The sequence below is a fragment of the Dermacentor variabilis genome, chromosome 7 (assembly GCF_050947875.1).
Source record: "Dermacentor variabilis isolate Ectoservices chromosome 7, ASM5094787v1, whole genome shotgun sequence".
NCBI classification, from domain to species: Eukaryota; Metazoa; Arthropoda; class Arachnida; order Ixodida; family Ixodidae; genus Dermacentor; species Dermacentor variabilis.
The window spans coordinates 61436390-61724747 of record NC_134574.1 but is presented as its reverse complement, the minus strand read 5'-3'; the positions used below and the strand labels follow the sequence as shown (position 1 = coordinate 61724747).

Here is a 288358-nt window from a genome sequence, read left to right as displayed (position 1 = left end):
CAAGTCTAAATATATTGAAATGTTGTCAGTGGGCATCTCATGAGTTAACACAAGCGAATGAAAGCAGGCATTAAAGGTTTCCACGGTTTCGTCTGATACACGCTGCAAGCGGTCACTGCAATCTACAAGCACCAAGAAGTCATCGTCAAAACAACGTGATGTGCAGGGTAGCTGTTACTTAGGACAGGGGCCAGTCATGATACAATACACATGCCACCATTTTGAATGTAGTTCCGGTAATTAGGAGACCGAAAAGTTCATTTAGGTAAAAGGAAAAAAGTTCGATGAGGATGCTGTCATGTGCACGAGTGCAATTCATGAAAGCTGTCGCACCGATTGAATCGCAGGCGCCATCAACACACTGCAACAACTTGTCGTGCAGCGAATACAATTCTTTGATCTCGCCTGCAAAGTCTTGTAAGTCGCTTTATTCTCTTTGAGAACGATTATCAAAACATCTGGATTCCTTGTTAGGATACAGTCATAAATAGTAAGCACATTAAGTTTCCTTCGTAAAAACAAAGCCACAGATTTCTGCCACGTCCCCCTTTCTTTTACAATAACCCTCAGGGGGCAGTCAGTTTTATGAATTGTAGCCGTGAAAACCATGTCAAGGTTAAGTTTAGTACACTTATCTACTGTTTTAGTCAATTTTTCAAAAACTAAAAGCATCGCACAGCCATTTAGCTTCGAATTTCACTTTGGACAAGGAAGTGGCGTCTTGAGGCCGAAAAACAGTGTCAGCGGCAGTGGTAGCTTTTCTGAAGACTGAAAAAATTTGTAAAACCGCAAAACAACCTTCTTTGTGCGAAGGCAAAACTTAAAGAGAATGTTGTTCAAAGCAGCTTTTTTGGTTGGAGGCCTAAGCGCGGAATCCCATCAACACTACCAGTTTCGCAGCTGTCCTTTTCGACCTGGGGAACTTTTCGAGCTACTTGCCTCTCGTAGCTGAGCAGTTCGTGCGGCGAATTGGCAGGTTCCGTAGCAAACATAGCCCCAAGATTCAACAGACGCTTCAGCGGTTCAGGAACCACATACTCGCCAACTATGTCTGCTGGGTTGCTCGTTGCCGTCTGGGAGGTCATAGCAGGCACGTGGAAGCACATGTGTCGCCCTAGGTACTGCGCGGCTATGTAGACCATGGCTAGGAGTTCACTTCATTTCTCCTTCGCATTAAGCATGCCTTCGGCGATTTGTAGCTTTAGATACAAGGCTTCCCTGTACAAGCTCCATGGTGCACCAATTCAGTGCGAAGAAACTTGCAGATTCTTTTACCAGCACAAGCCTGTTAACAGCGACGTGTCGTCGGGTGAAAGTAACTTGATTTGAATGCAGCACGAAAAGAAACGCGCACGACACGCAGTAAGGCCTACTAGGTTAACAATAAAATAAACATTTGTGGGAGAATGTAGGAGGCAGCCCGAAGTACAAGAAATTAAGTTCGATAGTGTTGAGGATTGGCCGAGTGTGTATTTCGTTTTCGAACTGGCACAGCGCAACAAAGAAAGGAAGAAATAGTGGAGGCGGCCAGAAGGAGGAACACGGCGCTGATACCCAGTTAATTTACGAGCAGATTGCACAAAATATACAGCCACAAAAAAGCATCAGACAGTAGTGTCAAAACGCGTCACAAAACGTCCCATCGAGAGAAGACCGCGCTACCATTAGTCACAAAACACGTGTAAATATTTCATGCACAGTTAAGCTGATCTAGACATTTTACCTCCTGTGAAGATAGGCACAGAGACGTGCTGCCAGCCCTTGCCCAGAAATTGTATTGCATATTTTCTCACGTAAGTTGTGATTGGTCTTCTTTCAGCATTTTACACCGATAAAAATTCAGCGCACATCAACAATCAGGCAGAGAATTCCCAAACGTCCCTTGATTGCTCGCTACAGATTATAATAATTTATTTAGCTTTTCATTTGGTAACGACCAGTTTGGCCAAAAGGTATCCTCCCACATGATAGTGTAATTCAATAAACCACCCGAATAACACAAGGAACAAAGCGTGTTTTGTGCATGCTAGAACAAACAATGGTATGTGGATGGAACGAATTCTCACTGGACCATCGCTGCGGAACTCACGGACCTCTGGCATTCATAACAGCACAGGCAACTCTCTCTCAGCGCGAAAAGATGATAACAGTGTAGGGCACCTTGTATCTGCCTTTTGAACGTCGCTTTTGGAAATGACAAATAGAAGTTCAGCGTACTGGAAGTTACAATCTGAGTGATTATGTGAACAAGCATTAGGGAGAACTCGGAAGCAATACTTTATGTAACTTGGTTGGGCAGAAACCAGCGTATGTAATGCGGTCCGGAACAAAAAAAGTTTGGGAGCCACGATATCCTTTTGTTCTCGCAACTTGTCCGGATATTCTCGTTTGAGTGTACGGATAAGAGCTCTGGATTTTGGTTCAAGGTCACTTAAAGATCGCGGACAAGGCAGCTAAAAGCATCTCGTCCTTAAAGATATGGCCTCCATGGTCCGTTGTTTGGAGGCCCCTAAAAAATTAACGACTTCTGACTTTCACTTTTTTGTGATGTGTGCATCTGCTTGTGTGTATGACATAGTAATGCATGTTCTGCAACTCAAACTAATATATAGACATACTTTAGCACTCTCACACACCGTTTCTCTAAGTAGGCAAGATTTAATTAGTTAAGATGTATAGCATTATGTGCGCATTTGAACGCACGGCAAAGACATCAAACAGAAACCTAATGCTATGCCAATGAAAATCAAACGAAACCATTCTTTCAGTGTGCCTTCATCTCATTTTCGTTGTCACACCGTTAGGCATGTGTTTGATGTCCTTGTCATGCGTATATGTTCGAGCTCTCTAATTAAGCTTTGTACGTCATGTCATTTACGTTAATTTATTAGTGTTCAACGAGAATATGCTACAGTGCTTTTTATATGCCTCTTATGTATGCACGCTAATTCTTCAGTTATGCTATTCGTTATAAAACCTGATATTTTTCCTTGCAGCCGATTTGGTTAAACTGTTGTAATCTGTGTTTTATTACGTTTTGTTTGTTAAGGAGGTCCCATTACAATCATTAACTTCGGGAGCTCCTTGTCTATAATAACATTCTGTATTTTTTCTCACCATCACAATAAAACCGACTTCGATTCTGATTCTGAGTCGCAGTTGTTTGGCCAAGAGCGTATGTTGGGTCTTCTTTTTTTGTGGAACCGGTTCAAGAATTTGTGTTTACATATGTTTGGTCCGTGTAATCATGGTGCACGATGTATATTTTTGTTCCGTTAGTACGTTATCATATATCTGGCCGATAATACTGCTGCTTCAAAAGAAACCAACAGTACTGTCAAGCGGCATAAAGAGATATTACAGTAAATATTATATCGAACGACACTGAAATGTCAGGCTTCTGTAATAGCAGCTTCATCTTTCATAGCATGAACACAGATTTTGTAAGCGAGAACATGACAAAACTGCAGAATCAAAATGGCGCCACCTCTTGTGGACAATGGCCCTTCTGACGTGACGTCAACACTGGCTCATTGAGAAAGAGCACCACAAGACTGAGGTCGAGTACATAAAGGGAGTTTCACTTGAGCCAAACTTTTAGAATATGCAAATGCTACGTAGCTGAACAAACCCAAGGTACTGCTGCTTGCCTTCACTCGGAGATATTAAGATTATTTCTGCATTCCACCTAAATAAATGATTAGCCTTAACAACTTATACAGCTCAATTACTATAGTTAGATGAGAAGTTTCAAAGACAAAAATCTAGAGCGATACGAAAAACTCCAAATGCAGCTTTCTGTTGCTTCTTACGTACTAGAAAAAAAATTTCCGAACGTGATAGAAGCTCCCGAATAGACGCAAAGTGCGTCGAGCGGCCAATCGCGCGGAAATTTTGCGTGCTATCGCGGACCTCTTTGCCGCTCTGGAAAACACTCTTATGTAGCACGTGTTGAGCTACAGAAAGATGTATCGGGAGTTTTTCATGTTTCCCTGAAATTTTCTCATTCACTTTTCATCTAATTATCATAATCGACTACTTCATTAAATAATTTGGATAATTAAGTGATTAGGCAGAATGCACAAAATAATCTGAGTATCTCCAAGCGACGGCAAACAACACATGCTTGGTTCGGTCCAGCCACGTGGCATTTATATATATTTAATGTCTCGCTCAAGTTACGTGAAACACCCTGTATTGTGGAACGACAGCAGAACTTACGAAATAATTTATACGAAAGAAAGTCATATATTGGAACAAAGAAGGTGATGATACACTTCTACACTGACATCTTAACTATCCAGCTCGACGTAATATTTTTCTTTTCTGTCCCTTTAGGCACTTTTTTTCTTCTGTGTACCGTCTCTAGTGCCAGTGTTGACGTCACATAAGAGGTACTATTGTTTATGGGCCGCTACTTGCACCACTGTGCAATATGCGCCTCCACATTGCCCTAACGTGGTTTCCAATGCGGACATATCCTGCAGGCAGTGTAGTGCCTAAAAGGCTAGCTCCCATTACAGTTTGTGTTATTCTTTGCCTTCTCCTTCGAGTTCGGTGTCGGTGCCTCACCGAATAGGCGTAGTGGGCGGGGTCTCCCACGGAGCTGCAACGCCGAGATGAAACCCATCTCTTTTATGCAGATTGTTCTCCGAACTTCTTCTTTCACAGTGAAACCATAAGCTACCGATGCATTCGGATCACCGTTGTTTCTTAGGCCAACAATGTATGAATAATTATAAAACCATCTATATGAAAATAAATTTTCGTGTCAGTTGCGATATCAAAGCAAAGTTAATTCCTCTTTGACCTGCTATGAAGATTGGACGTTTAGGAACACTGGTCGATCGATCTTGGAAAAGCAATTTATCGAAGGTTGCCATGGCGTCTTCTAGACGCAGCGCAACTCAGAGTTCGTTCACAGCGCTACTACAAGGAAACGCCTTCACGGCAAACACCCCTGCGACAGCGAGCGTTGACCGGACCCGCACGTGCAGGGTTTTCGTATTAAATTCACACGAAAAACAAAGCTCGCATTTCGCACGAACAAAATTCAATCAATGACTTTCGTGAGGAGTCCTTTTCCTGCAGGCATTCACTCGTCTCGCTTACTCCTGGCGTCGGGTGATGCGAAATGTAGAGACTTCCCCTCTGATGGTACGTAGCCTTATTTCATTAAATTGTATTCAGAGTTGAGGTATATCTTATCTGGATTGGCAAACAATTAAAAAAGCTTTCCTTCTGCAGCAAAATATAGCGGACGTTTTGATAATTGAAAGGCAGTAGTCAATTAGAGTTTTGATATGGACTGATAATACTTAACTTTCAGCTGATATAACAATTTGTAACGTTCTATATTGATAAGGTGCAGACGTTTTGGCAATAGGCATTCTAAAACGCAAGGTATTAAATTTCTTCCAGATACACTTTTTCTGTTGATAACCAGGGTGTAGATATTTTCAGCTCAATGTGCCTACGCACAGGTAATCGAGCAGCGAAAAGGACAAGGCGACTTTTTTATTTCGACGTTATCAGTAGCGGTGGATGTTACGTTAAACACAGCGTACGATTACAAAAGCCTTACCTCCAACCTAAACGATAAAATTTGAACAGTTATTATATGTTACACAAGCCACAGTGCAGAAATGCTAAGGTATAGGGTGCCAGCCGTATAAATGAGCTTTAAAAACTAAAATACATATTCACGCAAATATATTCAACATTTGCCAACGTATTATCGCGAATAGCGCGAATTATTACTTTTATCTAATGACTGCTTTTCCTCATGTTAATAAATATTTCTTTTTGATTATATCCCTTTAACGTTCTAAAGCAACAGTAGGGCTATGGAAGACACCGTGCTACAAAAATGCGGATAAATTTTAATTTTCGATGTTTCTTTTACCCTCATCTAAATTTAAAGAACTGTGCACTTTTGCAACCTTCCAGGAAAAAAGGTCAATATCCGGCGATGTAGTTTCTTTCGAGCAGTTGCCATAAAACTTTCAGAGACTTGTAAACTAACTACATATTTTGAAACGTTGCCTCTATTTGACTGGTTCATTTGAAACCTTCGCAGCATATAACGTTTCGGGGCACTAGGAAAATAAATTTTAGATATGCAGGTATTCATCCATCCCAATTTTATTTTTCGAGGACATTGCCTCTAGTGTTACCCCAATGTCTAACTAAATTGATTTACTAAGTACAGGTGGCTTCTATTAGACAGAAGTGGGTACACAAAAGAAAACTATGCAGCAATCTAACATACACTTTCGAAAAAAATGAAATTGCATTAAAAAAACATCTGAGCGCAACTTCAGCAGAAATATATGAAATACAAGAAATTCACACCCCCCTCTGAAGAATGCACACGGAGAATACAGAAATAAACAGTAGAAGTAATATAATACATAGGAGCAATCAAGGCAAATAACCCAATTACATTCTGAAGTGCGCTAATCAGTCTATAAAGTCAATTATTAAACAACTAAATACAGATATAGAAAGGAAATACACAATTAATTCAATACATACGAATAATCAACAACCAAAGCACTTGGCAGAACGCTAGTGTGCGTAATATAAATATACATACATGATGCAATACCAAAAATAATAGCAAAATGGGAAATCACCGTTCATTTCTTATAATTCCTTCCCAGAAGGAATCTAATGTTTGACATGTGACTACATCTCCCAATAGAGCATTCCAATTTGAAACTGCAAGGAAATATTGAATTTGGAAAGGTATTTGTTTTCAATCTGATTTTGTTGGCGTTCTTATTTCTGCCAGGACCGCGCGTTCAGCTCAACTTGGTTTTTAAAACATACCGGATAATGCTGATGATGATTTGGGATTCTTATTGCGCAGCAGCCCTGCAGACTGTAATGCGCCAAGCACATGTGTTTCGATTAAGCTTATCAGTTCAAATATGGTAAACTGATGTAGATGGCCAAGTAAAAATGTAAGAACATGAAATGTGCTACAGTTCTTGTAGGGTTCCTGTGGCTTTTAAATAGTTAAAAGCATCTTCTTATGGCACGAGTGGTTCATCCCTCAATAAAAGCATGGGATGGAAAGAATTCTTTCTTCGTAAAAAATTTTGAAATATCTTTGTTTCCATTTTTATAAGCCGGGACATGTTATTAAAATGTGTAGCACGTTTAATATTCATGAGCACCGCTTAGTTGGAATGTTGGTTCTGGTCTGTTATTTATTACGTAACTATCGGTGAGCATAGTGAGACACATTCTTAAGAGACATCAGCTTACCTCGGAAAATCTTAAAGCATACCGGATACCCCGTATACGTAATTCGCTGCTAAGGGCGTATTTATTCAAATACCTTGAAATACGTTTACAGGTTACCTATAACATGCCTCGAATTTCAAAGAAATATAAACGAGGTGCCGGATGATGTTCATAGTGGTCATCAGGGAAACGTACTACGAACCCCGTATAACGCAAAAAAAGATAAGCAAGGAAGGTTCAGTCATTATTCCACACACTTCCAATCAGGTCAAGTACGTTAAAGTTCTGTCACTTATTAGACTTAACATTAGCACCCCTTCCCGATCAAGTAAACGTGGTGTAATATGTTATGTCCTTTTATTGGAAAACTGAGCGGATAGCTGCACTATGACACTTTCAAACAGTTGATAAGTTTGCTTGTTTTTTGCAATACACTGTTTATTTCACCTGCCATCTACCTTCGCTCACAGATTTACCGTAGCCTTTTTCGTGTTTTTGGCAAGTTTCATTTAGGTGACATATTTTGTTCGGCCAAGGAAACAAGCTTGATTCTGCGCGCACGTAAAACACCGATAATGCTCCAGAGCTTACGCATGCGTAATTCATTGCGAAAGCCGCAATAAGCCCACCTATCTTTGCCTTTGCCTGCGAATCGACCATTATCTGGCCCTTACCTCCACCCAACAAAAACAACGTGTCTCGTTTAGTTCACCGTGGACACCGGGTGAATGTCGAATGACGCATGGATATACCGTAAAAAATTTAGAGGACGCTTAAGCAGGAAGGCGATAGCATTGGAAGATCCCTGACTGCTTCTCATGCTTCCCGGCAACTGCAGCTTATGTAACCGTAATGTCTACCGGGTAACGCTGGGCGCGAACACGGTGCACGAAGGCGACCTTTCTGGTAGAAACGGGGCCTGTTGGGTGGGCCGCGATGCGGCGGAGGCGAGCGCCATCTGAAAGTGTTGGAAGGAACCGGGCGTTCCATTTTTCGGCCTTTGATATTTGCGCACGCCCATGCGCACAAATCTCAGCGGCCATGGCCGCTCTATGAATTTTAGAAACGCTGGAAAATGGGGTTGTGTCTTGAGTTCCCGCCTAACGGCATTATGTCTTCTCGTATGTTCAAATAATTATACAACGCTATCATGTGTGCGGGTTGTGCGTAATTCGTGCTTTGCAATTTTTATGAAGTATTCTAGCTTTAAAAGTTGAATTAGTTCAGTAACTTCCTTGCACAACGTGAAGGGCCTGCGTAGCTGGGTATGCCTGGTTCGAAATGACTCTTGCCGAAACGACAGTCGACGCTGGACGCGGGACCCATGTCGCGGTGAACACGGCGTCCACCGTCGACTGCCATTTCACCAAAAATCATGTCGCACCACGCATACCCAGCCACGCGGGCTATCCGTGTAGCGGAAAGAATTTGCGTGACAAATTGAATTTCCTAATGTGGAATACGTCAGTAAAATCGTAAAGTACGGCTTCAACACAACCTAGAGACGTCATAGCGTCGGATTGTAATTTGAGTATACGGGAAAACCTAATTCTGTTACGTGGAAACTCAAACACAAACCCATTTTCCAGCGTTTCTAAAATTCATATAGCGGCCATGGCCTCCATGATTCGCACGCTCAGGCGTGTGAAAATCGCATAGGCCATAAAAAGGCGCGCCTGGTTCCTTGCAACTCCTTTGGATGGCGCTCTCCTACACCACACCGCGGCACGCGCGAGAGGCTGCATTTCCACCAGAAAGCTGGCCTTAGCTCATAGCGTTGGCGACCACCGTTTGCCGGTTAACATTATGGTCACATATGCTGCAGTTGCCAGCAAGCGTGAGAATAAGTCTCGAGTCTTTCAATGTTATCGCGTTCCGCTCTTAAGCGTGAGGCATAAACATCCTCAAAAATTTTGGTAACGCTCCTAATTAAGCCAGTAACGTTAAAATTTTACGACATACTGCACGTACAATGACCCCCATTTCTCGCAAACATAAAGATTGGATAACGCGGAATTCTCTCTGGACATCGTAAAATGTACCTGATAATGGCAGCCTCACACTTGCAAACACTTACTCCTGAGTTTTTTTTTTTTTTGTAAAGACGAGTTTTGATCAAACTGATTATATTTCGCACACTGATTTGCTATAGTGATGTGTCAATCTTTGCGTTGATTTTGGTCAAATTTGTACTGACGCCACGGCTGCGTACTAACTTGTCGCCGTTCTTAAATAGTAATCATATATACTCTCGCGTGGTTGATTCGGCGATTTATTACAAAAACTTGATTACTCAAAACACTTCGAATTCTGTCGACAAAGGACTTGTTGGAGGCGGCGCGAAGATGTCGCTGCCATAGCCACGCTTTATTTAGGCCGGCCAGCGATGGCGCAGCGGGAACTCGGCAGGGGCCGACACCGTGGCCGCTCAGGTAGAGCGCGCTGGCGTGTTCTCTTCTCGCGCTGCCTGCGCTTGAATTGCCTTCGTTTTCAGCGGCACTGAAGCCAATTGTCGCGGGTATAGAAAAAAGTGAGACTGGAAGCCCATATACATGAGTGGCAATTCGTAGTAGCCGTTAACAAGAACGCGTAAAGTCCTTGTTGCGGCGCGGGTTAGAAATAGCTCTCTGGTGGTCGTGGCTAAGAGTGTCTGCACACAGGGCGCATATTCTTTTGGGTTGAGGAAGTCGTTGGTAATATCGAATCAGAGAGAGATGTACCGGGCAGCACTGGCGGCGTAGGTTGTGAGTGAGGCACAGCCACATCGATGCCATAGAGCAAAATCGCAACCTGCCACACGTTCTCATAGATGACCATGCCTGGTATGAGTCGGAGCTCCGAAAGAAGACCGTCTGGCAGCTCGCGACTTGCATGGAGATAGCGCAGTTGTTGGTCACTCATGTTGATGACGTAGAAATCGTTCTTGAGCTAAAGGAACCAGACGGCAGAGCTGCTCCTGCAAAACTTCGGTAGACCATGCACTCGGGGAAGGTGCTTGTACAGCACAACGGAAGCTTCACCTGCTGCTGCATGCGGCGAAATCTCGAATGTCGGTAGCATCAGGATTGCGGCGGTCGCAGAAGGCGTCACCAAGGTTGTGCTTGTGGCCTCGCCGTCTGCGCGGCTTCCCAGCTGTACCAACATGGCGTCCGGCATGTCGATGAACAATTCCTAGACACCCTACAGCCGCGGGACGTCTGCCGAAGCGCATCCGGGCACGTCACTCTCGCCTTGCTAGAGTCGGTGCGTTGACGCTGGCGTGGCTGGGCTCGGTCGTTCGGGTCACGAATGTGTGAGAGGTGGCGTGAAGAAGTAGCCGCCGTCACATGGTTTATTTAGGCTGGTCCACCATGGTGTCGCGGTATCTAGGCAGCGGCAACATACCACGGACGCTCTGGTCGAGCGCGAAGGCGTGTTCTCCTCTCGTGCTACGCTCACGTGAGCCTAGCACGAGAAGTTTTTTTCTTCACCCGCTCCGAACGCGATAGTCGCGCCTCTGCAGAGCCATTGCGTGTCCATTATTTCCGCCAAATGTAAGCTTCCTCTAACGTATTGTTTCCTCGCGTAAAATGATCGCGTAAAATAGTCACCTAATGCTTTCCAGTGCCTGTTTGAGAAGTATTTTTTACAGAAGTTCTATTTTATTCTATACCAATTCACTTCCCACACTTATTTGTCACAGATATCCCCCACATTATGAAATTTGTTATCTTCGCAGCATTTTAGCCGTGTCAATCAGCGTGGAAAAATTTTGCACAGCTCGTAAAGAACACTCTTAAAGCTCCCGAGCACTTGCATATGTAACTTATTGCAAATGTGACAATTAGTCTACCTATATTGAACTTTAGGGAAAACACGCGAAATGCGGGAGATGGAAATTCAAGACGATAAGGAAAATGAGGCTCGTTGAGAAACGAGGCTCCTGCTTTCACCTTGTTCTCGTTTTGCTCATCATTTTGAACTTTCTATCGCGAAAAAGAAGGCACTTTGTCTAGTTCATGGAGGGCATAGGAGAAACCAACTACAAAATTTGAATGACACATGAATATAAAGAAATAACAAGGATTGAGTAATTCTTTGAAAAACTTGTATTTAATGTCCAGAATGCGCCGCCAGACGTTGCTAGAAATAAAATTAGCATGATTTATAGTGATAGAACCGAGCATGCTATTCTCGATTTAAGTGGGAATAGTAGTTTTACCTGACAAAGAAAGCCTCAAAATACAGTAAGTAGTGCAGACTGGCCGGGAAGACTTGGTACTTCGAATGTAGTATCTGAGACGACTTCGCGCAAGTCGCTTATTATTAAGTAACCCACAGTTATTGCTTAAAATTGCACTTTGGTTATTATTAGGCTTCTTCGCGTTATATCATGCGTAGTAGGATGTAAAGAACGTCCGCGCTAAGGAGGGGCGTTCCCGCTCTTCAGTGCATTGCGGCGCGCATGATTGGTGTTGTACGAGTGTGAGATTCTGAGAACGCATGCGCGCTTCTTTGTTCAAGCTCTCACGTCTTTGATAGACGATTTGCTTCGGAAATCAAAAGTGCACTCGTGGGTCCGGCATAACGCTCAACTTCGTACCACGCGCCTTAACTTCGTATCACTGGGAAGAACTTCGCTTGGGAAAAAAGAAACCTTGACTCGTTATTGATCGAAGCTGTTGAACAGGAAACCGTGAAAGCACCTAACTATTGCTGTAGAAATAATTTAACGCGTCTGAAAACATCAATCACCGGAACATCTGTTCGATAAACAAAAGAATACCTTCTCCCAGCTGCGACCGCGCTTGTAATCTACCTCCCACCAATGCCAGCGTATAATCGCTACCGCACTCACATACACTGTTCCCAGGATGTTTCCAGTGAACAATTGCATCCTCATTGTAGGTCGAAAAATAATAATAAAGATGGGCTCCAACTCACGCTGTGACGGTGGTTGGCCAGCGAAGCCGCGGTATCGCCTGATCCGATAGACCAGTGTGACGTAGCCTTGAACTGGGTCCTGCCGAGCCTGAGCACCCCGCTGTCGTACACATTGACCTCGTTGTTCCTTTTATCGCCCATTACGTTCGCGCTGCTTTTCAGGCGTCCTAATTCTGCGTGGCTTGCTTTGGGCCGGAACCACTGCGTCCTTCGTTTCCTGAGAACGATGCTCTTGTGCACAATGACGCTTCAGTTCCCGTCGCCGCTCATCGTGTTCACGCTGCCCGTCGGTAGTCCCTACTATACACGGCCTTTCCCTAGCGCTTTCAGAAAACAAATAAAATCAGTTGATCGACGGCTTCTTTTACATACGAAATTGTGGTAATGCCAGTCTCTGCTTCGTGGGGTATAGTTACCGCTTCCCAGCAAGTGCAGCTCAAGCCGCGTTCAGACTACGTACGCTTCATAAGAATCGTTCGCACGGGTTGTAAGCGTAAACACATAAAGCACAACTGGTGTTTTCACACTACTGTCGCATTGAACGTAAAATACGCGACATTCGCAACCGGCTTGGGCGTTAATGTTTGAGTGCCCGCTACGTTTACGACAGGCACAGATACGACTGTTACGATGCTGCCATTGCGCGAAGCATTTTCGGTTTGCATCTACCGCCACGGGACTTCTGCGTTCCTCGGATTCCTCGATTAAAAACCGGCTAGCCGGCGACGCCATCCGACGCTGTTGCGTAGTTGCCTGTGGTTCGGTTGGAAGCTCTGCTAGCGCTCGTTTACTAATTGGCGCCGTATTGAAAACTGCGTTTCTCAGTTGTCCGGAAGCGTTGATCGGCAGGTCGTAGCAAATATATCAAACCGAACTACTAGATGTGAACAATGGGCGGTTTTAGCGATGCAGCATAAGCTCTAGTAGTTACGTTAACTACAATAATTACGACATTTATGGCAGATGCGACTGCACATTGAAGACGGCTTGATGCAACCATAATCTTTACCGAGAAACGGATGCGGCGAACGCAATGCGCGGAAGCAAGCTTTCTGGATTTTCTTTTATTCTTTGCCTCGCACGATGGGTGCCACCGCTACCATGGGTGCGTTAAGGTCCCTTGACAATTTTAAAGTGCCGCCACTCTTTGAACTCTGCCGCCGCCGCGCGACCTCCTCGCCCCCTCCTCACCCCTTGCACATCCCTTCCGGCGGGTACCAGATATATCCCGTTTTTCCGCACCACGATTGGTCTCCCTGCCGTTGCCCTTGGAAACGCGCTGGTCTTGCGTTTTGCTTGTGCTTTGCTTTTTCGTTGGCACCATTTCTCACCTGATACCGGCTGACTCGTCGCAGCGAACGTTCCACGTTGTGTTTCCTGCGGTGTTGTGCTAGCGCTATTCCGTGCTCTAGCCCATACAACTGCAGCGAGGAACCTGAAGATAGTTACGCAGTTTTTATGATAACACAAGGAAAGCGTGACGACTTGCGCAAGAAGCAGTGGCTGCACAACACTGGTCAAAAGAACTTTGTTGCGACAAAGAACAGGGTTGTTTGCGAGGTAACGCGCCTTTCTTATTGCTCGTATCAAAGCGTCCCCTAATACTGCATTTCTTTTAGTACTTCCCGCCTGGTCATCTAGGTTTTGCTGCGAAAATTTATATGTTGCATAAAAATGGGGCTGTCCTCAGCACGCTGAATATTCTAATGGGACTCATCTCCTCGCGCGTCATCAACTGTCATTCAGTCGAAAATTCACCACTATAGGTTCTACTTTCCGCTGTGAAAAATCATGTGCGAAGATACAGCCTCTCGCTCGCACTTTTCGTGATTGTTAGGATTCGTTGGCTGTTTTACTGAAAATCAAAATTGCGGCTTGTTGAGGAGCTTTTTTTTTAAATACTTCGATGTGTGCGTCAATCACTTAGATACAATGAATGCAGGCCCAGAAAAAAATACTACCAAGTTTACCCATGGCGCTGCGGGTGATGAGCGCCAGCTGGTCTGCAGTGAGTTTTTAATGCCTAGGCATTCTTTGGGGAGTACCCAGGCTGTCACGTGATAAGTGCAATGCCTTGCAGAAGGGTTGAAATACGGGCCAGTTGGTACATAGTTGAAGGAAAAAACCAGTCGCACAAGACAAAGGACAAGGAGAGATGCTCACACCACAACGACAATGCCTTGTATCTGCACAAAAATGGGTAATTTGCATAGTTAAGGCACTGATCAGTTATGACAGTGTAAATGTAGATTATTGGTTGCTTCATCAGCTATAAACAATTTAAACCCCCAAAAAATAAATAAAAAGAGATACTCATAGAGATACATGGGGCTTCATAGAAAATGCATGGGTAGGCTTATAGTAGGGAGGGAGGGGCGCAAATGAAATTTGTACGTGGGTCAACTTGAAATCTGGGGTTGTGTCAACTTGAAATTTGGAGGCAGGCCCTCCGAAATTTCAGGGTAGGCCAATTTCATATTTGAGCGTGGTCCAACCTAAATTGGGCGTGGGCTAACTTGAAATTCGGAGTGGGCCAACTGAAGTGTGGGCGTGGGCCAACTCGGAATTTGGGGGTGGACTAACTTGAAATTTGGGGGTTGACCAACTTAAATAGGGGCGGTAAGCCAAGTTGAAATCTGGGGACGGCCCAACTCTCATTCGGGGGTGAGCCAACTTAAAATTTGGGGGTGGGCCAACTTAGATTTGATATGTGTCAATTTGAACTTTGGACATTGGCCAAAAGAAATTTGGGGGTATGCTTACGCATGCTTAGACAACTTCAGTGTAGTTTCTGCACTATTTTTCAGTTCTTGAATTTGCTTTGAATTGGGCTGCCCCGCACGCATGAGTAGGTGACGATTATTATTTGGTTTTCTCACGGATACAGGCAATGTGCAGGGGCTGTTACATAATTTATTATCGTGTGACATGATTACATTACATGTGTTACATTCAGAGGGTGTTACAGGCTTGCTCGTACTGAAATTGCGCAACCGTCCCATTCAGTTTAGAGACCTAGCACCAAAGCTACTTTCACATTGAGAAGACAAACACATAATAAATAAATAAATAAATAAATAAATAAATAAATAAATAAATAAATAAATATATAAATAAATGGACGGGAGATGCACTCGCGACTAATTCATGATAATATAACACGCTGAATACAGCACCTGCGGTGCAAACGCGCGCACAGGCAAGAAAAAGAAACGCAGACGGATGCGCCATAAGCAATACCAGATCAGATCCGCAACGTAAAGTATGTTATGTGGTTGAAAAATATGTCTGAAGCGTAGAACTCGCCTGAAAACTTCTTTTACGTCTGTATGCCCCATTCTTACAGCTTTAAGAAGAAACCGACCTCCCCATAAACGTTACCTTCAGCATTCTCGATGCTGTTATAAGAATTTTTCAAAATTTTCAACGCCGCTGGGGTGCGCAAGTGGCCCGCAATCATGTGCCTCCATCGAATACTGCGGCCCGTCTGCGGGAGCCAAGGAGAAAGAGCGTACCGTGCACAGCGCTCGCAGCTGGCGTGCGAGGAGAAATGAAGAGGAAAGCGGCGTGGCGAAGAGATTGCCGCTACTTTCCGATTATCAAGGAGTTATAGGATGCCCAGGGGGCTAGCGTCATGCCCTGGTGCTGCAAGGAACCCAGCGGCGCACGTGGGGTGCCTCTCCCGCTGGGATTTTTTTAGTCTTTACCCACGGACGCAACTGCATTTGGGGGGTAGAGGTATTGGGGGCGAGCTTCACCAATGGAACAGCTAGCGCCACCGTGGGCGTGACGCGGCATGAGGAATCACGTGGACACAGCGGCCGCGTCGGCCTCTTCGGCAGTACCAATGCAAGCTGCTGAAAACGGAAGTTTAAAGTCCCACCTGCGTGGCGAATCTGATTAAGTAGTGAGGCTTTCCCGCCTTGAGTATCATTTAACAACATTTCAAAGCTCTATAATAGGTGGTGGCTGCCTTTTGAGGTGTGCAGCATAGTAGGCTGCTGCTCGACGCCGCAGTACCGGACGTACGCAATGGAGCCCGGTGTCAGCCTTATTCACGCGTAGCCGCAGTACAGGAATCTGCGTTAAGTTGGGCTCGCGAAACTTACAACTTGCAAACAGCCATCGGCTACAACATGGGTATGCAGCAAGCACAGACGCGAGGAAGATTTCTGCTATGGCGTCGGGACTCTGATGTTCGGTGAGTAGCAGCAAACGTGCACTGAGACGTTCGTCTGCGCCCGCAGCCCAGCTAATGTCATGACTATATTGTCTATGAACTATGTATAGTGGGAGTCCATGTCACTGTGCGGACTGCATGAGTAAATGCTTACCTCGAGAGACTGCTTACCAACGCAACTGACCAGGCCCCCACATCCGAGAAACGTAACACGGCGACCACAACCAAGTCGGGCAGCAAAACCTGATTCTGTTATCAATCGCTTCAGTGTAGCTAGCGCAAAGACCCAGGCTATCGAAGAAGAAGAGGAATCATCAGCGAGACTAGGAATATGGAAAATGAGAAAGCTTGCGTTCGAGAAAGAAGCCAATCTGCTCTGCAAGCATTGAAGCCTAAAAACATCAAGAAAAGTAAAATGGTGCATAGCACATGGTGTGTAGGTTATGGCAAGACACATTCTGATGCTGCATCAGCTATTTCAGGAAAGGAATTGTGCGTAACAGCACACACTAGAAGATGCGGACGGCTACAGATATGTTACTCTACTAGACAGTGGCCAGTGTAAAGTATCAGCAAAGAGTCGGTTGACTTTTATGTTTCGATGAGGATGAATGATCTCTATGGAGAATGGGGAATGAAAAAACTTGCATTTAGAGAAAGAAAATTACACTGGGCACAAATGAAACTAACATGGCCAGAAAGCTGATTAAGGGCAAACTGACGGAACTCTTTTGGCCAGCGTCATCCGTGCTTGGTCAGACATTGCAGGTGCATCTGAACACGAAGAACTTCTAGAAAGTCCTTTTTGAGTTACCTGGATGACTTCGCCAAATGTCTGTCCTGGTGGAATGGTGGCTGAAGCTCTTTTCAGTCTTCACAAAGTCCTCTGCAGACTTGGTATCTCATCCAAATTATTCTGCATGCGCTTCTCTCTTCGTGGTATAAAAGCCTTCCAAATTGGGCTGCAGCCCCATCCTGTTGGTGTAGATGGGAGCTCCGGTGATGACCAAGATGTGCTTGGCATAGACTTTCTTGGGGCATAACAGTGACACATAAGAGAGTACAGATTAGCCACACTCATGTAGTGTTTTCTTTTATGTTCGAACCTATTATGCTGAACCATAAATATGAACAAACATTCATATCTGCTTCGAATAAAAGACATGCATCTGAAGACTAGGAAGCCAATACAGTAAATATCAAGCGCATATATTTCTAAACCAGATGTTGTTTACCTTGTAGTAGCAGCCAAAGTAAACACAATGGCTTGCTGTAGTGGGCAGCAGCTTCTGTTTAGTGCGTGGGGTGTGTTGTTTATACTGGTGCCGTCTTCATTACTGCATGTCGAGAACAGTAATTTTGAGTGCTTCAGAAATCGGAAAAAAGCGTAATTTGGCAATATGAAAAGTAAAAAGGTGTTATATGTATATTGTAATGGTTTGCGACTACAGAACAGATGCAAATGTTCGCTGTCTGTTCTAGGGTGCTTCAGCAGCATGTTAAATAAATATTGCTCGTGTCCATAAAATTGATGTCTGCCCAACTACAATGCATGTCAACAGCGTAAGTATTATTAGGATCACAAATGAGAACATTTGTGCGCTCATTTATACACAAGAAGAGATCACACTGCTGGTTCCACCACTAAATGCATGAAAGTCATGAAGCTATTAGAATTGATGCATTATTTTTCTGCACGAACGTGATGCACCGCTTCATTACTGCAAGTATCAATTCCCTGCAGTAAACCAAACTGAAGAATAAACATTTGCAACCAACCAGTACGAGATATGGGCGAATTATCATGCTTGCAACTGTTTAATACATTAAATTATGTACTTTCACTTCTTTTTACCAAAGGATTATTCGGTTTTGTGGAAGCAAGAAGTTGCCGGCGGACCCGACAAAAAGTTTTACGTACATAGATAAGGCTACTCAGTCACCTATGGCAACGGCTACAATAAGATGAAAAAATGTGACGCGCGTTCCAACATCGCTCTCTCTTTCTTTCCTGATTGTGTATAACAACGGCCTCGCAACTAAAGGTATATCTAGGAAACAGCAACGGAGGATCCTGACTGTCCATATGTAATGCAGGATCTAGTTCGCTAACTTGTCTCCACCTGTAAGTTAATGAGACGAATATTACATAACGATTCAAGCAGCGGTGATAAACGGAACCATGCAGACGTCTGCAACACGTCTGCAACGGAACGGTGCAGACGTTTTCCGAATGGCTCACGACCGAAACCTAGCTTTCGGGATTAGATGTCCGCTTGCAAACATGTCACTTCACCCCAAGTTAAATACCGCGAGACATCGAAGAGCAAGAAACTAGTTTTAGCTACAAAGAAGCCACCAGTATAGTAAGTGTACGAGCCAATGAATCCGTGCCGCCGTGCACTCTTTAATCCATTTAAATCCAGCCCAGAGGTCACGTGCAAAATCAATGATTCTGAACGCTATTTGCGTGTGTAGTGACAAGGAAACTATCAACTTAGTAATAAGGAGTACAATATCTAATTAGAAATGATAACTTTTCCCTGTTCTTTGTGTAATAAAAATGCTTGTGTAATCGTAGGAGAAAGTTTGTAAGATAAATTTGCGCTTATTACGGCGGCTCTAGCGGGAAATATTGCAACTAACGTAAGCATACGAAAGTGATTCTACTGTGCTGGTTTTATTAGCACCGGTGCGCGGTCGATCATTTCGCCCTCTGTGGTCTTTTATTGAACCTGAGAGTGTGCGGGGCCTGCGAACACTGCTAAATATGAGCGAACGCGGAGCGCAGCGGGCATCGAAGAACGGCGAGAGCGAAGAGGGCGCGAGGAGGAAAGCGGAGGAGGTGGGTATGCGGAAAGCGTGCGAAGCGTAGTGTCGCACAAGACAGGCCAAGATGACGACGACTACGAGTTGACGCCTGATTAGCGCGCGTCGTCAGGGTGCATCGATGTGCTCGCTCGCCTCTACTGCGTTCGAGGGGCGGGTGCGCCGAGGTACCCTACGCGTCGTCCGTTCACCAAAGCGCTTCATGAGCGGAAGTCTGTATGCCGCTGCTGCTGTTGGTCCAGGGAAAGCACGGGGAAGGCGGGAGATGGAAATTCAAGAGCATGAGCCAAACGAGAACAAGGTGAAAGCAGGAGCCAACGTTTCGACAAGTGGACTTGTCTTCTTCGCCTTGAAGATGACAAGTCCACTTGTCGAAACGTTGGCTCCTGCTTCCGCCTCGTTCTCGTTTTGCTCATCGTGCTGCTGTGAATGACACCCACGCATCAGCCACGCGCTGCCTCTGGCAATCTCCCGATTTTATTTTATTTATTTTATTTTATGATGCTGTTAATCCCATGAGGGATTTTTACAGGAGTGGGTTAGAAGGGTATGTAATCATTGTAGTACATGCATTTACATAAGAATACAAAAGGGTACTTAGTAAGCGTAGAGGTTCATGGACCTGTGTTAACAGCAATAGGTATGGCAAAAACATAACGCACAAAGAGCTTATTTCAATTACGTATGATGTTTTTCAAACAGACAAAAAAGCAAGAAAAGAAGGATAAGCATATGGTATATACAATTGATAGCATCATCCATCTTTAACATCACAGATTTCCAAAAACATTTGTTAATTAATACAATGACAAAGACAATGTTGATAACATCACTTAGTCGTGGGTGACAGTACTGTTGGGCCAACAAATTCAACAAATTTGTCAACAGTGGGCTGTGCGACTACCACCTGGGCTAAAGCATTCCAATCGCGAACAGCTCACGGAAAGAACAAAAAGCTAAATGTATTGTTAGTGCAAGAATATTCTTGGAGTGTAAGCTGATGCTTGTGACGGCTTCCTCTGGATGTGTTATAGGAAATATAGGTGTTAGAATCCACATGAACCATATTACGCAGGATCAGATACAAAAATTTGAGTCGGTACAGCATCGCACGACTACATAGTATGTGAAGGCCGATCGCAGATAGCATCTGAGTAGGCGAGTCGGTGCGCTGAAATCGGTTACAGGTAAACCGCGCGGCTTTTCGCTGCACAGCCTCAAGAGTCGCGATTTGATTTCGGGATTTGATTTCGGGTCCAGCCGGCTACGCGTGCAACGAAGATCGCTGCCTGTTGTTGCTGAGCAACACCGCGGTACGGCGTGCACAGTGTCCAATACGAAGGGCGCGCAACTTTAATGCGACAAGTTCAATGAATGTGACCAATTTTCACACACCAAAGCGGTTGTGCGTGCTTTACACGAAAGATACGGTATAAGCGGAGAAAATCACGTTTACTTCCGATGGCAAATGTTAATACATAAGATAAAATAGGAAAATAACGGATTTCTAAACATTGAAAAAGATGAAAGAAAATGAGGCATATGGTTAAGTATATATTCCGGTCACATGCAAGTCTGCAATAAGTTGAGCTTTGCTGCTTTTGCGACAGCGATTATGACGGATTTCTGCCGTCGGCGTAGCCATCAGGTTCTGCATAAAGTTCAAGTTCAATAATATCGCGGCCCTACGCCTCATGCTGTTGGTGCGAAGGAAAGCATGCAAGGGTGAGCCAAGAACGAAAGTCGCTTAGTGCGGCAGTGTCTTCTCGCGCGCAACAGTGGAAGGTAGGCATGGTGCGCGCCAACTTTTCGTGCTCGCAAGGAGGGAGCGGAACCTGTGATCGCGCTCAGAGTTGGGTTGGCGGAACAGTCGGGGCAGAGTAGCGCGGACACCGGCTTCTACTCAGTCGCGCCTGCGTATGGTGCGGCCGCATTCATCCTATCTTGCGCGTACTCTGTGGTGGGTTCGAAGACGAGTTGACGGCTTCGTGCGCACTGTGTTCTTGAGCGCCTGGTTTCCGTTGAAACGAGAGGCAGCCAGGAGTTTTATACAAGATGCGCTGGGTTTCTTGTTCGCACGTTCACCCGAGTTCGCATGATGACAGTCAGTGAACGGAGGTCACATGGAACGCGCAAAAACAACAGGCAAAAGAAATGTCGATCAATAACCGCGTATGACAATATGAGCGTACCCTGCGCGGTACACTGCTTCCGCGATCAACCTATTATCGCAATTTAGCAATAGAGTGGCTGTCCGGCTGTCTATCTGCACACTTGCCCTGAACTGCTTGCCACGCCTTTCTCGGCGCGTCTAGGCCCTGCCTCCTCTTTCGTGCATTATCGTTCTATCCTCCGTCGAATACGAACAGGGCACATGCGGCACATTGTTGCACTAACATTTACCCTCAATCGAGTACATTAAACTACAACAAATGAAATAAGAAAGTTTCATTTTTAAATTATCTGTTTTTCATTTTGAGTGCTATAAATTTCTGATCACAAACGGTGATCGATCGAATTATTACATTTTGCACTTTTTTCCGTCAGTGGCGACAGTGAGGCAAAAGCCAACAAGCGTATACATCGTAGAAGGTTGCACGCACGAGGCAGTTCATATGGTGAGCAGTCGCCATGGGTGCTGCAGTGCTATTCTCGATAAAGTAAGCCATTACAATAATATGACCGCTCTCCGTTTATTAGAAAAAAATATCAGTGCCCTTCCATTCTGTGAAGAAAGACGACCGGCGAAGCTGTGTGTGTAAGCCCCTTAAGGGCGAACTGCACTTTCGCCTCAGGTCGGTCCTGCATTGCACTATCTTCGGGATCGGCCCACGCATGGGATGTTTCTTGCTTACCACAACAACACGAAAATTTCCTTTAGCGGTAGAGGTATACAGCTTTGCAGTAAAGTGGCAACGCAGCGCCGCGGCATGGCTGTTCACCTCAGGATCTTCACTGAGCCTATTTATACCACCGCTTATCGCCATTAAAAGGACGCTCTATTCATAGAGGCGGGATCAACGGCTGTCGCTGCAAAATGGCGGTACGCTATTCTAGGGTCCGTAGTGACACAGCACTGTGAAAACGTACTATTTTATCGGTGCGCGCGAATCCTCCATGATGCATTGCGAAGATCGTGCTACCAAGGGTCATAATTTATCGTTTGTCATCACTTGCCCAGGGAATGCACCACTGTGCGCATGTGCGCAGTATTTGAGTGTGTTGTGCACTCGAAGGTGCTGACCGATTGCCTCGGCTGGAGCTAGCAGTAATCGCCGATGGATATCGTAAAGACCCCTCAGCAATCGCATTTTAGCAGGCGAGGGCTCTTCTGTGCAGTTGTGAAGTGAGACTTCGAGCGGAGAAAAGCGTTGCACATGTTCAGTGCACACTGCTTGTGAGGAAGAAATGGCATCGTATTGGGCTTAGAAAAGCGAGTGATTCTCGACACTACGGCTTCGGTACATCACCGTGACAGGGCAGCCATCGTTAGAGAACACTCCGCACTCCTCAGCATCGTCGTTCACCTCGGTGCATCGACACTTTGCAAGCAGCTAAAGTGACGAGTCGATAATTATTTGCTGTGCGCTACGCCGCCACAATGCAGGCAATGAAACCGTTTTGTGGGTCATCACAGCCCCGAAAAATATATGCATAAGCCAGCGACAGTCGACGCTTTGTTTTTATAGGGGGCTGAGTACATCACCGACGACAGTGGGTTGTGGTGATTTATTTGGGTGGTCAAAATTGTTGAAGCCTATCAGCTCAGCACCTCGCCGCTATTGCCAAAAAATAAGTTGGGCGTGGTCCAATCGTGGTGGGTGTGCGCACAAGAGTTACGTAGCAGACTTGGTTTCCAGCAGAACGCTCTGACACGGACAGGAAGAGACGAAGACACACGCTGGTGTCGTCGTCTGGTATCGTCGTCAACATCCCTCGCACTGGGCATGACCTATGGTTTTGAGAGACAAGAGAACTCGTGCCAAACTCGTACATCGCGAAACCCTCCCGAGTTGAATTCAGGAAAATTGCGGCGGCTGCAGCAGCCTGTGTCGACCCGTTCCCCTACATGGCAGACATAGAGTTGTAGCGTCATTTTCGCCTTTCCAAAACGTAAGTGAGCTGGGTGTGCGAAGAGTTAGGCGAAGACTTTGTCTGGAGCGATAGCCTGCCGAGAAATTAAGCTTTGCGGGCAGAGTGGTGCGACTGGGCTGCGGAGCAAGAGTTCATGCGATCACTTCGGTTCACTGCGGCTTCAAGCGTTGTGCGTCCACCGCGCTCCAGTACCATAGCAGGCCAGGTCCGGCGGCGTCATCGGAGTACTGGGGCCCCTGCAGTGACCTGGGGTCCAACGCGGACGAACAAACCTGCCAAGGCAAAGGGGTCGAATACGACAGGAAGTCTCATGATGGACGTGGGACTGCCTTCCGGTGCAACAGGTGACGAAAGAAGTTGTGGCAGCAACACGGTACCGCTGCACTGCACGGGCAGAGAGACAGATCAAGTTACTGCGCCAGCACAGACCACCTCGGCCGTAAGAATGTCCATCTCTTCAGGCGGCAAGTTATTTGGCTCATGTACTGCTTGAGCATATGCGTAGACGCATGACTGTTAAAAAGGGGGACCGTCAGTTTGTTTCCTCTGTTGGAGCACGCCATCGCCGACTGGAGTAACTACGGCCCGTGCAGTCCTTATAGACGAGCTGTTGGCGTGACCTCCACTCGGTTGCCCCGCGAAGATAATGCAAATTTACAAGGGCCTTCTTTGCGGCAAGCGAAAATACAATCGAGGCATCCTGACGACGGGTGACAACGTTCCGTCCAGACACCACAATTACGACAGTGTTGCAGATCGTTGACCATGAGTATTCGGCAATGTTCACGCGACAACAGGGGAGCTGCGACTTTCCAAGGCCGACCGATGAGACGCGGCGGTGCTAGGCCCCATTTCTGCAGAAGATGTTCAACTGGGGACCATCACTTACAGTGATGAATGGGCCACATTCAAATGTACCCCAAATTTAGTGGGTGCTAACGGTGCGAGACTCAGTCTGCATTGGGAGACAGCCAACCACAGCGTGAACCTTGTGAACCCCATCACGGGCGCTGACATCACGGGCATCACGGGCATCACGGGCCCTGAAATAAAAGAAGAAAGTTGTCAAAAAAGTCGACGCCCCTTCCAGTCCGTGAACATGGTTGAACAGCGAAGTTGTGTTATACCATGCAAGTCAAACTTCGCAAGCAGTCTATATTGTAAATCTTTTGTTTCGCCATTCTTTCGCGTCATTTCCGCTCTTGCGTCCTTGGCTTGGTGAGCATGCTTTCGGAGTGCTTTTTTTTGCCCTTTTCCCAGTGTAGGTCAGTTCTTTTTTTTTTTTTCGTGTGAGGCAGGCCCTTCGACGACGAACCCGTTCAGGAGCCAACTCTCACTGACGCTCGCGGTAGGCAGCTTCTTCCTCAGAAGTGCGCACTACTCGTGATATTCCCATGGTTGTAGATGGGATGGAATGTGCGGAACCACTACTCTAATGCTCCGTATGTTGGGCGCAAGGTCCATAACTGGAGATGCGGGTGCTGCATTCGTTTTGATGATTGGTTAGATTGGTATGACGATTGACGTGGCTGCCGGCAGTCCTTGCACTAGCGCTCCTAGTATCGCGTTTCAATCTCTGCGCACTCTTCGTTTGCCGCGAGCCCCCTATATAACATTTGTTTCTTTAGTGGCAGGGTTGAATCAATTGTCGACAAATTTGATGCCTATCTGGCTCGACCGCCGAAAATGCAGCCTTTAACAACCGTATCAAATTCGAGTATAACATAGCATTTTCACAAGGGAAAAGGGGTCACTCCAACCCATTTGCCCTTGTTGAGCTCTTCCTTTCCTCTCCCGCTAGGTCACGTGGCCCCCTTTTTGCGAAGTCCTACAACGACGGCACAGCGTCTGCATAAACAGCGTCGCTGTAAAGGTGAAGCGCCACCTCGTCAGCGGTGGGTACGGGTAACTGCACCAGTGCTGGGTAACTGCGCCAGTGACTCCTACCTGACATGGATGGGGCGGCACTCAATTAACGGCCACGTGCGCTGTAAAGACCCTTTCTTGCGTTGCTTAGGAGCCATGGATCGCTCGTGCCTATCCCGCATGAAGACTTTGCTGCAGTTGTCAGAAGCCATCGCTCAGCGCTGCCCAATATGAAGGTGCATCACAAAGTAAAAGAAAATAAAGCGTAATATTCTGAACCTTTGCATATATGCGTGATACCCGCCGTGGTTGCTTAGTGGCTGTGGTGTTGGGATGCTAAGCATGAGGTCGCGGGATCGAATTCCGGCCACGGCGGCCGCATTTCGATAGGGGCGAAATGCGAGAACACCCGTGTACTTAGATTCAGGTGCAAGTTAAGGAACCCCAGGTGGTCGACATTTCTGGAGTTCCCCCTATAGGGTGCCTCATAATCAAAAAGTGCACGATTTTGGCACGTAAAACCCTACAGTTTTTCTTTTCATTTATGCGTGTTTTCTGGCATTCCGGCTTCCTTACACGGTGAGCGCGCGGCAAACAACTTCTGCGCTAGCCGACGTTCATTTCGTCTCACAGCCTTACTTTACTGCGAGGAACGAGCGATCTGTTGAACCAACAGTGGGAAAACCAGGCGCACACCAATCTGGGCTTGGAAATGCGAACGAGCACGCAGTGCGCCGCGCCAATCAAAGCCAGAGGAAACAGGAGTGGGAGCGCTCCTTGGTGGTGTAACGGAAAACGATATAAATAAGAAATTAGTCTAACAGAAATTCAGTATACATCCTGTAAATATTAAAGTGTTTGTATGCCACACTAATGTGACTAATAATATTGTACTAGGTGCATTTATTTTATAACTTGCCTGTGCATGAATGTGCTTGGTGGAACGACAAATAACTGACAGAAAGCACCAACCATGCAACAACGGCATGATCATGCGAGCCCGAATTTGTCGACCACCCATAAGGCAATGCCTAAGGCATGATCGCCACCGAGAGTGAATCTAGATAAGTCAATGAAACTGAAGGCATGTCGAGGGACAAACTTTGTCTTGGTGCCGTTAGTTCTTTGATCTTGGGGCGTTGCCAAAGCTTGTGAAGGTCCTGAGTTTCGCCAAACTCGGCGCATCCTGCACAGCACGCCATGGAAGAAATTCGCTCGCCGCTACTGCCACTCGCCATCAGACCAGCGTCGTGACAGCGACTTCTCGGGGTCATTCAGGGAGATGTGTTCTTGTATGCTAGTGCGTGCATGACACTGTCGTTCTTAGTTTAGTTTGTAAACTAACGTTTACAGCAGTTTATATAGCTAATGAAACTGCTAACTTTACTGTAAATAGCTCTCTAATAATTTGCAAATTCAATCACTGTTTCTCTCTAAGGGAAAAACTGCGACCATTTTTATGTATAACAAATAAATTGCCGAGCTCCCGTTGAAGTATTATATCTCGTTGATTGAAGTGCGTAGGAGTTACGTGTGACATATGGCCCTATTTTGTCGGGCCGAGAAGAGGGGAAGCGTTACTGTAGAATATGAAGTTTAACAAATTCTTTGAAGAAATAACTTGGCAGCTTGAAATGTATGGTGGGTGATTTTGGTAGTTTCTGTGCTGTATCTGAAAGATATCCTCTTATTCTAAAATTGCTTGACTTCCTCTTCCATCGGGTCAAGGGAAGTCGAAGGTTGTCCTACTCGTTGGCTCCTCTTATAAACGCTTACGCTTCCCTCCCTTGAGGGATGAGGTAACGTGGGGTGTAAACTAAGCTGAAGAAAGTGTCTGTTGCCTTGACAAAGACAGGTCCAGTTTACAAAACGTAGGCTCCTGCCGGATGCCTCGCTGTTCTTTTCGTTTTGACTACTTCGTATTCTCCAGCTTTCTCTCAAACGTTCCCTTGTTTAAAATTCCTCATGTCTAGTGAAGTAAAAGATGCAATTGTATTAGCTACAACTTTTGAGCGCCAACTCAGTGAGTTATTATTTCCTTCGCAGGTGAACTGCTACCTGACACACATCATGGCGACATCGCCAAAATTTTGAATGCCTTGTACCGTCGCCAGAACAGGGATGCCTGTAAAATTGGAATGCGCTGTCCAGCTTCTCTCACTGCTGACCGTCTTCTCCACCGTGCTTCTCTCGACTACGGGAATTGACCCTCGTGTGATTCGACACGTTGGGTACGCTTTCCGTGATGCCCAAAACAACGTTCACAAGCCTCTAACCGCTGTACTGTACTGCTTTCCAGAAGATCCCCCGCTTGAGGCAGAGATCATGAAGGCACTCGAAAATGTTACCATGATTTCCTTATGTGGATTTTGGAGCAATGTCAAGGTCCTTACTGAGGCCGCTGTACATCGTATCACACATCCGCTGATGCTAGATCTCGATCGCCTAAAACAAAATTACATCATTTTCCAGATTCTAAGATATTTCTACGCGTACTTCTCGGTTATTGCTGTAATGCCGCACAGTGAAATGGAGACGACGTGCCCAAAGTATAGGCTGACTGGTGATCATGTCGCCTGCGTGTCTGAAGTGGAGATAAGGCGATTTGATGAATTTCCCATATCGTCCACTAGGTCGTCCTGGAGTCAGCTTCGTGGCAAGACTCTCAGTGCGGGACGTGTGACATCGACTCTTGAAAAGCACAAAAAGCCTGACTTGTCGTCAATCGAAGAAATCCTCGAAGCTGTCGGTGCGTCCGTGGTATGGATCGAAGAGGTGTCTTCGAAGAACATAAAAGCACATGAAGTCGAACGCTCAGATATGATACTTACCACACAGTATCTGAGCGACCACTCGACAAAGTTATGCTTCATCCCCGCACCGGTCAGGCACACAGAGATTTCCTTTTACGTGCAAACGAACCTAATCCCTCATTCTCCGCTAACTCTAACGCGGGTATTCGCTTTGGACACTGACTCCACAATCACGGGTGCCTTCTTGGTGGTGTTCGTGCTCATAATTGAAGTTTTGCTGGTGACGCTCTTCCTGCTATATACGAGAAATAAACTGCAAGAGCCGATGGAAGGTCCCCTAACACTCGTCCTGTCCAGCCTGGCATCGAAAGGCGCCGAGTTAGATCCAGCCTCAGTTCAGTCTCACGCAAGGCGAGTGCTGCTCTCAGCGTGGCTCCTGGGCTCCGTCTGCCTCGTAGTATACGCACAGTGCGTTTTCACGTCGTCGTTGTCAATCGAGAGACCTTCGATGGGCACGTTCAGCCTCGACAACCTAAGAAATGCTTTCGTCAATGAAGCCATGTCTCCGTGCATGGACTACGAGACGGCTTCTTTCCTCTACATGTTCGACCACTTCCTCTACGAGTTTCTCTTCGTCGGGAAAAAAGGTTCCTCTAAATCCTACGTCTACACAGAAAACTTGACGCCCGTCTGCCTGGCAGACGTTGTGAATGGAAACGCAACTTACATCGGGCCGACACTTACAGACCGCCGACGCCTCCACTTATTCGGACGTTCAGTCATCAAGGCCGATGAAGCAATAAGCAACGCGCTGGTGTCGACATGCGTGCGGAAAAACTTCCCTTATCGGTTCGCCTACGAATCGCTGCTCAGGCGCGTGTTCGAGACAGGTTGGGCGTTGCGGGAAGAAAGGGCCGTTAAAAGCGAGCGGCCTGACTGGACGGAAGACAAGCGGGCGTTCTTCCCTCATGAGTTCACGATTATCTTGTGGACTGCAGGATGCTCTCTGTCAATTGCCGCGTTTCTTACCGAGCGTGTTCTCGGCTGCTCTACTAGACCACGTGACGGGAATGTTCGCTGCGGTATTGCTTCATTGGAATGTGCTTGCGCATTTAAGTGCGTACGCTCGAGAGAAAACAAGCGGGTAAACATGCACTGACATCATACGCGATACAGAACGGCAACTGCCAGAGGGTATTTTGCATGTGGGGTTCCGTGTGCAAGAAATCCGAAAGGCTTGTCAGGTGGATTTCTCACGAGAGTACTGGTACATTCAGGACACCCAAACCCACTGACAAATGTGCTTCATTGTGATTCGGCTTCACTACGACTGCTTCATGACAACATTCAGCTAAATGGGCTTCGGTAGCCAACGCAACTATTGTGTGCTGCCTGTTGTGTGGTTCATTGCTTTCGAATCAGTTCGCTGAAGGCACCTAGAGTACTCCCACCGGTATATGACTACGCATTGCTCCCACAGAAATGGTCCGACCTGTGCTGTCCCCGAAGAATGTGCCGAAAAGGAGGGTAGACAATCGATGGCGCCAGAAGGGGTAACGGTATTAACCAAGTAGCGAGTTACGAGTCCTGTGATACTGGAAACAGCGCGAGTGTCGTCACGGGCAGCTTCATGGGGAAAACCCGTCCGCGGGCAACGTCAAATCAAGCGGCCAAGACTAAACGCCCCAAGTGCAGTACAGTCGACGCCTCATGTCTTCTGAATGCTGTAGACCTGTGCGGGGAAGACAGCAAGCGAGTCTCGGCTTGTCGAGAGCGACAACGGGAGTTTCTTGCATGTTTACTACCAGGAAGGGAGCACATGTAGTGTCGAAAATGTGTGTGACATGTACCAATAAATATGCACTGAAGGAAGCACTGTCGCATTTACTTTGTTACGCAAGCCATTTAAAAATACTATAGCTTTTTTCGGCGAACCTCTTTGCATTCAGGAATTTTCTGGTGCCAGCGCTGATTGTATCTACAACGTGGTGGCACGCACAGCATCTATCAGCGTATCACAGGAAACAGAACAGATTGGGAACTCTACTTCTATTTACTTGCGAACTGCAAATGCAACCCTTCAGCTCATTCCGATCTTGCCCAATCTGGACGAAGAAAAGAGATGCAATCTATGAGTGTCGGAGTATTTACATTTTTCAAACGAAATGTAATGCCAACGTTAGAGAAAGACTGCCTGTGGTTACCGAATTGAATAAAAAATATTGGCTGCAACACGTTTGCAATAAACGTTACGCGGGGTTTGTTTGGTAGAGGAAGTACACTAACTTGTGTGCATAATACGTCGTTCCCAAGTCAGAGTCTTGGTAATTGGAGGGCTTTTAAGTAACCACTCCTCTCCGTAATCTAGTGTCCAGTGACAGCAGATCCAACAAAATTCAGGCACAGCATGTCACCAATGCCTCATGACCTCGAGCGTACCGGAATCTTGGAAGAACGCTAACATGATCCTGATCCATAAAAAGGGGGACGCCAAGGACTTGAAAAATTACAGACCGATCAGCTTACTGTCCGTTACCTACAAAATATTTACTAAGATAATCGCAAATAGGATCAGGAACACCTTAGACTTCTGCCAATCAAAGGACCATGCAGGATTTCGAAAAGGCTACTCAACAATAGGCCATATTCACACTATCAATCAGGCGATAGAGAAATGTGCGGAATATAACCAACCATTATATATAGCTTTCATTGATTACGAGAAAGCGTTTGATTCTGTCGAAACCTCAGCAGTCATGGAGGCATTGCGGAATCAGTGTGCAGACGACCCATATGTAAAAATACTCAAAGATATCTATAGCGGCTCCACAGCCACCGTAGTCCTCCATAAAAAAAGCAACAAAATCCCAATGAAGAAGGCGTCAGCCAGGGAGATACGACCTCTCCAACCCTATTCACAGCGTGTTTACATGAGGTATTGAGAGACCTCGATAGGAAAGAATTGAGGATTAGAGTTAATGGAGAATACCATAGTGACTTGCGATTCGCTGATGGTATTGCCTTGCTTAGTAACTCAGGGGACAAATTTCAATGCATGCTCACTGACCTGGAGTGGCAAAGAAGAAGGGTGGGTCTAAAAATTGATCTGCAGAAAACTAAAGTAATGTTTAACAGTCTCGGAAGAGAACAGCAGTTTACGATAGGTAGCGAGGCACTGGAAGTGGTAAGGGAATACATCTACTTAGGGCAGGTAGTGACCGCGCATCCGTATCATGAGACTGAAATAATCAGAAGAATAAGAATTGGCTGGGGTGCGTTTGGCAGGCATTCTCAGATCATGAACAGCAGGTTGCCATTACCCCTCAAGAGAGAAGTGTATAATAGCTGTGCCTTACCAGTACTCTCCTACGAGGCAGAAACCTGGAGGCTTATGAAAAGGGTTCTACTCAAACTGAGGACAACGCAACGAGCTATGGAAAGAAGAATGATAGGTGTAACGTTAAGGGACAAGAACAGAGCAGATTGGGTGAGGGAACAAACGCGAGTTAATGAAACCTTAGTTGAAATCAAGAAAAAGAAATGGGGGGCATGGGCAGGACATGTAATGAGGAGGGAAGATAACCGATGGTCATTAGGGGTTACGGACTGGATTCCAAGGGAAAGAAAGCGTAGCAGGGGGCGGCAGAAAGTTAGGTGGGCGGATGACATTAAGAAGTTTGCAGGGACGAGATGGCCACAATTAGTACATGAACGGGGCTGTTGGAGAAGTATGGGAGAGGCCTTTGCCCTGCAGAGGGCGTAACCAGGCTGAAGATGATGATGATGTCACCATATGCTCATATGAGTGATGTGTTATGAAGTGGTTAGCGTGATAGTACGTGTAGCACCACGACAAGTTTTAAAGGAAAGCGAGCATGGTGAGAGTGGCGATATGATAGGTTGTTTTGCCTGAATTGCGAGACCAAATTCCTAGGTTGCCTAAAAGTGAGGCCTTGCTTTCATGACTGGAAAGTATTAAACAGCTGTTATCTGCACCATACGTTTGCTCCAGAACGGTTGTCTGAGCTCATCAGGCAGGGCACTCCTGCGGGGGATTATTTGAAACAGCCTTCTTTTGCGTCCACCGCTCTCTGTGGAGGCTTCAATTAGTATTAGAGTGTAAGGGATTACACTCTTTCCGATAGCCGTTTCAATTGGCGATGGTGTCTGCCGCCTCTGCCGCTGATGTCCTGTGTCTGTCGCTGTTATCGCCGCGGATTAAGAAAAAGATACCCACTTCCCACCGCGATCGAATGAGGGCCCGTTGTTCGGGAGTCAGTTACGCTACCACTGAGCAACGCCAGTATTGCGAGCTTGCAACGGCAAAATGCATTATAAAGGCGCCTTAAAGCGTGAGTATACAGGCAATGTAACATGCTCGCCGCGTAGCGTCTATATGAGCCCACTTTTCATTACAGTTGCATATTATTACAACAGATAACACGCCATATAGGCGTCGCAAAGGTAACGGTGCAAGGTGAATAGAAAAGTCTTGAGGAAGGAAGAGAAGATTAGGAAGATGTATAAATATTTCTCTAATGAAGTTATTTATGGAATACCTTATTAAATCCAGCAAGCTAGGTGACTGTCCCTGTTTTGTATCAAAGGGGATGACAATAAATCCTCACCAGAATCTTCTTCGTCATTAGTATCGTAGCGTGCCACTTGTCACGCGATGGAAGATGCACGCCACGTCACATCGTTACGTGCGCATTTTGCATTGCAGTTCCTTATTATTACACCAGGTGACACGCCATAAATCTGTTACGTGGGGAAGAAGGTCCCCTAGGGTACCTCGGAAAACCATCACCGTCTATAACACAAAAAGGAGGAAATCAAAGAAGTCTCGCCATGCGATAGCCTGAAGAAACATGTAAGGCGGCAGGAGAATGGAAACCTGGGTAGACCTTGAGGTTAAATAGAAAACACATTGGGGTGCATATGCTTACAGTAAAGCACCTTGCAGATTCGGAAGAGCCGCGAGTGAATGGGAATTATGTTTGGGGAGCGTTCAACAAAACTAAATTGGAAATAAAGAGAAAGGTAGTCGGAACGCTCATTCATCGGGAAAGCAAATGGAAAAAAAGCAAATTCAAAATGTCGAAAGCATCTTTGGTTATCATGCCCAATGAGTGGAATGAAAACTGCGCGGGGCGTAGCATATTTGTTGACCGGAAATTATTGCAGAAAGAAGAATCAAGGGTTAGTGTAATGCCTAAGCGATGATTTAAGATGTTTCGGAAATGACGCTGAAATTTTTCCATTAGGTGACATGAATGCCTACATACGGGATTTAGATGGCTATACCGACAACAACGCGTAGTCAATGCTACATCTTTGTCAGCAACATAAGCTCATTAGCGTGCGTACAGGGCCTAAGTGTGAAGGTCAGATCACGTGGGAAGTGTGAAACCGGCAATCGACCCTTGATTACTGTGTGATGGCAGAAGGAATCATGATACGTTGAAAGAAATGGTGATTGACGAGGAAGGGTTATAGCAGCAAGGGAGTGACCATAAACACATCATTTTGAAAATGGGATATGTAATTGGGAAAAAGAGCAAGGAGTGCAAAATGGCCACTCAAAGTTTGAACGCTGAACAAATAACAAGAAGGGTCAGAAGAATCGAGGACGAAGTTGGCAACTGGCCCAGCGAAGATTGGGACTATAGTGAGCTTCTAAGTATATGTACAACAGAAATACAGTAAGAAAAGCAACAGGCTCGTTGGAAAGAAAAAAATACGAAACGCTGGTGGAACAGGGAGATACGAAAAGCGGTCGCTGAGCAACACAAAGAATCAAGAGAGCAGAGGTCGGCAAAAACAGCGCAGTTGCCTCAGGATCAAATAGCCAGAAAATGGAAGCATGCCAGAAGAAAAAATCTATGGTTGAAAAACTGTTCAAGCAAAGATAAAAATTGAAAGTCAGAGTAGGTTACCATAAAGACGTGAAAAAGAGGGCGCCACGTAATATATCTTGGAAACACATAAAGCTATATGTGGCTATATGTGGAAGCTATATGTGGCTTTTTTGGACACTACCGGAGCGTATGACAATATTTTCACAGGACCGTGCGTGGTAGAGGGAGACGAAGAGGAAGTGGTAGGCTGTCTCTTGAGCAGTGACATTTGTACAAGGCTACGCTATTACCGCTAACTTTTCCCCGTGTAAGTAGTTTTACATACATTTGTGCATCTCGTTTCCTCTTCGTAACATTTCGTGGAAGTGCTCATCTGCGACATCGGCTCTTCGCCCATGTCGCAGGAGACGGTGCCTAGCTCGGCAACGCATCCGCGTGATCCAGGAATCTTCTGCGGCACCGATGGCGCCGACGTGGACGACTGGCTGGAGAAGTATTAGTGGATGAGAAGCCAAAACAAATTGCATCCCACAGTGATCCTGACGAACATTATTTTTTTACTTGGAGGGAACTGCACGAGTGTGGTTTCAAAACAACGAAGAAGAAATCCGTGACTGGGATACCTGCAAGCTGAAGCTTTCAGACCTCTTCGGAAAACCACCAGCTCGGAAGGTTGTCGCAAATAGAGAGTTGGCAATACAAGTTCAGACGTTCATGAAAGGCTATGTCGCCTACATACAAGTCGTGCTGGCACTCTGCCGCAATGCCGAGGCTGAAATGCCAGAGTGTGAAAAAGACGGGCATCTCTTAAAAGGTTGCGTCGCCCGACACTGTCGCAAGCACTGGTCCTCGATGCCGTTCTCGAACAGTCCTTGTCCAAATGGCGGATTTCGCAATATCCAGCCGTAAGCCAAGCCCAACCTGCACGCCACTGACGGTACAACTACATGGCTCCGTCGATCACCGTCGCCGAGCAGTCACCAGTCCTGTTCGCGGCAAAGTTGTCGCCCGTCGTCCAGGTCAACCTAGTCTACACGCCTGTCGCCATGATTCTGACCTAGGCGCATACTTTCGCCAAACTAAAATATGCAGCTCCCGGAGGTGACGCTGCATTGTCGACATTTCCACCCAAGCCCCTCCCCCTGCCGACCAGGCGCAATATAGTCGGTGTAGAAGTTGATTCACTTGTGCCAGCGGTTGTTGACACTGGAGCCCAAATCTTTGTGATTAACAACCACCTTCGTGGCCGCCTGAAGAAAAACCTTACCGCTGCAGCAGCTCAGGGTATCCGTGTCGCTGATGGAGCAACGCCCATAATCTTTGGAACGTGCACTGCCCGAATAACTGTTGCTGGTTTCAACATCATTATCAGCCTGGTTACGCCCACTGCAGGGCAAAGTCCTCTCCCATACTTCTCCAACACTTCCATTTTATTTGCTGTTTTGGAACAGTGTTCTCATGACCAGATTTTCAGCCTCGATTTTATATTGGACCATTCAGCACTGATTGACTGCTCTAGTGGCCTTCTCCAACTCGTGATGCCTATTCACGGCTGTCCTCCAAAATCAGTGAGCCTCGTTTATGTTCGGTAGACTTTGTACGATTGCCGCCTCAAGCAGCCATGTATATGCCCTTGACGTGCATTCCAGCTGTTCCTGACGGTGACTATCTGCTGACTACTAATGTCAATGCTCTCCTGCCAATCACAGCTGCCATTTTTCATGTCATTGTAGATATCGCCATTAACCACGCCTTTTCTATTTTAACATTTGCTTTAAGTACGCAAGCTTTCCCGCAAGGCATGTCGTTCGGCAACGCTTGTTCCATTGGCGATACCGCCATTAGATGTTTCGTGCTCATCTGCAGCAACCTGCTGACCGATCAGTTCCGCAACGCCCGATCCCGGCTTATTTTCGAAGATTACCACTCAAGACCTACTTCCCGAACAGGCTGAGGATCTTTGTCGCGTGTTGGGGTCTTATCGCGACGTCTTTGACTTTGAGGATCGCCCGCTGGTACACACTACCGTTGTGACCTGTAAGATTGGCACCGGTGATGCTAGTCCTAACCGCCGACGACCTTATCGCGTGTCTCACGTAGAGTGACACATTATCGAAGCTGAATTAGACAAGATAATAATTAAAGGTGTAATTGAGCCCTTTTCGAGTCCTTGGTCATCGCCCGTTGTCTTCGTCGATAAGAAAGATGGCAGTTGGCGATTACGTGTCGACTAATATCAACTGGACCAGATAACGAAAAAGATGTGTACCCTCTCCCGCGGATTGATGACGCCTGTTGACTACCTTCACGGATCGAAATACTCCTCTTCAATGGACCTCCGATTCAGCTTTTGACAGATTTTGCTTGAATAAAGTCAACCATGGGAAGACCGTTCTCGTTACAGCGGACGGCCTTTACTAGTTTGAAGTTATGCTTTTCGAACTTTGTAATACCCCAGCAACTTTCAAAACAGGGATGGACTCCCTCCTTCGGGGCTACAAATGGTCGACTTGCTTATGTTATTTGGGCGATGCCATCGTATTTTCCCCTACGTTTTACAGCCACCTCAGTCACTTCGCCACTATTCATGTAGTCTTTAGGGAGGCTGGCCTTCAGCTTAACTCTTAAGTGCCATTCCGCACACAACGAAGTCAGAATTCTTGAACACCTCGTGAATGCTGCTGGTATACATCCTGTTCGTGATAAGACTCACGCAGTCAAGAACTCTCCTGTACCCTGCTCAGCAAAACGTGTGTGCAGCTTCATGGGCTTATGCTCCCATTTTCCACGGTCAGTTAAAAATTTTGCGGTTCTTGCGTGGCCACTGACTGACCCTCTGAAGAAGGAGACTGCGTTCTTTTGGGGCCGTGAAGGAGCCGAAGACTCATACATCCTCATCCGCTATTTGACAACGCCTCTGATATTAGGGCACTTTGATCAGTCTGCACCAACTTCGCACAGACGCCAGTGGCCATGACATAGGTACTATCCTCGCCCAACAGCAAAACGGAGTCACTCGCGTCATTGCCTGCACCAGTCGCCCCTTGTCCCCTGTAGAGCGCAATATTTCTCTCAGCGAGCCCGAGTGCCTCGCTCTGGTGAGGGCAGTGGGTAAATTTCGCCATTACTTGTCTGGCCTCCATTTTCTGTCATTACGGATCACCATGCACTGTGCTGGCTATCGTTCCTGAAAGATTGACTGGCTGCCATGGCCATTGGGCACTCCGACTTCAGGAATATTCTTTCGTTGTGATGTACAAGTGTGGCCGCTTACATCTGGACCGTAGATCCCGTAGATCATCTTGCCAACGGTGAACAGGATGCCGACTCTTGCCTTCTGGTTATTTCTGACTTTCGCGACAGTTACTGAGCAGCGAAAGAGCGATACTTTCCGGTCGACCGTTGAACGCTTGACTTCCGATCAATCATATCGCTCAACCCGAACGTTTGTACTCCACCACCACATTCTTTACCGACGCATCATCAGCTCTCATGGACCAAATTTACTGCTAGTTCTTGCTCGTCATCTCCGTTTTACTGTTCTTGCTGAGCTCTACAACGCACCCACTTCCCCACACCTTGGCACATCCCGTACTTACGACAGAGTTCGACGTCGCTTCTCCTGAACAGGTATTCACCGCTCAATACGACGTTACATCGCCGCTTGCGACTCCTGCCAGCGTCGTAAGAGGCCATGTGTGCGACCTGCTGACCAACTTCATCCAATCGATGTTCCCACGGAGCCTTTATTCCGTGTTGGCGTGTACCTTCCTGGCCTCTTCCCCGCATTCACAAAAGCGAACAAATTGATAACTGTTGCCACAGACTACACGGCACACTATGTCCTTGCACATGCCCTGTCCACCACCTGTGCAGCCGATGTAGCAGACTTTTTACTTCAAGACGTGATTCTTCACCATGGCGCACCAATGCAGCTGCTAAGAGATTGTGGCCGCTACTTCCTGTCCCAAGTTGTCGAAGCCATCCTTCCTTCCTTCTCCACCGAATACAACCTCGCAACCGCATATCACCCACAAACTAACGGATTCACTGAATCGCACCCTTACAGAAGCGGTGTTTATGTACGTTTCAACAGACCACCGCGATTGGGACAGCACTTTGCCCTACGTGACCTTTGCGCACAATTCGTCACATCTTGATACCTTCGGTTTCTGGCCTTCCTACCGTTTGTTTGGTCGCCATCCCTCTCTGTTTTTTTTTACACCTCGCAACCTTGGGTGTCGCGACATACCACGGAATACGCCCAAAACACCATTGGTCGGGCTCGTATGGCTCGCCAGGTTGCCTGTGATCGACACACCGTTACTCAGGCGTCACAAAAGACTTGCTACGACAGTCGCCACCGGTACATTCAGTTCTTTCCTGGAAATATCGTTCTTCTGTGCACTTAGAGTCGCCACGTCGGCCTGTCCGAAAAACTGCTGCCACGCTATGCCGGGCCCTACCGGGTATTGCGGCGATTAGGTCACTTAAATTAAGAAATCAGCAAGGTTAGACACACCGTCCTCGTCCCAACTACGAACTGACGTCGTTCACCTGTCCCGTTTAGCAATGTACTGTTAGTACAGTTCGCTGTCATTCTAGAAAGCATTGGGACGGTGCTCCATGCCCGGGGGGTTTGGCTACGGTACATTTGGACAGGACCGTGTGCGTAAGAGGGAGACCAAAACGAAGTTGTAGGCTGTCCCCTGGAGCTGTGAGCTTTGTACTAGCCTGCTCGATTAGCACTAACTTTTTTCAATGTAGATACTTGTACATACATTTCTGCATCGGGTTTTCTCTTCGTAACAATATTGCGAGATATTGTGGAATGGCAAGGCATAGGGAATGAATAGATGCAGCTTTTGAGAGAGATTTAACTAGAAAATAAAGTTTGCGTTGAGTGGGAAGGGACGATGAGAGAGGAGCAAGTTCTTATCTACAAGGAGCTTACACAAAGGTGCATGCCCTCTATGCCCACTGCCGTTTATGATGTACATGGCAATGATGGAAAGGGCCATAGAGGAAAGCGATGTCGCGTTTAATCTCTGACACAAACAGGCGGCTAGAGTAGTAGAGCCAGAGGTTCCACGTTTTTTTTTATGCGAACGAAATTGTGTTGCTAGCTAACAAGCAAAGTAATATGCAACATCTGGCTAATATCTGTGTACAGGAAGGCGAGAAGTGAGGCCTCAAATTTAGCGTTAAGAAAACTAGTGCTATGGTATTCAATGAAAACAGTGACAGAAAAATAGCATACATATCTTGGTATAGGGATAAACGAAGGCAAAAGATGGATGGAAACACACGGAAAAACATTAACAGCAAAGGGGAAGAGAATTGCGGCCATAGTGAAACACACAGCGAAATGGAGATACAATAGGTACCAAATGCTCCGGGGTAGTTGGAAAAGTTTAATGGTTCCAGGACTTACTTTTTGAAAAGCAGTGGTTTACTTGAAGACAGGACTACAATCAAGACTCGATGGTAAACGGAGACTAGTGGGACAACTCGCATTGGGCGCTCACGGGAAGTCTACAAATGAACTTTTCCAGGGTGAAAAGTATTGAAGTGAGTGAAGGCCAGAACAAAATTGATGAACGACTTTGATGAACAAATTAATGAACAAATTGAAGAACAACTGATGAATATGGTAGAAATAAATTAGTGTTCAGATATTTGCACTGGAAGAACATTGATTCACAGCGGAGAAAAAGAACTAGGAAGCTTACCAGCAAATGTACTACCGGGAACGTGAGCAACATAGCAACAAACGTCTAGTGGTAAGTCAGAGAGGCTGAGATAATCTCATAGGTAGCGGAAAGGGATAAAAGACCTGCTATGAGTAAGTGCGGAAAAGTAAAAAAAACGAAATCAGGAAATAAACAATTTTTGATGACTCAAAGGGAAGATCATTGCTTTTCGAAGTGAGATTAGAAGGCGTAAGACGGCGCACTTATAAAGCGAGATACAAGGAAGAAGCGTGTGCTTGCTGCGATAAAGTTAGGGAAGCTATGGAGCATGTTTTATTAGAATGTGAAGACATCTGCCCAGCGGTCGATTTAGGCAACTCTGTTTCGAGAAGCTATTGCGGAGAAAGGTAAATAGCGTAATTACACAAGTCCATACTGACCACAGCAAGCTATATATTCTCAGAAGTTATGATCACCCGAGCAAGGAAACATACACTTCTTTGAGCACTAATGTCTAGGAGGGAAGCGTTATAAAAGCTAATCTTGGAAATAATTAGAATATCAGCCCACTCTAAAAATTCTATAGTCATTATAATATGTAATGCACAGCCGATGCTCACATAAGAAAAGATGGCGCAGTGAGAGCCGGCCGGTACTTGGTAGATAACTCCGTGTCCTATGATTTACGCCTAACGTTAACTGTATGCAGAAAGATTCAAGCGACCCGCCGTGGTTGCTCAGTGGGTATGGTGTTAGGCTGCTGAGCACGAGGTCGCGGGATCGAATCCCTGCCACGGCGGCCGCATTTCGATGGGGGCGAAATGCGAAAACACCCGTGTACTTAGACACAGGTACACGTTAAAGAACCCCAGGTGGTCTAAATTTCCGTAGTCCTCCAGTACGGCGTGCCTCGTAATCAGAAAGTGGTTTTGGCACGCGAAACCCCATCATTTTTAATGATTCAAGCGGTAGTCGCCTAGATAAAAATGTTTATCTGGCGATGATAGTTGCTGCGTCCCAATCGATGGTATGACTTGCTATCTAGTGATGCTCGGCCTGCGCGCTCGATGCCTCGGTGTTCTTTGCCACTTCCTACAGTTGCTGTTTCGCTACAGGCACTTGCTAAATTCACCGATGTTACAGTGTTCGCAAGGGAAGTCGTGCACCCGCAAGCAAAATTATACGGACCACGGCTCGGTGCCTAATGTCGAGAATCCCACCAAAGCAGCGGTGCGCACGGACCTCCCATCGCACCTCTACCCGCCGATCGCATTGCTTTCCGTCTCGCGGCTACGCTGCCCGTAGTCTAACCGACAACGGGGTGCCGCTCGTTCAGCTCCGTCACATCCTCGCCGCTGTTTCACGGGGCGGTTTCGGCAGAGCCGGCTCGTGCGACCATCGCCTATCGCATTCCTTGTGTTACACGCGGCCTACTGCGTCCTCTCGCGCCTTCGGATGAATCGAGCAGAATGTCTTGCTTCTTATTGTGAAGTTGTATTATGCGAAGTGCTTCCAATGTTATGTTGTGCTGCCGCGTATTGAAGATTGGTTTTCAATGAGTATCCTTTGTTGCGCAGCTGGAGTGCGACTGAGCATCAACACTATGGTATCTGAAAGCAACTGTAGCACGTGACTTTGCCCTAGGAAGCCTCAGGAGGCGAACCTCGCGTTTGTCCCTTTCTTCAATTACGGAAGCTAATCGACTGCATAGGGGGCAAGCATGAATTAAACTGTTGAGCAGGGTGGGGTATATTAGTGCCCTGTTCTTACATTTTGGCCCGTGGCAGCACTTCGGCAGCGATCTAGTGGCACCCGCAGGTGCATTGCTTGCTGTCGTCTTCCTTTAACAGTTGTGCGGTGTCGAACATAACATATGTGTGCGGTGTCTGTTTCCACCTTAATCTTTAAGCGGTACAGTGGACAACGTTGATACTCAGACTCATTACATTGGAGCGGTAAACACTTACTGTAAAACCTGTCTTGATTACGTGGCAGCGAATGTTGGAAGTTTTTCCGATTATATGGCCCCGCCTCATGGAGCCGGTATTCTGCGCGAGTCATCCAAAGGCACCAGCGGAGGCTGTTAGCCGAGGTCTATCTAAATAGGTCGTGAAGCTTAGAACAAAAAGCGTGCCACAACCTATTGCCAGCGATAATAGTTAGTGGTACAAGTTTAAAGCGCAACTAGGTGAGGGGGGAGGGAAGAAACACTGAAACTAGAAAACATGTGAAAAAAAATATGTTCTAAGATTTTTAATCAGAATACTGTCATACCAGTAAATATTTCCTTTCAACTAGTTTTGCTGTACTAAAACAACATAATTTCTTTTAATTTCACAATTTATTAGTTTCTTCTTGGTGGCCCCTAAGTACCAGCGATTCTGGCGCAAGACTTGCAAGACGCCGCAAGTCAGCTATTATGTCGTCCGGAATAGCATTATTTATTTATTTATTTATTTGTTTATTTATTTATTTATTTATTTATTTATTTATTTGGATACATTCAGGGCCCATAGGGCATTCCAGAAGGGAGTGTGAATGATAAACAGGAAATAAAAAACACAACGAAAACGCTAGGTAGCATATCCAAGCGCATTCTTAAAGTCAGTAGGGTCTGTAATAGCTACAATGGAGGTGGGCAAGTGGTTCCAATCAGTACAAGTTTGAGGGATGAAAGAATGGAAGGGTTGGCTAGTGTGACAACGAGGAACAACCACTTTATAACGATGGTCAATACGAGGTGATGTGATTGAAGCGTTGGAAAGTAATTCTTGCTGAAGACGACGGTTATGGTGGTAAATCTTATGAGATAAGGACAAACGTGCTATTTTCTTGCGTAAGGAAAGGGATGCAAGCTGTAACGCTGGTTTCATATATGAAAGACTGGAAAGACGGGAGTGGTAGGAAAAAATGAAGCGTGCGCTACGGTTCTGCTGAGCTTGAAGGCATAAGAGTTTCAGTAAATGGATCCGACACAGCTGATGCATATTCTACTTCGAACGAACAAGTTTTCATAAAGAAGGAGTTTAAGAGAAGAAGGGGCCACTGAAAGATTACGCCGCAGGTACCCAAGCATGCACTTAGCATTACTGACAATATAATCAATGTGTGGTTGCCAAGACAGGTTAGAATGAATGTGGGCCCCTAAGTATGTGTAAGTAGCCACTTCTTCGAGAGGGGAACCATTTATGTTATACTCACAAGCGTTAGTGGAAAGTTCACGAGAAATTTTCATTAGTTTGCACTTCGTTGCGCTGAGTTTCATTTTCCATGTGTTACACCAATGAGAAATATTCTTGAGGTCAGTCCGTAGTAGCGATGTGTCATTATCAGAGGAAATCATGCGATATACAACACAGCCGTGTGCGAAAAGCCTAATACAAGAATTAACACAATCAGGTAAATCGTTTAAGTAAATTAGAAAAAGAAGGGGCCCAAGGACAGAGCCTTGGGGCACCCCTGAAATACAGGACAGAGAGAAGAATCGCAGCCACTTGCAGTTACAAATTCTGTCGGTTTAAAGAAAAGTTCTTTATCCAAGCAAGAATGTTAGAGTCAAGATTTAGTTTGCTGAACTTAAGATAAAGTAGCTCATGGAAGACAAGGTCAAAAGCCTTAGAGAAATATAAGAATACGCAAAAAATATAGCATACCAAGTCTAGAGCTACGAATAGGTCATAGTGAATGAAATTAATTGCTTTTTACAGGACAATGCGTTCCTGAAACCATGCTGTTGAGATGGGAAAAAAGAATTAGCTTCAAGAAAGTTAACCAGGTAAGAATAAATAACATGTTCAAAAATCTTACAAGGGACACTGGTCAATGATATTCGCCTATAATTTAGCGCAGAAAGAGTGTCACCAGATTTAAACAACGGCACCACTTTGCCCACCCACAAGGCAACACACCACAATTTAAAGTCTGGGCGAAAAGTTCATACAAAAAAAACGGACGAGTAAGCAACCGTACTTTTCAAAAACTTTGCGTTTGCACCATCGAGGCCGCATGATGACGAAAACTTTAAATTGTCAATAAGGACAACGATACGATCATAGTCAATTACTGCAGGATCCTTTGTAGGAAAGTTCGCGTCGCAAAATTCTGGCAGGCGCTCAGTACGTTCACGTAAAAATGTTTTTGAAAATACCTCGTTTAATACGTAAGAACATTGCGAACGAGAAACGGTAAAGCCTCTGTCGCCAGTTATTGTCAATACGCTTTCGCGTGCACCCTTAACAACACTCCAGAACGTTTCGGAGGGGTCTTTTAACAAAGCAAGTAGTGCCATAGAAAGTGTGCTCAGTGTCCTTAATCACATGTTTATACTTGCGGGTGATCTGTTGATATGCGGTCCAGTCACTGTGACCATTCCTGAACTTTATTTTTTAGAAAAAGCGTTTTTTCTAATTCTGAAGGCGCCTTAACGATACATTAAACCAAGGTGGCCTTCGTTTGCGATGGATGACCCGCAGCGGTACATATTTGCTTGTTAAACATTTAACTTCTTTTTAAACCTTGACCAGTTTTCTTCGACAGTGCGCTCATGAAAACTGGGCATGCAGCCTTCCAAGAAGGGTACTAGTTCACTATTAAGAACTGAAAAATCAGCCTTCTTATAATCTCTGATGGATTTTGGCTCACTGGTGGGGGGCTTAAGAGCTGCTTCAATTGAAAAGTTAATAACACAGTGGTCGCTCAGTCCTGGTAAAAAAACAAGTGAATGCCGGAGATAAGGAGCTGTTGTTAGAATAAGATCAAGTACGTTAGCGCTGGACAAAGTCGTTCTCGTTGGAGTATTGATTAAGTGAGTGAAGTTGAAAATCACATCATAACTTCACGAAGGCGGCACTTTCCCTTGAGGACTCTGAGAATTGAACGTGGCTGTTTCGTCCAAGTTTTTTTTATCTCCTTCCGTGTTTGTTCATAGTGCGGTGCGGGCTTCACTTGAAATTCGCGCGACCTAGCGCACGGCATTGGTTGGAGAGAGGTGTGAGTGCGGGCTTTTACAGCAAATGTGTGTTTGCGGACCCTGTGCCGTTGTCGGACTTGGCTAAAAAGGGCCAGCGGAAGAGGAGGAAAAGAAGAGCTCAATAGTGGCCCCTTTCCCCTGTGAGAACGCGAATCTTACAAGGTTATCCCACGGTGCATTTTCGGCATTTTCAGTGATCGAGCCAGATCGGCATCAAATTCATCGAGGATTGACTCCACCCTGCCACGAAATAAACAAACTATGCTGGCGGTTTGCGGCCAACGAATAGTGATCAGCGATTGAAACGCGATACCAAGAGGGCGTGGCTGCCGGCACTTCTTGCGCCAGCAAGAAGTGCCGGCAGCCACGTCAATCGTCGAACCAATCCACCCAATCGTCAAAACGATTCCAGCACCCGCATCTCCAGTGGTGAGCATTGCGCCCAACATATGGAGCTTTGGAGCAGTGGTTCCGCAGATTCCATCCCAGCTACAACTATGGGAACACGAGTAGTGCTTACTACTGAGTAAGAAACCGCCTACCGCGAGCATTCCGCGAGAGTTGGCTCGTGAACGGGCTCGTTGTCGTAGGGCCGGCCCCGAGCTGCGTGCCAAAGATGCCAGAAAGCCAGAGATGGCGCAACAAAAGCACTCCTAAAGCATGCTCGCCACGCGAAGTACACAAGAGCAAAAATGAGGGGAAAGAATGTTGAAACAGAATATTTACAATATCGACTGCTTGTGAACTTTGTCTAGCATGGTGCAGCACTCGTTCGCTGTTCGACCATCTTCACGGACTGGAAAGGGCGGTGATTTTCGTTTTTGTGTAGGTTCACGCTGCGGCATCCGACGCGCTGTGTCGTCATAAGATTAATGCAGAACGCTCCGCGAAGGAACTTCGCACAATGTTCGTTTAGTCTCTGTGACACAGACTCTCAGTGTCCGAAGGGCAGCCAAATTAGTAAGTAGATTGTTTGCTACAAGATAATGTGAGGCAATGTTGTTTGTTAACTTTTGTACTTGTATACATTTTGTGACACCAAACTGGGGGGGGGGGGGGGGGGAGCGAATGAGTGTGTGAAACGGTTTCGCATATGTTGCATTCTATTACGACATATATATATATATATATATATATATATATATATATATATATATATATATATATATATATATATATATATATATATATATATAGCGTAAAGCAGCGATAATACTAAACTCTTCTTCGTCGTCTGCAAGACATCACCATTGGCGTCCTCTTCTTCCCACATTACCGACTGTCACATCACCCCCGTCGGGAAAAACAACTTATTGGTGCGGCTCATCGGTCTGAGCAAGGTAAGGTTTGAGACGGCTGACGTGGATGATGTCAGAGAGAGGTGAAAGCACCGTGGCATTCCGCGGAGACACTTCATAGGTTCATAGGTGACAGGGGTCGTCTGGCGAAGGATGCGTTAAGGACCATAGTATCCCCAGAAGAATTCCTCCGAAAGACCAACACGCCGAGCTGGATACCAAACTAGCACAAGAGCACCTGGTTCGTAGATCACGTCGTGATAGCGTTAGTCGTAGCGGCACTTCTGGCGTGTCTGGGAAGCACAGAGACAAATGCGGGCAAACTGGCGTGCTTGGGTCGCTGTGGCTATGACATCCCGAGTGCACTCTGTCGGCGAGTCGAGTGTGGTCGAAAGGAGAGTCTCGAAAGGAAAAGTAGGCTTACGGCCGGAGAGGAGATAGAAGGGTGAATAGCCAGCTGTGTCATGGTGCGAGGAATTGTAGGCGAACGTGACAAACGGTAGAGCAATGTCCCAGTCGCGATGATCGGAGGAAACATACATTGCTAGCATGTCAGTTAATGTGCGGTTCAGGCGTTCAGTAAGACCTGTTAGTTTGAGGATTGTAAGCGGTATTAAGTATGATCGAAGCAGGTCGTCTATGACTTTGGCAAGAAAGTATCTGCCGCGATCGGTGAGAAGTTGACTAAGTGCACAGTGGTGCAAGATAACGTCGTGAAGCATGATATCAGCGATGTCTGTAGCGCAGCTGGTCGGTAGGGCTCTAGTAATGGCGTAGCGAGTTTTATAGTCCGTAGCGATGGCAATCCACCTATTTCCGTCATTTGATATAGAGAATTGTCCGAGGAGATCAACGCCAACGCGATAAAAGGGTGCGCCGGTATATCCAAAGGCTGCAGCAGTCGGGCAGGAGGCACAGCTGGTCTTTTCCGGCGTTGACATGACTCATACGCGGCAACATAACGCCAGACGGAACGGTTGAGACTGGACCAGAAAAACCGTTGCCGAATTCGGCCATAGGTCCGCGTGATGCCAAGGTGTCCAGCGGTGGGAACGTCGTGCAGTTGCTGCAGTACAATCTGTCACAGATGAGACGTAATGACCGTTAGGAGCTCGGGCCCTTCGGGGTGCATCTTCCGGCGATACAGGATGCCATTTTGTAGTACGAACATGTGAAGGAATGGGTCAGACGGATCAGAGAGCAGGCGTTGGATAATGGCGCGTAACGACTCATCGCGTCGTTGTTCAGCGCCATTGTCTTGCAAGGCAGAGAGCGAAAGAACGCAGATTGGTGCGACATCCACTATACCGTCCGGTACATTGACGGGATGACGAGACAGGCAGTCGGCGTCCTGATGTATACGACTCGACTTGTAGACCACAGTGTATGCGTATTTCTGCAGACGTAGAGCCCAGCGACCGAGGCGTCCGGTGGGATCCTGGAGGGAGGAAAGCCAATAAAGGGCGTGGTGATCGATTGTAACCGTAAATGGTCGACCATATATGTAAGGTCGGAACTTGCCTACCGCCCAAACGAGGGCGAGACCCTTGCGCTCAGTAACTGAGTAATTGCGCTCGGCGGCAGAGAGGAGGCTGCTGGCGTAGGCGATAACGCGGTCGAGCCCACATTGGCGTTGAACTAAAACTGCGCCGATGCCATAGCCACTGGCGTCAGTGCGGATTTCTTTCGAAACGAAGGCGTCAAAATGGGCGAGAACAGGAGGTGTGGTGAGCAGCGTGATGAGCTGCGAGAAAGCACAGGCTTGTTCAGAGCGCCAACAAAAAGAATGTCTTTCTTCAGGTCAGTCAGGTGACCAGCAACATGGGCGACATTTCACACAAACCTGCAGAAGTAAGAGCAAAGGCCCGTAAAGCTGCGAACATCTTTGGCACAAGTTGTTACGGGGAAATTCTGCACAGCATGAACTTTAGCGGGGTCGGGGCGAATGCCTGACGAATCGACGAGGTGTCCGAGCATGGTTATTTGGCGGTGACCGAAATGGCACTTGGACGAGTTGAGCTGCAAGCAAGCGGTGCGAAAAACAAAAAGAACAGATGAAAGTCTTTCAAAATGAGTCGCAATAGTTGAAGAGAATGCGTTGACGTCATCCAAGTAGCACAAACAGATGGACCATTTCAAACCACGCAAGAGCATGTCCATCATCCGTTCAAAGGTCGCCGGGGCATTGCACAATCCAAATGGCATTACCCGGAACTGATATAGGCCGTCTGGTGCGACGAATGCGGTCTTTTCACGGTTCATTTCATCCACGACAATTTGCCAATATCCGTATCGAAGTGCTATAGATGAAAAATAAGTGGCACCGTGGAGACAATCCAGAGCTTCGCCAATACAGGGAAGTGGATATACATATTTTTTGGTGATCATCTTTAGATGACGATAGTCAATGCAGAATCGCCAGCTGTTATTCTTCTTTTTGACGAGAACAACAGGGGACGCCCACGGGCTGGAAGAGTGTTCAATAATCCCTTTGTCAAGCATCTTGTCAACCTCGCTGTAGGTAACTTGTCGCTCAGAGGGCGACACCCGGTATGGGCGTCGGCGAACAGGTGCTGCATCGCCGGTATTTATACGACGCTTCACGACCGTAGTTTGGCGCAAAGAGCGATGGTTAAGTCGAAAATGTCGGAGTAGGACTCGAGGAGGCCACGGAGCTCTGCGGCTTGTTGGGTTGAGAGGTCCGGTGAAATCGTCTTTGTGAAGTGGTCGGTCGCGGCTGATGCAGAAGGCGGAGAATGAGCATTGGTCAAAGATGGCGCAACAGATACAACAGCAATGTGGCACTCGTGCGTCGGTGACAACGTGGCAAGAGACATACCTCGACGAAGTACTTGTGGCCACTGTCCGAAGTCTAGGATGGGAAGACATGTCTGATTGTCCGCAACAGAAACGATGGTGGGTGGGAAGGAGACATTGTGAGAAAGCAGGACTGAAGTCGCGAGAGTAAGGACATAGTCTACGTCAGGTACAGATGGGCAGGCTAAAACAGCGATGCAAGTTGCTGCAAGACATGACAGGCGTAAAAAATCCGCGGAACAAAAGCTTGAGCTTGAGCAGGAAGGTTAATGGGAACAGGTAGAGGTAGGTCAAGTTGTACAACACCGGCGGAACAGTCAATCAGGGCAGAATGGGCAGCCAAAACATCGAGTCCGAGGATCACATTGTGAGGGCAACGTTCCAGCACACTAAACAAAACGGACGTGTGGCGACCGGCGTCACTGACACGAGCAGTACACATTGCAAGCACAGCCAGAGTTCCACCGTCGGCGACATGGAGCAGTCGAGTCGGAGCAGGAGTATGTACGTTCAAGAGCGTACGAACTTCCGCAGTAGTGATAGAAATTTGGGCTCCAGTGTCGATGAGTGCTTTAACGGGCAAACCATCCACGTCCACGTCCAGAAGGTCCATATTGTTATCGACTTTGCGGCAAAGAGCGAGGACGTCCTGGATATACGCCACGTAAGATTCAGTGGACGTCTGTACAGGGGTCCTAATGTCCTTCTTCGCAGCACGTTGGCAGCCGACGGGTTTGCCGAACAAATCTCTAAGCTTCTGTTTGCACTGGTACCAACTCGTCATCTCTTCTTTATGTGTTTAGAACCAGACCCGTGCTGCTTTCTGGAGGTAGAATATTAGATTAGCCACCATAAGCGTGTTGTCCCACCTGTTGTGTGCGCTGACCTGTTCGGCAACCAGTCATTAACGTCATCTGGATGCGTTGTTGGGCAAGTTGGTTCATTGTAATTGGAAACGTTGGTTGCGCTTTTTAGACAATCACAAGGAAGGGAGACAGGACAGGCGCGATTTGCGCCTGTCCTGTCTCCCTTCCTTGTGATTGTCTAAAAAGCGCAACCAACGTTTCCAATAGACGTCAACGTTGTCAATCCCGGAAAACATGCCAGGGTCGCGAGGCTGGGCCAAGATGACCGTCGGTGGCGACGACGGGGCCGTGGTTGAACTCCTTCGGATGACATGGCGGCCACGTTACGTCCGCTGCGGAGCTCCGTGTTGCGCAAGTAATTACCCCAGCACCTCCACCAATGATATTACGAGAAGGAAGAAGCGTGCGTCTATTTACAGATGGCTTTTAATGGCTGAGCCAACAAGCGTTGAGCAGCAATACTAAACTCTTCTTCGTCGCCTCCAACGCCACCATCAGCGTCCTCTTCTTCTCACATTACCAAATGTGAAAATGTTATATATATATATATATATATATATATATATATATATATATATATATATATATAGTCTTCATTCAGTAAAACTTATGTTCTCTTTGGTAAATTATACTGGTTGCACTTTCTAGACGATTAAAGCTGAAGTTGTTTTTGCATCCGTGGCACTGTGCTTTATTTCCATCGTATTAGCTCGTCTTCCCGACGAACCTACTAGAGCAATTGCCGTAAGTAACGACCTAATTATGTGCACACTGTGGCATACGCCACAAAGACGCCACTCCTATAGTTTAATGAAATGCTGACGCTTCAGCTTAGGCGAGTCGCAAGCACGCCACATCCGCAAAAGAAGAAAAAGCTGCTGACGTAGCGGTTGAAATGCCGAACGCTAAAGGATGCAAACTTTCCGACCAAGCAGCATAAAATCTGGACGTCACTGTCTATCACAGGTATGGCGTCATTATTTGTTTTACATTTTTTGCTTGCTGTTAGTGTCATCACGCTTGCTGTAATTATCATCAGCATTCCGAAGTTCGCCTTATGACATTGTACTACAGATGTGGCATTCCATGTCTCATAGCTAGATACTGTAACCAATGCCGATCGTCGGGCTATGGGCAATCGATGCCGTCTACGTGGCAACGTGGTTGCATCTTGGACACACACCGGCCAGGAAACTCCGCTCTAGGAGGCCACTTCCAAGAATACAGGTCACGTAATTCCACCCAAAGAAGCTATGTTGGGGAAGGAAGAACCCACATTCGTTCCCCTGCTTCCGATCTCACTCTGAAATCACCACCAGCTTTCCGAGCGTGCTCCGGCGGCGCATCACGTCATCATCTCTACGGTGCCGCTTCACCTCACCCCGCTGGAAAACAAGCCAGCCCGGCCGATGGAGGGGAGGTCACTGGAAAACCTTTGCTACCGGCTGATATACCTCCAACTATTTTTATGCTGAAAAATATGGTTGACGTGCTTATTGACGGCGTCCTCACCATGGCTTTAGTCGACACGGGTGCAACTGTTTCCGTCATGAGACTGCTCTTTAAAGGCCATCTGGGACGTAATGTTAGTTTTAGTTGGGACCAGAGCAATTGTTTTCATGGAGTGAGCGGTGACTCGTTATACCAGTTTGGTGTTTGCAATGTGGATGGGTCCTTGAGCGGCCAAGATTTTAAAACTGAGTTTACCGTTCTTCCTCGTTCCACTCACGACGTCATTTTAGGGATCCACATTTAACAATTGCCTGGTGCCAATGTTGACTGCCGGAGCGGCGAACTCAGAGTGGGCGGCAGTGTTACATGGGTGATCTTGGAAGACTCACCCAGACAAAAAATGTGTGTTTTGTGTTTCCGGGGATACAGTTGTGCGCGCTTTATCTGCAATCCACGTTTCTGTTGTTTATTCAACTTGTAAGCCGTTTGATGCTGCAATGGATCCTGTACACGTGAACTGCCTAAATAAAAAATGTATTGGTTCCGCAATGCATGCTATCGGGGCTGAATGGATGCAGAGGGCTGTGGACGGTGAAATGTTCTACTGAAGTGGCAGTGCTGCCTCAACGCTCGCCAATACCCGTGGCAGTGTTTACAGAACTTCCAGAGAAAGGAGAAGCGGGGAACATGCGCTCTGTGCACTCAAAGATCCTTTGCGCGGTTGCTAAATCACTCACTGACCATAAACTTGAGGCGTTGGTGGCCCTCCTTGCGAAACAATCCTCAATATTTGATTTCGCGCAGTACAACAGCCTGCCATCTATTCCTGCGTCTAGAACTCGTCACCGCGTAAACACAGGGTCTGTCCATCAGATTCCACAAAAACGCTATCTGGTGTCGCCCGCAGAGCACAAGATAATCAGCGATCAAGTCGAAGAAATGCTAAGCAAAGGAGTCATCCAAGGATCATCTAGTCCTTGGGAATAGCAGTGACATTGGCGGAAAAGAATTACGGTAAATGGGCGATTCTGCGTTGATTACCGACGAGTAAACGCCATTACTAAACAAGACATGTACCAGCTTGCCCATATTGACGACATGATCGAATGCCTTTTTGCGGCCTCTTACTTCTCTTCTGTTGATCTGCAGTCAGGTTACTGGCAAATTGCTATGCACAGTGACGATAAGGAAAAAACTGCATTTCTAACCCGACGAATTATTTGAATTTAACATCATGCCTTTCGGGATGCACAACGCGCCCGCAACATTCTTATAGTTCACGAACACTATACTGGGCGGCTTGACATGGAAAGTTTGCATGTGCTACCTGGACGACGTTGTGATCTTCGGGCGAACATTTAGTGAGCACAACAAGCGTTTGTAGTTGGTGCTGAACTGCGTGGCGAAAGCCGGCCTTGTCTGAATTCAAAGAAATGTCATTTTGGTGAACGACAAGCTCTTATGCCGTGACATCAGCTCCATTAAGAGAGCATACGACTAGATCCACAAAAGGCTGCGGCGGTAGAGGCATATAAAGAACCTCCCGGAGTCCAACAGCTACGAAGCTTTTTAGGTTTTTGTTCCTAATTTCGCCGAATTATTCCTAAATTTGCCAACCTGGCCCATCTTCTCACGCGCCTACTCCAGAAAGGCGTTCCTTTTGAGTAGACAACAGAGTGCGACTCTTCGTTTCGTAAATTAAAGTTCATCTTGACGTCGCAGCCTATTCTTCGCCACTTGGATCCCTCCGCACCAACAAAGGTTCACACCGAAGGGAGTGATGGTGGAATCGGCGCTGTGCTTGTTCAGCGCATCGGTGGAAGTGAGCACGGGATCTCGTACCCTAGCAGCTCCTTGAGTTGCTCCGAGTGCAATTATAGAGGGACCGAGTAAGAGTTTTTGGCGGTCATCGCGGTTCAACGGTTTCGTTCTTACCTGTACGGACGCCCCTTCACGGTGGTCATAGATGATCATTCACTGCGCTGGCTAATGAGTCTTCGGCACCTTTCTGGTCCACCTGCACGTTGGGCTCTACGTCTATAAGAGCGCGATTTTGTTGCTTCCTATAAGAGCGGTTGACGACACGCTGATGCTGATTACCTCCCTCGGATGCCTCTTTCAACGATATAATGCGGCGCTGACAACTTCGATCAATACATCGCATTTGTATCTCCGGAATTCCCTGATATGGATACCTTCAATCCGAGCAGCAGAAGGACGAGAATTTGCAACCACTCTTCACGACCGCACACGCGCCTTCAGGAAATGGCCGCGTTCGCTTACGTGACGGCGTCCTGTATAATAAAAGCTATTTGACAACTGGCGCGCGCTTTTAATTCTTAATTGCCCTCAAGAGCCTGCCTATTCAGGTACTATGTGCCACGCATGACGATCCAACTTCTGGCCATCTCGGCTACACAAGAACGCTCTACCGTGTTCAATAGCGCTTTTACTGTCCGAAGATGCGTCGCGATACCGAGCGGTACGTCGCCAGCTGCACCTAATACAAGCCACCTCCAAACACACTCCGCGGTCGACTTCAGCCAGTTCGGCCTTCCCGCGCCACTTTTGAAAAAGTTTGCGCAGATCTCCTGGGCCCCTTCCCGCGATAATCCGACGGCAATCGTTCGATTGTTGTGTTTGTAGACCACGTGACCCGTTATTGTGAGGCGGCAGCAAAGCCATCGGCAACAGCAACAGACTTCTCTGTTTTCTTATTATATCCCCTTATTCTCCGACGTGGGCCTCCTTCCACGATAATCAGCGATCGTGGGACACAATTTACCGCAGGCGTGGTTGAAGAGACCCTACCTCTGTCTTCAGCTAGCTTCCGGTATGTGACGCCATATACCATCCTCTAACTAATGATCTGGTTTAATGTACAAACAGAACGCTTGCCAACATGCTATCCATGCATGTATATTCCGCCCATAAAAACTGGGACAGTGTCTTGCCTTTTCTCACTCATGCATTCAACACCGCCAGACACGAGACCACCGGTTACTCACCGTTCATCCTTCTTTATGCTCGTCCACCTCACTACATGCCCGACACCATGTTGCCTTACTTCGCTCATGACAATGACTCTATTACCAAGATTCTTTGTCGAGCAGAAGAAGCGCGACGCCTCGCTCGGCTACGTACCGTGGCTTGAAAGAATTGATCAAAGACTCGCTACGACGGCCATTGCCGACATGTATGTTTCGATCCTGGAGACCTTGTGTGGCTCTGGGCGCTATTACGGAAGCTCCGCTTCTGTGAGAAGTTCTTGGCCCACTATGGTAGACCTTACGTTATACTTGAACGCCTCAGCGAGATCAACTATCGCATTGCCCGCCTCATAAACAGTGGACGACACTCGGCCAACACTGAAATCACGCACGTTGCCCGCCTGAAGGCTTACAATCCACGAGCGACTAACTGTCTTGCCCGGCGGGCTTTGTCTGCCAACGGGGAAACGTCACGACCTCTCGTAATAGAGGGCAGAAGCAGCGCGAAGGATAACAAATACGAGAAGTGGAGAAAGAGCACGACGTTCGGCGGGCTACCTTTGGACCAGTCATGAAAAATTCCAGCCGTTTCCATTGATCTGCCTTCCATTTGTAGTAAATGCTTCGAGCGTGAAAATATGTTCGTTGGAGGGGAATAGACCATTGATCCGACTCCACGTAGAATCTCTGTGCAGGAATTGTCCTGAAGACACCAGTCGCAAAATGGATACCGAGATCGTAACAGGTTCAAGCATCTTTAGAGAAGTCGGCGTGGCGGACAGGTTCAAAATGGCGCCATAGTATAAAGGTGTACATATTGTCCCGCGCCCCGCGCTTGGGCCACTTGCTCACAGAAGAAGACGAGGACAGGCTGGCTTGCGAGCTCGCGCCTTGGTCTTTGGTGCTGCGCTGCCCCTTTGACGTCTGGTACTTTAACGGCCTCTTTTAGAAGTCGTCTATCAATAAACCGTGACATTTTTTCAGGTGGAGGTGGTGGGTAATCTCGACCCATGCAACGGACCCCACCTAGCAGCAGGAACGCTAGACCAATACCGGAGCTCACACCAGTACACCGCGCCAGCGGGAGAATCCTGGGATTGGCCCCTGAGTTTGAGCCTTTACCTGCGAGGACAACGACAACAACCGCAGGTATGGATGCTACATCCCATACTACCACAATTAACCCTGCGACGGCTGCTCCTGTGCCTCCTCATAACACGCTGCAAAAACCGCGCGTGCCAAATTCCTTCCATGGTGACCTTCTTGAAGACGTGGAAGACTAGCTGGCGGACTTCGATCGGGTAGCGGAGTTCAATAGATGGAACGACGAAGTGAGGCTATGAAACGTCTACTTCAGCCTTTAGGACTGTGCTCGCACATGGTTCTAGAACCTCAAAGGTGTTCCGACATCATGGCGTGAGTTCTGTCACAGCCTCTTGGAAACCTACACCACTCCTATAGCCGGAAACGAGCATAATGGGCTCTCAAATCTGGCATACCGAAACCCAATGAGAGCGTGGCTATGTACGTGGAAGACATGGTGCGTCTCTTTAGACGAGCTGACCCTACCATGTCTGAAGACAAGAAGCTGCGTCACTTGATGCGAGGCCTGAAAGAGCAGCTTTTTGGTGGACTCATTCGTAGCACGCCCAAAGCAGTTGCAGAGTTTCCCACTGAAGGCATCACCATGGAGAAGGTCCTGCACCAGTGCTCGCACCAGTACGATCGGCAAGTGAATCTCTCCTCTGCTACCAGTGGACTAAAAGCTCTCACGACTGACGTCGAGTCGCTTCGCGAGATTATTCGATCGATAGTACATGACGAACTACGACTGCTGCATCAGCTAAAGCAGCCTTCAGCCAACTTAATAGCTAGCGACGTGCGTGACGAAGTACAGCATGCGCTCGGCGTACCACGTTACGAAGCGTCACTTCAGGCCACTCCACCACTTCAGGCGTTCACAACTTCAACTGAACCACGACGCACAACATGCGCTGACGTTTTAAGAGGCACCGTCCTGTCGCCGTCGACACCTCGTACCGTAAGTGAATACCAGCGTGCGACTTATGCCGACGCATTCGGCCACCCTATCCCTTTACCAGCGCCGCTACCTGCCGTCACCCTGTATGCCATGCTTCAGTCAGCGCAGGCGGTTCCTTATTTTGGAGAGGCTCTACCAGCCGCACGTAAATGGGACATTTGGTGCATGCCCGAGCGTCGACCGCTCTGTTACCAGTGTGGTGAGGCAGGTCATGCCTACCGAAAGTGCCAGTGCCGCCTTGGACTACAGGGGTTTCCTGCTAATTCACCCCGATTCCGCTTTGGACAACAGCCACCTGAGATTGAAGATTTTATCGGCCGACAGCATGCGCCACCGTCATCAAGGCACCAGTCGCGATCGCCGTCGGGAGGTATTTATTCGGGAGGTACAAGTGGGAGGTCGGAAGGACGATCGCCGAGCACTCGCCTGGAAAACTAACGTGAGCGACCTTTCGAGGCGAGGCCACTCACACTCGACCTGCGCAAAACCTCCAATTGACGCGACCACAGATTGATGGGGGCTTGACGACACCGGCATCTCAGGCTGGAGACAACTTTTCAATCAACGTACCTGTACTGAACCACGGTCGAAATGTTACTGCTTTAATAGACACTGGCGGTGACTACTCGATTATGAGCGGAAAACTGGCAAGCAGTTTCACGAAAGTTGTTAGGCCATGGAGAGGCGTAAGCACGGACAGCTGGCGGACATGTCGTCAAACCACTTGGTGTGCACACTTGAGCGTGCACACATGAGCGTTCCTCGTGTACAAACTCAAAATTCTACGTTTCCAATCAGTTCCCTTCTTCTCCGAGAATGCTCCCGTGAATATATAGATGGAATCGACTTTCTTCGAGAGTATGCTGCGATGATCGACCTCCTCCGACGGTGTATATAGTTCTGTACAAGAAAAGCGATGACACGAGACGCATGCCGCCATAGAGCCACTCTTCGAATTTCCGGCGACAGCGTCACAATACCACCTCGTGCTAGTGTAATGATTCTGGTAACATCCGAGGGCACACGCGAAGGCGAAATACTCGCATAGTGCAGCGTCTTCCTTCTACTTACCCTCAGAATTAGCATGGCTCGGGGAATCATTCAGCAGTTTCAGCATGTTTTCATGGATTCCCATGGCAAACAGACCTTGCAGGATTCCATAGCGCCATGTTATGTGATAAGCCTTCTCCATGTCTAAGAACACCGAGAGAAAGAACTGCTTTCGTGTAAATGCCTGTATAATTGTTGACTCAATACACGCAAGGTGATCCTCTCTCGATCTACCGTCCCTGCACGCACACTGATAGGGGTCTAGTAGCTTGGTATCCTCTAAGAAATGGGTTAGGCGCTTGTTTATCAGATATCCAAAGACTTTAGAGAGTCTGTACAGGGTCTGTGGCTGCTAACCAGTAGTGGGTCCTTCCCTTCGTTAACGATAGGAATTACAATAGCTTCCTCCCTAGAGGGAGCAAGGCGTCCAGCTGCCCACATAGAATCAAGCAGCGATAGCAGTGTCATAAGTACCTTGGATTGAAGGTGCTTTATCATTGCATACATGATACATGATGCGGTCAGGCCCCGGGGCAATGTTATTGCGCGTGTTCAGGGCTGCATAGAGTTCCGCTATATTAAATAAAATGTTATAGCCCTCGCATGTACTACACTTGAACGGTAGTGGCCTCCTTTCAATGAGCTGCTTGTACCTTTCAGATTCACTTGAATAGTTCGAAGCACTAGATAGCTGCTCATATTGAGCACCCAGTGAGTGCGCTTGATCTTGTGGGGTATTTCCTCTATTATTTACTGATGACATTCGATTCGTGTGCCTACCTTTTAGTTTACTTACCCTGTTCCAAGCTTTCCTCTCATCTGTATCGGAGTTTATTTCTTATAGGTATGTTTTCCAGCTGTCCCGACCAGCCTGCATGCGTGTTCTACTTCTATGTGATTTTAACTTTGACATTAACCAGATTTGCTTCAGTTGGTTACTCTCTTAGGCCTTCCCACTCTTTGTTCTGGTTTCTATGAGCGTTCCTGCGCTTATCATTCCACGGAACGCGTCGTTCACCAGAAAATCCAGTTTTTGTGGGATAGACATTTAAGCAGGATCAATGACAAGAGCTGTCTTGTATGCCACCGCATCGTCTATGATATAAGCCAATATGTTATCTCGCTTCAGAAATATGTGTGATCTGTAGTTTTCCAAATCGGCCGGGTCCGTTATCCAGCAAGGTCGATACGCTGGAGCTTCAATGTATTGTGTGTGGTTTAGGACTGCTTGAAACTGGTCACTACCATAGGGATCCTTGAGGAACTTCCAATCGAGATGTAACATAATTGATGCTGATAGTGTGCATAAGTATAGCAAATGGTACGAATTATGTGTGGTGCTGTAAAACGTTGGTTCTCTTTTAATAGGTAAAACCGCCTCAGAACATAAAAGTAAATTCTCAATCATATGACCTCTTATGTCACAACGCGACTCGCCCCAGAGTGTGCTATGGGCATTCGGGACTCCTGTTAAAATGAAAGGCTTTGGACGAAAATCAACAAGTGCCTCAAATTCTCTAAGTTCTAAATGATAGGTGGCACATACATTGAACAGACTGTTACTAGCCTGTCGAATAGTAGGGCCGTAACTGCTACAGCTTCCAAATTCCTTTGTAGATTGTGGCGCTTACAAGCAACAGACTTCTGAGCCGTAATCGTCACGCCACCTGATGTAAAGTCACCGTCATCGCGATCTTTACTAACACTGCCTATTGTGTTAAAAAGAATTTGGTGGGTTGATTACAGGTATGTCTCTTCAACACTGAACAGCCTCGCGCTATGTTAATGTACAAGCTCTTTTTTGTCATCTAAATTATGTAGAATGCCACGAGCATTCCATTGGATTACTTGTACAGTCATTTTGTTCAATAAAAAGGATTCTGTGTTCAAGGATAAAGTTGCGCCTTGTTTAAAAAGACGGCCTTCCGGCCCTATTACGGTTTTTTTCTTGAGGCGGTCCAAAGAAAGGCGCCGCTCTTTAGGCGCCAAAGATGCATGTATTATGTCCATTGTCGCACTGGATGCCCACACCTGTAGGATATGAATGTATGGGCGGACTCTCAGTTTGGTGTAACCAGTTTCGATCACCTCAGACAATTCGTTGGATGCAAATGTCAGAGTTAGGCACTTCGTTGATTTCTCTGTTACCCCATCTCATTTTTATTCTTTGAGCATTGATTACATGTTGATCTTTCCACTCCTAAAGGATTTCAGTGTCTCGTAGGTTTAGCAGGTTGTCGTCAGAAAGAACAATACGAACGGTGTTCATTCATCGGTGCGGGGTATGCGTAACACAAACGCCTCAAAACGATGTTAGGGTGGCTAGATTTTCGTACTGCGTTCAGTCTCGGAGTTCAACCAGCAGATTGCCGCTGGTCGTTTTGTACACCTTGTATCCTTATAATTTCCCTATGAATTACATTTCAAACAGTCACATTTTCGTCTTACAGACGAAAATGTAACCGTTTCTTTGTAATGAATAAACTTGATTTGAATTTGAATTTGAATCTTCTCGCAACCAAAACTGGTTAACGTATACGGCGTTCCAGCAAGTAGGGACGTGAGCACAAGTAAAAAGAAACAGACAGGACAACGCCGTCCTGTCAGGACAACGCTGTCCTGACGCTGTCCAGCGTTGTCCTGTCTGCTTCTATTTACTTGTGCTCGCGTCCGTACTTGCTGGAACCCCTTACATGCTCACCATGCACCAACTGGCCTAGCAAACCACACTACAAAACTGGTTAGATTGTTCTGCTTTTTTTTCTTCTGACTCTTCACTATGGATTACGCGATGCTTGGGATAGTGCTTGAGCATCTTTGATAAGAATGTCATTGCTGCTTCGATTCGCAACCTTCTCAGGTTGCGTTAAGGTGTTGGTTTAGATACACTGAACATACTATATTCAGTGTTTTCGGCAGCTATGCTTGCCGCCCAACATCGAGCCCAACTAGGGGGCGTTATGGGAATTGTATGCAGACAAATGCTGCTAATACCAGCAGTACATCAACACTATAACCAAGTATGCTTAACCAATACTCGCCATCCATGCAAAGTTATCCCAACCTCCAGGGAATTCTGAAATAACGAGAAAAGAAGATATTAGCGACTAGATTGGAAAGAAGAAATAAAAGTGAAGAGTGATTAAGTGTACAGGAAAATGCGACAGCCGATTTCTCCCGGACGGTATAGCCACAGGTGCAGTCTATGTGAAGCTGAATCCAAAGAGGTGTGTTGCCCCGTCGGTGGGCCTTAAAGGTCAGAATACCCGGCCTAGGCTGAACTTCCAGGATCCCCCTTTCCCCAGACACGGCTAAGCCACGCACGCCTTTGCGCGGGAGGGTCCAACCCTCATGTGCTTTGGTATTTGGTGTCACAACGCACCAAACGCTTGATGACACAGACGCCCCTGCAGGAGGCTTCAGCAACATTATGAGTCGATACATTGCTTGAATGCTAATAGCATCACCATGGAAAGCCATCGTTAGGTGCGTTCTGCTAGAATTTTATACACTTCAACCGTTTTTTCTAAGAACCCTAGGACGTTTGCTCCCAGTCCCGTCAGTAAAGATAAATTATCTGCCCAGGCGGGCATCATTTGCATGAAAAGCAAAACAACCTATTCAGTAATGAAACTAATTACATCTAGTAGCTACCTTAACTCTACACAAGAAAAGTAGGAACACACCTATAAAGAACGGGGTCAGACAGGGAGACACAATCTCTCCAATGTTATTCACTGCGTGCTTGGAAGCATTCAAGCTATTAAACTGGGAAGGCTTACGAGTAAAGATTGACGGAGAATATCTCAGCAACCTACGGTTTGCCGATGACATTGTTCTATTCAGACAATGCAGACGAGATACAACAAATCATTGAGGACCTTTACAGAGAGAGTGTAAGATTGGGATTGAAGGTTAATATGCAGAAGACAAAGATAATTGTATTGGTTTCACAAAATAAAATGATGATAATGATAAATATCCGGGCAAAGGAACAAGAGTTCCGAATTGCCAGTCGGCCTCTAGAGTGTGTGAAGGAGTACGTTTACCTAGGTCAATTAATCACAGGGAACACTGATCATGACAAGGAAATTCACAGAAGAATAAAAATGGGTTGGATCGCATACGGCAGACACTTCCAGCTCCTGACTGGAAGCTTACCATTATCATTGAAAAGTAGGTGTACAATCAGTGCATTTTGCCGGGGCTGACATATGGGGCAGAGACTTGGAGACTGGCAAAGAGGCTTGAGAACAAGTTAAGAACAAGTTTGACAACAAGCGTGCGTGAAGTTAACCATACTTCACCCACACTATGTCTGTCTGTCTGTCTGTCTGTCTGTCTGTCTGTCTGTCTGTCTGTCTGTCTGTCTGTCTGTCTGTCTGTCTGTCTGTCTGTCTGTCTGTCTGTCTGTCTGTCTGTCTGTCTGTCTGTCTGTCTGTCTGTCTGTCTGTCTGTCTGTCTGTCTGTCTGTCTGTCTGTCTGTCTGTCTGTCTGTCTGTCTGTCTGTCTGTCTGTCTGTCTGTCTGTCTGTCTGTCTGTCTGTCTGTCTGTCTGTCTGTCTGTCTGTCTGTCTGTCTGTCTGTCTGTCTGTCTGTCTGTCTGTCTGTCTGTCTGTCTGTCTGTCTGTCTGTCTGTCTGTCTGTCTGTCTGTCTGTCTGTCTGTCTGTCTGTCTGTCTGTCTGTCTGTCTGTCTGTCTGTCTGTCTGTCTGTCTGTCTGTCTGTCTGTCTGTCTGTCTGTCTGTCTGTCTGTCTGTCTGTCTGTCTGTCTGTCTGTCTGTCTGTCTGTCTGTCTGTCTGTCTGTCTGTCTGTCTGTCTGTCTGTCTGTCTGTCTGTCTGTCTGTCTGTCTGTCTGTCTGTCTGTCTGTCTGTCTGTCTGTCTGTCTGTCTGTCTGTCTGTCTGTCTGTCTGTCTGTCTGTCTGTCTGTCTGTCTGTCTGTCTGTCTGTCTGTCTGTCTGTCTGTCTGTCTGTCTGTCTGTCTGTCTGTCTGTCTGTCTGTCTGTCTGTCTGTCTGTCTGTCTGTCTGTCTGTCTGTCTGTCTGTCTGTCTGTCTGTCTGTCTGTCTGTCTGTCTGTCTGTCTGTCTGTCTGTCTGTCTGTCTGTCTGTCTGTCTGTCTGTCTGTTTTCGCAGCCGCGTGAGTCGCTGGGTAGCCCACGGTCGATTTGGTAGAGCATTGGTAGTGATTCGGAGCGCGAGACCAGCGATGCAAGACAGAAGACGACGACAGTGCAACGGGTGCCGAAGGAAACTGTCGTGCTACTGGCCAGACCTTCGCAACTCCGACTGGTGCAAGTCGATTCCCGTTGGGAACTGCGACGTCCTCTTCACGGCCCACAGTGGAAGTACTACATCTGATGTAACTACCCAGCGCTCGCCTACGGGCGACGAGCGAACACTAAGAGCTTCGTCACTGCAGCCCATCTGTTTGCACCACCTAACCAGCTCAGACTCAACCCTTCACACGTTATCATTTGTGCCACTCGTGACCAACCTTTTTCTCCCGATCCTGCCATGCTTCGCGCCATACTCTATCAAGACTTTCCATGAAGTCATAATGACTTTCTTGCTACAAGTTGTTACCGTGTGCCCATATACTTGACTCAATTTTGTCCCTTTTATTTGTGCATTGGTATGACGGTAGTTTTTTTAACGGCTTCGTATTGCGACGTTGCACTCGGGCTTGTCCTAAGTAGCAACACCCATATCCAAAGAACCTCATAACAGATGGGTTCTGGCGTCATTTCTTCTCATATTTTATTCGTGATAGGAGATTTCGACTTTTTATCAAGTATGTGCTGGCAATCTCTGGTGTAGATGACTTGTTCCCACTTCTCATGCTGCCTGAATATGGCAAGGCAATCAGAGCCAGGGCTGCGTGATACGGACGAATTCCGTACTCGGACGTCATGAGCGTGGTGTTTCCTTCCTATAAGTAAAGGCAGATCAAAATCATGCAGCATCTGTTGCAAAATATTTGATGTACCCCCAGAATGTCTCAACAAAGAAGTAAGTGCAAAAATTATCTTCCACTAAACTGGAAAGTGAAAAGAAAACATATCCTAAGCTGTTGTTCATGTGGCATTTCAAATAATGTGTGATAGCTGAAAAATAAAACAAACTACTCCACTCATCTAGCCAAAGCAATACCATCGTAGAAAAATCTATTTTCTTCAAGAAGCTTCGTGTTTTTTTATTGTTATAACCTCATGCGCTTTCCGATCTATTGTAAAGAGAATTGTTTCTACATTCTGCTACCATAAATGTAAAAAAATAAGATATATCTTTCACCGTGCTATGTTAACTCGGAAATCCAAAGTTTTGGATTGGTAGTTTCAAATTTTTTTCATTTAGCAAAATATTAATTTATCAATTTTCTTTTAATACATCACTAATATATATGTCTTCAGAGGGCGTATATTTACTGTACTAGCAGGGATTACGCTCAGCTTTACACGGCTGGTTTGCGTCAAAATGAAAGTTGAACATCTTCGTTCTACGTACCCTCAGCGGGAAAAGAGAATTTTCAACTTATCAAGCGTCACTACAGCAGAACGTTACGCCATGATGTGTGCCGTAACCTTCACATGCTGAAAACCACACCCACACAAATGGGTCATCGTGAGCGACTGTCAAGCATCTTTACTGAGCATTTGTTCTGCAAGCATGAACAAAAATAGTCAAGCTGAAGTATGTTAGGTATAAAACGTACATGCATACACAAAGGCAGTAGACTAGCATCATAAAATTTTGTTCCAGTGGATTCCGGTGGTAACTGTGGAATTCAAAGCAACACAGACGCAGACAGTTGAGCGCGTACGGCGAACACTAAAATGAGGCAGATCAAATACCACTCCCTGAAAGAGATGCACGGAGCGGTTTAGGTCAATTGTCCGTCCCGATGTCCAGAGACAGTTCGTGCGAAAATGGTGGTCGAAACTCAGTTCAATTTCACATTGACCCTAAATTTGTTCAAAATTCACAAACCTGTTACACGTTCCCTTGAAATAGTGACACACATATTAATTCTTGGCATTCCGGACGCAAATAGATTTGCTTTACATAGAACAGGACACGCCAAAAGTGCTGTATGCTCTTCTTCGGAATCAGAGAAAGGTATCGAACATTTCTTGTTGCACTGCAGTACTCATGTTGTGCATAAAAAAGTGGAGATAAAGTGTAAGCTTTAGACAAACGGTTGCTCATACTGTAAAAAACGCTGGGGATATCGAACAAATGCACTACGGAAATGCGCAGTAGGCGTCCTAAACTAATGTTTAGAGGTTAAAAGAATTGCGTATAGTTACAAGAGCGTGGTAAAGAGCTCTCCACAAAACATTTCCTGGGGTTATGCGCTGCAGCTTAAAATTTTTGCGAAAAGTATCTTGATGTTTTTTTTTACATGTAGTGTCACTTAGTATATAGTGTATTGTAAAGGGTGCTTTTTTGAAATTTAGGCCAACTGCACTTGATCGCTCTATAATATTAGTAGACATTACTTCCTGCGAAAATTTTGTGTCTTGTGACATGCAGTGTGCTAATTTCACAGTGAGAGCGGGATTCATCGAAAAGCATTCTGCCAACTCGATGATGCTCTTCTGACGATCCGCCCCCACTTACTCGGAGAGCACCCTGATAACTGAGTTTCAGTTGTAAAGTCATGACGTCCACGTGTGCCTGGGCGTAGATTACCTCGCTACCTTAGCGATTTGTAACTGAAGTTTAATTTAGCGTGTGTCATGCTGGACGAACGGTAGTACCGATAGGGGCGGGTACTCAGTACTTCATCTGCTTCCTGTGGAGCAACAAAAGCACTGAGCCGCTTTATATAAGACTGTTCCTGCTTCAGTACGCAAGGGTCCACACTTTACAGGGACTATCGAGCACTCGCTTTGTCATGAACCGCTACGGACAGCAATATATTTCCCATTGGTCATGCGTCTAAACGTGATCAGGCACACAGAGCCGATCAATTATTTTAGAAAGTGACAAATCTGGACTCAAGATTATAGCCATTACTTTGCTCTAATTTTCTGCTTATTTGTGGAGAATTTGCTGGACGTTAAAGGGACAGTAAAGGCAAATACGAAGACGACGGGGACTGTTTAAACGTCATTCGAGAAGCCTCGCAACACTTGTTTCGTGCCAAGAAAAGACTTAGTTTACGAAAAAAATTGCCTCTGAAGGGTCTGAATACCTATTTGTAAATTCAAATCTGCCTCCACCGAACCGAGGGAGTGGGGTCATTGGATGCGCCATCGCCACCCTTTGCTGCCGTCGGTGAGTAAAACGGCACCCAACACACTGCGGTACCGAGCAGAGACAGAACGGCGGATTCACCACTGCAGCTGCTTTTTGGTCATGTGGCGTAGACCGTTGCGGCATCCCGCGTCCTCACATGGAAGTTGAATTCTTCAGTACTCGCAGTTCGGGCGAGTTTCGCAAGCCAGCAAAACCAGCGCAGCACCACACGATAACTACGGAAACACGAAAGTGTGCGCGACCGGGAGTCGAGCGAAAACGAAACCTCTCGGCCGCCCGCGTCGTTTGGATGGTTATGTCAATGAGTTCCTTTTTCTGAAATTAAAATAGAACTAGACAAGTAGCATTTCATTTCGCCTTATAGTACAATCCAAGGATGTTTTGTGCAATGAGTGGTTGAGTACTAGTGACAGAATATAACTGTGGCGTGCTTTCGTCATAGCGCAAATGCTTGAATGACCCGGGGGAGTCTCTAATCATGTCCGGCATTTGCCTCGAATTCTCGATTATTAAGGCTCTGTTCGCGATAATATTTATGCCTAGAGATTCTCAACCACTAATCTATCACTTTAGCTTGAATTAGTATTTGCCTTTAGTGCCCATTTAGGTGACGCCTGATGATTGCGCGATACATGCATGTTCTATTCTTCTGTTGTCCTTCACTCCCCTGCTCCCCCATTTTTTACAGTGGAGCTGTATATGGCTAGGGTACCATAAAAACTTTGTGTCCTCACACAAGAACTATCATTATCAATGGCTCATAGTCCCGTAAAGAAGCAAAAAATGCAATCGGTCACAGCTCAGTAAGGTTCATGGTTACTCATTATTTGAGGGTTATTTGCGATGACACTAGCCCTATGGTCGCTGTCGTTGATTTCAATGTGGCTGACAGGAAAGTGGCTGTCGGGACAGGAAAGAGAGTTGTTTGCGCGTTTCACGCCGATCCGGCCAATCGACCACCCATCGGCGTGCATACATCGATGTGACATTATTAAAGAATGCATCTGTAGTTTCGGGTACACTGATCCGTGTATATCACAGCGACCACAACGTCATTGTGAACGTCGTTACTAGGTGACAAGGAGCGATACAATTGATTGATTCATTGAAAACATATTTATTCGCAGGATATTCGTAGAACTCGTGGGTGGGCCGCCTACTCCGGTAGCCCACTGGTTACTGCTGCCGCGCTGGCCCTCCCCACCTGCCAGTGCTGACGGTCAGGATCATCGCTGAGCAGAATAGCCTCCCACTGTTATTTTGAGGGATTTGGAATGGGGTCAACTATGGGATTAAATTGGCAAGCCCACACTATGTGGTAGAGGTTAGCTACCTCTCCACAGTGTGGGCATTGCGGGGAGTATAGTGTAGGGTACCACTGGTGTAACTTAGCTGGCGTTGGGTATGTATTAGTTTGTAGTCTCCTAAGAGTGTGCTCTTCCAACTTATTGAGAGACATATGTGGTGTTGGATACTCCTTCCTGGCTGTTCTGTATGGTGCTAGATTGTCAGCATACACTGCTAAAGCAGTTAGGTCCCAGAACTCTTCATGTTCATCAAGGGGAGACGCCCGGTATAGAAGAGCTCGGGTATGCCTGTGAGCGGCTTCGTTGCCTCCTGGTAGTTCCAGGTGACCGGGAAACCAGATGACTGAGGCTGGGTGGATGCTTAGTCACCAATGGCAACCCTGACCTGTGAATTAATCCATTATTGAAGTTGCGGCAGGCGTTCTGGGAGTCAGTGAGCACATCGGCGTTGGGGTTATATGCTAGAGCTAATGCAATAGCTGCTTCCTCTGCGTGAGTGGGGTTGGATGTTTTCATCGAAGCGCAATTCACCATCGCTTCTGAAGGCGTTGAGACCACAAAAGTCATCACTCCATTCTTTGGCCTTGCGGCGTCCACATAGAGGGTGTTAGGTTGCTCGTCCCATTTCTTCTGCAGGGCTTCCCCTCTTGTTTTTCTCCTTTCGATGTTATATGCGGCATGCATGTTCCGCGGAATGGGATACACGTTGATGCGTCACCTCACATCACGTGGTACCTCTTCCCTTTGGTCTATCGTATAGGGCAGATTAATATGCATCTTTTCGAGCAGATATCTAACTGGTTTTGTGAGTGCGAGCCCATTGAGTTGTGAGAGGCATTGTGCTTCCCACATCTCTTTGATGGTATTATGTACTGTTAGAGCCATGAGATTTGCCGTTGGCGTGGAGTTTGGTAGCCCCAGTGCCGTCTTGCAGGCCTTCCGGATCAGTGTCTCCAACTTTTCAATTTCCGAGTTGGAGAGGTTAAGGAATGCCGTCCAGTACATTATCCGAGAAATCACGAAAGCCTGCACTAAGCGGATGGCGTCCCTTTCCTTCATGCCATGGTGCTTATTTATGATACGATGCATCATCCGGAGGATTTGCTCGGTGGATGTTGCAAGCTTCTTCGTAGTGGTGGTGTTCTGTCGCCCCTGCGGGATATACAGGCCTAGGTTCTTGATCTCCGTGGGTTTCGGTACTGAGTGGTTGTCTATATACACCGTGATGTTCTGCGCCAGGGGTGTCCTCGGGTTTTTCAGGATGAGCAACTCGGACTTTTCCGGCGCACACCGGAGGCCTCTTCCCCTGGCGTACTGGTCCACCGTGTCCGCTGCTGCTTGAAGACGCTCCTCGATCTCGGCGTCAATCCCCTAGTTGCACCAGACAGTGATATCATCCGTATACAATGTGTGTTTGATACCCGGGATTTCGGAGAGAAGGCCTGGGAGATCTTTCATAGCCAAATTGAACAAAAGGGGTGACAGTACCGCCCCTTGCGGAGTTCCTCTCGGGCCTAGAGTGATGGGATCTGATTTTATTTCACGGAAGTTTATAGTGGCTTGCCTTGCTGATAAGAATTTTCTGACATAGTTGTAGGTTCTGGCGCCACAGTTGGTGTCGACGAGGCTTTAAAGAATATTTTTATGCAGAACGTTGTCGAACGCTCCTTTCAAATCAAGTGCCAGGATGGCCCTTGTCTGTGACTTGGGGGGTGTCTCAAGGAGATCCTTGTACAGGTACAAGAGGGCATCCTGGGTCGATAGGTGAGGGCGGAAGCCGAATTGAGTGTTAGGTAGGAGGTTGTTCTCTTCTAAGTATCTACTGAGTCTCGTGTTGACCCAAACACGAGGTCAGCGATATCGGTCTTAGATTATCCATTTTAAGGGGTTTGTTCGGCTTCGGAATGAACCGAACCTCGGCCGTCTTCCATGATATTGGTAGCGTTCCTGTAGCCCAATGCTGCTTGTTGAAGCATTCCACCAGCGAGGTGATGGTGTCATCGCTGAGGTTAAATAAGAGCTTTGCTGTTATTTCATCTGGACCTGGATCTGCATTTTTTCTCATGGCCGCTATTTCTGCTTTGATCTTTTCTTTCGTGAGTGGGATGTCCAGCTTCGCATTCGGCAGCCCAGAATACTCCGGTTGTTCCACGACTGGGTGCGTGCAGATACCTGGTCTTGAGCTTTCCCATCAACTCTGCGTCCGTATCCGGGATGGTGTGTACAATCTTCGTGAGCCTGTCTTTAGTGGCCGACTTGCTGCTGCTGGGGTCGATTAGGACACGCAGGAGCTTCCAAGTCTTTGACACACGTAGCTTCCCCTGAATGCCATCGCAGAGCGTATGCCAGTTCTGTCTGGCCAAGGATTAGGCGTAGGATTCTGCCTTTTTGTTTATCTCGTCTATCTTTTCCTGAGTTTGCGGTTAAGCCGTTGTCTTCGCCGTCTCTTTGTCAATGAGTGTCTTGCTTCCCATAAATGCAGGTGCTGATCGACCGCTGGGCAATCTTCTGACGTGCAGACCTCTTTCGCAAAGGCTTTCAAAGCTTGCACCTCACCCTTAACCCATTCCTCTAGGTTTGTAGTAGGGTTTGCAGTAGATGCCCGGGCCTGCCTCCACCTGTCCAGTTCGTAATTCCTGCGATACCTATTTTGCGTTTGCACGCGTTTGTGCTTATCTCCAGAGAGAGGATGAAGTGATCGCTTCCCAGGTGCTGTACGGTATTCTTCCAAATCGCGTTGTTTATGTTCTTGGTGAACGTCAGGTCCGGACACGTATCTCTACTAACACTGTTTCCCTGTCTCGTAGGGTAAGTGGGATCGGTGAGGATCGATAGCCCTTTTTGCGTCACTACTTCTTCCAGTTTTCTGCCTTTTGGCGTGGCCACCGGATAGCCCCATGAAGGGTGCGGTGCGTTGAAGGCGCCCCCAATCACGCAGGGGGCATGGCCCGCTAAGCTCAGAAATTTCTTTATGGGGGAACCCAATCTTGCGTGCCTGTCTTTGGGAGGGCTGTAAACATTCGATACATGCGTGCTTGTCACTCCTCCTTGGACAGGAAGAATAGTAATATAGCAGTGCGCCATATCCGGCTCGAAAGGGTCGTGCAGTATGGCAGTGTATAGTTTGTGCACTAACTTGGCAGTTAACTGGTCTTGCTGATAAGTCGCATAGTCTTGGAGTTTTATAGGTATTACGTGGGGTTCTTAAATTAGCATACTTGCCGGTGGGTCAGATTTAAGAGCCGCCTGCTTTCTCCTCTAGCCCCGGCAGTTCCACTGCCAGACCTTTATTCTAGGTTTGGCTGGCATGGTGAGTCCGTATCGGAGGGCTCGTCCACTTGCATTGTACGAGCGAATTTGGATTAATGTCTTTTATCCGCATGTTCCTTCCGAAGTACAGAAATTGCCGTCTCCGTGTATCGTCTGTTGTTTGGAATCTGCTCTCGAATTTCTTGGAATTGCGCGTTCACATAAATTGGAAAGGCTCGAAACTCCTCCTTGAAGGATCGGAGTTCTTGGATAATTTGTTGGTAGACCACGCCTAAGGCAGGCTGGGAGCTAGGTACATGCTGTGTTTGGCTTTGAGGAGTCGGCTGAGTTACCGGCGTTATTGCATTAGTATTGGCCCGCTTAAGCTCTTGGTTTTGGATTGTTAAAGCGCTGACTTGTTATTTAAGACTTTCTATCTCTTTCTTGAGTGCTGCCAACTGCGTGTTATTCTGCGGGGAGGACGAGGGGAGGGGAGAACACTCTACAAAGCTCACCTTCGAATCTGAGAGCTGACCCGAGGACGTCTTCTTCAGCGCCCCGGTGGTCTTCGTGAGGTTCTCCTTCCCTTGTTCTTTACCCGCTTCCACGTGACTGGCGTTCTGGTTGGAGCCAGTTGCCCGGCGTCTCGAGCTCGAACGGCCGCGAGAGGTGGAACGAGAGTGGGAGACTGATGACGACGCTCCTCGACATCGCTGTTCAGGCTGCTTCTTGTGCCTCGGCCTGCTCCTACCTGCTTCAAGTTCCGTTGTTGATGCCGCGTTTGATGACGTGGCACTAGCGTTCTTGTTTAGCGGTCTGTGGAATTTCTCCTTGCAGTCCCTTGAATAAGTCTTGTGTGGACCCTTGCACAGAGCGCAAACGGGTGCGCACTCGTGCGTCTCATCTGAGCTCGGCATTCCACAGTTCTGGCAAGCAGCCCCCTTGGGTTTCGGGCAGACGTCTGCTCGGTGACCTGGCATTCCACAGTTGATGCAAGCCGCCCTCGTTTTCCGGTAGATGTAGCAGCGGCGCTCTGGCCAACCGCAGTTGACCGCAAATGGAACTTTCTGGCCGGCGAAGACGATGACTGCCGAAGTAGTCTTGCCCAGATGGCGGGCTCCCAGGATTGTATGGCTGGGTGAGGAGACGTCTTGGAAGATAGAGTCATCACCCACTTCAGGCTTGATATTATGTATTACACCCCTGCAAACATCCTCTGGCAAGGCAACGTAGGCGGTGACTGTTATACTCTTGCCTTCGAGGTGCAGACTATTAAGCTTGGCGAGGCGGAACGCATCTTCCTCACAGTGAGTACATATCATTATAATGTTCTGTTCTGATAACAACGCGCAGAGTTGGCTTTTCTTGTAGCGGTGTGTCGAGGGCTTCTTGGATCCCTAATTCGAGATCGAAGGAGCGTGGAGCTACAGATTGCAGATCCACCGTGGTTTTAGGTCGGATGATGACCTTGTATGGAAAATTCTTTAAACTCGGTAGACGCGGAGGTCTCGGTGCGGGAGGCTCTCGGCGTTCTTTCTGCTCCGGCTCTTGCTTCGGAGCTGTCGATTTAGCTTGCGCCGCTCTTTCGTTGTTGCGCCGGGACCATAGGTTCCAGCCATGGCTGTTGTCTACCTTCGGGAGATCCTGCGGGGGCATCAGCTGCTGCCGGGATGTTGGTACATGACTGAAGTCCATCTCCGTCGGGTCGTAGCCTCTTAGGGAGTTCATAGTAGTCGCGGTAGTCATGAGTGAAGCGGGAGCACTCACCGGCGAACTTCGTTAGAGTCAGCGTTGCGCGAACGCCATCTCGCGCATCCGCGGGCGCACCTGCGTCTGTGCTGAGGTGAGGCACCCAAACCACTCGGCCGTTAGGGTTAGCGCTCTTCGCGTCGTGCAGGAAGTCAGACAGTCTTTACCACCGAGAATATGGCACTCACAGGTTCACTGGTGGCACCAGGCGATGCCAGGCGTTGAAGGGAACCCGTGGATGGTAAGTATACCGTAATTCAATATTGTAATCCGCCGCAATCAAAGATTGTCAACGGAGCCCATGCATCGAACGTCCGCTCTTGACGAACGCTTGCAGAGCACCGCCCGCCCCCTCCCTCGATGCAATAAAGTCTTTACCACAAGTTTTCTCACCGAGATGCTCCCAGCTCCACTGGTTATTCACCCTCGCTGGGCGGGATGTCCTTGAATTTCTAGTTTCCTTCCCTTTTAATATCGTTCGTGTTGTTCATTCACGATTTTTATGTGCCTTTGCTCTTCCAGAGCCGGCAGGTGCGGTGCCCCTGCGGGTGGAAGTTGCCAGCTAACTATCTTTCTGTTCTCTGTCATTGTTTTATGCGCACAAGTTAAATAAAACAAAAAGCAATGTAAAACTTGTACTTTTCGTGAACTGGATGTTTATGTACCCTTTCTCATATTCATTCTCTTTGTGTGTTTGTTTGAGCCGTCCTATTTTTTCCATGTTCTGTTTGCCTAAGAGGGAACGAGTAGCGGGCATCTACCGTGATGCCAACCTCTCCTACATGCACATTTAATGAAAAAGAAGTGGGGGGACTTCACTCGTTGGTAAGTTTCAAACTCCGTTCCCTCATCACATAAACCCCATGGTCTACACGTTAGACAACATATTGACTGAAGCTGCCAGGAAAACGGTGAGAGCCAAAGACGCGCGAAAATGTGTTAAGGATCCTAAGGATTCTAACCGCAACAAAAGGTCTTACTTTTTTATATCAGCAATATTTTTGAAGCTTCCAATTGAGAATTCATCAGTGCAAGCGAGAGCAACCGCTTTGTGCGGAGGACCGGTCCCACTGATTGGTAGTTGTATGAAGGTACTTAAGATGTTTACCTGAATTGCTTGGGTGGCTAGCCTAGACATTTTGATGTGCCCGTTCATTCGTAATTGTCGCTCCACAACATCACTTTTTCTTTAACAGCGAATACGTATATAGCAGGTTCACAGACGATGCTGTACGTTTGCAACAATAGGAGCGCCAGTTATTGACGTCCTAATTATTAGTAGTAGTATTAGTAGTAGCTGTTGCTTTCGTTGTATTCGGGAGGATTTGCGGCAAGGCATTAAGCAATATGCATGTATTTCTCTTAAACCGCCGTCTTGGTTGCATTCACATTTTGCACATTGGTAGCATTCTGCCATGAGTTTAGCTCGGTGCCATGTCTGGGAGCATTACTGACATGTGTCGTCCCCAATTAGCTTAATGTTGACGTCGTATGCAGCGACCCCAACAAAAAATGGCAATTATTTCACTCTGTGAAGATGGAATGACTGCGAAAGTTGACGACGGTCAAAGCTCTCAACCGAAAAGCGAAGGGTTTTCGCTGCCATTTCATATTCACAGAGTGGAAGGGTTGTAATTTTTTACATTGTAAATCTGGAGTCATTCCTCGTTCCGAGGTGCCCGTGCTCGCCACTGTCATTTTTGTTGAGCATCGCGGGAACGTTCTTCGTCGGTGGTCGTTTCGCGCCGGAGCCGTTTACATTGTCGTTGCTATTCCCTCCGGAGCTCCTCGTACGCATGTTCTTCTTCCAGTGTACGAACTGTACATCTCCGCCTCGTCGATAATACAGTGTTTAGCGCCGATGCCTCTCCTGCTTATATGCTGCGATAACCATGACGTCACGCTGTTGTTCACGGCGAACGTTCTAATCTGTTCCGCATTTTGACGTCTGCGCCGCCGCACTGGACCCGTGTGGGTTTGCAAGAAATGTCCAAGTCCAATTCTTTTAGTCATGTACAGTGTAAAATGTTTGATTGTGCTACTATGAGACAGTGTCGCCATCTGTCATTGTAAATGCAAAACTGAGGTCTTAACCTCAGCCTGGAGAGCTGGCGCCATAGTTTTGTTGCAGCAGAATTGACATGTCTTGGACGGCATAACTGCGTACGACACCAGCTCCAAACTTATCGCAGACAAAATATGTAAGTAATGCTCGCAGACGTAATATGAACTAATTTTGCATATGTGCGAAACGCAACTGCATGCCAAATTCGAGAGTGAACAAGGAAGCGGTTTGACAGTAAGATTCATGTTTTTAAGTATTTTAGAACCCATATATGCAAGTTCGTTCGACGCCGTCTGCTTACCTCCTTTATGCAAGATCACTGTTCGAGAGTCATGCTCTAAAGGGGCAACAACAACAAATGGATGCGCAGATCGCACCCAAACAAAACAGGTAAGCATCTAGTCGCTCGAAACAGTTAAAACATCTTGAACTGCCTCACCATGCAGTGACGGCAAGCCAGCTTGCTTGCGAGGTTAAGTTGTTAAAGAAAAGCTGAAATGAATACCGCTCCCAATTAAAAAAGTTTATTTTGTCCGCTGGCTATTAGCCGGAACACCAAAGTATGCCAAAGTATTCACTTTAAAGTATAAGGTTGATTGCCATAATAATTTCTTTTACGATGGAAGGGGGACATTTCGCAAAAATTAGGTGTTCAGAGCACGGTTCTTGTAGCATAGCTAAGTATGTATTAGTCAGAAATATTTTTCTATGCGCCTTGTATTAGGGAATTTTGAAGCGGTCTGCTTCAGCAGAGTCATAGAAGACTAGGAAGAGGAAGAAGAGGAGGATGAATAACTCGGAATAATATGGCGGACTACACTCGTATCACTGAAGTTATGTCTTTTATATTTCCGTTCTAGTTAGGAACGCGACATTTTGGCGCAGCCGTCGAAGCGAACATGTGGGTGACTTTCTTCGTTGATGATGGCTTCAACGCCTATCAACGAAGGGTTCCTGCACCCAGCCCAACATGTAACCTAAAGAAAAGTTTGTATCCCCTCACTTATTGTGTCGAGCGGAGTAGTGAACATGTCGCACGGAAGGATCTGACTACACGTCAATTGTTGCCACAGAGACAAGTTAGCGTCGATGAAAAGCCTCAAAGGTGTGGTACCGTGCACGTAGTGCCCACTTGCATGCTTCACGTTCCTGTCAAGGTCGATGGCATTGAAATAAAAGCACTCCTAGACAGTGGAGCCTCTGTGTCCATAATAATTAAGAGTGTAGTGCTCGTCAGCCGCCTGCATAGTAGCAGGGCCCTGCGCGTTTAGGCATACGATGGGACTGTGAGCTCACGGAATGAGTAGGCGAGTGTCGTTCTTGAATGTCAAGGTCACAGCATTAAGACAGACGTATTAGTATTGCCGTATATAAGTTAGGACTTTCTGTTGTCCCGCCCTGATATGAAAATGTTAAACATCAACATCTACTGGAACGACAAAGTCTTGATTGAAGACAACTTAACAAGAAAGAACAAACTAGAGGTACCTGGACAGCAAAAACAAATTTCCCGGGACGGTGACATATATACAGCATTCCCCGAGCTTTTCTGTAAAATGAACTACCCACGAGCAATAAAATCTCATTCGGCGCCTTTTGACCGCGCCGACGAAGCAGTGGTTAGAAAAACTTGGTATAATATGTCACGAGAAAAGAAAGCAGAGCTTGAAAGCAGAGCTACCAGACACGGTGGACTCTGGCTTCATTCTACCGTCAGTGTTATCATTTGCGTCGCCTATAACTATTAATTACTCCATAAGAAGACGGACTTTCCGTCTTTGCACAGATTACCGAGCTCTTTATCACCAAACTGAGCTGATACCTTACTCAGTGCCGAGGATTGATGACATAATTGACGAGACCGGTGGTTGTCGTTGGTTGTCAAGATTGGAACTTTGCAAGGGCTTCTGGCAAATTTGATTGACTGAAGAAACAAAAAAGTACACTGCGTTCATTACGCCATTCGACTTGTATGAATATAATCGACTGCCTTCGGCTGGAAGAACTCCCCAGCATGGTTTCAGAAAATTATGAATGAAATCCTGAAGCCATACTTGGGCATGTTCTGCAACGTTTACATTGAATATATCATTGTTTATTCAAAAACAAAGGAGGAACATCACAAACACCTCTCACAAATTTTTAATGCTCCCATTCTTGCACATCTCAAAGCGAACTTCAAGGAAGTGCCTTCTTCCAAGAAAAGGTGGTGTTCCTTGGAAGAGTTTTTGACGGATCCACAAAAAGGACCAAGGAGGAATCGGTTGAAAGAATTTCAAAATTCTTAAAGCCCTATGATATAAACTCACTGCGCGTTGTTCTAGGTCTAGCCGGAAGTTTCAGGTCTTTCTTCAAAGATTGTGCCATTAAAACGTGATGTTTCACACGTTTGACGCAGAAAGGTATACCTTACCAGAGGGATGACGAGTGTGAGACTGCGTACGGTGAACTTGTGAGAATAATATCGTCGGACCCTATCCTACGGATACGAGACTTCTCCTTGCCATTCGTACTGAATACAGATGCGTCATATTATACGACCGGCGCCGTTCCCCACCAGAACTCATCCGAGTCTAGCCACCAAAAGCATTATGTAGTCGGGTACTACAGCCATACCCTCAAGCCAGCTGAAATAAACTACTCTACAACAGAAAAAGAAGCACGGGCTGTCTTGAAAGCTGTGCAGTGTTTTCGAACTTACCTTGAAGGCGCGAAATTCACCTTTGTCACGGATCACCAGGCACTGACTCACCTTCTTGGAATGATACAACCAAGAGGATATATCGCTAGACGGGTAAAACATCTCCAACAGTTTGATTTCGTTATTTTCCATCACCCCGTTCTTCTTCTCACCGACGCTGATGCACTGTCTAGGTTGCTGGTACCGACCACATTTGATTACCCTCAAGGAATTATTCACATGAGGCTTTGGGAGGGCACCTAAGAAATTAAGTTTATGGATGGCAAATATCATTGCCAGCCACAACGGTTCCCAAATATTGTATTTCTACCATGACACCATAGAGTCCGGTGGGCGTGGTGGTTTCTGGCGTACGTACAATAAACCGCTGAAGAGATCTATGTGGCCAGGTACGACGGACACCAGAACCTACATACGAACATCTGTGCCAAACGAATAAAGTCTAGTTCAGGAAACGAACAGATGTACTGATAACCACAGAGCACTCAACTATACCGTTTGAAGTCGTACATTTGGATTTCGAAGAGCTCAGAAAGAAAGAGAAAGGCATCAGGAAAACACAAGCTTTCTTGATGGCTATTCAACAATATACAACGATGGTTATGGCAGGGGCAGGAAAGAAAGTCGCCAACAGCGTCATTGCTCTTCTTAAGGCAGGCTATTTTGGAGACACAGAGATCTTAGCGTGTGATAATTGACCTGCTTTTCGGAGCAAAAGCTTGCAAAGTGGGCCGGAGATAACAGAATGACAATCAAGTTTTGTTCACCATTACCCCCCAGCTGCGAATGACCTCGCCGAATGTGTTATACGAGACACGAAACAGTACATAAACATTTACCCGAACTTTGAAGGTGGTTGGAAGTGCTGCCTCGAAGCAGCAGTGAGACATCACAACCGTTCTTGCATGAGTAGTTTTGTATGCAGCCCTCTTTTCGCTGCTTCAGGGGCTATGTCCATATTTCCAGCGGATCGCGAACAGGGCATTCTTAATAACCCCAAGCTTTCTGAGAGCAAGAAAAGTGCGAAACAGCAAGACGCATATAAAGATCGAATGAAGAGCAATTTTGACAGAATACGCAGTAGCGACACACTCGACATACAACCTCGCGACCACGTTCTAGGACGGAAAGGCAGTGGCACTTCCAATGACAAGTTTTATGGACCCTTTCAAGCAATCAAGACTGCCTTGCAGCGTGGTATCCTAAAGACCATCTGGTACTCGGGAGACTCTGGGCAAACGGATTATGCCTCCACGAGCAATATCTTCAAATATTACACCAGGATGTGTGAACAATGAAGTCCTGAAGGGTGAAGCGGTCGGCTCCAACAGAGTCATAGAAGACGAGGAAGAGGTATATAGGAGGATGAAGAAGTTAGAATAAAATGGCGGATGACACCCGTCTCACTGAAGTTATGTGTTTTATACTGCCGTTATACTTAGGAACGCTACAACTTTTATCACACGTAATCGTGGGCAGTTTGTCCGTGTACTGCGTCATGCTGAAATATTCTAACACTTATTTACCTTTGCGCTAAGTTGAACTTAGCTGGCCCACTCTGTTCACCAGAAAGAAAGGTTGCCTTTGGGAATTGTCTTCTGAGCAAAAACTCATAAGATTGATGTTCTCGTTAGTGTAATTATCTCTGAGCGAGGAACATTGCAAAATTAAATGGCGCTTTGGCGGCAAGGTAAGCTGAAATTGCTGAATGTAGATGATCCCTTTTGGTAAACAATTCCTTTGAAATCATTCAAGTTTTCCCGGAACGCAGTCACGTCTCATATAGAGCTGTGTAGTTCAATAGCCAAGACTTGCATTGCTCCATATTGTACCAGGAGCTCTTGCCAGTTGTTGAAAACGTGTTTCTGAGTTCGGCGCGGTGGCCTTCCACAATGATTGCAGGGTCACGGTTCAGGACTTTCTTAAACATTTACAGCTCAACCGGAAGTCTACATATGCCCAAGTGGAACGGAACTGTTTTCCTTCGAAAAAGAAACGGTGTGTGTCTAGGGTCATGTATTGTCCCTGTATTCGATCGAGGTCGTGTAAGTTATGGACGTGCCCGATGACCCTTAGTGTATTAGTTCCATTGCACTCAGCCCTCTTTCTACGGATGACCTATCGCCCAGTGGTGTGTTTGCTTCTTTTATTGCCGATGGCTTTACACCATTCCAGCGGTCTCAGCTCCTCTACCTCTTAGAACAACTTCGTTCTTCTTTCGATGTAGCCAGTCTTCTCTGGGCCGCACGTCAACTGTTACTCATCGGATTGACACTGGCTCAAAACCTCCATTGCGGCAACGTCAGTATCGTTTCTCTCCGGCAGTACGTAGTGTAATCAAGGAACAAGTCGACGACATGATTCGCCGCCAGATGATACGACCTTCCAACAGTGCATGAGCGTCCCCTGTCGTTCATGTTACAAAGAGAGACGGTTTTGCGTGGTTCTGTGTGGACTACCGGTGCCTCAGCAAGGTCACCCACAAAGATGTCTACTCTCTCCCACGTATAGACAACGCGACTGACAGTCTACAAGGCGGAAACTCTATCTTTACGTTTGCGCTCTGGTTATTGGCAAGTACCCATGGCAGACACCGATTAGCCCAAGACAGCTTTTGTCACACCCGACGGCTTATATGAATTTGACGTAATGCCTTTTGGGCCTTGTAATGCACCGGCAACTTCCGAGCGCATGATGGACACAGTTCTACGCGGCTTCAAGTGCTACACACGCTTGTGCTATCGACGTTGTAGCTTTTCCTCCTGCACCTTCAACACTGTGGTGTGTGTTGACGTGTTTAACAAACGCTGGCCTACAACTAAACCTAAGGTGCCGATACACAGCTCGGCAGCTGAGAACTCCAGGTTACGTCCTATCCAAGGATAGAATGTTCCCTGATCAAGCCAAACTTCGGGCCATCGTCGAATTCCTTAAGCCAGCGTCCGTCAAAGAATTGTGCAGTTTCGTAGGTCTCTGTTCTCACTTCAGACGCTTCATCCGCAATTTCGCCGCCATCATATCGCCCCTGACGAAGCTACTTAAAAGCAACGGACCCATCACTCCGTTGTCGTCCGAGAACAACGAGGCCTTCCCAAAGCCCCATCCTTTGCTAACGACCCTCCCAATTTTGCGCCATTACAACCCAACCACCCCTACCGAGGTGTACACAGATGCTAGTGTTATTGGCCTCGGCGCTGTGCTTGCCCAGCGCAAACAAGGTTTTCCCGAGTATGTCGTGGCTTATGCAAGTCGTACGCTTAGGAAAAATAAAACCAATTACACTGCGACGGAAAAAAATGCTTGGCCATAATTTGGGTTCTTACTAAGTTACGGCCTTATTTGTATGGCTGTCCATTTGATGTAGTCAAGAACCACCACGCACTATGTTGGCTGTCGTCCTTGAAAGATCCCTCATGTCGCCTAGCCCGACGGGCAATTCACCTGCAGGACTTAGGTATCCACGTGCTGCGCCGCAGCGGACGCCAGCATTCCGACTCCAATCCCCTCCCGCGCTCTCCATTACCTGACAACAATGCCTGCTGCTCACTATCCCAGTTTACCATTTATTCGCTCGACCTTACCACCGTCGCTTCGTAGCAGCGCAGTGACCATTAGATTGCCTGCCTTATAGACTTGCTTTCTGGTTCATTAGCACAACCAAGCCCTCACACGTTGCATCGTCAAGCTCACCATATCGCCATTCGGGACAACCTGCTTCATCGATGCAATTATAACCCCGACGGGCGCCAGTGTTTGTGAGTAATACCTCGGAGTCTGCATTCCCAGATATGCGCAGCTTTCCACACTGATCCACAGTGTGCGCACTTGCTTGTTTTCAAAACGTACTAGAGCCTTCTATAGCGGTGCTACTGGCAAGGGATGTTCAGCTACGTTCAGAAGTTCGTACGATCTCACCCTGACTCTCAGGGGCGGAAATATTCTCCCACCTTTTACCAGTCATTTTCCAACCTTTACCTTGCCCAACCCGGCCGTTTGGGCACGTCGGCATTGATTTGTATGGGCCCCTTCCCCTGTCATCGGCTGGAAAGCGCTGGGCCATTGTGGCGGTTGACCACCTCAGGCAATACGCCGAAACTGCCACCCTCCCGGCAGCTACAGCGCGCGATGTTGCCTCCTTCCTGCTTTGTCCATTCATCGTGCGTCATGGGCCACAGCAACTGCTCAGCGGTCGCGGACGTGTCTTCCTGTCCGAGGTAGTTGAAGTCATTCTTAAAGAGTCCCACCTTGTTCATAGTACTACTACGGCTTACCATCCTCAAATAAATGAACTTACGGAACGCTTCAACCGGCAGTATGCCTGCCATGTGCGTCGTATCCGTCGACACAAATTGGGACGTCATTCTGCCTTTCATAACCTACGCTTAAAAGACCGCTACTCAGATCACCACCGGCTTTTCATCCTTTTTCTTACTGTACGGTCAGCACCCGTCGCACACTATCGACACAATTCTACCATACTGGCCGGATACTCCCATTTCTGCCACGCCAAGACATGCTGAAAACTACCACGATATCGCTTTGGCCTTAACCTCCAATGACCAAGAGCACCCAAAGAGTAATCGTGGGGGCACCGCTTATGCGCCCTCTTTCTTTATGTAATGCTTGTGCGGCTCTCGGTTCATTTCGCTGCACCTGGTCTCCCTTCAAGACTATTACCCAGATACGAAGGTTCCTACCGTGTCGTCGAACGCGCATTCCCCGTCGACTTCGTGATCGAACTCGTTGAACCGTCTTTGGACATGCGTCGCGATGGACGAGGCAATGTCAACGTCGACCGCCTCAAGACCTACAGTGACCCACTCATAACGACAAGCTGTAAGGTCACCGGATGGCTCCCTTTTCGTTGCTGGGGGTAATTGTAGAGGAGGATTAGAACGGTATTGTGGTTTCTCCTCTCCAGCGCTTTCTAGTGAGTCGTTCTCTTCAGAGTTCTTATTCGGGAAACGCTGCTCGTGCTGGGAGTCCGTGCCCTCATCTAATGGTTAGTCTCAAACGCCGGTGACTAATAAACTCCTTTGTAAGTGACTTGTTTCCTGCACACTAATACAGGAAGATCTTACGCCGTCTATGAGAACGCGATTGCATTCAAAGATCTCTGACTGCTTCACACGCTTCCCGGCAACTGCGGCCTATGTAACCGTAATGGCGGCGCCGAATGCAATGCACGAAGGCGAGCTTTCTAGTAGAAACGGCATGCGATGAATGGATGGATGGATGCTATGAACGTCCCCTTTGGGACGGGGTGGTGGGTTGCGCCATCAAGCTGTTATTATATTGCCTAATGCCCTATCTATCTTAAAAAAGAAAAGACAAGGAGAGCAAGAACTATCGATTCCCATAACCAAACTTGCTGAACCCCTATTGTAAACTTTGTTTTGGCACGCCTCCGCTGTTTGTCGTTTCCCTACTTTTCTTCCACTGATCTTCCAAACTCTACTGCGGATATGCTTACTTTACCTCTGCTCTCGCTTAAAACAAGGGCTTCAAGGAGGCCAGAGGGGCATAAATCTACCACTGGGCAGATATTTTCACATTCTAATAAAACATGCTGCATCGTTTCCCTAACTTTACCACAACAAGCGCATGCTTCTTCCATCTTATGTCTAGCTTTATCATTGCGTGTTCTAAGGCATCCGAAAACTAATGAGCTTCCCTTTGAGTTGGCATAAATTGCTTCTTTCCTGATTTCGTTTTTTTCCTCTTTAGTAGTTACTCACAATAGGTTTTTTTTTTTCATTGCCGCCGCCCATGAGATTATCTCAGCCTCTCTGACTTTCCACTTCATGTTCTTTGTCGCCATGTTGCTCACCATACTCATACCTGCTGGTAAGCTTCCTAGTTATTTTGCTTCACTGTGAATCAATGTTTTTCCTGTACAAATACATGAAAACTCTCCCAGCCCATTTAGTTTGTTCAATATTCCTCAGCCATTCCTCATACTCAATTTTACTGCGAGCTTCCCACCCTTCAAAACTAGTACAGCCCATAACGCCCTGCACAGCTTCATTTGTAGTCTTCCCGTGAGCGCCCAATGCGAGGCGACCCAGTGACTTTTGGTTCTAATCGAGTTCTGTTTGTAGCCTTGCTTGCAAGCGTACAATCGCAATTACATATGTAAGTCCTGGAACGATTACACTTTTCAAAAATACACCGGAGCAAATCGTTTTTGGTGTATCCCCATAGCACTCTGTGTTTCATTATAGCTGCATTTCTGTTCGCCCTTGTTGTTATTATTTTTTCCTGTGCTTCGAAATATATATCGCCTTCGTTTATCCATATACTAAGGTATTTATATTCTTTTACACGACGAATTTCCTGGCCCTGAATTAACATTGTCTCTTCACTGCTTCCGTTCAATACCATAACACCTGATTTTTAACGCTAAATTTGAAGCCTAAATTCTCACCGTCCTGCCCACAGACATTAACTGGACGTTGCATGTCACTTTGCTTGTTCGCTATCAACACAATGGCTTCCGCATAAAACAAACCTGGAAGCTGTTGCTCTACCACTATACCCGCCTATTTGTATGAGAGATTAAACCCGATATCACTTTCCTGTAGCGCCCTTCTTACCCTCGCCATGTACATTATAAACAGCAGTGGGGATAAAGGGCGCCCCTGCCTCAGTCCCTTGTTGATATCAACTTTCTCCTCCCTCCTCATCCGTTACCATTCAACGCAAAAGGTATTTGCTAGCTAAATCTCTCTGCAAAGGCTGTCTACAAGCATCCCCCAAGCCTTCCCCTTATAGAATATTCCTCAAAATGTTGCGGTGTACGTTGTCATACACTCCTGTAATCTCTAAAAAGGCCACATATAACGGTATCCTTTTTACTCCGGATATTTTAATAGACTGAGAAATTGAGAAATAGGTTATCATCCAGACGCCTACCTCCAGACGCCTTCAGCTTTATTGCCTGCATTGCTAACCTGTAACCTGTCTACATAAGTGAATTATATGTTTCTCCCCCTTACCTTTACTAATTGAATTCATTCTAATTCGTCGTCAGCTGTCTGGTATTCGCCTATCTTTTCGACCTTTTCTACTGCTTTCAACAAAGCTGCATTGGTGGGCCCGGTAGCTGCGCGACAGTGCAGTCTACTAATCCGCTGCTTTTCATGATGCAGGTGTTTGCTCTCGCCGTCCACCTACTTCTAACCGTTCCACCATCTGCCTCCCGTGGATCTGTGCCTTCCGTGAACCTGCCCTACCACAATCAACACATCTTGGATCAACCCGCAACGTCATCAGTGCTCCATCTGCCATCACTGCCATCAGTCTACTGCATCTCGGATCATCAGTGGACAACTCCATCGCCAGGAACATCATCCGCTGCTGCTACAAAACCCGTGCGCTCGTCGCCACCGCTCTGTGGTCCCGGTAGCTGCGCGACAGTGCAATCTACCAATCCGCTGCTATTCATGATGCAGGTTGGTAATAAATTTTCTCTTTTCGCTAAAAAAAGTAGTAACCTTTTCCTGATGCAGCTACCGAGCCCTCAGTCCTGTGCCTGTATTGTTGCCGAATGTTCGCATGTTATTCGTATTCTCTTCCTATTGTCGAGTGACGTAGAAACTAACCCAGGCCCCGACCGTTTCGACACCGTACTTGCCGAGCTCCAGAAACTAACTGCCGGGAAAACCGCGTTATTGTCTGATTTACAAGACATTAAACAACAGCTGAAAACTACTGACACAACATTGGTCGACCTAAACAAACGCATGGACGCTCTGGAATCCCACTGCACTACCCTTTCTGCTCTCCACTCTGAAATAGACACCCTGAAAACTTTAACAACCGAACTTACCTGCAAGGTCGACAAACTGGAAGCACGAGTGGACGACGCAGAAAATCGCTCCCGTCGTAACAATCTCATTTTTTACAATGTTCCGGGCACTAACCCCGCTGAAACCTTTGCAGACTCAGAACAAACTGTCATTCGCCATTGCTCTCAACAACTAGGCTTTGACATCGACCCTCATTTAATAGAGCGTGCTCACCGTCTCGGGCGTCACTCACCTAATCGTACCAGGCCTATCATAGTAAAATTCACATCGTCCAAAACTAAAGAACGCATTCTATCATGTGGTTATAAACTTAAAGGCACGAACTACAGCATTGGCGAAGACTTTTACGCTTCCGTCCATAACACTCCCAAAAATCTTGTAGCCTATGCCAGATCGGTATCCGATAAGCTCTCCCTGCGCTTCAAAACTTTGCAGATTGGTCCGCAACGCTACACATTCGATGAAGCTTCACAAACAGTAAAAGAAGTGAAATAGCAATCATCTCACCGTCAATCGACAGGCCATTCTAAGCATGTTCAACAACAAGCACTTTCATTGTCAGCTATTTTTTCTAACGTGCGCAGCTTCATTTCAAAACGCGACATAATTTCAAATATCTTCTCATCGTCCGCCAGCAACCTACTAATCTTGACGGAAACGTGGCTAAACAGCTACATCTGTGATAGCGAAGTCCTTGCCGACTTGCCTAATTTCCGTGTCTTCCGCAAGGATCGCCCAGATAGGAGGCAAGGGGGGGTACTGATTGCAACCAGACATGAACTATCATGTACAACCATTAATATTTCATCAGACATAGAAATGTTATGAGTCTTGTGTCACGCTTCACCTCAGTCAGTTTCGATTGACGTTTGCTACAGGCCTCCTAACAGTCCGAACTTCCCCACAAAACTAAATATTGCAATAAATCATATTAAAACCAAGCATCCAAACACCTGTACTCTTTTATTTGAAGACTTCAATTTCCCGAGTATTGATTGGCATAATCTAACTACCACAGGTAACAGAGATGCTAACAAATTTCTTGATGTTTGCCTTAATTTTAATCTTGTTCAAATTATATCGGAGCCAACCCGTCTAACTAAGGACTGCGCTAACATTCTCAACCTAATATTAACGGATAATCCGGAATACGTTCATTCCATCACGCATCTACCAGGCGTCAGCGATCACCAAGTCATATAAGCCGACTCTACGATTAAACAATTTTCACGGACTACTAGCAAACGTACCATCCGGCTTTATGATAAAGGAAACTATACTGCCATAAATAATGAACTTCGCACATTCTTACCCCGTTTTCAATCTCACTTTAATCAAAGAACTATCCACGATAACTGGTACTTGTTTAAGACAAAAATTGAAGGTTTAGTTGACAGGTTTATTCCGAGCATAAATATAAGAACTAACCTCCTAAACCCTTGGTTCACAAACACACTCAAACGCCTTGAAAACAAAAAGAAGCGTCTTTTTCGTTCAGCCAACTTGCGGCCTAGTCAGAACGCTTGGGACAAGTATTATGCAGCTGAAAAAATTTTCCTACAAAATGTGCGAGAAGCCAAGCACTCTTTCTTTCATTATGACCTGCCAAACATGTTGTCTACTGACCCCCGTAGGTTCTGGCAAGTCATTAATCCCCAGAATACACGCACAATTTCCCTCACCGATGCATCAGGTGAAACTATCTGTGAATTTGAATGCGCCAACATTTTTAACGCAGCTTTTTCATCCGCGTTTACTAATGAAACCGACCCGGTTGTTTCTCCAAACCCAGAAATTATTCAGGAGACAATGCCTTCACTTGTATTTTCTTCAGAAAAGATTTTGTCCCTAATAGAAAACTTAAAGCTTTCATCCTCTGCTGGCATTGACAACATCAACGCTAAGATACTGCAGAACACCAAAGATACATGTTCACCTCTGTTGTGCTTCTTATTCACTCAGTCACTCCACACAGGCCAACTGCCCAAAGGATGGAAACAAGGGAAGGTCGTTCCAGTCCACAAATCAGGTAACAAGAACTCGCCTCTAAATTACCGTCCCATTTCTCTAACTAGTATTCCCTGCAAAATCATGGAACACGTCATCTATACTCACATCATGGCATTTCTCGACTCGAATAACTTTTTCAATCCTGCCCAGCACGGCTTTCGCCGTGGTTACTCCTGCGAGACTCAGCTTGCCGCTTTCTTACACGATCTGCACTCTAACCTTGATTGTAATCTTCAGTCTGACGTAATATTTTTAGATTTTGCTAAAGCCTTTGATAAAGTGCCCCATAAACGCCTTCTTATAAAGCTTTCCCGCTTAAATTTTGACCCTAATATACTGAAGTGGATTGAAGAATTCTTGACTAATCCTTCACAATTCGTCACCATTAATATTAGGAATTCTAATTCAGTCTCTGTAATATCAGGCGTCCCACAGGGATCCGTGCTCGGCCCGCTACTTTTGCTAATATACATAAATGATTTACCATTAAACGTGACATCTAGCATACGTATGTTCGCGGATGACTGTGTGATATATCGTGCTATTACTTCCACCGCTGACCAATCTTCTCTTCAAAGTGATCTTAATGCAGTCCAGGACTGGTGTAACGAGTGGCTGATGGAACTTAACCCGCGTAAGTGTAAATATTTGTCCATTCACCGTCGCCGTAATTCTCCCCTATTTCCTTACGTCATATCTGAAGTTCCGGTAGAACTAGTTCATTCGTACAAGTATTTAGGAGTAACACTTTCGAGCGATCTTTCCTGGAATCCTCATGTTACTAACCTAATATCATCCGCGAACAGGACGTTAGGATTTCTAAAACGCCATCTACATCATGCTCCTCAACATGTAAAATTGTTAGCCTACAAATCATTTGCCAGGTCAAAACTAGAATTTGCATCGCCTATTTGGAATCCTCATCAGGCATACCTAATTAATTATCTTGAATCTGTACAAAATCGCGCCGCTCGTTTCATCCACTCGTCATATTCCTTTGACATCAGCGTTTCCTCCTTAAAAACTGCATCCGCATTATCCCCCTTATCGCTCCGTCGTCGCACTGCCAGCCTATCTTTATTCCACAAATTCTTTCATAGCCCTATGCGCATCGCACCTTATATCCTTCCTCCCACACGCATATCTCTCCGCACCAGCCATCAGCTACAGGTTGCCCGTCCACACTCACGCACTGTCACGTTTTCAAATTCTTTTTTTCTTCGCACAGCTGCAGACTGGAACGGCCTACCGCTGCTGTCATTATGTGCCCATCCAAGTTCATCGAGAATGTAAAAAACTTCCTGCTATTGTGACTATGTATTTTTATTCTTGCCACCCCTTATGTAACGCTCCATTTATTGGAGCCTTTAAGGTAATAAAATGAAATCAAAGAAAAGAAATTACTTTTTGGACTTAGTTCATTAATCAGTCTAACGGGAACCTCGTCTAGCCCTGTGGTGGTGTGCTTCGGAATTTTCTGTTCACCTTTCTTTAGTTGAAATTTGCAGCACCAGCTCCTTTTTCATCCGGTTCTCTTTCGTGCTCTTTTTTTTCCTCAAGTACAACCTCGTCATTGCCTTGGAAAGATTCGGCTCTTATTTTTCGGATGTAATTGATTGCCGCGTCGCCTTCCAGTTTGTTTCCATCTTCGTGTACGATATGTCGTCGTATTGTTCCGGACTTCCTGCCTAATAAGCTTATGTGGTTCCAAAATATTCTAGGTGCGGCCTTTTTTTCACGTTCTGACAACCAACATTCACTTTAAACGTTTATGTTCGCTTGAACCAGTATTTGAACCATAAATATTTTTTCTCGGTATATTTCCCATTTAGTGGCTACTTGATCCTGCCGCAACTGCGCTTCTTTAATGCCTGCCTGTGCTCTCGTGATACTTTCTGTCGTTCCGTGAGTGCTTCTCGTATCTGCCTGTTCCACCAGTTTTTCCCCTTCTTTTTTCTTTTCCAACGTGCTTGTTGTTGCTCGTTCTGTAGTTCTGTCGTTACTACACTTAGAAGCTCACCATATTCCCGCTCTTTCCTCGGCCATTTGCCAAGTTCTTCCTCGACTCTTGCGACAATATTTGTTAATTGGTCAGCGTTCAAATTTCGCCTGGCCATTTTGTGTTCCTTGCTCTCCTTCGCAACTACATATGCAGTTTTAAAGACGATGCGTTTATGTTACCTCCCTAAGCTGCTGTACCCTTCCTCGTCAATGACCATTCCTCACAACTTATCATTAATTACTTCTGTCATCAGGTAGTAACCAACGCTCGATTGCCCATTTCCCACTTCCCACATGGTCTGCCCGCCACACTTAGGTGCTGTATTCACGATAAAGAGGTTATGTTGATCACAAAAATCTAGCATGGACTTACCGTTGTTGTAGGTATAGCGATCTAAATCCTGCATATGGGCATTCATGTCACCTAATAGGATAATTTCGGCACCATTTCCGAACCCCTTAATATCAGCGCTTAGATATTCCACTAACTCTTGATTCTTCTCTGTGCAATTATTTCCCGTCCACAAATACGTTACGGCCAGCCAAGTTTTCTTTCCACTCATCGTACATGATAACCAAAGATTCTCTTGAGATTTTGAATTTACTCTTTTCCATTTGGCTCCTTGATGGATGACGACTCCGAATCCCCCTCCCTTTCTTTCCGATTTAATTCTGTTTCACCTTTCTCAAATATAGTTCTCAATCACTGGCGGCTCTTCTGAGTCTCTAAGGTGCGTTTCTGTAACCGCGTACCCCCCTATGTTTTCTCTGTTTAACTGCTACTGAATCTCTACCCACTGTTACTTGCTTCTGCCGCCCTGCATGTTTATGTAACCTTTGCATGGCGAGCTCTCTTTCTTGTTTTCCTCCTTTTTTCTCTTATTGACGGCGATGCTATTCCGAGGTTACCCTATGCGGCATTCTTCATTACTACATACACTGGCCTCCTGATCGCTCATGGGCCCCCAAAAAAGCCACCACGCCACCAACAAGTCGCCAGCCCACTTCTCGTCCAAGCCTGTGACTGAAGTGGATACGGTCTCTTCAGAAACAACCACGCCTTATCACTTCCCTGATCTACAACCTCCAAACCTTCCCCTTGGCACATTGTCCAAATAGCCTCATTAGCAGCCACTGCGGCTCTTTGTACGTTACTGTAACGTACAGGCACCTTCGGCACCGTTCACACCACAAACTGTACCTGAGGGTATAGCTCGCGCAAGTCGTCTACACCCTTGGCCAAGCGCTGGGCTAGTCATGTCCCTATTTTGTACAGGACGTCATTTAGTCCACCTGCTACTACGACAAGCTTGCGTCCGTGCACATTTTCCGAGAGCTTTGCTTTTCCTCACTCCATGACAGCGTCCAGTGTCCGTCCTGGAAATGTACCTGCCGCCACTGTTTTGTTGCCTTTCACGCTCTGCCCAATTGCATCTGAGCACCTGGCCAGGTTTGAGTCACCGGCGAAAATCACCCTTTCACTCTCTCCTACTACCGAGGAGAGAGTGTCATCTTTTTTTTGAGTAATTTGGACTTGAGAAGGGCCATTTACCTTTGCGTTCGTGCTTTTCCTTTGTGGCCACATCAAGGTAGGCGCTGCTCTTTCCCGCTGCCTCCTCCCCACGTGGCACGAATTCCACGTGCTTTGTGGACACTACCTCTTCTGTCACGTCTGCATACTGCGTTTCCTTGTCACGACCATTCTCCTTCACGATGGCGACCCTGTTCAGCTTTTCCTCGGCTGCTTGAAGTCTTTTTTCACCACCTTACGTGCATCACGCGACATATTTTCGTCATTTTTAAGCTCTTCGACCTGTTTGACAAGCTCATCCGGCAAAGCCCCTATTTTCTTGAGGCTAGCATCGACATCACATTGTCTGCCGATTGACTTCATTCCTCTCCATTCTCATCCGCCGCCTCGTCTACCTTGGAGGGCCTCTCGCACACTGCACGCTTTACCGTCTTTCTTGCCATGTTCTGCACTTGGCCTTTTCTAATATAAACGCCGAAGCTTTCAGAGCACGTTCCTTCGAGCAAATGCCTATACGCACAGAATCTGAATACTTAAAATGCTGCAAAGTAATTATGACCTATGATTTAGAAGCAATAAATGCCGCACCGACTCAGGGTATGGCGCGTGTTCACACGCGTTCAAACACGCGGCCACGTTCTACCAAAGCCGTATTCCAGATACCAATGCACACACGCTACAACCACTAATCGCTAATAGTCTTGCGACTTCCGAACTACTATTTAAAAGATATAAAGACTTAGCGTCCCAAGTGGTTGTGCTTACTGAAACACGTTTCGCGAAAGGGCGCTCTGACTATCCTGCAAAACCAAATATAAATGCGGGTGCGTTGCTCCATGGCCTTCGAGATTCGCGCGCGCATAACTTGGAGGGCATGGCCGCCCTATGAATGATATAAATGCTGGAAAATGGGTTCGTATTTGAGTTTTGGCGTGGCAGAATTGTTTTCTCGTATAGTCAACTTACAATCCGACGCTATCCGGCCTGTAGATTGTCTGCACTTTACGGTTTTTCTGCGCACGTTACTTAAGGAATTCAATTAGTTCCGTAGCGCCTCTTCGTAGCTGTGGTTCGGAATGATTTTTCGCCAAGCCATGCGCGATGCGCGAAGGAGCCCTTAAGACTACCACGTTAAAGCGGTCCATCCGGCCAATAATTCGATCGCTTTCAAGATAGGGCCAGCAGCAGCGAGCTAATTGACCCTCGTGCTGCCTCTCACTTCAACGCAAACAAAGGGCCGAGAAGGCAGCACTCACGAAGCTTAACTCGCCGCTCTCTCTGCTGCCATCTTAGATCACTTTTGATATTGGGACCCGCGCGTCTCCATCGCAGGCCGCTTTCGCGAAAAGGCCCGCGCGATACGCAGCCGCTGCCGCACTAAGGTTCACCACTGTTTATAATGGTTCGACGCTGGTGGATAAGGCACTAAAGAGCGATAACGGCTTTTAATGATCAGAACGTCAAGAGTGCGCCTGCCGCCGCCACTTGTAGTAGTTGCGTCATGATTCACCTTGCCCTGCCGTTCGCAGCAGTTCGTGTAGCCGCATCACGGTCGCTTGTACACGTATAATCAGTATTCATAATATTCATAATGACAATGCGCTGCGTGGAGATAAGTGGAACCATGCTTTCGTCAACTCCAAGAGGGACTGGCGCCGCCTGCAAACTAACACATACCCACACTTGTCTCGTCTACACGCAATCTACCCAGACAGTTATACGTCCCGAACATGTCCCTGGTGTAGCAACCACACAGCGACACTCGCGCACATAACACACGAATGCACCGACCGTCCGGGCGACGCAATTTCGCCACGAGTCACAACACACACACTCACTACGTGGTCTTGGGAGGCGAGACTCTCCGAACTGGACCTGGGAAGCCAACTGGCGACCCTCGACCAGGCCCGGCGAGCCGCGATCGCCAGTGGAGCCCTGTCAGAGGGAACCACCCAGGAATAAACCGCGCAACGGTTTCTGCAATAAAGTTTTTCCTCCTCCTCCTCCTCCGCGTATTCATTTCTTTTTTTTTTTTTTTTTTGGGGGGGGGGGGTTCTGCACACAGTTTTTGAGCTATCCAGCCTCTGCTTACAAAAACATCCGTCACGCAAGCAGTTTTCAGTATGCTCAATTAGTACACGTGAATGAATTACTTTGACACTTAGCGACTTTTCTATACTGTGCCGAGCAAGCATGTAAGGCACAGGCTTTTCGAATCGGCATGCCAGTCTAATTTAAACCTTGAGATTTGATGACTAATTACAGAAACATCGCGTATTCAATTCCATCATTTACAGAGTCACTGATTGCCATAAATCAAGGTACAGAATCGTGTTTTGCTTTAAAGGAATCGTTTGCCGACGGATTTTCTTATGGTCATGTCTTATAACATTTAAAAGAAACTTATACCATGACGCGATATTGAAACAGGTGCCGTACGATTTAACTGTCACCAGATGGAAATTGCGATACATGCCCTGTCATCTTACGGTCGCGAATTTTTTTATTCTGTGAATTTTAGAAAGGTGCATACATACGCATGTACAGCTCGCCCCATTGTACGGCCATCCCTTGTGCCCGTGTGGGTATCGCTGGTTAAGGAAATCCCGCCAGGCCAGCTACGCGTTTCCCCGCTCTTCTTAATCGCTGTTTCCTTCCTTGTTTACCTTTTATTTTATCAGCGCTTCATGGTATCGCGGATAAAATGCTACTCTGCTATAGCGACTTCCTCCAAAGCTCTTCCCTTATGCGAACAGAAATTGCAATTTTAAGGTTGTTACAAACGTTTAGCATAGCGCTGTGCACCGTGCACCTGATGGCAACTAAGAACTATGCCACGAAACCAGCTTTTGGCTCCTCCATCCTCGTCAATTAGCATGCCGAGTATTCTGATTGTTTGTTTGCGGCAAATAACAGAGTCCCCTAAACAATAGGAGATAAGGTTGCGTTCGGCCTCGGATCGCAGCTGCGGTCCATTAATGACAGCCACGTACTCGGTTTTCTGCGGTAAGGTTTGCATGCCACACTCCTTAATGTAGTCGTGGACGGCGTTGAGGCCTGCCTGCAGGGCTAGTTCTTGCTCCCCAGGGGAAACCGAGTTGGTCCACAGGGTTATATCGTCCGCATACACGGCATAATTAAGACCGGGTATCGATGTCAGCAATGGTGGGAGGCCTGACTTGGCAATGTTAAAAAGAGTGGGAGATATGACAGCACCTTGAGGGACTCCGATTTCATTGTTTTGCCATTCACCGAGTGTATCCCCAACCATCACCGCGAAAGTTCTGTCCACAAGAAATGCTTTCACGAAACGGTATACGTTCCCACCTATCCCCACTGCCTGAAGTCGGTGAAGTATGGTAGTGTGGGGCACGGAATGAAACGCCTTTTTGACATCGACTCCAACCACTACCCGGAGCTGTGCGCTGCTAGGGTATGCAAGAACGTCCCTATGAAGCCTTCTGAGAATATCTTGCGCGCAGAGCCCACGGCGAAATGCTACTTGCATAGGGGACAGAATGTTATGTTTGTCCAAGTACCATTCAAGTCTACGTAAGGACATGCGTTCCATCACCTTACAAACGTTAGACGTTAAGGCAATGGGCCTGAGGTATTGTAATGACCGACTTGGCCTGCCAGATTTTGGAATCGGTATCACCACAGGTTTCTTCCAGGCAGGGGGAAGATCACCGTTGATCCAATGTTCATTGATCACTTTCAACAGGGCCAGTTTATACGAGTTCGGAAGGATCAGAAGCGTTGAATAACGTACTCCATCCGGTCCCGGGGCGCTATTGTGGTTGGAGTCATACAATGTTGCCTCTAGTTCACCTAACGTGAAGGGGACGTCGTATTCGTGGGATTTGTCTGCTGATGGGTCCGCAGGCAGGGCACCCACATTTTCTGGTTGGGGAAAGAAGACCTTCGCTGCTTGAATAGCTAGCTCAGCCGGGGAGACGTTCAGTTTCAGAGCTATGCTTTGGGACGGTGAATTTGGTCGCTTGAGTCCGAGGATAGCGCTAAATATGCGCCAGGCCTTCGATAAGTTACCTGTGCCATTAAGCGAGTGGCAGAGCGGCTGCCAATCTCTGAGAGCGAGTTGCATAGCATACTGCTCAATCTCCTGAGTAATGCGACAAAGCGCGCCTACGACGAGCTGTGCGACCAAATCGACGATGCACCTTGAGAGCACGGAGCCTACGATTCCACAGGCTCAAAAGATGGGAGTCCGGCTTCGGAGCATCAAATATAACTGAAAGCTTTGTTGTAGCTTTCTTCTTAGCATCGTTAATTCGACTGATGATCTGATCTAAATGGGTGGGAACGTGATCTTCACCGAGAACTTGCCGGAATTCATCCCATCAGACGAGCTCCTCTATGCGATGGCGTTGTGGAAGTTCCCGAGATTGCCGCCCTCGAGTTGTCCATGACACCACGACTGGGTAATAGTCGCTGCCCATGACCATCATCAGCCCGCGTCCATACAATTTCTTGGGGATCAGAAACTAGTGTCAGGTCTGGAGATGTATCTTCCTGGCCTCCGTGTTGGCCAAGGCGAGTGGGTAACGTTACTTCGTTGACAATGGTTAATTTGGCTTTGGCAATGTGCTGCCATAGGTGTCTTCCACGAGCATCTGACCGGTGGTAGCCCCAGCATGTGTGCATGGCGTTGAAATCGCCCCCAACTATTACGCGATCCTGTGGGTATATTCTTAAGTAATGTGCCACAAAAGATATATCCACTCGATATGTCGTAGTGCCGAACGACCTGGCATAAACCGAAAACACCAAGGCTTGTTGATCACCGTCTAGAGTGAGGCGCACTCCCGCTATCTCCTGTGTCTGCGTGCACCACGTGGAAGTATCAAGCTCTGTGTGGGCCGCGTGTGAGAGGACAAGAACGCATGCTTGCCAGTTGGCTACTGCAGGCGCTCTTCGCGATCCTGGCCCAGGACGTCGGTGTTAAATGGAAGGGGTGCAATAAGGTTTGTACCATATTAGATTAGGGCTATTAGTACTACTCCCCTGAACTAAGATAGCTGTCGGAAGCGTGCGCATGATGGATAATCTCCTTTGGAGTTCTGCTCGTTTACGCCGGATTCCCCGGCATTCCATTGTAAGAACCAAGCAGTAGAATTCGGAGCAAAAAATGTCATGAGCTTTCGCACTAGTACCCGCCATTGTTAAACTGGGATGTCCGCGAAATTGAAGCTAATGAGGGCCCAAGTCCGATCTCTTGCCTTGGAGAAATCTGAGGTGTACCCAAGAGTGTAAGCATGCGCTTGATAACCTCGGTGGTAACTAGTTCGACTATTTGCCTAATCTGGTCATTGTCTAAGCGTACGGTGCGTGAGTGGTCAGTATCAGGATGCATTTCTGCACCTTCTCGTGCATTGCTGAGGGCTTCAGCATAGACCCTGTGTACATGTGCGTACTTGGGCACCGTCACCTGTTGTTCAAAGGGTGTTGTTTGTGAAGATGAAGGAGTGGCATTCGTTTGACGAAAGCTCTCAGGTTCGGTGGATTGTTTGCGAAGGTCTTGCCTCTTAGGTTTACGCCTACTATCTGTTGTCTTCGGCAGTGGCTGGTTTTGCATCGGAGGGAAGTCCTTTGGAGCAAACACATATCGCCCCGAGGATGATGGCTGCGTACTGGCAGGGCTCTTTTGCGCAGCCTGCGTAAACGTTTGGTTGCCTCGACGAAGCTCGGCTCGTTGCAGACGCTCCTTTCGTTGGGCAATCGGATAGGTCGCAGGATGCCGTTCCTAAGGGTTTTCGTAGCGAGTTGCCGAGCAGGGCACTTCGGGTCTGTGGCTACATGTTGACCTCCACAGTTGTGGCATAGGGGTTCTGCCGGACAGATCTCGAGGTTGCCATGTGCAGGGCAACCGCAGACCGAGCATCGACATTGGTCGACTACCGGGCACGAATTTTTTAGTGCCCGATTTTGTGACAGGTCTCACAAATGGCCGCTTTAGGATGGTAAGGTATTACCGATAGGAGAGCGCTGTACAGGTGGATTTTGCGGGGCAGTTTAGAGCTCTCAAACGTGATAAGAGCTGCTCCATTCATACCCATGGGACTGGCACTCACTATCCTGCACGAGTAGCAGTTGAGGTTGGAGATAAGCTGTTCGCATGTAAGCCCATTGGCACGATAGATGACGCCGCAGATCTGGCCCGGGCGAATGGTTTCATAAGCCTGTATTGGTGTTTCCCTTCCAGAAATTATGAGCGACTGAAGTCCAAGAAGACGGTCCCTAGCATAGAACAAAATCAAATTATGGAGTTTCACGGGCCAACAGCACTTTCTGATTATGAGGCACGCCGTAGTTGTGAACTCCGGAAATTTCGACCACCTGGGGTTCTTTAACGTGCACCTAAATCTAAGTACACGGGTGTTTTCGCATTTCGCCCCCATCGAAATGCAGCCGCTGTGGCCGGGATTCGATCCGCGACCTCGTGCTCAGCAGCCTAACACCATAGCCACTGAGCAACCACGGCGGGTCGGTCCCTAGCATGAGTGTGCGAAACGTCAACTGCAAACTGACTGCTTCGTTCAAGAGGGCGTACTTGAAAGCCTGAATGAAAATAAATTGTCTGTAGCTCGTCAGCAATGGCTCCGTGCAGCCACTGTGCTGGCAAAGTGCCTAGTAGTCCAGGCGAGGTGAGCTTAATTATCACAGTGTGTTTAACACTGATTGGATTGGCGGATGTGGTTTTGTTCTTTCGCCGGACGTATTGCCAGTCATCCTCTTCAGTTTCCCCATTATTAACAAAGTGACCTAGCCTGCCTGACAAAGTGGCCGTGGAAGCTGACTCACAGTCCTGAGCACGGAAAAGCGCATTCGCATTGCAGGCGTTGTTAGCTGCCTTGGAGCTGGTAATTTGCCCGCCGTGCTACTTACTCGCGAGGCGTTCGTTGTGTTGAACTATCTGGGGAGCGCCGAACGGCCCCCTTGATTTCTTGGCAAATTTCGCAGATGGAAAATTCCAAGATCCTACCTGAGAACGGCTCTTTCTAGGCGCGTTTTCCGTGGCAGGAACAGAGAAGGGATTGGAGACAGGTATCGTCGCAACCACTTGGCTGGATTCGTCATGCGCATCCGTCATGCTTGCGTCGGTGTCAAGCAGTTCGGAAGATTCCGTCGCGTTATCTGGCCGTCGCTATGAAGCGATGCTGCCGTCGCGTCTTGCTGCAGCTACTCCGAAGCCATGTTGGCACCGGCGGCGGGCGTGTCCGATGATTCCAACTGGTTTTATGGACTAGTCGTGGACGTGGAAACGTTCGAAACGTTATCCTGGGATGTCGAGGGACATGAAGGTGGCGGCCCATCCATCTTTGGGAGCCTAGCCCAAAAACTTCCGGGCCCGAAGCTTCAAAAACGTCGGAGCGATGCGAACGTGCGTCTGATCGGGACGGCTGCTCGCAGCGCCACCTCCTCAGAGTTCGTTCTGTAGTCTGGATAGCGTGGGAGCCAGGTACTGCCTTCAAATCCAGTTTCTGTGGCAATTATGGAAGCCTTGGTCACTATCTTGTACAAGTTCGAAAAGTTGACGTTCGGTTTCGCCTCGCGCGATTGTCCAGGCTGCGCCGATATCGCGGCCTAGGCCAATCTAGTCCAATCGCGTGAGGCGAAATCGAACGTCGGTTTTTCGAACGTGTACTACATAGGGGCCTTTGTCTCGGTCAGTGACATATTGAGACTGACACGTCATCCGCAATTACAGTGGAAATTACATTCTTTTTGACACACGATTCATTTCTAAATCTTCTCTTTGACATCGTGCATTTGTTGCTTCGAGCGTTTTCAAGATTACTGCTTTCGCCGTTTTAAAGTTTGTCGCGATTCGTGCAGCGTAATCTGTATACAATACTATTAAACATCTCTTCTGCATCTTTAGGTGTGCTAGTTCATGCTGCAACTAGTGGGCCGAAACGTGGGCTACATCGACTTCATAGGTTTCATAAAATGCGCCAAGGCCTGGCTCACTCAAGGGACATAGGCAAGGGTGGTGCGAGCTTGAGGGCATGTGGCCTGTAATTTAGCAGGCTTTAATGATGCTCCATGTATAGTGAAGAAGAGAACAAAGAAAACGCTCTTGCGTCTGTTCCTGCGCGCGCGATCAGCGTTCGCGTACTGCCGGTGGGACCTGATTGTGTGAAACGTTAGTGAAAAAGGTAAAAGAAAACGGTTGCGGCAGGAGTACATTCATTAACCAAACGTGCTTTTCATATCTAAAAAAGCATACAGATCACTAACTTATTGTTTAAAGCTTAGTTTACAGCAGGCAGTTATAGGACGGACTTGGACGGCTGAACACAAAATAATCCAGCCACAGTGCGCCGGAGCCGAGGAACGAACGTCGGCGCGCGTCAGAGCTTCTGTCCTGTGGTTGCGTGCCCTGTTGCTGCTACCGACGCAAAGTGACGCTTTCCCTTGTCGGCGCGTGCCAAAGCGTGGTGATGCATGCCAGAGGTTGGGCCTTAAGAGGACGTGGAGGACAGTGAGCCTCTCACCTCATCTACCACAGGTTGGAGGTTCATTACTAGTCAATAGAAAGTTCTGAGCAGCATGTGTGTCCTGGTCTGAAAGGATAGAAAAGGACATATGTTCGTCGTGTTTTCGTAGCGGAGGAGAAGAAACCTAATTGTGCCTCAATCAAGTGGAGCTTATTATTTCCTGCGGCGTTTCAGAAGCGTTGCCAGTGCTTTCGCAGTTTGTTTACCAAAAAGAAGGCTTGGGATCTGTGGCAGTAATATCAGCGGTAGGATTAATAGCTTGCAATGCAATTAATGTGGCCATTTCGTCTGCTAATACATTACCCTCGATGCATATATGGCCAAGAGCCCAACGTATCGTCACATGTCTACGAGATGAATAAACATTCTACAAGTATGAGTAAAGCACAATAAAACAGCTTTTTTTTGGTTCGTGTTTTTCTAAGGACATGAGTGCTTTTACGAAAGTTAAGGAGTCCGTGAATATTATTGCATTCTCTAGTTCTAATTTCTTTGTGTTTAACCGCAGACAGTACTGCATAGGCTTCAGCAATAAAGATACATGTGTAAGGGTCTAATACGTCTGATTCAGAGAGAGAGGGGGACTAACAGCTCCGTAAGATACGCCAGCATGCGACTTTGATCCATCGGTGTAGAATTCAGAGCCAGAGCACTTCAATTGGAGTTCATGAAAATTCATTCAAATTGCGAGCTCTAGTGCGTGCTTTTTAATTAAAAAGTTTATCTCACCTTCTGCAGATGCCACTCCCAAGTCGGTAGCAGCTTAGCTCGAGGCATTATTCGATGTTCGAGGAGTGGGACATCCCTTTCATCGCTACGCTCCCTCACACGCAGTGAAAAAAGCTGTCTCACACTGGGTCAATTATGGAAAAGTGCAGTCCAAGTACGTATAATCGTAAACGGTTTTAGAACATGGATGTTCATGGTTAGAGTGCACTTTGAGGAAATATGTGAAGCTGATGTATGATCTCTGCAGATGGAGTGACCGCTCAGTCGATTCTACGTATGAGCTTTCAATAGAGTGTTCGAAAAGCACCGCTTGCCAGGCAGATAATTAGAGGGAAAGCAGGATCTAGCGTCTTCAGCACGTTCGAGCTAACACAGTGATACACTACAGCACTATAATCCAGTCAGGATCGAATGAAGCTCTTGTAAAGGTTCATTAAACACTTCCATGGCGCTAATCCGTGTTGTGTGACATATTGTTTCATTCAGTTCATTGCGTTTAGGCATTTCGCTTTGAGATATTTTATTGCGGAATGAAAGTAAGCTTAGACTCAAATATAATGCCTAAAAACTTGTGTTCCTTGTTCACGGGCATTTGTTGTCTATGCAGTTCTAAACTAGGATCTGCAATGAGCATTTCTTCCATGCAAAAACACACAAAAATTTTTGTGGGGGTTCACTTTGAATCCGTTTTCCGCTGCCCATTCGGACACATTGTTCAAGCCCTGTTATAATCGTCTCTCTCACACTGCAGAATTTCAGACCTATTTTTATGGCGTCTACATAGACGGCATTAAAAAATAGCTCGGGGTAATGAAGCACGAAGCGTGTTCGACTTCACGATAAGAGTGGGCAGCAGAGCACGCCCCCCTGGTGTACACCAGTTTCTTGTATGGATGGACGGGACAATACACTGCCAATTTTGACGTGGAAGGTGCCATTAGACAAACAGTTTTTAATAATCCTTAGCATACTTTCACGGATGCCCACTCCCGACAAAGTCTCGCAATATTTAACCCGTTCATTAATGACAAACAGTTGCCTCAGAATTCAATTCGAGATTTGCGTTCGCCTAAAGTTAACCTGAAGAGCACCAACGCCGAGGTGCGTGGGCTACTAAAAGACACCAAAGTCAAAGCTTAAGGTCGTCTACCATATTTTCTTTCCAACAGGAGGTGTGGGGTGGACTGTCATGCGCCTGTGCGAAGGTGACCGTTAGAGGAACGGGGTCACTTCCAGATGGCTTCTTAACGACATTCCATTCTATATGTAGACGGAGGTTCGCAGCGCCAATCGCTAAATCCATAGCAGAAAATGAATTTTGGTAGATGTCGTAATAGGACGGCTCTTTTTTATTAAAGAGACATGCACCAGAGTTTACAAGAAAGTTTTCTAGAAGCTGACCCCTGACATCACATTGCGAGTATCCCCACAAAGTGCTGTGAGAATTACAGGGACTGACAGCTACTTCTCATGGTACCGTTTTTTTTTTCTGTGTGCAATGGAAAGCTTACCGTTCAGAGTGTCTAATGATGAAATGCTCATGCGGAAAACGCCATGGAACATTTTTTATCAGAATTTTTGAATCTGCAGTGAGGATGTAGTCGTTCACTAGAAGCATGTTGAAAACGGTTATGGGGGAGAGCGATATCGATTATACGCCGGCATTAATGGGAGGCAGACGGCAAGTGTGAATATGGCTGTAACAAAGTATGATTTTGGTTATCAAGTCTACGTTTCTGCGATTCACCTTTCCTGAATTGTTAAGTTATTCCTGCGATAATAGCTACTTGTTTTCGTGGGTTCCTGTCCAACTGCTTTGGTATTGAACCAGTGAAAACGAAACCGACCAGATCGAAAACGACGCCTTTACACGTTATGCAGAGTTCAGCGTGTTGCCGTAGCCACGCGTGCGTTTTTTTTATTTCCGAAGGATGGAATAGTGCGCGAGTGTCTAATAACATACCGACTGCAATTTTAAGCAATAATTATCTTCTAATTAATAAAATTCCACTTAAGCAAAGTGGACTTAAGCAAAGTGGACTTAAGCATAGAATACGTCCGAAGTACCAAGATTTGATCGCTAGATTTCGCCACTTCTTTTTGAAACTTTCTTTGCCAATTTGAAATTATAATTCCTAATTAAATCGCGAACAGGGCACTGGATTTTATCACTATAAATCATGATCATTTCATTTCCATCAACGTCTCACAAGACATTCTCGTCAATTGTCAGTCCCTTTAATATCGCCAGCGATAACATATGGTTCGGGGAGCTGGTAAATCAGCTTGTAGAATTATGTTTTGCAAAGTTGGAAAGAAGGCGATAATAACTGCAACGTATTCTTCTTAACTTGTGAAAGAGAATCGACCGACACCGCCTCGAGTGGTATCAGGAGAGAAAGACTTTGGCGTGCAACAAACTTGTCTACAACTATTGCTGCACCTCCGACGAGGCAACTGTGTCGTCATGGTCTTTCGGGAAGATAGCATACTATGCGAGGGAATATCTGGCATGGGTTTTTGTGTACCCGGAAATATCTTGGTGTACCCGGCCTCGACAGACTCGGAAGGAATTCTTGCACCGAATGTAAGTACCAGATGCTCGGTCTGGATTTCTTTGCCGTCGCGCATCGTCTTAATTCGTTTAACGTTGATGGCGTTCTGCTCCTTGAAGCCCTCCAGGACTTCAGCTTCTGTCAGCTCCAGCAGATCATCATCTGTGACTACGCCCGGCATGGTATTCAAAGTATGGCGCGGGGTTGCTTTTATTTCGGCATCCTTAAGTTACAATACATTGGGCACGTTTTCACATTGTTCCTGGTCGCGGAGATCCAAAAGGAAATGGCCGCTTCCCATTCTCGTTGCTTCATAATATGTACCAAAGACTTCGGTAAGAGACATCGAGAAAAGACTAGTGAAATTATTCATATTGGTTTGTCTCGTTTTTCCTAGTGACTGACATGAAAACAGGGAAAATATTCTTTTTCACGACCAAAACAACTTGAATACTTCATCGTTTCGCCCTCTTTTCTGAGGGCGATCAGGGAAGGGGGGTGGGGAAGAACTAGCCATAGATGAATGTGTAGTGTTCGGCATAACTCCAGCCACCCACCGTGAAGCTCTACAAGGGGACGCCTGTAAGCGGACGCCTGTAAACACAGGTCCTGCAGACACCAGCAGCACGTCACCACTATACGCAAATATGACCTAACCAAGGTTGGTTACTCACATGGGTTAATCCTTGCTGCCAAGAAAGTCGGGAGTAAAATACAACAGAGGAGAAGACAGGAAACATTGAAAGTAAGAAAAACGACGGTTGGAGAGGAGGATAGGAAAAGGCAACTATGAAATTCTCCTGGATGGGTTAGTCTGGGAGTGAAGACGAGGCCAAAGGGTTGTGTTGCCTCCACCATGGGGCCTTAAAGGTCCAGACACTCAGCGTCAGTTCAACCCTCAGGATCGTCTTTTCCACGGACACGGCTACGCCATGCACCGCTAGACGCGGGCATGTCCAACCCCCGTGCGCTCGCATACGTGGTGTTGCTACACACCAAGAGTCTACTGACGCAGATGCCTCTGCGGGTTTTGTGTGCCCAGATAAGATAAAATATAGTACAGATTTAAACGGATCAGGCTATCTAGAGGCAAGCATTCTCATTTGAAATTCATGTACCACATACGCCCTATAATTATAATGTATTCAATGAATAAGACACCTGAACTCCACACTGCAGCCAGAATCTTTCTTCCATATCTCTGTGAAGTATGTCACCTAATATATGCGCTCTGTGTGTGTACTATTATTGAATCGTGAATGCCTCATTAGGTTCCCGAAATAAAGGGTGAATTTCCTGTGCTTTATCTAAGGGTAATTATATCAACGTGAACATGCATTTATCACACAAAAATACAAGGGCACGAGATTTCCAAAACAAATCAAAAACAACAGTCCCAATTTCGCCCTGAAAAGCGAACCACTGATAGCGAACGCAGTTTACCAAGCAACTACGCATTGTAGTTAAGATTCGCAGTTGTATAAAGTGCAGTAAGTATTTGCTTAGTTGTTCATCGAATAACTAAGCATCGTGCCACACGCGCCCAAGCTCACAGCCAAACAGGGACAGGTCTCAGTCGATGAGCACTCGCTGTCACAACACTAGAGCGACGCAGCGCTCAGGCAGCTGTAAGCAAGCGCTTCGTCTTGCCGCTCGTTTCACTGCGCCTCCGGAACTTAGATTACGTCCCGCCCAGTGCTATGAAAAAAATATAAATGCGCGGGAAGAGAGCGCGCATGAAGCAACTAGCTATCTCGGCTCGCTCTGAGCATATATAGCAATCCAAGATAGCCACAAAGAATAGGCCCGCGCTGCGCATGCACTCAGCCTTTAGGGCGACCGTATGAAGCCATGATAATCTTAGAGGAGACGCTCACGTCCCCTAGCACGCGCTTGATCACATGACCTAGAACATTGTACACGCTGGAATAAGGTGCGCTCCCTGCCGCCATCTTTTTTGGCTTACCCTCGCACGCCTCTCCTTCCATCCGCAGCATGCGCGGCCTGGGCCACTGATTTCCACCACACTTGGACTTTACACAGAAGATCACAGCGATGCGACGACAAAAAATTTGCCTGGACTGTGCACGTCATTGCTATAGCAGTAAAACGAAACCAATAACACAAAGCGTGCAGTCCGTGCTACATTGGATTACAACTCCGCTTAAGGAATGTTCGATACAAAGTCTACATTATTTACAGAGTGCGAAGGTAAAAACACACCTTCAACTTTCGCCGTAGTCATAATCACCGCACAGCCTTTGTTCTCACTCATGTAGAGAATATCCTCCGCCGCTGTGTTATTGCTACCTGCAAAGAGATATGCAGAAATCCGCTTATTCATCATAATGCGGAATATGTCCCTACTTGCGTTTTCCAATGAATACCACTATCAACTGCCCTTCCCGAAAAGTTAGGTCACTCCGTATGGCACTCACCCACCGCAATGTTTCTTTTTTTGTGCTCTACACTATAATCACAGAAATATAAGCGGCCTTATAATACAGCCTTGACGCTCATATTAATGATAGTATCCTGCTAGAATATGGACACTTCTTTTCGAGACACTAGTGATTTAAAGGGTGCTGCCCATTAACAACTGGGGCGGGCAGCTGCGTTGGCTTAAAATAGAGGCATGCCAATTGTTTTCTGAGAGGAGGGGCTAGTTTCTCTTTTTCCCTGTCTCTGCTCTCTCTGTCTATCTCTCTCTCTCTCTCTCTCTCTCTCTATATATATATATATATATATATATATATATATATATATATATATATGCGTGTGTGTGCGTGCGTGCGCGTGTGTGTGTGTGTGTGTGTGTGTGTGTGCGTGTGCGTGCGCGCGTGTGTGTGTGTGTGTGTGTGTGTGTGTGTGTGTGTGTGTGTGTGTGTGTGTGTGTGTGTGTGTGTGTGTGTGTGTGTGTGTGTGTGTGTGTGTGTGTGTGTGTGTGTGTGTGTGTGTGTGTGTGTGTGTGTGTGTGTGTGTGTGTGTGGGAACGGCGCGGTCCATCAGTCCACGCCGGCAAAGCCCAGTCTTGGCCGGCCGCGCCCAAGAGAGCCCAGCCGAGCCCCGAACCACTGCTTGCGCTCACGAGTCACTTTGTCCTTCACTTCTTAGACAGCTGGCTCCAATGCCGAAGTTCCCGTAATATATAACAACACCGGAATATAAACTTTCGACATACAGTTTATAATTTTTTAGTATAAGTATCTTGGCACCACAAAGAACATGGGCACTTTCCTGGCAAACTAGACCAACAGACACATCGTCTCAGTCACTCAGTCCACCGTACGTTCGAGCATGAGACACCGTGTGCCTACAAGTCGCCACGACATCTGAGTTCCCAAGGCTGCCATGTGTCCAAACTTTCCTTCATCGGGCATGCATATGTTGTCCGGAATACAAAAGCCAGCCGCAATCACCTCAGCTCTGCTGGACGTCATGGGACTGCCACACATTTTTCGGAAGTTGTAACCAGTTTAAAGGCGGAAGATTGTAGTAAGTGCGGCTTCTCATATTTTTTTTCTTTCTCTCTTTGGTCCATTTCATGTAACGGTGTACAGATTGACGGTGGTTGGATGTGAAGAGAGACGAAGACTGAAAATCCTATGGATAAATGCCTTGGGGGCACGATTTACACTTTGGTGAAATGCCTGTGGCGGGATTCTGGGAATATTTCTTGTGACTGCACATTCAGTGAATTTTAAGTAGACTTTTTTGCAACTGACTTTCAATCGACTGTGTTGTCTAGGACGAACTGCAGCGCGACACGTGGGCAGAGCGCTTTTTGATTGTTATTTTTATTTCAGAGTATAGCAGGCACCGTAAGAGCAAGTGATAGCGAGCGGCCGTAAAAGAAAGCGCCACAAGTAATGATGTGCGTTGTTAGGACCGCCAAGCCATGAACCAGAATTTATAAATTACATATCTGAATGATTCGGTTACATTAACACGTGTATTTTAAAGAATAAATAAAAATATTCTATTTTATATAAAGCGTATCATGCAAATGAAGAGCTCAGCTTACTAGGATACCTGGAATATTGATGTCCATGTGCTTCTTTCGATTCGGATTGAAGCTTCCTAGAATCCTTCTAGAGATCCTGCGAACCAAAAAAGTTTATCAGGATATTAGCTTATGTGATGCTATACGTTAAACGACCACATTACTTTTCCTCTCCAAGAAAAAACTGTCGCTTGAAATAAACTGAAGCTTTCGTTACGTCTTGAACTTCGTCAACTTCACATCGACGATTGGTGGGTCCGGTTGTATACACAGTCCATATTGCTTCCGTTGTATCGAAGAACTGAAAGGAAGAAGAGCCGCATGCTTGTTATACTGAACTTATACTTGTTATACTGTTATACTGTTATACTGAATCATCGCTGCGTGTGCGTATTCGATTATATACAGCATTTACTTTTCATTGATCTCATTTGATTACGCGCAATGCACACAGTGGACATGAAAATTGTGTACCAGCCCGTTGTCTTTATCATCATCATCATTCCTTCACTGCACTTCACTTAAAGCTAGAGCTCTGCCAATGCGCTCAAACACAAACGCTCTTATGCAGGGTTGGGTAGCTTTGTTTGTAGCTGTTAACATACATGGATGAATTTCTCCTTTATTGAGCAGTAGGTGAGCAGTGGCGGGTAAAAATGTGTACTGAACCACAGGAATCATTACACAGTTTTATCAGCGAGCTTGATGTAGGCAATGCAGAAAAGGTATGACGCGTGTCCGCCATGCTTAGAACTATATCAGGTTGCTCCTGTGCTATTTGTCACGGACGTTGTGGCTGACAGAACAATCGCAATTGTCGAACAGAGAAAAAAAAATCAGTTTTATCAGACTGCAAAAAAAAAGAAAACGTGGCTATTGAACGCATCGAAAAACATCGTGCACCTCTCGGTTCCAAGTCTCGAACGGCAGGAAACAGCAGTTGGCGTATGGTTGCTAAGCGGGGAAACGTGCGAGGGCTGCCGGAAAATAAAACCGCTTTGCGAGCTCTTTACTACCATTTAAACTAAAGAACAATTTTAACCTCATCAGTTTCTTTGCATTGCGCGATAACAAACGCTGTATTGCGGTGAGGGGTATATTTATGGAACGACACATACATATACAAAAACAAAATTGGAGGTACGCCGCACTTTCAGTCAACATCCTGCCACGTAGGATGCTCATATGCCGATACGAACTAACCTATCATATGAAGACGGCGAAGCCGTTGAACTTTAACATGTCGCACAAAAATAAAGGTCCACACATAAAACACACATACGACCACACATAAAAAAATTGGAGGTACGCGGCACTTCCAATCAACATCATGCAACGCATGATGCTAATATGCCGATAAAAACAAACTTATCGTATAAATACTCGCGTTATTCATGCAGATATTCACGCATTCTTTAGGCATAAGCCTTCGGCTGAAAACTTCCATCCCCTGTATTCTCACACGATCATCTATTCAAACCTGCTCCTCTACTCTATGATAGGGATGATGATTTATTGGCATACCGTTTGAAACTGGGCAGTGACAAATAGTCACCTAGCCTGCTTGCGTTAAATAGGTATACTATACAAGGTTTTCCACCGAGCTGAGCACGCCCAGTCCCTGGATCAAAGAAGACGCAACGATTTTGAGGCATGATCATGAAGTTTCGATGAAACGCAGTGACCACTTCTGTCGGGGGACGGCACTGCCATTCACTTTCTTGAGTTGGGATGGAGAGTTCACAGGAAGAACGTTCTAGAATAACGGCGTTATGGTTTCTCCAATCCTGTCACGACAAGTTCAAGCAGGTACAGAAGTGGCCTGCTTTGGGGAGAGTCGCGGTGTAATCTACTACTTTGTCGCATGGCTGAACTTATGCGAAACGGGGACTTGTCTTGAGGCGATTTGTCCCAGCGTTCGGTAAAGGAAGGCGGCCGTCCCGCTTTGCTCTGGAGTCACTTATCGAGAATCCTAACCCCGTGGCATCAGCACAGCACAATAAATTCCTGCCAGCTTATCATTCATTGCGTAATTGCGGAACTCCTGTTGTGAGGGACATCAACATGGCGAACAGAGCTTACTGGTTATGGTCCAAAGTATGGACCTAAGGAAATAGAAACGTCGCATGCTTGAACAAAGCCTGTCAAAACGCGAAGGAATGCTTTGCTGGCTAGAAGGAATTGCGCAATAAATAGCAGATAAATTGGGCAACATAATTTATGTCGAACTTATGTGGGTGTTGTCTAAAAAATGAACTAATCTTTCTAAACCAAGGAGCAGCGACAAGACTGTTCCCGAAGTTCTCTAGGTCCGCGAAGAAACTTTTAATAACCAAGCTTCTCCGACAGCAACATATTCGAAGGCAGTCTGAAAGCGAAACTGACGAGAAAAATTCCGGTTACAAGGGCCCATCTGATAATGACTGTCGACGTTAATGCGACCATCATTCGAGAAATATAGTGGCAAACCGTGTTGCTCAAAAGACCTTTATTTCGAAGGTTTAGTGGTCATTATAAGATTTCCATTGGTTCGCTACATGCACTGTCTTTGAGACCAGCGCACTTTGCTATGGTACTCGATCACCAAGTCGGCCATGAACACCTCAGCATGACGACTACGCAGTGGTGACGATGGAATGGCGAAGAAGGAATGGCGTCAATATAACTACGAAGATGGTATGACGGCGACGGCATAATGACAGTAGGATGACAATTCTCAAATAATGATGATGATTATGATGATGATGTAACAACATTAAATAAATGAAGACAATAGCGTGTCGATGACGGTATGTCCAAAATCGCGTTATGAAGAAGGAATGACGATGGCAGAACGACCACAATGGCATCATCACGATGGTATGACAACAAATGTGTTACAGCCACTACATGAAGACGACGCAATGACAGCGCTGACATGGCGATGGTTGCACAGTCACGATGAAATAACTACTGCACGATTACAACGAAATGACGAATACACCGTAAGGTGGATGCAACTAACAAGGCGGTATAACGATGATATCATGAAGCCAATGGGTTGGCGTTTCTGAAATGACGTTGGGACGACAATAGCGTGACGACCACGGCATGACGACAATCATGTGAAAACAGCCCTATGACCCCGATGACGTTGAGACGACAGCATTACTAGAGTTATATGACGAAGCTGGAATGACGACAATGGAACGAGCACGAAGGCATCATGACCACGAACACGAACTACCTGGCACAAGCTAGTAGACGGTTCGGGTGGCTGGGACAGCATGAGAGGCTAGATATTGTCGCGTAGTAGCCATGGCTAAAAACACATCCGCATATCTGTGAATAACTTGTTTTTTATAGGGCAAACCTGTACCCACAAAAGCAAGTTACACTCAAAGCGCAACGATGGTGACGAACAAAATCGGCGATCGTCGGAATCTGATCAGCGGGTCAAGCGTGTCGGCTTTTATATATCACTTGTCAAATGTTCTAGTGTAATCGCTAGTGCCCGCGTGGCTTCCAAAAATGAGTATACAAGTCGTGTCCCGTTTGCAATCTGATAATACATAGTAGGCGAGGACATGACAAACAGAATGAACAATAACATTCGCATGAGTTCCAAAACATGCAGGCGAGTCTTGCGCTAAGTGATAACATTTACCATTTGCTGGCCGGTGAGAAGTGGTCACCGGCGAAGCATACACAACTGCACATGTCGATGCCCTCCTCTTAAAATGCATCGTCCCGATGGCACAAACATAAAAGCCGAACAAAAAACAAAAACACTCTTATAATGTAACGAAGAAAAAAAGTCCCAACGTTCCTCAGTGCGGATAGAACGGTTTAAGGCGCACAACATGGATTATTTGAGGTCGTGCGCGGCGCTCTGTGATTGCGACATGCCCTGGGGCATAACCTCATACTCAAGTGCGCTAAGACGTAGATGATCTTATAGGGTCCGAAATAACGTAGCAAAAGTTTCTCGCTGAGTCCTCGTCAGAATATTGGGGTGCAAACCCCAACTTAGTCTCCGGGCTGGCGCTCCACATATCGTCGCCGAAGTATGTAGTTTCCGCTTTCGCTCTCCTGCTGATTTTTGCCGCGCAGGCGGGCGAGCTGTAAGACTTCTTCGGGGCGCAGTATAGGTAGTGACGTTGAGAATTTCTTCATCGGTGACGTGCTGAAGCATAGCATCGAGAGTCGTCGTCGGGTTCCTGCCATAAATCAGCTTGAACGCCGTGATTTGCGTTGTTTCTTGCACCACTGTGTTTTAAATGAAGGTTAGGCCCGTCAGGACGGTATCCCACGTCTTGTGCTCGACGTCGACGTACATTGCAAACACCGGGGCGAGCGTCTTGTTCAGCCGCTCCGTAAGACCATTCGTCTGTGGGTAGTAAGCAGTTGTCCTGCCGTGGTTGTCTGACTATATTGCAGAATGGCTTCGGTGAGCTCTGCAGTAAAGGCCCTTCCTCTGTCGCTGATAAGGGATTCTGGGCACCATGTCACAGGAGGATGTTCTCGACCAAGAATTTCGCCACTTCGGCTGCACTACCTTTCGGCACAGCTTTCGTTCTGGCGTAGTGGGTAAAATAGTCGATGGCCACGACGATCCACTTGCTTCCAGATGTTGACGTCGGAAAGGGTCCTGATCTGCTGAAACGGTCGGCAAGGACACTCGATCGACTATAATAATACCGCTGGCCTTGTCGGCTGTGTCTTGCGTCGCTGGAAGCCACGCCATGCCTTGACTTAGCGGACGACGTCGGCGACCAGGCGCGGCCAATAGTACTTGTATTATTGGGAGAGCACGGGAAAGCCCAAGGTACTCGTCTGTCTCTTCGTCGGGTAGGGCGTCCAGGAGTTTTGGTCGGACTGCTGCTGGCACAACGAGGAGGTAGTTTGCGCGGACTGTAGAAAAGTTCTTTTTTACGAAGGCGTCGTTCGGACGAGAACCGGCGTATTCAGCATAGTATGGCCTATGGCACGAAGACGTCGTTGTGCAAGCAAAACAAGGACAGTCCACGCCGAAATACCCTAGAGACAACATCAGTCTTACCTACTAGGTACTCCGGGTCTGCTTGTTGCTGTTCGGCGAAGGCGTCTGCCGGTATTTTTCCTAGGAAGGTGTTCTTGTCCAGTTCGTCTGCTGTGGTGGGTCAATAGGAACGCTTGACATGCAATCTGTGTCAGAATGCTTCCTCCGAGATTTATAGACCATGGTGATGTTGGATTCCTGCACTTTGAGACTGTATTGGGCTAGGCGACCTGAAGGGACCTTTAAATTTGCCAGACAACGCAAGACGTGGCCGGCACAGCCGGCATTTCAGACTTACCCGACTGAAATGCCTTCCGTATGTGCAAGGCCGAAATTTCGCTGCAGCCGAAATGATCGCAAGCCACTCTTTCTCTGTTGTAGAATAATTCGCTCCCACTTTTGACAGTGACCAGCTAACGTGTCCAATTACGCCTTCAACTCCGTCCTTCCTTTGAACTAGCACGGCACCGAGGCCTACGCTACTTGCGTCGGTGTGGAGTTTCATCTCTTTTTCTTTGTCGAAGCATGAAACTTGCGGTGGTTATTGCAGCCGTCGCTTCAGCTTCTCAGCTGCGTCGTCCTGTCGTGTTTTCCAATTCAAGTTGACGTCGTATTTCGTGAAATGACTTAATGGCACCGCAATGCTTCAAAAGTTTCTTACAAAGCGCCTGGAATAGGCATGCAGGAAAGGAATCTGTGCACTGCCTTCTTGTCGGCGGGTCACGGGAACTCAGCGATTGCAGCTGTCTTCTCTGCGTTGGGACTGACTCCAGAGTTGCTGATGACGTGACCTAGAAACAGAAGTTCTTCGTAAGCGAAGCGGCCCTTTTCCGGCTTCAGATTGAGCCCAGATGACTTGATCGCCTCTAGTACAGCCTGAGGCCACCTCAGATTATCTTCGAAATTCGTGTGAAAGACTGCAACGTTATCCAAGTAGAGGACACAACCCTGCCACATCGGTCCTGCCAAGACTATATCCGTTACGCGCTTGAAATCCTACTGGCATCACCTTCAACTCAAAGAGACCGTATGTTGTGTTAAAAGCGGTCTTCTCTAGATTCCTTTGGTCGACTTCAATTTGCCAATAACCAGCCTTCAGACACATCGAAGCAAAATACTTGGCATTGTAGAGTGGGTCTAATGCGTCGTCTATCCGTGGGAGGGAGTCCACATCCTTCGTGATTTTATTCAAACGGCGATAATCGCCGTAGAAGCGCTGGGATCCATCTTTCTTCTTCAGTAAGCACACAGGGTATGCCCACGGAGTTTCGACAGCTGGATAATGTCGTTGTGCAGCATTTCATCGGCTGATTTCCTTCTAGCTTCGCGTTCCCACGTCGAAGCTCGGCAATGGTGCTGGCGGAGTGGTCCAGCGGACACTTCAGTTATTATGCGAAGCTTTGCAACTGGTGTTTGCCGAATCCTCGATGACGTTAAAAAGCAGCCTTTGTATGGCCCCAGGAGACATTAGAGCTGTTGTTGCTAAGCCATGGGGAGGCTTGGATTTATATCGAAGATTCGTTCGCTAGCGAGGTAGATGTGGCAGAATCCTGTGGCAGCTCATCGAGGTAGATGTGGCAGAATCCTGAAGGTCAAATGCATTACTGGTTTCCACAGTTTCCTCTGGCTAAGCGATCGATATGCCGTTGTTGAAGTGCTTGAACTGCTGGCTGAATTTAAACAGCACCATTGTGGCTTGCCCTCCTTGCAGTCACGCGATTCCTCTTGCGACGCAAATTTCACGGTCGAGCGCTAGACGTTGGTCGCCCTTGATGTCGCCATCTACGTCTGCGGGTGTACTGGTTCAAACAGATATGGCACTGCTGGAGTGAGGCGGGATGCTTACTTCAACTCCGAGCACACTCAAGGCATGGTGACTGCGAAAGCCCTCCTGCGGTATCGCTTGATCTTCGTACAGCGTTATCAATTTCGACTTCAGGTCGATGATTGCGCCATGTTGGTTCAGAAAGTCTAGGCAGAGTATGTCTTCTCACGAACACTGTTGGAAGATCAAGGAGGTGTCAGGGTAGGTCCGGTCATGAACAGTAATTCTTGCCATGCAGACTCCGATATGTGTTATCAGGTATCCTCCACCTGTCTGGATTTGAGAACCTTCCCAGCAGTTCTTCAACTGGTCGGCAATGGTCCCCCTGATGACGGAGTAGTCAGCTCCAGTGTATATAAGCGGGATGACTTTGTAACCGTTGAGGTGCAAGTCGATGTCTATGGTTCTATGTCTGACGTTACAGTTTGGTCTTGGCGTCGGGTCATGGCTTTGTCGTCTTGAGCTGTGGCTGGAACGTCGCGTCGTCATGTCTTCTTTTGTCGGCGTATTCTTTGCCTCAAAGCTTCGTCATGATGCGGCGTCTCGTTGATATTTCGTCGAAATATTCTTTTCAGCGTCTTCATCATCGGCAGAGGATCTTCGTCAGTTTGACGAACAGCAACCGCGCCTCCATGGGTAGCTGCTTTTAGTTTTCCGGATATGGGCTGACGGACTGGCCCCAGGCAGGGTCAGTGTGTCGTCGGCGTTCAGGCGACAAGTAGCGAACTGGTGACCGTGATTGGGACGATCGTCGACGGCTCCACTGTGTGGCGGCGAGGTAGTCGGCGATATCACGAGAACGTTCGCCTTGGTGTGGGCGCGAAGCATTCACAGCGAAATCTCATAGTCGCATCTCATGGTATGCGCAACGGAGGTAGACGTGGCCGGCTTCACCACAGTGATAGCAGAGCGCACGGTGGTCAGAAGCACGCCAAATATTGGTCTTCCTGGGACACTGCGTTCGCTGACAGACGGGCAAGGTGGTGGCAGCGTCTGGCGATGGAATCGCGGCGTCATGGGGCCGTGGCGTGGGCGCAGAGGGGGAACGTGACGGGGGGCTTCGGCAGCGAAGGTCATTGTATCCGGCTGAGGCTTCGAAGGTTCAGGAACTCTCAGTGACTGCTGGATTTCCTCCCAGATTAGGTCAGCAAACGAATTCACTTGGGCCTGCGACAAAGGGAACACCTTCCGTAGTTCCTCTGCTTGAAGGTCTGCGCTGTCTAGAGCAGAGGGCTCATTGTAATGTCTTGCGCGCATTTCTAGCATCTTTACAATTGTCCTAGCGTCCGTTAGAAATATTTCTATGGTGTTGGGCGAGTAGCGCATAAGTTCAACAAAGAGTTCTAGCTTTAACCAACGCATGAGGTACTGAATTTTCTTCTATTCAGGTGAAGATCGCGAAGTTCTCCTTTGGCAGCTCTCAGTAAGTTTCTAGCAGAGCATGGGCTCACTTTTTGCACAAGACGCTCGTGAAAGTCTACAGGAAGCCGTTGCGGAATAGTTCCCGTGCCGCCGGGGTCGATTCCTGATTTTTAAACGACGTCGTGGCGGCGTCTTCTAAAGCGAAGTACACATGCCGCTGGTTGTCGTAGTTCTAGTTAATAAATGCAGCGACCATTTCATATGTTTCCAGCAAGTTTTGCGGGTCTTCAACGGATGATTCAGGGAGGTCGGTGGCTTCCTGCGCTGCTGAAAGAACGATGGGGGACGCTGGGGCTGCAATTGGGGTTGATGGGTTGGCCACGATCTTCATTGTCATCACAGGAAAAGTCCGTGCTCCGAGGGCAGGTTTTGCAGCCTGCGACTTGCTCTATGGTTCGGGGCGTAGTTCGTGTGGTCTCCAGGTTGCGGTACATCAACGCAAAAAAACATCCACCAGATGCCCCGTAGATGACAGAGAAGAGTACAACAGCAAACTTTCAATAACACTTTATTTGGTGGGTATATACCCACAAAAGCAAGTTACAGTCAAAGCACAACGACAGTGGCGAACACAGTCAGCGATCGTTGGACTCTGATCAGCGGCTCAAGTGCATCGACTTTGATACATAACTCTTCGAAGGTTCGAGAGCCATCGCTGGTGTCCGCGTGGTTTCCAGAAACTACTACACAATTTGTGCTACGTATTCAATTTCATAATACGTGGTTCGGCGAGGGCATAAGAGATAGAATAAACAATAACATTCGCTTAAGTTCCAAATAATGCTGACGCGTCTTATGCTACGTTGAACAATTGCTAGCCGGTGAAAAATGGTCATCGGAGCAACATAAACAAGTACACGTGTCAGTACATACATTAAAGTGCCTGAAGTAACCAAATAATGCCAATCGCAATAAAATTGTGAACCTTTGTCACCACTAACTAATAAAGTACATCGATAGTTTAAAGGAAGAGCCGCGGGGATGCTTTGTTTATTATTAATTCATTATATGGCGGCGTCCCACACAGACAACCGGCCCCTTTCTCAGTCTGCGTTTGTTAGTTCTTATTTAGCATGAAGGTTATTTTTTTAAGGGAAAGCTTTTTCTCCTTCTTTATTTGAATTTTCCACCGCTGCTGCGGCTGCTTCTGCGCCTGCAGTTGCTGTCGGGCTTGCCGCGCCAGGAGGAGAGGGTGGAGTTCAGAGCGTCTACATAAACATCAACATAGTGTGGTAAAGAAGAAATGTGGCGCTAGAAACTCGTTTGGACATTTCCATCGCGTCGCGTATTCATATTGCCCTTTTGAGCCGCCTGGAGTCGCCAAAAGAGTCTCTTGACAGATGTAATTATCTGTGTTTCCCCGCCATAGCATTTCCGAAGCTTAAGGGCTTCCCCTTCTACTGGCATGGAACAGTTCAGAGGGAAAGTTGATAGAATGGTAGAGAGGAGGCAGAGAGAGGAGGCAAGGAATGCGTAGAACTGACGCAGTCATGAAACGAATTAATAACCGTACTGTCACTCTTCGCTCGCAGTTCCCATGCAGGAGGGACGGGGGGGGGGGGGGGGGCACAGAAAAATATGTGACGTGAGAAGGCACCAAGAAAACACGACAGTGGTTGCGCTCAAACTGAAGGTGTGCTGCAGTATGTTTACGCTATTTCCGAAAAATAAACCATGCGAATTTGTCAAACGGACAACTGATGCAGGTTGTGCAGACGCAAAGCCGCATTAAATCGCCGTAGGAACCAGGGGACACTACAGAAGCGGTCGCACGTGATGCCAACGCTTCTATGACCGCAGCGGTAGCTTTGAGGCTGTAGTATTTCTCGACGTCCTGACCGCGGCAGCCGCATCCCATCGGTGGCGAATCACCCAGAACGCTCGAGCACTTAGATTAGGCGCACAATCCAGGACAACTGAATGTCAAAAATAATCTGGAGTGCTCTACTATAGCGTGCCTCATAAACCGATTTGAATTTTGGCATAGTAGAGCCCCATAATTAAGATAACATTTAACGCTTCTGCCACGACGCGATGTGCCACGTGAGGGAAGGACAATGGTCAACCCTCTAAGAAGTTATGAACAATGGCGCACAACAACGCCTGAATCAAACACGTCTCCATGTGAGTTATGTTTGCTACGCAGATAAGCAGCAGTGGTGCGTGCAAGGTAATGTTTAGCATCCACTCACTACTCTTGTGTTGGACTAAACGCTGAAGACATGAAATATTCGGCGTCAATGTCACCGCCAATCAGTAAAGAGCACAGAAAACGTCGTTTACATTGTTGCCATAATGCGTGTTTCTTTTATGAAAAGCCCAACATTACGGCTCCTGTTCGGTGCTTTGATCTGTGCTCGAGGTTAGAACGCCCAAGCAAACAATTCGAGTGGACGCTTTCAAGTTAATGAGGTCGTATACTCGGCTTATTAGTGTAGTGCGGGACGCGAGCGCGGCTGGAAATCAGCAGAAAGAAGCGAGTGATGCGTCCTTGAAGAACAAGCAACAACAGACTTTATTTTTGTGTTCGTTCAGCCTCTACGCATAGAGAAAGAAATTCAACAAGAGGGGACACTCTTCAAAAACTGGCAACAGGAAGCACGTCACGCCTATTTTCAACTCCATCCGTTAGTTGACGCGAGCATCAGAAAGAATGCGAAATAAGCTTCCAGACAACGTTTTATTTTTTATTCTTCCCCATTAAAGGTGAAAAACTTTTGCGTGTAAATGAACTTATGCTTTTCAACTTATTTTTGTTGCGTTGCCTAGCAACAAGCTAGCAGCACGCCAGACGCAAGGTCGATTCAAATAGGTCGCGAAGCTTCGGGCGAAAAGCGGTTCAGTACAGATTATCACCGACATCAGCATGGGGGGTTATGGGAGCAGCGATTGAAGTGCGACTATGTTTGGAGGGAACAAACATTGGGAAAGAAAAACGCGTTTTTTAATTCAAGCGAGACACAGTTAGGCTCATTCAACGAAAATAAATTCCTAGTCAATTTTATACACTCGTGACGAGTTAAGAAAATACAAGTTTATTTAATTTTATTATTATTAATAAATGCACATCTTTTCAGCGCCCATCGCTACAGGGGGCGTTGATGTCATTATCACTCGCAACGCAATGCACGTCTTTAAATGGGCAGAAAGGCGCACTCGTAAAGCTCACCTGTTGAAATACGCCCCCCCTCACAGTTAGCGCTTTCTTGCTTGTCGAAGCTTGTCTCAATTTGGTGACGCGGGTAGCTTCATCGCTTCTTAATCTGTTCAGCCAAAAGTAGTGAGTTACGACCGCCAGATAATTGTGTAGTTGTTTTCGTGCGACTGCGCTGGCCGACGGGCTTGGCATCCGACAATAGGATCAGCACTCTACACCTAAAGCTTTCGTCGGCCTCCAAAGAAAGTATGTTCTGTGCAGGGATGCGATTTCGACAACCGTACGGCTGGCCTTTTCCTGCATCGCTTTTTACGCTGAAAGCTCGAAACGTCCATCAAGTCGAATGACGGGGCATTTGAATATATAGCGCCAAAGGCAGGACAACAAAACAAATTTCGCGCCTTCGAAAACAAAATGACGTCACTTCTGCTTTTAACGGACATGGCGTCGCATTATTTTTTCTTCCGCCGGAAGTGTTCCCACCACATACAGATGGCGTTAAGCCCCATGAACCGCCTATGGACCGCCATGTTTTGAACGTATGGGCGCCTATGGAAGCTTCGCTACCAGGTATATTTACCTTGCCAGACGCGCGTGCATACGTCATTCGCCAGACAAGCCGCAGGAGTGAGCGGGGCCGGCTGCGCATGAGAAGCTCGCGTGCTCGGCGACCCGTCTCTTTTCGATGTAGCCCGTTTTTGGGGCTCACGGCGTTTTCTTGCGTTCGGTCTGCATTTCGACACGGCACCGCTGCACTACTGGACCACAGCAAGGTGAGAAATTTTGTTTGGCAGTCTGCGACGCACTTCAAGCACATTTAGGCTTACTGCACAAAACTGAACCTGTAGAGTGACGCAGTTATCAAAAAACAGCTCCGCCGTCCAAGCCTAGTTAATTTGAGTTAATTACTCGTACTGGGAAATGTTTGCGACGCTTTCTATGAGCCCAAGCATAATTTTAACTTATTTTAGTAGTTTTTGGCCACGCTCGCCACACCTGGATTTGTGACGAAAAGCACCTTGGCCGTGTGACGCAGTTTCGCGTGTACTGAATCTTACCGGGACAAGTTTTGGCGATTTCTCTGACGCCAGACATTATTGTAACTAATTTCTCAACTTTTTGGCGTACTTTTCAAGCACAGTGGCTGCGCTCGGCGTAGTGGCGCAGTTAGCGAAAAGCAGCTCGGCTGTGTGCCGCAGTTAGTTTCGCGTGTACTGAATCTTACTAGTAGAAGTTCGTGACGCATTATCTGACCCGAAAAAGTATTGTAATTCATTTGGTAACTACTTGGGATACTTTTGAGGCATGCTCGCCGCGCCTGGGGTTGTGAAGCTGTTAGCAAGAAAGCAAGCCGGCCATAGTGAGTTTGTCTTGCGTGTACTGAATTTTAGTGGGACAAGTTTGTGACGCTTTTTATGGCCCTGCAACAACATATACCTTATTTCGGTACCCACGCTTGTCGAAAACGTGACGAGCGATTGCCGAGAGTGATATCACGGGAGTGTTGCTTGCGCCGGCAAGACGTCTAAAAGATAACACGGAGGAGCTCAAGAACTCGACATTTCCGTCTTCTCGGCGTCTGAAAACAGGCTTTGCACCCACGAATCTGTCTTGATTGCGACTAGAAGGCATTCTGCGAGCGCATAACGTGGTCTGACTGAGAGCCTGTGTTGTAGCCATGTCTGTGTACTGGGCGTACTATAGCGTCGACTGAGGCCAAGTTGTTTTGGAAACGCGTATTCGTGCAGGAAATAATGCCCGGGAAGAGAGGGATGCTTCAAAATTGGATATTTTCTTCATATTTTATGGCATTGTTTGGGAGGAGTCTATTTGCTACGAAATATAAAAGCGAATTCATCTGTAATGCCGCTCATTCACCACTTACGCACGTTTCGCCTCTAACGATATTCCTGTTAGGGCAATATAAAAAAATTATAAATGCTTGTAATTTACTTTTTTGCAGCTTACGGCAACGACTGCTGCTTACCTGGTCCCACAACGTTGCATGAATGCACAAGAAGCCCGCAACGAGCATTTGTATAGAGCAAAATAAACATTTCATCATTTTAGCAGACGTCTTGCGTTTTCTTCATGAAATCGCTGGTGACACAGATTCGGTGGAGGCTTGTAAAGATCGTTCGCAATCATTTTTACTAATACTAAAGCCATTCCGCGCCAAAGCCGCGCGTAGTTCAGCAGAAGCAGCGAAAAAAATATTGCCGCACCGATCAGACGAGCCGGCGCGGCGTGTACCAACTGGTGTTCAAAACGCGCGCGCCTAAAACCGAAACCAGAAAGTGTTAATACCATCCGCTTGGTGCGCTACAGTCAATCCGGCCGCTGGGCTCTATGGGAGTGTCCGCTCTTGTTGACATTTCTTTCTCCATGCTCTACAGCTCACTTTAACACCCTCGCACCACTTCCCTTTCCCGCACACTCCGTGATATTTTATGAATCAAAAGGGGAAAGGGTATCTGGCTGCTGCTATGCGACCGTAAGGCCGCCGCATAACTTCCCCCCCCTAGTGAGTTAGCGAACGTTCATAAGACAATTTAAATAGTTCACAAGTCCATACGATGGGGTGCCCTGGAGACTCGTCCACTGTGTGTCCTTGTGACGTGGCATGTTTGGACGAGTAGAGCTTTGGAGGGTGGTGTCAGAGATGACGGTGCATGTGAAACGGTGTCTGCTTCCTCAATATGCGTTGGCTTCAGCCGATCGAGTGATACCAATTCGTGACGACCGCGCACGTCGATAGTGAACTGCTTCTCACCTCGACGCAGCCCTCGGAATGGCCCGTTATACGGTGGTTGGAGTGGCCGATGAACTGCATCATGGCGCTCAAACACGTGTGTGCACAAAGGGAGTTCTGATGGTACAGTCAACAGCAAAAGTTTGCGGGATGTGCGAGCGCGTGGCAAAGCGACCCTCCTCCCCTTCTAGCGGTGACCCCTGGTGTCGAGACCGACGCCTACACGCATGCGCTTCCCTCCCAGACTGCAAGCGTGCATATTAACGCGATAGCGTTAAGGAGCTCGTGTCGCAGAAAAGCCGGTGTCGTCGGCGTCGGTGTCGGCGTCCGCGGCGTTGGCCGTGAGCGATAAATCACGGCAGGCACTTCATAAATAAAAAGCAACTTCCAATATGGGCTGGGTGGGAATCGAACCAGGTTCTCCGGAGTGTGAGACGGAGAGGTTACCACTGAGCCACGAGTTCGATGCGTCAAAGCGGTACAAAAGCGCCTCTAGTGAACGCGGTGTTGCCTTAGAAACGAGCTATTTCTAAGGCTCAGGCGTGCGTCGCTTCCTCAGGCGCACATTTCGTTGTCGCGCCGAACGCTGCGTTGCTCGACGCTCACCGCGCCCGATGCGGGGGCGTAGTCGCTGCGCCGTAGCCCATTGTCTTACACCCCTTGGCGGGTCGACGGGAACGCTGTCGCGTCCCAGTCTTGAAGGCGAAGCTTAAGCGTCCTCCAATTTTTTCGGCGCTTCCTGCTTGCGCACCGGCGATATACGAATGTAGCCGCGAGGTAGCCCTCTTGGGATATGCGCTGTGGCGGCTTCGACGGGCGAAACTGTGTGAAACGTGTTTAGAAGCATGAACTTGCGGCCGCTTTTTGCCGAGTCACGAGCGCTGACGCATAGGGACGGCCCGGTGGCGAACGCAATGAGTCATTTTTCTATTTCTGGGCTGCACCTTCTCGTGGCAAATTTTCGTTTATTTCTTTTTAAGAACGGTGCGTTCTACCGCAGAAGAGCGTGGCAGAAGACGCGCTATATAGAAGGAGACCGGCAAGACAAAAATGGACAATTGGTTTCCGTTGTATACTAAACGAAGTTCTGCCCGTCGAAGCCGCCACGGCGCATATCGCAAGTGGGCTACCTCGCGGCTACATTCGGATATCGCCGGCGCGCAAAGAGGAAGCGCGGAAACATGCACGCTCGCAGTATCGGAGGGACGCGCATGCGTGCAGGCGTCGGTCTCGACACCAGGGCTTCACCGCTAGAAGGGGAGGAGGGTCGCTTTGCCACGCGCTCGCACATCCCGCAAACTTTTGCTGTTGACTGTACGTACACCGCGCGTGGCGCTACCCATCGCGGTCGCGTAGTGCGAAGGTTTACCATTATGTCTCGTAGCCTAAGTGCGTAGTTGTACGGTGGTTGTACAACCGTCTTACGGGCTGCCCGTGAAGAATTCTCCTGGAAGGCGCAATATAGTTCCGTAGACCAGTTTGACCGCGCCGCAGCCGATGTCTGTCTTGACAGCTGTCCGGATTCCCAAGAGGATGAGTGGTAATGCCTCCATCTAGTTGCGCTCTTCTGTTGCGGCGAGCGCAGACTTGAGCTGGTGGTGGAAACGCTCCACCACGCCGTTGCCAATCGGGTGGCAGGCGGTTGTTCTGATGCAAGAAGCACCAATGAAACGCGTGATGCAGACGAAAAGTGATGATTCGAACTGCCTTCCACGGTCCGTCGTTATTATAGATGGTGCACCAAACGAGCAACCCAGTGGTGCAAGAAGGCGCGGGCAACCATGTCAGCTGTGATATCAGCTATAGGTATGGCCCCCGCCCAGCGCGTTAATTTGTCAATGCACGTCAGTAAACAGGCATTTTCTCGGCAAGGCGGCAGAGGTCCGACAATGTCGAGGTGTACGTGGTCGAAACGCGCGTCTGGAGGCGCGAACGTTGCCAACGGAGTCACAGTATGTCGAATTTTGGCACGCTGATACGGTATGCATCCTCGTGCCCAGCAACGCACGCCTCGGCGGATACCTGGCCAGATGAACCTTGCTGGGAGCAACTTCTGGGTAGCTGTGATTCCAGTATGCGATAGCTTGTGAACAGAAAGGAAAATGCGGCGACGTAAATTCGCAGGCACAAAGGGGCGTGGGTTGCCCGTGGTGGTGTCGTAGCAAATCTGTATCAACTGTAGCTTGAGGGCCGTTTTTGTTGTTAGGAGGCTTCTCTTTGGACTGCCGCCAGCGCGTCAAAGTTAACTCCTCCTGGGGCGTTGACGACATTTATAGCGCTCCGCGACAGGGCGTCGGCAACGACGTTGTCGCTCCCTTTTACGTGGCGGATGTCTGCCGTGAACACGGAGATGTATGCCAGTTGTCGAAATTCACGGGCCGTGTGCGTGCCACCGTCCGAATGCATAGAGTGGAGAGCATAGGTCAGCGGCTTATGGTCGGTTAAAATGAACTCGACGTTTTCCAACAAATGCCGGAAGTTGCGTATACTCGAGTAGATGGCGAGCAGTTCACGCCCGAAAGTGCTGTAGCGGCGCTCAGTAGGTGTCGGCTTCCTGCAACAGCTGCAACACGGCGCAACAGTCGCAACACGGCGCCGATAGCTATATCTGAGGATTCGAAATTAAACACTGGGGCATTTCTGGCCGTGGGTATGCCAGGAGAGCCGCATTTGCCAAGGCCTGCTTGTTTTGGTTGAAAGCCCTTTTCGCTTTTTCGCACCAAGGCAGGTCATTCGAAGATCCTTGCGTTGCCTTGAGCAGTCTGTGAAGCGATTGTATGATATGGGCGCATTTAGGCACAAAGCGGCGGTAGAAGTTTAGCCATCCGAGAAATTCACGCAGTTGGCGCTCCGTGGTTGGCAGTGAAAAATCTTGTATGGCCTGCACTTTAGATGGGTGTGGCCGCACTCCCGAGCTCGAAATGATGTGTCCCAGATTGATAACTCAGGCACGCCGAGTTCACTCTTGACCGCATTGACGATGACGCCGTGCTCACATAGGCGCCGAAAAACAATCCGCAGGTTTCATGTTCTTCTGGGGTGGTGCTCGCGATAAGCAAGTCGTCCATGTAGGCGTGTCATAAATTGAGGCCCCGTATAACACCGTCGATAAACCTTTGGAACGTTTGACCTGCGTTGCGAAGGCCGAATGGCATGCGCATGAATTCGAATAGACCAAAGGGTGTAGTGATAGCAGTCTTCAGGACGTCTTCCGGTGACACAGGTATTCGGTGGTATACCAGCACGAGATCAATTTTTGAAAAAAGTTTGGCCCCGTGCATACCTGCCAGTATGTCGCGAATATGTGGCACGGGGTTCCTGTCCGGCGTTGTGACACTGTTCAGCGCTCGATAGTCCCCGCAAGAAGGCCAGTCACCCGATGATCACTTAGGAACCATGTGAAGGGGAGATGCCCAAGGACTCGAAGGTTGGATGATACCCAGCTCCAACATATGATCGAATTCCTGTCGTGCCGCCACCAGTTTCTCAAGTGACAATCGACGTGGTCGAGCGTGAACCGGTGGTCCAGTAGTAGTAATGTGGTGAAACACGTCGTGTTTTACTGGGGATCCAACTTGGCGCTGGTGTATCAGGTCAGAAAATTCGCTCAGTATGGAAGTGAAACGAACAGAGCCTGCTGCCTTGATCAGCATAGGGCTGAGCGGCGTATGTCTTGAAGGCTTTCCTTCTACAACGCCTTGTGACACAGGGTCCTGTAACCTCCGGTTACGCACGTCGACTAACAGTCCGAAGTGGCGCAGAAAATCCGCCCCGAGAATGGCAAATTTCACGTCGGCTACTATCAAAATCTATCGTAGCGTTCTCTGCAGGCCCAGATTGACGGTTAGGGAGCGCTTTCCATACGTGGCGATGGCCGTGTTATTGAGTGCTTGCAAAGGCGATGTGTTCGGCCGCTTTCGGCCCCCGGGCGATGCTGGAAGTATGCTCACTTCGGCACCTGTGTCGACGAGGAAGCGGAAACCGCTATTGCGGTCGGTTAGGAAAAATTCTAATGAGCGACGTTCTTGGATGGCAGAAATGCTGGTCGCCCTCAGCGCGTGCCCGGGGCGTTTCCCGAGAGCTCGCAGAGCGGTACGCATTTGCGTGCAGCGTTGGTACCAACAGCTTTTGGCGTTTCATAGGCGACTGCGGAGCACTCTGACTGGTTGACCGTGACGCGGTACGGAGTGCGGCCACGGAATCCACGAGACGCGACATTTCGTTCATCTGTTGAAGCTACTCATGTGGAGTCGGTTCGCTTGTGACGGCCGCTACAGATGTAGGAGCTACCGCCATGAGCTTGTCGGCTAACTCGGCCATCTTGGATAGATCGTTCTCATTTGAGGCAGTCATCAGCATTGTGACGTTAGGGGGGATTTACTGTAGAAATATTTCTCGGAGCAGCAGGCTGTCAAGACCATACACTTTGCTGCCCAATAATTGCTGCATTTGACGCAGCAGCTGGCTTGTGTCCTGTCACCGAGGTTGGCTTCGTGGAGAAGCTGTTGTATATAGCCGTTGGCTTTCGGGGGGCGTGATCCTGCGAATGAATGTTGCCTTCAACGCCTCGTAAATGTCTGCTGGTGGGGAAAGTAGCAGGTCTCGAATTTCGCTAGCGAATGATGGGGGCAGACTGCTCACCGCCTAAGGGTATTTCGTGGAATCTGCTGTGATGTGCCGTGCAGCGAATTGTCATTCTACCTGAATTAACTACAATGCAGGGTCCGCAGTTTCAAACAGAAGCAGTCTGAAGTCGACAAGGGAGAGTGTCCGAATTTCTGCGCCTTGAGGTGTGTCCATAGCACTTGCTGCTCGTCCGGGTCACCGATGTAGTGCTGCACGCGAGCGCGGCTGGAAATAAGCAGAAAGAAGCGAGTGATGCTTCCGTGAAGACCAAGCAACAACTGACTTTATTTTTGTATTCGTTCAGCCTCTACGGCTCGGTTGCACACCCTCGGGCCGCTCCCCTTTCCCGCACACTCCGCGATAATATTTTATGAGTCAAAAGGGGAAAGGGTGTTTGGCTGCTGCTGTGCGACCGTGAGGCCGCCACATTAGCATAGCATAATTACACGTACAGCAAAATGATTGTATGTCGCTGTGTAGTCTCTTATGTCACTGTTCTGTTCTTTCCACGCTACACAGCGATTAGTTTTGCAGCCTAAGGTGCAGCGCAACCTTGCCAGAGTTCACATTCTTGCGCTTTGAACATTCAAGCTTCAATTCAGTTACAAGATAAGGATTCAGAAAAATACAGCGTAAAATGATTGAAAACAGCCCCTCTTATATAGGCAGCAGGCGATAATATATGCGAATAAGAGCGCTCGCTTCGTGTCTTTCTACATCAAACTATACTTCTACCTCAAGCTTAGTCGTTTGAGTACAGATCAATAGAATCAAAATGCGGGCACTAAACATATGCTAGGTGGATTATGAAAACCCCTCGGATACAATTGAACAACCACACATCTTTAACGGGCTTAAATATCTCTTGAGCCGTAAGAGACCAGTGACAGTAATAAGCGACTTAGCAAAACATCAAAATTAAATAACTTAATAATTTGGTTAATATGTCTGGCATTCTTTTTATACCTGTGAAAGTCATTCATGAAGCGCCAACACGTCCCTAAGACTCTTCGAACTTTTGAGCATATCAATCTTTCATATTTTTGATGTTTTATATTGATACATTCGAATGAAGATTTGTCACTTTAAGTACAGCCTTCAAACATGTTAGCGATTCTAATGCTGTGTTAGGTGAACAACGATTCGCCCGATTATGCGTAAACTGATTCGCACCCTCACAGAATTTAGGACCCCCACAGTGAGTAGGAGTGACACTGCGAATATTGCAGCTGCTACAAATTATAATTAGCGTGTGCCTCATGAAGCAAGAAACCTGAAGCATTAACCTGAACGAATACTCCTGTTATACGCCTCTTAGAGCACTAGATATTGTTAATAACAACATCGTAGGATATTCCTGACACGAATCGACCGGCCAATTGTCCCTAATGAAGCCATAATGATTTATATATTCCGCAAACTGTTCTAATTTGTATGTCCAAGACGTCTATAAATACAACATAAGTAATGCTTACAACGTAAACACAAAGTTAATGCAACATAAATAAATACTTCTATTCAAAGTACAGTAAAGGTTTTGCTTTGTTCATATACGCCAATTCTGAATTTGAAGTGCACGTCAGCAGCAAACTATGATAAGGCTTCCGGGCAAAGACTGGTGCGTTAACTGAGGCTCGTTCCGATTAACTAAAAAAAGTCAGTGGGTAGTCATCGCACAGCCCCGTCGTTTTTGACTTCCCTCTCGCTTCATCTTTTGTTCTGTAGGAATAATGCGCCATACAAACTAGAGCAGTTTAGTTTTTTTTCCCAAATTACTGCGCAGTTTACACAAAGGCCCCTCGCAACAGTTCAGATTCATATAGCCCCTTAGAAAACACCCGCAGGATGCCATCACACAACTTCTGCTCATCCTGTGCTGGGAAAGGTACCAGTCATGCGCTTTCTTTAACCACTACAGCAAACAATTAATTTTCACTTCTTGGCGCTTTGTCAACAATACGACCGGAAGTGGCCAGTCATCCGCCAAACAGTAGAAAATGACAAATGGCCTGCACCATAAAATCACGCTTAAGAAAGTTCTTTACGAAATACTACGGAGTGAGGGGAAAATTAGGGCTGACTGTTGACAAAATGCACAAAGATCCAATTTGATAATTTATACAATGATTACGTCAGAATGTACCTACTTTTCGTATTTTGTAAGGTTGGCTTGCATAGGTTGGAAACTTACACTCCGCCGGGAGGAAGTAGATGGCAAACAGAAAACCTGCTAGAAGTTCCATGTGCATGCTGCAGCAACCTGCCGAGAGCCCACCGTTTCTCACAAATTCCCGTCACGCTGTTTACAAAAAGCTTTTGTGACATATTACGAATCGACGCCGACGTAAGCTGAATGTTGTGGAGTTAACAGGTGTGCGAGCCAAGAATAGGGCACATAGACATGGAAGTTATATTGTCAAAGAATGCATTTCCTAAAAGCGTCTGCTTGCGTCTTTATGTTAAGAAGCCGTAGAGAGAAAAGCCGATCCTGCATTGCAGTTCAAAATAAATGCGTGCATTTACTCTTTTTCGCGAGCTTCTCTTAAAGCGTTGTTTTTAGGGTATTTCTTTATGGAAACTGCAGACAATGATACCGTATAATTCCAGTGCGCTGGGCCCTAATTTCAGGTAATATATTCTTAAAAGATCACCGACGATTATGATATTCCGTAATCCGAAATTTAAGCGCAGCACTATACGTGTTTTCAATTACTGATCTAGAGAAATCGCACCAATCGCTGCACAGACTGGCAGAGCCGTGATGCGCTGCCCTATACACAGTCCAGCCGCCCAGGAGCCGCTTCCCGGCAACTGCTGCTTACGCTACCGTAATATTCACAGCCAAACGCTTGCGGCGAAAGCCATGGGTGAAGGCGAGCTTTCGTGCTACTTTTTCCCGTCCCCCGGAGGGCCAGTGCCGCGGATGGACGGATGGATGGATGTCATGAGCGTCCCCTTTGGGACGGGGCGATGGGTTGCGCCACCAAGCTCTTACTATTATACTGCATAATGTACTACCTAGGTTAAAGAAGAAAAAGAAAGGAAAAAGCATCCACGATAAATTCCCACGACCAAGTTTCCTGACCCCCTTTTGCGAACTTTGTTTTCGTACGACTCCGTTCTTTGTCGTTTACCTACTTTTCTTCCACCAATCTTCCGATCACCTCTTCCTAATCTCTATTGCGGACATGTTTACTTTCCCCCTGCCCTAGCTGAACCCAAGAGCTTCAAAGAGGCCAGTAGCACCTAAATCGACCGCTGGGCAGATATCTTCACATTCTAATAAAACATGCTCCATCGTTTCCCTAGCTTTACCGCAGCAAGCACAAGCTTCTTCTTCCTTCTTATATATCGCTTTAGAGGTGCGTGTCCCAAGGCATCCTGATCTCGCTTCGAAAAGTAATGAGCTTCCCTTTCAGTTACCGTAAATTGTTTCTTTCCTGATTTCGTTTTCTTTTTTCCGCATAAGTAGTTACTCATGGCAGCTTTCTATTCTATTGCCACCACCCATGAGATTATTTCAGCGTCTGTGTCTTTCCGCTTGACGTTCTTTGTTGCTGTGTTGGTCACCCTACAGGCCGCATACTTGCTGGTAAGCTTGCTACTTCTTTTCCTCCAATGTCAATCAATGTTTTTCCTGTACAAATACCTCAACACTCTCCCAGCCCATTTACTTTCTTCCTTATTTCCCAGTCGTTATTCATAATCAATTTTACTGTGAGCTTCTCTCACTTCAAAACTAGTCCAGCCCATATCACCCTGCAAAGCTTCATTTGTAGCCTCCCCGTGAGCGCCCAATGCGAGGCGTCCCACTGACCTTTGGTTCCCATCGATTCGTAATAAATTACAACGTAAAGTATTTAAGAAAATGCAGGGGGAAAAGGCGCGGCCGTAGCTCAATCGGTAGAGCATTCCACGCGAAATGTGAAGGATATGGGATCGTTCTCCACCTGCGGCAAGTCGTTTTTTCATCCACTTTCATTTCCATTAATTTATCGTTTCTTTATTCCATTTATTAAGCACAAGTAATCTCCCCCATGTTGTCCTTGGTGTCAGTGTTTGTTGGCTTCTTATGATATGACTAATAAAAATCGGGTTCCACGGTTAACCCCCTTTCTTCTCGCTCATTACATAACGAGGGTCTCGAATCCGGCAACAGTGATGCCTTCACCCAAAAAGATCACGCTCTCGTGACGCCTGCGGCAGAAAGGATGTTTCATGTCTGCCGCCAAGGTTTGCGAGTAGTGGCGCTGGGTAACAATCCCAGGGTTCTACTACGAAACATAAATACCCAAGAAAGTGGATAAGGAAACGGCGCCGCCGTAGCTCAATTGGTAGATCATCGCATGCGAAATGTGAAGGTTGTCTTGAATTGATTTTACCGCTCTACTTCTGCTTCTATCCTGCTTCCGGCATGCAAGACGCTACAACTACGTCTACCTCTGCTTCGTCCACCTCAACTCCTCCGCCTTTGTTCTCGGTGCCCAGCATGGAATTCGCACTCCCCATGCCGCCCTTTCTTGCATTACCCGGTACTCTTTCGGTACCGTGGCTCATGTTCAAACATTCTTTTTGCTCGTTTCTCCAGGCGACCGGATGCGAGGCACTACAAGACGAGAGGAAGAAAGCCATTTTACTCAGTAACTTAGGCTTTCAGGGGCAGCGTCTCTACTACGACCTCGAGTCGCAAACGGACGTAACAACTGCAGCGTTCGAAGACATTCTTCGCATCTTCGACCAGCATTATGAAGAAAGCATCAATCCCCTGGTGGATCGTATTATCTTAAGGGACAGAAAGCAACAAGCCGGGGAAGCTTTCCAGGACTTCGTCACCACATTATAAAGGCGACCGCCTGCTTATGCGTTTGGCGCTTGGCACGACGAGTCCCTTCACGACCAAATCTTTCAAGGCGTCGCATCATCGAGAATAGGAGAAAGGCTACTCTGCGAAGGATCCTCCCTCACGCTCAAGAAAGCCGAGGAAATCGGACGAAGCGTGGAGCAAGTTGACAACAAACTTAAAGTTCTCAACAGATCGTTTGTCCAGCGCTTCAGGACGCAACGCAAAGATGGCGTCTATAGCCGTCACCTTCCTCGCCCGGGCACGCAAAATAGCGGTCCCCGCCATCCTTCTACTCGACCCGGCGAGTTCAAGATGGCGCTCAACAGCATGGCGGAAAGTCGCAACCTTGGGAAGCCGCACAACATGGCGCCCGGCCCGAACTGCGCGAAGCCAGTCGAGACATCGCAGTCCATTGCTACAGACGTGGTTCACCTCACCACATCGCATCCGATCCAGGCTGTCCGGCCAAGCACTTTACCTGTCGTGCGTGCGGAAAAGTAAGACATTGCGCTTCATTTTGCGTTGGAGGAACCGAGCGCATCGACAGTCCCCTGCTCGAATGCAGCTTGTTTCCGCAACCACCGATACAGAATAGGCCACTACAGACCCGTCTATGCTTGCTATTCAAGCACCCAATTGCGTCCGGCAATAATATACGCCGAAGTCCTCATTGCGAATACTACACTCAAGTTTCTCGTGAATACAGGAGCTACGGTGTCGCTGACGAACAGCTCCTTGCACGAAGAACATTTCAAGATTTTTTCCCTTATCTCATTCGAGTCTTTGGCTCAAGAATGATTCTCAGCAAGAAATTTTGCATTCAGGACATTTCTCCGTGCTCGTCAAATACCGCAACAAGGCTGCAGTAGTGACAATTCTTCTAGTGACGAACCAAGGCACTTCTGGACTTAGACGCCATTCAAGCTTTGGGAATTGATATTCAAGGGTCTTCGCTCACATGTCAACAAGTACCATGAGTTCCAGCTGACCCAAGCGTTCTGCTTTCGTCTCTTCCGCACAACGCTCCAACAGAGTTCGCCCATCTGTTCTCAGGACAATTGGAACTTGTAAAGGGCTTCATCTACGACGTTCGTCTCCGAGATTCAGTACAAACAGTCTCGGTGAAACTGCGTCCTCTACCTCTAGTTCTCCGGGAGCAAGTATCCGCCGAGCTGCAACGGCTGGAATCAGCTGATATCATCGAACGAGTCTCAGCGTCCTAGAGGATTTCCCCAATCTTCGTGGTTCGGAAGAAAGACTATTCCATTCGACTTCGAGTCGATCTTAGAGAACCCAACAAGACTATCGTCATCGACGCCTTTCCACTACCGAGGGCTGACGAACTGTTGCATCGACTCGATGATGCTACTGTGCTCAGTAAGGTAGGTTTACAGTCCGCTTATCATCAGGTTTTATTGTCCGAGAAAATCCGTAAGCTTACTGCATTCATCACTCACGACGGTCTCCTTCGCGTGAAGCGTGTGTGTTTCGGATTGGCATGTGGGCTTTCCGCTTTTCAGCAAATAATGTGTTCTGTTTTGAAAGATTGTCCAAGCGCCTTTTGCTACCTTGATGATGTTGTTGTGTGGGCTCACACTCAACGTGACCACGATGGAAACTTGCAAACTGTCCTATCTAGAATAAGTGATGCAGGCGTGCAGCTTAACCACACGTGCGTATTCAGTGCCCCAGAATTAACTTTCCTAGGACATAAAATTTCCGCAAACGCCATTTCGCCGATGACTACCAAACTCCAGGCAATCGTGGAGGCCCCACAGCCGAAGGACAGAAAGGCTCTACATTCATTTCTGGGCCTCACGGTATATTACACTAAATTTATCCCGCAGTATGCCGACTTAGTGGAACCGCTAAGGAAACTGCTAAGGCAAGAACAAGCCATTGTGTGCGATCGGGAAACTGAATAGAGCTTTCAGGTGATTAAAGACGTATCATGCCCGGTGGTACGCATGTTTCAACTGAATCTTCCTGTTGTCGTAACGGCTGATGCTTCTAACGGTGGCCTCGGAGTCGTCCTCGAGCGAAAATCCGGAAATGAGCTCTTTACAGTAGCTTTTCCATCTCGTACGTTATCTTGCGAAGAACGACGGTACTCCGTGGGTGAACGGGAAGCATTGGCATGTCTGTTTGCATGTGAATATTCGCATGTTTACTTGTGGAGTAGACAGTTCACACTAAGAACCAACCTCTGATTAATCACATTACTGTCTTCAAAGGGTTCTGGGCAGCGACCATTCAGAATTTCAAGATTGAGTGCTAGATTACTCTATTACAATTTCGCCATTGAGTACTGTAAGGATGACCAAAACGTCATTGCAGACGCATTATCGCGCGTACCTGTTCCTGTCGAATCTGAAACAGCATTAGATGAGGAAATAGTGTCTTTGGTTTCCACATGTATTACAAAGGAAGCGTTTCAAGCAGCTACACAGCCAGATTCAATTTGTCAAGCATTAAAAGAAAAAAATAGTACAAGGATGGAGAAACACGGCGCATCTTCCGCCAGAATTACAGGCATATGCTGCTGAACAGTCCGAATCGTCCTACGTAGATAATCTGCTTCTGCGAGGTGCACGTATCGTTCCTCTTGTTTCCTTGCGTCAGCAACTCATGTCTATTGCTGATGCGGGTCATTTAGGTATCACTAAAGCAAAGCTCAGACTGAGAGGCATCCACTGGTGGCCTCACATGGATAGACAAGCTGAGGAACTCGCGGGAAACAGCTTTGTGTGTCAACGAGCAGATAAATCTTCCCGGCCGTCTTTGGCTCCATTACAGCCGGTAAAATGGCCGTTAAACCATGGGAAAAGTTAGCTATAGACATAATAGGCCCTCTTGATCGTGCTCCACGGTATGCACATTTTGCTTTGGTCATGGTTCCCTGACATTCCATGTGGCCTCAAGTTGCTTTTATGCCTTCAGTCACATCTGAATCCATCATGCGCAGTGTTATGTCTATATTCAGTAGAGAGGGATTTCCTGATCCTATAGTGTCCGACAATGGAGCGTAATTAGTTTCTGCCGATTTCCAGAACTTCCTGAAGGAGAGAGGCATTAGGCATTTCTTGTCTTCTCTTTACTACCCACAGGCCAATGGCCAGGTAGAAAGATTTAACCGTGTCCTGAAAGAGTTCATACAGATTACTATTTTGGAACAGCGAGACCTCAGGTTGGCGGTCTTAGAATACTTGGCTATGTACAGATTTACTCCACACATGACTACCACTGTGGCTCCTGTTATGGTGCTCCATAGTCGTAAACCACTAACTCGTCTGGACGTCGCAAACATGCCTCCAATTCATCCTGAATTTCCTTCTCCGAAGCTGCGCCACAAAGTGCAGAGTAGAGTACGTCAAAAACAAGAAAATACCAAGAAGTACCTAGATCGTCGTCGCTCAACCAAATTTCCTCTGTTTTATCCAGGATCTGGTCCTAAATACTGCGGTCCGTTCAAGATTAATCGTAAAGTAAGTAGAAGTACTTTCCAACTTGAAAAATGACAAGCAATGGAGTTCCCTAAACTGGTGAAGTACACGGTACGTCAGGATCAAACGACAGATGAAAGGAGTAATTTTAATGACGACACATAATTTGATGATAGTTTTCCACCTTTTCTTTCAGTTCTTACCTTTTTCCAGTTCCCGTTTTCCTACTGCATCCACTTTATTACAATCGCCTGTTTCATCCCCGCGACCGGGTTCACCTCCGGCAGAAAGGTCTCCTGAACTTCCGTACGACACTCCTTTCCAAGACACAGCTCCTGAAGGCACTCAGGACACCGACACACATTCCAGTTCCTGTACGAGTGATAATTGCTCTGATCCTCCTCTACAACTAGGAGCAGTCCTCTGTAGTTCTAAACGTTATAGACTACCTCCGGTACGGTTTAAGGATTATGTGTCCAAGTATCTTTCTGCCTTGGTTTATTTTCTACAGAGATTTCATTCCTCCCATGCGAATCCGGCGCTTACGCCAAAAATGTCTTTCCTTACATTTTCGTTAGGTAAATAATACACAAGTAGATCATTCAAAAGCGGGGATTTCTGAAGTCAAGGGACAAGCAGAGGTGACGAGCGGATGATACGCGAGTCGGGGCCTCTCGGTAAGCGCTGAAAACGTTTACTTTTTCTTTATTTTTACGCACAAGTGCTAAGTGCTGTTCAGATTCAGCGAAAATATATCGTGTACGTAGACACGCTCAAGACCGCCTGCATGCGTGAGATTCGGGAAGCAAAAGATTAGGGCGACCGAGAATTAACACTATATCGTGCAACACGAAATCACTAGAAAAAGGCTTCGCAAATACACTACCGACATACCTTGCACATGCTTTTTCGTGACAACAATAGAAAATATAACGCAGAGAAATTCCGAACCTCTGCACCTGCCGCGATTCCCTCTTTATAATCCCACAATACATAGAAGCTAGCTTATACAGACCTGGAAAATGTGTTCGGGGAACCTAACACGCAAGTAGATGTTAGCACTACACACTCGATAACACTACAAATGTTCAAGAACTTATCCGCAGCAACTTACCAGGCGCGCTGCCAAAATGGGCTTTCTTTCAGGATGCGAAATTTTCGCTCAAAAGGTACAGAGAGAAATGACGGGACGGTTTTTGTTCACAGTATTCATGCAAAGAATACGGGAAAGCAAGTAGCAAAAACACATAGCTGTAAAGCTAACACACAAATTTTCAGCACGTCAGAACGATCGTATATGCGTCCATTCCTTTCGTCTACATCTGCAGTTATTCTTTCTTGTTTAGTTTCGTTTGCACTCCGTAGAATTCTATTGCGACCACGGCGATAGCAGAGCCGTGAATATCTTACAAGCCCAAAATATTCAAACCATGTCTGACTGATCGAAGCAGGCACCACTGTAGGTTAAATGAGGCATACAATTTTCAACTCCCTATCACTTAGGCCGGCAGCGTTCCCAGAAAAACTACTGGGCCAGTTACCCCACCCCTCCGATTTCCTCCTCATTAGCTCTCTAGTGTAACCGCTGTCCAAAGCTGTAGAGAGGCTGACGACACCAATGGGAGCTGTGAAGGTCGCCTGCTTTGTGCGAGGCTCATAGCGGTATTGACACAGCGCTGCCACTGACCATTCTTAATAGCTACTCGGGAGGGCTAGTTTTCGGACGCCAAGCTACAAGCAGACGCGACGAGCGGATGGTATGCGACTGCGGCCTCTCGGTGAGCGTTGAGAACTTTTCCCTTTTTTTTTTGACACACAAGTGTTAAGTGATGTTCAAATTCAGCGAGAATATATCGTGTACCTAGGCATGCTCTAGACCGCGTGCATTCGTGAGATTCAGGAAACAATATCGCGCAACCTATGCAACCCACAAAGGGCCGACCAATCAGTGAATCTCTTAGGCACGTAAGGCCCTCTTGGCCGTGCTTATCTGCGACAAGGTAGCCTTGCTGCCTGCGGAATTATATTACTGAGCTATGCCGAATTCTCTGTTGCGGTAATCCGAAGTTCTGACCCCCCCCCCCCGGGCATTTTTTTTATTTTACATTCTCCAGTGCACTACATCTGCAGGCTGGGAGTGACGCCTCGCACCGGCGAAAGACGCCGAGAGCGAGTGGGGCTATACTAATCCAGGTACAACCCAATTAGAAAGGCCCACTAAGCTTCAACAAAGACACTCCCTCACCAGAACAGGAATTGGCCTCCCTGGTGCAGTATTCGGCCACAACCTCCCTGATGATATCTACGATTAACCAATGGTCCTCAGTCCCTAGCAGCTGGGAAGCACCTGACCAAGACGGCGGTCAGATCTATAACGCGGCAGAGGGTGCTAAGAATCTCTGGTTACGGACAGGCCGCCAATAGAAACTGACCCTTGCAATGTTTAACACCCGAACTCTCTCGAGGTAGGCTACCTTAGCACGACTCTTTGAGGAATAATCAGAATAAAGTCACCAAAGAGATAAATGCTTTCTACCAGACAAGTCTTCAGGCGTGAATTATGCCGTTTCGCAGGTCGCCAACAAACAACTGGAGAATGATAACAGAAATCTAAGAATAATTTCTCAAAATCAGTCATGCACGAAACGCAGACAATCTCGAGGTTACTGCAGAACTGAATTAAATTAGAGATCATCGTATTCTTAAGGCCTATAAGTACGCATCTGCCTCGTTTCTTAGTGCGATCACACCGATAAATATTATGCGGGGAATGTATGGGCCCGATTTCTTTCTTTGAAATGTCAGGATCGAGCCATGGTTTTATAGAAATGATAATGTTACAACCTGTATCGTCAAGGAAAGAAGAGACTTGATCGAGCCCGCGCACAAGGCTTCGAATATTAGTAAATGGCGTTGATAGTGACGGTAAGATCGCTGGTTCCGGTGCTTGCTGGTGATCACAGCTGCGCGTGCTATGCTTCAGCTGCCTTCTCAGCTGCACTGCTGTGCTTGTGACGTGGTCATACGCGTAGGTTGTGTCATCTATGCGCATTCTGTGGACGCTGGGTTTGAAAAACCTTTTTGTCGCCTGCACGAATTTGATGGGCTTCCTGCTTCCTTCTCGCGTAGCTGAGGAGAAGCCTTCTCGTGTTGAAAACCCAGACATTTAGGCTTTCGCGCAGCTGAGAAGATCCGTTCGTGATCCTTATAGAAGCTCTACTTCGCTATGATGGGCCTCTTTTTCAATCGCTGCACCCTTTCGAAGACCGGGCCTCATAGGCTTATGTGAAGACTACGCGAACATAAACAATTTTCTCCTCGGGCGCAGCCCAGTCCTCTCTTTCGTCCTACGCTATGCTTAAGAAGACTTCGTTTGAGCGTCGCATTCTGTTCTCAGTGTCATCGCACCATGAAGATATTGCAGCCAATCAATCAGATACACCTGTTTTCATATATCGTTCAGGTCTCGTGGGCACGACACCACCAAATTACTGTATTGAAGACAAGCAGCACCTTTCAGGCAACCAACCTCGAAACGCAACATACGTATCCTGCCATCCTGGAAGTGGTGCCCTGCCTGAGTGAAAAGGCTGCTTGCTGACAATTACGGCAGCCGGTGAAGTCCGAAGTATTCGAACTGCATCCATCATGAGCTGACTGGCTGCACCCAAGCTTGTCTGCGTGCGCAATCATGGCGGCCGCGCTGAAAGTGAATCTTCTACAGCAAGATAGCACGAACTGAGCAGTCCTGAAAACGTCATTTCCAACCAGACAAGGCACATCCACTAGCAGAAGCTCCACACCAGACCTCACTTTCACGAGGAACACAGACTCTGCCAAGTGGTTCAATCCCATGGCCGACCTCGGTAGCGACCTTTACATAACCTCGACCATCTTCGAAGTCACTCAAAAGAAGCTACGTTCATTCACCGTGCCAGACTGGAATCAGTTCAGTAAAATCAGGCGAGAACGCACAGTCAGCGGTGAGAACCCACATAGCCATGAGCAATGGGCTGAATCAATCCGACAGGATGTCAGGGATTCTAGCAAAACGATTTAGACAGAATTGCCGACGGAGAAACTGGACAGCGGGCTCGCACTCCTTTTAGAAGCCAAGCAATCACTCGTCAAAAGGTGGAAGGGACAGCGCCTCAACCACCGACTGATAAAAAAGATTTCGGCCGTCAACAAGCAGATTGATGAACACTGCCAAACACTCTCCAGGCAACGATGGGACAACCTGTTTAACTCGATCGACGACCAGATGAGAGCGGCGGGCAAGTTGGACCTCCTCAAGCATCTCTTCGACGAAAACAAAACCAGCTTGCCAAGCTGGCCAGCATGAAAGCAAGAAGAGCTTGCCAAGAAAGCTCCACGAGGCCACGAAAGTGTCAACAGAAGAGGAGATCATGGACAGAATTATCAAGAAATACCTTCCGACAAAGACAAGTGACGACGTCTAGTACCCGGCGTATCATGGAAGGCCAAACTCCACTATGGACGAGCCGTTCGGAGTTGAAGAAATCACAAGAGCTCTGCACGACCTTAACGGTAGATGCGCGCCAGGTCCCGACGCGGTCACGAACAAGGTCCTTAGGAACCTAGAGGATGAGTCAATCGAATTCCTCACCACCGAAATCAATCGAGTATGGACAGAAGGCGCGGTCCCGGAGCAGTGGAAGACTTCGAGAGTCATCCTCATACCCAAACCTGGCAAACCCCCGAATTTGGACAATCTGCGGCCCATATCTCTCACTTTCTGCGTGAGAAAGGTTGCAGAGAAGGCCATACACAACAAAATCTCAGAATTTATTGAGAACAACGAGCGGTTCCCCTACAACACAGTAGGTTTCAGATCCGGCCTCTCCACTAGGGACGCCATGAAGCTCATCAATACGCAGATATTGGACAACAACACCCGGGACATGAGAGCCATCCTCTGGCTTAATCTCGAAAAAGTATTCGACAACATCCTGTACTCGTTCATTCTTGACTCCATGTCGAACCTCGACCTGAGCTTCTCCTTCCACTCCTTCGTCCGGTCCTTCCTCGAATGGCGACATGCCCTGCTCAAGGCCGGAGAGATCGAATCAGATCAAATCGAACTGAGCCACAGGGGCACCTCGCAGGGGTCCATCATATATCCGCTATTATTCAACATCGCGATGGTCGGACTGTCCGAGAATCTCACTAAGATTGCCAACATCGGGCACACCACATATGCAGGCGATATACCACTCTCGCGCACTGGGGGCTGCGACGGGCAGGTCTAAACAGCCCTCCAGGAGGCCATCTTTTCTACAGAATCTTTCCTAAAAGATACAGGCCTCAGATGTTCACCGAGCAGTCGGAGCTATTCTTATACAGGCCCAACAGGCGGGGTCCCAAGCCAAAGGGCTGGAAACCCCTAGCAGAGAGCAGCATATCGTTACACGCAAAGAACGGTGACCCACTTCCCAGGGTTGAGTCGATCCGCGTCCTCGGCATGACTGTAGAGGCGTCTGGCTCCAATAACCTGACAGTCCTCCGGCTCACCAACTAGACGGGTAATGCCATCGCAAAAGGGTCGCCAGCAAACGTAACGATCTGTGCGAAGACAACCTGGTCTGGCTGATTCATACTTTCCTTCTCTGCCACTTTACATACATAGCAGCAATGCATAACTGGTAAAGATCAGAACGAGCTAAACTTAATGCCTTAATTCGGAAAGCCATCAAAAGCGCTCTTGGACTCCCGCCCTATACGCACATAGCGTACCTCCTCCAGCTGGGTATATACAATTCGGTAGAGGAGATCGCGGAGGTCTAAGAGAGCACGCACATCGCCAGACTCTCGGGAACGGTACTCTCGGAACTCTCGGAACGGCCAGACTCTCGGGAACGCCAGACTCTCGGTCGAATGCGCCTCCTTAGGGGCGGCCGATCAAGTTTCCATATCCATCGCGTTGCTTGACGGACAACGTCCAAACGTTTTTAGCGACTCCCGATTTGCTGTCCGAGCTATGTCATCGGTTCCATCACCAAGGAAGCCCACTATATTCTTGAGGGCAAAGTGATCACCCCACATACGATAACGTGGTTTGCAGCACACGTGGGGTACTTTGAAGAGGGACTCATAACCTAAATGAGCTGGCCCACTCAAGGCAAGAGGTCTCACGTTCCGTGCCCATGGGGAGTCCCCCCAGCCCACGACACCTTACAGCAGATTCTCCCACCCCTACAAGGAGGTCACGCAACCCTTTTGCCTTCCTAGGAGGATCTATCCGCTCCCACATAAGGAACTGACCAAACCGCAGACAATCACCTTCAGACTTTTGCAGACGTGGATATACCCTAACCCATGTTTATTACACTTCATCTATCCAGACACGTATACTAGCAATACCTGCCCTCAGTGCGGCGATTCGGCTAACTTATAACATATGCTCTGGCGATTCCCATCATTACTAGCCACAAGTTAAGCAGACCAGTCAAGATGGAATACCTCATTGCGAAGCTCCGACCAAGGCGGACAAATCTTGACCGTCCAAAGAGCCCACGATGTGGCGGCCAGGCTCGGCCTGCCCATCCCAACTCGAGAGCGGCCTGCTGCGCGATAATCGCGTATCTCAGGACTCACAATAAAGTTTTTCCATCCATCCATCCGTTCAAAAATTTTCTTTGGTTCGGCTATATGCAACACGCACTGTCTCTGCGATCGGCCCACTTTGCTATGACACTCGCTCGCCAGGTCGGCCATGACCATCAGAGCATCATGACTACGCAGGGATGATGGTGGGTTGACTAAGGAATGGCGTCCACATAACTACGAAGGTGCTATGATGGTGGCGGCATAGCAACATTAAGATGACGATTCTAAAATGATGATGATGACGACGATGATGATGCTAATGATGATGTAAAATTTTTGAATATTGAATAAATGAAGGCAATGGGATGTCGATGATGGTATGTAAAAAATCGGATCATGAAGCAAGAATGACGATGGTAGAACGACTACAACGGCATCATCACGATGGTATGACGACAAATGCCTGACGGCAACTGCATGAAGACGACGCAATGACAGCACTGACATGGTGGCATAATCCCGATTCAAAAACTATTGCACGATTACAACAAAATTACGCATACATAAGCAAGTGGATACAACTAACAAGGCGGTGTAACAACGCCATGAAGCGAATTGGTGGACGTTTCTGAAATGATGACGTTGGGACGATAATAGCGCGACGACGACAGTATGACGACAATCAGATGACATCAGCTGTATGACCGCGATGACGTGGAGACGACAGCATTACTAGAGTTGTATAACGAAGCTGAAATTACGTCAAAGGAACGAGCACGATGGCATCACGACTACAAGCACGTACTTTGTAGCATTACCTAGTAGACAGTTCAAGTCGCCGGGTCGGCATTAGAGGCTAGGTATTGTCATGTAGTGTTGATGTCGAAGAACACATCAGCAGAACTGTGAATAACTTAACTTTTTATTGGGCAAACATGTACCCACAAAAGCAAGTTACACTCAAAGCAATACGGTAGTGGCGAACACAATCGGCGATCGTCAGAATGATCAGCGTCTCAAGTGTGTCGGCATTCATACATCACTCGTCGAAGGCACTAGTGTAATTGCTGGTGCCAACGCGATTTCCAGAAACTGCAACACAATCCATCTCGCATATGCAATCTGATAATGCATGATTCGGCAAGAACATAACAGATGGAATGAATGATACCATTCGCGTAACTTACAAATAATGCTGGTGGGTCTTGCGTTTAACACTTGTTGGCCGGCGATAAGTGGTCACCGGCGAAACATCAACAACTACAACTGTCGATGCCACCCTCATTAAATGCGTCGTCCCGATGGCACAAACATAAAAGGAGAATGAAAAACAAAACCACACTTATATAGCAAAAAGAAACAGAGTCCGAAAATTCGTGTGCAATGACAGAACGGCTTAAAGCTCGCAACATGGGCCATTTGAGTTCACGCACGGTGCCGCTGTGATTGCGACATGCCGTCTGACACAATCTCATATTCCAGTGCGCTAATTGATTGATGATAATGTATAGTCCAAAATAACGCCTCAAAATTTTCTCGGCATGTCATCGTCGGCGTATTGGAGTCCAAAACCAAACAGGGTCTCTGGGCTGGTACTCCGCGTATTGCAGGCGAGGATTGTACTGTCCGCTGTCGGTGCTTTGCTGAGTCTTGGAGCGCATGTGGGCGACCTGTTGGCCGTCTTCGTCTGGCTGGAGATAGGCAGCGACGTCGAGAGTCGTCGTCGGGTTCCTGCCATAAATCAGCTTGAGCGGCGTGATCTGCGTGGTTTCTTGCACCACTGTGTTTTAAGTGAAGGTTACGCCTGGCAGGACGGCATTCCACGTCTTGTGCTCGACGTCGACCTACATGGCAAACACGCCGGCGAGGGTCTTGCCCAGCCGCTCCGTAAGACCATCCGTCTGTGGATTGTAAGCCTGTGGATGGTCCTCTTGTGGTTGTCTGGCGGTATTGCAGAATGGCTTCGGCGAGCCCTGCTTTACATGCCGTTCCATTGTCGGTGATGAGGGCTTCTGGGCACAATGTCGCAGGAAGATGCTAGCGACTAAGGATTTCGCCATTTCGGCTGCACTACCTTTCGGCAAGCTTTCGTTTCGGCTTAGCGGGAAAGGTATTGGATGGCTACGACGATCCAACTGTTTCCAGATGTTGACGTCGGAAAAGGTCCTGATCTGCTGAAACGGTTGGCAAGGACCCTCGATCGGCTGTAATCATCCCGCTGGCCTAGTCGGCGATGCCTTGCGTCGCGGGCAGTCACAACATGTCTTAACGTAGTGGGCGACGTCGGCAGCCAGGCATGGTCAATATTACTTCTCTTGCATTATTGCGAGCGTACAGGAAACCCGAAGGTGCTCGGCAGTCTGGTCGTCGGGCAGGGCGCGTATGAATATTGGTTCGACTACTGCTGGCACAACGAGGAATTAGTTTGTGCGGACTAAAGCGAAGTTCTGTTTCACAAGGACGTCGTTGCGCAAGCAAAACAAAGAGAGCGCACGCCAAAATACCCTAAGGACAACATCTGTCTTGCCTTCTAGGTACTCCGCGTCTGCTCGTTGCTGTTCGGCGAAATCATCTGCAGATATTTTTCCTAGAAAGGCGTCGTTGTCGACTTCGCCTTGTGGTGGCGGGTCAATAGGGGCGCGCGACAGGCACTCGGTGTAAGAACGTTTCCTCCCGGATATATACATACACCATGGTGATGTTCGATTCCTCGTGTTCGAGACTCCATCGGGCTAGACGGCCTGAAAGATCGTTTAAATTTGCCAGCCAACACAAGGCGTGGTGGTAAGTTACCAGTTTGAAATGTTGGTCATATATGCAAGGCCGAAATTTCGCTGTAGCCCAAATAATCGCAAGGCGCTCTTTCTCCGTCGTAGAATAATTTGCTTCTCCTTTTGGCAGTGACCAGCTAACGTAAGTTATAACGCTTTCAGCTCCGTCCTTACTTTGAACTAGCATAGCCCCGAGGCCTATGCTACTTGCGTCGGTGTGGAGTTCCGTCTCGGCTTCTTCATCGAAGGGCAAAACTACCGGCGCTTGCTGCAGCCATCGCTTCAGCGTCTCAAATATGTCATCCTGACGCGTTTGCCATTCAAAGTCGACGTCGTATTTCGTAAGATGGCTTAGTAGCTCCGTAACGATTGAAAAGTATCTTACAAAGCGCCTGGTAGTCACGCAGGCCAGGAATCTGTGCACTGCCTTCTTGTCGACGGGCCACGAGAACTTTGCGACGACAGCTGTCTTCTGTGGGCCAAGACTTACTCCAGACTTGCTGATTACGTGCCTTAGAAACAGAAGCTCTTCGTAAGCAAAACGGTCCTTTTCCTGCTTCAGGGTGAGTCCAGGTAACTTGATCGCCTCTAGTACTGTCTGAAGTCACCTTAGATTATCTTCAAAATTCGTCATCCAAGTAGACGACGCAAGTCTACCACTTCAGTCCTTCCCAGACTGCATCTCGGATGTCCTTGAATGTTGCAGGTGCATAGCAAAATGGAAATGGCAACACCTTGAACTCAAAAAAGGCCATCTGGTGTGTTTAAATCGGTCTTGTCTAAATATCTATCGTCGAGTTCAATTTGGCAATAACCATTCTTGAGATCCATCGAAGCGAAATAGTTAGCATTGCAGCGCCGGTCTGATGGGTCGTCTACCCGTAGGAGCGGGTATACGCCCTTCTTCATACTTGTTCAACGACGATAATCGACGGAGAAGTATAGTGTTCCATCCTTCGGCTTCAGTAAGACCACAGGGGAGGCCCACTTGGTTTCGATGGCTGGACGGTGTGGTAGCACAGAATTTCGTAAACTTGTTTCCTTATAGCTTCTCGTTCCCGCGGCGAAACTCGGTAAGGGTGCTGGCGGAGTGGCCCAGCGGACTCTTCAGTTATTATGTGACGCTTTGCAACTGGTGTTTGCCGAATCCTCGATGACAATAATGGTAGTCTTTGTGTGGTCCCCGAAGACTTTCGAACTGTTGTTGCTTATTCATGAGGAGGCTTGGATTTATATCGAATATGATTCGTGAGCTGTGGTTATCGATGTAGATGTGGCAGAATTCGGCAGGACAAGTGTATTCCTGGTTTGCACAATTTCCTCTAGGTATGCCTGGCTGAATTTAGACAGCATCATTTTCGCTTTTCCTCCTTGCAGTGACGTGATGCCTATTGCAACGCGAATTTCACGGACGAGCAATAGACGTTGGTCGCCTTCGATGACGCTTTCTACGTCTGCGGGTGTTTCGACACCGACAAAAATGACAATGGTTGATCCAGCCGGGATCCTGACTTCATCTTCGACCACCCTGAAGGCCTAGTGACTGCGAGCGCTCTACAGCGGTATCGCTTCACCTTGGAACTGCGTTATCAATTGCGACTTCAGGCCAATGATTGCGCCATGCTGGTTCGAAAGTTCATGCCGAGAATGACTTCTCGGGAAGACTATCTAGGTCCGTTCAAGAACAGTAATTCTTGCCATGCAGACTCCGATTGGTGTTATCAGGTATCCTGCAGCTGTCCGGATTTGAGGACCTTCCCATGCAGTTCTTCAACTGGGCGGCAATGAGTCCCCTGATGACGGAGTATTCAGCTCCAGTGCCTACAAGCGCGATGATTTGTGGTCGTTGAGAAGCACGTCGATCTCTATGGTTCTGTGTCTGACGTTACAGTTTGGTGTTGGCGTCGGGTCGCGGTTGCGTCGTCTTGAGCTCATTACTGCAAGGCGATTTTGCGGTTGTGTCCATACGAACACACTGTTTCCCAACATATTGTTGTATGTGTGTTAGTTGTGAGTACTGACTGCAAATCACTAGAAGTACCTATCTAGAAGTACCTATAGTACCTATAGAAGTACCTATAGAAGCCCGCGCACTTTTTGCGCTGGCGTACAACCGTATCACTTTATTTCTCAGTCTTTTAAGCAGCTTAGTGAACCACTGGGTACTTTTTTATCATTTGTTATTTCACTTGCGTAACGCGTTCACTGACTAGTGATGGAAACTTGCTTTGTGAACAAAGCCCAGGAAAGAAGGAAGTAGTACACTGCCAAGAAATATTTCAAATTCAGCATTGAAAATATTAAAATTTCCATTGTTATAATCTCGAACTACTTGTGTTCTGGCACCAACCAAACAGGAGGGGACTTTAACGTTTACTTGCAATAATTTATGGTCACCTAAACCATCTAAATATGTTATATTTTCAGCAGTACTTGAGACCGTGGCTAATGTTAAATCCAATATGTTATAATCACGAGCGGGCTGGCTGACGACCGGTCACAGGCCGAAATGCAATTTTAAGGCAGTGAAGTCAGATAAAAAGGCGGCAGGTCGATGGCACCTGCCTCCAAATTCGCCAACGAGATAAATTCTTTCAGCCAGACAAGTCTTAATGGCGTGAAATATAACAAAACAATTGGAGGACGATAACAACAACCTAACAATAATTTCTCAATATGAGTCAAGCACGAAACCCAGACAATCCCAAGGTTACTTCAGAGCTGAATGAAATGAGAGTTCATCGTCTTCTTAACGCCCATAAGTACGCATCTACCTCGTTTGTTAGTGCGATCACATCGGTAAATATTATGCGCGGTATGTATCGGCCCTATTTCTTTTCTTCATGTGTTAGGATGGAGTCACGTTTTCATGGAAATTATAATGTCACAACCTGTATCGTGAAGGAAAGAAGAGACTTGATCGACCTCGCGCACAAGGCTTCGAATATTAGTAAATGGCGTTGATAGTGGCGGTAAGATCGGTGGTTCTGGTGCTTGCTGGGAATCGCAGCTGCGCGTGCTATGCTTCAGCTATCTGCTTAGCTGCATTACAGTACTTGTGACGTAGTCGTACGTGTAGGTTGTGTCATCTATGCGCATTCTGTCGACGTTGAGCTTGAAAAACCTTTTTGTTGCTTTCGCAAATTCTATCGGCTTCCTTCTTGCTTCTCGTGTCGCTGAGGAGACGTTTTCTCGCGTAGAAAACCCAGACCATTTAGGCTTTCGCGCAGCTGAGAAGATCCGTTCGTGATCCTTATAGAAGCTCAACTTCGCTATAAAGGGCCTCTTTATGCTGTGGGCATGCTTGCCTATTCTGCACCATTTCGAAATGCGTGCCTCATAGGCTTAAGTCAAGGCTATGAGAACAGAATGCAAAAATTTTCTGCTCGGGCGCAGCCCAGTCCTGTCTTTCGTCCTCCGCTATGCTAAAGAGTCGGTTTGAGCGTCACATTCCATTTGAATGTCATCGCACCATGAAAATATTGGAGCCAATCAATGAGATACACCGCACAGGATATCAGCCGAGCTTCCGGATGCGGGAGTGCTGGCCAGCTTGGCGATCTTTGCGTTCGGCTGCTTGATTTCACCTTCAGTGGCCTTCTGCTCTTGTTTCGAAGTATTTAGTTCAGCGAATAGCGTGACCTGCTCCTGTTCTGGCTTTTTAAACTTGCCTGTGACTGCAGTACAACTGGTTTAGACACTAGTTATTTCAGAGAGCAAGTGTGATCACCCTTCTTCTAATTTCTTAATTGCCACTATAGCGTCGTACCAAATGCATCTTCTTGAGCATTTTTCATTCGTCCAGGATTTTATTCAACCTCTCCCGATGCCCTTAGTGTTATTGCAGACAAGGCATCGAACACTTCCGCTGCTATAGCCAAAAACTGTTTTCATACATCATTAAGGTCTCGTAGGCACGACACCACCAAATTACTGTATTGTAGACAAGCAGCACCTTTCAGGTAATCAACCTCGAAAAGCAACGCACGTAAGCCTACTATCCTGGAAGTGGTGCCGTGCCCGAGTGAAAAGGGGACTTGCCGACGATTATGAAGGCAGCCGGTGACGTCCAACGTATTCTTGGTGCATCCATCTTGACAGATGAGCTGACTGGCTGCACCCAAGCTTGGCTGCCTCCGCAATCATGGCGGCCCCGCTTGCAGCGAATCTTCTACAGCAAGATGGCATGAACTGAGCAATCCGGAAAACACGACCCAAGTGAATGTGACCTCGAGATGCAACAGCTGTTAGCCTGCCATGCTGAAAGTCTTGAAATAGCATTCTTACACCATCATCATCAGCCTGTATGTATTTTCACTGCAAGACGATGACCTCTCCAGCAATCTCCAATTACTCCTGTCTTCTGATAGCTGATACCAGTTTGCGCCTGCAAATTTCCTGATTTCATCCCCGCACCTTTTTTCGTCCGTCTTCGACTGCGCATCCCTTCTCTTAGCACCCAGTATGTAATTCTAGTTTTTTTTTATTGCGATAAAGGCTAGCCCTTAAGGCATAAGTCTTGGTGCGTATAAGTATATTATATGTGTGCTGTTAGGCCTGTGTTGTCTATGAATTAAAGCAGTGTTTTGTGGAATCTGTTGTCATGTATCCAGCGGTCATAGCTGGTTGTCACACTGTAGCGGAGGCCGGCTTGCAGTGTTCCGATTGTAAACCCGTACATGTCCATATTAGGTGATATGCATCTGCTTCCACCACAGGAACGGAGCAGTACGGGCACGTAGCACCCAGTGGTAAATGCGACCAGTTCCACCTTGAGATAACAGCCAGTGTAAGGGCCACCCCAGCCCGAAGCCTCCTAAGCAGGCGTCGGGGCTGCATCGGTGACGGTGAATGACGAGCCTGCGGCGATAGGAACGATAGCCGATGAGCTGGCGGCGAACGGGACTGGTGAGGTCGGAATGATGACAAGGGACTGTTCCAAAGAACACGAGCGTCATTGTTTGGCTGTTGGCCTGCCGATACAGGCCGGTAACGACGCTCGCTCTGTTCGTGGCGATAATAGCTGGTTAATGGCGGTCGCAGAGGAGAGGAGACAGAACGGTTGTTACAATGGCGAGCAACGTGACCGATACGCCGGCAGGCAAAACAGATTGGCCCATCGTCTGGGGTTCACCACTGCGCTGAATTTCGGTAGCGTCCAGGATACCACTGACCAGTTGCTTGACGTGGAGCATGAGACAGCTGGGAAGCAGTAACGGCACCTACCGAATGAACTCCAAGATTAGCGAGTTCTTCGCGGACTATTGTCTGCACAAATGGTGTTGTAGGCAAGTTGTGCGGCTCACTGGGGCGGATAGAAAAGCTGCAGGATCCATTGTTTTATGTTCTCGCCACATATCCACGTCAGGTCATCTGATGATGGCCACAAGATGATGTCGCTGCTATGTTCGGCAGACGTGCAAACGGCTTTGCAATACGGCAGCTGTTCCACAATTTTTGTTCATGAGCAGGTATAAAGCATCGTCAGCGATCGCTTTGAGTACTCGCCCAACCGAGTCTTTGAAATTGGCCTACGCGAACACCAGCGCGATCCGCTACGAAGGCGCTGCTGCGTTTCTTAAAAGACAGGGGACATTGTGACAAATTGTGACTGTACACTGTGTGACGTAGGATTGGACGGTGACACTGCATACCACTAGGAACGCCTTCGCTGACTGTGTGACGGTGCTGACATAAACTGTTCCGTGTCGTGTGTATGTGTGTGTATTGTTTTTATTCTTTTTCTCTTTTTCACCTATTGCATCCCTTTGCCACTCCCCCGGTACAGGGTAGCCAACCGGAGATAATCTCTAATCAACCTCTCTGTCTTTCTATTACCTTTCTCTCTCTCTCTCACTCTCTTGTCTGACTCAGCCATATCGCCGTCGGCCTTACGGCAGAGAGCCAGCCCGTCCTGGATGTAAGAGACGTATGATTCTGCGGACATCTTGGCGCGGGTCTCTAGTCCTTTCTTAGCGGTGCACTTCCACCCGGTTGGACGGCCGAACAAGTCCCTCAGCTTCCGTTTGCATGTGTCCCAGTCGCCAAGCTTTTCCTCGTGGTTGTCATACCACATCTTTGCCGTGCTTTGTTAGTAGAAGGCCAACTTAGTTAACATAACCGTCGGATCCCATTTGCTGTGGGCCCTCAAAGGGAAGGTGAAGAGTCTGTCGAATTCAATAAGACGCTCATATACGAGTGCGGGAACCTCATAAACAATGCAGGTGAAATTTCGGGATGGATTTGTCACTTAGGAGCGACGCAATCGTCGGTTAAAATTGCGCTGTAGCTCCGCCCCCCGTCGAGCGCCGCGCGCTGCTGCTGACGCTGGCGATGCGAGCGGAGACCGGAAACCGCGGCGTAGTGACGTCAGCACTGGTGTTCCGTTCCTTCGCAGCCTCCGCGACCGTGCCTGACCAGGCTTATTTCTGCGCGCGTGCCGTGCTAATCTGCTTCGCTCGACCCTACATCCCTTTCTGTGTCTATAGGAGTGGTAGTTGACGTGTGCAGCATCAACTGAACTTGTAGGCCAATCACGCGGGCGCTCTGTGCATCCTAAGCTTGCACGAACACCAGCGGCGGCGATGATATTCCGATGTTCCAGTAGCTCCTGCAAGACAAGAAGCTTTCAGCTAAGTGGGAGGCTGCTGTGATGCGAAACAACTTCAAGCGCTCAAGAACAACAGTGTTGTGCTCTAACCACTTCCGTGACGATTACTACCGGAGTTTATCAATAATGCGTGCTTTGGGTTCTCCTTCGTGTTAGCAGGCTGAACAGAAGGTGGATGTTTATCTCCCACCCTTGACGCAGGTTTCATCGCAAAGCGCCGCGAATTTTCTATTCGGACGTGTGTTGTGAAACAGCCTGCATGCAGCTACCATAACGCAGTGCAAGCGTAAAGTTTGCATTTGTTGGAAAGCCTGCTCACGCCAGGACGCTGCGCTCCCCCTTCTCTCGCACACATAGATAAACCGACCATCTCTCGTAGCCGACGGAATCCGCCGGTTACGAGCAGCGCGCTGATGGCGCCCAGATGAAGGTTCTATACTACAAGTGCTACAACAGCCAGTAAACTTTTCCCGCGTTCAAACCGTCTGTGTAGATTGCCGACAGCTTTGGGGCAGTGCACAAATGCCGAAGATCGCATCACCGCTTACGTTCTACGAGGAGGCATGCAGGAATGTAATACTACGGTTACAGTTGTTTGTCCGGAAACGTACTCACTGGAACGCTGAATGAGGCTTAGCAAAAAACATACTCGCCAAAGAACATTTCCAACACAAGGAGATGCTAACACTTCGCCTTCGTTCGCGTGGAAAGCAGCGCTTGCACCAGTATTTTTTGCTTCTTGGAGAGGCCGACTCTTCGCAATCGGCTCGTACATGTAGGGAGTAAAGTATAAACCCCTTACAAGAGATCTCGCACGCGACAGCGACAGCGCGACAAGCGAGACGATGGCTGTCGTGTTCACTCGTCGCCTGCAAGCCGAACTCCACGCGAGCGACGGCTTTGAGCGACGACTTCCGAGTATGAGGGCAGCAATCTACGCGCCGAGACTAGCGTGACGCATGCTTTATCAATTTAAATTGATGTATTTTACTGAAAAAGGAGCATGAAATATTTCTGTAGGTCTTGCACTAGGTTATTGTTGAACGTGTAAAATTCAATAGTTTACTCCTTCCGTGCGACAAACAGTAGTATTTGAGGGATGTACATCCAGTTCCGGCTTCGCACTATTGCCTAGTCGCTTATAGCACTTCCGGGCGACGAGCGACGAGTTCTAGATTTCTAGAAACGAGCGACAACACCGAGCGATCTGTTCAAGCGAAGGCCCGTTTTGTCGCTCCAAGCCGTCGCCCGTCACCGTCACGCGGAAAATCGCTCTCGTGGAATTTGGACTTAACGCCGAACTCCTCAGAGAAACGCAAGCTCTCGAAATTTTGCATGACCATCTCCCCAAAACAGCACCAAACTACCTTGCGCCGTGCTTCGTGTGTAGCGGCAGCAGTCGGCCCGGACGAGCACCACTGTTGACGTCACGAGGCGCCCGACCAACCACAGGCGAAAACGAGGCGCGCGAGCTGGGCGTGTCTGCTGCTGGACTTTTCGTCGAAATAAAATATGTTTGCGCTTTCTTTCGCTCAATTTCGATGCGATATTCGAATTCAGAGGGTTACAAACCACGACGTACTGCTCTTCACTCATTTTTTCTGGAAAAGCTTTCAGCTTCCCTTTAAACGCTCATACGTGGCGACCTAGTCTTCTACGTCGAGGCGATCAGTGCCGCAGAACGTTTCTAGATCCTGGGGCTGAGCCAGCACAACCGTCGGGGATGTAGGCGTCGGGGATGTAACCTAGCCAACGCGATTCCCGGTGGGAACTGCGACATCCTCTTCCCGGCCTCCAGTGGAAGTGGCACACCTGATGCAGAAGGCGAACGCCAGGTTGCCCTGGCGTTCGCAAGGGGGCGACCAGAGAACACGGGCTCCGTCGCAACGGTGCGTCGCCTTAGGTCCCCTCACTACCTGGGACTGAACACTTCGCAAGTCATCATTTGTGCAACTGGTGGCCACTCTTGCTATCCCCTTTCATGCAACTCATCGCGCCATACTCTCGCAAGACCTTGCAAGTGCTCATAATGACTTTCTTGTGCCAAGTTATTACCATGTGCAAATACCCTCGACTCATTTTTTTGTCCTTTTCGCTTGCGCGCTTTGCTGTGCATACACATCTTTTTTGTTTTCCCGTGCTATAACGACCTCGTATTCCGACGTTTTGCTCAGGCTTGGCCCGAGCAGCCACACCCATACCCAGGGAAGGAAACAGAAAAGCAGAAGGCAGGGAGGTTAACCAGAATAATGTCCGGTTGGCTACCCTACACTGGGGAAATGGGAAAAGTGAAAGCAAAGATGACAGGGAGAGAGACGTGAGAAGGAAAGAAGGAAATTAGCGTTGAGTTCGCTGATGCGTGTGGGCTGATAGTAATTGCACTGATTGTCACAGAAGTTCACACAAGCCCGTCGTCCTCAAGAAGCACAAAAGTGTCTTCACTGCTTCATGGGCCGACGAGTGACGAGTGTCTCAGCAGCACCTGCACGGAAAGTGGCCGATGGTCCAGTTTGTGGGGAGCGTTAGCAAGCTCTTGTCTTTCTGGGGCATAACGTGGACAGTGGCACAGCAGGTGGTCTATATTTCCTTCGGTGCTGCAGACAACGCATGCTGCACTGCGGTCATTCCAATTAGTTCAATTAAGGCAACTCTAGAAAATAAACTCAAAGAAACTCATAACAGATGGGTTCTGCCGTCGTTTCTTACAATATTTTATTCTTTATAGGAGATGACGGCTTTTTATCTATTATGTGCTGGCAATCTCTCTTGTAGATGACTTGTTCTTTCATATCATGCTCCCTAAATTTGGCAACACAATCAGGCCCAGGGCCACGTGATACGGACGAATTCCGCACTCGGAGGTCATGCGTCTGGTGTTTCTTTCCTAGAAGAAAAGCCAGATCAAAGCCATGCAGCATCTGCCGCAAAATATTTGGTGAGCCCCTAGGTTGTCACGATAAAAAAGTTTAAGTGTAAAATGTATCTTCCACCAAACACGAAAGTGATTGGGAAGCATACCCTTAGCTACTGTTCGTCTGGCATTTTAGGTAATCTGTGATAACCGAAAAGTAGAACACAGTGCGCGACTTCAAGTCTAAACACGGGGGAGCCGGGATATGGAAATTCAAGACGATCAGCAAAACGAGAACAAGCTAAAAGGGGGAGCCAACGTTCCGACAAGTGGCCTCGAAGAAGACAAGTCCACTTGTCGAAACTTTCGCTCCCCCTTTTACTTTGTTCTCGTTTTGTACATTTTCTAGGCCAAGTTATACCACCGCAGAAATGACAATTTTCTTCGAAAGCTTTCATGTTCTTTTTTAATTTTTATTCAGACCTCATGCATTTTTCTATTGCAAAGAATAATTATGCTTCTACAACGTGCCCCATAAATGTCCAAAACTACTTCACAGATTTTATCACTCTGTTAACCGGAAAATACAAAGTTGCAGCTTCGCGGTTTGATATTTTTTCGGTAACTTGGTAAAATAATAATTGAGCACTTTTCCTTCCTCACATCACTGAATAATATACTTATCTTCAAAGCACACTATTCCTATAAGGCTTCGCTCGAAACGTGAGCAGCACAACAACTCGACCTATGTTGTCGCATTGATGTTCTGGCGAAAAACTTACTTGCAAAATTTTAACCAACAAAAATTACTGCAGAAAGTCCTTAGTGGGACTTCTCACATAGTGCGTAAGGGTATTTGCAGTCTCCCATCCTGCACATATACGTCACTGATATATCCGAACACGTTTGGTCGTATCATGGCGACGTTTGCCCCGGTTTCGTTTCTTTTACCTTTATTGCGATAGCAATTTATAGACACTCGAAGCGAATTTTCGGCGCTGGCGTTACCGCAACGTTCCACGTATGTTTAGGTATATGTATGCAATATGTCATGTCGTGCCAGATTACGTACCCTAATTGTGGTTTCTATTTCCACGCCATCCTGTCTCAAATGTTGCGCGTACCGGGTCTTGCATTAGTGACAAAAATAATTCTCAGAACTTGAAGAATGGCAGCTCAGAAACAAACGTCATTAGACATAACACTGATAGCGCGTGCCCTTTATCTTAAGGCTTCTGGGAGGAGGAGGAGGAAATAACTTTATTGCGTGTACTGCGAGTTGGTGCGGAGGGCCAATACCTTCTGGCACTATTAAAAATTAAACGTGCGAAACAGCATCAGAGCTTAAACCTGAAAGTGATGGTTAGGCAGCCGTGCTTCAACGGCGCATACACTAATCTTGCTAATTCCATCTCGCAGGCCTTGTAATCGAGTGGATCTCGTCATTTGCCCGTCTGGCTTTTCGCTGCCTCGACTGAGCTTGCCCCATCACTGCCATTTAAGCACGTCATCAGCACCTGCGGGAAGAGATTCGGTCATCGCTTGGTGGGGCCGCCCTAATCTAAGCAGCAAGAAAGCGGAGAAAGCGTGCAGTGTGCTGGGGGTCCCTCAAGGCTGATGAGGGGACGGATAGAATGGAGAGGGGAACGAGTCAGTCGGCACACAGTGTGATGTCGATGCTCGGCTGAAGAAAATGGAGGCTTTCCAGGAATAGCTTGTCAAACAGGTTGAAGTGCTCAAAAATGAGCTAAACAGGTAACGTGACGCACGGAAGGTAGTGGAAGAACGACTTCAAGCAGCCGAGGAAAAGCTGAACAGGGCCGGCATTGTGAACGGGAATGGCCGGTACAATGTAACGCAGTCCCCGACGTGACAGGAAAGGGAGTGCCAGCAAAGTACGCGGAATGTGTGCAACGTGGTGAGGGGTTAGCTGGAAAGAGCGGCACCTAACCTTGAGGCCGCCACGCCAAAAAAACAGAAGTACAGGGGTCAATGCCCCTTGTCAAGCCCGAGTGATGCGGAGAAAGACAAAGAGAAGCAGGGAGAGGTAGGAGAGAGTGAAATGTTGATTATTGTTGGAGACTCAAACCTGACTAGGTGCTCAAAAGCAATTGTGGAGAGGGGGAAATGTGATGATAGGGTGGTGGTAGGGACATTTTCGTGGCATACAGTGGGTTCCGTCATGGAGCGAGCAAAAGCAAAGCTCGCGGAAGAATGCCCACGTGCGCAACTTTGTCATAGTAGCAGGTGGGCTAAATGACGTCCTAAACAGGAAAGGCACACGACTAGCCGAGCGCTTGGCGAATGGGGTGGAGGACTTGCGCGACCAATCCCCTCAGGTACAGATCGTTGTGTGCATGGTGCCGGAGGTGGCCGCAGGTGACAGTCACGTGCAAAGAGCCGTAGTGGCTGCTAATGAGGCGATATGGAAAAAGAGCCGACAAAAAGGTTCCGACGTTGTCGAAGTAAACAGGGAAGTGAGAAGGTGTGGTGTTTTTGAGCGAGACAGCATCCACTTCAATTACATGTTTGGAAGAGAAGTGGGCTGGCTACTTGTTGGTCGCGCTGTTGCTTTTTTAAGGGTCCCCACGGGCGTTCAGGAAGCCAGAGTAGGTAGTAATGAAGCAGGTTCCCTTGAATAGCATAGCCGTCACTAACAGAAATAGGAGGAAAACAACAAAGACCGCTCGCCATGCAATAGGCTACATAAACATGCAGGGCGGCAGAAGAAAAGAAAGATGGGCAAAGATTCAAAGCACGTACTATAGAGAACAAATGGGCGTGTATGCAGTTACACAAACGCACCTTAGAGAGTCGGAAGAGCCGCCAGTGATTGAGAATTATTTGTGGCAAGGATGCAGCAGAATTGAGCCGTAAAAAAAGGGAGGGGGAGTCGGAATGCTCATCTATCAGGGAGCCAAATGAAAAAGAGTAAATTCAAAATGTCAAGAACATCTATGGGTATCACATACAATGAGTGGGAAAAAAATTGGAGGACGCTTAAGCTTCGCCTTCAAGAGTGGAACGCGACAGCGTTCCCATCGACCCGCCAAGGGGTGTAAGACAATGCGCTACGGCGCAGGGATTACTTACGAGGCGCCCCGCATCGGACTTTGCGGCCACCTATCACACGGAGAGCGTCGAGCAACGCAGCGTTCGGCGCGGCAACGAAACGTGCGCCTGAGCAAACGGAACGAACCAAAGAACTCGGTGTCTCGGAGGGGGAAACGACCTACGCCAGCCAAACGTCGTGATCGGCACGGGCAGAGAGATAGATAGATAGTGATCTAAAGAAAGGAACGGCGCTTGATTCTGCAACCCGCGTGGGAGCACGGCGAAGCGTCGTCAGGGGAGAGGGAGTCGGAGCCGCGACGCGCCTGGCACCGGTCCGCGCACAGCCCCAATGCGCGCATGGCGCGCCACCTGTCGGGGCAGCGGCGTACATTTAGAGGAGGGGGTCTTCTGTGTTTGCCGCAAGATGGCTCTGCGTGTGCGGTAAGCGCAGAAGAAATTTAGCGGAAACTTACTTCGCTACTCGTGTAAATGCGACTTCTGTAAGTTACATGCTCATAATTACCGATATACACCGCAGTATAACTTTGTACGGCACGTTTTTAAGGCAACACCGCGTTCACTAGAAGCGCGTTTGTACCGCTTTCAAGCGTCGAACTCGTGGCTGAGTGGTAGCGTCTCCGTCTCACACTCCGGAGACCCTGGTTCGATTCCCACCCAGCCCATCTTGGAAGTTGCTTTTTATTTATGAAGTGCCTGCCATGATTTATCGCTCGCGGCCAACGCCGCGGACGCCGACGCCGACGACACCGGCTTTTCTGCGACACGAGCTCCTTAACGCTATCGCGTTAAAAACTTGGCTGGGCGTGACGTATTTGTGGACCAAAAATAATTGCACAGAGAAGAATAAAGATTTAGTGGAATGCATAAGTGCTGGTATCAAGGGTTTCAGGAATGATGCCGAAATTATCCTTTAGATGGCTATACCGAAAACAATGGGAAGTCAATGCTATAGCTTTGTGAGCAACATAACCTCGATATCGAAAATACATGGCCTAAGTGTGAAGGGCAGATCACGTGGGAAGTGGGAAACCAGCAATCGACCATTAATTACTGTGTGATGACAGAATGAATTTATGATAAGTTGAGAGAAATGCTGATTGACAAACAAGGGTATAGCAGCATAGGGAGTGACCATAAACGCATCATTTTGAATATGCGATATGTAGTTGGTAAAGAGAGCAAGGAGTGAAAATGGCCAGTCCAAATTTGAACACTGAACAAAAAAAAAATATAGTGACTAGAGTCGAGGAAGAACTTGGCAAATGACCGAGTAAGGAGTGGGAATAAAGTAAGCTTCTAAGTATGGTAACGACAGAAATACGGAAAAAGAAACAACATGTTCCTTGGAAACCAAAAAAGAAACCCAATAACTGGTGGAACATGGAGACACGAAAAGCGATCGCCGAACGACAGAAAGTATCCCGAGAGCACAGACAGGCAAACAAGGTGCAGTTGCCGCAGGATAAAGTAGCCAGTAAATGGGAAATACACTGAGACAAAAAGCTATGCTTCATATACTGGTGCAAGCAATGATAAAGAGCGAAAGTGAAGAATGGGTGTCAGAAATACGAGAAAAATAGAAGGCCGCACCTAGAATTTTCGAAACCATATAAAATTATTAGGCAGGAAGCCAACAACACAACTTATCCTAGACGAAGATAGAAACAAACTGGAAAGGGAAGCGGTAATAAATTACATCCGAAAAATACCTGCCGAATCTTTCCAAGGCCATGACGAGCTTGTATTTAAACAAAAAAGAGCATAAACGATAACCAGATAGAAAAGGACCTGGTGCTGACAAATTTCAACTGGAAGAAAGCCGAAGAGAAAATTCCCAAGTGCACAGCCACAGGGCTAGACGAGGTTCCCGTTAGGCTGATAAATGAACTTGGACCAAAAAGTAAGGAAGCTCTGGTGAAAGCAGCGTAAAAAAAGTTAAAATATATACGAATACCAGACAGTTGGCGACACAGTAGAAGGAACTTAATTTATAAAGGTAAGGGGGACAAACATAGAATTCACTCGTATAGACCGTTGACTATGACATCGGTAATATACAGGCTAGCAGTACATGCAATCATATTAAAGCTGCATGCATAGGTATTTAATAAAAGCATTTTGGGAGCCTTACAATGGCTTCAGAATAGGTAGGCGTTTGGATGATAGCTTATTTATTCTTACTGAGTGTATTGAAATATCAAGTGTATAATGCAGATCATTATATTTGGGCTTTTTAGACATTACAGGAGCGTATGACAACATAGGCCACAACAATTTGTGGGATATTCTGGAAGGCGAAGGCTTAGGTGACGATTCTACAGCTTTTCAGAGATATTTACCTAGAAAATACCGGTAGCATTGAATGGGAAGGGATGAGGAGCGAGGAGAAACTTGATATCAATAAGGGACTGAGGCAGGGGTGCCCTTTATCTCCACTGCTGTTCATGATGTACATGGTAAGGATGCAGAGGGCACAAGAAGGAAGCAATATCGGATTTAATCTCTCATACAAACAGGCGGATAGAGTGTATAGCGGCAGTTTCCATGTTTATTTTATGCGGACGACATTGTGTTGCTAGCTAACAAGCAAAGTGATTTGCAACGTCTGGCTAATATCTGTGGACAGGAAGGCGAGAATTTAGGTTTGAAATATAGCGTTAGTAAATCGGGTGTTATGATATTCAATGAGAACAGTGAGCAGACAGTGGCAATACAGGGCCAGGAAGTACGTCGGGTGAAAGGATATAATTACCTAGGTATATGGATAAACGAAAGCAATAGAAACATGGAAACACAGGCAAAAAACAGTAACAGTAAATGGAAGAGGAATGCAGCCGTAATGGAAGCACAGAGCGCTATGGGGATACAGTAGGTACGAAGTGCTCCGGGATTTGCGGTAAGGTGTAATGGTTCCAGGACTTCCTTTTGGAAACGCTGTTGTTTGCTTTAAATCAGGGGTACAATCAGGGCTCGATGGGAAGCAAAGGTCAGCGGGACGCCTCGCACTGGGCGCTGAAGGGAAGACTACAAATGAAGTTGTGCAGGGTGATATGGGCTGGACAAGCTTTGAAGTGAGAAAAGCTCACGCGAAAATTGACAATGAGGACTGACTGAGGTGTATGGAAAAAATTAAATGGGCTGTGAGAATTTTCAGGTATTTGGGCAGGAAAAACACTGATTCTAAGTGGAGTAAAAGAACTAGGAATCTTACCAGCAAGCATGCAGCCTGTAGGCTGAGCAACACAGCAACAAAGAACATCAAGCAGAAAGTCAGAGAGGCTGAAATATACTCATGGGTGGCGGCAATTGAAAAGAAACCTTCCATGAGTAATTACTTGAGATGAAAAAACGAAATCACGAAAGACATAATTTATGAAAGCTCAAAGGGAAGATCATTACTTTTCGAAGCGAGATCAGGAAGCCTTAGAACACCCACCATTAAAGTGAGATATAAAAAGGAAGAAGCATGTGCTTGCTGCGGTAAAATTAGGGTAACGGTGAAGGGTGTTTTATTAGAATGTAAAGACATCTGCCCAGCGGTGGATTTAGGCACCACTGGCCTCCTTAAAGGCCTTGGGTTCAACGAGAACAGGGGAAAAGTAAAAATGTGCGCAATATAGATTAGTAAGGGGCGATAGGAAGATTGGTGGAAGAACAGCGGGGAAACGACAAAAAAACGGTGACGTACAAAAGCAAACTTCACAATAGGGGTTCGGAAAATTTGGTTGTCGGTGTTCGTCGTGGTTTTTTTTTTCTTCTTACACCTAGGTAGCACATTAGGAAACATAATAGCAAGGGCTTGGTGGCGCAACCCACCGCCCCGTTCCAAAGGGGACGCTCGTAACATCCATCCATCCATCCGAACAGGGATTTGCCTTGCTATTTGAGGCGACGTCTGGTTGCCCAACGACAAAAACATACCGAAGCAAATATTTGCAACAAGATCAGACATGTGTTCGCTGCAGCAAAAATCCAGAAACGACTCAGCACATCCTAACGAAATGCGAATATATTCACCTACTGAGACACGTAAGTCACATACACTTTCCAGAAGCGCTGTGGTTTAATGTGGACGGAAGCATCAACCGGTCCATAGTCGAGATAAGAAGACGTTTAGAGTATTGGTGCAACAAAAGTACGGAAGAGATTGATACGAACCAATCGATCACAGGCATAAGTATATGTACAATGTCGATGAAGAAGTTTTAGGGAAGGGAACAAAAATATTAGAGCTGTATACAAAAAAAAGTGGCAGGCCTGCGCGCACACGCTGCAGAGATACATCATAAGCTGGAGGAGCGGGTGCGGAGGAGCTCCGTTTTCGGCACCACGCACTACCTAGTCCTTGCGGTGAATTCTCTTCGTGTCGTTTTCACGAGAATGATCTGAACTCTCCGACCGGCGTCTAAGGCGATCCACAGCTTGCGCAAAACGCTCTGCACAGTGGTCTCCTGAGCCCGAGGTTTCCTGGTTGCATCCACGCGCGTACCCCTACGATTAGTTTCTTCAGCAACGGTTCGTACCTTTCTAAATCGCTTATAAGCTAAGGTTGAGTGTGCAAAGCATGAACGCTGTTCTTATTTCTCGGTTGCAGCCAGCAATTCTGAACTGCTATGCAAACGACTAAACAACATAATCCTTCCTAAGATTAACTTTGCAGCTTCCAGACTGTTTATAAATCGCCACATTATAAGCTGCGCAGAACGGTCAGATAGACTCACCAATAATTTCATTACGGTAGGCATGGCAAGCGTCAATGGCGAAAGCCACTGTCCAATTCAGGGAGCGAGGAATTTCAACTGTAGTGCGCTACTTTTTCCCACGATAGAGTGAACTTGTCGGCTAATTCAACCGTTGTAAAAATTCGAGACTGTGTGATGCAAGTTATATGCAAAAGCTCCCCTGAAATATAAGATAGACCACATTGCTTCTATCCTGACACAAATATATAACTTAGTGCTTGAAACTCGCTGTTCTGCTCAAGAGATGGAAGCGAAGAAGCTAGCTGCGATACACAAAGGAGGTGATCAAACAGATCTAGGTAATTTTAGACCCATTTTATTAATATCGGTGTTATCGAAAGGCTTGGAAAAATTGTGCCCATGCGACGATAAGGCTTTCTATATTGTCACGTGGTAGTGACAGCGAAGAACACAGCAGCAAAACAGTGAATGAAAAGACAGAGTTCCATTTCGGCGAACCTGTGCCCACAAAAACACACTCAATGATAGCGGCGTATACAGTGGTATATCGTCGAAACCTGATCGGCCGGTAAAGCCACTTTCCAATGTAATCGCCGGCGCCCGCGCATCTTCCAGAAGGTACTGCACAATTCGCGCAGTGCATAGAATCAGATTACGCAAGCTACGGTGACAACAGAGAACGGATAGGACCATCAATAAGATTCCACTAACGCAGGTTACTGGAATTACGTTAGGTAGCGAGGCAGTGGAAGTAGTAAGGGAATAAATCTACTTAGGGCTGGTAGTGACCGTGGATCCGGATCATGAGACTGAAATAACCAGAAGAACAAGAATGGGCTAGGGTGCATTCGGCAGGCATTCTCAGATCATGAACAGCAGGTTCCCATTATCTCTCAAGAGAAAAGTGTGTAACAGCTGTGTCTTACCAGTAATCACGTACGAAGCAGAAACCTGTAGGCCTACCAAAAGGGTTCTACTTAAATTGAGGACTACCCAACGAGCTATAGAAAGAAGAGTGATGGGTGTAACGTTAAGGGATAAGAGAGCAGATTGGGTGATAGAACAAACGCGAGTTAATGACATCATAGTTGAAATCAAGAAAAAGAAATCGGCCTCGGCAGGAGGGAAGATAACCGATGGTCTTTAAAGGTTCCGAACTGTATCCCAAGGGAAGGAAATGGTAGCAGGGGGTGGCAGAAAGTTAGGTGGGTGGATGAGATTACGAAGTTTGCAGGGACAACATGGCCACAATTAGCGCATGACCGGGGTAGTTGGTGAAGTATGGGAGAGGCCTTTGCCCTGCAGTGGGCGTAACCAGGTGGTTGAGGATGGTGCTGAAGTTGGCGCAAGACAGGGATAATCGGAGATCGCAGCGACAGGCCTGCGTCCTGCATTGAACATAAAATATGCTGATGATGATGATGATCATGATGATGATGATGAAATTCCAATCATGCAGGCGCATCTTGCGCTGAGCGAAACTTTCGGTACCTAGTAGGTGAAATGCAGTCCTAGAGAAATAGGGAAATAAGTACACGTGTCAACGCCCCCCTTAAAGAAACATCGCCCCAATGGTAAAAGCACGATCGCAAGAAACTAAAGCACATGCAGTGAACAGCAATACCAAACAAAGAAACAAAGTCACATGGTGAGTAAGCTTTGGTAGAGGGACTTAAGTCGCACAGTGAAAACTATTTAAGGCCGTGAGCGGCGCCGCTGTGATTGAAAATGCCGCGTGGCACGACCTCGTAGCCCAGTGCGCCGTTACGTTGGTTCATCCTGTAGGGTCCGAAATGGCACCGCGAAAACTTCTCGCTGAGTCCTCTTCGGCGTATTGGAGTGCAAACGGAAACACAGTCCCTGGGCTGATACTCTACGTAGTGTCGTAAAAGGCTGTAGTGTCGGCCTTCAGCTCTTGATCCGCAGGCGGGCAAGCTGTCGGGTTTCTTGGGCGCGCTGCAGATAGGCGGCGACGTCGAGATTCTCATTGTCATTGACTTGCGCCAGCATGGCGTCGAGAGTCGTCGTTGGGCTCCTGCCGGAAGCCAGCTTGAACGGCGCGTCTGCGTTGTTTCTTGCACCGCCGTGTTGAAAGCGAAAGTTACGTACTGCAGGACGGCATCTTACGTCTTGTATTCGACGTTGACGAACAATCGCGATCAAAAATACGCGGCCCACGGCTCCGGGCGCAGGAGCGGCTGCGGGGCCACAGCGCGGCGCTGCTATCTCCATCGGGCGCCTGCTTTGAGGGTGCACCGAGTCACGACAAACTTCGCCCTCACTGTCGAGCGGCCAAGTCACCCCCTTGATAAACTTCAAGTGCGGCGCTCAGCTGCTTCGCTGCTGATGGTCAATGCACAGGAGGGCGCTTCCATTTTGCTTCGTTTGCCGTGCTACCCTAGTTTTTGGCCCGGTGGCGGTGGACGGCTTCCGGGCACGGCTGGCAGGTTCGGATGGTTTCTGCAATGTCATCCTAGTAACGGTTCGCCTTAAACGAGAATGTAAACATTAGTCAGGACGGGCGTTGACACCAACAAAGTGGTGGCTCGTTACTTGCTGCTCCTATGCTCCAATGTCTTGCCATGGCGTCTCTCGTTGAGAGCCTGCACGCACGTGCGCCGTCCGTTCAAACGCCAGGCACGGAAGCGCGGCACACACGGGTGCGAGGCGCGCGTAAACACGGAGCGTGAAACCAAATCGGCCACTGCCAGGCATACGTTCCGCGCGCTTCGCCGAACGGCCGAACGCACTCCTGCTTTCGTGTATGCGGTGCGTGTATGCAAGAGATGGGCACTGGCCCGGGGAGGAAGGCAAGCGCGAGGAAGGCAATACCGTCAGCTGCGAAAAATCCGAACTCCGCACTTGAAATTTATCAAACGCGCGACTTGGCCGCACCAGAGTACGATAGTACGAGTACGAATTGTACTTCGCTAACATGTCGGCGAGCGTGTTGTTCAGATGTTCCGTCAAGCCATTCGTCCGCGGATGGTAGGCAGTGGTGCTCCGGCGACTTGTCTGGCTATGCTGCAGTATGATTTTAGTAAGCTAGGCTTTGAAATGCGTTCATTTGTCATTAATGATGACTTCTAGTGCACAATGCCCATAGCAGTATGATCTCGACAAAATATTCGGCTACTTGCGTTGCACAACCTTTGGGCAGGGCTTTCCCTTCGGAGTAGTGGGTATGGTAGTCGAAAAGCACGAGGATCTACCTGTTTCCGGATCCCGACGTCGGAATGCGTCCCAATAAATCCATCCCGATTTTCTGAAATGGTCGGCAAGGAGGCTCGATCGGCTTTAGCGGAACCCGCTGGCCTTGTCGTTCATGTCTCGCGTCACTGACAGTCAAGGGATGTCTTGACGTAGCGGGCGACGTCGACGGTCACGCGCGGCCATTAATAGTTCTCTTGTATTCTGAGCGTACAGGAAAACCCAAAGTGCCCGGCTGTCCAATCGTCATGCAGGGCGTGCAAGACTTCTGGCCGGAGTGCTGCTGGCACAACGAGAAGGTAGTTTGCGCGCACTCGGGAGTTCTTTTTCTATGAGGACATTGTTGCGCAAGCAAAACGAAGACAGACCACGCCGAAATACCCTACGGACAACGTCGGTCTTGCCTTATAAGTACTCCCCAAACCTTCGTAATTCAGAATCTTCTCGCTGCTTTTCGGCGAAGTGATAAGTGGTTATTGTTCCTAGGAAGGCCTTGTCGTCCAGTTCGTCTTGCGTCGGCGGGTCAATAGCGGCACGCGACTTGCAGTCGGCGTCAGGTTACTTTGTCCAGGACTTGTACACCACGGCGATGTCAAATTCCTGAAGTCTGAGACGCCATCGGGGTAGGTGACCTGAAGCATCCTTTAAATTCCCCAGACAACGCAAGGCGTGGTGGTCGCTTACTACATTGAAGTATCTGCCGTATATGTAAGGCCGAAATTTCGCCGTATTCCAAATGATCGCAAGGCACTCCTTCTTCGTTGTAGAATTACTTGCTTCCCCTTTTGACAGTGACTGGCTAGCGTAAGCTACTATGCTCTCGACTCCGTCCTTCCATTGAACCAGCACGGCATCGACGCTCACACTACTTGCATCGGTGTGAATTTTCGTCTCGGCGTCGTCGTCGAAGTGCGAAAGTACCGCAGGTCATGGCAGCTGTAATTTCAGCTCCTCAAATGCGTAGACCTGCCATGTTTCCCATTTGTAGTCGACGTCGGCTTTCGTGTGAAGAGTTAAAGGTTCCGCGATCCTTCGGAAGCATTTTCCAAGGCGCCTGTAATAGGCACACATGACAAGGAATCCGCACACTGCCTCTTGTCGACAGGCAGCGAGAGCTTAGCGATGGTAGCTATCTACAGTGAGTCAGGACGGACTCCAGATTGCGCTTCTCGCTCTCGAATCTCGGGATTGGCGCGACGACGGCGATGTCACTCTCGTTCGAGCTGCGGCTCGTACCGAGCGGAATCCATGTGGACCAAGGCCACGTGCAGGCGAAAGACCTGCTCCTATACCCCTCTCCCCCTCCACGGCGCGCGCTCTTCGCCCTGTGTCCCAGCGTGACACCGGACAACGGACGGCGGAAGCTCGACTTAGAACAGCTCTACTGTTAAAACAAAGTGATAACAATGGTCGCAATTCTGCCACAAAAAGCGAAGCATTGATAGCGATAGCAGTTTACTAAGCAATTGTGGATCGTAGTTAAGGTTCACACTTATATCGTTCATATAAAGCATATTAGGTATTCGCCTATTTAATAATGAAATAACTATGCATGGTGTCTCATGCGCCCAAACTAGCAACCAAATATGAACAGATCTCACTCGATGAGCACTCGCTGTCACAACACTGGCGTGATGCAGATCTCAGGCTGCGGGGAGCAAACGCTTCGTCTTGCCGTTCGTTGAGCGGCGCCTCCGGCACTTAAATTAAACGATCTTCAGTGCTATAAAAAATATAGGTGCGCGAGAACACATCGCGCATGAAGCCACGAGCCATCTCGGCTCACTCTCACGCATATCATATTGACCGCAAATAAAGACGGGGACAGCGGAAGGGAATACAAAAACTACACGGGTGGTAACTTTCCCCTGGTTTATTCACAGCAACCCGTGGGCATATGTAGACAAATAGAACATGCGCAGAACGCACCAAACAAGACCTTTATCATTTAGCTCTTAGTATTTTCACCAATCAAAGATGACCTCCAAGACAAGGCGCGAGCCAAGTGTGCACTCGACCTCGCGGGCAACCACGTGTAGCCATGGCAAGGCTAAAGAGGAGAGGCACGCTCACCTCCCCTAGCCCGCGTTCGATCACGTGACCTCGAATATTGGGTGGGCCGGAACGCGGTGTGCAGGAAGCCACCATCTGTCCTGGACTACCCCCTCACGCACCTCCTTGCACCCGCAGCATAAGGAGCCTTGTTCAATAATTTTTGTCGCACTTGGACCGTATACAGAACATCAGAGCGAATGCGACGATGAATGTTCGCCTGCAGTGTGCATATAATTGCTATAGCAATAAACCAAAACGAATAACACAAAACATACAGTCAGTGTTGCATCGGGTTATAACTCCTCTTAAGAAATGTTCGATCCGAAGTCCACATTATCGAGAGAGAGCAAAGGTAAAAAACACACCCTCAACTCTTACAGTAGCCATGATCACCGCACAGCCTTGGTTCTCACTCATGTACAGAATATCCTCGGCCACTGTGTGATTGCTACCTGCAATGAGATATGCAGAAATCCGCTTATTCACCATAACTTGGAATATGGCCGTACTAGCGTTTTGCAACGAAAAGCAATATCAATTGCCCTTCCCGAAAACTTAGGTCGTTCAGTAAAGCACTTACCCACCGCAATATTTTTTTTGCTGAATGCTACAATTTGGGAGTTTCATGGGGAATATTCACGTAAATAAAAGCGGCCTTATTATATAGCGTCGACCTCCATATTTATCATGGTATTCTGCTACAATAAGGACACCCTTTTCCATAACACCCGTGCTTTAAAGGCTGCAGTCCATTCACCACTGGGGCGGGCAGCTGCATTGGCTCAAAACAGTGACGTCCAGCGGCGTTTTTGGAGTGAAGGAGCAAGCTCTCTCTCTCTCTCTCTCTCTCTCTCTCTCTCTCTCTCTCTATATATATATATATATATATATATATATATATATATATATATATATATATATATATATATATAATATAGCAGTCGGCGGCAAGGCTGTACCATGTATTGAACTGTTATTTTGCTGTCGACAGGCTGTCCGGTTGCGCACGCACTCAAGGCTACCGACCCGGCTATCAGGGCACACGCATCGACGCGTGTTGGCTGCCTGGTTCACCGATTCTTGCATCAAGATACCAAAGGACCAACATCGGCTTCGTTCCCTGTCGCCCTACGTCGCTCCCATCGCCTTGGTCACCTGATCTCGGCAGCCCAATCAAGTCTGACTACCGTCTACAAAAGGACTGCTCTCGCTGACTCCCGTCGCAGTCGGCGGCAAGGCTGTACCATGTATTGAACTGTTATTTTGCTGTCGACAGGTGAGTTCAAACGACCACCTACCCACGTTCGTTTTTCTATTTTGCTCTCTGCCGTCGACTGCACCACAATGCCTGATTGTACCGCTTGTGCTGAGCCATTGCCGCGAGACGATAAGTTTCTGACGTGCTCTGTTTGTAATGAAGCTTTCCACCTGGGTAAAAACTGCTCGACGGTCACTGAATCAACCTTTTCAAAAATGTCGGCAGCAAAACGGGGATCTTGGGTATGCCTTGCATGCAAGACGCAAGCCGTCAAGCAACCTGCAATGGGCAATGAATCGGATGGAGTACTAGAACAGCAACTTTTGACTGTAAACGATAAACTGGACCGGCTGACGACTACAGTCGAAATGTTGGCTAGTCGAGTGGAAGAACTACTGACCTTCAAAGCTATCGGAGAAAAAACTGCAGAAACTGTTCTGCTGATACAGGGGTCGCTCGATTCCCTTGCTGTTAAATATGAATCGGTGTCATCCACTGTAACTGCGAAACAGATAGCAGTCGGCGAGCTTGGCACGCAAGTAGATACACTCTCCTCTAAGATTATTGCCCAGGCTGAGCTGCTTGAGAAGGTTGGCTCTGAACTTAGCGAATTAGAGCAATACAGCCGGCGCTGCAATATTGACATTCATGGCCTGCAATATAACCCCAACGAGGATTTGCCTTCCTTCTTGTCAGGACTGGCGGCGAAGCTAAACATTTCTGATTTCAAACTGACCGATGTTTCTGCCGTTCACCGACTTCCCGCACGCAGCAATGCCATTCCTGTAGTCCTTGTGCAAATGCACACTGTTTCAGCCAAACAGCAATGGCTCTCTGCACGAGGAATTCTACGTGAACTTGCTCAAGATAGTACCTTTCCGCGCCTTCACTTCAACGATATTCTTTCGCGTGCCCAACGGGAGCTGTATCAGTGGCAAGGCAGAAGGGCAAAGAAACAAAATTTAAATTCGTTTGGACCAAAAACGGCAGGATACTGGCTAAGAGGGATGAAGATGCACCTATTCTGTATATCAATAAGGCATCTGATCTCGAGAGTATTGCATGAACATGAACAAAGTTGCCTTCAAGACATGTACTAATCTAAACGAGGTTCTTAGTTTCTTTCCAAATCCTAATTGTTGCGCCTTCCGTGCTGTTCACGTCAACATTCGCAGTATTAGAAAACATTGGGACCATTTTCAGGCCTTAATTACTCCTTTTAACTCCTATTTCGATGTGATCGTGCTTACCGAGATTAACATTCCGTCCGACTGCATCAATCAGTATCAGATTATTGGATACCAAGTTTTTTCATACACTAGGCCAATTAAAAGGGGAGGAGGCGTGGCAGTTTTCATCCGGGACACATGGGCGACAACTGAGCTGACTTTCTCGTTTTCCCAAGCTGAAATTGTGGCAGTGCGTCTTTGCGCACCTTCCTTGTCACTAATTCTGCTTGCGGTTTATCGCCCACCGTGTTGCAACGGTCGTATATTCCTGGATGAACTTGATGTTGCCCTGGCCTCGATGTCGTCAATGGACCATGTTTGCCTAATTGGGGATGTCAACATAGATACGCTACGCCCTTCAGCAACGACAGTTGGCAATTATTTGGACGTCATTTCCAAATGGGGCTTGCAAAACACGATCTCTGAACCTACACGCGAAGAATTCCTTGCTGGTCATCTTGTCACATCTTGCATAGATCATATAAATATACGTGCACATAACTTAAGTGTCAAATCTGCCGTTATTACAACGAAACTCGCTGATCATTACATGGTCTGCTGCTCTCTAACAGATGACACTACCAACTTGGTTGCTCCAAACGAAATCAAACAAATCTCAATTGTTGACCCCTTGGCTTTCGAAAAATTTGTAATGAATCACGACTGGCATAACTTTTTGATGACTGTTCCTCCAGGCGACGCCTATCACAACTTTGTAACACTGTTCACCGATTTCCGGCTTGCAGCTACACGGGTCTGTAAAATAAAACAACGTAAATTGGACCAAAAATGGATGTCGACAGAAATACTCGCGGCAATACAGGCAAAAGACTTGTTATGGATTCAAACAAAGAGAAGTCCTAATTGTACTGTTTTGCGGCTTCGGTTCAAAGAGCTTCGAAATAAGGTCAATGCTATGATACGTCTTGCAAAACGTAATAACTTACGAGCGAAATTCACGGACGCTCGTTGTGACAGCAGGAAAACATGGTCCCTAATTAACGATCTTAGAAGTGGTGATATAAACGCTAATCGCCATGTTGATCTGATGTCTCGTTTTTCTTCAAATGGTACTGCCACCGCTAATGATTTTAACTCATTTTTTTCAAAGGTCTCTGGTGTAGCGAGACCTCATCCAGATATTTGCACATTGCAGACTAGTATTTCAGAATCCGCCCTTCTTCCCATGTTTTCGGAACATGACCTCAAATCAATCCTTTTCAGTCTAAAACCAAATAAGTCTCCAGGAATTGATGGCATTTCAATATTAGAGCTGCGCAGAACTTTCGAAGCAATAAAAGATGTGCTACTACTCATTTTAAACAATATTATTACCACTGGTATCATTCCCGATAATCTGAAAAATGCGCTGGTCATTCCTATATTTAAAAGTGGCGCACGTAACAATATCGAAAACTACCGGCCTATTTCAATCCTTTCATGCATTGGGCAGATATTGCAAAAACATCTGCTCACGACAATGAGCAGCTTTTTAAGCAATCATGGCGTGTTATCTCCTAGCCAGTATGGTTTTGTGCCGAATCGGGGTACGCAGTTGCTACTTGAAGATTTTTCCGATACACTAAACTCTACGTTTGAACACAATCAGATTGCTTGTGCATTGTTTCTAGACGTCCGCAAAGCGTTTGACAGCGTCTGCCATAGTATACTGCTAACCAAACTTTCTTTGCTAGACTTTCGGGGTGCGTTTTTGCGGCTTCTGAAAAACTTCTTATCTCATAGGCACCAACTTGTGTCTATTGGAAAATTTCGTAGCAACCTGACCAAAACTAAAGCTGGCGTCCCCCAAGGTTCAATTTTAAGTCCGTTATTATTTAATTTATATTTGTCTATAAATTTATAACGATTTGTCTAGTGTTGTGAACGTCAAATTATATCAGTATGCTGATGACACTGTCCTTGTTTCACACGCTCGAAGTTACACTGACGCTATCTCTTCTTTACAAATGGCAACAACAAAAGTGATGGACTGGTTTCAGAATAATGTAGTCCATATCAATGCGTCCGAAACTCAACTAATCTGTTTCCACAACCCTGTCAAGCAAGTTACCCTATCGTCCCCATTATATTTGCACACATCACATTGCAATCACTGTTCGTGTGCCCCAGTGCAATACGCTTGTTCAATTAAATACCTTGGCGTGTTTTTTGACAGTGATTTATCCTGGAACTCTCATTTCGCATATATTTGTCAAAAACTTCGCGCAGTGTCTTGTGTTTTGTATAATATAAAATTTTACATGCCATTGTCTGTCCGAAAGCTTGTAGCACATGCCTTATGCTACAGTGTGATCCGGTACGGGATATCTCCGTATGGTCATGGCGCTCAACATTTGGTAAACCGGGTCAACTCCGTCCTTCGTGGCATTCTGAAGCATGTTGCTTATGATGTCTCCCCCAAATCTGATGTGTTCAAAACTTTGTCCTTACCTGATTTCAATTCTTTGCTGCTAGAAACTGTTGTCTCAAAGCATTTTTGGATAAGTCAGTATAAAATTCCTTATGTGCCTGTTCGTTCCCTGAGACCAAAGAATCCTTACGTTACACCCCGCTGTAAGACGAGATATGGTCGAAGACTCCGTAACTATTATGTCCCAGCAATGTTTAATTTACTCCCTCAAAGCATACAAGATGTGAAAACGAAATATGGTCTTAGAAAGGCTCTTAGACACTTTAATGCGTGATGGGAAGCCTGTCATTTTGGTTTTTTTTTTCTCACTGTTGTCTAATGTGTTTCTGATGGCTCTGTCGCTGTCTGCCAGGCACTGCCGTTCAAGCCCACTGTGGCTTTGGCAGGCCCGATTTCTTCCACTGTATTGATTCTCAAGTCATCAATAAAGTATTATTATTATATATATATATATATATATATATATATATATATATATATATATATATCGTAAGTTTATATTCCAGCACTGCTATATATTGTTGGATCTGGAGGACAATCCCAATTGCTGTCCCCCAGATATTCGACCTTGCCGTTGGGTGTGGGAGTTGGCCGAGGTTGAGGAGGACTTTGAGCTGAAAACTAGAGGTTTATATACATTATTTACAGTGAGGGTACAAAGAAAATAACAGTCATAAAGTCATTACGGGCCGGCAGCAACTCGGACGCTGCAGCCCGTGGCAAGAAGCTCGAAAGAGATGAATGAAGAAACGCCCTCTTGCTGCTCCCGGTCTCTGGCTTTTAAGCCCTTCGGTGTCTCGAAGTCACGTCACGTTCGGCCAGTCGGCGAGCCCGCTCAGGTGTCGCTATTTTCAGCCAATCGGCGAGCCCGCTCAGGTGTTGTCATTTTCGGCCAATGGTAGGCGCCCGTGCGATTGTGTCACATCCGGCGCCGAGGGTCGTTCCTTGGGCCCCAATTGTCCGAGGGCTTACTTCTCTCTTAGGCGTTTCCTTCCCGGCTTGCAAGCGCAGTCACAATAGGCGGACGAGGGCGATGTTTAAGTGTTGAAAACCAGCTTTGCTCGGGACCTGCGTTACTGGGAACCGTGCCAGGCTCCAGATACACTTTCGGGAAGAGTCGAGCAGTGAATAGCTCCACCTGCGGCGCACAAGGTGGGATACGCCAACTCGTTTGCACGTGCCGCGCCTCGGGAACGGTGTAGATGTGCTTGTGCGCTCCTTAATTAGCTGTGGCGCGATTCGTTGTGGTCTGGTGAACTCGAAGGAGGCTCAGGAAAAAGTCCCGTATCGAACAATATACGTATATATCACTGGAACGGCGTGGTCCCTCAGTCCACGCCAGTAGGCCCGTCTTGGCCGGTCGCGCCCAGGACCACCCAGCCGAGCCTAGAACCCCCATTCGCGCCCACGAGTCACTTTTCCTTCACTTCTTCGACTGCTGGCTTCGATGCCGGAGTTCCCATACTGCCCCAACCTCAGCAAAGGTGATCATGGCGCTGGTTAACGGTGCCTTATAGCGACGGCACCGCATCCGCGGCGGCGGGCGAACCTTGCAGACTGATGCACCAAACCAGGATTGGCGGAGCAGGCAACACCTGATTCACCAAGGTCTTCCAGGGACCAGAGGGCCCTAAACCTGGCTGGCTTCCCAAACGTACGCTTCGCGAACATGCGGCAGACCAGGTGGTCAAGTCTCCGAGTAGTCGAAGCCTTGAAGGAACCAGAAGGCCCTAAACTATTCCCGAAGGTACACCTGATCCGGTTTTCCTCCTCGACCTTGTTCTGACGAGTGCATGCAGCAGGTCGCCGGACGTAGCAGCTGCCCGCTCGCTGCCATTCCACTCGGCACCACACCATGCAGTTAACAAGAGTGGAAGATCGAAGATGATGACCATCGTCGCTCGAATGGTACCGATTCCACTACCATTGGCAACTGACCTCAAGCGCCCGTGAGGTTCTCGTCGTAGCATCGGTGAACTGCTCTTCGGAACCGTCGTCTTCGCTGCCGCTGCCGCCGGCCGGCGCCGAGGAACCGCCGCCCGAGTCCTTCGCTTTACTCGGGCCCGGACAAGGACAACGCGCCACTCTTGTTCTCGGCTTCTCTACCCAGCGAGCGGTTCTTCCACGCCGTTTTCTGTGCCTGCTTGCCTTTGCGTGCCTTCGCGGCTTCCTTACCGTCAACGGTCCAGTTGTCGTCGCTCTCCAGATCTCCGAGTCGTTGGACGCGGCCGCGCCGGCGGGCTTGGAGCCATGCGCGGTCTCCGTGCTTCCACAACTTTTTGCATTGATACAGTGCAGCATTGCCTTGATGCAGTCACCGCGTCAGCATGTCCTTTCTCCGACTGTGGCGCCGCGAGCTTCAGCAACTCCACCGTGTGTCGACCGCTCCACCCTATGTCCCAGGCCAGACCCGATGACGCTGACAGAGGAGGAGCCGGCCGAAACCCTCCTCAGTGAACTCCACAGCTCGCACCGCAGAGATGGTCAGGCACCGGGCCAGGGAGACGTCGCTACTGGCCGTGGAATGGGCGCCCTCCTCCACTATTATGGTCTGTCCCGGAACTCAGCCGGGCCCCCACGTTCCGGGTGCCAATGTGGGAACAGCGCAGTCTCTCCGCGACCCCAACAGGCCCCATTCCTGGCCGACCACGCCCAAGAGCGCCCAGTCGAGCCTCGAAATAACGCTCGCGCTCAGAAGTCACTTCGTCCTTCACTTGTTCGACTACTGGCTTCAATGCCGGAGTTCCAATGATATATAGCATCACTACACTATAAATTGTCGATATAATTTTTTTCATTCTAGAGTAGAGATACAGTGGCAACAGCAAGGACACAGGCACTTTCCCAGCATACCGGACCAACACAGACGTCGCCTCAACGACTGAGTCCACCAAACATTCGAGCATGTATATATATATATATATATATATATATATATATATATATATATATATATATATATTGTTACGGAAGTTATAAATTACGAGAAAGGAAGAAGGAGATCGCGAGACGCTGGCTGCTGCGTCTTGTTGCTGGTCAGCCATCTTAACCCCATTGACTATACTTGTACATATATTCCAAATGCAGTCTCTCTATACTCCCAACAACCCCGTAACATATTGGTCTCGTTCACTGCAAACACGTCGCCCAACTTCCCGTTCGTCGCAGCCACGTCGCCTTTCGCCCCTGTGGTTTTCGGCCGCACTCTATCGGAAAACTAAGAAATGTGGCCCTGTTACGTTGCCTAGTATTATTATTATTAATACGTTGCCTAGTATTGCAGCAAATCCTCTGTCCGCGCCCAAAAAGGGAAGTGTCGGCAATGTTAAAATAAATGGCGCACCCCTGTCCAAGCACTCGACGACAATGGAGCCCACGTCTGTGTGATGAGTGCTAGCCTACGTAAACCTTTAAAGAATCCCCTCACCCAAGCTGCTGCACCAGTGCTTCGTGTGGCCGATGGTGGGGTGCTGGTTGTTCTTGGAATGTGTACTGCGCGTTTAAGTATAGCCGGCCGCGCTACTCCTGTTCTCTCTGCTTTAATCGGCAACTGCCCTCTCGACGTTATCCTTGGCTTGAACTTTTTATCCAGTGATTCTGCTCTCATCGACTGCGGAACAGGCGTTCTTCAGTTGGAACTCCCACAAATCGCCGATGCTCCGAGTACCGCTCCACCGCACTTGTGCTCACTTCAATATGTGAGTCTGTCACCCGAGGCAGTCACTTACGTCGCTTTGACCGCACAGCCACAGGTTCCTGACAGTGAATATGTGCTTCGCCCCCTCGTCGACGTGCTCTTGAACCAGAACGTTCCTCTTATGCATACGCTGGTCATGGTTACTACTACTGACAACGTTCTTCCACATCTTAATTTCAGCCTGTACCCTGAAGTGCTTCCGGTCGGCATGGTCTTGTCCAGTGTCTCTAGTACTTCTGAGTTTGAGATTAAGAGTATGAATGCCGAGAGTGGTTCCTTAACACCAATTGCCGTTCAGAGCTCTGGTTCCTGAATGGATGACTTCCCGAAGATGATTGCACCTGATCTCACCTCTGCGCAGGCCACAGACATGCGTCTCCTGTTCAACTGGTACAGTGCCATCTTTGATTTCGGCGAGAGGCCTTTAGGTCAAACATCTGTTCACCACCGTATCAACACTGGAGATGCGAATCATATTTGTCGGCGCCCCAATAATGTATCGCATGCTGAACGTCGACTCATGTAATCAGAAGTGTACAAAATGCACCGCAAAGGGGTCATCGAACCATTAACCAGCCCTTGTGTTTCGTCTGTCGTCCTTGTGAGAAAAAACATGGTACCTGGCGTTTTTGTATCGATTATCGCCATTTAAGCAACTTCATGCGAAAGGACGTCCCCCCACTAACACGCATCCATGACGCCTTGGACTGCTTGCATGGAGCTAAATGCCTCTCGTCCATTTACCTTCGATCCGGCTACTGTCAGATTTAATTTGATGAAATGGGCCGCCAGAAGACGGCCTTGAACACTCCTGATGGTTTATATCGGTTCAAAGTCATTCTCTGTGGCCTAAGCAATGCTCCTGCGACATTTGATCGTATGATGGACTCTTCTGCGAGGCTACAAATGGACCACCTGTCTTTGTTATTTTGACGGCGTTATTGTTTTTTTCACCCGCCTTCGGCAGCCACCTCATCCGACTCGCTGCAATTCTTGCAATATTCTGAAAAGCCAGCCTCCAACTGAACTCCACGAAATGTCAGTTAGGGCGCCTAGTTGGGACACGTCGTTGACGCATGCGGTGTACAACCAGATCCGGAAAAAGTTTGCGCCGTTCGCAGTTTCCCTGCGCCACGTTCTGCTTCTGACGTGCGCTCCTTCGTCCCAGCCTGTGTTCTCACTTTCGCCGTTTCGTCAAAAACTTCGCCGACGTTGCTCGGCCTTTGACAGATATTCTTAAGAAGAACACGCCATTCTCATGAGGCCCTGAGCAAGCACACGCGTTCGCCGGTCTCAACGGGTTTCTGACCACCCCTCCCATGCTTGCCCATTTCGATCCATCTGCACCGACCGAACTCCACAGTGACGCAAGTAGCCACGGCATCGGCACTGTTCTCGCCCAACATCAAATCGTACCGAGCGCGTCATACCTTATGCCAGCCGCCGGCTGTCCCCTCGCGAGAAAAATTACTCCATCACCGAGCAGGAGTGCTTGGCTTTAGTTTGGGCTGTCGCCAATTTCCGGCCCTATTTGTACGGCAGCACCTTTTCGGTCGTTACAGACCTCCACGCCCTCTTCTGGTTGTCTTCCCTCCAGGACCCGACAGGACGCCATGATAGCTGGGCTTTGTGGCTCCAAGAATTTTCATTTATTGTCATCTACAAGTCTAGACGTCTTCACAAGAACGCTGACTGCCTCTCTCATCATCCCGTGGATCCTCCTGATCCTGTTTCGCATGATCCGATGACCTGCGTGATGGCTTTTACTGACATGACCGACATGCGCGCTGAGCAACAACGCGATGAATCTTTACAGCCCATCAACGCCGGAGTGCAATCTGGCCGCACCGACGGCACGTGCCGCATATTGGTGCTGCACAACGGCATCATCTACCACCTCAATATGAACCCTAACGCCCCTGAGGTGCTCCTTGTCCTTCCTCGTCACCTACAATCCGTCGTTATCCAACAACTTTACGATGCACTGATGGCGGGACAACTTGGAATTTTGCGTACATACGACCGCGCGCGACGCCAGTTCTCCTGGCAGGGTCTCTGCCACTCTGTGCGTCGTTATTTCGCAACTTGTGAATTGTGTCAGCGTCGTCAGAAACGTCCCCTGCCCCTTGTCGGCCGACTCCATCCAATTGAAGTACCCTCTGAACCTTTCTTTCGCGTTGGCCTTGACCTGCTTGGCCCTTTTCGAGGACATCTAGAGGGGATAAGTGTATCACCGTCACTACTGATAACGTTACACGCTACTCGATAACAAAGGTGTTGCTGACTAGTTGTGCAACTGAGGTAACCGATTTCCTGCTCCACAACGTCGTTCTCCACCACGGTGCACCTGGGCAGTTACTTACAGACCATGGCCGCTCACTCTTTTCTCGAGTTGTCAACGACCTCCCCTGCTCTTGTGCCACTGAGCACAAGCTGTCTACTGCCTACCACCCACAAACGAACGGTCTTACGGAACGTCTCAACCAAACACTGACAGAGATCCTGTCGATGTACGTCTCCAACAATCACCGCGACTGGGACGCCACGCTGGCCTGCGTGACATTCACGTATAACTCGTCCCGACATGACGCCACAGGATATTGACCCTTTTATTTTGTATGGTCGCCACCCCACATTGCCGTTTGACACCATCCTCCCTTCTGTGCCACGTGTTACAACTGAGTACGCTCGTGAAATCATCGATCGCGCTCATATGGCACATCAAGTCGCCCGATCTCGTTTATTAGCCTCGCAACATAAACAAAAAGAGCGTTATGACCAGTTCTATCGCGATGTTAAGTTCGCGCCAAGTGCGTGGTGCTCCTTTGGTCACCATGTCGTCGGCTTGGCCTCTCCTGGAAACTTCTCTCTCGCTAAACAGGGCCATATGAAGTCCTACGTCAATTTAACGACGTCAATTACGAGATATCGCCATTACAGTTTGCTCCATGCTCAGGTACGACGCCTGTAGACATCGTGCCCGTTTCGCGGCTGAGGCCATACTTTGCTAGCAGTTCTTCGCCTAACATGCGCCGGGACAGCGCCTCAGCACCCGGGGTTTCTGTTACAGAAGGATAAAAGAAGAGAAAGGATTGCAAGACGCTGGCTGCTGCGTGTTGTTGCTGGTCAGCCATCTTAACCACATTCACTCTGCGTTCGTATATATTGCAAATACAACATATATATATATATATATATATATATATATATATATATATATATATATATATATATATATATATATATATATGTAAGTTGTCAAGAGGCGTTAAAGTTCAATTGATGAAACGCTCAGATAGCTGAGAACCGTAGCGAGAGGACAGAGATCGACAACACAGGCACACGGCTTCCAGCCCTCGTTGTCGTCGTCTTTCTCGAAGCAGTCCTGCTGCTCGTTCTTCTCCAGAGAACCTCCCCGGAGAAGAGGAGCCGTCTCGGCGACCTACGGGTCAGATAGCACAGGTGGATCAAAATACAGATTCAGCCGCTGAACGTGCACGATTTTGCGCCCTCGGCGGTCCTTATCGGAAGGCGGCTCAAGAGATTCTACCAAATAGTTCACAGGAGACGTTTGACTGACGACACGGTAGGGACCCTGCTACTTGGACACAAGCTTGGGTTAAATTCCAAGGCTGGTAGCGGGAACCCAAAGCCAGACTAGTGAGTCAGGGGCATAGGGTGCCGGAGAAGAGGGAATATCCCGAAGGTGCTTCTGGCGCTGCTGATCTTCCGAAGTAAATGTGCGGGCGAGCTTTCGGCACTCCTCCGCGTGTGCAGCAGCCTCGGACAGGGTAGTAGCCTCCGTTGTGTCAGGGCGATACGGAAGGATGGTGTCCATTGTGCAGGAATGTTCGCATCCGTAAACAAGAAAGAACGGGAAAAATTCTGTAGTGGTCTGTGTGGCGGTATATCCCGCGCAGATGCATTGGACAAAGGCGAAGTTTCGGCGTAGTGTGTGAGATGGTCTATCGCCACTATCATCCAGCGGTTGCCATCTGAAGTACTCGGAAGGGGCCCATAAAGATAAACTCCGACCCGGTCAAAGGCCCGTCCTGGCCAAGGCAATGTTTGCAGTGGATCAGCCCAGTTGAAAATGACAATAGAGGTGGCCTTCAGTACTACAGAAATTTATGCTGTACAAAAGGATTTTTCTGTAGTAACTGCAGATTCCTGATGGAGCGACAGACTTTTCTGATGTACAACAGACATTTCTTGTGGTGACTACAGAAGTACACTCTGTCGTATGTCTGTTGTTACAACATAAAGCTGAAGCTTTACAACAGATTTTTGTAGTACTACAGACAAATTTGTCATCACAACAGGCGCCCTGTTGTTCCAGCAGAAATGTTCCTGAAGTAACGCGACAAACTTCTGTAGTGATACAGAGAGCGGTTGAAATACTACAGAAACCTATTGTGGCAACAGGCCCCGAATTGTGACAACAGAAGTATTCCTGTAGTAATGCGACCAACTTCTGTTGTACTATAGAAAAATGTTGTACGACAGAAAGCTATCGTTACAACAGGCCCAATTGTCATAACAGAAATGTTCCTGAAGCAATGTGACAAACTTCTGTTGCACTACAGATAACTTATGTTGTACGACAGAAACCTATCATCGCAACATGTACCCAATGATGACAACAGAAGTGCACTGAAATTATGCGATACGGCAATCTTCTGTAGTGCCCAGTTGAAAAAGACAACAGGAACTCCTGTTGCAACTACAGAAATTTCTGTTGTTCGACAAAACTTCCTGACGCTTGTGTAGTTGACAGACATTTCTGACGTTACGACAGAAATTCTTCTGTCGGAACAGAATCATTCTGTCGTAAAGATGAACAGTTCTGAAATCGCAACAGAAACGTTCTGTCGCGACAACAAGAATTCTGAAGTCGGAACAGCAGCTTTCTATCGTGACAGCAACTCTGACGTTACGACAGCAGTTCTGACGTCGCAACGGAAGCGCTTTTCGTCGCCGCCCTTTAAAATTGTATGTCAGTTTCGCATGGATGGTGTACACTGTAGTTTTCTCTTGCGCGGTATTGAATCGTGCTTCTCTTAAGCCGAAGAAAAACGTGTTCTATAGTTTCTGGTTTCTTGCAAATCAAACAGTTAGTCCCCCATGGTAAATAGTCCCCTCTTTCTTCTAGCCATGTTTTTTACGGGCAAGGTATTAGTATGTAGTTTAAAAAAGAATGTTTTCACTCCCCCTGGTACAATCATTCGTTTCACACGTTTTAGCACATCTTTCCCTTGGCCTTCGCAGTACATTAATCGATATAATGGTTCTGGAAATATAATATCTATTAAATCCGAGCTTATCCGCTTACGACTGACTGTAGCCAAATATTATATGGAAAAGGGGTGGTTTAAAAATCTAAATGCTACGACCACCTCACGTAAAAATTTACTCGTTGCGTAATACCCACCCTCCCTCATCGAGACAACAAAGTTAGGTAAGACATTGCTCAATCGGACTTGAATAACTGTGCACAAGAAAGGATTTGTCCTGTCTCGTAAGAACAAAAATCTATAAATCAGTTGCTTTAAGTATAAATTTGGTAATGACAAGCCCCCTGACCCAACTTGCGAAACAAGTTGTTCCTGCTTGTTCTTTCATATTCAGACTGCCACACAAAAACAGCAAATACTCTATGGAATTTCTTGAAGTTGAATCGGGAACAGCTCAGGACTTGCATGAGATACCACAGCTTGCTCACCAAGAAGATTCTGCAGATAGCCGCACGTGCAAATATAGAGAGGTCACGTCCGGCCCACTTATCAGTTTGAGCTTTTAATTCCTGCACTTTGCCATTCCATAAGTCTTTAGTGTCTCGATGTGTGCCTAATGGTACACCAAGATAAATCCCAGGCGTGAGCTTCCACTGCATACATTCAAAAACACGCGGCGTTGTTTGCCACCGGCCGCGCCACAAGCCGACACACTTATTCAGGTTTATTTTACTGTCCGTCATGTCACAAAACTCACGCATAATTGTCATGGTAGCTCGAACACTCTCCTTATCGTCACAGAAAACAACAACATCATCAGCGTAAGCTAATAAACGTACCTCACATCCTTCTAGGCTGAATCCTCGCACATCCGGACTACCAATAATTCTTTTACAGAGAGCCTCTAGATATATTGCGAATAAAAGAGGTGACAGGGGGCACCCCTGATGAACAGAGGAACGCACTTCAATCCTTTCAGTTAGCTTATGGTTGACAATGAGGTTAGTTGTACAATTATTGTATGCCATTTTAACTCCCTCTGTTATCCGTGATCCAACACTGACATAACCAAGAATTGTAAACAGGAGATTGTGACATACTCTATCAAACGCCTTTTCTAGATCAATTTGTAACATAGCGAATTTCCTAAAATCTGCATCACAAGTTTCAAGAATGCTGCCAGCCACATGGATATTAGTAAATATAGACCTCCCTCTTATCCCACAGGTCTGATGCGGTCCTACTAAAGCACCAATAACCCCTTGTAGTCTCCGCGCAAATATATTCATTAAAACTTTATAATCTACGTTTGTCAGCGTAATTGGCCTATAGCCTGTTACATTGTTAAGTTTATTTGCGTCATCGCTTTTTGGTATCAAGACTGTATACGCCCTTTTAAAGGACGGTGGCAAACGACCTTTTTGATACGCCTCCATAAAAACACGCTCTAATAAGATGGTTATCTTCGAGCAAAGGGCTTTGTAAAGAACTGCTGTTAGGCCATCAGGTCATGGCGATTTTCCAGGGTTAAGGTCTTCAATGGCCATTTCGATCTCCTTTGCTGTGATATCTTCTGATAATCTATCTGTTTCTTCGGCGTCTAACCTAGGTAGAGTGGTTAGAAAATGGCTTTCATACCCAGCCTTGCTCGGTATTCTACACTTGAAGAGCTCCCTGTAATATTCCGTAAACGCATAATTGATTTCTTCAGCATCTCTAGATATTTTCCCTTTGTATTCAATCTCAACTATTTCGTTTCTCCTCGCATACTTTTTCTCAGTTCCCAACGCACGCTTTGTTGGCATTTCATCAGCCAAGATTTTTCCAATTCGTGCCCGAATAAGTGCGCCACGGTATTTTTCCGTGTCGATAGCCTCAATTTTATTCTTTGTTTCCCTTATTTCTTCCATAAAGGTGCCTGGCGTTGCAGTTTCGGCATCCACAAATTCCTGAAGCATTTTTTTAAGGTTATTTTCCCCTTCGCGCTTTTCAAAACGTATTTCTACTGCTCGCGCTATGGCATTCATTTTTACGACTTCTTTAAATCGCTCCCATCGCTCACCCCATCCTTTTTTACAGTTATTATTTGCTTTGGAAATTTCTGTGCGTACACTTTCTAGAAATTGGTCGTCCTTTAAGAGTTTCGCGTTTAATTTCCATGTTTCCCATTTCATTCCAGGTTTTGCGGTGATCTTTTTCCCTATCGTGAAGGCTACTAAACAATGGTCGCTAAATGCTATGTTCAGCACCTTGTAGTCATCGCACATTGTGGCTATTTCTTGCGAAAGATAAGCTCTGTCTAACCTTGCATGGCTATTGCCTTGAAAATGAGTATAATGCCGATTATTGCCTCCTTTCACGTAATGTGCAATGTCTTCCAACAGAGCTCTTCCAATGGCACCCCTCAGAAAGACAACGCTCTTATCAGCCCAGTATCTATCACTCGAACGATCGTGCGAGCTCAAAACGCAATTGAAATCTCCTAACACTATCAAACATCTGTCTGTTTTCAGATAGTTAGATATTTCTTGAAAGAAACCTAGCCGATCATTCGCTTTCGTTGGTGCATACACACATAATATTCGGTATTTTATGTTGCAATATAGAAAATTGCACAGCACGAATCAACCACTCTGACAACTTATAACTGTTTCCTCAACTATACCCAAACCTTTCTTAATAAACATACAGCAACCGGCCGTTGTGCAAACAGCATGACTAACGCAGACAGTATAGCGGTCACTAAACTGTGCAACCATACCATCAGTCTGACTCTCACTCTCTATTTTAGTCTCTTGAATCGCCAATATATCTAAATCTTCGTCCAACATTACGCGTCGGAGCTGACGCTGCCGCCGTCTCGCCCTAAGACCTCTAACGTTGAGGGTTCCCACGCGCAATGGAGCTAACGACATAGCCATTTCAAAGAGCAAGAGCAAAACAACAGTAAGGCCCCAGCAAATAGCAACCCTCACAAACTGAGCGTCCCTGTCGGCACGACAGCTTCAAAGGGCACCAGCGACACCAGTCGCGTTGGTCACTGCGTCGCCTGCCCTTCTCGGGTGAGCGACGCTGACCGTTGCGCTGGGGCGGACTTCCCTTTCTTGGCCCGGGTCGACCGGACCACCATCAACTGCGGCTCCGGGCGCTGAACACTGTCTGCCGGCGTCTCCTCTTTTGGAGCATCGCTTCGGTGCCTCTTCGAAGGCACAGCTGGCTCCTCAGTGACCATCTCATCCGGCGTCTCATATGGCGTCTCTGACTCCGCGTCCATCTCCACGTTAAACGCGTCACACCCGTGGTCCGTTTCTGCGGGCGCAGGCGGTGTCTTCTCTTCTTCATTCCTTCTTTCTCTCTGCTTTCTTCCTGCTGTGGCGTCCTTTGTCGACGCGGATGGCGTTGCCACCTTTTGTGCGACACTTGCCACCTGTTGAACCGGCGTTTTCACGGACGCTGTCAGTTTCTCCGTTACCTCCTCTTCCATCAATTCGAGACCTTCGTCGTGCTGTTTCTGGTGCTCTTTCTCTCCCCCTACTTTCATTCCCTACCCCCTGTGCAGCGCGGTTGAGGTGTCCTCTGCTGAGAGACAGTTACTGCGCTGCACTTTACCCCAACCTTTCCTTCCCATATTCAAGAATCTCCTTCTCTCTCTCTCTCTCTCTCTCTCTCTCGTCGGGTTGCGTGCTGCCAGTAACTCTTGCATACGTACGTACGCAATCATGTGCTTCATGGCCGAATTCCCGGCACTCAGAACACCTTGGCACTCTGCAGTCTCTTCTAATGTGTCCTTTGCGTCGACACCGCAGGCAAATCTGAGCTCTCCCGGGAACGACAACCAGCACAGAGCCACCAAAGATCTTGAAAAAATGGGGCAGAGCGTCCGGTGTTAAGTTCTCTCGGAGCGTCATCCGCACAATACGCGTGGTAGACTCAGCTTGCTCGAAGCCCCTCACCTTCCAATCCTCTTGTCTTACTTCTTTCACTTCGCCATAGTGGTCGAAAGCCTTCTTCAATGCTTCCCGGTAACGTGGAATGGAACCCAGTGCACTTTGAGTGTGATGTCTTGTTGCACTGGATCAATGACGGCGCAAAAGCGCCCTTTTACCTCCAGCCCTCCCGCTCTAACCAGCACTTCCTTCACCTCTGGAGTTCGTAGCTTGATGAGCCACACGTGCGTCATTTGGAAGGGCCCAATACCGGTCACGTCTTTCAATACACCGAGTTCTTGCAGCGGGTCACGGAAGTCTTCGAGGCGGTATGGTCTCCCGGCAACGTCACAATGTAAGAACAGACACTCCTTCATAGTTTCGCCTGATGGCAAAGTCGGTAGTACATACCGATAGCCCGGTTGGGCGACAGAAGACCTGTTACCACGGCCAGACGCGGCCGCTGAAACCGCTCTTGCAGAGCTCGACATCTTGCGTCCGAACGCGTCCGTGTCCAGAGGCAGAGTTACTAAGCCACGAGTTCGCTGCTTCAAAGCGGTACAAAAGCGCCTCTAGTGAATGCGGTGTTTATTTATTTTATTTGTTTCGACAAGCAAGGAGGTACATGGTTGTGGCGGAAAAACAAGGGGAAAAAAGCTGCGGAGAAGCAGCTTGACTGGCCCCAGGTTCCGTTTACAATGGCAGCAGCAGGGCAGGTGGGAAACGGTAAGGGGAAAAAAAAGAGAAGAAAAGAAGGAAAGAAAAGAGAGAAGAGCAAAAGCCCTAAGGGCAAAAGATCACTAAGTACAACGGTACACAGTCAAGATTGGAGGAACATATCACGCAGATTTTTCGCGGAACAAGTCAACACATCGATATTGCATCTGGTAAGATCATTGAGTAGACTGGGCAGCCAGTAGCATAACATTTGCTGGCCATAATTAGTCCGAAGTTGAGGAACACACCAAGTCTCAGGAGCTCGAGTTGTGTAGGGGGTTTCTCGTTTTGTGAAATTAGCGAGAGAGCTGAGGGCACCAATATTTTTCTCATATCTTCTGTAGGTTGTCAACAAGCGCAGGTTTATTAGGGCAGGCAATTTAAGGGTTTTAAGCGCGCTGAAAAGAGGAGCGGAATGAAAATCACGAGGCTTATTACAAATGACACGAAGAAATTTCTTCTGGATAACAAACAGCTTTTCAATATTTGTGGCTGAAGTTGTCCCCCATACGAGGCAGCCGTAATTTAGATGACTGAAAAAAAGTGAGTTGTAAATCAGCAATTTAACGGATTGCGGGAGGTATCTAAAGGAATAGACAACACCCAAAACCTGTGACAGTTTGCCTATGAGAAAATCTACATGAGAGCGCCATGTCATATCATGATCAAAGTGAACACCCAGACATTTGATTGATTGGACAACTTCAATAGTATTGGAGTTAAGGACAATATCTCCAGGTAGCACGACATTCATATTTCTTGGATGAAAGAGCAAGGCTTTGGTTTTTGCGGAGTTGATTGTGAGACCATTTTCAAGGGACCACTGGTGTACTTTCGAGAGCACGCTGTTAGCACGTAAGACCAGGTCATCCAGACATTTGGATGAAAAAAGAAGTGTGGTGTCATCGGCATACATAATGTACGTTGTGGCGGAATCAATGTTAATAAAGTCATTTACGAAATAATTGAACAAGAGAGGGCCTAAGATGCTTCCTTGTGGGACACCCACATGAACAGGAAGGACACTGGATGATAATCCATTTACATGCACAAATTGCTTTCTGTGATTCAAGTAAGATTCAAGTAAGCTGAGAGCAATGCCACGGATGCCATAATAAGTTGGTTTATGAACCAGAAGTTTATGATCAATAGAATCGAAGGCTTTAGATAGGTCGACAAAAACGCCTAACGTTAATAAACGTGCCTCAAAATTTCCAAGGATTAGTTCTTTCTGCTTAAGGAGTGCTAGTTCAGTCGACATGAACCTGCGGAAAGCGTGTTGATGTGGGGTTAATAAGTTATGTTTGTCAAGAAAACAGGATAACCTACAAAATATTATCTTCTCTAGTCCTTTGGAAAAAATCGGAAGTATGGAGATGGGTCTGTAGTTCGAAATAAGTGTTTTATCACCTTTTTTAAAAATCGGAAGCACCTTTGCCACCTGCATTCTTTTTGGGAATTGGCCTTGTGAGAGACAGATATTGTAGATATGAGCAAGAACAGGTGAAATAATATCAAGCACGTAGCTGACAGGCCTGATTTGCAGGCCATCAGCATCACAGGCACTACTATTACTCAGGTTACGGAAAAGCAGTGTTATTTCATGTTCATTAGTAGGGTTCAAAAATATTGATTCCGTGCAATGAGTATCTATAAATTGACAGGCACTCAGGCTGGCAGTTTGGTGACATGTACTGGTGAAATGATCATTAAAACAACCAGGAAGCGCATCACTACATATTTCCTCACCGTTAATGACAATGTGCATCTCGGGTGTATGATACGGTTCTCTGTTTGTTAATATGTTTAACTTATGCCAGATCTTACGGCCATCATTTTGGCATCTTAAAAAGTTATGTTCAAAATATGAGGTACGAGCAGTACGTAGCTGTTTTGTAAGCCGGTTACGGAAGGACCTAAATGTTTTCAAATCACCAGGATCTTTGGAAATAATAAACTTGTTAAAGAGCCTATTTTTCTCTTTAATTTTTATAAATAGGTCATTCGTGACCCACGGTTTGCGAATTCGGGAAGCGCGAGGCTTTCGTGGACGGAACGGAAAATGTTTCTGATAGCACATGCTAAAGGTGTCAATGAACAGCTCATACGCGGTATCAGCACATTGAGAATAATAAACACAACTCCAGTCAACTTTACACAGTTCTTCTCGAAAACGGTCAAGGTTATCGCTGGTGATGGTTTGAAATATAGGAATACATTTATTTTTATTTTTTGATTTACGTTTCCAGCTAAGAAAAATTGGCATGTGGTCGCTGATATGATATGAAAGAACACCAGATTTGATATCTTTTGATATCAGCCTGACCGCAATTCGTGATGAACAAATCAAGGCATGTTGAAGTATCAGAAGCGACTCTAGTAGGGGAACGTATGACATTACGGCAGGCAAAAGAGTGCAACAATAGCTCAAAGTCACGCCTCAAGACAGTGTTAACACAAAGATCAATATTAAAGTCACCACCAATGATGATATTATACTGGAAATCGGAAGTGTGTTCAAGAAGCCTTTGAAGGAATAGCAAAAGACAATCGGAATTACCATTCGGTGGACGATAAAATACAGAGTAAATTGTACACGCGTGAAGGATTGACAGCACTTCATAATCATTAGTGACGCAAGAAAATTCCTCAACACACTTCACGTTGAGGCTGTTTCGCACTAGCATGCAGACACCACCGCCACGTGAAGCAGTTCTGGATCGAATAAAACAATCATAGTTCGGGAGCTGCCAGGGAAACGAGCTATGGTGGTACCACGTCTCTGACAGCATAATAAAATCAAACTTCAGATCCAGGCTGCTAAACATGGCGTCAAGTTCAGCTGTTTTGTTTTTCGCCGACTGACAGTTTACATGAATGCAACGAACAGATCCTTTGTGCCCAGGTCCTATGAACGCCTTTAATTCAGAAGGAAAAACATAAGGTTCACATAAGGATGCCATTATGATATGAAAGAAGGAAAAAGTGTTGCTTGGACCTAAAAGACCAGCCTATCAAGGTCTGCCGCGCACTTTATTAGGCAAGCATTCTGACCCTCTTCTTTCCTCACGAGGACTTTGCCATTACGGTACCATGCGAAGCGGAATTTATTGACATGCGCCCATTCCTTCGCCGTCTTCAGAAGCATTCGGTCCTGTGTCGTCAGATTTTCCAGCATGAATGCATCAGGCACGATACCTGGAAGCTGTTTCTTTTTGGCAAGCCATTTGTCTTTAGTTGACTGGCGAGTAAAGCGAATGATTATGCCCGGGGTCGTGTTTCTTGATTTTAGTCTATGGATGGCGGAGACAGTTTCCTCAGTTAGCGGAGCTAGTTCCAGTTTAGACGCTATGACGTTTAGCTTGTCCATGAGCGATTCGTCTTTCTCTTGCTTGATGCCATGAATTTCAAGGTTAAGCTTACGACTATGATATTCCAGGTCGTTAACCGCGGCGCGGAAGGCCTGCACTTCAATGCTTGTCCACGATGCCTCAATTTTAGTCACTTTGGAAGCGAGCGTCTTTATTTCGCCATCATGCTTGGCAAGGTTCACAAGGACATCATCGTACTTTTCCGATAGCAGCTTTACTGATGCCTCGATTACACTAACAGTTTGCTTGAGTGGGAGCAGCTCATCAAGTTTTTTGTTAATTTCCAGGAGCATGGTGGCGATCGAGGCATCCTGCCCCTTACAAACGGCGGAGCTGGCCTCACTATTGCGGCACGAAGGGCAGCGCCAGGACTTCCTAAATTCAACATCATTGGACCGAAATTTTTTCTTGGTTATTCCCGAACAATTATGACTGATGTGAAAATGTCCCGAGCATTCGCAGCAAAGCAGATACTCATCATTTGCCTTAATGGCCACGTCACATTCATCACAAACAGAATTAGACATTCTGACGAGCGTACTCGAGGGAGGTTGGTTCAAGTGATGCGGTAACAAGTGAACAATATAGACAGAAAAACTAAAACAACGGGCAGCAGCAGTGGCAGACTATCCTTAGTCGGCTAACTAAAACAGGGACGGCAATCACCAACCTGTAACGACAGTAGAAAATCCTCGATTAGACGAGTGTCCGTTCGCCGCCACTGCTGCTGCCAAATGAGGAGGTCATTGCAGTGACGCCCGTATTTGTAGACGACGGTGGCGCCTTTCCCTTCCGTTGTCGTGACGTGGCTATCTCCGGTGAGCAGATACCGGCAGCAGGATCAGTAGGTGGGGCGGGCCTTGTTGTGCTCGAAATCCAATCTGCACACGTGCAGTGTGCGGTGTAGTGGAGATCCGGGCAGCTGATAACTTCAACACGATGTGACGACTGCGCACTGTAACGACAGTAGAAAATCCTCGATTAGACGAGTGTCCGTTCGCCGCCACTGCTGCTGCCTTAGAAACGTGCCGTAGAAACTTATAGTGCGGTGTATGTCGCTAATTATGAGCCTGTAACTTACAGATGTCGCAGTTACACGAGTAGCGAAGTGCGTTTCCGCTACATTTCTTCTCCGCTCTGCGCACACGCAGAGCCATCTTGCGGCAAACACAGAAGACCCCCTCCTCACAATGTGCGGCGCTGCCCCGACATGTGGCGCGCCACTCGCCCGCTTCTTACCGCTTCTCCCCGTGGGGCCGTGCGGGGACCGATGCGAGGATGCTCCACTACCCTTGCGTTTAATAAGTTTTCTCGCTCTCTCCCCTTCCAACTTCCAGCGTGCGTCACTCGAACTCTCGTGTTTAGGCGACGCGGCTCCTCTTTCCGCTCACAGCGAGATTCCTAGGTGCAGCGTCCGATGCGGGACGCCTCTTACGTGATCGCTGCGCCGTAGCGCGTCTGGTGGGAAAGCATCCCCTGCGATGTGTGTCGAGCTGCTTCCGAGGAGTCATGCGTCTACGTGGTGCTCCCAAGCGAGATAGAGGACGATCTCATCGAGGCGTCAACCCCATTATAGCGTCGGCCTTGATGGCGCGTCGCGGCCCGGCTGTCCGTGCCAATCACGACGTTTGGCTGGCGTAGATCGTTTCTCCCTCCGAGTCACCGAGTTCTTTGGTTCGTTCCGCTTGCTCAGGCGCACGATTCGTTGCCGCGCCGAACGCTGCGTTGCTGGGCACTTACCGCGTGATTGGTGGTTGCAAAATCCGATGCGGGGCGCCTCGTAAGTGATCGCTCCGCCGTAGCGCATTGTCTTACACCCCTTGGCAGGTCGACGGGAACGCTGTCGCGTTCCACTTTTGAAGGCGAAGCCTAAGCGTCCTCCAATTTTTTGACACTAATGACGTGGCATCGACAGTTCATCACAGTGCACACAGCACCGATTAACTACGAAGAGCAAGTGACACGTGTATATTTGTCACAGACCACTCATTGAAGACATTAAGGACGGGTCATCGACAGTCAATCGCAGTAGACACAGCACCGATGAAATCCTAAGAACAATTGAGACGTGTACATTAGCCACAGACCGGCTCACTTTAGGCACTCATGGCGTAGCCTAGACAGTCCATCGCAATGACACCGCAAAAAATTAACTCTGAAGAGCAAGTGACGCGTCTGTATTGGCCACTGACCGGCTCATTTTAGACCCTCCTAATGGGGCGTCAGGAGTCCGTCGCAGTTTACATAGCGTCGATTAAATGCGAAGTGCAAGTGACACGTGTAAATTTGCCACAGACTGGCACACTTTAAACACTCATCACGTGACATCGAGAATCGATCGCAGTATACACAGCACGGACGAAGTGCGAAGTGCAAGTGGCACGTTTATATTAGCCATAGACCGGCTCATCTTAGACAATAATGACGTGGCATCGAGAGTCCATCGCATAAGCACCGCATTGATGAAATCCGAAGGGCAAGTGACGCGTGTATATTAGCCACAGACCGGCAAATTTTAGACATTATTCACGTGGCATCGAGAGTCCATCCCACAGACACAGCACCACTTAAATCGGAAGAGCAAGTGATCCGTCTGTATTGGCCACAGAACTGCGCATTTTAGACCCTCATTATAGGGCGTCGAGAATCCATCGCAGCGTACACAGCACTGATTAAGTCCGAAGAGCTAGGGAAACGTGTTTATTTGTCACAGACCAGCTCACCTTAGACACTCATAACGTGGCATCAACAGTCCATCACAGTATACACGGCACCGATAAAGCCCAAAGAGGAAGTGACGCGTGTTTATTTGCCACAGACCAACTCATTTTCGAAAATCATGACGTGGCGTCGAGAGCACATCGCATATACACAGTGGCAATTAGGTCCGCAGAACAAGTGACGCGTTTGTATTGGCCGTCTCATTTTAGAGCCTCATAAAGGGGCGTCGAGATTCTGTTACAGTATACACAGCACCGACTATGACCCAAGGGCAAGTAACACGTGTGAATTTGCCACAGGCCGGCTCACTTTACACACTCATCAAGTGGTGTCGACAGTTCATCACAGTATACACAGCAGCGATAAATTCTGAAGAGGAAGTGACGCGTGTATAATGGCCAGAGACCGGCTCATTTTTACCCTCATAACGTGGCATCGAGACTCAATCGCGGGAGACAGCACCGATTAATCCGAAAAGGAAGTGACGCGGCTGTACTGGCCACAGACCGGCTCATTTTAGACGTAATGACGTGGCGTCGAGTGTGCATCGCAGTAGACACCGCAGCGACGAAATCCTAAGAGCAAGAGACGTCCGGGAGGCAGCGCGCTTATTTTATGCACTCAAGACGTGGTGCCACTTCCTCCCCACTGGCTACGCCGTCACGTGCCCAGTGTTGTGACTTCGAGGTGGAGGACGAAAGACGGGTTCTTTCCGCAGACGAAGAAGAAACGAAAAACTTTATACAATATTTACACATGCTGCATGATAGCGTACAGATAGATAGCGTAGTAAGAGCGCATCAGACCGACTGGGCGGCTGGAAGCGACTCTCTCTTCTCACAATGGGCCGATCTCCCTTAACTCCCTTCGGCGACCCCTTGTCGGCAGGAACCAGTTTGGGCGAGATCTCGTCGGCAGGAACTCGGCGGGGCAGGGGAATGAGGTCGCCCGCGTCGATTGATTCGTCGCGGATATGGCTGGGCGCTTCTTGAAGTCGCCTCCCGTGTCGAATTTTTTTATTCGTCTTGGAGAAGTGGGAGCTCCCGTCTCCTCGTGGTAGCCACGTGGTGCATGTATTATGGCAGCTCCCGCCGCCTCGGGGTTGTCACGTGGTGCTCGTAGTATGGCACAACACCAGTGGCGCACATACTACGCCACACATTTAGTCAGCCAGATGGTCGCGGCATGACGTGTGCAATGACGAACGCACTAGGCCCGACTTTAGTCAGCCGGAAGCGTGGAGCCGTCGTGGCATCGGAGAAGTGTGCTCCTATCGCACTCCGGAGGTCGGTGTACCATTCCCATCTAGGCCAAAGTTTGCCAATTTTTTTTTCAAAGCCAATAATTTACTTTGTGTGAAGGCTGCTCCCTCAGAAATTCGAGGTCAATCCAAGCTTTTTTTACGTGTTTTCACTCCTTGCGCCGTCCCCCATTTTTGGTAACGTCTGTCGGTCACGCCGACTACGGGGACGGATTTTCGCATAATGTTGCATATGATGCTTTCGCAAGAAATGTAAGAAAGAAAATGTAAGGAGGGTATGAAAGTTACTGAAATATAAAGCACGACCATGTACACTTGCGCACAGTGCCGATTTGAGTGTGTTCGGTGTGGTACATCAAATAGATTGATTCGAAGAATCAAGATGCGACTAAGAACAGGAATAGGCAAGCACCAGACATTTATAAACCAAAACACCTTTCAATGATTCTTCGTGACACGGCGGTTGGTAACTGTTACTCAAAAAAAGAAAAAGCAAATGTCACCAAAAAGGACTGAAATGCGTACACTTCAAGTGATTGTGGTTTACAACATTGCATACAAGAATAATACTGATCAGTACGCCTGAAACTAAGCTTGTAGTTAGGGCCGGGCAAATATTCGAAGTTTTAAACACGAGTCGAATACTACACGCTAACTATTCGTATTCGTATTGAAAACGGAGAGACTGGGTATTTTCGAATACTAGAAGTGGTTATATTTAGAATGTGGTTATGTTTTCTAATTATCCGATGTTAAAATTGGGCACCTGTTCTCCAACTGCTAAACAAGCTATTAAAAATTATCGGAAGTGTGACAACTAGAAATGTTCTTGAAGCAATGCAGAAAGAAAATGGGCAATGCAAGCATTGCTGTCGGTTTTGCAGTGCAAGCCTGCATAAAGACCGGAGTTTTCTCTTGTAGCCGCTTATATAGTCTTTTTGGCAGTTAAAGATTTTACTTTAGATGGTGTGATGCTTTCTTCCCACGTACCGTCTCACAAGGTTCGACAGCACACATATCCTTCAGCAGTGTTTTTTTTTTTTTCCAAGATCTGTGGTCTCTTTTTTTGTCGACCAGTTTAGTGTTTTGTAAAACTTGTTGGATGTCATGCTCTAAATACATTGAGAGGATATTCAGGCAGTTTACTTAATAACAATTAGTGATCTTGTGTTAAAGACGGATGCTTTTATCGTGATAGTTAACTCTTTGATGCCCTACAGCCAGTGCAGTCATAGTACACAAATATAATGAAATAAATACTCATGCTAGAAATATATGCATCTGCGTTTACGTGCGTTTGACTATTCGGTATTTGACTCGATATGGGATGCTTACGATTCGTATTCGATTGGGATTCGCGAAAAATTCCATTCGCCCATCTGTAGTTGTGATAAAGATGCGAATACAACTTGGAAAATTCAGGAACGTTTGTGAAGTAACTTAATGCAGTCTGAGTAGTGATTACAAGACCACATAATCCAGGCCAAAGGAATCTTTGAGAAGGCACAAGTACACAGAGACAAAGCACGGAGAACAAAGGCAGGGAGGTCAACCATACGAGCATGATGTTTGCTATCCTACACTAGCGGTAAAGGCAAGGGCAAAATAGAAAGAAGAAGAGACCGCACACAATGCGCCCGCTGCACTGTGTACAGCGAAGTGCCATGACACCAAAACCAAGTCCAAGCAGCTGCTATATAATTAGGGATATTAAAAAAGATCTACACACCTTGTTCTCACTCACGGAATTCCTAAACTAGTGCTAATCTTTCTTTAGCATCAATGAGACCATTTATAAATCTGAATAAGGTTTAGTCAGCAGCGCCGGACAACCCACAGGAGAACGCGACGGGGCGCAGTCACTGAAGTGGTCAGTAGCATAGCAACCTGGACGTCGCGAGATGGTGTCGATCCGCCGCGCTGTTACGTCTGTCGAGCCCCGCGGATAGAACTTCAAATGGACGCTGGGGTCGACATACAGGCGGTGCCTCGGCTGTACAGGAATCGCACACCCTGTGGCCACGTTTGGCTGTCCGCAAAAGCGGTGTGCCGCTGTACCCGGAGAACGATCACTGCGCGGACTCTGGGCGCCTAGTGGTTCTCTAGAACCGACGCTGGCCCACACGGCACTTGACAAAAGACGGCAAGACCGACTGTGGCAGCGCCGGTCCAAAATTTGACGCAGCGGTGGTTATGCAGCAGACACTGCCTTCGCTGCGGTCACCATGGAGACAGCGGCACCTTCTTTAGCTGACCAGGTGGATGCCGGTGCGTTCCCGGCGCACCTGGAGGTGACCGACACAAGGTACGACTTGGAGCTCAGAGGTCCTGATCTGTTAATTCAACTTAGAAGAGCAAGACGCGGCGAACGGGTAAGGACTGCACGAAATCGTGCTCACCTTGTGCCACTTGAATTCAAGGGACGCTAGGTCTTAAGGGCGTAGGCGTTCGCCAAACATTCGAACACCGCTGTATCTGCCATAGCGCGAGACCAACGGAACATCCTTGCCGGATCCTCTCACAAGAGGCAGTGAACATATATTGTCACGTGATAGCAATGGTCATGAACACAGTAGCAGAACTGTAAATGGCGAAACTAACTCTTTATTGGGCGAACCGTCCCCAGAAATACAGGCTACACTCCAAGCACAACGATAGCGGCGAACACAGTCGGCGAGTGTGGAAAATCTGACCTGCGGGTCAAGCGTGTCGGGTTCTAAACACGACTGATCGAAAATTCCACAGTAACCTCCGCTTCCTGCGTGTTTTGCAGAAAGTACTACACAATTCGCGTCTTGCGTACACGCAGTCAGATTACACAAGGTTCAGTGACAACAGACAGCGGATAGAACCATCTAAAACATTCTAGATACTTCCGATACATGCATCCTGCGTTTAGGGCATCCTGCGTTTAACAATAACATCTGTTAGATGTTGAAACACGGTAACCCAAGAAAGATAAACAAGTACACGTGTCCAATACACGCCCCCCCCCCTAAAAAGCATCGTCCCGATGCTGCAACCAAACACGAAAGCTCGTCGGCGGGCTTAGAAAGGCTTCAGACGCACCAAGTGTATGACTTTAGGTCATGCGCGGCGCCGCTGTAATGGCCAAATGCCTTCTGGTACGACCTTATACCCCAGTGCACCAATTCGTCGGATGATATTGTAGTGTCCGAAATAGCGTCGTAAAAGTTTCTCGCTAAGCCGCCAGGCTGAGCATTCAAGTAGCGTCGTCAAACGATGTAGTGACGGCTGTCGGTCCTCTGGTGGTTCTTGATGCGCAGGCGTACGAGCTGTGGTGCGTGCTCGGCGCGTTGGTGGCGACATCGTGATTCTCTTCGTCAGTGATGTGTGGCAGCAGGGCGTCGAGAATTGTCGTAAGTATCCTGTCGTAAACAAGCTCGAACAGAGGGATCTGCGTTGTTTCTTGCATCGCCGCCTAGTAAGCGAAGGTTACGTACAACAAACAGGATAGCACCCCACGTCTTGTGCTCGACGTCAACGTACGTTGCAAGCATGTCGGCGAGGGCCTTGCTCAACCGCTCCCTAAGAGCATTCGTCAGCGGGGTGTAGGCAGTGCTCCTCCTGTGGCTTGTCTGGATGTATTGCAATATGGTTTGTGTGATCTCTGCAGTGAAGGCCCCTCTTCTGTCGGTGATAGGAACTTCTGGGGTACCATGTCCCTTAAGGATGTCCTCAACGATTTAGGGACTTCGGCAGCACTTCCTTTAGGCAGAGGTTTCGTTTTGGCGTGGTGGGTAAGGTAGTCGGTAGCTATGACGATCCGATTGTTTTCAGGTGTTGACGTCGGAAAAGGTCCCAACAAAAACATCCCGATCTGCTAAAATAGTCGGCAAGGAGGCTCGATCGGCTGTAGGAATCCCGTCGGCCTTGTCGGTGGTGTCTTACGTCGCTGGCAGTCCCGACATGTACTACTGTAACGGGCAACGAGGTGGTCAGGCGCGACCAATAGTACTGTTAATCTTGCGAGCGTACGGGAAAACCCAAGGTGCGCGGCTGTCTTATTATATTGCAGGGCATGCAGCACTTCTTACGGGAGTGCTGCGGGCACACAAGAAGGTATTTTGCGCGGGCTGGCGAAAAGTTCTTCCCCAGTACATAATTTCGTAAGAAAAACGAAGCCAATCCGCGCCTAGATACTGTCGCGAGAAAGTCGATCTTGCTTTGCAAGTTGTCGCGCACCCCGTGAACGAGGCGCCAACGCCGGGCCAAATTCCAAAGCCGACATATGAGCCTCCAAAAATAACCCCACGAAAGCACGGACAATTGATAAGAGGCCTTCTGGTGCGTCAGCGAACTTCGATTGTGGTTCAAAGACCCAGTCAGAGCCCAGAATTTGCAAAACTCGACAAAATATAATCTTCAAATAAGGCTGTTACATTCACACATGCACACTTCGGCTTCGGCTTTAACAATGCAATTGACATCACATTTAGTTAAATGTGTCAATGGCTCAGCGATGCCTGAAAAGTCGTTGACAAAGCACCTGTAGTAGGCACACATGTTAAGCCTATTTGGTGCTTGCTAAAAGACATGTTTTTTGCCGGAAGGTAAAACACACACAAAAGGAAGACATAAAATACAGCACGGGCCACCCGTGTTGTTAACATGTTAAGAGATCTAAGCACTGCCTTCATGTCGATGGGCTGCGGGAATTTTGTGATAGCAGCTGTCTTCTGCGGTTCGGGGCATGGTTTCCAGGTTCCAGGTTTTCTGATAACGTGGCCCAGGAACAGACTGTCATTTTAAGCGCAGCGGCACTTTTCTGGTTTCAAAGTGAGCCCTAATGACTTGATGGCCTTTTGTACTGTCGCAAGCCGCCTAAAGGGATCGTCGAAATTTTCCTCGAATACATCATCCAAGTAAGCAAGATAGGTCTGCCACTCCAGTCCTGATAACATCGTGCCGATGACACGCTGGAACGTTGCAGGCGCCGAGCACAGTCCAAATGACATGACCTTGAATTCATAGAGGCCGCCTGGCGTGATGAAGACAATCTTTTCGAAATTTCTCACCTCGACTATTATATGCCAGTAGCCAGCCATGAGATTCATTGACGAGAACCACTTACCGTTGCAGAGCCGATTCAATGCGTCGTCTATGCGTGGGAGGGGGTATACGTCCTTCTTCGCTATCTTGTTCAGTCGACGATAATCGATGCAGTAACGTACGGTTCTCTCCTTTCTCTTCACCAAGACTACAGTAGATGCCACGTTCTTTTCGACGGCTGGATAATGTCGTCGCGCAGCATTTCGGCGACTTATTGCCTTATATCTTCACGTTCTCGCGTCGAAACTGAGTAAGGGCTCTGGTATAGTAGTCGAGCGCACACTTCGTTTATTATGTGATGCTTTGCAACTGAAGTGTGTCGAATCCTTGATAACGTCGAAAAGCAGTTTTGGATAGTGAAAGAGACTCCTGTTCTCTTGCTGATTACTCATGGTGAGGCTTACACTTACGTTGCGAAGTGGGGTTCGGAAACTATGCTTGCCGAGGTAGATACGACAGAATCCGAGAGGACAAACGCATTGCTAGTGTCCGCAATTTCCACGTTATATGCGATCGTCGACCCCATGTTTATGTGCTTGAACTTCAGGCTGAAGTTTGTCTGCATCGCTTTCGCCTTCTCTTCGTGCAGTCTAACTATCTTTCTTGCGAAGCACATTTCACGGTCAAGCAGTAGGTGTTGGTCGCTGTCCATGAACCCTTCTACGTCTGCGGGGGTTTCGCTACCGACGGAAATGATACTGGTGGACCGAGGCGGGATGCTCACTTCGTCCTCGAGTACACTCAAGCCACGCTGACTGGAAGGCCTATCCGTCCGCATCGCTTGGTTTGTGGACAGCTTTATGCACTTCCACCTCAGGCCAATTATTGTGCCGTGTTGGTACAGCAAGTCCATGCCGAGCATTACCTCTCGCGAGCACTGCTGGACTACAACGAACGTCGCAGGGTAGGTCTGATCATGCCTTATAATTCTTGCCATGCAGATTCCAGTCGGTATTATCAGGTGTCCTTCAGCTCTCCGAATTTTAGGACTGTTCCATGCAGTCTTGACTGTCACAACATGGCGGCGAATAATCCCTTGATGACGGATGTGTTGGCTCCACTACCTACAAGCTCGGTGAAATCGTGGTCATCGAGAAGCACGTCGACGTCGGCGGTTCTTTGTGTTCCGTTGCAGTTAGGTATTGGCGTCGGATCATGGCTGCATCGCGTTGATCTGTGACTGCTACACGGTGTCGCGAGGTCGTCTTTCGTCTGCGTATTCTTGGCTCCCAGGCTTCGTCGGGATGGCGGCATGTAGTTGCTCCGTTGTCGAAATACATTTGGAACTGTCATCGTCGGCGGCGGAGGATCTTCCGTTATTTAGACATACAGCAACCGCGCCTCCATCAATTGCTGTTTTTAATCTTCCGGATAGGGGCTTAAGGACCGGCCCCGGGCTGGGCCAGTGTATGCTCGGCACTGCTGCGACAGGTAGCGCGATGGCCACGGCAAACGCGAAGGACGTCGGGCTCTCACTGCGTTCTAGCGATGTAGTCGGCGATGTCAGGTGGTCGCTCGCGAAGCTGCGTACTTAGCGCGTTGACGGCGAGCCCTCGTAGGCCCATATCGCGGTAAGGACATCGACGGTAGATGTGACCAGCTTCTCCGCAGGGGTAGCCGAGTGGACAGTGGTCGGGGGCACGCCTAACGTCTGTCATCCTTGGCATGCTGCACGGGGCTACGGGTTAGCGTGCTAGCAGCGGCGGTAGTGGATGACGGAACTGAGGTGCTGCCGAGCCCTGGCGCGGGTGAGGCGGGGTATCGGGACGGCGGGCAAGGGCACCGTACGTCTTCGTTTCCGGCTGAGGCTGCGGCGATTGAGGGACTCCGAGTGACTGTTGGATCTCCTCGCGCACGACGACGACAATCGAAGCCACTTGAGGTTGTGATGAAGGGAACAGCTTCTGTAGCTCCTCCGGAACTACCCTTCTGATAGCCTCGCCTAGGTAGTCGGTGCCTAGTGATTGAACTACGGCGTAGTTGGTTGAGATTTTGCGGCAGTTGAATTGCTGCTGCTGGTCTCGCGAGTGAGTGAGTGAGTGAGTGAGTGAGTGAGTGAGTGAGTGAGTGAGTGAGTGAGTGAGTGAGTGAGTGAGTGAGTGAGTGAGTGAGTGAGTGAGTGAGTGAGTGAGTGAGTGAGTGAGTGAGTGAGTGAGTGAGTGAGTGAGTGAGTGAGTGAGTGAGTGAGTGAGTGAGTGAGTGAGTGAGTGAGTGAGTGAGTGAGTGAGTGAGTGAGTGAGTGAGTGAGTGAGTGAGTGAGTGAGTGAGTGAGTGAGTGAGTGAGTGAGTGAGTGAGTGAGTGAGTGAGTGAGTGAGTGAGTGAGTGAGTGAGTGAGTGAGTGAAAACTTTACTGAGCTCTAGTAATTCTCTCTTTCTGTGGCTGGGGTCTTCCTCCTTGTGTCTTCCCCGGAGATCTTCACCCGCTGCTTCGTCCGTCTTCTACCGCAATCGTACGTTGCCCTTAGTCCAGGGCTCCACTGGCCTGTGCTGTCCGTCGTGCACGCCGCACTAGACCTAGCTGGCCTTCACAGCGGTCGCTGGACAGCAGTTCCTCCCATTGCTCCGCACTCTTTTGTGGTCTCTTCGACGGTCTTCGGTGGCCTTCGTATCATTCCAGTGAAAAGTTCTTGCTTCGCACCGCGCATGATTAGGCGACTTTCTGCTACTGAGTAGTAGACTTTGTTCTCCTCGGACATTTCCGGGTGGTCGTGGCAGAATAGACGGCTCATTTCTTCAGTGAAGATGGGAACGCTCTCGTAAGGTAGCTGCACTCGGGCTTCCAATGAACTTCGGCCCTCTTTTTTGGTACGATGCTCGTGAAGTTCCTCAGGAATTTACCGTGAAAGAGCTCCCACGTTCTAAGCGTGCGCTCGCAGTTCTAGAACCATATCCTCGCGGTATCTTCGAAGGAGAAGTACAGATGACGCAGCTTATCCTCGGGTGTCCAGTTGTTCAAGGCTGAAGTTCAAGTGAAATTCTCCAGCCAGGTTTCTGGATCGTCCGACGAAGCTTCACGGAAGGTAGCTGGCTCCCTGTGTGGTTGAAGCACGATGTGTTAGGGTTGGCGTCGGACACAACGGGCGACAGGTCGTTCACCCGACCTTCTACCAGGCCGGACACCACGGGCGACAGGTCGTTCCCCCTACCTTCTACAAGGCCGGACACCACGGGCCACAGGTCGTTCTCCCTACCTTCTACTAGGCCGGACACTACGGGCGACAGGTCGTTCACCCGACCTTCTACCAGGCTTCGTCGAAATAAGGCTTGACTTCTCCTGCGAGGGTTATTGTCACACACCCTGCGCACAAGGGCCTTCTACCAGGATTCGTCGAAAAGAGGGCTGACTTCTCCTACCCGTGCTCGGTAATGCAGGAGGAGGGGCCCTCTCTCTGTGCCTGTCACGTGACATCGACGGAAGCAAGATCCCGCCCACACTTGTAGAGAGCCTATTTAAGGGGCTCCGAAATGTACTTTGATACTTCATGCTTTTCTTATTTTCTTTCAACTACCTTTGAATAAACCGTGCAAGTTTCGCACTAGCAAATCGTCTCGCCCTTCCTCGGTCGCCATGTTCTACCGGATGCCTGCAGCCCGCCGACAACGCCACGCTACCTAATAAGTAATGTCGGTCGAGCTTCGATAGGCAGGCGCCGCTACTTCTCGGCAGCAGTACGGTACGCTACCCTGGAGTACGCAACAGATGGCGGACGCTGAAGCTGCCGTTATAGCTATTGACTTGGCTACGACCTTCCTGGTCGTCTTAGGCAAAAATCTGTACTCCGGGGGCAACCCTTGCAGTCTGCGGCTAGCTCGCTGGCCTTTAGCGACGTTGGTGGTGTCTTCGGTGTTGGCGCTTGGATCACGGCTTGTTTGAGGCGTCCGGTCGATGAACCAAAGCACCTCCACCAGATGTAACCTGGTAGTGACGGTCAGGATCACAGTAGCAAAACTGTAAATGGCGAAATTAACTCTTTATTGGACCGAGCTGTGTCCCAAAAAACAGGCTCACTCAAAGCACGATGATAGCAGCCCAGACAGTCTGCAATCGAGGAAAATCTTATGCGGGGTTCAATCGCGTCGGCTTTTATACATGAATCATCGAAAGTTCCACAGTAATCACTGGTGTCCAAGTGTCTTCCGGAAAGCACCACACAATTCGGGCTGCGAATACATGCAAGCAGATTAAACAAGGTTTGGTGACAACTAAAAGCGGATAGAATGATTGATAACATTCGAGAAACTTCCGTTACATGCAGCTGCGTCAATTGCTGAGCGGTGACAGTTGTTGAACGGGGAACCGCGGTCAGCTAAGAAAGATAAAGCACACGTATCAATATATATATATATATATATATATATATATATATATATATATATATATATATATATATATATATATATATATATATGTGTGTGTGTGTGTGTGTGTGTGTGTGTGTGTGTGTGTGTGTGTGTGTGTGTGTGTTCAAGGGCCACACATGTATGTGTGATTTCTTGGTTTATTGGAGGTTGCGTCAAGTGTGATTTGGTGCAATTTATTCAAGCATTCCATGATGGTGCTTCCTAAAGACGACGATTTCAGCGTTAATCATCCTCCAAACTTATGTCTCCGAAACCAATACCTATCGCAATTACGCTCACCATAGTTAACTGCGACTTCATAATCACCATGGTAACATCTTCACAAGGTGTTTAAACTACACATATCGGCGTTATGTAATGGCCGCGTGATATCTGGCACAGCAGTATGAAGTTTTGCGGTCAACATGAAGTACAATGTGTACAGCCTTGTTGCTAATTTTCTCAATGACACTATTAAGCCAGAGGCTGTGTTATCCTGTAGTTGTTAGCACATTGATAGAGCTCCTGATTGGTACGTTCGGAATTCATACCGAAAATCCTACTGATCAATGCCCTGGCGGCGCGTTTTACACTGTGATGAAATGCATGTGGCGGGATTCTGGGAACATTTCTTGTGACTGCAAATTCAGTGATACTTAAGTTGACTGTTTTGCAACTGACTTTCAATCGACTGTGTTGTCTAGCATAAACTGCGGCGGGATACGTGGGCAAAGCGCTCTTTAATTTTTTTTTTCAGAGTACAGCACGCACCGTGAAGAGAAAGCGCTAGCGAGCGACCATAAAACAAGCGCCACTAGTAATGGTGTGCGATGTTAGGACGTCCAAACCATGAACCAGAATTCATAAATTCGGTATCTGAAGGATTCAGTTGCATTAGCAGGTGCATTTTAAAGAATATATTAGAAAATCCTATTTTATATAGAGAATATAACGCAAATAAACAGCTCAGCTTACTAAGATACCTGGAATATTGATTTCCATGTGCTTCTTTCGATTCGGATTGAAGGTTCCTAGAATTCTTCTAGAGATCCTGCGAACAAAAAAGTTTATCAGCATATATGCTTATGCGGTGCCACGCGTTAAACGACAACATTACTTTTCCTCTCCAAGAACAAACTGTCGCTTGAAATAAACTGAAGCTTTCGTCATGTCTTGGACTATGTCAACTTCACATCGACGATTCGTGGGTCCGGTTGTATAAACAGTCCATATTGGGTCCGTCGTATCGAAGAACTGAAATCAAGGGCCACAGACTTGTTATATATACTGAACCATCGCTGCGTGTGCGTATTCGATTATATACGGCACTTACTTTTCATTGCTCTCATTTGATTACGCGCAATGCACATAGTGGGACTGAAAATTGTGTACCAGCTCGTTGCCTTTATCATCATCGTCATTCCTTCACTGCACTTCACTTACAGCTAGAGTCCTGTTAATGCGCTCAAACACAAATGCTTCTATGCAGGCTTGGGTAGCTCTATTTCTAGCTGTTAACACGCGTGGATGAATCTCTCCTTTATTCAGCAGTGGGAGGTAAATATGTGCTCTGAACCACAGCAATCATTAAACCGTTTTATCAGCGAGCTTTATGTAGGCAATGCACAAGAGGTACGATGCGTGTCCACCATGCTTAGGATTAAACGTAATAGTTCTGCGGAAACCCGCAAGGTGGATAGAAGTAATTAAAATCAGACCTCCACCCGTTCATAGCAGTTGCTACAAAAGAAATCCATACGGGTTCCTCTAAAGATAAGCCTCGCAGTTGAAGAGAAATTCGTCCTGGTCCGGGACTCGAACCCGGGACCACCGCATTTCCGGGGCAGCCGCTCCACCATGTGAACTAACCAGGCGGCTAACAGATGGCACGGTTAAGTCAAATTTGTCATCAACTCGAAGCAAAGGCAAGAGTTTGACGTAATAGTTCTGTGGAAACCCGCAACGTGGATAGAAGTAATTAAAAATAGAAAATCAGACGTCCACAAGTTCGTAGCGATTGCTACAAAGGAAACCCACACGGGTTCCTCGAAAGATAAGCCTCGCAGTTGAAGAGAAATTTGTCCTGGTCCGGGACTCGAACCCGAGACCACCGTCTTTCCGGGGCAGCCGCTCTACCACCTCAGCTAACCAGGCGGCTAGCCGATGATGGGGCGAAGTCGAATTTTTCAACAACTCGAAGCAAAGGGTAGAGTTTGACGTAATAGTTCTGCGGAAACCCGCAAAGTGGATAGAAGCAATTAAAAAGGGAAAAATCGGAGATCCACCACTTCGTAGCAATTGCTACAAAAGAAATCCACACGGGTTCCTTAAAAGATAAGCCTCGCAGTTGAAGAGAAATTTGTCCTGGTCCGGGACTCGAACCCGGGACGTAATAGTTCGACGTAATAGTTCCGCACAACTATTACGTCAAACTCTTGCCTTTGCTTCGATTTGTTGATAAATTCGACTTCGCCCTGCCATCTGCTAGCCGCTTGGTTAGCTCAGATGATAGAGCGGCTGCCTCGGAAAGGCGGTGGTCCCGGGTTTGAGTCCCGGACCAGGACGAATTTTTCCTCAACAGTGAGGCTTATCTTTCGAGGAATCCGTGTGGGTTTCCTTTGTAGCAATTGCTACGAACGGGGGTGGATGTCTGATTTTCCTTTTATTAATGCTTAGAACTATATCAGGTTGCACCTGTGCTATTTGTCACTGACGCTGTGGCTGACCGAACAATGCCAATTGTTGAACAGAGGAAAAAACCTGTGTTATCGGACTTCAAAAAAAATGAAACGTGGATATCGAATGCACTGAAAAACATCGTCGATCTCACGGTTCCAAGTCTCGAACGGCGGGAAACAGCAGTTGTTGTATGGTTGCCAAGCGGGGAAACGTGCGAGGGCTGCCGGAAAATAAAACCACTTTCCGAGCTCTTTTGCTACCATGTAAACTCAAGAACAATTTTAGTCTCATCAGTTTCTCATCATCAGGTACTCAACAGGTACGCGGCACTTTCAATCAACATCATGCTACGCATGATGCTCATATGCCTATAAGAACAAACGAATCGTATAAGTACTAGCGTTGTTTATGCAGATATTCACGCATTCATTAGGCATATGCCTACGGCTGAAAACTTCAATCCCCTGTATTCTGAAGCGATTATCCATTCAAACTTGATCTTCCACTCTATGATTTTCATGATGATTTATTGGCATACCCTTTGAAACTGGGCAGTGACAAATAGTCACCCAGCCTGATTGAGTTAAACAGCTATGCTATACAAGATTTTCCACCGAGCTGAGCATGCGCAGTCCCTAGATCAAAGAAGAAGCAGCGATATTCAAGCGGGACCAGGAATGTCGATGAATCGCAGTGACCGCTTTTGTAGGGGGATAGCATTGCCATTCACTTTCTTGAGCTCGGATGGCGGGTTCATAGGAGGAGTGCTCTAGAATAACGGGGTTAGTGTTTCTCCAATCCTGTGACGACAAGATGAAGCAGGTACAGAAGTGGCTTACTTTGGACAGAGTCGTGTGTGCAATCTACGACTCTGTCGCATGGGTAAACTTAAGTGAAAGGGTGACTTGTCTTGGAGCGAGCAGTCCAAGCGTTCGGGAAAAGAAACCGGCCTTCCGGCTTTGCTAGGGAGTGATTCATCGAGCAGCCTGCCCACGTGACGTCAGCCGAGCACGATAATAAAATGCTGCCAGCTTAACATACAATGTGTCATTGCAGAATCCCTGCCGCAGTTATATGACGAAGCTGGAATTATGATGGTGGACCGACCACGACGGCACTACGAACACGAGCACGTACCTTCTGGAATAAGCTAGTAGGCAGTTCGGCTCGCTTGGTCAGCATAAGAGGCTAGGTAATGTCGCGTAGTGTGATGGCGAAGAACACATCAGCAGAACTGTGAATAACTTAACTTTTTATTGGGCAAACCTGTACGCACAAAAGCAAATTACACTGAACGCACTGTAATACTGGGGAACACAGTCGGCGATCGTCGGAATATAATAAGCGGGCGAAGCGTGACGGCTTTTATAGATCACTCGTCGAAGGTTCAAGTGTAATCACTAGTGCCCGAGTGCTTTCCGGAAACTACTACAAGATCTATGTCGCGTATGCAATCTGATAATACATGATTCGGCGAGGACATACCAGATAGAATGAATGATTATGATGATCATCATCATCAGCCTGGTTACGCCCACTGCAGGGCAAAGGCATCTCCCAAACTTCTCCAACTACCCCGGTCATGTACTAATTATGGCCATGTCGTCCCTGCAAACTTCTTAATCTCATCCGCCCATTTAACTTTCTGCCGCCTCCTGCTACGCTTCCCTTCCTTTGCAGTCCAATCCGTAACCCTTAAAGACCATCGGTTATCTTCCCGCTTCATTACATGTCCTGCCCATGCCTATTCCTTTTTTCTTGATTTCAACTAAGATGTCATTAACACGCGTTTGTTCCCCCACCCAACCTGCCCTTTTCTTATCCCTTAACGTTACACCCATCATTGTTGTTTCTATAACTCGTTCCGTCGTCCTCAATTTAAGTACAACCCTTTTCGTAAGCCTCCAGGTTTCTGCCCCGTACGTCAGTACTGGTAAGTCACAGCTGTTATACACTTTTCTCTTGAAGGATAATGGCAACCTGCTGTTCATGATCTGAGAATGTCTGCCAAACGCCCGCCAGCCTATTCTTATTCTTCTGATTATTTCAGTCTCATGGTCCGGATCTGCTGTCACTACCTGCCCTACCCGCCGTGGTTGCTCAGTGGCTATGGTGTTGGGCTGCTGAGCACGAGGTCGCGGGATCGAATCCCGGCCACGGCGGCCGCATTTCGATGGGGGCGAAATGCGAAAACACCCGTGTGCTTAGATTTAGGTGCACGTTAAAGAACCCCAGGTGGTCAAAATTTCCGGAGTCCTCCACTACGGCGTGCCTCATAATCAGAAAGTGGTTTTGGCACGTAAAACCCCAAATATAATTATTATTACTACCTGTCCTAAGTAGACGTATTCCCTTACCACTTTCAGTGCCTCGCTACCTATTTCTCTAGCGAGACTGTTAAACATTACTTTAGTTTTCTGCAGATTGATTTTAGACCCACAATTCTACTTTGCCTCTCCAGATCAATGAGCATGAGTTGCAATTGGTCCCCCGAGTTACTAAGCAAGGCAGTATCATCAGCGAATCGCAAGTTACTAAGGTATTCGCCATTAACTCTTATCCACAATTCTTCCCAATTCAGGTCTCTGAATACCTCCTGTAAACACTCTGCGAATAGCATTGGAGAGGTCGTGTCTCCCTGCCTTACTCATTCTTTATTCGGATTTTGTTGCTTTCTTTATGGAGGACTACAGTGGCTGTGGAGCTGCTATAGATACCTTTCAGTATTTTTACATACGGCTTCTCTACACCCTCATTCCGTAATGCCTCCATGACGGCTGAGGTTTCCACTGAATCAAACGCTTTCTCGTAATCAATGACAGCTATATATAACGGTAGGTTATATTCCGGGTATTTCTCTATTACCTAATTGATAGTGTGAATATGGTTTATTGTTGAGTAGCCTTTACGGAATGCTGCCTGGTCCTTTGGTTGACAGAAGTATAAGGTGTTCCTCATTCTATTTGCGATTACCTTAGTAAATACTTTGTAGGCGACGGAGAGTAAGCTGATCGGTCTATAATTTTTCAAGTCTATGGCGTCCCCTTTCTTCTGGATTAGGATTATCTTAGCGTTCTTCCAAGATTCCGGTACGCTCGGGGTAATGAGGCGTTGCTTATACAGGGTGGCCAGTTTATCTACAACAATCTGCCCACCACCCTTGAACAAATTTGCTGTTACCTGATCCTCCCCAGCTAATTTCCCCCTTTGCATAGCTCCCAAGGCTTTCTTTACTCCTTCTGGGGTTACTTGTAGCATTTCAAATTCCTCTAAACTATTCTCTCTTCCATTATTGTCATGGGTGCCACTAGTACTGTATAAATCTCTATAGAACTCCTCTGCCACTTGAACTATCCCATCCATATTAGTAATGATATTGCCATCTTTGTCTCTTACCGCATACATCTGATTCTTGCCAATTCCTAGTTTCATCTTCACTGCTTTTAGGCTTCCTCCGTTCCGGAGAACATGTTCAATTCCATCCATATTATACTTCCTTATGTCAGCTGTCTTACGCTTGTTGATTAACTTCGAAAGTTCTGCCAGCTCTATTCTAGCTGTAGAGTTAGAGGCTTTCATACATTGGCCTTTCTTGATGAGATCGTTCGTCTCCTGCGATAGCTTATGGTATCCTGTCTAACGGAGGTACCACCGACTTCTGTTGCACACTCCTTAATGATGCCTGTAAGATTGTCGTTCATTATTTCAACACTAAGGTGCTCTTCCTGACTTAAAGCCGAATAACTGTAATGTAGCTTATCCGGAATTCCTCTATTTTCCCTTTTACCGCTAACTCATTGATTGGCGTCTTAAGTACCAATTTATTCCGTTCCCTAATAACTCCTAATAACTCCTCCCTGCTATTCCTGGTGCCTGTGCCATATTCCCCCACTGACTTGTATCAAGCCTGCTTCTTGCCTTCCTTGGCATTGAAGTCGCCCATCAGTATACTGTATTTTGTTTTGACTTTACCCATCGCCAATTCCACGTATTCATAGAAGCTTTCGACTTCCTGGTCATCATGACTGTTTGTAGGGGCGTAGACCTCTTCGACCTTCAATTTCTACCTATTATTAAGTGTCACAACAACACCTGCCACCCTCTCATTAATGCTATAAACTCCTGTATATTACCAGCTATATTCTTATTAATCAGGAATCCGACTCCTAGTTATCGTCTCTCCGTTAAGCCCCGGTAGCCCAAGACGTGCCCGCTTTTTAGCACTGTATATGCTTCATTTGCCCTCCTGACTTCACTGAGCCCTATTATATCCCAATTGCTGCCCTCTAATTCCTCCAATAGCACTGCTAGACTTACCTCACTAGATAACGTTCTAGCGTTAAACGTTGCCACGTTCAGATTTCAATGGCGGCCTGTCGGGATCCAGCGATTCTTAGCACCATCTGCTGCGTCACAGGTCTGACCGCCGCCGTGGTCAGTTGCTTCGCAGCTGCTGGGGAGTGAGGGCCGGGGTTTGATTGTTGTATTGATATAGGAGGCTGTGGCCAAGTACTGCACCAGGGTGGTCAATCCTGCTCTGGTGAGGGAGTGCATTACCGGTTCTGGTCACCGGGATCAAGCCGCACTCCAGTCCTCTTGATGCAATTTTATCCACACGCGGATTTCTTTTATTCCGGTAGAAAATTGCGCGGCACCGGTATTCGAACCACGCTCCTCTTGTACAAGAGGCGGATGCTCTACCTCTACGCCACCGCTGCACCTCTATCCTCTATCCGCTACACCTCTAGAATGAACTATAACATTCGCTTAAGTTCCAAATCGTGTTGGCACGTCTTGCGCTGAGTGATAACGTTTAACATCTCCTGGTCGGTGACAAGTGGTCACCGGTGAATCGTAAACAACTGCACATGTCGATGCCCTCCTCTTAAGACGCATCGTCCCGATGGTAAAATCATAAAAACAGAACAAAAAACAAACGCACTCTTATAAAGAAACGAAGAGACAAAGTCCCAAAGTTCCTTAGCGCTGATAGAGCGGCTTAAGGCGCACTACATGGACCATTTGAGATCGTGCGCGGCGCCGCTGTGATTGCGACATGCCGTCTGGCAAAACCTCATAGTCTAGTGCGCTAATACGATGATCTTGTAGGGTACGAAGTAACGTCACAAAACTTTCTCCCTGAGAACTCTTCGGCGTATTTGGGCCCAAACCCAAGCATGGTCTCCGGGCTGGCACTCCACGTACCGTTGTCGAAGATTGTAGTGTTCGCTGTCGGTCCTCTGCTGGTTCTTGACGCGCAGGCGCGCGAGCAGTCGGGCTTCGGCGCGCTGGAGATAGGCAGCGACATTTAGATGCTCTTCATCGGTGATGTGCGGCATCATGGCATCGAAAGTCGTCGTCGGGTTCCTGCCGTAAATCAGCTTGAAGGGCGTGATTTGCGTTGTTTCTTGCACCGTTGTGTTGTCAGCGAAGGTTGCCCACGGCAGGACGGCATCAAACGTCTAGTGCTTTACGTCGAAGTACATTGCAAACACTTCGGCGAGGGTCTTGTTCAGCCGCTCCGCAAGATCATTCGTCTGTGGGTGGTAGGCATTTGCCCTCGCGTGGTTGTCTGGCTGTATTGCAGAATGGCTTGGGCGAGCTCTGCAGTAAAGGCAGTTCCTCTGTCCCTGCTGAGGGCTTCTGGGCACCATGTCGCAGGAGGATGTTCTCGACAAAGAATTTCTCCACTTCGGCTGCGTTACCTTTCGGCACAGCTTTTGTTCCGGCGTAGCGGGTACGGTAGTCCATGGCCACAATGATGCACTTGTTTCCAGATGTTGACGTCGGAAAAGGTCCCAATAAATCCATCCTGATCTGCTGAAATGTTCGCCAAGGATACTGGATCGATTGTAATACTCCCGCTGGCCTTGTCGGCGCTGTCTTGCGTCGCTGGCAGTCAGGGCATGAAGGGCAACGTCGGCGGCAAGGTGCGGTCAATAGTACTTCTCTTGCATTATTGCGAACGTACGAGAAAGCCCAAGGTGCTCGGCTGTCTCGCCGTCGTGCAGGACATGCAGCAATTTTGGTTCATCATCATCATGATTTATTCTCCCTTAAGGACCCCTTTCAGGGTATTTCATAAGGGTTCGACTGCTGCTGGCACAAGGAGGAGGTAGTTTCCGCGGGCAGTGGAGAAGTTCTCTTTTGCGAGGACGTCGTTGCGCAAGCAAACCAAGGACAGTGCACTTCAAAATATCCTAGGGACATTGGTCTTGCCTTCTAGGTACTCCACGTTTTCTCGTTGCTGCTCGGCGAAGTCTTCTGCAGATTTTTTTTTTCCTAGAAAGGCGTCGTTGTTGAGTTTGCCTTGCGTTGGCGGGTCAATATTATCGCGCGACAACCAATCGGTGTGAGAAGGTTTCCCCCCGGATTTATAGAACATGGTGATGTCCAATTCCACGAATTTGAGACTCCATCGGGCGATGCGATCTGAAAGATCGTTTGAATTTGCCAGCCAACAAAAGGCATGGTGGTCACTTACCAGTTTGAAATGCCGGCCGTATATGCAAGGCGGAAATTTCACCCTATCCGAAATGATCGCAAGGAACTCTTTCTCTGTCGTAGAGTAATCCGCTTCCGCTTTTTACAGTGACCAGCTAACGTAAGGTGTTACGCTTTCAACTCCGTCCTTCCTTTGAACTAGCACGGCACCGTGGCCTATGCTTCTTGCGTCGGTGTGGAGTTGCGTCTCCGCTTCTTCGTCGAAGTGTGAAACTACCGGCGGTTACTGCAGCCATCGCTTCAGCTTCTCAAATGCGTCATTCTGCCGTGTTTCCCAATCAAATTCGACGTCGTATTTTGTGAGATGGCTTAATGGCTCCGTGATGCTTTACAAGTCTTTTAGAAAGCGCCTGTAATAGGCACACGAGCCAAGGAATCTGCGCACCGCCTTCTTGTCGACGGTCCACGGGGGCTTAGTGATGGCAGCTGTCTTCTGTGGGTCAGGACTTACTCCAGAGTTGCTAATAAAGTGCCCTAGAAACAGAAAGAGTCCGTAAGGAAAACGGTCTTTTCCTGCTTCAGGGTGAGTCCAGGTGACTTGATCGCCCCTAGTACTGTCTGAAGCCACCTTAGATGATCTTCATAATTCGTCATCCATGTAGACGGCACAAGTCTGCCACTTCAGTCATTCCTAGACTGCATTTCTTAAGCCCTTGAATGTTGCAGATGCAGAGCAAAATCCAAATGGCATCAAAAGGTCATCTGGTGTGTTAAAATCGGTCTTCTCTAAATACCTTTCATCGACCTCAATTTGCCAATAACCATTTTTGATATCTATCGAAGCGAAATACTTAGCATTGCAGAGCCGGTCTGATGGGTCGTCTACCCGTCGGAGGGGGTCCTATAGGCGTTATCAGGTATCCTCCAGCTATCCGGATTTCAGGACCTTCCCATGCAGTTCTTCAACTGGGCGGCAATGGGTCCTCTGATGACGGAGTAGTCAGCTCCAGTGTCTACAAGTGCGATGACTTTCTGGCCGTTGAGAAGCACGTCGATCTCTATGGTTTTGTGTCTGACGTTACAGTTTCGTCTTGGCGTCGGGTCACGGCTGTGTCGTCTTGAGCTGTGGCTGGAACGTCACGTCGTCATTTCTTCTTTTGTCGGCGTACTCTTTGCCTCAAAGCTTCGTCGGAATGACGACATCTCGTTGGTATTTCGTCGAGATATTCTTTTCGGCGTCTTCATCATCGGCAGAGGATCTTCGTCAGTTTGAAAAACAGCAACCGCGCATCCATCAGCAGCTGCTTTTAGTTTTCTGGATATGGGCCGACGGACCGGCCCCGGGCAGGATCAGTGTAGGGTTGGCTCTGCGTCGACAGGTAGCGGCTTGGTGATGGTGAATGGGATGGTCGTCGAGTTCTCCACTGTGTGGCGTCGAGGTAGTCGGGGATATCGCGAGGAAGATGACTTTGCTGCAGGCGCGACGCATTCACAGCGAACTCTCGTACTCTCATCTCGTGGTATGCGCAACGGTGGTAGACGCGGCCGGCTTCCGCTCAGTGATAGCAGAGCGGGCAGTTCTCGGAGGCACGCCTAATATCTCTCTACCTTGTGGCGTTGCGCGGGTCGACAGGCGGTCAAGGTGGCGGAATCGGTCGTGGTGGAGTCTGGCGATGGAATGGGGCGTGGCGTGGGCGCGGAGGGGTAACCTGACGGTGGGCTACGGCAGCGTAGGTCCTTGTGTCCGGCCGAGGCTGCGGTGGTCCAGGAACTCTCAGTGACCGCTGGATTTTGTCTCGGACTACGTCAGCAATCAAATTCACTCGGGGCTGCGACAATGGGAACATTTCAGTAGTCCCTCTGCTTGAAGGTAAGCGCTGTCTGGAGTCGAGCGATAATTGTACTGTCTTGTACACAATTCTAACACCTTCTCAGCTGTGGTAACCTCCGTTAGAAATTCTCCTACGCTCTTCCAGCGAATAGTTCTTGCTTTACCCCACACATGAGATACCGAATTTATTATTCTCCTCAGGCGTATCTGAGTCGGCGCGGCAAGGTCGGGCGCGTTGTCTCTTTAGTGAAGATCGGGATGTTCTCTTTCCTGCATCTGCCTGCAAGTTTCCCGCAGAGCCTGAGCTCACTCTTTGCGCACGACGCTCGTCAAGGTCTGTAGGAGGCCGTTGCGGAATAGGTCTCATGTCGTCAGGGTCGATTGCGGGTTTAAAACCATGTTGTAGCGCAGTCTTTTAAAGGAGACGTACACATGCCGCTGCTTGTCGTCGTAGTTCCGGTTATTCAATGCAGCGACCGTTTCGTATATGTCCAGAAATTTGTATATATGTCCAACAATGAACGTTGGTGGCTCCCTGGGCTTCTGTAGCACGATGGCGGACGCTGGGGCTGCAATTGCGGCAGTTACGTTGGCCACGATCTTCATTGTCATCTCAGCAAAAAGTCCGTGCTCCGGGGGCAGGTTTCGCAGCCTGCGACTTCCTCAATGGTTTGGGGCGTAGTTAGTGTGGTCTTCGGGTTGCGGTATATCAACGCAAAAGAACATCCACTAGATGTCCCGTTGTAGTGTTGCAGAAGAACAAAACAGCAAAACTTTGAATAACTCAACTCTTTATTGGGTGAGCCTGTGCCCACAAAAGCAAGTTACGTTCAAAGCACAACGACAGTGGCGAACACTGTCAGCGATCGTCGGAATCTGATCAGCGGGTCAAGCGCATCGACTTTGATACGTCACTCTTTCAAGGTTCTAGAGCACTCGCTGGTGTTCGCGTGGTTTCCAGAAACTACTAAACAATTCGCGTCGCGTATTCAATTCGATAATGCGCGGCTCGGCGAGGGCATAACAGATAGAATGAACGATAATATTCGCGTAATTTCTCGATCAAGTAGGCGCGTCTTGCTCTAAGCGGTGAAAAATGGTCAACGGAGAAACATGAACAAGTTCACGTGTAAATATATGCTGAAGTGCCTGAAGTAGGGAAATAATGCTAATCATAATAAAATTGTGAACATTTGTCACCGCTGATCAATATAGGACATGGATAGTTTAAAAAAGGGGCCCCTGGGAAATTATATTATTATTTACTAATATTTAAGCGGTCCAGACAGACAACAGATCTCTGTCTCAGTGTGTCTTCGTTAGTTCTCATTTACCATGAAGGTTATTTTTAAGACGAAGGTTTTTTTTTTCTTTCTTCGTCTTTTCCACTACTGCTGCTGCGGCCGCTCCTGAGCCTGCTGTGGCTGTCGGGCTTGCCGCGCCGGGGGGAAAGGGGGGAGTTCAGAGAGTCCACGCAAACATGGAAATAGTGTGGCAGGGAGGAAAGGTGACGCGAGAAACTTGTTTTGACATTTCCATCGCGTCGCATGTTCATAATGACCTGTGGAGCTCCATGACGTCGCCATATTTGTCTCTTGGCAGATGTAATTATTCGTATTCCCCCGCCATAGCATTTCCGAAGCTTAAGGGCTTACCCTTCTGCTAGCATGGAACAGTTCGGAGCGAAGGTTGATAGAGTGGTAGAGAGGAGGCAAAGAATGCGTAGAACTGACGCCGTCGTGAAACAAGTTAATAACAGTACTGCCACCCTTCGCTAGCAATTCCCATACAGGAGGGACGGGAAGGGCGGGACGGGAAAAAACGTGACCTGAGAAGGCAAGCAAACACGACCGTGGTTGCGGTCAAACCGAAGGTTTGGTACGGTATGTTTACGCTATTTCCGAAAAATAAACACCATGCAAATTTGTCAAACGGACAACTGATGCAAGGCGTGCACACGCAAAGCCGCTTTAAATCGCCGTAGGAACCAGGGGACACTACAGAAGCGGTCGCACGTGATGCCAACGCTTCTGTGACCGCAGCGGCAGCTTTGCGGCTATGCTGTTTCTCGACGCCGCGAGTTCGATCCTGACCGGGGCCGCCGAATCTCATCGGTAGCGAATTACAAAAAACGCTCATGCACTTTGATTTAGGTGCACAATACAGCACATCTGATTGTCAAAATCATTCCGGAGTCCTCTACTATAGCGTGCCCCATAAACCGATTTTAATTTTGGCATAGTACAGCCCCATAATTGAGATAACGTTTAACACTTCTGCCACGATGCGATGTGCCACGTGAGGGAATGACAACGTTCAAACCTCTCAGAAGTTATGAACAATGGCGCACAAGGCCTCAATCAAGCACGTCTCCCTGTGAGTTCTGTTTATGACGCAGATAAACAGCAGTCGTTCGCGCGAGGTAATGTTTAGCATCCACTCACCGCTCTTGTGTTGGACAAAAAGCTGAAGACATCAAATATTCGGCGTCAACATCACCGCTAATTATCAAACAGCCCACAAAGCTACGTCGACATTGATTCCCACAATGGGTGTTTCTTTTACGAAAAGCTCAGCATTATGCCTCCTGTTCGGTGCTTTGATCTGTGCTCGGAGTTAGAATACCCGAGCAAAACCATTCTAACGGACGCTTTCAAGTTAATGAGGTCGTATACTTGGCTTATTAACATAGCATACCTACATGTACAACAAAATGACAGTATGGCGGTGTATAATCGCCTATGCCATTGTCCTGTTATTTGCACGCTGCACAGCGATTAGTTTTACGGCTTAAGGGGCAGTGCAACCTCCCCAGAGTCCATATTTTTGCGGTTTGAACATTCGACCTAACTTGCGCAATAAATAACAGACAAGAATTCAGCAAAAATACAGCGTAAATTCATTGAAAACCCCGTTAGCCCCTTTCAAATAGGCAGCAGGCGATGACATACGCGAATAAGAGCGCTCGCTTTGTGTCTTTCGACATCAAACTACTTCTACCTAAGCTTAGTCGTTTGAGTAAAGATCAATAAGATGAAAACGCGGGCACTAATCATATGCTAGGTGGATTATGAAAACCGCCTGGATACAGTTTAAGAACCACACATCTGTAACAGGCTTAAAGATCTCTTGAGCCGTAAGGCACCGGTGACAGTAATAAACGACTTAGCAAAACATCGAAATTAAATAACCTAATAGTTTTGATAAATATGTGTGGCATTTTTTATACCTGTGAAAGTCATTCCTGAAGCTCCAAAGCGTCTCTTAGACTCTTCGAACTTTTAAGCATATCACTCTTTAATATTGCTGATGTTTTATATTGATACATTTGAATGAAGACTTAAATACAGCCTTCAAAGATGTAAGCGAGTATAATGTTGTGCTAATTGAACGACGATTCGCCAGACTATTCGTAAACTGATTCGCAACTTCACTGAACTTTGAACCCCCGCAGTTATTAAGAGTGACACTTCGACAATTGCAGCTGAAATAAATTATCATTAACGTGTCCATTAATGAAGCAAGAAACCTGAAGCATTACCGTGAAGGGATACTGCTGTTGTACGCTTCTTGGAGCACTAGATATTGTTAATAACAACTTACTAGGACATTCATGATACGAATCAACCGACCAATGAAGCCATAATGGTTTAAATATTCCGCAAATGGTTCTAATTTGTGTATCTAAATGACCTCAAGACCTCTACAAATACGATATAAATAATTCTTAAACATAAACATAACTTTAATACAACATAAATAAATAATTTTATTAAATGCACATTAAAGATTTTGTTATGTTCGTATGCGCCAAATATGAATTCGAACTCCACGTCAACATTACACTACTAAAAGATTTTCAATGGAAGACTGATGCATTTACTGAGGCTTGTTCAGATCAAGTAAAATGTCAGTGGCTAGTCATCGCACAGTCCGATCATTTTTGTTTTCTCTCTCTCGTCATCTTTTGTCCTTTAGGAATATTAAACCAAGCAAAGTAGACCAGTTTACTTTTTTCGCAAATTACAGCGTGCTTTACACAAAGGCCCCTCGCAACAGTTCAGATTCCTATAACCCCTTGGAGAACGCCGGCAGAATGCAGTTACTGTAACAGCTACTCATCATGTGCTGGCCAAAATACCAGCCACGCCCTGTCCTTAACCACTACAGTTACAATTCACTTTCGCCTTCTCGGCGCTTTGTCAATAATACGACCGGAACTGGCCAGTCATCCACCAAGCAGTAAAAAATAACAAATGGCCTGCAACATGAAATCACGCTTAAGAAACTTGTATACGAAACACTAACGATTAAGGGGAAAATTAGGGTTGACTTTTAACAATATACACAGAAATCAAATTTGATAATATAATGATTAGGTCAAAATATACCTACTTTTCGTATTTTGTAAGCTTGGCTTGGATAGGTTGGAAACTTACATTCCGACATGACGAAGCAGACGGCAAAAAGAAAACCTGCTAGAAGCTCCATGTGCATGCTGCAGCAACCTGCTGAGAGCGCACCGTTTCCAAGGATTTCCCGTCACGCGGTTTACAAAAAGCTTTTCTGAGATATTACGAATCGGCGCCGACGTAAGTTGAATGTTGCGGAGTTAACAGGTGTGCGATCCAAAAATAGGGGACATAGACATGGAAGTTGTATTATCACAGAGTAAATTGCCTAACAGCGTCTGCTTGCGTCTTTAGGTTAAAAAGGCTGAGAGAAAAAAGTGCATTGCACTTCAATATATATGAGTGCTTTACTCTTTTTCGCGAGCTTCCTTTGCAGCGTTGTTATTAGGGTCTTTTTTAGGGAAACTGCAGACAATAACACAGTATATTTCCAGTGCGCAGGGCCCTAATTTGAGTTAACTTATCTTTAAAAGATCGCCGACGATTACGGTACTCCCTAATGCTGAAATTTGAGCGCAGCTGTATACGTGTTTTCATTTCGCGATATATTGAGAAATCGCACCAATGCTGCTCCGACTGGCAGAGCCGCGACGCGCGACCCTATATACAGACTGGCCACCCAGACGCCGCTTCCTGGCAACTGCAGCTTACGCTACCGTAATCTTCACAGCGAAACCCTTGTGACGAAAGCCATGCGCGAAGGCGAGCTTTCGTGCTACTTTTTTCTGTCCCCCAGACGGCCGGTGCCGCGGGGATGGATGGATGGATGGATGGATGGATGGATGGATGGATGGATGGATGGATGGATGGATGGATGGATGGATGGACGGATGGATGGATGGACGGACGGATGGATGGATGGATGGACGGACGGACGGATGGATGGATGGACGGATGGATGGACGGACGGACGGACGGACGGACGGACGGACGGACGGACGGACGGACGGACGGACGGACGGACGGACGGACGGACGGACGGACGGATGTTATGAACGTCTTCTTTGGGACGGGGCGATGGGTTGCGCCGCCAAGCTCTTACTACTATACTGCCTAATGTACTACCTAGGTTAAAGAAGTAAAAGAAAAGAAAAAGCACCCACGATAAATTCCTATAACCAAATTTTCTGCCCCCTTATTGCGAACTATGTTTTCGTGCGTCTCCGTTTTTTGTCGTTTCCCTACTTTTCTTCCACCAATCTTCCAATCGCCTCTTTATAATCTCTATTGCGGACATATTTACTTTCCCCCTGCACTAGCTGAACCCAAGGGCTTCAAGGAGGCCAGTGGCGCCTAAATCGACCGCTGGGCAGATATCTTCACATTCTAGTAAAACGTGCTCCATCGTTTCCCTAGGTTTACCGCAGAAAGCACATGCTTCTTCTTCCTTCTTATATATCACTTTATAGGTGCGTGTTCTAAGGCATCCCGATCTCGCTTCTAAATGTAATGAGCTATCCTTTGAGTTATGATAATTTGTTTCTTTCCTGATTTTGTTTTTTCCTCTTAAGTAGTTGCTCATGGCAGCTTTCTTTTCCATTGCCGCTAACCATGAGATTATTTCAGCCTCCGTGCCTTTCCGCGTGACGTTTTTGTTGCTGTGCTGCTCCCTCTAAAGGCCGCGTACTTGCTGGTAAGCTTCCTAGTTATTTTCCTCCACTGTGAATCAATGTTTTTCCTGCACAAATTTACTTTTACCGACTTACTTTCTTCCTTATTCCTCAGTCGTTCTTCATAATCAATTTCACTGTGAGCTTCCCTCACTTCAAAACTAGTCCAGCTCACATCACCCTGCACAGCCTAATTTGTAGTCTTCCGTGAGCGCCCAATGCGAGGTGTCCCACTGACCTTTGATTCCCATCGAGTCGTGATTGTACCCCAGGTTTCAAGCAAACAACCGCATTTGCAAAAGTAAGTCCTGCAACTAGTATGCCGTTCCGCATACCCCGGAGCGCCTCGTACCTATTGTATCCGCGTAGCACTCTGTTCTTCATTATGGCTGCATTTCGCTTCCCCTTTACTTTCGTTGTTTTTTTTTATGTGCTTCTACACATCTACTGCCGTCGTTTAACTATATACAAAGGTTAACTATATACCAAGGATATATTCTTTTACCCGACGTATTTTCTAGCCCTGCATTACGACGGTCTGTTCAATGTTTTCATTGAATATCATAACACCTAATTTTCTAACGCCTAAGATTCATACCTAAATTCTCCCCTTGCTCTCCACAGATATTAGCCAGATGTTGCAAATCACTTTGCTTGTTAGATATCAACACAATGTCGTCCACATAAAATAAAACCGGGAGCTGCTGCTCTACTACTGTAGCCGCCTGTTTTTTTGAGCGATTAAGCTTGACATTACTTCCTTCTAGTACGCTCTCCATTTTCACCATGTACATCATAAACAGCAGTGGGGACAAAGGGCACCCCTGCCTCAGTCCCTAGTTGATATCAACTTTCTCCTCGCTCCTCATTCCTTCCCATTCAATGCAAACTGTAATTTCTAGGTCAATCTTTCTCAAAAGCTGTAGTTAGTCGTCACCTAAACCTTCCATTTCCAGAATATACCACAAAATGATGGGGTCTACTTTGTGATATGCTCATGTAATGTCTAAAAAGGCCACATATAACGGTCTGCTTTCTACTCTTGATATTTCAATACACTGAGTAAGAACAAATAGGTTATCATCCAAACGCCTACGTATTCTGTACGGGAAAGGGGCTTAACGCAGGGGCCCGATTTTTATTAGTCATATCGTAAGCCAACAAACCCTGACACCAAGGACAACATACGGGAAATTACTTGTACTTATTAAATGGAATAAAGAAACAATAAATTACTGGAAATGAAATTGGATGAAAGAACAAGTCGGGACAGGTGGGGAACGATCGCACAACCTTCGCATTTCGCGTGCGATGCTCTACCAAATGAGCTAGCGCGGCGCCGTTTCCCCATCTGCTTTATAGGGTATTTATGTTTCCTAGTATAGCCCTTGGAGTGTTAGCCAGCGCCACCACTCACAAACCTAGGCGCGAATGTGAAACATCCTTTGTGCCGCAGGCGCCACGAGAACGTGATCTTGTTGGGTGAAGGCTACCGGCTAATAAAAATCGGGCCCTTTGGTTCTACTAGGAAACATAAATACCCAAGAAAGTTGATGGGGAAACGGTGCCGTGGTAGTTCAATTGGTAGAGCATTGCACGCGAAATGCGAAGGTTCTGGGATCGTTCTCCACCTGCGGCAAGTTGTTTTTTCATCCACTTTCATTTCCATTAATTTATCGTTTCTTTATTCCATTTATTAAGCACAAGTAATTTCCCGTGTTGTCCTTAGTGTTAGTGTTAGTTGGCTTCTTATGATATACCTGTGTGGAAGCGATTCTGAAGTTCTCCCAAAATGACATTATTCTCTGTCCATGCTTGCAACTTTAATTTCATTGCCTGCATTGCTAGCCTCTATATTACCGATGAACGGTAATACGGTCTATACGACTGTCAACGGTATATACGAGTGAATTCTATCTTTCTCCCCCTTACATCTGTAAATTGAATTCATTCTTCTTTGTCGCCAATTGTCGGATATTCGTCTATCTTTTAAAGTTTTTTGCACTGCTTTCGCCAGAGTTTCATTACTTTTGGTCCTAGTTCATTAATCACCCTAACAAGGACCTCGTGTAGCCCTGTGGCTGTGCGCTTAGGAATTATCTCTTCGGCTTTCTTCCAGTGGAAATTTGTCAGCACCAGCTCCTTTTCCATCTGGTTCTCTTTCATGCTGTTTCTTTTCTTCAAATGCAACCTCGTAAGTGCCTTGAATAGATTCGACTGTTATTTTTCGGGTGTAATTTAATGCCGCTTCTCCTTCCAGTTTGTTTCCATATTCGTCTAGGATATGTTTTTGTATTGCTGTTGACTTCCTGCCTAATAATATTATGTACTTCCACGATATTTTAGGTGCCGCCTTTTTTTTTCTCACGTATTTCGGACAACCAATGTACACTTTCACCTTTCATCTTTGCTTGCACAAGTATTTGAACATATATTTTTTTTCTCCCGGTATATTTCCCATTTACTGACTATTTCATCCTGCGGCTTTCATGTTTTTCTCGTCATGGGAAAGCTTTCTTGTCCGTAGCAATTGCAGGAATGTATGACATAATATTGTACTCGAGACTAATATCGTGTTTTTCGTATCTTTGAGTTAACCTCGTCAATGCCTGCTGATGTGCACACTTTCAGATTATTTAAATGAATGCGATGCCGTCGAAATTGATGTGGATGAGCTGCGAAATGCGGTAGTGAAGATCAGCTGCCTCACGCACGTTTAATGGTCTTCTACGGTGTATACTCATGAGACGAATGCATTGAACGCGTTACGACAGTCACTGTCTGGAACCCGCCGTGGTTGCTCAGTGGCTATGGTGTTGGGCTGCTGAGCACGAGGTCGCGGGATCGAATCCCGGCCACGGCGGCCGCATTTCGATGGGGGCGAAATGCGAAAACACCCGTGTGCTTAGATTTAGGTGCACGTTAAAGAACCCCAGGTGGTCAAAATTTCCGGAGTCCTCCACTACGGCGTGCCTCATAATCAGAAAGTGGTTTTGGCACGTAAAGCCCCAAGTATTATTATTATTACTGTCTGGAATAGGAATGTGGTCATCATTACTTCAAGGCGGTGTTGCTGTCGTGTGGATACGGACACACTGCTTCCCAACATTTTGTTGTGTGTGTGCTAGTTCTGAGTACTGACTGTAAATCATGAGAAGCACCTATCTCGGGCAGCGCGTTTCGAGCAGCCGCGCTTCAAGAAGCCACTGTATTTTTTCCAAGATGCTGGAGTGCACTCGCATTTTACGGCTGCTTGCAATCGCTTTTGTTTATTTCTGTCTGTTAGGCAGCTTAGTGAACCACGGGGTGCTTTTTATCATTTGTTATTTTATTTACGGAACGTGCGCACTGACTAGTGACGCGAACTTGTTTTTTGAACAAAGCGCAGTTGCCAATGTGATATCCTGTGTCGGTTTCCAGTTTCGGTTTCGAATGGTTACGTCCGAGGGAGCCACTCAGCGCCAAACGCTGTAAGTATACCTACCGCGTTTCCCCTCGCCGGCACAAAGTTAGACTTTGTCCGGTCCCTCAATCGAGTGGTTCGGCTCTTCTTTTGCGGCGCTTCGAGCCAGGCCGTTAGGCCTCACGCAGTAGGTCCCGCGTCCGGCTGCCCCACCGAAGCTACTAGAAACTGGCGACGAGGTAAACCATTTGCTCTGCTTGCTACTTGACTTTACCGCTCTACTTCTGCTTCTATCCTGCTTCCGGCATGCAAGACGCTACAACTACGTCTCCGTCTGCTTCGTCCACCTCAACTCCTCCGCCTTTGTTGCCCTTCCTTGCCGCCCTTCCTTGCATTACCCAAGACTCCTTCGGCACCGTGGCTCACGCGCAAACATTCTTTTCGCACGTTTCTCCAGGCGACCGGATGCGAGGCACTACAAGACACGAGGAAGAAAGCCATTTTACTCAGTAAATTAGGCTTCGAGGGGCAGCGTCTCTACTACGACCTCGCGTCGCAAACGGACCTGACAACTGCAACGTTCCAAGATATTCTTCGCATCTTCGATCAGCATTATGAAGAAAGCACCGATCCCCTGGTGCATCGTATTGTCTTCTGGGACAGAAAGCAACAACCCGGGGAAACCTTCCAGGACTTCGTCACCGCATCACAAAGGCGAACGCCTGTTTGTGCGTTCGGCGCTTGGCACGACGAGTCCCTTCGCGACCAAATCTTGCAAGGCGTCGCATCAGCAAGAATACGAGAAAGGTTACTCTGCGAAGGATCATCCCTCACGCTCAAGAAAGCCGAGGAAATTGAACGAAGCGTGGAGCAAGTTGACAAGGAACTCCAAGTCCTCAACCGATCGTCTGTCCAGCGCTTCACGACGCAACGCCAAGACGGCGTCTATAGCCGTCACTTTCCTCGTCCGGGCGCGCAAAATGGTGGTCACCGTCACCCTTCTCCCTCAACCCGGCGGGTTCAAAATGGCGCTCAACAGCATGGCGGAAAGTCACAACTTTGAGAGGCCGGACAACATGGCACCCGGGCGGAACTCCGCCAAGCCAGTCGAGACATCGCACTCCATTGCTACCGATGTGGTTCACCTCACCAAATCGCATCCGATCCAGGCTGTCCGGCCGAGCACTCTCCCTGTCATGCGTGCGGAAAAGTAAGACATTACGCTTCATTTTGCCGTTGGAGGAACCGAACGCGTCGACAGTCCCCTGCTCGAATGCTGCTTGTTTCCGCTACCACCGATACACAATCGGCCACTACAGACCCTTCTGCGCTTGCTATTCAAGCACCCAATTGCACTCCGGCAATAATTTACGCCGAAGTTCTCATTGCGAATACTACACTCAAGTTGCTCACGAATACAGGAGCTACGTTATCGCTAACGAACAGTTCCTTGTACGAAGAACATTTCAAGGTTTTCTTCCCTTATCTCCTTCGAGTCTTCGGCTCAAGATTTGTTCTCAGCAAGAAATTTTGCATTCAGGACATCTCTCCATGCTCGTCAAGTACCGCAACAAGATTGCAGTAGTGACGTTTCACGTCACGAACCAAGGAATCTCTGGACTTAGACGCCATTCAATCTTTGGGCATTGATACTCAAGGGTCTTCTCTCATATGTAAACCAGTATCAGGAGTTCCAGCTGAACCAAGCATTCTGCTTTCCTCTCTTCCATACAACGCACCAACAGAGTTCGCCCATCTGTTTTAAGGACAATTGGGACTTATAAAGGGCTTCATCCACGACGTTCGTCTTCGAGCTTCAGTGCAACCAGTCTGGGCGAAAGTGCGTCCGCTACCTCTAGTTCTCCTTGAGCAAGTGTCCGCTGAACTGCAACGGCTGGAATCAGCTGATATCATCGAACGAGTCGCAGCGTCCGAGTGGATTTCTCCGACCGTCGTGGTTCGCAAGAAAGACAATTCCGTTCGCCTTCGCATCGATCTTAGAGAACCCAACAAGGCTATCGTCATCGAAGCCTCTCCGCTACCGAGAGCTGACGAACTGTTGCATCGACTCGCTGGTGCTACTGTCCTCAGCAAACTGGGCTTACAGTCCGCTTATTATCAGGTTTTATTGTCCCAGAAAAACCTTGAGCTTACTACATTCATCACTCACGACGGTCTCCTTCGCTTGAAGCGTGTGTTTCGGATTGGCACGTGCACCTTCCGCTTTTCAGCAAATAATGTATTCTGTTTTGAAAGATTGTCCAGGCACCTTGCGCTACCTTGATGATGTTCCTGTGTGGGGTCACACTCAACGTGACCGTGATAGAAACTTGCAAACTGTCCTATCTAGAATAAGTGATGCTAGCATGCAGCTTAACCACACTTGCGTATTCAGTGCCCCAGAATTAACTTTCCTAGGACATAAAAATTTCCGCAAGCACCATTTCGCCGATGAATAGCAAAATCCAGGCAATCGGGGAGGCACCGCAGCCTAAGGACAAAAAGGTTCTACATTCATTTCTTGGCCTCACGGTATATCATGCTAAATTTATCCCGCAGTATGCCGACTTAGTGGAACCGGTAAGGAAGCTGCTAAGGCAAGGACAAGCCTTTGTGTGCGATCGGGATACTGAATAGAGCTTTCAGGTGATTAAAGACGTATCCTGCACGGTGGTACGCATGTTTCAACTGAATCTTCCTGTTGTCGTAACGGCTGTTGCTTTTAACGGTGTCCTCGGACTGGTCCTCTAGCAAAAATCAGGAAATGAGCTCTTTACAGTAGCTTTTCCATATCGTGCGTTATCTTGAAAAGAACGACGGTGCTCCCTGGGTGAACGGGATGCATTGGCATGTCGGTTTGCATGTGAATATTCGCATGTTTACTTGTGGAGTAGACAGTTCACACTAAGAACCAAGCTCTGATCAATCACATTACTGTCTTCAAAGGGTTCTGGACAGCGTCCATTAAGAATTTCAAGATTGAGTGCCAGATTACTATATTACAATTTCGCCATTGAGTACTGTAAAGGTGACCAAAATGTCATTGCAGACGCGTTATCGTGCCTACCTGTTCCTTTTGAATATGAAAGGGCATTAGATGAGGAAATAGTGTCTTTGGTTTCGACATGTATTACAAAGGAAGCGTTTCAAGCAGCTACACAGCCAGATTCAATTTGTCAAGCATTAAAAGAAAGAATAGTAAAAGGATGGAGAAACACGGCGGATCTCCCGCCAGAATTACAGGCATATGCTGCTGAACAGTCCGAATTGTCCTACGTGGATAATCTGCTTCTGCGAGGTGAACATATCGTTCCTCCTGTTTCCGTGCGCCACAATCTCATGTCTGTTGCTCATGAGGGTCATTTAGGCATCACTAAAACAAAGCTCAGACTGAGAGGCATCTACTAGTGGCCTCACATGGATAGACAAGTTGAGGAACTTGTGGGAAACTGCTTTGTGTGTCAACAAGCAGATAAATCTGCCAGACAATCTTATGCCCGTCGCTATGTAGATCGTCGTCACTGAACCAAATTTCCTCAGTTTCAGCCAGGATGTGGTCCTAAATACTGCAGTCCATTAAAGATTTATCGTAAAGTAGGTTGAAGTACTTTCCAGCTTGAAAGTGGCAAGCATTGGAATGCTTCTAAACCGGTGAAGTACACGGTACGTCAGGATCAAACGACAAATGAAACGAGTAATTTCAATGACGACACATCCTTCGATGATAGTTTTCCATCTTTTCTTCCGATTCCTACTGGTACCCGTTTTTCTGCTGCATCCACTTTATTACAACCGCCTGTTTCACCGCCGCAACAGGGTTCACCCCAGGCAGAAAGGTCTCCTGAACTTCCGTACGACACTCCTAACCAAGACACAGCTCCTGAAGGCTCTCAAGACACCGGTACACATTCCTGTTCCTGTACGAGTAGCAATTCCTCTGATCCTACTCTACAACCAGCAGCAGTCCTCCGTAGTTGTACACGTCGTAGACAACCTCCAGTACGTTTCAAGGATTATGTTTCCACGTAGCTTTCCGCCTTGGTTTATTTTCTACCGAGGTTTCATTCCTCCCATGCGAATCCGGCTCGTACGCCAAAGATGTCTTTTCTTACATTTTTGTTAGTAAATGATACACAAGTAGTATCATTCAAAAGCGGGGATTTCTGACGCAAAGAGACAAGAAGACGCGACGAACGGATAATACGTGACTCAGGGCTCTCGGTGAGCGCTGAAAACTTTTCCTTATTTTTATTTTCACCCACAAGTGCTAAGTGCTGTTAAAATTCAGCGACAATATATCGTGTACCTAGGCATGCTCAAGACCGCGTGCATGCGTGAGATTCAGGAAACAAGAGGTTACGGTCACTGAGAATTGACACTATATCGTGCAACCTATGCAACCCATAAAGGGCGGACAAATCAGCGGATATCATAGGCATGTAGAGCCATATGGGTCGTACTTATCGGCGACAAAGTAGCCTTGCTGCCTGCGGGATTATCTTACTGAGCTATGCCGAATGCTCGGTTGCGGTAATCGGAAGTTCAAATCCCCCCGGGCTTTTTCTTTAAATTTTACATTCTCCAGTGCACCACATCTGCAGGCTTCCAATGACGCCTGACACCGGCGCAAGATGCCGAGAGCGAGTGGGGCTATACTAATCCAGGTACAACCAAATTAGGAAGGCCCACTAAGCTTGAACAAGGGCACTCCCTCACCAGAACAGGAATCGGCCTCCCTGGTGCAGTATTCGGCCACAACCTCTCTGATATCTACAATTAACCAATGGCCCTCAATCCCGAGCAGCTACGGTGCACCTGACCAAGGCTGCGGTAAGACCTGTAACGCAGCAGAGGTTCCATCGTCGGGGCTACATCGGGGACGGTGGACGATGAGCCTGTGGCGACATGAACGATGGCCGACGAGCTGGCGGCGAACAGGACTGGTGACGTCGGAATGTTTACGAGGGACTGTTCCAAGGAACACGAGCGTCATTGTTTGGGTGTTGTGCTGCCACTAGAGGCTGGTAACCACGCTCGCTCTGTTCGTGGCGATAATAGCTGAATAATGGCGGTCGCAGGGGGTAGGAGACAGTAAGGTTGTTACAATGGCGAGCAACATGACCGGTACGCCGGCAGGCAAAACATATTGGCCGATTGTCTGCGGTTTGCCACTCCGCTGAATTTCGGTAGCGTGCAGGATACCGCAGACCAGTTGATTCACGTGTAGCATGAGACAGCTGGAAAGTGGTAACGGCACATACAGAATTAACTCCAAGATTAGCGAGTTCTTCGTGGGCTATCGCCTGCACAAATGGTGTTGTAGGTAAGCTGTTAGGCTCCCTGGGGCGGAAAGAAAGGCTGCAGGAGACGGCTTTGTTGCCGCCGCATATCCACGTCAGGTCATCTGGTCGCTGTACTCCTAGCCTGTCGTCACAAGATGTCGCAGCTGTGTTTGGCAGACATGCAAACGACATTGCAATGCGGCAGCTCTTGGCTTGCTCAAAAATTTGAGAATCTTTTATGATATCCTGTACTGTTCCAAATTTTTGTTCATGATCAGGCTAGAAGCATCGTCAGCGGCCCAGTACATTGTCCAACCGAGTCTTGGAAATTGGCCTATGCGAACAGCAGCGCCATCCGCTATGAAATTGCTGCTGCGTTACTTAAAGGACACGGGACTATGTGACAAATTGTGATTGTACACAGTGTGACGTAGGATGGGACGGTGACACTGCATAACACTAGGAAGGCCTTCGCAGACTGCGCGACAGTGCCCACAGAAACAGTTCTGTATCGTGTGGATGGTTTTTTATTGTTTTTCACATATCGCATCTCTTTGCCCCTCCCCCGGTACAGGGTAGCCAACAGAAGGTCATCTCTGGTCAATCTCCCTGTCTTTCCTTTGTCGTTCTCTCTCTTGTCTGACTCAGCCATATCGCAGTCGGCCTTAGGCTCAGAGCCAACATGTCCTGGATGTAAGAGACGTATGATTCTGTGGACATCTGGGCGCGGGTGTCTAGTCTTTCTTAGCGCTGCACTTCCACCCGGTTGGGCGGCCGAACAAGTCCTTCAGCTTCAATTTGCACGTGTCCCAGTCGCCAAGCTTTTCCTCGTGGTTTTCCTACCATACCTTCGCCGTGCTTTGTTAATAGAACACAAAGTTAGTTAACATATTCGTTGGATCCCATTTGTTGTGGGCACTTATACGCTCATATGTGGCGATTTAGTCTTCTACGTCTAGGGGATCGGTGTCGCAGAACGTTCCTGGATCCTGCGGCTGAGCCAGCACAACCATCGGGGATGTAGGCGTTGATGTTGGCCGCGCCATGTCGGGTCATGTTTCGTACGTCATGTTGTGAAGCCCGAGATGACCACTGCGGAGCTCCGCTGTTGTTTCTCGTGAGTACCCCGCACCTCTCACCAATTTATTACGTTGCAGAAGTCACATGTATAGTTGTATTTACAATATCTACAAGAGAAACAAAGATGATAAACAAGATAGCTCTCGAGACCAATTACATGTCTACACGTCCAATCATCATCTTCTGACTGGCGCCACTCTTCATTGCTCATGCATACGATGCATCACCTTGTGCTTCACGGGCAGTGCATCGTTTCGGGACTTCGTGAGTTGTAGGTACTGAGCAAGTATCTTGTCGTACGTTGAGACCGACTGAAACGTACAGATGCCAGATGAGGTGAGGTTGGACTTCAGGCCAAGTACATCGAGGGATGTGACGTTATCTTTTAGGCGCCTCCCGTCTTCGTTGCAACAGCTGAGGAAGTCCGCTCTTTGTATGGAAAAGCTGACATCGGTGATCACAAACACCCATCTGCGCAAGCGCCGGAGTCCAATTTCTTGCGATATTGACGGGAGCCCATGCGACACGATGGCAGTGTTGTTCACTGCGTGGATCGTAGGTGTGGACTTGCCGCGTTTCCTATCTGCGGCCGTGGTGGGAACGATAGACAGCTCGGCTCAGGTGTCGGCGGGTGCTGGTGATGCGGTCGACTACGAAGAATATGCGACTTGCGCGAGGGTTGTGTCGCGTGCCGCTGTTAGCGAGTGGCCACTGCGTTTCCCGTTCATGAATAGGGCTGGGTGCAGCGACTTGCTCGTTCTCGAAAGCGACGGTGCTACCAGCACAACTGCCGCAGAGAGTCTCTAGATGCACTGAGAGTCTGTGAATCCGAGTGGTTGCGCCGACGTTGTTCGTCAGTGTTTCTGCCATCTTTAGCTTCTCCAGCGCACTGGTACGGCAGTCCACTGTTTCCTCCAGGCGCGAGAGTCGTTCTCCTGTCTTTGAGACTGTCGCAGTGGCGATAGGTAGCTAGCTGTGTCGCAGACGAGCAGTCGCATATGTGGTCAGCGAGTGGAGCTAGCTGATCGAGACTAGTCTCGTTAGAACCCGCCAGCACAATGCGTGCGGACTGTGGTAGGTTCCGCAAGGACAGTTCGCGCAAAATCGAAGTTGGCTCTCGTTTGTGGAGTGACCACCCAGCAACTGACGCAACCGGTGCAGTGGTTGTGACGTTCGTTGTTCGCCGATATCCTCGAAGAGGAGCTCTTGAAGCCTAGTCTGTTGGGTTGGCTTGAGGCACTGCGGACCAAGTGTTTCAGGTCGTCGTATGCTGTGGCCGACATCCTACCCGCTAGGAAGTCGTCTATGGCAACGGCGATGTCGGAGGGTAGAGCGGCGACGACGTGCAGGTTCCTTGCTATCTGTGAAGTCATGCGCAGGAGTCCAAAACGGGCCTCTACTTGCATAAATCAAACTCGAGGATTCACGGTCCATAAGCTGGGAAGCTGAATCTCTGACGCGATGACAGGAGACGTAATCGTGGCGTCTTGCCTGTTAGCAGAAGTAGGAGCAGCGTTGTCCATGGCAGTGTTGGAAAAAGTACGTCAATGTCCTGGGTCACCAATTGTTGTGAGCTCGGTCCAGCGGAGGCGAGTAATACACGTTTTGACAGGTTCACAACGGACGGTCGACTGGATTTATTCCACAGTAAAAGCAGGTTTGCCGTGTGGCTGTGGCGCCAATGTCGGGTAGCCGCCTGGCTTCCAAGAAAGAGCAGGGGCAATGACCCCACGCGGAGGCCAGGCGATGTGACTGGCTTTCCCAGAATCGCAAGACAACGTATGGTGACGGACGGTCGCTACAGAGTCGTCGCCATGCCTCCATGGCCACGGGCGACCTTGGCAAGCTGGTGCCATAGCAAAGTGGGACCCTATCCGAGTATGTGGCATACAGACGTGTCAAAGAAAGTCTCAGAATTACCACTACATGTGTTAAATAAACGGGACTTCAGGAATGGGGTCTATCGCCACATTTTTCAATTTCTTTTCGCATTACCGTCGACACTCATCGCGAGATGAGTTCTGCTGTATTTTTTTCTGTATGCTTTGTTTAATACTTTTTTCAAAACACATATAAAATTAAGTGAAGCGGAGCAGCCGGCACCGTCTAACCGGCACCACTTTTGTTATCGAACGCAGTTAATAAAAGAATAGAAAGGTGCGTTTTGAGCCAAGCGATAACTTTGCTGTAGTGGTTAGCCAGTAAAAAAACGCTCCGGGGAAAAAGCAAAATAACATACGGTGCCATCAGCTGCCAGAAAATAGTGCATTCTTCTAAATTACGTAACTACGTCCTAGCTGCATTAAGCCATGCAATGCCTTGCCTGAACTACGGGCCCTATAACGTAAAACTATTCCAGTATGTTATTTCAATCTCCTGATATGAAATTTACGTAACCGCCGACGCAAGCATCGGGCGGTTACCCGCAGCGTTGTTCAAAGCGCCCAATCATACAGACTGCCCGTTTATAGGAAAGCGCGTTTGTTTGCTTTCAAGACAAATAGCGTTGCCTATGTTGACAGCTTTTCCTTATCGAAGTGGCTGACAAAACGCGAGGAGCATGCAGCAATGAAGCAGGTCTCAGTGGAGCCAAGCTAGCGCAGTGAAAGTAGTCAACAGCGTGAGGAGCGTGGTGCCGGCGTATGTGATTGGACCGCTTCCCCTTGCTAAGCTTGCGGTGGCTGGTCGAAAATGGCGGCGGCGTTCAACGGAAGGTTCAAGAAGTCGTTAAAACGGATCCTCCGTGAAGTAGTGTTGGCAGAGAGTTGTCCTAAACGTGCCGAATGGGCTCGGAAACGTTACACCGTCAGGCAAAAAGTGTTTATTACACGCAAATGTATCCATACTCCCCCGGCAGCTACGGGTACACCCAGCGTCCGGTGATCGGTATTCTATTCATTTGATCTCCATCTGCACTGTTGCCTCGCGCTGCACTAGACTATGCGGTCCACCATGCACACATCTGCGAATTTCAAGAGAGTTCGTGCATGTCCGCCTCTTGGTGTACACTGGCGCAGCGAGGCCGAACGGCTCGCATTGAACAATTGCAAGGTCATCCCGGAGTCACGATAAACTGATAAAAGGGCCACAACTTTTGCTTCTATTGCGAATCCCACATGTCCGCGAGGAGTCTTTTCGTGTGCATCCTTGTATTCACTGATGTGTTGATACCTTGCCTGCGAAACCAGGTGCAACTGCGCAAACCGCTACTTCGAGGCTTCATTTATTTTTCATTGAATGAGAGCAAATAAACGGGCAGTGTTGCAGTGGCTGCATCAAGCTTTCAATTTCGGCAAGCACCTATGCCTAAATACGCTGAAAGAATACACGCAGACGCATTAATTTTGAGAAAGCCGGGCGGGCTGCTTTTTTTTTCGCTATCTTCGGCTTTACGGCGGAGGAAGCGAGGTTATCAGAACCAGGCGTAGCCCCTAGGTTCGATGTACATTTTGTAGAAGGCGTACGTGAAGTGCAGAGCGTGCAGGCCTCCTGTGCTCAGTCCAACGATCTGCACAAAAGAGAGACAGAGAGAATGGCCTGTACATTACACTTCGTTTCAAGAGCTCTGTGCCAGCAGGCCGCCTGTTTGTAACAGAAAATCTTTGCAATGACTGCGGACGCAGCGAAAAAGAAAAGCGCTAACGGGAGAGCAACATAAAGGAAGACGGCACTGAGGACCCCCATTTGTAACAAAAACGTATATCACAGCGAGCGCCTTTTCTGCGAGAACAAGAATGCGTAAGACCGAAGCAGTGGTAAACGCTTTAAGTTATTAGAGAGTTTTACCTTTGCGTGATACGTGATACGTTAGACCCCCTGCGCATTCGCGCACCCTCCCTCCCCCGTAGTGGCGTAGAGGCTTTGACGTTGCTCGGCTAAGACCGAGGGCGTGGGATCAAATACCGGCCGCAGCAACCAAATCTCGACGGGGGGCGAAATGCAGAAACACCCGTGTACTGTGTATATGGTGCACGTTCAAGAATCAAAGGCGGTAAAGATTAAACTGCAGACCCTACTACGGCGTTCCTCATATTCATATTGTGGTTTTGGCCCATGAAATTCCCGAAGTTCACTTTTAGCACTGCATGGGCATCTTTTACCTGGCTATCGCGATAAGTTAGCGTGATTGCGTACCAACATGGCAGTGCCCGAACCAACCCAGTCTTCAAAGCACTAACGTTCGTATAGCAACGGTGACTTGGAAAGCTGTAAGCGCTTCACTCTTCACTACATGAATAACTCTCCTCTACGCTCTAGCACATACGCGGTGACGGTATGCTAAAACGCATCGAATCCTCGGCAAGTGTACCGCGGTGCCGCGGAGAGGCAGCGCATGCGCAGAGGGCCTAACATGTTGCGTGACACGGACAGCGAAAACTTGCTTTGTGTCTGTTTGTTTTCTGTGACAAAAATAACAAAGGAGCAAAATCAAATTAAATTCTGGGGATATCTATCTAAAGCACTATCTTATTACGAAGGAAGCTGTAGTGCATGGGGGACTTCCGATTAATTTTGACCACCCGTGGTTCTTTAACGTGCATCTGAATTTAGGTACACGAGCGGTTTTTTTTTTTTTTCATTCTGACCGCATTGATATGAAGCCGTTGCGGCGCGAAATGAACCCGCGACCTCAGCAACGCTACGTCAAAGCCACTGTGCTATCGCTGCGAGTAGCGTACGCAGTGGAAGATAAAGAATACAGGGTAATCATTATCTTGCTTTGCTTTTATTTCTTGCATCCAGCTCGCGCGACTCTTCGGTCTGTAATTCCTTCGTCATAATTATGCGACAGAAACTTCAAGCGACGTACTTGCGGGCACCCGTTGATGACGCAGTGGTAGCTCTAAAAACGGGCGTTTCTGTAAGAACGGTAAGAAATGACTTTGCGAAAATGCAAATCTAGGCCGCTCACATTACCCGTCATACAACGTTGCCAGCAGTGTGCAGCGGCAGTCCTGGGTGGATTGCGGCGATGTGTGATCCCGTGTTATTGAAATCGCCCATTATTCGCCTGCAGCTTTACTTCTCTTTTCTTCTTTCTTTTCTTTTTTTGCCAACCTCACGGAACCTGCAGATGTTACGTACAATAACCGAAGAGTGCCAGGAAACAGGTGACTCGCGCTCCTACTGCAACCTCCGCTCTCTCACTTTCTCTTCGCGCTGACATTATCGGGTAGCCCCGTAAAAATTTCGGACGCATGCGTGTACGGCTCACGATCTGTCTCCTTAGTGAACAATGCTTTCACATCACGTACTAGTGGTGCAACTTCTGCAATACACAGGCACTAAAGCCAGTGCACACCTTCAATGCTTCAAAGAGGTGCATGTCTTCAAAGAAGAGTAGCAAGTTCACGCGAGCTACGCTCATTTGCTTGTGCACTCACGCTATTAGATAAGTTTACTTCAAATGTCGCCTAAAGTTCCGAAGTTGCCGAGGCGCTGCCTCGGCTCCGCAGTTTCACTGCTATACACCGGGTCGTGATGCTGGCTAATCTGCAAGACCGACCACCCCGATACCGAGATTTTTCGCACATCTTCATGGGCCTTCGGCACCCGGTGTGGCTCTACGGGACTCGTCATTACAGCATTACTTCTCTTCAATGCTTGGCTTCGCTCGTCACAGAAAAGGGCATTTCCGTCATAGTTGGCTGTTTCCCAGATGCGCCAACGTGCTGTGGAGCTCTGTTAAATGCGCTTGTGCAACCTAGATAATGTCGCACACAGCTCTTTTGTTAAGATTTTGTGGCTCTACTGATTATTTTGCCATTAAAATAAGAAGGCAGACACAGAGAAGAAAGCACGACAAAAACAATTTATCTGCCTCTTCAAATCTAAGTACAAGCATATACTTAATTTTTTTTTTTCGCAAACAGTGGGCAGCGTTTCTCCCGCACTCAAGTCTGCGATCATGCAGCTGTTTGCACATATATGGATATCGTTTTGGTAGAGGAACGGCGCTTAGAAAACAGTTATCCCGTTTCTAAAGCATACCGGAGCTGCATATCGAAAAGCAGCAACGTTTCGCGCCTGACTTGCTGTGGAGACACGAATGTAGATCGAACACGCATTTTTGAAATCTGCGCGAACTGGAGTTTTCCTCAACAGGTTAATTAAATGCTACAAGTATGTTCGTCTTCTGCAGCGCGGATTTAATCAGCGATTGAGTGTTTCCCAGCAAGTTAGCATGAAGCGGAAATTCCCCACTACGTGAGCCACGTGACGGCGAATTACACTGCCTGCGTGATCTATCCACTGTCACCACACGATCCGCGCGGGATCAGCCCAGTTTACTATTGCACTATCTACAGGACCGGCCCACATTACTCAACAAAAAAGTTAAAGAAAGCCGAGTGAGAAGACGTGCAATCCCCCCGTGAAGAATCCTTATAAAGTTTCGCTTCAATAGAGTAATTAAGCGCCTGATGGCGCATATTTGTTGCAATCAGGATATTTGGGTGCCGTTTCTTGTTTCACTGATCGATTCAGTAGAGAACAGTCCCAGCCACCGGCACACCTGTAGCGGTAGTACAGACGGGCTGCATATAACCTGATTCGTCGTATGAGTGTTGCCTCGTGTGTGAAATCTTTTGTGGGCCAGTAGCAGCAACTCGTTAGTAAAGCCTGGTAGGCTTCGCCTAGAAAGGTTTCCTTTAAAATGGTGCGCGTTGACAACTTCGATAGGAGGACTTGTAATTCAGTGAACGCTAGGTGCCCCTGAGCCATCGCGCAATTTCAAAACGGCTCTGGATTTCGCCTGCTGAAGAAGCTGCGAAACGTTTTACTGATGAAACTGCTAGTGTTAACGTGCACAATTCATACCATATTATCACGTAGTAGTCACCGTGAATAAGGCAGCAAAACTGTCTTCACCGAAACTAGCGAAACTAGCGTTTTGTTGGGCGAACTTGTGCCCTCAAAAGCAGGCCACACTCAAAGAAGAACCGTAGCGGCGAACACAGTCCGCGATCATCGAAAATTTGATCTGCCGGTCGAGCGCGTCGGCTTTTGCACACGAGCCATCCTACGTTCTAAAGAAATCGCTGGTGCCCGCGTGTCCTCCAGAAAGTTCTACACCATTCGCGTTGCGCAATGAAATCAGATTACGCAAGGTCCTGTGACAACAGACAGCGGATAGAACCATCGATAACATTCCAGGAACTTCCCATACATGCAGTCGCACCCCGCGCTGAGCGATAACATTTGTCAGACGGTGAAAAACGCTCACCCAAAAAAGATAAATAAGTCCACGTGTCAATGTCCTCCTCTCAAAAGCATTGTCCCGATGCTACAAACATAACAGAAGAGCGAAACACAAAGGGCACTTATCGAAGAAACAAATTCCAAAGTAACACACTCCAAAAAAAGTCGAAAGTTCAGCTATGTAAAAGACCCAAAGTTCATTAGCGCTAGTAGAACGGCTTACGTCGCTCAACATAGACTGTTTCCGGTCGTGAGCGGCCCCGCTATGATCACGAGATGTCGTCTGGTACGACCTCATACTCGTGTGCGCGATTCCGTCGTATGATCTTGTAGGGTCCGAAATACCGGCGTAAAAGCTTCTCGCTAAGTTCTCGTCGACGGTGGCGACGAAACCAAAACACGGTCGCCGGGCTGGTACTCGACGTAGCGTCGTCGAAGGTCGTAGTGTCGGCTGTCGGTTCTATGCTGGTTCTTGATCCGCAGCCGGGCGAGCTGTCGGGCTTCTTCGGCGCGCTGGAAATAGGTGGCGACGTCAAGGTTCTCTTCGTCGGAGACGTGCGGCAGCATGGCGTCGAGAGTCGTTGTCGGGTTCCTGCCGTAAACCAGCTTTATCGGTGTTGTTTTTTGCACCGCCGTGATGTAATCGAACATTGAGTACGGCAGGATGGCATCCCAGGTTTTGCGTTCGACGTCGACGTACAGTGCTAGCATATCGGCGAGGGTATTATTCAGGCGCCTCGCAAGACAATCCGTCTGCGGCTGGTAGGCAGTTGTCCCCGGCCCTGTGGCTTGTCTGGCTGTATTGCAGAATGGCTTCGGTGAGCTCCGCTGTAAAGGCCGTTCCTCTGTCACTAATGACTCCTGGGGCGCCATGTCGCAGCAGGATGTTCTCGACAGAGAATTCGCCACTTCGGCTGCGCTACCTTTCGGCAGAGCTTTCGTCACGACGATCCACTCATTACCAGATGTCGACGTCGGAAAGCGCCCCAACAAATCAATCCTGATCTGTTGAAATTGTCGGCAAGGAGAATCGATGGGCTGTAGTAATCCTGCTGGCCTTGTCGGCGGCGTCTTCCGTCGCTGACACTCTCGGCGTGTCCTGACGTAACAGGCGACGTCACCGGTCAGGAGCGGTCGGTTTACGAGTACGTTATTTTGAAGCGAGAACGAAAACAATCATCGTCTAAATGCCCCAGGGACAACGTCGGTGTTCCCTTCCAAATACTGGACGAGGCATTTTAGATCCGGGTCGGATCGTTGCTGTTCAGCGAAGTGTTCCACGCATATTATTCCAAGGAAGGCGTCGTTATCCTCGTCATCTTGCGGCGGCGGGTCAATGGGTGCGTGTGATAGGCAATCGGCATCGGAGTGTTTTCGTCCGGACTTCTAAGTTACAGTGGTGTCATATTCTTGCAGTCTGAGGCTCCACTGCGCCAGCCGTCCTGAAGGATCCTTTATATTCGCTAGCCAACACAACGCGTGATGGTCACTGACTACTTTGAACGGCCTGCGAGAAGTTCTTGCTTTACACCTCGCATCAAGAAGCGGACTTTCTTCTTTTCGGACATTTGCGGGTCGGCGTACCGGAAGAGACGGGTCATCTCTTCCGTGAAGATGGCGATGGTCTCATTGGATAGTTGCCCTTGGCTTTCCAGCAGAACTGCGGCCCTTTCTTTTCGGACAACGCTCGTGAAGGTTCTCATGAAGTTACTGCGGAACAGGACCCACGTCGTAAGGGTGGACTCCCGGTTCTCGAACCGAGTCCTCGCGGCATCTTCCAAGGAGAAGTACGCATGGCGTAGCTTATCCTCAGAGGCACAGTTGTTGAAAGTTAAGATCCTTTCGAAGGTTTCGAGCCTGGTTTCTGGATTCTCCGACAAAGCTCCATGGAAGGTAGGGTGCTCCCTGGGTTGACGAAGCACGATGGGGAACGCTGGGGCTGTCATTGTGGTTGTTCAGCTGGCCACAGTCTTATTGGTTGTATCAGGCAGAAGTCCGTGCTCCGGGGGCAGTCCTAGCAGCCTGCGGCTAGCTTGCTGGTCTTGGGCGACGTTGGTGTTGTCTTCGGGTTTCGAGCTTGGATCGCGGCTTAGTGGGGACATGAACGGTACATGAACTTTGCGGTACATGAACGCACTAGCACCTCCACCAGATGTCACGTAGTAGTGACGGTGAAGAAGGCAGCAAAACTGTGATTGACGAAATTATTGGGCAAACTTGTGCCCTCAAAAGCAGGCTGCACTCAACGGTAGCGGCGAACGCAGTCGGCGATCGTCGAAAACCTGATCTGCCGGTCCAGCGCGTCGGATTTTATACACGAGCCATCGATCGCTCCAGAGAAATCGCTGGTGCCAGCGTGTCCTCCAGAAAGTTCTACGTCATTCGCGTCGCGCATAGATGCCATCAGATTATACAAGCTTCTGTGACAACAGACAGCGGATAGAACCAACGATAACATTTTAGAAACTTCTAATGCATGCAGGCGAGTCCCACGCTGAGCGATAACGTTTGTTAGACGGTGAAAAGCGCTCACCCGAAAAACAAACAAGTCCACGTGTCAATATCTTTAGCAGCTTTGTCGCGTCTTCGAGGTCCTCATTTGACGTACCTGGCGGTAATCTCGTTTGGCTTAATAATTAGATGTTGCAAGCGAATAAAGAGCGAGTGATAGGTATTGCGCAATACTTGACTAGTGTCTGCCTTCTTCCACAATACCTGTAATTTAAAACGCTGCAACACAAGAGGCGCTAGTCAGATGTCTAAATAGTGAACCAGGCGGTTATATTTTAGATAAATTTTACAGATTTACACTGCTTTCCCAGTGAATCTCGAATCAATTGAACAAGCAACGTAGTATGCCAAAATACTATTACCATTTATTTTATTTACCATTTTATTTATTGCGATGGTTTTCTTGTCAGAGTTCAGTTTCATACGACGAAACAGGCCCCAGCTTCTTTGGATTGACTCGATGGGAACTCTTGGGACAATGGTTCACGACGTTGCGGACATGTATTCTCATACGTCACAAAAGCGTGATCAAGCTACCCGCTTGCGTGAGAATAATCCAAATAAACGTTTCCAGCAATTCTGGATCACACATAGAAAGCAGAAATGCATAGCAGTGCCGCAGTGTTTACGGTGACAAAGATAAACGTATTTTATTAAGGCGTCTGGCAGGGCACTCTGTTTCGCTCATTGCCGCTTGTTTACTCAGGCTTGTAAGGGAAGTCGTCTACGTGGCAACGCCTAAACTACTGCCGAACGCTTTGTCCGCTGTTCGGTTAGTGACCACTGAAAGGACTCATAAGCAAACAAGTCCTGCTGAAACCTGCAAAGTAAATAAATTATTTTAAACAAAAAAATTGTTGTTTACCGAATCGTAGCATGAATTTACAAAAGGAAGCATATACGGGTTCGTCACAACCAAAGCTCCGCTGTTTAAGAAAATTTGTCCTGGATCGAACGCGGTGTCACCGCCTCTGCAGGAGAACTGCTCCACTCACTGGCCTAATGAGAAGAGCTAACCAGAATAATTGGCGGACTACATACCCAAAAAATTTTGACAACGGGACCATAGTGCTCAAAACAGTACGGGGCAGGTTGCCTTCATAGCTTCGCGGTGTTTTCGAAGGTATTCATGCGAGGGGCATGTCCAGGAACGTAGCATGCTTATAATAAACGGAACATCATGACATGCGCAGCGTGTAGAGCGAAATTTTGGCGCTTTAGCACTAATCGAGTTGACACGATTGATTGATTGATTGATTGATTGATTGATTGATTGATTGATTGATTGATTGATTGATTGATTGATTGATTGATTGATTGATTGATTGATTGATTGATTGATTGATTGATTGATTGATTGATTTACAGTGTTTCTTTACTAGGCCCATCAGGAGTGGCTTCAGCTCTGGCAATAGGGAGCACTGGACAGTCGCCTCACAGCTGAAAAAGCCTAAAATAACAAATCTAGGGGGCTTCTAGCGTAGAAAACAGGTGTAAGGTTCCTGCAGCCCTCTCACTGTCGCATTCTGCCAAATGCTGGAAAATACTCACACAAAGCGAGGACATCTTTTGGACCGCCTGCACGATCGAGATGCAGCTGATCACGTAGCAGCCGGCACCGGCGCCTTGGAAAAGGATGTACTGCGAAGCAGCAGACGAAGCGTAGTGTTACGTCACTGCATGATCAAAACGCCTGCGAGTTCTGATATTTCTGCAACTACATTTGTGCCCGGAACAATGTGTGCATTTGCGTTCTGCCTATTAGTTCACCACAAATTCGATCTTGCACGCTATGAACTTGTGTCATCTCGAGTTACGCACGTAAAAGACACGGCCGTGAGTTTGTTCTTCTAATTTCTAAGACATGCTAAATTGCATAGGAAACACATTTCTTTGTATGCTATGCCCCGAGAGTGACAAAAGCTCTACAAAACAAGGAATCACTTAGTTGCACATTGTTTTCTGTCGTTACGAAACATAAATCGTGCTCATCAATAAATCATTGAATGCAAAGCCTGACGCACAGATTGTAGAACCTGCCGTGGTTGTTTAGTGGCTTTGGCGTTGCGCTGTTAAGCACGAGTTCGCGGGATCAAATCGCGGCCGTGGCGGCCACATTTAGGTGTGGGTGTAATGCAAAAACAGCCGTGTGCCGTGCATTGGGTGCAGGTTAAAGAACCTCAGGTGGTCAAAAACCGGAGTCTCCCACTACGGCGTGCCTCATAATCATATCATGGTTTTGGCACGTAAAATGCTAGAATTTATTCGAGCGGTGGGTCCCGTCTATGACCCGGGGCACTTGGTCAGCGGGCCACTGACCACACAACACGACATAGCCCAACACTGCAGCCTCGCAAGACGGACAAAACGTCCACCTCATCCCAAGCTCACTAAGGGACAGGAACTCACCTGGCGCCGGCTCCAAACGCACTCCTTTCCCAATCCACAAGTATACACACACTTCTACCCTGCCTTGACAGATCCACACTGCTCACAATGTGGGCCCATGGCCTCTAATTCATATTCTCTGGGACTGCAGGGAAGACCCTCCCCTGCCAGATCTCCTGACCACTCCCTCGACTGAAGCGTGGGAAGCAGTACTCCGGGACCCGAGCCTGGAGGTTCAACTTCGGGCCATGGAAACAGCGGAGGAGGTGGCTGTAAGGCATTGCCTGGTAGCGACCCCTCACTAAACCAAACTGACTTATTAAAGCTGTTTCCTCCTCAGAGAATTTAATTAAAATTTTTAGAAATTGTAGGAGAGCAGCCAAAAAGTACGCATCCGCCCGGTGTCTCGGTTTTCACGAGTCTTGTGTTCCAAAGGAAAACGTATATTCTGTGAAAAAATAAATAAACTGTCAAACCGCTGCCGCCGGACTACGATGCCCGTTCTAAGCTTTTCAACGTTTACGTTACGAGCCCCATATTTCAAGACTCAGTCCACCGACATATCAAGATTTGTTACACAAGTGGCACGACTGATCGAGTCATAGGCATAACTACTACTCACGTGCTTTATATGTATCAGGCAAAAAATATAAAATCAGAGGTTTGTGTGCGGTGGATGTGCGATGAGCCAACGAATAGTTACAAAATGTGATTGTCTTAGAACTAATTAGCATCCAACTTGCGAAGGGACGGTCCTTGCAGAGGTTAAAAGTACCATGAATGTTGTGAAAGTGCACTATAGTAGGTGGCTTTTCCAATGAATTGTCAATGAGTTCCAGTTTGCAAACTGTCATTACTCGTGATCACGCAGAAATCTGTCGTTCCCGTCAGGGGCTCAGACGAAGAGTGACTTTTGACACTTTGCGCTCACGCCCTGCCAAGCGGTCACTTCAGAGTCCGTTATTATTTATTTACATTGTAATACTATTTCTTTATTATACCTCAAAGCCCCGGCGGGGCTTGACATAAGGACTGTCTGTTGATGTGGCGGTACAGAGAATTCATGCAGAATATTACGTTCCGACGCCAGTCCGAAATTTGTAGCGGTGAGTCATCGAAGCAATGCAGCTGAGTAGACCTTTTCAGATTTAGGCTATATGCAAGAAGAAAAAAAATGAAATTGCAGTATGTTCGTGAGATAGCTTGAACTATCGCAGGTCATGGAGACTAGAATCCTAGTAAATCAAAGGACATCGTACGAAAGCTGGCACCTCTATATGACTTCTAAAGACATGCTCGTGTATGTCTGGTCAAGTGGTGGTGGCATGGAGTAAAGCATCGAGTTCCTTACTCGCTCTTCAGTCCGAATCCTCGTCTAAGCAACCAAATCCTTCAGCATGAGTGGTCCCAGAACCCGGCAATAAAAAAAAGGAAACTACTGAGGGCTGGTGGGGCTATACTATAGTTGATGTGCAATCAAATGCTCTCCCGCGAGAAGAAAAATTGACCTTCCTGGTGCGGTGTGCCTCCACTACCTTTTCTTCGCAAATCTCGCAAGTAATCCCCGGCGTTTAGCGACGAGCGGCTACGGAGCACCTGGGCATGGGGATAGTCAGAGCTGTGACGCAGCCGTGAATGCTGAGTGCATCTAGACCTCGATAATGCGCAACGGCTGAGCCTGAAAACTTTCGCATCCAAACCCTCTAGCCGATCAGGCTGGTAATTCTTAGTTTGAATAGAATATATAAATTGGAGGTGGTACAAGTACATGCCCCAACATACAGTCACAATGACTAAAAGATAGAGCTGTTTGCGGAAACGTTCAATCAGTGGCGAGAAATGGGAAAAGCTCAGTACGCGGTAGTTATTGTAAAGTTCAATTCGCAAGATCAAAAAAATAAGTTTAAGAAAACAAGCTTGCGAACAGGCAACAGGCAATTATTACATCGACTCTAGGAATAGAAGAGGAAATGTTTTTCGGAAGGAAATTGACTAAGAGTAAGAGTACCTTCTTTCAGAAATGTTATAACACACAGTGGGATCTGGAAAAGTCCAAACGAGCAAACAAGAAATTGATTAAATTTCTTGCGCTTTGATAAACTGAGCATAGCGCAGGACGTAAAATATTAGGTAGGATAAAGGACATTAGTAACTGTTTAGAGAGGTCCAGCATTGCTAAAAAATAAGAAATAAATAATAAAATGAGAGACGAAGGAACATGCCACACATTAGTAGTCAGGAGAACCACTGAGAAACTCGGGGAAGTACTCGGAAACAAATATTAGGATTTAGAACAGCAGGATGAAGATAGCATGGAGATAAAGAACGACACTCTCAGGAAAATAACTTCGGAAGTAGGAACTAAAGTCGAAGGTAAGTCATTAATACAGCAAACAAGCAACCTCTTCCAAGTAAGAAAAGACATAATAAAGAGACGACAAGGCATAAATATGTCCAAACCCAAAAATGGAGCTGGACTTGGTGAAACGTCCCAGTTGAATAACAATAAGTGACGTTTGAAATTATAATATTGGAAATACTGATAAAATACCAAAGAATAGGAGAAGGGTGAAATCGGTAAGAAGCATGCTTGTCATTGAAAAAAAAACAATATACATGAAATCACAGATAAGCAGGGTCATATCACCGGCAACATCTGCGATGTATTAATGGAACCAGAGGAATTCTAGGCTGAACTATGCAGTAAGCAGAACTGCCACGGAACAACGATTACACGCAATGGCAAAAACGAACTATCAGTACCATGTGTAGCTAGTGACAAGGTTAGAAGAAATTTGCTAGATGTGTCTAGGAGAAAAGCGGTATGACGCGATGGCTTAGCTGTTGACCTGATGAAACATGGTGGGTACATGTTACTCGAAATAACTTCGACCCTTTATACGCTCAGCCTTATGACTGCAAGTGTACCAGAGACGTGGAAGATTGCCAACATTATATTATTCGAAGCGGTTAGACAATTGATATATATATATATATATATATATACATATATATAGATATATATATAACCATATGACTATTCGCCATCAAAGTCTCGCAGCGCACCTACGGAATCGCCGCGCCAGTTGTGCTGGTAGCACTGTCGCTTAGCCGCCAATTCTTCGTAGTCGATCGCGTCATCGGCGCCCGCCTACACGTCGTTACCGGAGCCGAGCTGTCTATAGTTACCGCCACTGCCGCAGATCGTCAACGCCGCAAGTCCACACCTACACTCCACGCAGTGAACAACACTCTCATCGCATCGTATGGGCTCCGCTCAATAACGCTAGACATCGGATTCCGGCTCTTGCACAGATGGGTGTTTGTGATCGCCGACGTCACATTTGTCATACTAGGAGCGGGCTTCCACAGCCATTTCGACCTAGATGTGAGTGTTCACGATCCGTGCCTAAAGGTTAACGTCACATTCCTCGCAGTACTTGGCCTGCAGTTTGACCTACCTCATCTGGCATCCGTACGCTTCGGCCGGTCTCAACGTACGACAAGGTATTGCTGAGTATCCACAACTCACGAAGCCCTGAAACGATGCGCTGATGGTCAAACACAAGGTGACGCATCATATCACAACCACCGGCCCACCTGTCGCCGCAGGCCCACGGAGGCTCGCGGGACGGAGGTTGGAATTCGCCCGCCGTGAGTTCGAACACATGCTTCAGCTCGGCGTTATTCGTCCTTCCTCCGGCAATTGGTCTTCTCCTCTCCATCTGGTTCCAAAGCAGAACGGAGACGACTGGCGGCCTTGCGGTGATTACCGAGCTCTGAGTGCCGTCACTACTATGGATCAACATCCACTTCCCAACATACTGACTTCGGCGCTCGTCTCGAAGGAACCAAAATACAGAGCAAGATCGATTTGATGAGCGCATATAATCGAATTTCTGTCGAACCCAGTGACATTCCGAAGACAGCAATCACTACTCTATTTGACCTGTTTCAGTTTCTCCGTATGCCTTATGGTTTGAAGAAAGCGGCGTAAAGTTTTCAAAGGTTCATTGACGAAGTTACGGGTGGACTCTCATTTATTTTTGCCTACCTTGACGACATCCTCGTTGCAAGTCGTACAGACGAAGAGCACAAAGAGCATCTTCGCCTTGTATTTGAGTGACTGGATGAAAACGGCCTATTCCTAAACCCCCAGAAATGCATTTTCGGAGTTGAAGCCCTGGACTTTCTCGGCCACTGCATTTCACCCCAAGGCATCAAGCTACTGGAATCACGGTGGCGGACAATCGAGGACTTCCCCTCTCCAACATCCTTCAGAAAGTTGCGCGAGTTTCTGGGGATCATAAATTTTCACAGGCGCCTCATACCATCCTGTGTGCAAGTTCTTCAGCTGCTTACCGACCTGCTGCGTCGTGACTGCAAAAAACCGCCTACCTGCCACTAGTCTTCGGAGCACGAACACTCCTTCCAGGAAGTCAAAACGCGGTTGGCTACTGCAGTGTTGCTGATTCATCTGTTGCCCGACACCCCAACTCGCCCTATGGTAAACGCGTCGACCACGGCAGCGGGTGCTGCACTACAGCAGCCCAATGGCACAGACTAGAGGCCGCTGGGTTTCTTCTCAAAGCACCTCAAATCTACAGACGCTCACTACAGCACCTTCCGGAGGGAGATGTTCGGTCATCTATTGCGCTGTCAAGCATTTCCATTTTTTTTTCTTCAAGGCTATAGCTTTTACATCCTGACCAACCACAAGCCGTTAACCTTTGTTATCCAGAACAATAGTTCCTCGTACTCAGAACGTGAGTTTCGGCAACTTTCCGTTATCTCCGAATTTTCTACGGACATCCGCCATTTCTCAGGAACCGAAAATCAGGCAGCTGAGGCACTGTCACGAATAGACGCTGTGTCTGCTGATTCTGTCGATTTCGAAGTTCTAGCCTTCGCCCAGCGGAACGACCCTGGGCTGCGCCCTGTGCGGGAAAAAGGCTCGTCGCTCCAGCTTGCGGAGGTGCTGCTTCCCTACACATCAACATTGGTCACGTGCGACACATCGCAGGGAACCCCTCGCCAATTTGTGGCCCATCACTTTCGGCGGCCAATATTCGGTTCACTGCACAGGCTATGTCATCCCGGTATCAGAGCGACACAGAGGCTTATAACAGACCGCTTCGTCTGGCAAGGGATCAACAAAGATGTTCGAAATTGGGCAACAAGCTGCCAAGCCTGTCAAGCCGTAAAAGTGACCCGGCACACGCGTTCAGTGGTGCAGCCGTTTCGACCAGCCGTGTCGATCACGTACATTCAGACTTGGTGGGGCCTCTTCCGTCCTGCCAAGGTTACAGGTACCTTCTCGCGCGTGTCGACCGGTACTCAAGGTGGCCTGAGGCAACGTCTCTAAAAGACATCACGATCGAAACAGTGGTGGAAGCATTTGTTGCTACGTTGTTGTCGCAACACGGTTGCCCTTTGCGCATAAGTACTGACCGAAACCGACAATTCCAAAGGTCGCTTTTTTCTGCCCTGGCGAGACTGCTAGGCACGCGCATGCTTAATACCACGGCTTACCACCCACAGAGCAACGGCATGGTCGAGCGTCTCCACCGACAACTGAAGACGTCATTGGCCGCCACGCTCGACAGAATACCCTTAATACTACTGGGGCTGCGAACGACAATCAATTCTCTATCGGTGAGCAATGTGCGTTTCAGGCCAGTTTCCCAGCGCCCAGCAAGGCACTCAGCCAACGGCGGCGCAGTACTTAAAAATGCTACATTCCTGGCTCAACCAGCTTCGACCTACACCCCCGCGTATTTCCCGCGGGCAGCCTGTGCTTAGTTTTCAGACAATGGAAACAACCACACACGTCTTTCTGCTGCGCGACTCTATCAAGCCACCATTGTCTCCTTCCTATAAAGGCCCCTCTTGAATGATTTCGCGTTCAGAGAAAACCTTGGAGATTGACGTACGCGGCAAAAAAGACACAGCGTCGCACAACCACGCATATATAACCTGCTTATCTTGAACATGGTCGCTTCATTGATCCCGCCATTCACACCCAAGCCTCCGGCATTCTAATGGCGCTATGGGGGGAGGGGGGTGCCCTTGTAGCGAGTAGCGACCGTCTATCACTTTGATTTGTCATCCGCTTCTGTGAAATTCAGTTACTTCGCCTGTCCTCCACGGGGAGTCATTGCCCCTGCTTTATCTTGGGATGTGCGGTGGCTGCACGACAGGGGCGCCACCACTGCCGCTCAGCAAACCTGTTTTGCTGTGGAGTAAAGCCAGTCTACTCTTTGTTCTCAACTTGTCAAAATTTCTATTACTTGCCTCCACTGAATCCAGCGCCCAATATATGGCGCTTGTCGTAACGGCAATTCTGGCGTGTCTGTGAAGCAGAAAGACGAATGCGGGCAATCTGGCGTGCTTGGGTCACTGTGTCTATGGCATCCCGAGTTTACTCTGTCGGCGAGTCGAGTGTGGTCGAAAGGAGAGTCTCGAAAGGAAAAGTCGGCTCACAGCCGAAGAGGAAATGGGTGAATAGCCAGCTGTGTCGTGGCGCGAGGAATTGTAGGCAAACGTGACAAATGGTAGAGCGATGTCCCGGTCGCGATGATCGGAGGAAACATACATTGCTACCATGTCAGTTAATGTGCGCTTCAGGCGTTCGCTAAGACCGTTAGTTTGAGGATGGTAAGAGGTAGTAACTTTGTGTTTAGTAGCACATTATTGAAGTAGGTCGTCTATGACTTTGGCAAGAAAGTATCTGCTGCGATCGGTGAGAAGTTCACGAGGGGTACCGTGGTGCAAGATAACGTCGTGAAGCAAGAAATCAACTACGTCTGTAGCGCAGCTGGTCGGTAGGGCTCTAGTAATGGCATAGCTAGCTGTAGCGACGGCAATCCCCCTATTTCCGTCATTTTATATAGGGAATGGTCTGAGATCAACGCCAACGCGAAAAAAAGGGTCGGCAGGTATATCCAAAGGCTGCAGCAGTCCGGCAAGAGGCACAGCTGGTCTTTTCCGGAGTTGACACAACTCACACGCGGCAACATAGCACCGGATGGAGCGGTTGAAACGGGGCCAGAAAAACCGTCGCCGAATTCGGTAATAGGTCCGCGTGGCGCCAAGGTGTTCAGCGGTGGGAACGTCGTGCAGTTGCTGCAGTACAATCTGTCGCAGATGAGACGGAATGACGGTTAGAAGCTCGGGCCCGTCGGGTGCACAGGATGCCATTTTGTAGTACGAACATGTGAAGGTATTAATCAGACATATCAGAGAGCAGGCGCTCGATAACGGGGCGTAACGACTCATCGCGCCGTTGTTCAGCGCCAATGTCTTGCAAGGCCGATAGCGAAAGAACGCAGGTCGGTGCGACATCCACTAAACCGACCGGTACATCGACGGGATGACGAGACAGGCAGTCGGCGTCCTGATGTAGACGACCCGACTTGTAGACCACATTGTATGTGTATTCCTGCAGCCGTAGGGCCCAGCGACCGAGGCATCGGGTGGGATCCATGAGGGAGGAAAGCCAACAAAGAGCGTGGTGGTCGGTTGTAACTATAAATGGTCGGCCATATACGTAGGGTCGGAACTTGCCCACAGCCCAAACGAGGGCGAGACACTCGCGCTCAGTAATCGAGTAATTGCACTCTGCGGGAGAGAGGAGTCGGCTGACGTAGGCGATGACGTGGTCGTGCCCACATTGGCGTTGAGCTAAAACTGCGCCGATGCCATAGCCACTGGCGTCAGTGCGGATTTCTGTCGGAGCGGAGGCGTCAAAATGGGCGAGAACAATAGGTGTTGTGAACAGCGTGATGAGCTGCGAGAAAGCAGACGCTTGTTCAGAGCCCCAACAGAAAGAAGTGTCTTTCTTCAGGAGGTCAGTCAGGGGACGGGCAACATGGGCGAAATTTTTCACAAACCTGCGGAAGTAAGAGCAAAGGCCATCTGTAAACAAGTAAGAGCTGCGAACATCTTTGGCACAAGTTGGTACAGGGAAATTCTGCACAGCATGAACCTTGACGGGGTCGGGGCGAATGCCTGACGAATCGACGAGGCGTCCGAGCACGGTTATTTGGCGGTGACCGATGTGGTGCTTGGACCAGTTGAGCTGCAAGCCAGCGGTGCGAAAAACAGAAAGAACAGATGAAAATCTTTCAAGATGAGTCGCAAAAGTTGAAGAGAATACGGTGACGTCATCCAAGTACCACAAACAGATGTACCATTTCAAACCACGCAAGATCATGTCCATCATCTGTTCAAAGGTCGCCGGGGAATTGCACAAGCCAAAAGACATTACCTGGAACTGATATAGACTGTCTGGCGTGACGAATGCGGTCTTTTCACGTCCATTTCATCCACGGCAATCTGCCAATATCCAGAGCGAAGGTCTATAGATGAAAAAGAAGTGGCGCCGTGGAGACAATCCAGAGCATCGTCAATGCGGGGAAGGGAATATACATCTTTCTCGGTTATCGTGTTTAGATGACGATAGTCAACGCAGAATTGCCAGCTGTTATCCTTCTTTTTGATGAGAACAACAGGGGACGCCCACGGGCTGGAAGAGTGTTCAATTATCCCTTTGGCAAGCATCTTCTCAACCTCGCTCTGGATAACTTGTCGCTCAGAGGGCGACACCCGGTATGGGCGTCGCCGAACAGGTGCTGCATCGCCGTTATTTATACGACGCTTCACGACCGTAGTTTGACACAAAGGGCGATCGTTCAGGTTCAAAATGTCGGAGTAGGACTCGAGGAGGCCACGGAGCTCTGCGGCTTGTTGGGCTGAGAGGTCCGGTGCAATCATCCTTGTAAAGTCGTCGGTCGAGGCTGATGTAGACGGCGGAGAATGAGCATTGGTCGAAGACGGCGCAACAGATGGAGCGGAAATGTGGCACTTGTGCGTCCGTGACAACGTGGCTAGAGACTTGCGTCGAGGAAGCACTTGTGGGCACTGTCCGAAATTTAGGATGGGAATACATGTCTGATTGTCCGCAACAGAAACGATGGTGTGCGGAAACGAGACATTGTGAGAAAGCAGGACTGCAGTCGCGAGAGTTAGGACATAGTCTCCGTAAGGTACAGGTGGGCAGGCTAAGACAGGGATGCAGGTTGCTGCAAGAGATGGCAGGCGTATAAAATCCGCGGACCAAAACTGAGTTGGAGCTTGAGCAGGAAAGTCAACGGGAACAGGAAGCTGTACGAGAAGTTGTACAACACCGGTGGAACAGTCAATCAGAGTAGAATGGGCAACCAAAAAGTCGAGTCCGAGGATTACATTGTGAGGGCAACGTTTCACCACACTAAACAAAACGGATGCGTGGCGACCGGCGACACTGACACGAGCAGTACACATTCCAAGCACAGCCTGAGTACCACCATCAGCGACCTGGAGCAGCCGAGTCGGAGCAGGAGTAAGTACTTTCTTCAAGCGCCTTCGAAGCTGCGCACTCATGATAGAAATTTCGGCTCCAGTATCGATGAGTGCTTTAACGGGCAAACCATCTACATCCACATCCAGAAGGTTCCGATTAGTAGGCACAGTCATCAGAGGAATATCAGGCCGGGGTTCTAGAGCAGCGTCACCTCCAGGAGCTGCCCCAGTTAGTTTCCCGTCGGAGAACGGCGACGGTAAGCTGCACCGTCGGTGGCGAGGATGGGGCCATGGTTGAACTCTCTCCTTCGGATGACATGGCGGCCAGGTTACGTCCACTGCGGAGCTCCGTCCTGCGCAAGTGATTACCCAGCACTTCCACCAATGATGTTACGGGAAGGAAGAAGCGTGCGTCTATTTACAGATGGCTTTTAATGGCTGAGCCAACAAGGCCATCATCATCGTCCTCTTCTGCTCACATTAACGACTGTGACAATATATATATATATATATATATATATATATATATATATTCTCGCAGCTTTAGCTTCCTTTCCATATTCCACAAAATATTCACTATTGTACTTTGAATCGAATCAGGACTACGCTTGGTTTATTCGATCTAGAGAACAGGCTCGCTCTGGATGGATGTCGTATCATGCAGAAGAAAACCAAGCCCCCTATATGGCCCTCATAGATTGGTAATCTGGAATTCAGCATCTCCAGTACTCAAAAATCTACAGGCTTGGAGTGGCGCCTGTCATCGGTTAAAATGCCAGGAACCAGTGGTACTATACAAATCGAATTAGGAATGCCCACTAAGCTTCAACAAAGTCACTCCCTCACCAGAGTAGGAAATGGCCTCCCTGGTGCAGTATTCGGCCACTACCTCCCTCATGATTGTAGGGCTCGAGTCCTACGATTAACCCATGGCCCTCAGTCCCCAGCAGCTACGGAGCACTTGACCAAGGCGGCGGTCAGACCTGTAACGCAGCAGAGGGTGTAATAATCTCTGGACCCGGAAAGGCCGCCAATGGAAACTGACCCTTGCAAACTTTAACACCCTAACTCTTTCGAGTGAGGCTAACATAGGAGGACACTTCGAGGAACTATCAGGCATTGTTTGTGATATCATTGGCCTTGTGAGATAAGAACTGGCGAGGCTTATACAATGCTGACTAACGGCCACGTCCTCTGCTACAGAGGACTCCCCGATAGGAAGTTATACAGGGGTAGGAATCCTAATATATAAGGGCATAGCGGGCAACATTGACGAACTCCACAGTATTAATGAGAGCGTAGCAGTAGTCGTAATAAAACTTAATAAGAGGTATAGATTAAAGGTGGTACAAGCCTACGATCCAACCTCCAGTCATGATGACGATGAAGTAATCAGTCTTATGAAGACGTGGAATTAGCCATGAAAAAAGCCCAAACTCAGTATACTGTAGTAATTGGCAACTTCAGAGCAAGAATGGGAAAAAATTGGCAACTACAGCGTCGGCTCTAGGAACACTAAAGGAGAAACGTTGGTAGAATCCGCGGAACGGAATAAGCTACAAATAATGAACACATTCTTCAAAAAGCGTAGTAACAAAAAAAAAATTGGAGGACGCTTAAGCTTCGCCTTCAAGAGTGGAACGCGACAGCGTTCCCGTCGACCCGCCAAGGGGTGTAAGACAATGGGCTACGGCGCAGCGACTACGCGCCCCGCATCGGACGCGGTGAGCGTCGAGCAACGCAGCGTTCGGCGCGACAACGAAATGTGTGCCTGAGCAAGCGACGCACGCCTGAGCCTTAGAAACAGCTCGTTTCTAAGGCAACACCGCGTTCACTAGAGGCGTTTTTGTACCGCTTTGCAGCATCGAACTCGTGGCTCATTGGTAACGTCTCCGTCTCACACTCCGGAGACCCTGGTTCGATTCCCACCCAGCCCATCTTGGAAGTTGGTTTTTATTTATGAAGTGCCTGCCGTGATTTATCGCTCACGGCCAACGCCGCGGACGCCGACACCGACGCCGACGACACCGGCTTTTCTGCGACACGAGCTCCTTAACGCTATCGCGTTAATAGATTTCATACTATCTGCCGATCTCAGCATAGTGCAGGATGTACAAGTGTTAGGTAGGGTAAAGTGTAGTGATCATAGGTTAGTGATGTCTAGGATTCACCTGAATTTGAAGAGAAACAGAGTAAAATTGGTCAAGAAGGAACAGGCCAACCTAGACGCAGCAAGGATAAAAGCGGACCCATTCAGGCTGGTACTTGCAAACAAATATGCAGCCTTAGAACAGCGAGATGTAGACGACATAGAGCTAATGAACGAAACCATAATTAGGCTGGCTCCAGAAGCACCAATTGAAGTGGGAGGTAATGCACCAAAGAAACCAGTAAGCAAGCTTTCCCAAGCAACGAAGGACCTAATAAATAAACGACAAAGAATGAAGCAGTCGAACTAGAGAGATCAGATAGAATTCGCGAAATTGTCAAAACTGATCAACAAATATAAAATAAAGGCTATTCGAGATTATAACTTAAAAGAGCCTGAAGAAGCAGTAGTGAATGGACGCAGCATGAAAACAGTGAGAAGAAAACTTGGCATAGGACAAGCCAAGATGTATGCACTGAAAGATAAGCAGGGTACTATCATCGACAATTTCGAAGATATAGTAAAAGCTACGGAAGAATTCTAAACTGACCTATAAAATACCCAGAGCAGCCAGGACACCTCCTCTGAAAGTAGTAATGAACAGGTTACAGAGGCTCCTCCTATAATTTGCGATGACGTTAGAAGGGCCTTAGAAGACATGAAACGAGCAAAGGCAGTAGATGAAGATGGAATAACAGTCGATTTAATCAAAGATGGAGGAGACATAATGCTTGAAAAGCTTGCAGCTCTTTATACGAAATGTCTCACGACTTCAATGGTCACAGTGAACTGGAAGAATGCCAACATTATACTAATCCACAAAAAGGGAGACGTTAAAAAATTAAAAAATTATAGGCTGATTAGCTTACTTCCAGTATTGTATAAAATATTTACGAATATAATTTCCAATAGAATAAGGGCAACATTTCACTTCAGTCAACCAAGGAAACACGCTGGCTTCGTCAATCAGGTAACCTAGAAATGTGCAGAGTACACTCAACCTTCAGCATGGCTTTCATAGATTACGAAAAGGCATTCGATTCAGTAGAGATCATCATCATCAGCATCATCAGCATCCGACTGGTTACGCCCACTGCTGGGCAAAGGCCTCTCCCATACTTCTCCAACTACTCCGGTCGTGTACTAATTGTGGCCATGTTGTCCCTGAAACTTCTTAATCTAATCCCCCCACCTAACTTTCTGCCGCCCTCAGCTATGCTTCCCTTCCCTTGGAATCCATTTCGTAACTCTTAATGACCATCGGTTATCTTCCCTACTCATTACGTGTCCTGCCCATGCCCATTTCTTTTTCTTGATTTCAGCTAAGATATCATTAGCTCGAGTTTGTTCCCTCACTCAATCTGCTCTTTTCTTATCCGTTAACGTTACACCTATCATTTTTCTTTCCATAGCTCGCTGCGTCGTCCTCAATTTAAGCAGAACCCTTTTCGTAAGCCTCCAGGTTTCTGCCCCATACGTGAGTATTGGTAAGACACAGCTGTTATAAACTTTTCTCTTGAGGGATAATAGCAACCTGCTGTTCATGATCGGAGAATGCCTGCCAAACACACCCCAGCCCATTCTTATTCTTCTGATTATTTCAGTCTCATGATCTGGATCCGCAGTCACTACCTGTCCTACGCAGATGTATTCCCTTACCACTTCCAGTGCCTCACTACCTATCGTAAACTGCTGTCCTCTTCCGAGACTGTTAAAGATTACTTTAGTTTTCTGCAGATTAATTTTTAGACCAACCCTTCGGCTTTGCCTGTCCAGGTCAGTGAGCATACATTGCAGTTTTCCGCCTTCCGTTTAGTGCGAACTAAACGTTGGTAGCGACCATTACATTCTTTCCATTACGGTACCCTCCAGAGGCTACAAGCGAAATAAGGTGAAAATTAAGCACACTAGATGGGACGCTTTCCGGTATGTTCGCAATAGACGCGAACCCGCAACCATTACAAACCTTGAAAAATGGATATCCACTCTTCTCAAAGACGCAGCTAACTCGACCACGGAGGTAGACCAGGAGGAGGACGGCCCGGCTCCAGATGCTAAATTGGTCCATCTATGGTCTGCGCAGCGGAGTTTGCAGAAGCGCTGGCTCGCGCAGAAACACAACCGTGGCCTACGCAGACGCATCGCGCAACTGGAACGGGATATCGAGAAATACTCACGAAAGCTCAGTCAGGAACACTGGCACCAGCTATGCGACCGCCTTAATGGCCAGCTAGGGTGCAAAAACACCTGGTTCCTGCTTAAACACCTACTTGACCCCAGTCAGACTAAAACAGCATCACAAAAGAACCTTCAGAGGATCATACACTCTTTCCCGGGAGATAATGATGCCCTTTTTGAGGCTCTAAAAAACCGCTACTTTAATACAAGCACCGATATTCCTCTACCCGTAGCTTATACCGGAAAGGAAAACAGGGAACTAGACAGCGACATTATGGAATCTGAAGTACGTGCTGTCCTAAACAACATCAAGACAACAGCGGCGGCTGGCGAGGACCGCATCACCAATAAAATGCTACGGAACCTAGACGATCAGTCGGTTACCGAAATCACAAATCTTTTCAACATCCACTGGAAAGAGGGAACTATACCCACCAGCTGGAAACATGCAAACGTAATTTTCATACCCAAACCAGGCAAGAAGCTGGAGCTAGAGAATCTCCGCCCTATCTCCTTAACCTCTTGCCTGGGGAAGGTTATGGAACACGTCATTCTTAAGAGGCTAAACGAGTACACTGAAAGCAATGGGCTGCTGCCCCATACGTTGATAGGCTTCAGATCAAATCTGTCCACTCAAGACATTATGTGGCAAATACAGCACGATATCCTACATCCGGGCCCTATAAGAACCACCCGTACAATTCTAGGGCTGGGCGTGAGTAAAGCGTTCGACAATGTGTCACATGCTTCAATACTCACAAATCTAGCCCAAATGAATGTCGGGAAGCGCACTTATAGCTATATTACAAGCTTTCTCAAGGATCGCACTGCAGAAATACATTTTGGGGACATTAAAAGCGGACAATTTCAATTAGGTACAAGGGGCACCCCTCAGGGTGCGGTCCTCTCCCCCTTCCTTTTCAATGTGACCATGCGAAACCTGCCTCCATTACTGGAAAGCATCCCGCATATCAAACACTCCATCTATGCCGATGATATCACCATCTGGACCAATAGCGGTTCCGATGGAGAAATCACGGAAGCATTACAAGCGGCCGCGGTTACCGTACAAAATTTTGTGCGACAGAATGGTCTAGCGTGCTCGCCGACAAAATCGGAGCTTCTCGTCATCCGTGATAAATCAACCAAACACGCCACCGAAAGGGACGCCACCTTCCCTATACGAGTCAGTATGGAAGACGGCCCAGTTCCGCCCGTACTGACTATAAGAGTCCTGGGCATGTTAATTCAACATAACACCCATAATTCTGAGGCGATTGTCCTATTACGGACGACAGCCCGCCAAATATGTGGCCTAATCAGGCGAGTAGCCACACGACACCGCGGTATGAAGGAGGCTGATATCTGCCATTTGACGCAGGCTTTCCTGATCAGTCGCGTCGTGTATTCCTTCCCTTACTACCACCTACGCCTTTCTGACAAGGAAAAGGTTAACAGCGTCATTCGCACAGCTCATAAAGCTGCCCTTGGTCTCCCGAGGTATGCGAACACTGAACGATTACTTGAGCTAGGTATATACAATACCCTAGACGAACTCGTGGAGGCCCATAAAACAGCCCAACGTGAACGACTCTCCCGCACCGCAACTGGCAGAGTTATTCTAAGTAAACTCGAGCTGAATCCCGTTATGAATTCAGCAGGAAGAACAACATTACTCGGTGCGGTCAAAAGCCGTTTGGTTATTAAACCATTACCAAAGAACATGCTCTCTGGGAGACACGACAAGAGGCGGTCTGCCAGAGCCAAGGCCCTTCAGGAAAGGTACCAAAACAACCAGCACACCGCTTATGTCGATGCAGCAAAGCAAAATCACCAAACTTACGTAGTGAGCGTCGTGACCGGAGAAGGAAGTATCCTCAACGCCGCGACCATAAAAACAGCGTCCACCGTGGAAGCGGAAGAGACTGCCATTGCTTTGGCCATCATGAATCCCTCCGTGCAAACTATCATAAGCGACTCCAAAAGGGCAATAGTCAACTTTTCGAGAGGCAGCATAGGCGTCTGTGCAGCGCGAGTCCTACGGGACTTTAATAATGAAAACACTGTTGAACTCGTATGGGTCCCTGCCCATTCGGGGAATCAAGGGAATGAGGAGGCGCACTGGGTAGCCCGAGGTCTAATCAACCGGGAGATGTGCCCCTCAGACTCGGATCCCATGGATGAGGCACCGACGACATACCAGGAAATAACAAACTATTACAAGCAAAAAAGGCGAATTTACCCGCCTCCAAACGCAAGCCTCACGCGAGCGCAAGCCTCGATCCTGCGTCGAATCCAAACTAAATCGTTCCCCAACCCACATTGGCTATCCATAATTACCAACGGGCAATGGAACCCAATATGTCAAAATTGCACAAATCAAACATTGGCTACCCAAAATCACATTCTTTGGGGGTGCGAGGGCTTACCCCCTCCCAGGTCGCTCCTGCCAGCTCCCTCACAACAGACGTGGGAAGAGCTGCTCAGAACGCCGGAAGAAAAAGTACAAAAAGCCCTCGTTGCCTGGGCCGAAAGGGTCGCTCCTCGTGAGGGGCCATTCTAGGACTCGGGCCTGCCAGGTCATAACTGAGCAGAGTGTCAATAAAGTTGTTACCACCACCACCATACATTGCAGTTGGTCCCCTGAGTTACTAAGCAAGGCAATATCATCAGCGAATCGCAAGTTACTGAGGTATTCTCCATTAACTCTTATCCCCAATTCTTCCCGATCCAGGTGTCTGAATACCTCCTGTAAACACGCTGTGAATAGCATTGGAGAGATCGTATCTCCCTTCCTGACGCCTTTCTTTATTGGGATTTTGTTGCTTCCTTTATGGAGGACTACGGTGGCTGTGGAGCTGCTGTAGATATCTTTCAGTATTTTTACATACGGCTCGTCTACACCCTCATTCCGCAATGCCTCCATGACTGCTGAGGTTTCGACTGAATCAAACGCTTTCTCGTAATCAAGGAAAGCTATACATAAAGGTTGGTTATATTCCGCACATTTTCCTATCACCTGATTGATAGTGTGAATATGGTCTATTGTTGAGTAGCCTTTACGGAATCCTGCCTGGTCCTTTGGTTCACGGAAGTCTAAGGTGTTCCTGATTCTATTTGCAATTACCTTAGTAAATACTTTGTAGGCAACGGACAGTAAGCTGATCGGTCTATAATTTTTCAAGTCTTTGGCGTCCCCTTTCTTATGGATTAGGATTATGTTAGCGTTTTTCCAAGATTCCGGTACGCTCGAAGTCATGAGGCATTGCGTATACAGGGTGGCCAGTTTCTCTAGAACAATCTGCCCACCATCGTTCAACAAATCTGCTGTTACTTGATCCTCCCCAGCTGCCTTCTCTCTTTGCATAGCTCCCCAAGGCTTTCTTTACTTCTTCCGGCGTTACCTGTGGGATTTCTAATTCCTCTAGGCTATTCTCTCTTCCATTATCGTCGTGGGTGCCACTGGTACTGTATAAATCTCTATAGAACTCCTCAGCCACTTGAACTATCTCAGCCATATTAGTAATGACATTGCCGGCTTTATCTCTTAACGCATACATGCGATTCTTGCCAATTCCTAGTTTCTTCTTCACTGCTTTTAAGCTTCCTCCGTTCCTGAGAGCATGTTCAATTCTATCCATATTATACTTCCTTATCTCAGCTGTCTTACGCTTGTTGATTAACTTCGAAAGTTCTGCCAGTTCTATTCTAGCTGTAGGGTTAGAGGCTTTCATACATTGGCGTTTCTTCATCAGATATTTCGTCTCCTGCGATAGCTTACTGGTATCCTGTCTGACGGAGTTACCACCGACTTCTATTGCACACTCCTTAATGATGCCCACAAGATTGTCGTTCATTGCTTCAACACTAAGGCCCAAACAATGAAACGTTCCTTTCCTTCGAGCGCTTCCTAACCTTACGTGAGGCCTCCTTACAGCGAAGGACCGATGGAGGAAGCAAGCGTACTCTGAAAGCTCCCTTCACCCGTCGTCACGTAAGGTGCGGTTGCCGTATGCCTGGGTTCGAGATTATCTCTTAGAACCATTACGCGAACACCATTATTCTATTGAAAAATGTTGTATCGTCGCACAATCTTTAAATTGAAGAGCTAATATAGAGAAGCATGGACGCTTTCTTCTAGTTTTGTTTGCTAAAGTTTAAAAATGTAGCGCATTACAGTGCAAAGCTTGATGTGCTCCAGCAACGCTGACACGCCGGCGTCGTGCAACGCCTAGCAACGCCTAGCAACGCTTTCATGGCGCACGCGTGACTGAAACGAATATGCCTGGCCAACGCCTTGGCCTGGCAATACGTACCGTGCTAGCGCTTCTCCGCAGGTGGACGACAGCGCGCATGCGCAAGGAAACGTCACGTGGCTATGCGTTGAGGTGAAGCGCTCGTTCAGGGCCAGGAGCGGCGTAAGGACGCATGAAGGTAGCTTCGGAGCTACCTTACTCTGAGGAAGCACCAAGGAAGCCTTCACCGTGGGCCCCTCAGTAAGGTAGCTTTCAGAGTGAGATAAGGTGGCCTCACGGCAATGAAGGCTTCCTGACTGAGGTAAGGAAGATTTTATTGTTTGGCCCTAAGGTCCTCTTCCTGAGTTAAAGCCGAATACCTGTCCTGTAGCTTGATCTGGAATTCCTCTATTTCCCCTCTTACCGCTAACTAATTTATCGGCTTCTTATGTACCAGTTTCTTCCCTTCCTTCCTCAGGTCTAGGCTAATCCGAGTTCTTACCATCCTTTGGTCAGTGCAGCGCGCCTTGCTGAGCACGTCCACATCTTGTATGATGCCAGGGTTAGCGCAGAGTATGAAGTCTATTTCATTTCTAGTCTCGCCGTTCAGGCTCCTCCACGTCCACTTTCGGCTATTCCGCTTGCGGAAGAAGGTAGGTATTCATTATCCGCATATTATTCTGTTCCGTAGAGATACCAGTAGTCATAGAGGCACTACGTAATCAAGTAGAGAAGGCTTACGTAAATATTTTGGAAAATATCTACAAAGATTCCACAGCTAGCCTAATTCTTCACAAGTAGGAAGACACCCATAAAAAATGGGTCAGGCAAGGACACAATCTCTCCAATGTTATTCACTGCCTGCTTGGTAAATTATTCAAGCTAGTCAATTAGGACGGTTTAGGGGTAAGGATCAACGGTGAATATCTCAGCAACCTTCAGTTTGCAAATAACATTGTCCTATTCAGCAACGCCGGGGGCAAGTTACAACAAATGATTGAGGACCCTAACGCAGAAAGTGTAAGAGTGGGTATGAAGATTAATATGCAGAAAACAAAGATAATGATTAATGGCCTGGCAAGGGAACAAGAGTTCAGGATCGCCAGTCAGCCTCTAGAGTATGCGAAGGAATACGTTTCCCTAGGACAATTACTCACAGGGGACCCTCATCATGAGAAGGAAATTTATAGAAGAATAAAACTGATTTCGAACGCATACGGCCGACGTACTCAGATTTTTACTGGAAGCTCACCATTATCATTACAAATAAACGTGTACAATCAATGCATTCTACCGGTGTTAACATATGGGGCAGAAACTTGGAGACTGACAAAGAAGCACGAAAACAAGTTAAGGACTGCACAAAGAGCGATGGAACGAAGCATGGTAGACGTAACGTTGGCAGGAAGAGAGCGGTGTGGATCAGAGAGCAAACGGGCATAGCTGTTATTCTAAACAACATTAAGAGAAAGAAATGGAGCTGGGCAGGTATCGTAGTGCGTAGGTTAGAGAACCGGTGGTCCGTTAGGGTTACAGAATAGGTGCCAATAGAAGCGAAACGCAGTCGAGGACGGCAAAGTACTAGGTGGGGCGATCAAATTAAGAAATTCGCCGGCGCAAGTTGGAAACGGTTGTCGCAGCACAGCAGTAATTGGAGATCGGAGGGAGAGGCCTTCGTCCTGCAGTGGACTTAAAATAGCTTGTTGTTGTTGTTGTTGTTGTTGATGATGATGATGATGATGATGATGATGATGATGATGATGATTGCGAAAAGGCATTCGACGCGCCGAAATAGCAGTGGAAAAGGCATCGCGTATTGAAATGGAAGAACCATAGGTAAGCATCTGAAAAAGTCGCTAGGAATGTTCCGCAGCTATCTTAAGCATCTATAAGAAAAGCGTGATAAGGCCGATTAATGCTGCCGGGCAAAGAGGAGCAATCTGCTCAATGCTCTTTACTGCACACTTGAAAGAAGTAGTGCAAAACCCTATAATTTCGCGGTCCCAATTGTTCGCGATTTCGAGCTTGTGCCCAACCACTGACATGTCCCGCAAAAGCTAGTTTGCATTTTTTTTACAATTTTTGCATTTTGGAAACAGTGAAGTACGCTGCAGTAAGCAGTACTTCAGTACGATGACACAATCGCAACAGGTTAGGCCGAAAACTAACAAGTACTTCTAACGGTTTCACTTTTGAAGCCACTGAGCGCCGCCTGGTTCATGAAAGTATTGCACTGTGAGAGGCCGGAGATTCCGCGTGCAGCACTTGAAATGAATAGCATAGTGCAAGCTTGCGCAGCCAAGTAAGTCGAGAGCGCCACGCTTTATGGGGCCAGCAGCTCAACCAGCTAGCAAAACTAGCTGGTTTCGTGCAAACTAGCACGAAAATTTTTCGCGCCCTTAAATTTCGCGACATTTTCAAATCGCGAAATTCGCGGAAGCTTAAGAAAACGCGCGACAATGAAGGGTTTGCGGTATTCGGACTGTTACATAAACTTGGAACAATCAGATTCGAGAATTAACGGGTAGCTGCCCTGTTCAGCAACTCTGGCGATAACTTGCAACAATTTACTGATTGCCTTAAGTGACCTAAAAGTGCGTCTGAGGAATAATATGCCGAAGACTATGGCATGATTCGTTTAGCCTGGAAAGATAACAAGAATTCGGGGTTGGTATCCAGCGTCTAGAAGCTGTCCAAGATAGCATACATGAAGGCCGATTAGTCACAGGGGAGCTGTACTGCGAGAAGGAAATTTACGGAATAATATGAAGGGGTTACACTGCGCACAACAGAAGGAACCTAGTCATAGCACGGCCGAAAATGGGGGACATACGAGACTAGTTGCAGAAACTACAAAGGGTCGGGCGGCCGCGCGCCCCGCCTTAAACAAATGAGAAGAATGAAACGTACCTCACGAAAGAAATTAGGCAACAAACATTACTCGCATTTATCTATACTATAAAGGCCCACTGGAACGTTGCGGTGAAATTTCAGTACCGTGTTACAAAGTGCGAATGTTCCCAGGACTTCAATAACTTACAACGCCGTGCCTCTGTGACACATCCATAGTATGTGTTCCCTCATGACAATCAGGTTGTGTTGTAAAATATTTAGCTGTCCTGGGTACCTACGTGCTTTCTGGCACGCTACTGGAATTTTACCTTAATGTTCCGGATAATCTGCAGTATGTATACTGACGGGTCATTGTCGATAAGTAATTTTGTTCGTGAGGCGAGATTTTTTTTATATTTCCCGTTCAATTAGGGCAATCGAGCGGTCGCTGCATGTTGTACAGTCCTGGAGATGCAGAGAGGTCACCGTCATTCATGAAAAAAAGGTCTATACACACGAACTGCATTCTACCAATAATAACTTAAGGGGCAGGAATTTCAAGTATAACAACGAAGCCTACGAGGTATGTATAGAAAGCGTAACGACCGATGACACAGAAAGTGATAGGCGTAGCGTCAGAGACAGATAGACAGCGGCGTGTATTAGTGACCTTCCAGAAATAATCGAGTTGTAGTTGAGATTAAAATAAAGAAACCTATTTGGGCTGGCTATGTAATGTGTAGAGCTATGACCAGTGGATTCACAGAATAGATGTAAAATGAACAAAAACCCAGTCGAAGATTAATTAGGCGGTATGATAAGATTTAAAGAAATAGTAGACATAGGACGAAGTCAGCTGACGCAAGACGAGTAAGGTACCTCTTGGCGAGGCCTTCGTCCACGTAGTCAACATAGATTAGGCTAATTATGTTATCACCGGTTAAATGCAGCCGCTATGCAAACGGAACAACATATGTACTTGTGATCGTTGGGTTTGGTAAGGAAATGTGGGTGCTTTTATTTGAACAACGTCGTGGAGGCCAGCGTAGGAGAGGCCCCGGCCAGCACGGACGTATTGGGGAAAGTGTGGCGGAAGACACGTGCTGTTTTTCGCGAAGGAGCACTGAGACTGGACGAGATGTTCATTTGAGGGATTGAAAGTCGCTTGTGCGCAGGCGCGAGTAAGAGCGGGCGCAAGAGATAAAATCTAGGGGCTTTTGCTCCTTGAACGTATGACTCTGCCGAGGCACATAAGGAGGAGGTTCTTGGCGTAGGTCGTATGCGTTTGTCCCTCCGCCGCTGGCTGCCCGCGCGGTGAGGCAGGGCACGGACGCCCCATTTGGTGATCGCTGTTTCTGAAGGGGCAATGTTCTGACTGGTGTTGTATAAATCGCGGGCCGCTTTTTTCGTCGCGACGATAGATTGGATTTTTTACAAGCACTGCTCCAGGAGGGCACATGTATCCGGCAAACGGAGGCCTCAGGAGAGCAGCTGAGGTTGCACTAAAGCAGGCGGCGCAGGATCTCCAGGGCACCCAAGGTGTAGCAGGGGGATCAAAGCTGGAAGCAGGGCGGCCTGCGGGTTGAGGCCACGGAGGCTGAAGCGTGCCAGGGGGTGTTCGCATAAAAAATTGCCTGTCCGCGATAGCGGACAGCCGATCTCATACACCTCTGGCAAGCGCAGGCGTTGTTTGGTGTCCCGGAGGCGCCACCAATAATGCGAAATAATGGCACGTTGTTACAACTAGCAAAAACACGATTGAATAAATACAGATACGTCCAGCCGCCAACTTGTGATGCTAAGTTCAGCACCACCGCGCCCTGCGAATTCTGCAACACCAGTCACAACTTTGCCTCTGAAGGTACGTACGTACGTCGGACAGACTTTCTCGAGCCTGCGGCGCTGGTGCTGGGTCAGTCATCGTCACTGGTGGCCTTTCAGCCACTTGCGTTCAACCGCGGTTGCTAAGGCGCTCAGCTCTGCCTTCTAGATTACCAATATAGGCGGTCCAGGCTCTACTGCAGTCGCTACTGCTCACACAAAAACATCTGCGATGTTATTTACAAGGTGCATCCCCGTAAGGTGCGAGAAAGCTACGATCCGCCACGACTGACTTAGCCCGCTGCTCCACCTACTTTACCGCGCCGGCAGCCAGCGTCGGAACGTAAATTCGGCCCCACTCCGCAATGCCGGCACGCCTAGGGACAAAAGCTCACAACACGTGCTAAGAAGCCTCCTCCGTAGTACCTAGGCAGAGTCATATATTCAAGAAGCAAAATCCCCCAGATTTTTTCTCTCGCGCCCTCTCTTACTGGCACCTGCGCACAAACGACTAGCGACCCCTCAAATGAACGTCTCGTCTGAGACTGGTACCCCAAACGTCAACGTTGCCATAGCAATCACGCTCCTGAAGCTCTCGCTGCTGCTCTCTGCCTCTGAAAAGTGAGATAAAATTTTTGGGCAGTGTCTTTCTCACAGCACATTCTGTTCGAAAAATTAGCTGACTTTGGAGCGCGGTTTGTAAGCTTTCAAGTTGTGTTTAGAGTCTATGAATGTGAGTGTCAGCAAGCAACACAGACACTGTAAGTAATTACGGCGCGGGTCTTCGGCGTCGCCTTCAACGTGCCACGAAAAACCACAAAAGAGCGTCTGCTTCACTAAAGCGCACAAAAGTTTCGTAGGCTTTGTTCTGATGCGCGTCGTCAGCACACACTTCCGGCGGCTCGCAGCTATGCAAGTTCAAGGCTCACGCCTATCTACTCCAGCGAGCTGACTGGAGACGCAAAGGAGGATGGCACACTAACGTGGCTGGATTTCCAGGTTCAGAAACGTGATGTCAGTGCCTATCCTGTTTTGTTTGTTACCTCCATGGAACAACGTTCACATTAAATGTACCGTTAAGTCAACCCCCCGCCGCGGCCCCCATTTCATGGAACAGCACCTAGTGCATATATTCTACCCTAACCCGATCTCCGGGCTGGAAAACCAATTTAAATAATTCCCACTGTTGGTTCAGTACGACTTCTTCTTGGCTGTGTTGGTACAGGTTCGTCATCGTAGAAATAGCACTAAAACAGGACGACAAATTAGAGTAGCCGACAGGATAGGCGCCTTAACTGTTTGTTTTTGTCAATTCCGAGAACTGAAGGAAACCAACAATCTTTCACGTTATATAGTATCCCATCGCACGAGCACCGGAGCCTATAGGGCTTTGGAATACGCCTCTGTTCGGCCAATTCAACACGCCGTCGAACAACGCCGTGTAAGTTGCCGCGTGCACCCCTTGACCCGCGCATATGCTTACGTAGAAGGTGCGCGGCAGGTAGTAGGCAGATGTGGGGCTCAGCATGCTGGAGAGGATCATGTGGACGCCGCAGAGGCTACACGTGAGGGAGCACGCATACAGGAAGCGCGTCGCCCGAGATGCCATCCACGGAGTCGAGGACATCATCATGTACACGGTCACGCCGCCCAGCTGCGATCAGGGAGGCGGTTAGCACCAGTCTTCACTAATAATACGATCCTCAAGTGACGTAAACATGCTGAAAGCCCCAAAATGCTGCGAACTTTCGCCAGAGTGTGCTCTTTAGAAGGCAAGCGAGGTCAACGAGGTCTATACTATAGCCTGAAATATATGAATCACCTCTCACATCATCATCATCATCATCAGCCTGGTTACGCCCACTGCAAGGCAAAGGCCTCTTCCATACTTCTCCAACTACCCCGGTCATGAACTAATTGTGGCCATGTTGTCCCTGCAAACTTCTTAATCTCATCCCCCCACCTAACTTTCTGCCGCCCTCTGCTACGCTTCCCTTCCCTTGGAATCCATTCCGTAACTCTTAATGACCATCGGTTATCTTCCCTACCCATGACGTTTACTGCCCATCCCCATTTCTTTTTCTTGATTTCAACTAAGATATCATTAACTCGCGTTTGTTCCATCACCCAATCTGCTCTTTTCTTACCCCTTAACGTTACACCTATCATTCTTCTTTCCATAGCTCGCAAGTTACTAAGGTGTTCTCCATTAACTCTTATCCCCAATTCTTCCCAATCCAGGTGTCTGAATACCTCCTGTAAACACGCTATGAATAGCATTGGAGAGATCGTATCTCCCTTCCTGACCCCTTTCTTTATTGGGATTTTGTTGCTTCCTTTATGGAGGACTACGGTGGCTGTGGAGCCGCTATAGATATCTTCCAGTATTTTTACATACGGCTCGTCTACACCCTGATTCCGCAATGCTTCCATGACTGCTGAGGTTTTGACTGAATCAAACGCTTTCTCGTAATCAAGGAAAGCTATACATAAAGGTTGGTTATATTCCGCACATTTTTCTATCACCTGATTGATAGTGTGAATATGGTCTATTGTTGAGTAGCCTTTACGGAATCCTGCCTGGTCCTTTGGTTCACGGAAGTCTAAGGTGTTCCTGATTCTATTTGCAATTACCTTAGTAAATACTTTGTAGGCAACGGACAGTAAGCTGATCGGTCTATAATTTTTCAAGTCTTTGGCGTCCCCTTTCTTATGGATTAGGATTATGTTAGCGTTTTTCCAAGATTCCGGTACGCTCGAAGTCATGAGGCATTGCGTATACAGGGTGGCCAGTTTCTCTAGAACAATCTGCCCACCATCGTTCAACAAATCTGCTGTTACTTGATCCTCCCCAGCTGCCTTCTCTCTTTGCATAGCTCCCCAAGGCTTTCTTTACTTCTTCCGGCGTTACCTGTGGGATTTCGAATTCCTCTAGACTATCCTCTCTTCCATTATTGCCGTGGGTGCCACTAGTACTGTATAAATCTCTATAGAACTCCTCAGCCACTTGAACTATCTCAACCATATTAGTAATGATATTGCCGGCTTTGTCTTTTAACGCATACATCTGAATAATCATCATCAACATCTGATACACCATCAGAATAAAATTACTTGCCGCGGTAGCTTAGTGGCTGTACCATTCCGCTGCTAAACTCGAGGTCGAACGCTCGATCCCTGCCGGGTCGGTCCCATTTCGATGGGGTGCAAAAACGCCCGTGTGCTTAGACTTAGGTACACGTACAAGAACGGCTGCTGGTGAATAATAATCAGGAGTCCGCCACTACGGCGTTTCATAATGAGATCGTTGTTGTGGCACGAAAACCCCTGTAATTGAATTCAATTCTAAGGAGACGTTTACCCGTTGATGCCTATCTTGTGCCCAAACAATAATCGTCGCCTCTCCTGCGTTGCCATCACATTCTTTATTGGCGCGCGTTCGGCACTTTCAGGTCCCGAGCCTCAAGCGCCTATCAGCGTGACAACGTTCTTTACAGGAAGCTGCCAGCGTAGAGCGTCAAAACGAGAAAACGCACGCAAGACAGATGACCGCTATTGTGCGGGCCCAACATAAGCCTGAGATCAATGTAAAATTATTTTATAGTGCATCCTGTTGTTTTCATGCTCGCAGCATACCGCGTTCCGCGCGTTAGTTCCCGTGTCGCACACTTGGTAGGAGAAGGGTGTGCTGGAAACTGCTACTGCAGGGAGTAACTGCTCATCCCGCATTTAGCTTCGTTTAAAGAGTTGCCGAACTCTCTAATGCCTCTCTTTACGTTATAGCTCGAGGGCGTTCCTTTTACTCGTGCCGAGATAGCATCAGAGTACTCCACCGGGAATGGGACTCCAGAAAATGGTGCTAAACACGTGATAACTGTTACTCTAGCAGAAGTGTCACACCCTCCTTTGCGCACGTTCGCAACAAACCTGTACCAGCCCCCTTTTGTTGGAAAATAATTCAGAGCGGAAAGGAGAACGACTCTTGTTCCAACAATAAAACGTGTTCAGCGAAACAATGGGAACAGAAAAATCATTCAACGTCCAACGCGTAGGCCAAATCAGTTAAATAATGTTACCATGCATATATATAAGGAATACCTAATATACTGATTCTACTAACAGAAACAAAATTAGTAATGTACCAGTTCCAAAAGCTTTAGAAAAGAGGTTGTGTTTACATTTTCTGAAGGACAGACATGTAAGATAGTTATACGCCTAACACCAATTCCCACGTTCTTTTTGTCACTGGACTGCACGACTTGACCAAACTGATGGGCTAACTGGGCAAGCGGGTGGCGCGCGCTAACCGGCCCTCCTGCTGATGCTCTGACTTCAGTCGCTTTGCTGACCATCGCGTACACGCGACAACCAGCTTCCTAAGTTACCATAGTAACTTAGAAAGCGAGTAAGTATTGCTTATACGGGGCTGTTCAATTACACGTTGCAAAGTTCGTATTACGGCCCCGTACTTTAATTAATTCAATTCAATTCAATTAATTCCAGAATTACAAGTGTTCTGGTGGATACCAAAGGCTAAAAGCTGTTGGAAAACAGCTTGACTAGGCCGACGGTCCATTACAAGGTATACATGGTGGTTGCATCAAAATCGTAACATTGTTAGACACTCAGATTAAATTAATTACATAAATGCAAAATAACAAGACCGAAAGTAATATAAATACTGAGAGAAAAAACATATTTGATACATCAGAAAAATGGAAGTATGTGTGTAAGGGTTACTAACAAAACTACTCCAAGTCGCTCTGATATAGAGACTAGATAATACAGACTAAAAAATGAAAAAAACATTCGATACACCAGAAGATAGAAAAACATGTGTATGGGTTACAAAATCAGTAACACGTACAGTTGTCTCTGAAAGAACGATAAACAATCACTGATCACATGTTTACAAAATGCATTCGCAGTTCCTTCGATGAAGAGGTATATGTACCTTTATATTTATTTAAAATATGTGGTAGATTATGTTTATTGACTGTAGGCTGCATTTATTACGAAACCACGGAACATACCACGTATCACTATTTCTTGTACTGGAAGAATTGAATTTTGGTGCCAAAGATGCACAAGACACTACGAAATTTTTGAAGGCAGTATTTGAGAATTAAAATGAATTTAGAAGGCGAAACGTGTAGAAATATTCTATTTTTATAATTTTATGCTTTAAGAACGCTGGCCGCGTTGTCTCCAGATAACCCATGTTGTCAATGTGCCGAATCATTTTTTTTTTTTTGCAAAGAAAGGATTTTCGTAATGTTTGTCTTTCCTCTAGTCGCCCACACTAAGCTCCAGTAATTTAAATGGGAAAACAAATAAGGCATAATAAATGTTCAGTTTTGAATTGGTTGGAAGAAGACGCCGACATCGAGACAGAACGCCTGTGATAGCAGACATTTTTGTGCAGATATTTTCAATATGTTTATCGCAAGTAAGGTGCGAGGAAAAAGTGACGCCTAATATTTTATGTTCATCCCCAATTTGCAGTTCTTTACCCGCACACACTACGGGTTGACTACTAGTAATAACTTTATTTTTTGCGCGAAATAACATTACTTTAGTTTTCGTTGGGTTTATTTTTAGGCAATTAACGACTGACCATTCAGATAGCTTATTGAGTAGATAGTTACATTTTTCCATTAATTCTTGTGAATTCGGACCAGAAATGAGAAGATTAGTGTCATCGGCATACACGATAAATTTTACAGTTGTATCAATATTAGCAATGTAGTTAATGTAAAGGTTAAAAAACATAGGACCTGGTACGCTCCCTTGTGGCACGCCATCTAGTAAAGTAACAAAACTTGACTTGTGTTTTATACATACTGACTGTTTTCGATTAGTAAGGTAAGACTCAAATAATGCTAAAGGAGTACCTCTAATGCCATTCTGTGATAATTTCCATAGCAAAATTTTATGATTTATGCAATCGAATGCCTTACTGAAATCAATGAATAGTGCCAGTGTGAAGAGATTTCTTTCTATGTTTTTTAGTACATGCTCCTTGAGTGTGAGCAAAGCAGTTTCTGTTGACCTACCTTTACGAAAGCCAAACAGAGCCCTAGATAGAATGTTTTGTCTGTCGAAAAAGTTTAATAAGAGAAAAAATAATCCTTTCTAATCCTTTGTAAAATACTGGAATGATTGAGATGGGTCTGTAATTTGACACGTCGTTTCTGTTGCCTCCTTTAAAAAGTACAGTTACCCTACTCATTTTCATCTTTTCTGGAAACACCCCAGACTGTAAAGCTAGATTAAAGATATGCGTTAAAGCGGGAGTGATGTATTCGAAAACATACTTGATAGGTTTTATTTGGATATCATCAATGTCAAGAGCTTTACTATTTTTAACGTTCATGATAGTGCTAAATACCTCAAATTCACTAGTGGAATTGAAAAATAAGCTGTTAGAAGCGAAAAGAAACGATGACTTATCAGGCCGAGTTTGCTGTGGCACGGTTATACTTGCAAAGTACTTATTGAAATGGTTTGCGAGTGCCAAACCTGAAATTTCATTGTTATTATAGATTATCCTGTCTGGTGAGGTAGCATGCTTTTCGCGGCCAAGAACCTTATTGATAATGCTCCACAAGGTTTCAGGATGTTTACCGGTGACATTTGCAAACAGATGCTCATGATAAGCATTCTTAACGCGTCTAAGTTCCGTATTTAGTTTGTTTCTCTGCTTTTCAAACAGTGTCAGCGTTTCAGGCGAGCGTGCTGTAAGAAATCTATAATACAGTTTATCTTTGTGTTTTATCATTTTGAAAAGTTCCTGTGTAATCCAGGGTTTTCTTATTTTTTTTTTGGATTGCTTAATCTTTTTGAAAGGAAGACGTGCGCTGTAGATTTCTACAAATGCTGACATAAACTTGGAATACGCGACATTTACATCACTTATTTCGTATAGGAAAGACCAGTCATAATTGCAAACTGTGCGTTTGAAATGATCCACATTTCTATCAGTTATATCTTGTATAGTAAACACATTTGACTCTGAACAACTTTTTCTCACATTGACACGATATGTCATAAACACAGGACAATGATCACTGACGTCCGACGTTACTGTTCCAGTATGCTCTACGACTGTGTCCATATTCGTGATAAGAATGTCGAGACATGTAGACGAGGACAACGTAACACGAGTTGGTGTGCTAATTAGGTTTACAAATCCCGCACATCTACGTCTATTAGTAAAATCCAGTGTAGCAGCAGTATTTTCAAGAAAATTTATGTTAGTGTCTCCCCCGCAGACAAGTCGAAATTCGTTAGCAGATACATATTCCAGTAAATTGTCAAAGAAATTTAGAAAGCCAAAAATATTTCCATTTGGCGGGCGATATACAACCGAAATTATATCGGAGTAATGTATAAGCGTTAAAATTTCATAGTCGTTTGTTGCTTTACAAAACTCTGATACTTCTTCACAGTTACATCCCGACGAGACATAGATTGCTACACCCCCTCCTCGCCTATCAGTTCGATTTAAAACGCAATCAGCATAGCCATCAATGTACAGCAGAGCACTGCTGTCATAATACCATGTTTCAGTTAGCATAATAATATCGAACTTGAAAGAAAACAGATTTTAAAAAATTACTAATAATCGCTTGTTTGTTGACTGCAGATCGAGCATTCAAGTGTAGAATGGAAATGCTAGAGTTAGATAGTAATTGTAAACGATGCGGTAAGATGAAATCGTGATATTCCATGGTAATTTTTAGTGAGCGTTCGCAGTCACGTCAGAGACAGCAGACGTAATCCTAGCAAGATCACATTCTTCCGATATTTGCACAGCATCAGATGTATCACTTTCCCTTGCATAGATTTTCCCGTTGCTGGTCCACACAGATTCCGCCCCCCCCCCCCCCCCCATTTATGCTCATATTTCCTTTTCACTGCCATGCCAAGCAGCCTCTTTAGCGGTGGGCACAAATGTTCGTTCACATAAACGGGGCATGCAGATTCCGATCGTAGGTCTCTAGCTGTTTGTGATTCTTGTCTTCTTTGCTTTTTTCAAGGTGGCGTCACGTTTAGTTGGAACACGGTGACAACACTCAACGTCAGATGAACTGATTGCCTCATGGATTGCAGTGTCTATATCAGACAAAATAGTAGCAAGGTCCTCATTTTCTTTCTTTACAACGCCCTGTATTTCCAGATTAGAGTTTCGTGAGTACTGCTCTGACAGCGTGAGTCGCCTTTCAAGTTCACCTGCTTTTTTTTCCAGAGCAGCACATTTAGCGCGCAGTTCGTCATTTTCCTTTGCCTGACTTGCATTCTTTGAGAGCTCAGAATCAAGCTTTTGTCTCATTTCCTCGATTGACTCATGCAACAAGTCAATGCTCTTACTCATTTGGTGTTGCTCATTGCGCACCTCCCGGATCTCGTTCCTGAGGTCACGTTCTGATGCATCTTTGAAGGCTTTGAATTCTCGTTTAATTTCTTTGAGCAATTCAGCTCTTATCTCTTCCTTCAGCTATGCAAGTTCCTCAGCCATATCGGCAATCCTAACATACTGCAATTGATGCGCGAAACGAGCAAATACACACTCAAACTTGGCAGTGGTGACGACACTGTATGAATATAAATGCAAATGTATATGTACAGTGGGCACTAACCTGTAGTAGGAACAAGCAGTAACCTTCAGTTGAGCGCCAAGGCAGCGTGGTCACCACTGCCAAGTGAAAGGACGGGTGGCTGGTAGTCTGCTTTTACAGCAAAAGTGGTATCGCAAGATGCCGAGATATTCCCTGGAGCCGATGATAGGCGCCACGCCTCCTGGTGGTAGCCAGTCCAAAAGCTGCGTCTTCCGTGCTTTCGCTGACCACGGCGATGCACGTGACGAAGACCGCTTCTTTCCAATACGTCCGTTCCAATAATTAGTGTTGTTAATTATTGTTTCTTTACAGAAGCACTAACAATTAACAGCACGACTGGTCCTATTGAGGTGTGTATAGCACAATAACTTCAACCAATCAAACAATCAATAACGTAATAATAATAATAATAATAATAATAATAATAATAATAATAATAATAATAATAATAATAATAATAATAATAATGTCGTTTATATCAACGACATCTATTTTTCAGTGCAACCTCCTGTAAAGATCCGACTGTTTGCCGACGATTGTGTCCTTCATTCCAGCATAAAGCAACACGCTGATCAAGTCAGACTAAATGATGCATTGCATTCAATCAGTGCATGGCGTGATAAATGGGGCTTGAAACTCAATCCTTTGAAAACGGCAAGCATAACATTTAGTAACAAAAAAGATCCTTTACAATATACTTACACCATTAAAAATGCTTATGCTAAAAAAAATAGGCAGGTGAAGTATTTGGGTTTCACACTCACAAGTAATTTGAGTTGGGAACCTCATGTAGATAATGTTTCCCGTAACGCACTGAAAAAGCTGCCATTTTTAAAACGACAACTACGCCATGCGTCACCTGCTGTAAAGTAAACAGCATACAAAGCTCTCATTAGGCCAAAATTCGAATATGCGGACCTAATCTGAAGTGCGTATCAGCAATAATTAATTTAAAATATAGAAAGGGTGCAGAACATGGCCTTGAGGTTATCTATTCTATAGCTATTCGCGCTTCTCGAGCGTATCAGTTCTTCGCGATAGTGCGAAGATGAAAAAACTTGATCATCGCAGAATGGTATCCAGATTGAAATTTATCAGCTTTACCATGGTCACTTTAAAATACAGCGTGAACGTCACATAACCGAGCCGCCAATACGCTTTGCCCGCACACAACACAACAAAAGTGTTAGGCAACCATTCAATCCCCTTAGCATGCATCAATATTCCCTGTTTCCCCATGCTATTTCATTATAGAATAAATTACCACAAGAATGAGTTAACGCTAATACCACACAATCGTTCGTTCATCTTGTGAAGGGTTTTTCTTTTGATTAATAGCATCATGCACATAGGGAAGGAAGTTAATTAATCATCGTCTGTGTTTTGTAATAAAATTAGGTGAAAATGCTGAATTGAGTGATCTGTTGTGTGTCCATGGTTTGTCAATACTTTCTTGTTGAGTTGCCAACTCCAACTGTTGTTCCTATATCGTATTTATTGTTGATAAGTCTAAATTGCAAAGGCTGATGTTCTTGTATACTATATTTTATATATTTTTATTATTATTCTATATTCTATTTTCCGATTTCCAGCCTTGTTTATTACTAGTGATGTAACCACTCCTGCTTGGGCCTGAATAGGGCCTGCAGTATTTGTAAATAAAAATAAATAAAATAAATCGTTAATCACAACCTTTGTGCATAACTCATTTACGTTGCTGCCGCCTTCTTCACTACCTGACGTACTTTCTCATCCGGGTTTCCTTTATTTTCGCGCAGTAAGCTGTTAATTAGACGGTTCATACAGCGGTAATTGAGCCTAGAAAACTTGTTGTCCAAAATTGCACTGCTTTTGTACATGATTTTTCGGAAGCCCAGCAATTTCCGTAGCAGCTCGAAGCTTCTGAACCGTCGATAAACTTGACATTTATTTTTCGGCGGGCATATAACCGCTGCGATATTTATATAACAGAATGACGGTAGCCGTTCAAGCCTTGCTGTAGCCTCATGCCACTAAGGATGCGCAATTCTACTGGAAACGTGCTGATCGGCAATTATGTATTTCAATATATCACCATCATCATCAGCCTGGTTACGCCCACTGCAGTGCAAAGGCCTCTCCCATACTTCTCCAACTACCCCGGTCATGTACTAATTGTGGCCATGTCGTCCCTGCAAACTTCCTAATCTCATCCGCCCACCTAACTTCCTGCCGCCCCCTGCTACGCTTTCCTTCCCTTGGAATCCAGTCCGTAACCCTTAATGAACATCGGTTATCTTCCCTCCTCATTACATGTCATGCCCATGCCCATTTCTTTTTCTTGATTTCAACTAAGATGTCATTAACTTGTGTTTCTTCCCTCACCCAATCTGCTCTTTTTTTATCCCTTAACGTAACACCTATCATTCTTTCCATAGCTCGTTGCGTCGCCCTCAATTTAAGTAGAAATTTCAATATATACTGCTGACCTTGTCGGCCCAAGCGGGAGTGGTACACAGGATACGCAGTACAGTTACGATGGCCGCTACAATATTAGTTACAATGGCAATTATATCTGAATACGATGAAAGCACGGTGCAAGAGGCGCGCTTGCATATGATACCGTCCGAATGGCACTTCTGCCGACAGTACACAGGTATACCTGTAACGAGCGCATGAGCTTATCCGTTTCGCGATATTTTCTTCATGGCATCTGCTCCGCGCAATCAAAGACGCCTTAAGCGGGCTCAGAAACTGCCCACGTATCACCACTTAATTGCCCATTAAAGTTCACATCAAACGGTCCATCAGTGCTCGATGATCGATCATTGATGATCGATGTTCGATCAGTGAACGAATTCAATACATGCAACTAGCCCAACATGGAGTCTTAAGACGCCAGACAGGAGTGTTCATAGTCAATCCATGTGACCCCCATAAGTTTTACGCTTAGGAATTTCTACTGTATATTGAGGTCTTCACATCGCCAGTGTATAATACAGAAGTGCATAATGCGAGGACACGACAAATAACTGCACCGCACTAGCATGAAGCCACTGCACAGTGTGTGCTTTAAACAGAGCAAACATTCTCGACCAATCTGTACCGGAGACGGGCTCGTTAGAATGTCAGGGACGAAATATTGCGAAATACCGCGTAACACACATAATCGTCTTTTTATTTGTTTCTTTTTTCTGCGGCCCCTTCTATTTGTTCTCTGGAGATAACGCCACTCAGCACAAGATAAATGTCGCGGTTCTACAAATCAACGCGGACAACTTCCGCCTATTTACTTGAGCACGACATATCAGGTTGCATGTGATGCGTCCATTTTCTGTGTGATATGTTCCCTTTGCCGGTCGATAAACGCTCGGTAGGTCAAGACTGCGAGGCCTACCATTGATTCCGAGATATTCACCGAGCCTTGTGACCGCAGAAACTCATATTTAGGCGCACGCAACACTCCAAGCTCCACAGTGCATATATAGAGACCAGCTCGACGTGCACCGGCCGCGGTGGCTTATTGGCTATGGTGCTGCACTGCTAAGCACGAGACCGCGATAGTAAATCCCGGCCGCCTTCCGATGGGGGCGAAATGCAAAAGCGCCCTTGCACCATGCATTGGGAGCACGTTAAGGATCCCCCGCTGGTCAAAATTAATGCAGATTCCATCACTACGGCGTGCCCCCTAATCGAATCGTGGTTTTGGCTCGGAAAACCCCAGAATTCAATTTCCACGATGCGTGGAAAAGCGGAGTGCGAACAATGTTTAGTGTCAACTGCGTCTTGTTCTTATTTTGAGTTCCGTCTGTCTTCTCATCACGTCCTGCGCGGCACTTGAGCCATTTGCCTCATGCGAAATGTCTGATGAACGACACTAGTGACCATGCCCACGCTCTGTCTGCGTTGCTTCAGGAAACAACTTCCTATGGGTCCCGCAACGTGCGACTATAACCGAGCAGGCACGTTTATTAGCATGGCGTGTAATGAACCCCATACTCGAGGCCGTGACCTATACTGAATTCGCACCCGCCGTGGTTGCTCAGTGGCTACGATGTTGGGCTGCTGAGCACGAGGTCGCGGGATAGAATCCCGACCACGGCGGCTGCATTTCGATGGCGGCGAGATGCGAAAACACCCGTGTGCTTAGATTTAGGTGCACGTTAAAGAATCCCTGGTGGTCGAAATTTCCTGAGTCCTCCACCACGGCATGCCTTATAATCAGAAAGCGGTTTTGACACGTAAAACTCCACACATTTTTTATACTGAATTAGTGACTCACGATCTCGAAGCAGTCGAACAGCCCGTGGGGTCTGTGCACGTAGTCGTGGAAGCCGAGGCTGAACACTGGCCTCCTCTTGATACCCAGCGTCGGCGGCAGCATCCAGTACGCCTCTGGAGGAAAGCAGAAAAACAGCCACTTGTACAACAACCATGACGGTGGCAATGTGCTTACACGTTGAAATGTGCAGCGCCAAACGAAGCGAAGCCCAGATAGCAAGAATGTTGAGGTGGTGGTTGTTGTTTTTGGGTAAAATGCGTACAAGACATCTGTTACTTGGGTGCTTCCGCGTGCTGTGCGTTTGGCACACGCTAAAGAACCCCAGCTGGTCAAAATTACACCGGAATCCCACAGTACGGCATGACTCGTAATCAGATCGTGGTTTAGGCACGCAAAACCGCAGAGTTTATTTTTTATTATTTTTTTTTGCTTGGGTTCTTCGTCATGATTCGCGCTGCTCCTCCTACTTTATATTGTAGTAAAACACGTTGTTAGGCTAGTTGGTCCATTGTACTAAGAAAAAAAGAACAGCCAATAAAAGACGCACACAGGAAGCATATGTTTCCTGTGTACGTTTCCTGTGTGCGTCTTTTCTTGGCTGGTTTTTTTTTCTTACTGCTTTTTATTATCATCAGGTTGCCCACTTTTCGAGCTTGCTCACGTAATTGCGTCAGACATTACTGCACACCCGCTGTGGAGGCTCAGTGAGTACACTCTCAGCACGGTAACGTTTAATAAAGAAGCATATTCTCACATATTTGTGCACTTATACATAGAAGTTACATAGTAATCATTAGTCCGGTAACTTTTAATAATGGGGCATACTAATGCACCTATAAATTAGAAATGATATTGTAACCTTTACTCAAGTAACGTTTATTACAGGGACATATTTTCACAATTTCGTGCACCTATGAATTAAAAGGCATATAGCAACTTTCAGTATAGGTACACGTAGTCTTTTTTATTGTAACCTTTCGTATAAGCATACAGTCTTGCAACTCTTCACCCGCTCGTCATTCTGCGCGTGTCCATGAATATAGGATAACTGATTCTTCGAGCATCCGTCAAACTTCACCGCAATGCACTACCCTAACTCGCCAAGCAGCACCTTACAAGAATTCTATTTCAAAAGACCGGCCGGATATTAACAACTTTCCGTTAGCAACGTCACAGGGATAATGTTCTGAAAATACGGGCACTTAAGGCGCATAGTCGCAACTATGAATGGCGTGGTGCGGCTAAGCCCAAGGTCGCGTCGCGGTTGGATTCGGGGCGGACCCATTGCAATATAGTGGTCGAATGCAAGAATCACTTAGGTGCGCGTTAGGTGCACGATCCCAAGTGATCGTTGTTGCACAGTGAAATAGCTTGAACCTCACTCTGGGGTTCACTTGAAGCTGTACGTTCAGAAAGCCTGCCGTAGGAAGCTGATAACGTCAAGATTCGCAGAAGTGTAGAAGAGCGGTACTTCTATGGGAGCCTATCTTTGATGCGAAAGAAGAAGGTAACTCACAAGGCTTCTTTTTTTCTTCTCCCCAACTCTTCCTTCGCGCCACAGCGTTAAAAAATTAAAATAATAAGAAAGGTCTGCCTCTTTGGCGCCAGGACATAACGTGCGGTATTCGGCGCGGACATTCCACAGCTACCTTAATTCTACGCAAGTAGGAAGATACCTATAAAGAAAGGCGTCAGACAAGGAGACACAATCTCTCCAGTGCTATTCACTGGGTGCTTGGAAGATGTATTCAAACTATTAAACTGGGAAGGTTTAGGAGTAAGGATCGACGGCGAATATCTCAGCAACCTTCGGTTTGCCGATGACTTTGTTCTATTCAGCAACACTGCAGACGAGTTACAACAAATGATTGTGGACTTTTAAAGATGGAGTGTAAGAGTGAGGTTGAAGATTAATATGCAGAAGACAAAGATAATGATGAATATGCGGGCAAGGGAACAAGAATTCAGGATCGCCAGCCAGCCTCTCGAATCTGTGAAGGAGTACGTTTACCTAGGTCCATTACTCATAGGGAACCGTGATCATGAGAAGGAAATGTACAGAAGAATAAAAATGGGTTGGATCGCATACGGCAGACATTGTCAGCTCCTGACTGGAACCTTACTATTATCATTCAAAAGGAAGGTGTACAATCAGTGCATTTTACCGCTGCTGACATATGGGGCAGAGACTTGGAGACTGACAAAGAAGCTTGAGAACAAGTTAAGGACCACGCAAAGAGCGATGGAACGAAGAATGCTAGGCGTAACTTTAAGAGACAGAGAGCAGCTTAGATCAGAGGGCAAACGGGTATAGATGATATTCTAATAGACATTAAGAGAAAAAAATGGCGCTGGGTAGGTCATGTAATGCGCAGGTTCGATAACCGTTGGACCATTAGGGTGATAGAATGGGTACCAAGAGAAGAGAAGCGCAGTCGAGGACGGCAGAAGACTAGGTGGGGTGATGAAATTAGGAAATTCGCGAGCGCTAGTTGGAATCGGTTGGCGCAGGAGAGCGCTAATTGTATATCGCAGGGAGAGGCCGTCTTCATGCAGTGGACATCAAATAGGCTCATGATGATCATGATGATGATGATGATGTACACAGTATTCAAACAACACTGCGCTGATTTATTCGTTTTTAAGCAAGTGTGCTCTTTCGCACTGCGGCAAGTAAATGAATACTGCCATTATTCCCGTGCAGCGATCTCGCACCATGTTCTTTGGAGCTGCGCTGTCCGCACACGCGGGTTTTGCATGCCTTTTCTAGGTGCACCGATTGCGCCGACAGGGATTTTCGCGTCTGCGGGCTCTTACTGGAAAACAAGTCGCGCACTGTCGCTTTCATGAGGAGCTCGTTTCTACGCCACGTGAAGCCCTTGCACGTCAAGGACAACGATAACGTCGAGTAATATTGACGTGTTCCATTCCTGCGTCTGTGACCTATATAATGCAAAATATGACGTGCGCATGCACTCTCGTTTTCTATCGTTTTTTTTCTTTTATTTAGGGAGGGGGACAGTGGTTTCATCGCCTAACCTAATCGGACACTTCACTTTTCTGATTGAAGAGGCCGAAAACACAGCGCTGTAGGAACACACCTGACATGAGACAAAGAATGCTTTGCATTAAATGTAGAATCCAATGTACCATGACCTCGCGAGAAGCCAGGATGTCCTGCCTACAACAGGTCTAGCTGCAGGCACGCCAGGCCATTACAGCCTACACCTATTGCTGCAACTGTAACGATGATACAGATGGGCTCGACGCAGGGAACGAACGACGCAAGCACCCAATCCAAGCTGCCTGCAGCGCTGACATTTAACCCTGCAGCGGATGCTATAGGCGAATATTGTAATCGCACTCGTCTTCCTAGAATAATCGATAGTTGTAGCAACTGGGGCGGGGCAGTCAGCTGGAGACTTGGGGCAAGGTACCTTGTACGCTGAAGTTCTTCATCTTGGCTCCGATGCAGTCAGTAGGCGATCCGTCTTCTTCCACTTCTTCTTCAACAAGGGCATCAGATGATACTGATACTCGGTTGATTATAGGGAAAAAAGACAGTGCACGAAATACGAGACAGTGCACGATCCAGGTATTGGAGTGGACCGAGAAGGGGATACTACCGCGTAAAATTTTATTATTATTTCGGAAATTATAATTCTGACGTTAACATTATTTTGCTGTGGCACTAAAACTCCTTTTCAAGCCCACTATATATATGCGTTGCAGACACACTCATACAGATATAGGCTGAACAAGTCACACTTCAGCACTACGGTGCACTTCATTTACGGACATAGTCGGAGTGCGTTCGACAAGGCCTACCAATGGTTAAGCCACTTTTTTATCGGACACTCCGCCAGTCCCGCTTTGTTCTGACCACCGAGCTCTCCCACAAGCCCACAAATGCATTCTACGACGGGACACACGCGCATTGGTGTGCCTGCCTCCTTCCCGAGCAAGTTTGCATTCTGAGTTTTCGGGCTGGGTTGGGCCCGACACCTGCTGTCACCTAATGACCGCGAGATCAAGCGGAGTCGCCGCCTGGGGAAAACTGGCTGAACCACAATCATGACGCGGCGCGTCGTCTGCTAGCCGTTATTTGTTTGCATGTGTGCGTGCGGCGCACATATCCTTTAAGGGCGCTTCACCAGGCAACATAGCTAATTTTGGTTATACAATAGAAGTTGGCACCTGTCCTCTAGGGAGCGTGCTGCCGCAAAAATTTTTCAAATCGGTTCGTTAATAGCCGAGATAGAAATATTTCAGTGGCGCGAACCCATCATTTCAGGAGTCGAGCGCCGGTGCCAAGAGATACTCTGTCAACTTGCCCCGTCTACTGTCTAACCTCCGCAAGCGAAATTCCTTCCCTGCGTCCTCCCATACCGGAGCTCGACGATGGCGTGACGCATACGACATAAGCAGAGCCTTTATTTTCTTTTTTCTCTTTGGTTTTCTTGGGCTCGGCGCACTTCCGCTGACAGCGTCGCCCGCGAGCTGTTGCGATTGTCTCGTTTCGCGCAGCGCACGATTTTGCGCGCTGGGCTAAAGGACACCTGACTAGCGGTATAAGTCAATGCTACACGAATACTGAGGCAGGAACAAGGGGAGCACAGAGCATGATCGCGTACTGGAACACAGTAGAAAATTACATCGTTTCAGTGTCCGCGCGCGCTACTGCATGACGTGGTGACAAGCAGACGAAACGGAAGTATATCTCTCTTGCTGCCGTGCGAAGTAAAACGAAAACACGCAGACATTCGGTTTGTATGTTTTATTATTTCTCTAAACATCGGTTTGTTTACTGAACCAACACATTATACAAATAACGGATGTTGCGTTCAATAATTCTCGAAATCACCTGTCACTATAAGCGACGTCACAGCGTAAACACACGTACGTAGGCGCACTAGGTCGTATACGTCACCGTCTGGCTTGGAGCGCGGCGCCCGCGAGGAGCAGGGCAAATGACGTTTGGTTTGAAATTTCAGCTGGTTCCGCGGCGCGTAGCGACGTAATACTTGGCAGACACGATCTTTAGCGCGCATTGTATGCAGAACGCTCGTCAGCCCAAAATGGCCGTCACAAGCACAAAAAAATGAGCTCGGCAGAAGATCGGGCCGACGCCTATGGCCAGGTAAAAAGTAGACGGCCCAACCTCGGCCATCTCGGTCGGGCCGAGCTTGGTTTTTGCACGTGACCAGCTCGTTTACCGACCACCGGCAGGCGGTCGACAGACGACACCGGGCTGGCGTCATGACCACCGGTTAAATCATGGTGGCCGCGTTCGGCCGACACACGGGCCGCCGGCTTCCCCACAACGGCAACAGCATGGCCTGTCCGCGGCCAGCGTTCTTTTGACGGCATTCATTTTTAGGTTTTCTTCTTTTTCTTTTCTGAGTCACAGATACCGCGTGTTTTTTTATGTCGATTTGTTAAGGCCTTTTGTCGCAGATACCAGCGTGTTCCGCTTCTTCAATAGGGCTATCTTAAGTGGTGGACATTGCATTCTGGAAAAGTCGCAAGTGCCGAACCATTTATTTGAAAGAATCGTGTTAACTGTATGTTTAATTAATCTCTTTAGTAGACGTGCCGTAATGATGGAATTAGAGGCCGTCAACGTGCAGGACCTATGCAATCGGAACTAATTTTGTTACTAGCACCAATTTCTATATATACGAAGTCAGAGCCAGCAAAATAAGCTGGAGTCCTGGTGTCCTATAACGTAAAGCTATTCCAATCTCCCGACGTCAAATTTACGTTACGACCGACGCAAGCACCGGGCAGTAACCTGCTGCGCTTGAAAAGCCCAGTCAAATGCGCTCCTCGTATATAGGAAGTCAATTATTTCGCTGAAGCGAATAGCATTGCCTACATTGCGCAGATTTTCTTATCAAATTGGCTGACAAGAGGCGAGGAGCACGCTGAAGTGGATAGGGTTTCGATGTGGTCAAGCTAGCACAATGAAAGTAGATAACCGGATGAAGAGGGTGGTGCCGGCGTCTGCGATTGGTCCGCTTCCCCTTAGCTTGTGGCCGGTCGAAATTTTTTTTTCCGAAATTCCGAGAAAGATTCAATTGTGTTCGGCATATTCATGCATCTACGTCATTTTGACGAGGTGGGTTAGCGTGGTTTTGCGACATCGCGTGACTAACAGGTGAAGTGGGAGCAGCACGAAAACGTTTGATCAATAACAAAGATCAAAGGGCGAAAAAGGCGTCGAATCAGAAATAATTATTTTGCTTTCGTTTGGTCTAATCATACGTAATCCGTGTGCACACATCATATCACGTAGGGCCTTCTCGCGGTTTTCGCGATGTCGCGTGACAGACAGGCGAAGTGGAGGTCGCCCGAAAACTTTTTGAACAATTGTGGAGAGCTAATTGCAGAATTTTAATAGGAAATGTTGGAATAGCTTTAGCTTATAGCGTCCCTGATTACTTCCCTCGAGCAGTGCATATATACAAGGTGTTTCAGCGAACACTAAAAAATCTGTAAAAGTTGCCTGTGGCACATATCACAATTCTAGTTCATGAGCTGGTCTACTCGAAAAATTTAGATCCGAAATCGTATAATTAATAAAAATTTACTAATTATTTTTTAACTAATTACACTATGTCCTATATTGCAATTTACAAGTTCTAGCCGTGGAGTTCGCAAGGTGGATCTAGTTGGAACGAATTTTCAAGATGACATCAGTTTGGAGATATAAATTCCCGAACATTGCGGAGAAATGCATTGGCGTTCCAGTTAATTTGTTAAAAAAACATCGGTTCGTGCACTGAAGCACACAAGTAACTGGAACGCCAATGCATTTCTCCGCAAAGTTCGGGAATTTATATCTCGAAACTAGTGTTGTCCTGAGAATTCGTTCCCAGTGAATCCGCCTTGCGAAGTCCACTGCTCCAATTTCTAAACTGCAATATGAGTCAAAAGATAATTAGCTAAACTTAGTTAGTGGATTATTGTTAATTAGTCACGTTTGCATTCAATTTTTTTTGCTAGTAGTGTCCACAGCTTAGAGTAGACCGGCTCGTAAACTGGGATTGGGCTATGTGCCACAGGCAACCTTTAAAAAAATTTGAAGGTGTTCGCTGAAACACCCAAGTAAACAGCTATGGCACCAAGGCATTTAGCCGTATACTTTCACGTGTAACCTGAAACTGGTTGGTTCCAACTGTATAGGCCCTGCATGTTAACGGACTCATTTACACCATTCCAACACGTGCACTAAGGTTATTAATTAAAAAGATAATTGGCACAACTTTGTCAATTAGCAACCTAAGCACTACTACTCATTCCGAAAGTAATGTCCACCTGATGAATGTAGCCCAGATGAAGAAGCTGAATGCAGGTACCTGCAAAAGGAATTTTAAGAAGATTGACATAAGACAGCCTATATAAGTTGGCTATTTCATTCATGCACACGTTTGTGTCTTAAGGCATGCTGCTGAAGGCGAGCGCTTTGTAGACAAATTGTCACTACGGTTCTTTTTTTGTCGAATTTTACTGAAATATTTTGATACGACCACAACAGGAATTGGAGAACGTTGTTGTGAAATGCTGTAACAGTAGGTTATAGTGCTTGGTCAAACATAAAATGTGAATTAATCAATGACAGTCTTGTATGGGCACTTGAATATGTCTTTGCTTGAATTGCATAAGTCCATTCGCTGGAGAACTGCGCAGCCCCGTCACAATTGACTGATTCTGCTGCAGTCCCACTCTGGTATCTGAAATAAAGACGTGTACTATGCAAGTTTCAGTAATGGGACATGTACAGGCACGTACCCAGGGAAGGGGGGGAGGGGGAGCTCGGGGAGGCCCGGCCGTTCCCCCTTCAACAGAAAAAATTATCACGTGGGCCGATCGTGGTAGTGCAAAACGGGTCGAAGATCACTGGCACATACCCCTGTGGACTCGGGAACCTATAACGCGCCCTTCGGAATTTTCGACCCGAAGGGCGAGGATCCCGAAGCACTCCCCGTATGGGGAGTGCTTAACGCCTGCTTTACCTCCACTGCGAGTCGGCCCGGCATTCCACTGTCTTCGAAGCGGCCCACGTATGGGGAGTGCTTAACGCCTGCTTCACCTCCGCCGCGGGTAGGCCCGACTATCTTCAGGCTGACCCACGGCGGAGGGGAAACACTTTGCTTTTCGTTTGAGAGCTTCGACTGTCGTGAGCTTTCGCTGCCATTCCATCTTCACAGAATGGAATGGTTGTCAATTTTGTCACTCCTTTTGGACGGCGGTCGTTATCGGCATCTCCTGGGGTGTGGAGGCCAATTTTCTCATCGATTCGGTCCCCGTGCGATTAAATCAATATGCGTTCAGTTGTCACCATCCATTGGAGCAGGCAGGGCGTAGTTTATTGTTTTAATTATAATATTTTATTTTATTTATAATGCCGAACACAATTTTTGTGTCACAATCTATTCACGCGCATCGCTGTTGCTTCGTTAGTTCAACCTTCTTTGTTTATATTTATGCAGGGGCCAGGAAAGGGATTCGGTTCACCGTCAGCTAGTCGGTATGCTCGAGGAACGAGTTGTGGCCGGAGAAAGCGCCAGTTGCGTTTAACTTTTCTTTTTGCTTCATTATTTCTGGACTGACAGTTCGCCGCGACACTTGCAGATCCTCGGAAGCATATACCTGCGATATGGGTTAGATAAAGTGGAAAATAAAATCATGCGAAGCAGCGTCCATCAGCATACGCTGCAACAACCGTTAAACCCATAAGCACTATGCCTGTCACCCGTTACCTCGTCTGGCTTTACCCTTATTCATAAAAATTGGCCGTGGCTTAGCTCGGCTATGCCAGCATATACGTAACGAAAGCTAAGGCATAGCATGGGTAGCCTTGGTTAATCTTGATTGCAAGTTCAGGTTAATCTGGTTGTTTAGCTATGTTGCGGCGGCGTTTAGCCAGTCATTCGGCGCGCTGTTCATCTGTTTCCTGGACGATTCGTTTCCTCTTCATCTCGATCCGATGTCGATTCCAGGCCTCCTGCTTATCAGAATTGTCCCCGTCCATACTGCCGATTAACTGTGGTTGCGGCGCACGCGAGCTCTCCTTTTCAATCCTCCGACATGTTATCAGGCATGCCACGCAGCTGGCGAAGCGAGCGGAGGCGAGCGCAACGACGAGAAACGCGGTGTGACATCATAACAAACGGCGGCGGCGGAACATCTGTGGCTCGGTGCTTCAAGTGGCGCATGCGCTGTAGTGACTAGGGAGCGAGCGAGAGAGAAATATCCGCGGCGAGGCGCGCGTTGTGACGTCATGTGCCTCCTCGGACCACCGCCACGGTGAAACCGCAAGTTCGCGGCCAGTAAAGCTTTCGCTTTGAAACGTTGCTAAAAATCTTTATTTTGCACTTCCGCTTGTTAACTTGTTCTTGGCAGGGTTCTTCCTGCGCATATTTCATAAGCAAGTCCATGCGATGGGCTTCTTTCTTTGCCAAGTAAAGCAGAGGTGTACCTCACAGGCGTACCTGTGAGATACACGTTATTTCAATTCTCTTTTGCGGGTTTACGCGTCTTCATGGCAAATGGTGCGCATTATCCATATTTGTACTAGTAAATGTACCTCCCCCCCCTCATTTGCATTGAAAGGTTACCTTGGGTTGGGCCCCCCACCCCTGAACATGTGCCTGGACATGTATAACTGTTGTTTGAGTGCTGAATATTGGACGAGACGCTTTGTGGCTCCTCAATAACCCTTAAGCGTTGTACTTATGAACAGGTTCTGACAAATCCATGAATTTTCGTGACAAACAATAAATACGCATCGCACATGCAAACGCAGTATCACCTTATTTAGCCTCAAAATAAGCATCGCAAAAATCTTACGCCAGCGCGGCGAAATTTGCCTTTCTTCAAGTTATCTTACGCGGGTCACCACGACAGCAACGTGCTTACGTCGCTGCGCATGGCATATACAATACGCTACAGCAACTGCATGCACATATCGGGGCTCCATGCGTGTTGCGATGCAGCCACAGTCGCTTAATTCGTTTGCACGACAAGCTTTGGCATGCGAACTCTTGCACATTAAGTGCAGCTACAAAGACCACAATGCATCGAATTTAGGCCGTGCTATTAACATGTTCATTTCAACACATAGAAAAGTGCAGACGACCTGTAGAAACAAAGAAACGCGGCCTTACGCGCTCTCCTTAGCGTAAATAATACCTGCGACATATTTGTAAATGTGGATTTACATAGGAGGTGAAAATCCGCAGCCTGGAAATGTCCATTTCACGCGATCAAAAAGCGCAGCGCCATAGAAACCGTGTGAATCTGCGTCGATCAAGCAGCCACTGAACGCTTCTTGTCGCCAAAAGCTCCCCCAAACAATCACCACCTACACGCCCGCCTCTTGCCGGTTCCTTCCACTTGAATGCTGCCTGACCCGAATGCCACAGACGGTTGAGACGACATTCTCTATTTCGCTCCCCGATTTTCGCTCCGTCCCCCCCTCCCGGCGCACAAGAAGACAGCGCCGGCAGGCGTCAACATCTTTTCAGGCGCCGACTATGCGGCGACGGCATCCTATTGGGGGCGAGGACTTAAAGTTGGTACGCCCACACTAGCGACAAAAACGCGCGCGACACACCGCGCGCGGCGAGCGGTGCTGTCGCGCGCGGCAAGATTCACGAAAAGCGGCAGCAACGCGCGGCAAACACGCGAATGGGTGCGAGACCCATTTTTCGCGGCAGACGCAAAACGACCGCCAATCAGAAGCGAGCCGCTTTACGAACCGCGCTGTTGTGGCGCCACCTGTCGCATAAGCAAAGAATCATAATCTATGGGCTCTGAGACTGAACAGTGACACGCGCGCCGTAAAATCTCAGAGGCCATTTCCAGTCAAGGGGGCTGTTTTTGTTAAGCCTTACCACACCGCCACTGAGGCGTCGACGAAGAATTCGCCTCGCAATGGAGGCGTTTTTGGAAACCGTTCGCGGATATGCGTGCCTCTATGATAAATCGAGCGTCGGACAAGGAGCTGCGCGCCAACCGCTGGCACATTATGGACAGCAGTTTGGCATGACAGGTGAGTAATTGGTGAAGGCGGGGAAGCAGAGTGTGCGCCTGGCCCTCAGTGTCCCTGTACCGCACCCAAAAATTTCTCGTCCGCTTTCTGGCACGTCGGCGTCACACAAGTAAAGAACAAACAAGTATTATAGTGTTCACAATCACCAGTAGCTCCTCGTCCGTATCCGACATGCCTGAGCGTGGCCGGCAGTGGCGCAAAAAGACACAGACACTTCCGATGGAAGACGGGAGGGAAGACGACGAAGTCGAAGATTGCGGACGTGCTTCGCATGGGCTCTCGCTTTGAGACCGTTTTTCGGTGGAACTCCCTGTGCTGTGGACTTGCTTTTGGTGGGATTGTCCACAGGAAGTTTCCCTCTTCCTGCGGACACCTAATTTCGGCAAGTTTGCCCCCTTTTTAGGGGTTTTTCCACGCTTTTCGTGCTCAACCACCGCGCGGCAAAGTTAGGCCTCATCATTAGGCCGAGCCGCCGCCGACGGCACCGGGCTCCGGGACGGTGACTTGTGGTTGTGGGCCTCTGTGAGGCTGAAGACAATGGAGTACTCCGTTGAGGGAGAGACTATAACGCCCGAAGAGTTCGAGGCGGGAGAATGGGCCTGGGTTTTGCGGGCTCAAGATAGATTCAAGAAATCTGTATACGGGAACCGTCCCGAGAGTAGGCCTAGCGAGAAGCAGGCGGGCAGCGACGGGCGTCAGACGCACGGAGCAGAACAAGTCAAGCGCGGGAAAGCGCCGGTGTGGAAGAAACGGGGACCGTTTCTGAAGATGCCAGCCAAGGACTTCAAGGTTGTGTGCCGACCCAAGAATTGGGACTTGAGTATGGTGACGTCGAGGGAACTCGGATGTGCCTTGAGAGCGGCAGCGGAGCTGACGAATGCGACTGCGGCGGAGGAAGACCTGGTGCGGGTCAACGAGACAAATAACACGATGACGGTGAGCACGCCGTGTATGCATCGCTGTGGGGCATATGCGAATGTAAAGACGCTCAAGCTGAGCGGTCATGACCTTGAGATTTCGGCGTACGTGGCGGCGCCGGAGAACTCTGTGCGCGGAGTCATTTACAACGCGTACAACGGATGCCCACTGGCTGAAGTTCGGGCGGGATTCTTGAAGAGGAATGACGGCATAGAAATTTTGGATGCCAGACCTTTGGGAAAGTCGAAGGCGATTCAGATAACGTTCGGGGGGAAGCATGTTCCCTGGCAGGTTATTTACTGGAACTGTTTGTACGCGGTGATTCCGTACAGAGAGTTAGTCGAGACCTGCTATAACTGCAGACGAGTGGGACATCGGGCGGACGTTTGTTATCGTCGGAAGACTAATCTGTGTCGCCGTTGCGGAAAGGATCATCCTGCGCCACCGGAAGGAGAGCCGCTGACCTGCACTCCGGACTGCATCGTGTGCCATGGGGCGCACAACACGGGGAGCCGGAACTGCAAGTTTCGTCTAGCCCGTAAGCAGCCGACGGGCCTGCAGCAGGGCAGTGAGGACAACGGCCAAACTGACAAGGAGGAGCGGCGCTCGAGGCCCAGGAAGCGGTCATCCAGTGGTGCGAGAGACGATAACAAGAGCAGGGACCGGTCCACTTCCTTCCCACCACTTCCCGGACCCGAGCGTGGCAAAGGAGAACAGGGTTCCAGTCATGGAAGAAGTCCCAGTGCCACGAGAAAAAAGGTGAGCTGGCCCTACGTGGCCTCCCAGAGTGAGACTGCTCGAGAGAAGGAGCTACAAAGGCAGGTGCAGCAGCAGGCTGAAACGATTAAAAAGATGGAAGTCAGGATGGCAGAGATGGAACGCGCGCTTAAAAGCGACAAAGGACAAAGGGTACAGACGCCGGTGGTCCAGGCCCCACTGAAAGCGGCACAGGCGACTGCTTCTCGCGAGAGCGAGAGCACAGCTATGGAGGTGGAGAATCGGGGGAAGCTTAAGAGGCCGCCATCGACGGATGAGGGAGCTAATGCAAAGAGAGTGGCAGAAACTTCAACGGCGGACACGCCGCAGCCAGTCGTTAAAGTCACTAGTCTTAGGGGGGAAATGTCTGCCCTTGCGGACAGAATAGGAAAACTGGAGGAAAGACAGGATAGATTGGAAGCTCGGGTCGACAGGATCGAAGCCAGACTAGACAAGATTGAGGAGCGTCTTGACGCCTTCACCAATGACATGCGGGCTTTCCAAACACAGGTTATGGGCATGTTTCAACAGCTCAATGCTACGCTACAGGCTAGGTTGCCTCCCGTAGTCGGCCAAGCGCCGATGTTAGTGAACCTAGTGCCTAATCATGGCCCCTCGCCAGCAAATTGAGGTTTGGCAGTGGAACTGCAGGGGCTTCCGTCGCAAGCGGGGGAACCTGCAATTGCACATACAAAATCTGGACAGTAAGCCTGACATTATAGCTTTCCAAGAGGCTAGTGGCTGGGTGAAATTACCGGGATTTAAGGCATTTACACCGCCAGAGATTGATCGGGGGGGGTGTATCGAGCGTCTTCACGGCCGTGCTAGTCCATCGCAACGCCACGGCGATTCAGCATACCATAGATAGCAGCAGAGAGGACTACGTCCTGCTAGAGGTTCTGCCCAAAAGAAAGGACGATAAGAGTCTCTTTGTACTTAATGTATATTCTTCTCCTAAAGATAAAGGGCTGGGCTTGCCAGACCTCTTGATAAAGACGCAACGGCTAGCGGCTAGGGCTCAACTCATCGTGGTTGGAGATTTCAACGCGCCTCATCCGGAGTGGGGCTACATCCGAGCCACTCCAAAGGGAAATAGGCTTTGGCGGGTAGCTCAGGACCTACAATGGACAACCTTGAACAACCCGCTAGATCATACGAGGATAGGCAACAGCGTTAGCACAGACTCCTCTCCGGACCTCACATTTGTTAAAGGTATTCGGGATGCAAAGTGGGTAAACACGGGACAGCCACTGGGCAGTGATCACTATATCCTTTCCACGGTATTTAGTGCTGCTAAGCACAAAGACAGGGTAAAAGGAACTAGAGTGACGGATTGGGACAGATTTCGGAAAGTCAGGAAAGACACAGTGAGCGGGGAAATCGAGGACTTGGGAGCCTGGGTTGAGGCGCTCAAGCAGGACGTGAAGGGTACCACAGAAGAGGTTCCGACGGTGGAGGAAGGTTTTACGGCGGACTCTAGACTGCTACACATGTGGGAAGCGCATGCGAGTCTCCTTCGGAGGTGGAAGAAACAAAAGCATAATGGGGTCCTCCGTAGGAAGGTGGCCAAGCTGGAACGAGAAATCGAAACCTACACGTTGGACTTGCAGTGCAAACAATGGGGGCAGATTTGTGACAGGATGAATGGGCAATTCGGATGCAAAAAAACATGGCAGTTGTTGAGGCACCTTTTAGATCCGGCGGCAACCAAATCGGCTCA

The 288358-nt window shown here is 47.5% G+C and overlaps 2 protein-coding genes across 4 annotated transcripts; both read right to left on the bottom strand.

The window, feature by feature from the left end:
- Positions 1 to 62677: 62677 nt before the first annotated feature.
- Positions 62678 to 215115, bottom strand: LOC142589081 (uncharacterized). 3 transcript variants are annotated; one of them, XM_075700862.1, is made up of 8 exons: positions 214976 to 215115; positions 200744 to 200880; positions 200610 to 200677; positions 164745 to 164818; positions 105598 to 105734; positions 105463 to 105530; positions 103654 to 103740; positions 62678 to 62867 (listed from the first exon to the last, which is right to left on the bottom strand). In XM_075700862.1, exons 1-8 carry the CDS (start codon positions 215075 to 215077, stop codon positions 62689 to 62691), a joined length of 852 nt encoding a protein of 283 aa, XP_075556977.1. In that variant the 5' UTR covers positions 215078 to 215115; the 3' UTR covers positions 62678 to 62688. The 3 variants fall into 3 exon arrangements, with proteins under 3 accessions (XP_075556977.1, XP_075556979.1, XP_075556978.1); XM_075700863.1 differs by having other exon boundaries at positions 62737 to 62867; positions 105455 to 105530; XM_075700864.1 differs by lacking the exons at positions 200610 to 200677; positions 200744 to 200880 and having other exon boundaries at positions 215020 to 215115.
- Positions 215116 to 229619: 14504 nt separating this feature from the next.
- On the bottom strand, positions 229620 to 277393 carry LOC142589079 (uncharacterized). Its single transcript, XM_075700861.1, has 4 exons — positions 277343 to 277393; positions 273906 to 274018; positions 237630 to 237719; positions 229620 to 229875 (listed from the first exon to the last, which is right to left on the bottom strand). Exons 1-4 carry the CDS (start codon positions 277362 to 277364, stop codon positions 229780 to 229782), a joined length of 321 nt encoding a protein of 106 aa, XP_075556976.1. The 5' UTR covers positions 277365 to 277393; the 3' UTR covers positions 229620 to 229779.
- Between the last annotated feature and the right edge of the window lie 10965 nt (positions 277394 to 288358).

What these genes read in the sequence shown, in the direction of transcription:
- LOC142589081 (XM_075700862.1), bottom strand. Translation starts at nt 215,077, where the DNA reads ATGCACATGGAGCTTCTAGCAGGTTTTCTTTTTGCCGTCTGCTTCGTC. An exon ending in CATGGAAATCAATATTCCAG is followed by an intron (nt 164,819 to 200,609) that starts GTATCTTAGTAA and finishes ATCTCATTGCAG; the next exon opens with GTAGCAATCACACAGTGGCC. An exon ending in CATGGACATCAATATTCCAG is followed by an intron (nt 103,741 to 105,462) that starts GTATCCTAGTAA and finishes ATCTCTTTGCAG; the next exon opens with GTAGCAATAACACAGCGGCG.
- LOC142589079 (XM_075700861.1), bottom strand. Translation starts at nt 277,364, where the DNA reads ATGAAGAACTTCAGCGTACAAG. An exon ending in GAAGAACTTCAGCGTACAAG is followed by an intron (nt 274,019 to 277,342) that starts GTACCTTGCCCC and finishes GCTTTCCTCCAG; the next exon opens with AGGCGTACTGGATGCTGCCG. An exon ending in AAAAGATGTCCTCGCTTTGT is followed by an intron (nt 229,876 to 237,629) that starts GTGAGTATTTTC and finishes TCTTTTGTGCAG; the next exon opens with ATCGTTGGACTGAGCACAGG.